The sequence below is a fragment of the Brachyhypopomus gauderio genome, unplaced genomic scaffold, assembly GCF_052324685.1.
Source record: "Brachyhypopomus gauderio isolate BG-103 unplaced genomic scaffold, BGAUD_0.2 sc50, whole genome shotgun sequence".
Lineage (NCBI taxonomy): Eukaryota > Metazoa > Chordata > Actinopteri > Gymnotiformes > Hypopomidae > Brachyhypopomus > Brachyhypopomus gauderio.
Genome location: NW_027506875.1, coordinates 169,840 through 458,197, shown reverse-complemented (window position 1 = coordinate 458,197; position 288,358 = coordinate 169,840). Strand labels below are relative to the sequence as shown.

The 288,358-nt window shown below is 43.3% G+C and overlaps 8 protein-coding genes and 1 long non-coding RNA gene across 32 annotated transcripts in view; 5 read left to right on the top strand and 4 right to left on the bottom strand.

Moving 5' to 3' along the window:
- The window catches only part of LOC143487782 (uncharacterized), a 98,919-nt gene extending 79,976 nt beyond the window's left edge, over positions 1 to 18,943 (top strand). Inside the window, exon 2 of the mRNA XM_076986951.1 lies at positions 16,657 to 18,943. Coding sequence (XP_076843066.1) covers positions 16,744 to 17,508 — 765 coding nt within the window. The 5' untranslated portion in view covers positions 16,657 to 16,743 and the 3' untranslated portion in view covers positions 17,509 to 18,943. The remainder of the gene's footprint in view (positions 1 to 16,656) is intronic.
- On the top strand, positions 1,152 to 5,058 carry LOC143487798 (BEN domain-containing protein 5-like). Of its 2 annotated transcripts, none has more exons than XR_013124368.1 (7): positions 1,152 to 1,951; positions 2,880 to 3,004; positions 3,143 to 3,455; positions 3,609 to 3,653; positions 3,874 to 3,921; positions 4,238 to 4,448; positions 4,887 to 5,058. XR_013124368.1 is itself a non-coding variant. In XM_076986968.1 (7 exons), exons 1-7 carry the CDS (start codon positions 1,786 to 1,788, stop codon positions 4,454 to 4,456), a joined length of 960 nt encoding a protein of 319 aa, XP_076843083.1. In that variant the 5' UTR covers positions 1,152 to 1,785; the 3' UTR covers positions 4,457 to 4,555. The 2 variants fall into 2 exon arrangements, 1 of the variants encoding a protein (XP_076843083.1); XM_076986968.1 differs by lacking the exon at positions 4,887 to 5,058 and adding an exon at positions 4,091 to 4,134 and having other exon boundaries at positions 4,238 to 4,555.
- On the top strand, positions 9,518 to 10,497 carry LOC143487812 (uncharacterized). 2 transcript variants are annotated; one of them, XR_013124377.1, is made up of 4 exons: positions 9,518 to 9,818; positions 9,972 to 10,016; positions 10,237 to 10,284; positions 10,454 to 10,497. It is a non-coding gene; the product is annotated as an uncharacterized LOC143487812 (long non-coding RNA). The 2 variants fall into 2 exon arrangements; XR_013124376.1 differs by lacking the exon at positions 10,454 to 10,497 and having other exon boundaries at positions 10,237 to 10,412.
- Positions 18,944 to 44,787: 25,844 nt separating the features above from the next.
- On the bottom strand, positions 44,788 to 52,635 carry LOC143487800 (hydroperoxide isomerase ALOXE3-like). Of its 3 annotated transcripts, none has more exons than XM_076986971.1 (15): positions 52,530 to 52,635; positions 50,708 to 50,855; positions 50,301 to 50,499; positions 49,742 to 49,823; positions 49,183 to 49,305; positions 48,993 to 49,096; positions 48,757 to 48,911; positions 48,538 to 48,681; positions 48,131 to 48,334; positions 46,960 to 47,046; positions 46,684 to 46,853; positions 46,429 to 46,550; positions 46,220 to 46,320; positions 45,969 to 46,139; positions 44,788 to 45,228 (listed from the first exon to the last, which is right to left on the bottom strand). In XM_076986971.1, the coding sequence occupies exons 2-15, from the start codon at positions 50,846 to 50,848 to the stop codon at positions 45,049 to 45,051; spliced, it is 1,983 nt and encodes a 660-aa protein (XP_076843086.1). In that variant the 5' UTR covers positions 50,849 to 50,855; positions 52,530 to 52,635; the 3' UTR covers positions 44,788 to 45,048. The 3 variants fall into 3 exon arrangements, with proteins under 3 accessions (XP_076843086.1, XP_076843085.1, XP_076843088.1); XM_076986970.1 differs by lacking the exon at positions 52,530 to 52,635 and adding an exon at positions 52,390 to 52,499; XM_076986973.1 differs by lacking the exon at positions 50,708 to 50,855 and having other exon boundaries at positions 52,530 to 52,575.
- A 4,241-nt stretch (positions 52,636 to 56,876) lies between these two features.
- LOC143487829 (uncharacterized) lies at positions 56,877 to 63,827 on the bottom strand. Its single transcript, XM_076987052.1, has 4 exons — positions 63,808 to 63,827; positions 58,503 to 58,627; positions 58,275 to 58,367; positions 56,877 to 58,140 (listed from the first exon to the last, which is right to left on the bottom strand). Exons 1-4 carry the CDS (start codon positions 63,808 to 63,810, stop codon positions 57,522 to 57,524), a joined length of 840 nt encoding a protein of 279 aa, XP_076843167.1. The 5' UTR covers positions 63,811 to 63,827; the 3' UTR covers positions 56,877 to 57,521.
- A 1,105-nt stretch (positions 63,828 to 64,932) lies between these two features.
- On the top strand, positions 64,933 to 70,570 carry LOC143487796 (uncharacterized). Its single transcript, XM_076986965.1, has 4 exons — positions 64,933 to 65,139; positions 67,281 to 67,482; positions 69,448 to 69,511; positions 69,625 to 70,570. Exons 1-4 carry the CDS (start codon positions 65,075 to 65,077, stop codon positions 70,362 to 70,364), a joined length of 1,071 nt encoding a protein of 356 aa, XP_076843080.1. The 5' UTR covers positions 64,933 to 65,074; the 3' UTR covers positions 70,365 to 70,570.
- Positions 70,571 to 80,333: 9,763 nt separating this feature from the next.
- On the bottom strand, positions 80,334 to 89,043 carry LOC143487805 (polyunsaturated fatty acid lipoxygenase ALOX15B-like). 3 transcript variants are annotated; one of them, XM_076986981.1, is made up of 16 exons: positions 89,009 to 89,043; positions 88,472 to 88,579; positions 88,119 to 88,266; positions 87,181 to 87,379; positions 85,788 to 85,869; positions 84,899 to 85,021; positions 84,709 to 84,812; positions 84,473 to 84,627; positions 84,250 to 84,393; positions 83,837 to 84,040; positions 83,204 to 83,290; positions 82,916 to 83,085; positions 82,488 to 82,606; positions 82,279 to 82,379; positions 82,028 to 82,198; positions 80,334 to 81,110 (listed from the first exon to the last, which is right to left on the bottom strand). In XM_076986981.1, exons 1-16 carry the CDS (start codon positions 89,026 to 89,028, stop codon positions 80,931 to 80,933), a joined length of 2,115 nt encoding a protein of 704 aa, XP_076843096.1. In that variant the 5' UTR covers positions 89,029 to 89,043; the 3' UTR covers positions 80,334 to 80,930. The 3 variants fall into 3 exon arrangements, with proteins under 3 accessions (XP_076843096.1, XP_076843097.1, XP_076843098.1); XM_076986982.1 differs by lacking the exons at positions 88,472 to 88,579; positions 89,009 to 89,043 and having other exon boundaries at positions 88,229 to 88,342; XM_076986983.1 differs by lacking the exons at positions 87,181 to 87,379; positions 88,119 to 88,266; positions 88,472 to 88,579; positions 89,009 to 89,043 and adding an exon at positions 86,626 to 86,723.
- A 29,007-nt stretch (positions 89,044 to 118,050) lies between these two features.
- LOC143487739 (NACHT, LRR and PYD domains-containing protein 3-like) lies at positions 118,051 to 151,304 on the top strand. Of its 11 annotated transcripts, none has more exons than XR_013124353.1 (13): positions 118,053 to 118,360; positions 119,276 to 119,538; positions 120,117 to 120,158; positions 122,039 to 123,803; positions 124,429 to 124,605; positions 130,014 to 130,190; positions 130,658 to 130,834; positions 131,023 to 131,680; positions 132,090 to 132,157; positions 135,709 to 136,931; positions 137,018 to 137,095; positions 147,208 to 147,275; positions 147,586 to 147,962. XR_013124353.1 is itself a non-coding variant. In XM_076986861.1 (8 exons), the coding sequence occupies exons 2-8, from the start codon at positions 119,277 to 119,279 to the stop codon at positions 131,078 to 131,080; spliced, it is 2,658 nt and encodes an 885-aa protein (XP_076842976.1). In that variant the 5' UTR covers positions 118,053 to 118,360; position 119,276; the 3' UTR covers positions 131,081 to 132,157. The 11 variants fall into 11 exon arrangements, 1 of the variants encoding a protein (XP_076842976.1); XR_013124349.1 differs by adding an exon at positions 145,688 to 146,797 and having other exon boundaries at positions 135,709 to 137,095; positions 147,586 to 147,953; XR_013124351.1 differs by having other exon boundaries at positions 118,052 to 118,309; positions 118,348 to 118,360; positions 135,709 to 137,095; positions 145,688 to 147,949.
- A 3,221-nt stretch (positions 151,305 to 154,525) lies between these two features.
- LOC143487827 (NACHT, LRR and PYD domains-containing protein 12-like) lies at positions 154,526 to 245,904 on the bottom strand. 8 transcript variants are annotated; one of them, XM_076987044.1, is made up of 13 exons: positions 245,696 to 245,904; positions 244,296 to 244,558; positions 243,648 to 243,716; positions 241,128 to 242,877; positions 200,351 to 200,527; positions 199,503 to 199,676; positions 190,783 to 190,956; positions 190,025 to 190,201; positions 170,997 to 171,173; positions 158,271 to 158,444; positions 157,543 to 157,719; positions 156,833 to 157,009; positions 154,530 to 155,564 (listed from the first exon to the last, which is right to left on the bottom strand). In XM_076987044.1, exons 2-13 carry the CDS (start codon positions 244,555 to 244,557, stop codon positions 155,558 to 155,560), a joined length of 3,495 nt encoding a protein of 1,164 aa, XP_076843159.1. In that variant the 5' UTR covers position 244,558; positions 245,696 to 245,904; the 3' UTR covers positions 154,530 to 155,557. The 8 variants fall into 8 exon arrangements, 7 of the variants coding, with proteins under 7 accessions (XP_076843166.1, XP_076843164.1, XP_076843161.1 ...); XM_076987045.1 differs by having other exon boundaries at positions 243,675 to 243,716; XM_076987049.1 differs by lacking the exon at positions 170,997 to 171,173 and having other exon boundaries at positions 154,528 to 155,564.
- Between the last annotated feature and the right edge of the window lie 42,454 nt (positions 245,905 to 288,358).

Sequence of the window (288,358 nt, the reverse complement as noted above, 5' to 3'; positions counted from 1 at the left end):
ATTTCCAAATATTAGAAATTGCAGCAAACCGGTCAGTTGCAGCTCGTTCATGGCGTGTGTCCTTGTCGTCAAAGCGTAGGTGCCGCATGATGTCCTGAAAGCGGTTTCGCGCACTTTGAGTTGCATGAATGTATGAAAGGTGCTATAGAAATAAAGATTATTATTATTATTTTTATTATAAATAGGGAAGGGCAGAAAAAAAACACAGCTCAAATGACCACTGCAATGGTTCACCAACTGCTGCTACATTGGACATCTATATTGGACACCTTATTTTCAGTAGTTTTTAGCACTTTGAGTTGCATGAATGTATGAAAGGTGCTATAGAAATAAAGATTATTATTATTAATTATTATAAAAAGGGAAGGGCAGAAAAAAACACAGCTCAAATGACCACTGCAATGCTTCACCAACTGCTGCTACATTGGGCATCCATATTCACCCAAACACATATACACCCACACACACCCTCACACACATACACCCACAAACCTTATTTTCAGTAGTTTTTAGCACATGCATGTATGTATGAAAGGTGCTATAGAAATAAAGATTATTTATATTATAAAAAGGGAAGGGCAGAAAAAACACAGCTCAAATGTCCACTGCAATGCTGCACCAACTGCTGCTACACTGGACATCCATATTCATCCAAACACAAAGACAATCTCCCTCAATCTTCCCAAGGGGAGGCCAGAGTTTTTTCTTCTCTATCTGAGTCAGTGAACACACAGCAGAACAATGAACTGATGGTTCACACCATCACCCCCCCCCTCCACCCACTCCCCGTCTACCTATAAGTGGCTGCATGTACATAACAAAGGGTGGCCTAATGGGATGCAAATGTCCCCAGAACTACCCCCTGGTGGAGGCCAGGTAGAAAAGTTTGGAATTAAAATGGTGGTAGTCCTAGTGTTAGTCATCCTGGGTGATGTTAAAGCCTGGTTTATACTTGACGCGCCGCGAGTGGCGCGAGGGTCCGCGCGGCAAAAATGACGTAATCGCTGTGGCTCTGACCGTGCGCGAGGTCGTGCACCTCTCGAATTTTGTAACTTCGCGCGCGCGCCGCGCTTCAGCGCGATCGACAAAGTCATGTTTGCCGGGTTCATACACCTATACAAGGTGGAATTAAAGCACTTGTACGTCACTTTAAAGGTCCATTTCAATATTTTCCAGCACGATAAACATAATTAAGTTAAATATTAATACATATACTCGAAATAATTCGCTTTTTATCACATTATTTAATGGTTGTTTATTTTCAAAACGCCCAATCTTAACGTCTTCACGTTCTCTCATGTTTAGTCCTGGAATTACAAGAGGCTCGTATTTGTTAACGTAATTTCAACATTTTAATGTACTTTAGCCTAAATTCCAGCACTTTTCAAACCTGAAACACAAAGCAACATTAAAATGCGTCAGGTAAATGTTCATGAATATATATACAGATAAAAACGGTCTGCAAGCGAGTTAAATTTAATTAGTGGTCGGCCGTTATCGGCGTTAACGCCGTTAACGGCCCACCACTAATATATATACACATATTCACACGCACGCACACACACACAGCATAATTATATATGTATGTGTCTGTGTGTCCTCATTATTGCTGGCTATAAAATCGCATCACCGTGTCATACTTTAATGTCCTGCACTGATGAGCTGCGCGAGCCTCAGAATTGTTCGAATGGAGGCTGCGTTCGAATACCGTTACAAGTTTGTTAGCCACCTAGCTCTCTCATATTTTTCCTTGTTCTTTCCTTAAGATTTTTTCGCATTAATAAAATGTTTGCCTACGTACAATACATCGACGACGGAGTAAAAAATATTGTACATATTAAAGACATCAAAAACTTTGACCCAAAAAATACAGAAGACTATTCTGCAGTACACGCATACTGGATTCTGTGGAAAGGGGAGTTTTTCGCTGGCCAAATCTTGATGCTAAAAGGTAAGTAGCTAACGTTTTTATAATACAGAATAATAGTATATCGTATAATAATAACAATTCAACATTTTGTTTGACGTACGACGTGAGTTAAACTTGTCGCTATCTGAAACAATTTGGCTACAAGTTACCCGAACCGGGATCTACAAAACATTACCTGTCGCGGCGATCAAAATCGTCCGTGGTCTGTTCATTAAATGTTACTTTGATCTGTCTGTATGAAGCTGTCTACACTGTCAAGACTGGATATTAGTTAGCAGGTTGTGCTACTCGTGTTACCATTAAGAGGGTTACTCAGCAACATCATCTACGAACCTAATAAGACCTAATAAGCCTTTATATAGTTAGTTGTGTCGCGTGCGGTAGCCTGGCGACCATGGACCACCTTGCTCGTTAAAATATATTTATAAAACAAAAGACTTACCTTCTGCACCAACAGCCGATGCAACATCCCATGCGTTGTCTTTCATTTTTTACATTCTTATAATTAGTCTGGTCTGAGAATCATATTAGTTGATCAAGTTTAAAAGGGCACGATTTAACCGAAAGGCTGCCTTCTACCTGTTCTTGGGTAATACTTAACTGAGAATGTTGGTGGAGAACTTTTCACTTCCCTTTTGAGGGCCAAAATGCCGCAAGTGCACTGACAATATCTGCTCTTTAATTATAATTAAACACGGAGGTCTGTAAACTGTGATTTTCATGTTTTAGCTGAGCCATTTGTATAAGACAAATACTGAACATTCAATGATTAAACTATCATTCTGGGTTCGACATTCAGCATGAAAAAGAAACTGAGCATAATATAAATGTTTGTATTAATTTTTTGTATATAAATTTTATATAATCATATATAAAAATTATAAGAGGGAAGACTTGAGTGTGCCTGACCAGTATTACGGTTTAAAGTGTTACATATTTTTCTTCACAGACACTTCTGAAGAAATAGAGGACATTCTAGGTGCAGGGAAAAGGATTCGGGTTCCAAAGTTACTGGAGAGAAATCCTGTGGAGAGCCAGAGAAACTCGGAAAGGAAAGAAATGGAAAATACTGCTGTAAGTATATATGTGCATGCATATATATATATATATATATATATATATATATATATATATATATATATATATATATATATATATATATATATATATGATAAGAGCAAGTGAGATGTTATGTGCTATTATTATTTGCAGATGTCACAAAAGGCAAGCATTATTGAGGGAAAGCGGGCCTCACTAATGGAAATTTTAAAAGAGCGGCAAAGCCAGAAAAGAATCCAGCCACTGTGTGCCTCTAATAGTCAATCAAAGAGGCAGAGGATTCTGCTGGATGATGAAACATCTAGTGGCAGTGATGATGAATTAATTGCCAAATCTGAATTTGATGAATTAAAGAAGAAGCACACAGTACTTGGGCATAAATATCAAGAAGCCATTAGTGAACTGGAACAACTGAGAAAATTGAACACTGAACTCCAAAAGTGTTTGGTCTCCAAAATCCTTCCTGGTAAGTTTGTAACACTCACCCTTCTTTCCTAAAAGGCTGCCTCACAAAACACAAAACAATCGTTATCATTTTATCTAAACTGGAATTTAAAGCTGTACTATTTATTGAATGTAATGACAGTGAATTACATTTAAGGTCTCATTTATGTTATAGAGAATAACAGCCTTCCTGATTTTATGGACACCCCTCAAACAATTAGTAAGACCTTTCAGTTATACTGCTATTACTATTACTGTTGTTATTATATTTTGAACATTATCTGTTTTGCTTGAGAAGGTGTTTGTGGTTTTGTTGCATATAACACTAACAGCTTGTTGCGTCTACCTATTGTCTAATAAAAAAGCCCTAGTTAATGTTCATTTAATCTGTGATACAAACTTGTACTGAAGATTTATTATCATTATATTATACATTTCAGGGCAATCCAACTTGTCACCCCCATTAAACACTCCTCAAGCAACAGTTGGTAAGTATATTGCTAATAAAACATGAATGACTTGGTTACACTTATACATTCATCCTATCTCTGATAAGAGATAAGAGACATGCACAATAATATTGTACTATTTAATCATTCTACAACTGTCATTTACCAAAAGTAAGGTAATAATTATTAAATTATTTTATATTTGCAGTAGAAATAAGCCAACAGAAAGAGCAAGCTTCAGAAGAAGAAAGGGTATTTTAGATTTAATTATAAATGTACAGTAACGGTGGTATTGTCTTTGATTATACTGATATGATTTACATATAATCGTGAAATAAAATAAAATTTCACACAGACGCACATTGGTGAAGGAATTTACATCAATACAAATCAGTGGAAGAGAGTCCAAGGAAACAGCAAGGACAGCTTGTTTGTGAAGGAGCTGGCAGTGTGCATTTGGGGCACAAACATTTTGGCCAACCGGAGTCTGGAGGGTAAAAGTTGTCCAACAACAAAGACAACCCCCAGGCCCCCTCTAACCCCTCACAAATTAAGAGCACTAAAAAGTAAGTAAGAATGTTGATAAAGAATACTAATCTGAAAATGATGGAGGATATTACTGCTGCATGAAATATTACATGTGTCTCTTTTGGACCAGGACACTTGAATTTTATTAAAATTTCTCAATGACCTGCTAATAATCTTATACATATCTTCTGTGCAAAATGTTGACATTTAATAAAACTGTTCATAATAATAGTCATGTGGCCTTTGAGCAGGTTATCTAGTCTTCATATAGGCTAGAAGTTTATACCTCACATTTAGGAGTTTAGCTCCTCTGAGAAGGCCTATACATGCAAGTAAATGATTTGTACTTTGTTTCAAGTAAATAGTTTTTGAAGTCTTTAGAAAACTATATGATTTTATTGTTGTGCAGTAACATGCATATTTTATGCATATTAAAGTTTTCTCATGACATTTTGCTTTATTTTGTTTTGTTAAAGATTGCTTCCAAAAGTGGCTCGAGACAAAAAACCTGGAAGAGTTCGAGCTAAGGACCAGAGCAGGAAAATTTGGACGTTGTGTTACAGAAAAAATCCAAGACATCAACAAAAAACAAAAAAAAAACAAAATCAATAAGTACATTATTTGTTATTTGATAAAATTATATTACTTGTTTAAAATGTCGTTTGTACAAATAGCATTTTATTAAAGCAGCTGTTATAATAATTTCTCAGTAAATTAAGAAAAATAAATATTTTTGAGTTGTCTTTTAAAATAGTCTTTGTTTCTTGCCTATTTTGCAAACTGGTCTATTAACAGTAAAGCATAGGTGTTAGGGCAGGTGTGCACATGTTTAAACATTCCCTGCTTGTTTTAGTGTTGCTCTCCTCCAGCATGCCTAATTTAATTGTCATTTAGGAAAACATCAAAATGTTCCAGACAGAAAATCCACGACCATGGTTGAGGCACATTGTATAATATTCTGGTCACTTGACAGTTCTGCAACAAGCTATCAAAGGTTAATTGTAAATTTAAAATACTAGTTATTTTACAGAATACCAGGTACAAGCTGGTTTTGGACAGTAAAACCACCCACCAGCAACAAGATGGTTTAAGATGGTGTAACCAGCTATAAACCAGCTACCACCTATGAACCAGCTAACAGCTGGTTTTGAATGGTTTAACCAGCTACCAGCTACAAACCAGCTACCAGGTTCCAAAACACAGCTTAAGCTGGCTTAAGATGGTATGAGCTGGTTTTTCCAGCAGGGCAGGCTTTAAGCTGGTTCATACTTGATGCGCCACGAGCGGCGCGAGGGTCCGCGCGGCGAAAATGACGTAATCGCTGTGGCTCCGCCCGTGCGCGAGGGCCTCGCGCGCTGTCCGTTCGCGAGGTCGTGCACCTCTCGAATTTTGTAAAACTTCGCGCGCGCCGTGCTTCAGCGCGATGGACAAAGTCACGTTTGCCGGGTTCATACACCTATACAAGGTGGAATTAAAGCACTTGTACGGCACTTTAAAGGTCCATTTCAGTATTTCCCAGCACGGTAAACTTAATTAAGTTAAATATTTATACATATACTCGAGTTTGTTGTTTAGTCATCCTGGGTGATGTTAATGCCTGGTTTATACTTGACGCGCCGCGAGCGGCGCGAGGGTCCGCGCGGCGAAAATGACGTAATCGCTGTGGCTCTGACCGTGCGCGAGGTCGTGCACCTCTCGAATTTTGTAACTTCGCGCGCGCGCCGCGCTACAGCGCGATCGACAAAGTCACGTTTGCCGGGTTCATACACCTATACAAGGTGGAATTAAAGCACTTGTACGGCACTTTAAAGGTCCATTTCAATATTTTCCAGCACGATAAACATAATTAAGTTAAATATTAATACATATACTCGAAATAATTCGCTTTTTATCACATTATTTAATGGTTGTTTATTTTCAAAACGCCCAATCTTAACGTCTTCACGTTCTCTCATGTTTAGTCCTGGAATTACAAGAGGCTCGTATTTGTTAACGTAATTTCAACATTTTAATGTACTTTAGCCTAAATTCCAGCACTTTTCAAACCTGAAATACAAAGCAACATTAAAATGCGTCAGGTAAATGTTCATGAATATATATACAGATAAAAACGGTCTGCAAGCGAGTTAAATTTAATTAGTGGTCGGCCGTTATCGGCGTTAACGGCCCACCACTAATATATATACACATATTCACACGCACGCACACACACACAGCATAATTATATATGTATGTGTCTGTGTGTCCTCATTATTGCTGGCTATAAAATCGCATCACCGTGTCATACTTTAATGTCCTGCACTGATGAGCTGCGCGAGCCTCAGAATTGTTCGAATGGAGGCTGCGTTCGAATACCATTACAAGTTTGTTAGCCACCTAGCTCTCTCATATTTTTCCTTGTTCTTTCCTTAAGATTTTTTCGCATTAATAAAATGTTTGCCTACGTACAATACATCGACGACGGAGTAAAAAATATTGTACATATTAAAGACATCAAAAACTTTGACCCAAAAAATACAGAAGACTATTCTGCAGTACACACATACTGGATTCTGTGGAAAGGGGAGTTATTCGCTGGCCAAATCTTGATGCTAAAAGGTAAGTAGCTAACGTTTTTATAATACAGAATAATAGTATATCGTATAATAATAACAATTCAACATTTTGTTTGACGTACGACGTGAGTTAAACTTGTCGCTATCTGATACAATTTGGCTACAAGTTACCCGAACCGGGATCTACAAAACATTACCTGTCGCGGCGATCAAAATCGTCCGTGGTCTGTTCATTAAATGTTACTTTGATCTGTCTGTATGAAGCTGTCTACACTGTCAAGACTGGATATTAGTTAGCAGGTTGTGCTACTCGTGTTACCATTAAGAGGGTTACTCAGTAACATCATCTACGAACCTAATAAGACCTAATAAGCCTTTATATAGTTAGTTGTGTCGCGTGCGGTAGCCTGGCGACCATGGACCACCTTGCTCGTTAAAATATATTTATAAAACAAAAGACTTACCTTCTGCACCAACAGCCGATGCAACATCCCATGCGTTGTCTTTCATTTTTTACATTCTTATAATTAGTCTGGTCTGAGAATCATATTAGTTGATCAAGTTTAAAAGGGCACGATTTAACCGAAAGGCTGCCTTCTACCTGTTCTTGGGTAATACTTAACTGAGAATGTTGGTGGAGAACTTTTCACTTCCCTTTTGAGGGCCAAAATGCCGCAAGTGCACTGACAATATCTGCTCTTTAATTATAATTAAACACGGAGGTCTGTAAACTGTGATTTTCATGTTTTAGCTGAGCCATTTGTATAAGACAAATACTGAACATTCAATGATTAAACTATCATTCTGGGTTCGACATTCAGCATGAAAAAGAAACTGAGCATAATATAAATGTTTGTATTAATTTTTTGTATATAAATTTTATATAATCATATATAAAAATTATAAGAGGGAAGACTTGAGTGTGCCTGACCAGTATTACGGTTTAAAGTGTTACATATTTTTCTTCACAGACACTTCTGAAGAAATAGAGGACATTCTAGGTGCAGGGAAAAGGATTCGGGTTCCAAAGTTACTGGAGTAAAATCCTGTGGAGAGCCAGAGAAACTCAGAAAGGAAAGAAATTGAAAATACTGCTGTAAGTATATATGTGCATGCATATATATATATATATATATATATATATATATATATATATATATATATATATATATATTAGGGATGCAAATGATTAATCGACTTTCGATTAATTGTCGATTAAGACGTTACTCGATCAAAATGTATTAATCACGATTAATCATTAGAGAGCGCTCCTGTATTAACTTGAACAGAGCGTAAGAACGAGAGGTGAACACGTGTCGCGAAAGACCAGAGTGGAAAACAAAATGAAGCGGGCGAAAAGACGTGCGGTGCGAGGAGTAGTAGTCGCTACAATTTCAACATTGTTAATTTAGGCAAAGAAGTCAAATGTTCTGTGTGTAATGCGGTATTGAAGTACAACAGTTCCACTAGCTCACTCAATTATCATTTGAACACCATGCATGCAGCTGTCCTGCATATCACCAGTGCACCTGGTCAACCTAAAATCACAGCTACACTGGGAAGGCGAGCGTTTTCGAAGCTCGCTACAAAAAAATACGAGTGAGCTAAAAACAAAGCTATCTACTGCTACTACTGTAGCCCTTACAACAGATTGTTGGACGGCTCTAACAACAGAAAGTTACATTACTGTGACGTGCCACTACACTGACGAGAACTGGCAGCTAAAATCTGCAGTGCTGATTACGACGAACATGTCGGATAGACACACTGCTGACAGTTTAACTGACAAGCTCAATGATGTTGTGGAAACTTGGGCACTCTCCGGTCGCGTTACAGCATGTGTTCACTACAAAGCTAGAAACATTGTCCAAACATGGGCTCAATAATATTCTGTTTGGCTCTCTATTTAATTTCTTCTTTTTTTTAAACATTTTTTTTAATGTCTAATGTTTCAAATTGAACTGAGCCAGTCCTTAATTTATTCCTTTTTTAAAATGAAAGAATGTATTTTGTTATACCATAAAAATTTCCTCATGCATAATTACTTGAGCAATATATAATATAATACAATATAATTATCATAATATATACTTTTTGAACAAAGTGTTTTAACTACACTGCTCAAAAAAATAAAGGGAACACTTAAACAACACAATGTAACTCCAAGTCATCCACACTTCGTGTTCAGATAGGAAGCAACACTGATTGTGAATCAATTTCAACTGCTCTTGTGCAAATGGAACAGACAACAGGTAGAAATGAGAGATTTTCAACTGATTTCAAAGATTTTTATTAATTGAGATCTAGGATGTTATTTTAGTGTTCCCTTAATTTTTTTGAGCAGTATATTTAGCTGATATTTTTAAAAGCCCTATTGAAACACTGAAATTCAGGTGAAAAACCCCGCTTATCGATTAATCGAAAGTCGATCGATAAGATCAGTCAACTAACGATTAATGAATTAATCGATAATTTGCATCCCTAATATATATATATATGATAAGAGCAAGTGAGATGTTATGTGCTATTATTATTTGCAGATGTCACAAAAGGCAAGCATTATTGAGGGAAAGCGGGCCTCACTAATGGAATTTTTTTAAGAGCGGCAAAGCCAGAAAAGAATCCAGCCACTGTGTGCCTCTAATAGTCAATCAAAGAGGCAGAGGATTCTGCTGGATGATGAAACATCTAGTGGCAGTGATGATGAATTAATTGCCAAATCTGAATTTGATGAATTAAAGAAGAAGCACACAGTACTTGGGCATAAATATCAAGAAGCCATTAGTGAACTGGAACAACTGAGAAAATTGAACACTGAACTCCAAAAGTGTTTGGTCTCCAAAATCCTTCCTGGTAAGTTTGTAACACTCACCCTTCTTTCCTAAAAGGCTGCCTCACAAAACACAAAACAATCGTTATCATTTTATCTAAACTGGAATTTAAAGCTGTACTATTTATTGAATGTAATGACAGTGAATTACATTTAAGGTCTCATTTATGTTATAGAGAATAACAGCCTTCCTGATTTTATGGACACCCCTCAAACAATTAGTAAGACCTTTCAGTTATACTGCTATTACTATTACTGTTGTTATTATATTTTGAACATTATCTGTTTTGCTTGAGAAGGTGTTTGTGGTTTTGTTGCATATAACACTAACAGCTTGTTGCGTCTACCTATTGTCTAATAAAAAAGCCCTAGTTAATGTTCATTTAATCTGTGATACAAACTTGTACTGAAGATTTATTATCATTATATTATACATTTCAGGGCAATCCAACTTGTCACCCCCATTAAACACTCCTCAAGCAACAGTTGGTAAGTATATTGCTAATAAAACATGAATGACTTGGTTACACTTATACATTCATCCTATCTCTGATAAGAGATAAGAGACATGCACAATAATATTGTACTATTTAATCATTCTACAACTGTCATTTACCAAAAGTAAGGTAATAATTATTAAATTATTTTATATTTGCAGTAGAAATAAGCCAACAGAAAGAGCAAGCTTCAGAAGAAGAAAGGTTATTTTAGATTTAATTATAAATGTACAGTAACGGTGGTATTGTCTTTGATTATACTGATATGATTTACATATAATCGTGAAATAAAATAAAATTTCACACAGACGCACATTGGTGAAGGAATTTACATCAATACAAATCAGTGGAAGAGAGTCCAAGGAAACAGCAAGGACAGCTTGTTTGTGAAGGAGCTGGCAGTGTGCATTTGGGGCACAAACATTTTGGCCAACCGGAGTCTGGAGGGTAAAAGTTGTCCAACAACAAAGACAACCCCCAGGCCCCCTCTAACCCCTCACAAATTAAGAGCACTAAAAAGTAAGTAAGAATGTTGATAAAGAATACTAATCTGAAAATGATGGAGGATATTACTGCTGCATGAAATATTACATGTGTCACGTAGGGCAACGCCCCCTCTCGTAGCTGTCACTCTGGGTTCCCTCGTGTCTGTGTTCTTGCCTGTTTATCCCGCCCTGCTCGTTGTCTCCGTGATTCCTCGTTTGTTACCACGCCCCCGTGTCATTGTTATCACCTGTTCCTTGTTTTAGTTTCTATGTATAAAGTCCCAGTATTTCCCCAGTCCAGTATCCGTGATTTTGTCTACTTCGTGCCTTGTGCTTTGTTATACCTGTTCGTTGTGAGTATTGTTTCCGCTGCCTGCATTCCTGCCTGTTCCGTGTTTCCCCGTCGTGTTTGGTTTATCTGTCCGAGTATGTCTGTTGTTATTTCTTGTATGGACTGCCTTCCCGTTATGACCCCTGCCTGCCACTACGACTCTGCTTTTGGTATTCCCTGTATTAAATCTCGCTCTCCTCAGCGCTTGTGTCCGCCTCCCTGTTCTGCCCCGCGCAGATCGTTACATAATCACGGATCTTACAAGGACACAGCGAGGGAGCGAGACTCTGGTGAGTTTAATCGCTGCGATGAGATGTTGGCTGGTTCGGTCCAGTTCAACTCTCCGATATCACAGTGTGAACGAACCAGAGACAGAAATTCCCCTGGCGCTGTGGGAACACGGAAGTCTCGACGCGCACCAACGAAAGCCCAGTCACTTTCGTTTTCGACTGGCTTTCGCGTCGAGACTCCTGTTGAGCGCTACGTGTCTGCCCGGCTTGATCACTATAGGGAGGAGAAACCTATAGTACAAGTCGCGGGCAGACGGATTGAGTGCACAGACTGGCGTTTGCTAAACCCTCGGTTGGCTCTCGATGGCTTCTGCGAGCTCCCGACGCCTCAGAGGAGGCGGAGCCGTCGCAGAGAGAGCCGCCGAGGGGCTTCTGTGTCTGTGTGTTCTTCCAGGCTCAACCCGGACCCTGAGGAAGAGGACCTACCGCCGCTGATCCCGCCGGCTACTCCACACGACACCCCCAAGTATTTTTTGGGGGGGAGTACAAGCCACGTCGGCTTGGCGGACACGCCCCCCGATGACGTCAGTATGGTGGCTCCGCCCCCCGAGGACGTCGGCTTGGCGGACACGCCCCCCGATGACGTCAGTATGGTGGCTCCGCCCCCCGAGGACGTCGGCTTGGCGGACACGCCCCCCGATGACGTCAGTATGGTGGCTCCGCCCCCCGAGGACGTCGGCTTGGCGGTTCCGCCCCCCGAGGACGTCAGCATGGCGGTTCCGCCCCCCGAGAACGTCGGCTTGGTGGCTCCGGCCCCCGAGTGCATCTCCTCACCTCGGATTCCTGTCCCCGCTGCCCGTAGGCAGTTCGTGCCTGTTCCTGTCCCCGCTGCCCGTAGGCAGTCCGTGCCGGTTCCTGTCCCCGCGACCCAGGAGAGGTCGTTCACGCCGGTTCCTGTCCCCGCGACCCAGGAGGGGTCGTCCACGCCGGTTCCTGTCCCCGCGACCCAGGAGGGGTCGTCCACGCCGGTTCCTGTCCCCGCGACCCAGGAGAGGTCGTTCACGCCGGTTCCTGTCCCCGCGACCCAGGAGGGGTCGTCCACGCCGGTTCCTGTCCCCGCGACCCAGGAGGGGTCGTCCACGCCGGTTCCTGTCCCCGCGACCCAGGAGAGGTCGTTCACGCCGGTTCCTGTCCCCGCGACCCAGGAGGGGTCGTCCACGCCGGTTCCTGTCCCCGCGACCCAGGAGGGGTCGTCCACGCCGGTTCCTGTCCCCGCGACCCAGGAGGGGTCGTCCACGCCGGTTCCTGTCCCCGCGACCCAGGAGGGGTCGTCCACGCCGGTTCCTGTTCCCGCTGCCCGCCAGCGGACCCTGCCTGTTCCCGCTGCCCGCCAGCGGACCCTGCCTGTTCCCGCTGCCCGCCAGCGGACCCTGCCTGTTCCCGCTGCCCGCCAGCGGACCCTGCCTGTGCCCGCTGCCCGCCGCCCGGCTCCGCCTGTGCCCGCTGCCCGCCGCCCGGCTCCGCCTGTGCCCGCTGCCCGCCGCCCGGCCGCGCCTGTGCCCGCTGCCCGCCGCCCGGCCGCGCCTGTGCCCGCTGCCCGCCGCCCGGCCGCGCCTGTGCCCGCTGCCCGCCGCCCGGCCGCGCCTGTGCCCGCTGCCCGCCGCCCGGCCGCGCCTGTGCCCGCTGCCCGCCGCCCGGCCGCGCCTGTGCCCGCTGCCCGCCGCCCGGCCGCGCCTGTGCCCCAAGAGACTGTGCTGCCCCCTGTTGGGCATGGACTTTGTGTTCCCCCTGCTCCGCCATGTACCTCCTATGTTCCGTTGGCCGTGTTCCCCTTGCTCCCTGGTCCCGTCCCTGGTTTTGTTTTGGTCCCTGTCCCCGTGGTTGTGTCTGTTCGTGTCCATGTTCCTGTTCCTGTGTCTGTTTCCTGTGGTGTCGTCTCTGTCCCCGTCCCCGTGTCTGTTCCCCAAGTTGTTACCCACCTTGTTCCTGTCCCCGTCACCATCGTCCAGGCCGTGTTTGCCTCAGTGTTTACCTCTGCCCTGTCCCCTGGCCCCGCTCCAGTGTCTGTCCCCAGTCCTGTCCGGTCCAGTCCTGCTCCTGTGCCTCGCCCTGGCCCTGTCCTGCCCCCCTGTGTCCCGTGTCATGCCGTGTCCCGGCCCAGCTCTTGGCCTGTCTCCCTGTCTCCGGTCCCTGCCGTGTCCCAGGTCCCCCGTCCTGTTTTGTCTGGTCCTGTCCCTCCGGTCTGTCCTGTGTCCGCTGTCCCTGTCCTGTCTGCCCTTGCGTGCCCCGGAGTGGCACGCTTTGAGGGGGGGTTCTGTCACGTAGGGCAACGCCCCCTCTCGTAGCTGTCACTCTGGGTTCCCTCGTGTCTGTGTTCTTGCCTGTTTATCCCGCCCTGCTCGTTGTCTCCGTGATTCCTCGTTTGTTACCACGCCCCCGTGTCATTGTTATCACCTGTTCCTTGTTTTAGTTTCTATGTATAAAGTCCCAGTATTTCCCCAGTCCAGTATCCGTGATTTTGTCTACTTCGTGCCTTGTGCTTTGTTATACCTGTTCGTTGTGAGTATTGTTTCCGCTGCCTGCATTCCTGCCTGTTCCGTGTTTCCCCGTCGTGTTTGGTTTATCTGTCCGAGTATGTCTGTTGTTATTTCTTGTATGGACTGCCTTCCCGTTATGACCCCTGCCTGCCACTACGACTCTGCTTTTGGTATTCCCTGTATTAAATCTCGCTCTCCTCAGCGCTTGTGTCCGCCTCCCTGTTCTGCCCCGCGCAGATCGTTACAACATGTGTCTCTTTTGGACCAGGACACTTGAATTTTATTAAAATTTCTCAATGACCTGCTAATAATCTTATACATATCTTCTGTGCAAAATGTTGACATTTAATAAAACTGTTCATAATAATAGTCATGTGGCCTTTGAGCAGGTTATCTAGTCTTCATATAGGCTAGAAGTTTATACCTCACATTTAGGAGTTTAGCTCCTCTGAGAAGGCCTATACATGCAAGTAAATGATTTGTACTTTGTTTCAAGTAAATAGTTTTTGAAGTCTTTAGAAAACTATATGATTTTATTGTTGTGCAGTAACATGCATATTTTATGCATATTAAAGTTTTCTCATGACATTTTGCTTTATTTTGTTTTGTTAAAGATTGCTTCCAAAAGTGGCTCGAGACAAAAAACCTGGAAGAGTTCGAGCTAAGGACCAGAGCAGGAAAATTTGGACGTTGTGTTACAGAAAAAATCCAAGACATCAACAAAAAACAAAAAAAAAACAAAATCAATAAGTACATTATTTGTTATTTGATAAAATTATATTACTTGTTTAAAATGTCGTTTGTACAAATAGCATTTTATTAAAGCAGCTGTTATAATAATTTCTCAGTAAATTAAGAAAAATAAATATTTTTGAGTTGTCTTTTAAAATAGTCTTTGTTTCTTGCCTATTTTGCAAACTGGTCTATTAACAGTAAAGCATAGGTGTTAGGGCAGGTGTGCACATGTTTAAACATTCCCTGCTTGTTTTAGTGTTGCTCTCCTCCAGCATGCCTAATTTAATTGTCATTTAGGAAAACATCAAAATGTTCCAGACAGAAAATCCACGACCATGGTTGAGGCACATTGTATAATATTCTGGTCACTTGACAGTTCTGCAACAAGCTATCAAAGGTTAATTGTAAATTTAAAATACTAGTTATTTTACAGAATACCAGGTACAAGCTGGTTTTGGACAGTAAAACCACCCACCAGCAACAAGATGGTTTAAGATGGTGTAACCAGCTATAAACCAGCTACCACCTATGAACCAGCTAACAGCTGGTTTTGAATGGTTTAACCAGCTACCAGCTACAAACCAGCTACCAGGTTCCAAAACACAGCTTAAGCTGGCTTAAGATGGTATGAGCTGGTTTTTCCAGCAGGGCAGGCTTTAAGCTGGTTCATACTTGATGCGCCACGAGCGGCGCGAGGGTCCGCGCGGCGAAAATGACGTAATCGCTGTGGCTCCGCCCGTGCGCGAGGGCCTCGCGCGCTGTCCGTTCGCGAGGTCGTGCACCTCTCGAATTTTGTAAAACTTCGCGCGCGCCGTGCTTCAGCGCGATGGACAAAGTCACGTTTGCCGGGTTCATACACCTATACAAGGTGGAATTAAAGCACTTGTACGGCACTTTAAAGGTCCATTTCAGTATTTCCCAGCACGGTAAACTTAATTAAGTTAAATATTTATACATATACTCGAGTTTGTTGTTTAGTCATCCTGGGTGATGTTAATGCCTGGTTTATACTTGACGCGCCGCGAGCGGCGCGAGGGTCCGCGCGGCGAAAATGACGTAATCGCTGTGGCTCTGACCGTGCGCGAGGTCGTGCACCTCTCGAATTTTGTAACTTCGCGCGCGCGCCGCGCTACAGCGCGATCGACAAAGTCACGTTTGCCGGGTTCATACACCTATACAAGGTGGAATTAAAGCACTTGTACGGCACTTTAAAGGTCCATTTCAATATTTTCCAGCACGATAAACATAATTAAGTTAAATATTAATACATATACTCGAAATAATTCGCTTTTTATCACATTATTTAATGGTTGTTTATTTTCAAAACGCCCAATCTTAACGTCTTCACGTTCTCTCATGTTTAGTCCTGGAATTACAAGAGGCTCGTATTTGTTAACGTAATTTCAACATTTTAATGTACTTTAGCCTAAATTCCAGCACTTTTCAAACCTGAAATACAAAGCAACATTAAAATGCGTCAGGTAAATGTTCATGAATATATATACAGATAAAAACGGTCTGCAAGCGAGTTAAATTTAATTAGTGGTCGGCCGTTATCGGCGTTAACGGCCCACCACTAATATATATACACATATTCACACGCACGCACACACACACAGCATAATTATATATGTATGTGTCTGTGTGTCCTCATTATTGCTGGCTATAAAATCGCATCACCGTGTCATACTTTAATGTCCTGCACTGATGAGCTGCGCGAGCCTCAGAATTGTTCGAATGGAGGCTGCGTTCGAATACCGTTACAAGTTTGTTAGCCACCTAGCTCTCTCATATTTTTCCTTGTTCTTTCCTTAAGATTTTTTCGCATTAATAAAATGTTTGCCGGAGGGAAATGACGGAGTGACACGTCAGGCAGCAAACCGGCAGAAGGCGGAAGCTTTGGAACATGGCGGCAGGCCGCTGCTAAACAACATTAACAATATTTTTTTATTACCCGCTAACATAATTTAAGACAACCTAAAAATATAGCATAATAATCTCTGTGTTTGTTTTTTGTTGGTTTTTCTTTGTTTCTCTTTTACATAGGTATCAACGGACGCAACAACTCTGGAGCACCGCAAAGATTTGGACAATATATTCACGTATATTGACAACTGCTTCGATAGATTTATCATGAGCAAACCAGACAAGACGCCATCGACCAAGAGGAGCCGTGCCGAAGCTTCCCCGGGAGCGGCTTCCCCACACACCTGCAACACGGCGGACATCCTGGAGTCCATCAACACCAAACTGTCCAGGTTTGACGCGCGCCTGGCGCTGGTGGAAATTCTCCACCAAGAGTTTCAGGCGTTGCGTGAGTCGGTGGAATTTAGCCAGCAGCAAGTGGAAGCACTCGCGGCTGAAAATACGGTTCTCAGAGAGTCGGTGAAATCGCTCACCGAGGGAATGACCCGACTCTCTGAAGAAAACAAAAAAATAAAGGAAACTGTCATTGATCTTCAGTCCCGCAGTATGAGAGACAATCTTATATTTGCAGGTATCCCGGAGAAGGCGGACGAAGACCCCGAGACTACGGTGAAAACATTCATACAGACTCACCTAAAAGTCTCAGAGGCAACCGTCAAAACCATCAGCTTTCACCGCGTTCACCGCCTGGGGGGGAAACGGCCAGATGCGCGGAGACCCAGACCGATCGTGGCAAAATTTGAACATTTCAAACAAAAGGAACTGCTGAAAAGCCGCGGCCGGGAGCTGAAGGGAACCAACTTCAGTATTAACGATCAGTTCCCCAAAGAAATCCTGGAGCGACGCAAGGTCTTGTTTCCCATCCGCAAAGGTTTCATCCAGGCAGGATCCCGGGCTGTAATATCAGTGGATAAACTCTACGTAAACGGTCAACTCTACCGCGACACCAACACAACACCATGGCTGTTCTAAACAGGTGAAATGTATCAACACCGACACCAACTCCTTACTACACATTACTTTTCGCCTAGAACAACAAGACATGTTTAATTTAAATAACTAATGCCGGTCTAATTAGCACCGTACTGTATGTTTTCCGTCATTAGTCCTAGTTGTTTATACTTTTTTTGTTGTATATGCACTTTCAGTGTACGTCTCCTTTTCCCTTCCCCTCTCTTTTTCTCTTTCTACACTCACCCAGCGATTTGTTCACCCACTTTCAAGACTGCATTGTATTGTATGCACACACACACGCACATGCAGGCAGGTAGGCAAAACAGACACACACGTAGACATATAGCACAATCTCACACTAACACACAGGAGATACACACACATGACCGATTCATGCAGGCACAGACACACAGGCATGTAGCGCAGACGCAGACACATACACGAAACATTCAACACAGGCATACTACACAGAAGTGCAACACACACACCTTTAGCAACCATCCAACACTCAAACAAGTAGTTTTAACATTAGTTCACTGAAGTTCGTCACATGGAATGTACGTGGAACTGGTTCGAGGGAAAAGAGATTGAAAATTTTTAATCGGCTAAACGACTTACAAGCAGATATTGTCTTTCTACAGGAAACACATATGTCTAAAACACCTACATATTGTCACGGAACAGCTCCGGACCCCTCCCTGTGGGCGTGTGTCTACGTCGTCTGCGTCTTGCCGTCTGCGTCTGTGGCTCCTCGTGGGTGTGGTTGTGTCTGCGTGTGTTCATTCGTCCCACCTGTGGCCCGTCTCGTAATCACTCGGGGCTCATGTAGTTTGTCTATTTAATGTGCGTTCGCGCAGTGTCGTGTGCTTGTCGTTGTCTTTAGTTTGCACGTTGCATGTGTGTGAGTTTCAGTGTTTTCTGTGCGCGTATTGCGCAACACAAACGTTAATAAAGCAGTGACGTTGGCTGCGTATGCAAGGATCCGTGTCTCGTCCTTCACACTGCACCCCAGCGTTACAGAACGACAAGCCTCGTTGAGACACCAGGACAATGCCCGGCTATAAGCCCAAGTCCAAGAAGGGGAAGAAGAAACCCAGCAAGCGGCATCACCGCACTTCGCCCTCGTCTTCACGAGGAAGCTCGCCCATACGGGTCGGCGTCCTCGAGTGGCACGAGACGGGTACGCCACCAGAGGGTGACCGTGGAGTGGAGGAACACCAGCCCCCGCGGGACAAGAGCACGCCTACGCTGGCGCAGCTGGAGGGGGACCCGGTATGTGCGTCCCTGCTGCGTCATGCTCGGAAGCACCTGAACCCCGAGGCGGCGGAGGGGCTCCGCCAGGAGGCGGTGCGAATATGGAGGGTGTATCACCCCTCGTCCTCCAGGGAGCCCTCACCCCTGCGGGTCCACGCCGTTGAGCTCTGCGGGTTGATGAGGGACCCCGAGAGCGAGCTGGAGGAGGGGGACTCCTCGAGCGGGGAGTCGGAGCCGGACTACGGTGGAGGGGACTACCCCCCGTCGTTGGACGGTGTCTCCACCGTGGACTACGGTGGAGGGGACTACCCTCCGTCATTAGACGACGTCTCCACCGTGGACTACGGTGGAGAGGACTACCCTCCGTCATTAGACGACGTCTCCACCGTGGACTACGGTGGAGAGGACTATCCTCCGTCATGGGACGACGCCTCCACCGTGGACTACGATGGAGACTACCCTCCGTCCGAGGGCTCCGGTAGCGGAGAGGACGAGGAGAGCCTCCCCCCCTCTGAACTTTCGGTCGAGACCACGAAGGGGAAGTGGACCCCCTCTTCCGACCGCTCCAGTTACAGCGAGATGGACTGTGCCCGGGGTGACAGCCCGGAGCGACCCATGGACTGGAGCCAAGGAGAAGAGGGGGAGGATATGGAGACCGAGGGGGACCGTCCGCACAGCCCGTTCGGCACGACCGCCAGCAGCGCTGCGTCCGACGCGTCCTTCAGCCGAGCAGCACCCGGCACGTTAGCCGACCGCGCAGCACCCGGCACGTCAGCCGACCGCGCAGCACCCGGCACGTCAGCCGACCGCGCAGCACCCGGCACGTCAGCCGGCCGCGCAGCACCCGGCACGTCAGCCGGCCGCGCAGCACCCGGCACGTCAGCCGGCCGCGCAGCACCCGGCACGTCAGCCGGCCGCGCAGCACCCGGCACGTCAGCCGGCCGCGCAGCACCCGGCACGTCAGCCGGCCGCGCAGCACCCGGCACGTCAGCCGGCCGCGCAGCACCCAGTGGAGGAGCTGCAGCTACGGCTGGAGGTGGAAAGGTGCCCGCAGCTCCCGATCTCTCGCTCCTCTGGGCTCTCGTCTTGGCGCGTAGTTGGGCGCCTGTTTCATGTTTGTGTGTGCCTGTGTTCGTACGTCTTCCCGTATGTGTGCCCAATCCGTTATTCCCTTTCGTGCCTCTGTGTGTCAGTGTGCCAGTCTGTGTGTTGGTGAACGTTCCGTTGAGTGTGTCTAACGTGTTTTCCCCCGTCTTCCCAGGGAGGGTGTTTTAGGGGGTTCGTGGCGGTCCTGCCGTCGGGGGTGACGGCTCTCGGAGGCTCGTAGACCAGCGGCTCCGGACCTGCCCGTCGGTGTAGGTTCGGGGCATTCCTGCTGCGCCGGACGCTCCGGGAGTAGCGAGCCCCTGGTGGCGGGTTCTGTCACGGAACAGCTCCGGACCCCTCCCTGTGGGCGTGTGTCTACGTCGTCTGCGTCTTGCCGTCTGCGTCTGTGGCTCCTCGTGGGTGTGGTTGTGTCTGCGTGTGTTCATTCGTCCCACCTGTGGCCCGTCTCGTAATCACTCGGGGCTCATGTAGTTTGTCTATTTAATGTGCGTTCGCGCAGTGTCGTGTGCTTGTCGTTGTCTTTAGTTTGCACGTTGCATGTGTGTGAGTTTCAGTGTTTTCTGTGCGCGTATTGCGCAACACAAACGTTAATAAAGCAGTGACGTTGGCTGCGTATGCAAGGATCCGTGTCTCGTCCTTCACACTGCACCCCAGCGTTACACATATACACTGACCTCTCCTCAGTTCCCACACTTGTACTCAGCCTGTTACAACTCAAAACAAAGGGGGGTGGCCATATTAATTAACAAAAGGATAAGCTTTTCCATTAGCAACAATATAACTGATCCAGATGGTAGATACATAATACTCAACCTATCCATTCTAAATATGCGTTTATGTTTTGCTAACATATATGGGCCAAATGTTGACGACCCCTCCTTTTTCCACAATATTTTCACTGCACTCTCTGATCACTCTGACACCAAACTAATAATAGGAGGAGACTTCAACTTGGTACTTGATCCAGATATCGACAGGCTCAGTACAGCAGTGAGTCAAAGGAACTGGCAGTCTATAGACACCCTAAAACAATATATGAACGATTTTGGGCTCTCTGATGCGTGGCGTTCACAACACCCCACTCTCCGGGACTACTCTTTCTTTTCGGCAGTACACCACTCACATTCTCGTTTAGACAACTTCTTAGTTAGCAATTCCATTATGACAGATGTCACAGACACTTGTATTCACCCTATCACTATCAGTGACCATGCACCGGTCTCTCTCTCTTTGACACAGAAAAGAACCACACCAGCAACGAGGAACTGGAGATTAAATACATCATTACTTAAAGAACAAGATTTCATTAATTACTTCAAAAAAGAATGGGCAACATATTTAGAATATAACGATCTACCAGGTACCTCTCCGTGTGTTCTTTGGGAAGCAGGGAAGGCAGTAATGCGGGGGAAAATAATATCCTACTGCACACATAAGAAAAAGACAGAAAAAACACAGGTATTAGAATTGGAAGAAAAAATAAAATCTTTAGAAGCTGCCCATGCTGCTTCACCACAAGAACACACACTGAACAAGCTGAGGAAACTCAAACTGGAATTAAATGAAATAATAGATAAAAAGACACAATTTTTACTGCAAAGACTGCGCTGGCAGAATTTTGAACATGGCAATAAATCTGGAAAATTCCTTGCTAATCAGTTAAAGCTTAATAAGGAAAAAACAACTATCTCCTCTATTAAGAACTCAACAGGCAGCATTACTCACGACCCACAACAAATAAATAAACAGCCCCGGTTCTGGACTGCTTTGCTTGGGGGGGCAGTAAAACATAATGAGGGGGCATGTTTATAGTCATGTTTATGAAGCCAGAAATATATTCAAGGCTTGATTTGTGCATGAATGATGACTATTGATACTGGCTTAAAGTGATGTATTAGGTAAAGAAATAAAAATGCACATTTTCGAACTTAAAACATACATGTTGATTATGTAAATGGAGAACAAAGATTATCTAATTGTATTTCTGTGACGTGCGGAGGAACGGACACGACACGTAGATGATGGGGTGCAAACACGAACTTTACTCAACAATAGACACGTAGCTTCACTGCGGTGGTGCAAGCACAACTATGCGATACTCACACTGGCATGAAACTTAGACAAAGACGAGCACACGACACTGCGCGAACGCACATTAAATAAGTGAGTTACACAGACCCACGTGACCTCGAGACAAGGCACAGGTGTAACAAACGAACACGCTCACAAACAACCCACACCCACGGAAGTACAAACATGGACATAACAGCACGCAGACGACGTCATGACACGCCCACAGGGAAGGGTCCGGAGCTGTCACCGTGACAATTTCATTTCAATACTGCCATTACTAATAGAACAACTCTATTTCTTGAAAGGCTGACAAATGTACCTATACACAGACTGAGAATATTCAAACATGGAAATAGGAATGAGTGAGAATATTTATATTACTGGGAAATTAAAATATAAAGAAAACAAAAGAATACAAATTCTGTTATAAAAGGGAGTATTCATCACATTTCTATTTTGAAAAAGAAAAAAATATGAAAGTACATAAAATAAGAAATCTATCTACTGCACTTTATTGGTAAAAAATCTGGTAAAGTATTGAAGTTTTTATTGATGTTATGAAACGTACTGGTACAATGCGGTATTTATGCACAGTATAACAATACTGGCTATGATGGCGAGGAATCGTTTAAACCAGGGATGTCAAAGTCAAAAACACAGAGGGCCAAAAAAACAAATTTGCTACAAGCCGAGGGCCGGACTGGTTCAATGTTTATTAAAACATATTGAAATGATTGCACATAGCCTATTGAACCAAGACCTAACAGTGTATATTATTTAATGTTTAAATGAATAAAGCACTATTTTCTTATGGATCTGTCAGTAATTTGAAGTGAAAACATTTTTCAACAGGCAAACAGATAAAAGCAAACTTCCTTCAAAGAAAAATCACATGAAGACACACAGAAGACACACGGGTTTACCTTTTACCTCCGTGAACATGTACTCTGCCTCCCACCTGGCTTGAAACCCGTTCTCAGTGTCCACCTTACGTTTAGTCATTTTTGAGAAGGGGGATAGCTGAACGTTGATGTCTGCTCTGACTGCTGATTTAGGTTTATACTTTTGCGAGTGACCATAGTGCGCGACTCCGAATTTTAATGTTGCTTTGTGTTGCAGGTTTGAAAAGTGCTGCAATTTAGGCTAAAGTACTTGAAAATGTTTTAAATTGTAACTACTTCGTTTCACAACAAATATCTGTCTGACTGAACAGTTCTCTTGTATTACGTTAACAAATACGAGCCTCTTGTAATTCCAGGACGAAACATGAGAGAACGTGAAGACGTTAAGATTGGGGAAAATAAACAACCATTAAATAATGTGAATAAAAAGCGAATTATTTCGAATCATTTCGAGTATATGTATAAATATTTAACATATTTAAGTTTAACGTGCTGGAAAATATTGAAATGGACCTTTAAAGTGACGTACAAGTGCTTGAATTCCACCTTATAAAGGTGTATGAACCCTGCAAACATGACTTTGTTCATTGCGCTGGCGGAGCCACTGCGATTACGTCATTTTCGCCGCGTGGACCCTCGCGACGCTTCGCGCTGCAGTGACTTCGCGGGCTACCGTTGCATTGTGGGGAATGTAGTGTTTGTGCGTGCAAAACACCAGCGGGCGGCTGTGGTTCTAATAGTAATTAAATATCATCCAGGGGGACATAGATAATCACTTCGCGGGCCGGATCTGGCTCGCGGGCCTTGACTTTGACATATGTGGTTTAAACCATGAGCCGCGACGGCTTGCACGGGGGAAAGAGCAGCCTCGCGCGGTGTCGTGCACCTCTCGAATTTTGTAACTTTGCGCGCGCCGCGCCTCAGCGCAATGAACAATGTTATGTTTGCCGGGTTCATATACCCATACAAGGTGGAATTAAAGCACTTGTACCTCACTTTAAAGGTCCAGTTCAATATTTCTCAGCACGTTAAACTTAATTAAGTTAAATATTTATACATATACTCAAAATAATTCGCTTTTTTAATCACACTTTCAAAACGCCCAATCTTAACGTCTTCACGGTCTCTCATGTTTCGTCCTGGAATTACAAGAGGCTCGTATTTGTTAACCTAAGACAAGAGAACTGTTCATTCAGACAGATATTTGTTGTGAAACAAAGTAGTTACAATTTCAACATTTTCAAGTACTTTAGCCTAAATTCCAGCACTTTTCAAATCTGAAAAAGCAACATTAAAATTCGTCAGGTAAATGTTCATTCCCCTGTTTTTTATTACCACATATCATTTCGGACAACACTGCGCGGCAAGTATTTAAACGCTTCCGCCGTTCGTGCAGGTTTAGGAGAACCAAGTTAGCCTAACCGCTAACGGCTAATAAAATATTTTAAGCAACACCTATGTAAGAGGTGAGTAACATTAAAGCAACGAAAAACCACAGTTAAGCAAATATTACCATGTGGAAGTCAGTTTAAACTCAGAAGAGTGTTTACCAGTATACCTGTCTTTCACTCACACTAACAGAACATATACTGCCGAACTGAACCGTTTGGGGCTGTCTGCCGATTTTTATATGACTCAAAGAGCCAATCAGGAATAAGCAAGGAAATATCTTCACGCTGTAAAGCAAAATGCATTTTTGTGATTGGTTCAGAGATAATAAAAAAAAGCCATTGCTTGCATTGTGCTTGGGGGGGCAAAGACACAATTTGGGGGGGCAATGCCCCCCTCTGCCCCCCCCTAGCGCCGGCCCTGTAAATAAAGCTTTTAAAGAGTTTTATAAAGCTTTATACGCATCACAGATTAATCCATCAGATTCAGCTATTGAAGAATTTATTAATAATATAAATCTCCCAAAGCTAGAAAACGAACAAATTGTTGCACTGGATTCACCACTTGCTCTGCCCGAATTACATGAAGCCTTACAGCAGCTACCAAATAACAAAGCTCCAGGACCAGATGGATTCCCTGTAGAATTCTACAAAGAATTATGGTCTGTGCTAGAACCAACCTTTTTTAGAATGGTAAATCAAATTCAAAAAGATCATGTCCTGTCTCCAGACATGAATTCTGCTAACATCAGTGTACTTCTAAAGCCAGGCAAAGACCCTACACTTCCTTCCAGCTATCGCCCCATTTCACTCATAAACGTAGATCTTAAAATTATTTGCAAAGCACTTGCCAGAAGATTAGAGGAAATCACCCCACTTATAATACATCCAGACCAGACAGGTTTTATCAAGGGTAGACAATCTGCCAACAATACACGCAGACTAATAAACATAATAGATTACTGCACAATTAACAAATTAGAAACTACCATTGTATCTTTAGATGCAGAAAAAGCATTTGACCGGGTAAACTGGAAATATTTATTAGCAGTTCTACACAAATTTGGATTTGGCCCATCCTTCATTAACTGGATCAAAGCCTTACATAGTTCTCCTAATGCACGGGTTAGGACAAACGACATCACCTCACAAAGCTTCACTCTGCAAAGGGGCACCAGGCAGGGCTGTCCACTATCACCCTCACTTTTCGTTCTCTTCATTGAGCCATTAGCAGCAGCAATTCGACAAAATGCAAATATTACAGGAATTAACACAGGAACCACAAACCATAGGATAAGTCTTTACGCAGATGATGTATTACTTTTCCTACAGAACACACAAGCTTCCCTTCCGAATACAATCAAACTTATAGACAGCTTCTCTTCTATAACAGAATATTCCATCAACTGGGGCAAATCAAAAGTTTTGCCTATAAACTGTAGTTTCCAGAACACGACCACCACTCCACTACAATCAGGTAATATTAGATACTTAGGCATACATGTCTCTGCTAAACTGCTAGACTTGGTGCAGTTAAATCATATCCCTCTATTAAAAACAATAGAAGATGATCTCACACGTTGGAACGCTTTACCTATATCACTCATGGGGAGAGTGGCTACCATTAAAATGATGGTTCTACCCAAAGTTAACTATTTATTCTCATTAATCCCAAATAAACCCTCTGCTGCTTGGTTTAAATCCCTAGATTCAAACATCTCAAAATTTCTATGGAAAAACAAGCCATCAAGAATAAGTATGAAAACCTTGCAAAAGCCAAAACGCAATGGTGGCTTAGAATTACCAAATTTTTATCAATATTTCTTAGCCAATAGATTACAGTACATTTTAAAATGGGTCAAATACGACTTAATAGACAGGCCATGGTTGGACCTAGAACAAGCATTTTGCGGGAAAATAAAACTCTCAGACCTACCTTACATTAGCTCTAATATTAAGCGTCAGGACTGCTTTAAAAGCCTTAATATAAATACTTCACTGACAGCCTGGTGGGAATTCCTTAAATTAACTCGGTCCCCACTCATCCCATGCAAACTAACACCCATTTGGAACAATCCAGACATCTGTCAGAACAAGAAAGTACTACATTTTTCATCATGGCATGACAGGGGAATAAAAAATTTAGAACATGTTATTAAAGATGGAAACTTTGTCACATTCCAGGAACTTGTATCAGAATATGGAATAAACAACAGTAGATTTCTGGAATATCAACAATTAAAATCCATCATTCAACAGAGATTCAACCGCAATCAACTGAACTTAGAAATATCAGCATGGATAACTGAATTTTTTAATCTATATACTCCTAAATTATTATCAAAACTGTATAAATTATTGGTAAAATTTGATGACTCAATCTCCCTTCCGATAGCCAAATGGGAACGAGATCTATTTATTAATCCAGATCAACATTTCTGGACCGACATATGTACAAATATCTTCAAAATAAGTAAAAGCCCCAACTTACAACTTATACAATACAAAGTCCTTCATAGAACACACTATACAGGACAAAGGATGTTCCAAATGGGCCTAGCACAATCAAACATATGCACCCACTGTACAGGCAATATAATTGATAACTATATGCATGCTATATGGGATTGTAGGCCTGTTAAGGAATTCTGGCAGAAGGTATGTGTAGAATTGTCCACGGGGCTTAAAAGCTGCATCCCAACTTCACCCAGACTGTGCATCTTAGGAGACGTCAGTGAATTAGATACAGAGGCAGACATATCACACATAGTTCTCACTGCCCTATGCATTGCCAAGAAAACCATTCTTATCAATTGGAAAACGAAAAAGGACCTGCATATTACTCATTACAAAAATTTATTACTTGATCACATCTGTCTGGAGAGAATGTCTGCTTCCTCTAAAGACCAGTTGGAGGAATTTAATTCTCTTTGGTCCCCACTGATCAGTTCCATTAGCTAGTCGGGGTGGTTGGCAGGGGCCTCGGCCCCCGGAGGGCCGGTTGGTGGCTGGGGGTCGACCCCGGGGAGACTGCTCGTGCCGGCCACTTTCTGGGCGGGGGGGCCGGGGCTGCCGACCTGGGATGGCATGTGCTTGCCCTGGCGGGCGGTGGTTGGGGGGGGCTTGGGTGGCGCTCCCTCTGGGCTCTGGGGTGTGGGGCCGGGGCGTGGGGGGGGCGGGTGCTGGCCCTCGGCGGGGTGGCTGGCCTCCCCTGTGGGGCCGGGTGGCGGGACCCGGGGCCTGGTGCCTGGGGCCCCCCGACCCCGAGCTGGGGCCCTGCCCGTGCGGGGGGACCTGCGCCGCTGCGGTTGCGCCGCTGGGGGGGGGTGGGTCGGTCGGCCTGGGTTGGGGCGTTGGGTCTGGGCCTTGGGGCTCCGAGGTGCCTGGGTGGCGGGAGTGGGGCGGTGGATGATGGGGATGTCTGGGGTGGGCCGGGAGGTAGGGTTCCGGACTCCGACCAGCATGTCCTCAACACTGTTGATGTCTGTCATCGTTTGTTCACTGTGCGATTGGTATGGTTGTGGGTGCATACACAGGGGTGTGGTGTATATGGGACTAGCGTGTATGGGTATATATGTATGTGTAGATATATATGTAAATATGTATGTATGTGTATGTATATACTTATATATATGGATGGATGTATGTATGTATATGTGTATATATGTATATATTTATGGGTTAAATGTGTGTGAGTGCATACGTGTATGAAAGAAATGTGTGTCTAGGTGTATGTGGATGTGCGGACCGGCTGCCCTCTGTGGTGGGGGTGGTGTGGATCCGGGCTTGGATGTGGTGGTGGGGGGGGTTGCCGCCCTGGTCTCCCCGGGTCGACCGCTCCCTGCCTTGAGCTGGGGGGGCAGTGAAGTTCGGTGCTCAATGAGCCAGCTAGCAAGCTGGCTCTCCTCTTCCAGAGGACCCTTTCCTCTGGACCTAAGCATTCCCACCCACCCACCCCCCCACCCCCCCCCCCACACACACACACACACACACACACACACACACACACACATCCTTGCTCATTTAGGATTCTGGGGACAGGCATGTACCCAGAGGTTGACGAGGTGGGCCTGCTGCCATGGTTCACCCGTCTCCTCACCACTGTCTGTCCCTCAGTTTTTACTGCACTTTAGACATTGAGGGCCTTTGAGGGGACGGTGTGGACATGCACTCACGTTTGTCCTAGCACCTGTCCCCTCAATTTTAACTGCACTATAGTATCACACACTACGACACATGCATATACACCAACACCTACACACAACACTGGGGGTGGAGGGGTGGGAAGGCCTTCCTTCACCCGCTTCCTGCTCCCTGCCGGGGCGGGGGGAGGGTCGCTGGCACGGGACTGGGCTGGTGGCTTCCTAGGACCGCTACCGGTCCTTGCTGGTCCAGCCATTTGCCCCTGCCGCAGAGGGTGTGCTAGTCTGGATAAGTGTGTGTCTCTGTCCTTGTTTTCTTCTTGTTTCTGAATGGGTGGATGAATGAGTGCGTGTTGGAGGGAGGGGACATATGGCCAGGTTTGGAGGTGTGAGGGTGAATTTGAGTGTATGTGTGTGTGTGTGTGTGTGGGGGTGGGTGTGTACATGGTGGGGGTGTATAGGGGCGAATGTAGGGTGGGTTTGGTTATGTGGGTGAGAACAGCTGGTTCTGGGTCGGGGCTGGTCATGCCCGGTTCACTCATGGACACTCCCCTGAGACTACTGCACCACTCCAGAGGGGGGGCGCCTTGGGGCTCCGGAGTCCGGCTTGGCCCCCCGGCGTAGGGGCGGTTGGCCCGCTCCCCTGGGCGGTGGTGGTATGGGGCGGCCGGGTGCTCCTCGGCGGGAGGTGGGCCCTGCCGGGTGGTGGGTGGCTTTCCGGGCGCGTGGCGCCGTGGTTTTGCCGCTGGCCCCTGGGGGGGGGGGGGGGGCATCCTGGGGGGGAGGCGCTCTGTTCCCTCTGGTTCCCCTGGACCTGCGCTCCTTGACTGGTGGGGCGCTGTCCGGGGTCTCTCTCTCCCGCCTGCGGGGGCGGGCGGGTGAGGGTTTCTGGGAAGTGCGGCTCTGGTACTCCACCGCTCTGTGGGGGGCCGTGGGCGGGTGGGATTCCCGGGTCTCTCTCCACCCGCCTCTGGCCTCTGGGGGAATGCTGTCACAGCTACCCACCCTTGCTGGTAAGTACATTCCATACATCTATCCTATGTTGCACTTCTAGGTTGCACATAAACACACACTCACACACACCCATACATCGCACTCATCTGCACTATATGTATTTGGTTTACTTTCTGTACTTCTTTGCAGTGATCATTTGAGCTGGTTGCGTGTTTTATCTTATTAATATTATTATTATTATTATTATTATTATTTTTTTTTTTTCTTCTTTTCTTTTTCTTCTCCTTTCTACTCCTACCTCTCTTTTCCCTTTTTATTATTTCTCTCCCTCTCTTTTCTTGGTCCACCTAACCCCAATAATTATCACTTTGCATATTGTTATCACTATATATTGTTATCACTACACTATATATTATACAGAATTGTTATAATTGCCATTTAAATCTGTACATAAAAACAAAGTTGTCCTCCAAAGATGGGGGGGTGGAGGTGGGCCATAAAAAAAAATAAATAAATAAATAAAAAATAAATAAAAAAATAAATAAAATAAAATGTTTGCCTGCGTACAATACATCGACGACGGAGTAAAAAATATTGTACATATTAAAGACATCAAAAACTTTGACCCAAAAAATACAGAAGACTATTCTGCAGTACACGCATACTGGATTCTGTGGAAAGGGGAGTTTTTCGCTGGCCAAATCTTGATGCTAAAAGGTAAGTAGCTAACGTTTTTATAATACAGAATAATAGTATATCGTATAATAATAACAATTCAACATTTTGTTTGACGTACGACGTGAGTTAAACTTGTCGCTATCTGATACAATTTGGCTACAAGTTACCCGAACCGGGATCTACAAAACATTACCTGTCGCGGCGATCAAAATCGTCCGTGGTCTGTTCATTAAATGTTACTTTGATCTGTCTGTATGAAGCTGTCTACACTGTCAAGACTGGATATTAGTTAGCAGGTTGTGCTACTCGTGTTACCATTAAGAGGGTTACTCAGCAACATCATCTACGAACCTAATAAGACCTAATAAGCCTTTATATAGTTAGTTGTGTCGCGTGCGGTAGCCTGGCGACCATGGACCACCTTGCTCGTTAAAATATATTTATAAAACAAAAGACTTACCTTCTGCACCAACAGCCGATGCAACATCCCATGCGTTGTCTTTCATTTTTTACATTCTTATAATTAGTCTGGTCTGAGAATCATATTAGTTGATCAAGTTTAAAAGGGCACGATTTAACCGAAAGGCTGCCTTCTACCTGTTCTTGGGTAATACTTAACTGAGAATGTTGGTGGAGAACTTTTCACTTCCCTTTTGAGGGCCAAAATGCCGCAAGTGCACTGACAATATCTGCTCTTTAATTATAATTAAACACGGAGGTCTGTAAACTGTGATTTTCATGTTTTAGCTGAGCCATTTGTATAAGACAAATACTGAACATTCAATGATTAAACTATCATTCTGGGTTCGACATTCAGCATGAAAAAGAAACTGAGCATAATATAAATGTTTGTATTAATTTTTTGTATATAAATTTTATATAATCATATATAAAAATTATAAGAGGGAAGACTTGAGTGTGCCTGACCAGTATTACGGTTTAAAGTGTTACATATTTTTCTTCACAGACACTTCTGAAGAAATAGAGGACATTCTAGGTGCAGGGAAAAGGATTCGGGTTCCAAAGTTACTGGAGTAAAATCCTGTGGAGAGCCAGAGAAACTCAGAAAGGAAAGAAATTGAAAATACTGCTGTAAGTATATATGTGCATGCATATATATATATATATATATATATATATATATATATATATTAGGGATGCAAATGATTAATCGACTTTCGATTAATTGTCGATTAAGACGTTACTCGATCAAAATGTATTAATCACGATTAATCATTAGAGAGCGCTCCTGTATTAACTTGAACAGAGCGTAAGAACGAGAGGTGAACACGTGTCGCGAAAGACCAGAGTGGAAAACAAAATGAAGCGGGCGAAAAGACGTGCGGTGTGGGACCATTTTGAAGCGTGTTCGGGAAACGAGGCAGAAACTGCGTAATCCAGAAAATCCCAAGGAGGGAAACTTTATTTTCCACGCAACTCGAACAACAGCACTGTTCTCTTCCCCTCCCCTGGCGCGCGCAGGCGCCGCTCTCCCAGTGTCACTTAAAGGGCCAAGTGCCTGTCTGTTGGGGAATTCGCTGCGAGGAGTAGTAGTCGCTACAATTTCAACATTGTTAATTTAGGCAAAGAAGTCAAATGTTCTGTGTGTAATGCGGTATTGAAGTACAACAGTTCCACTAGCTCACTCAATTATCATTTGAACACCATGCATGCAGCTGTCCTGCATATCACCAGTGCACCTGGTCAACCTAAAATCACAGCTACACTGGGAAGGCGAGCGTTTTCGAAGCTCGCTACAAAAAAATACGAGTGAGCTAAAAACAAAGCTATCTACTGCTACTACTGTAGCCCTTACAACAGATTGTTGGACGGCTCTAACAACAGAAAGTTACATTACTGTGACGTGCCACTACACTGACGAGAACTGGCAGCTAAAATCTGCAGTGCTGATTACGACGAACATGTCGGATAGACACACCGCTGACAGTTTAACTGACAAGCTCAATGATGTTGTGGAAACTTGGGCACTCTCCGGTCGCGTTACAGCATGTGTTCACTACAAAGCTAGAAACATTGTCCAAACATGGGCTCAATAATATTCTGTTTGGCTCTCTATTTAATTTCTTCTTTTTTTTAAACATTTTTTTTAATGTCTAATGTTTCAAATTGAACTGAGCCAGTCCTTAATTTATTCCTTTTTTAAAATGAAAGAATGTATTTTGTTATACCATAAAAATTTCCTCATGCATAATTACTTGAGCAATATATAATATAATACAATATAATTATCATAATATATACTTTTTGAACAAAGTGTTTTAACTACACTGCTCAAAAAAATAAAGGGAACACTTAAACAACACAATGTAACTCCAAGTCATCCACACTTCGTGTTCAGATAGGAAGCAACACTGATTGTGAATCAATTTCAACTGCTCTTGTGCAAATGGAACAGACAACAGGTAGAAATGAGAGATTTTCAACTGATTTCAAAGATTTTTATTAATTGAGATCTAGGATGTTATTTTAGTGTTCCCTTAATTTTTTTGAGTAGTATATTTAGCTGATATTTTTAAAAGCCCTATTGAAACACTGAAATTCAGGTGAAAAACCCCGCTTATCGATTAATCGAAAGTCGATCGATAAGATCAGTCAACTAACGATTAATGAATTAATCGATAATTTGCATCCCTAATATATATATATATGATAAGAGCAAGTGAGATGTTATGTGCTATTATTATTTGCAGATGTCACAAAAGGCAAGCATTATTGAGGGAAAGCGGGCCTCACTAATGGAAATTTTTTAAGAGCGGCAAAGCCAGAAAAGAATCCAGCCACTGTGTGCCTCTAATAGTCAATCAAAGAGGCAGAGGATTCTGCTGGATGATGAAACATCTAGTGGCAGTGATGATGAATTAATTGCCAAATCTGAATTTGATGAATTAAAGAAGAAGCACACAGTACTTGGGCATAAATATCAAGAAGCCATTAGTGAACTGGAACAACTGAGAAAATTGAACACTGAACTCCAAAAGTGTTTGGTCTCCAAAATCCTTCCTGGTAAGTTTGTAACACTCACCCTTCTTTCCTAAAAGGCTGCCTCACAAAACACAAAACAATCGTTATCATTTTATCTAAACTGGAATTTAAAGCTGTACTATTTATTGAATGTAATGACAGTGAATTACATTTAAGGTCTCATTTATGTTATAGAGAATAACAGCCTTCCTGATTTTATGGACACCCCTCAAACAATTAGTAAGACCTTTCAGTTATACTGCTATTACTATTACTGTTGTTATTATATTTTGAACATTATCTGTTTTGCTTGAGAAGGTGTTTGTGGTTTTGTTGCATATAACACTAACAGCTTGTTGCGTCTACCTATTGTCTAATAAAAAAGCTCTAGTTAATGTTCATTTAATCTGTGATACAAACTTGTACTGAAGATTTATTATCATTATATTATACATTTCAGGGCAATCCAACTTGTCACCCCCATTAAACACTTCTCAAGCAACAGTTGGTAAGTATATTGCTAATAAAACATGAATGACTTGGTTACACTTATACATTCATCCTATCTCTGATAAGAGATAAGAGACATGCACAATAATATTGTACTATTTAATCATTCTACAACTGTCATTTACCAAAAGTAAGGTAATAATTATTAAATTATTTTATATTTGCAGTAGAAATAAGCCAACAGAAAGAGCAAGCTTCAGAAGAAGAAAGGGTATTTTAGATTTAATTATAAATGTACAGTAACGGTGGTATTGTCTTTGATTATACTGATATGATTTACATATAATCGTGAAATAAAATAAAATTTCACACAGACGCACATTGGTGAAGGAATTTACATCAATACAAATCAGTGGAAGAGAGTCCAAGGAAACAGCAAGGACAGCTTGTTTGTGAAGGAGCTGGCAGTGTGCATTTGGGGCACAAACATTTTGGCCAACCGGAGTCTGGAGGGTAAAAGTTGTCCAACAACAAAGACAACCCCCAGGCCCCCTCTAACCCCTCACAAATTAAGAGCACTAAAAAGTAAGTAAGAATGTTGATAAAGAATACTAATCTGAAAATGATGGAGGATATTACTGCTGCATGAAATATTACATGTGTCTCTTTTGGACCAGGACACTTGAATTTTATTAAAATTTCTCAATGACCTGCTAATAATCTTATACATATCTTCTGTGCAAAATGTTGACATTTAATAAAACTGTTCATAATAATAGTCATGTGGCCTTTGAGCAGGTTATCTAGTCTTCATATAGGCTAGAAGTTTATACCTCACATTTAGGAGTTTAGCTCCTCTGAGAAGGCCTATACATGCAAGTAAATGATTTGTACTTTGTTTCAAGTAAATAGTTGTTGAAGTCTTTAGAAAACTATATGATTTTATTGTTGTGCAGTAACATGCATATTTTATGCATATTAAAGTTTTCTCATGACATTTTGCTTTATTTTGTTTTGTTAAAGATTGCTTCCAAAAGTGGCTCGAGACAAAAAACCTGGAAGAGTTCGAGCTAAGGACCAGAGCAGGAAAAAAAACAAAAAAAACAAAATCAATAAGTACATGATTTGTTATTTGATAAAATTATATTACTTGTTTAAAATGTCGTTTGTACAAATAGCATTTTATTAAAGCAGCTGTTATAATAATTTCTCAGTAAATTAAGAAAAATAAATATTTTTGAGTTGTCTTTTAAAATTGTCTTTGTTTCTTGCCTATTTTGCAAACTGGTCTATTAACAGTAAAGCATAGGCGTTAGGGCAGGTGTGCACATGTTTAAACATTCCCTGCTTGTTTTAGTGTTGCTCTCCTCCAGCATGCCTAATTTAATTGTCATTTAGGAAAACATCAAAATGTTCCAGACAGAAAATCCACGACCATGGTTGAGGCACATTGTATAATATTCTGGTCACTTGACAGTTCTGCAACAAGCTATCAAAGGTTAATTGTAAATTTAAAATACTAGTTATTTTACAGAATACCAGGTACAAGCTGGTTTTGGACAGTAAAACCACCCACCAGCAACAAGATGGTTTAAGATGGTGTAACCAGCTATAAACCAGCTACCACCTATGAACCAGCTAACAGCTGGTTTTGAATGGTTTAACCAGCTACCAGCTACAAACCAGCTACCAGGTTCCAAAACACAGCTTAAGCTGGTCAAGCTGGTTAACCAGCTTGACCAGCTTAAGATGGTATGAGCTGGTTTTTCCAGCAGGGCAGGCTTTAAGCTGGTTTATACTTGAAGCCTGGTTTATACTTGACGCGCCGCGCGGCGAAAATGACGTAATCGCTGAGGCTCCGCCCGTGCGCGAGTGCCTCGCGCGCTGTCGCTGCACGAGGTCGTGCACCTCTCGAATTTTGCAACTTCGCGCGCGCGCCGCGCTTCAGCGCGATCGACAAAGTCATGTTTGCAGGGTTCATACACCTATACAAGGTGGAATTAAAGCACTTGTACGGCACTTTCAAGGTCCATTTCAATATTTTCCAGCATGATAAACATAATTAAGTTAAATATTGACACGCCGCGAGCGGCGCGAGGGTCCGCGCGGCGAAAATTACGTAATCGCTGAGGCTCCGCCCGTGCGCGAGTGCCTCGCGCGGTCGTGCACCTCTCGAATTTTGTAAAACTTCGCGCGCGCGCCGTGCTTCAGCGCGATGGACAAAGTCACGTTTGCCGGGTTCATACACCTATACAAGGTGGAATTAAAGCACTTGTACGGCACTTTAAAGGTCCATTTCAGTATTTCCCAGCACGGTAAACTTAATTAAGTTAAATATTTATACATATACTCGAGTTTGTTGTTTAGTCATCCTGGGTGATGTTAATGCCTGGTTTATACTTGACGCGCCGCTCGCGGCGCGAGGGTCCGCGCGGCGAAAATGACGTAATCGCTGTGGCTCTGAACAGAAGTATATGCCATTCTTGCACAAAAGTAGCTGAATAAAAACATTAGAAGTTTAAAATACTTCTCACTTGTTATTCTGGAACGGCACTTTAATGTTTTTTTTCCTTTATTGCACGTATTGCATCATTTACATCATATATATATGTGATGAGTGTAAATTGTTAGCGGAAGGGAGGTGTAAATGGACACAAATTAAGTATTATATCGCGATCGATCGCCAAGTATAAGCGCCTCCGCCGAGCAGAGCGTTGAGGAGCGATTTCGATTGGAGGATCGTGCTCTATTTTGTATTATTATTTTTTTGCTGATGATGGTCCAGCGTGTCGCGTGCCAGTGATTATGTCTCGGCGTGCCAACGGTGGCCCGCGTGCCGTAGGTTGCCGACCCCTGCTGTAGAGCCTTTGAATATTAAAACCATTGTCGAAATTAAGTTCAATGTGACCAGCAATGGAGCGCAAGTAAAAGAAGGACGCGATCACACAGTCTCATTGAAAATGTAGGAGTTAATGAATAAAGTGCACCAACGCAAAACCCGTGACATAATCCAAATAAAGTTTGAAGACCAGTATTTTTTTATATAATCAGGCATTGCTTTTAATCGTCATAATTATGGAGAGCTAGCTCGTATGCTCATCTTTCGCCAAGAGAAATTTGATCAACTCTGTCCGATAACTCCAACACTCCATCGTCATTTGATTATATCAAAACAATACTAGTCTTCAAACTTTATTTGGATTATGTCACGGGTTTTGCGTTGGTGCACTTTATTCATTAACTCCTACATTTTCAATGAGACTGTGTGATCGCGTCCTTCTTTTACTTTACTTGCTGAGCTTAATTTCTACAATGGTTTTAATATTCAAAGGCTCTACAGCAGGGGTCGCCAACCTATGGCACGCGGGCCATGGCACGCCGAGGCATAATCAGTGGCACGCGACACGCTGGACCAGCATCAGCAAAAAATTAATAATACAAAATAGAGCACGATCCTCCAATCGAAATCGCTCCTCAACGCTCTGCTCGGCGGAGGTGTTTATACTTGGCGATCGATCGCGATATAATACTTAATTTGTGTCCATTTACACCTCCCCTCCGCTAACAATTTACACTCGCCACACATATATATATATGATGTACAAATGATGCAATACGTGCAATAAAGGAAAAAAAAAACATTAAAGTGCCGTTCCAGAAAAATAAGTGAGAAGTATTTTAAACTTTGATTTAAAAATGTCTAAAGTCATGACTCTTCTAATGTTTTTATTCAGCTACTTTTGTGTAAGAGCGGCATATACTTCTGTTTAAAGAGCTTCTCCGTGCAGTTTCCGCCTTCCTTTGGCAAATCTGTTAAGATGATTGGCTGCAGTAAAAAATGATTGACAGCTAACTCTGGCTGATAATTGGCTTAATAAAAATTGATTGACAACAAAAGTGTAGTATCTGATTGGCTGCAGTCGAAAATGATTGACACATGCTCCGCCCTTTACCCCACGCCCACCGGGGCTCCGGCCTGCAGCATTACCCTTCTCAAAATTCCAGCACTTTTCAAACGTGGAAGCGCTGCGCTCAGACGCGAAAGACGCGCGTGCCATCCTCATAGTGGAATAACTGAGTTTTGTATTTATTTGGTGTAATGGTGTAGATGCTTAACCCAGTTTATCACAGTTAATTTTCTCAGATATTAAAATATCCAAGTGTTGTGTTATTGGTAACCCTCAGAAATAATCAATCATTATTTTTTAGGTTTCATGTAGGAGGAAAAGTACATTTTATGGCTGGTCACAATTGTGACCGGTTGGATAATGTTTTGTAAATTGAATTATTATATTTTGTCTATGGAGTCATCAAAATTCGTATATGTCCTTACAGGGGCGCAGATGGAAATTCTACTTCCTGCTTCCTGCTTCCTGCCGACGCTGCTTCCTGCTGACCGACGCTGTTGCGGAGCGAATTTTGAAATTGTTTTCTAAAGTATAATAATCTATTTACGTGCTAACCTTTACCTTTTGCATTCCTAGATACATTTTACAGGTTTTATTCCGGCCGCAGGTTTTATTCCGGCCGCTGACCAACTTTCTGCCTTCACAAATCAGCTAACGTAAGTTTATATATCGGCTAGACACGGTAAGTGTTTTGATTTATTCATGGCTGGTGTTGGTTTGTTTCCTTGTTCGGAGTGTGGCATGTTTAGTCTAGACCCTTTCGCCACTGATAGTAATAGTGATAGTATTTGTCAGAGGTGCAAACTAGTAAATTCTCTCGTGGCGAAAGTGGAAAGTTTAGAGCGACGCGTCCACTCATTATTGAGGGATAGAGAGACAGGGTCTGTAGTAGGTGTGGACGCGCCAGGGAGAACTAGCGCCTCCGCGACTCCGGCGATAGAGCCCTCACAGCGGGGTGAATGGGTGACGTCTCGGCGGCGTAGTCGGAGAGCGAGGGCTGCAGCTACCGCTAACGCCAGCGCTAGCCCACCAGAGCACCACTCCCCGGTTCACGTGTCCAACAGGTTCGCCCCGCTCAGTGCTACACCCGCTGAGGAGACTCTGGTCATAGGAGACTCTATAGTCCGACACGTGAAAGTAGCTGTAGCTGTAGGGGCACCAGCGGTTACAGTCAGCTGTTTACCGGGAGCCAGAGCGCCGGACATTAGTGGCAACCTTAGATTGTTAGCTCATAGGAGGTTTTCTAGGATAGTGATTCATGTAGGGGCCAACGATATACGTCTGCGGCAGTCAGAGGTGACTAAGGCTAATGTTAAAGAGGTGGTTAAATTAGCCCAGACGATGTCCGATGCCGTAATCTGCTCTGGCCCCATCCCAATGCGGCGCGGTGATGAGCAGTACAGCAGGCTCACGTCGCTAAACCGCTGGATGTCCAAGTGGTGTTCAGAAAATCAAGTGGGCTTTATTAATAATTGGGAAGAGTTCGAGGGCAAGCCTGGTCTTTTAGGCAGGGACGGTGTCCACCCCACCCGGGATGGCGCTGCCCTGTTATCTTGCAGCATAGCCCATAGCCTGTTAGCTAGTCGGCAGAGTAGCACTAGGAGCTGCTGACTGTCCAGGGTCGCGACCAGGCCGCAGACTAACGGGTTAAACCTGTCTGCGAGCTGCTTAGAGGCGTCACCAAGTTCCCTTAGGATTGAGACTGTGTCTGTGCCCCGGGTTAAACTAAATCATAAGAAAATAGTCCGCCCGAAGTTTTTAACTAATATTCAGACTTCACATCAAATTATTACAACCTATATGACCGATCTGAAAATTGGATTAATCAATATTCGATCGCTCAACTCAAAAGCAGTTTTTGTAAATGAACTTATAACAGACCAGAAAATTGATATTCTTTGTCTAACTGAAACGTGGGTTCAATCTGGTGATTATTTAACTCTAAACGAAGCCACTCCTGTGGGATATAGTTATATACATAGACCTAGACTGTCAGGCAGAGGAGGTGGAATATGTATAATCTATCGTGATTGTTTAGAAATTCATCAGAAATACTTAGATATCTCAAACTCATTTGAGATGCAGTCTATTAATGTTATTAGTCCATCGGAAAATAAAAGTACATTCTCCCTAACTAATGTATACAGACCACCAGGGCCTTACTCAGATTTCTTAAACGATTTCACCGATTTTGCAGCAAATTTAGCAGTATGTAGTGACAAAATAATAATGGTAGGAGACTTTAACATACACTTTGATAATGCGGAGGATCCACTGACAAGGGCTTTTACTTCTATATTGAACTCTGTCGGCATTAAACAAAACGTAGTAGGACCTACACATTATCGAAATCATACCCTAGATCTAATATTAACGCTGGGTATCGACGTAGATAATATAAACATACTCCCGCAAACCGTAGCAATCTCCGATCATTATTTAGTAAAATTCGATTTTCACCTTAACATAAATACCCGCCCGTCTCCTCGGCAGTGTATAAAGCGCTCAATAAATTCATCAACAGCAGCACGGTTTATTGAAACCCTCCCTGACTTAACTGCTTTAGCCCACTCGCCATCCGATCCAGGAGAGTTAGATAGTCTAACCGACTACTTAGAGAATACCTGCAGATCAGCTCTAGATATAGTAGCTCCACTAAAATATAAAAAAGCTAGATCCAAAAAGCTCGCCCCATGGTACACCGACCAAACTAGAAACTTAAAACAAATAGCACGTAAATTAGAGCGGAAATGGCGATCTACTAAATTGGAAGTATTCCACTGTGCCTGGAAGGATAGCATTATTGACTACAAACGGGCACTCACTAAAGCACGCTCAGCATACTTAGCCTCACTGATAGAGAAAAATAAAAACAATCCTAGATTTCTTTTTAATACTATTTCTAAACTTACAAAAAATCAAGCAGGCACAGAACCTCAGATTCCAGTAAACCTCACTAGTAATGTATTTATAGATTTCTTTGATAATAAAATAGAGAATATTAGACAAAATATAAAACCCTTTATTAGCAATACAACTGGTATGTCATCTGGTTTGGTTGATATTGATTTAAATTACATACCGGGAGAAAAACTTGATGCTTTTCATCCACTCCCAAAATCAGAATTAGAGAAAATAATTTCTTCCTTAAATTGTACTACCTGCACATTAGACTCGGTTCCCTCAAAGTTATTAAAAGAGGTATTACCAGCTGTAACTGAACCTCTTCTAACTATAGTTAACTCATCCATTACAATAGGTCACATGCCCAAATCATGTAAATTAGCAATTATCAAACCTCTGATCAAGAAACCAAATCTTGATCCGACTGTGCTATCTAATTATAGACCCATTTCAAACACATCATTTATATCTAAGATCATAGAAAAAGCTGTTGCCCAGCAATTATGCCTATATCTGCATAGGAATAACACATTTGAAAAGTTCCAATCTGGTTTTAGGCCCCATCACAGTACTGAAACAGCATTAGTTAAAGTAACAAATGATCTCCTCCTTGCATCAGATCACTGTTAGTGCTTCTTGATCTTAGTGCAGCTTTCGACACAATTGATCATAGGATCTTGCTAGAAAGGTTAGAACGCTGGGTTGGAGTCTCAGGCACAGCCCTTTCATGGTTTCAGTCTTACTTAACAAATCGCTATCAGTTTGTAGAGCTCAATAATATTTCATCCAAACGTACAATGGTTAAATATGGGGTCCCGCAAGGCTCCATCTTAGGACCACTATTATTTACATTATATATGCTACCATTGGGCACAGTTATAAACAAACATGGTGTCAATTTTCACTGCTATGCGGATGACACTCAACTTTACATATCAGCCAAACCCGATGACAAACTCAGTTTAGGAAAAATTGAGGCCTGTGTAAGAGATATTAAATGCTGGATGTCTCTAAACTTCCTACAATTAAATGAGGACAAAACAGAAGTTCTCCTTGTGGGCCCTAAGGCCGCAAGACAGAAAATTCCAAATTTAATGCTTAATCTTGCAGACTATCCCATTACACCTGGCACAGTAGCCAAAAACCTAGGCATCATACTCGACTCTGACCTATCATTTGATAAATATATAGATAATACTACTAGGATAGCTTTTCTACATCTCCGCAACATTGCCAAATTAAGAAATGCATTATCACAGGATGATGCAGAAAAATTGGTGCACGCATTTGTTAGCTCTAGACTAGACTACTGCAATTCACTACTGTCAGGATGTTCAAATAGGAATCTAAATAAACTTCAAGTAGTTCAAAATGCCGCAGCTAGAGTTCTGACCAGAACTAGAAAATTTCAGCATATTAGACCAGTCCTATCAGCCCTGCATTGGCTCCCAGTTAAATTTCGTATTGATTTTAAAATTCTATTATTAGCATATAAAGCACTACACGGGCTTGCTCCTGAATACCTCCAGGAACTTATTTCCTACTATGAACCCCCACGTCAACTAAGATCACAGGGTGCTGGTCTGTTATTAGTTCCACAAATTAACAAGGTAACAGCAGGGGGAAGAGCCTTTTCTTATAAGGCCCCCCAGCTTTGGAATAATCTTCCTAAATGTGTCCGGGACTCTGACACAGTCACAATCTTTAAATCTAGGTTGAAAACCCACTTATTTAGTCTAGCGTTTGATAATTAATATCCCCCTTAGATAAAGGTACAGATCCAGGGGTTCATAGACGAAGGGTTTTATGGTAGACTGGGGTACTGGTGCTGTCATCCTGTCACTGCTCGTGGTCACTCAAGTTTGTTGACAGTGCAGTGGACGGATGCCATTGTCTCAGAATGCCCCCAAGCCTATGTTACCTTCTGGTTCTGCCTTTTTTTAGCTAGGCTGTAATAATTTAACTTAGTGCCGGAGTTGCTGCCACACTCCAGAAATGTTTATAATTTTACCTGTCCTGTATATGTCCTCATACAGAGCTAATTTTCCCTGTTTCATTTCTCCACATGGCTGCCCGCCTGCTTGAGGAATAATGAGATGAGGAGAGACAAGCGATCCATCCTGGCCGGCCACCTCCTGCCTAACCGGATGCCTACACCATGATGGACATTATTACATATTTTTCGGTCTAAATTGACATTATTGCATCTTTTACATTCTGTCTACATTCTGTCTATATTGTTGTTGTTGTCATGGTGACCGGTGTCGGCCAGAGGAGGATGGGTTCCCCCCCTGAGTCTTGGTTCCTCTCAAGGTTTCTTCCTCATGCAAAAAACTAGGGAGTTTTTCCTTGCCACTGTCGCCTTTGGCTTGCTCACTGGGGGCTAGGACTCGGCACTTGTAAAGCTGCTTTGTGACAACAACTGTTGTAAAAAGCGCTATATAAATAAAATTTGATTGATTGATTGATTGATTGATTGAAGTGAGGGGGACCAAGCTGGGGTGGGTTTCCCGAAACGTTCGTAGCGCTAAGTACTTCGTAACCTCGTATGAAACGTTTCGGGAAACTCACCCCTGTACAATATATACGTTTATGCTTGTAGATCAGGGGTAATCAACTATATTTTTCCGCGCGCCAAATCTGGCAGATAGCTCCGGCTTGGCGAACGTAATTTAATGTGTTGAGCGGGGGGGTGTTGGTTAGGGGTGGCGAACGTAATTTGTTCGGATCCGGACCGCGGTCCGCCTGTTGATGACCTCAATATTAATCTGGGGGGGGGACACGAAATCTAGATGCTAGATTTCGGATGGGGTCAATATAAATCTGGGGGGGACATGTCCCCCCCGTCCCCAGTGCCATCTGCGCCCCTGTGTCCTTATATGTTTTATATGTCCTAGCCCAGTTATATACTTAAACGGTCAGACCTCAGCATTAACAATAGAATGTTCTATTATTACATACTGATATTACAATTTTACATATCAAACCCCCTTACAGAACAAACATAAAAACAATCAACATATTTCACATTGTTACTTCATTGTATCATACATTTAAATTTTAATCTCAACACATTCAAGGCTTAATTAAAACCCATCTATTTACTCAACATTTTCTCACAATGTCTTCAACCTAGGTCTATGGGATTTCTGTCTTCTGTTTTTATTTTTGTCTGTTTTGTTCTTGTCTTTTTTTTGTATTTCTCTGTAAAGCATTCTTGGTTACTTTGAAGGGCGCTGTATAAGTGTAAATTACTATTATTATTATTAATTTAGTGTAACATTGAAACATTATCATGGTAACTTGAGTATTTGAAGTTTAGTGCAGTATTCATTGCATCATTAATATCACATAATATTCACTGGCAGTAATGTGTTTCATTCATATTGAACATAAGGGGAACATTGTCATTTCATCAAGGAATGTCATAAAAGAATTTGAAATCCTGAACTAACCATGCTTGCTCAGCAAGACCGAGAACAACGCTGGGTCCCTGACTCAACCCATGTCTCAAGGAGGAGTGCGAGATCTGTCGCATGGCTCCATATGACACAAATAACCACTGGGTGATGCAATGTTCCATAGTGTGTAACCAACATGGACTGGTTTATCTTTTATGAATTGGTTACATCCATGGCTACAATAGTATGGGATCATGTTCTCATCCACTGACAACCATTCCTGAAATTACATGATTTTATATGACTGTCTGAGCTCTGAGAAGATTGGCCTAACCTTAATAAAATGGGTCATCAGTAATCTTTGTTGTCAAACACATGAACTGAGGCCATACTTTCATCAAAGCAATTCCTCACCATTGCCTCAGACTTGCTTTCATTGTCTACAGCAGGTATCACCAAATGGCGGACCGCGGTCCGGATCCGGACCCGAACGCCGTCCTGTCCGGACCAATTACATTCCTGATTAACTGGATACGGACCCAAATGCCAAACATTTTTTAACGGGAGACTATATTTTAAACCGGAGAATTTATTTTCAGACGAGTGTTACGTTCACCACCCATTTGAGTGTTACGTTCGCCACCCCCCCCAACAACCCCCCCTTAGCCACCGCGGACCCGGACCTAAGGTCTGAGCTATCTGCCAAAAATGGACCGCGGAAAGATTTAATTGATTACCCCTGGTCTACAGTGAGCTTAAATAGATTTTCCTGAAATTCAAGTTAAAGAAATTGTCTTCATCTAACTTAACAGTAAATTAATTTACTTGTCACCAATTTGGTCCCATATGTTTAAAATCAAAGTTTAAGATGACAATGAATAGAAACGCTCATTAATGATAATGTCCCAAACTCCATCCTCTAGTCAGGGGATTCATTTGGTGGTTTTTTTCCCCCCATTCACGTTCTTACAGCATGTTTGATTTTTACAGCAGAGGCTTTTGATCAGGGGAAATGAAAACTCTTGTCCTTAAGTTAATTGCTTCTGGCTAATGTTTGTAAGGTTGAGGGCAAATGTGGAGTGACCTCACCTCACATAAGGGGAGTGACCTCACCTCACATAAGGGGAGTGTAACTGGAGGGCGAGGCAGGAAGCTGAGATGAGCAAACAATTTATTATTCACAACACATCACCTTTCACTACTAAACCAACATGTTCACTCACACTGACAGGTTCTACAATGAGATACAGAAGAAGAAACAAATCTCCAGCCAAAGTGAAAATGAAAGTAAACGCTATGATTTTTATATTCATGTAAACAGGTCCAGTGGTTGTGTTCTCTGCAAAGGAAGGTAATTTGATTTTACAGTTGGTCAAAATATTTTAATCTATTGTACAGCCCACCCAGAGTGAACACTAGATTGCAACACTATTATCCACATTTTTTGGACTCAGGTAAGTGTAGGGAAGTTTGAGATGTCTGTTCCTTTTTTCAATTTTAGCTGTCAGATGGTCAAGATCCGTTTTGAAATCTGCAAACGCCTGACTGGGTCCGCTGTCATCAAACAGTTGCTCTGGGTAATAGCCAAGTGGGTACTGCAGGAAGAGAACAACCCCAATGGTAAGATGCCCCCTTAAAATGTCATGAAGAACATGGACACTGAAACCCAAAATTCCACAGTGCAGCTCATACAGTGCGATTATGAAGACCAGCGTGAAAGGGAGGAGGGCTGGTCTGGTGTCATACAGTGTGATTATGAAGACCAGCGTAAACATGAAGGAGTGTGAAGGGGAGGAGGGCTGGTCTGGTGTCATACAGTGTGATTATGAAGACCAGCGTAAACATGAAGGAGTGTGAAGGGGAGGAGGGCTGGTCTGGTGTCATACAGTGTGATTATGAAGACCAGCGTAAACATGAAGGAGTGTGAAGGGGAGGAGGGCTGGTCTGGTGTCATACAGTGTGATTATGAAGACCAGCGTAAACATGAGTGTGAAGGGGAGGAGGGCTGGTCTGGCTGCTGCACCACAATCATGAACCTTTCAGCACCAATAGGAAACAACTTTTCCATTGGGTGTCCTGTGCCATGTGTTGACCAAGGATTCATTATTTCTGTTTTGGTCCAAATCACTGCTGATAGTGATGTGCAGGAATGTATAACTGTGTAAACAAGGAAAACCTAACAGTCCATCTTTGTCAAAGTTCAATTATCAATTATCTTCTTACCTTTACCATGTTAAAACATATTACATATACTCAAAGCTTCCTAAAACCCAATTTTAACCATTTACCCTTGTTGGTTAAACTCAGTGTTTTGTTGTGTGTTGTTTAGACTCACATGATCACTGGACTTGTTGCTTAGTGTGTACAGAACACTCAGAATATTAACAGTGGTGTCGACATCAGGCATGGCATCCACCACTGTCTGCTCTGTGGTTGCTCCCTTCCTGGTTGGGGGGGGTTGTCTGATGGTGCTCGGGAAGTTGGGCATCCAACCACCAAACTCAAACTGAAACAGCACAGATCAGGGTCAGTTTATGTAATCCAGTTCATCATAACAGTGGATTAGACTAAACCTCAGTCCTGAACCTGGCCATTGTTGACTGCAGCATGTTGGGCAGACACAGTGAAGATCAGCATGGTGACAAACTTGACAAGTTCATCCACTTTGTTCAAAGACTGAGGAATTCCTAATTAAAGGGAGAATATATTTAGATATATTTAATCCAGATATTACATTGCATTAACACATTAGAAAATGGCTTGTATCTGTCCTAGCAGATACATAATAAACATACCAGTGCTCGCATTTCCCATGAATCCATTTTGAAATATCTCCTTGATCCAGTTCTGCAGTTCAAAGTCTCTCTCAACATCAGCATCATTGAGGTAGTAATGCACTATCACCCTCTGGACAAACCTAATGGGTGTGGAGCAAAGTGGTCAAACATTTAGACACAGAAGCAGAAAGGAATTCAGTAATATACATGGTGTCTCAAAAGTAAGGAATATATAATGTATGAAGTGGAAAATGTAAAATCTAAGAACCATACGTGTTGATCACATTCCAGAGGTCCAAGCCATCATCCCTGTAGTAGTAGTTGGGAATCTTCTCCACGCCTCTCTCTGCGATATCTTCCGGCAGGCAGAGAGAGCTGTATGTCAGAGAGGCGGTCGCACTTTGCAGGAATTTGATTTGACCGTCAAAGCCTATGGAACTGTACTGTATAGTCGAAATACAACACAAAGCATTAAGATCATTCATGACAAAGTAAAACTTGTCAGCATGATATCAAAGCTTTATTTGAATGACTCAAAAGATGTTGTACCTTCGGAATAACCCCATCAGGTGAGATCAGACGGTCCCTGGCAAGAATATCAACGTGCAGATTGTAGCGAGTGTGGGGTATGAGGAGCTGACCACATAAAACCAGATAAACAATTCAGTTAATATTACACACAAAGGTTACTTGTATCTCATCAGTGAAATCAGATTAAATAAAAGGTTAACACTAGGGATGGGAATAGTTTACTATCTCACGATTCGATTCCGATTTTGGGGGCCACAATTCAATTCAAAAAGATTTTCGATTCAAAAAACCGATTTGATTTATAAAAATGTCTGCTTCAGTCTATAAAATCTGCATGATTTACTACAGTCTGCTTTGCAAGACAGAACGACAAATACAGAAAATTAAGTGTCTTTCACATTTAATTAACAAAAATTAAGTGCTTTGGTAAAATAAAATGGATTTTGTTGTTACCAAAATTCTTGAGCTTCATTTTGCGAGCTGTCAGGGCTGGCTCGAATGCAGTTCCCCCAGCCGTCGCTAGGGGCACCAGAGTCAGTCCCAGACTAAACCGACGGGACCGTACGTTCTCAGCCAGTCTCTGCTTTCTCTGTGATTGCTTATCGTTTAATGGCGTCTTGCCACCTCTCGCTGTTATGCTTTCTCTTTACTTATTCGAGTATCTCATGCATCGCTTCCTGACTCATCTCAAGTTTTCCCAATCCTGTATTTCTTCCTATCCGTTTTGCCTTTATTTTTTGGGAAGGGTTTTATTTTGCTGTAGCGTTTTTTGCCAGTTACTTCTGCTGGTGTCCTTGGTTTCGTTTTCGCGTTGCGCACACACACACACACACACACACACACACACTTTTTAATATTTAAATTTTAGTAAATTGAATACATTTTACAATATTTCTTGGCAAAGTCCTTCCTGAGATAATCAGCCTAAAGGATATAATAAACCACTGAAGTTCTTACATGAAGCACTTTGCCAATGTTTATGAAATGTACAAGTACCTTTTTCCTCTTATCAGAATAAATATTCTCGTGCCAACCACAGCACAAGTGATGTTCAACCTTTGGCTGCAGCATTCTAAAATGCCAAAAACTATTGATATATTGTGCTGCCTGAACAGTTGTTTTGAAAGTCAAAAGGTTTTTGTTGGGTTTTGCCTGTAATGAGTGAGTCCCCTGCAGTGTGTGCGCTCACCTTGAACAGAGGGTGTGCTGAAGGCAGGTTGCGCAGTGTTGCGATAGTGAACACCTCTCCCAACAGGTGGGTGCGCAGTAGATGAAAGTTCAGCTCATGTTCGTAGAAATCCGCATTTCGCACAAAGATCTTCGCCAACAGCCAGTCCCATTTGGAATCAGTGGGAAGAAAGATTGGATTTGACTCCCCAGGGTCCTGCATCAACTGTTTGAAGGAACACAGGATAGAATAAAAGAGCAGAGTCACACTTGAAAAGGATTTTTAGTGGTCAAGAACCACTGACAGTCATAATACCACTATCCAAATATTTGTGCATTCTGCTGGTTTCTCCTTCTTAAAGCAGCAGAAAAGCAGGAACCTTAAAGGAATGAAGCCCTCATGTAGTGAATGAGCTAGTGTGGCATTACCTGGATGGCGATGGGTATCAGCTTCTTCTCAGGAGTGCTGAAGAGCAGACACAGTGGGGCTGCAACATACTGCTGTCTGTTGTTGATCACATTACCCACAAGGCCCTTCAGCCTCTTATAGTCACAGAGAAAGATGTTCCCATTCTGATTAAATGCAAATGAGAGTCATGGCATGCCCAGATAAAAGTGGTTAAATTCACAGTTTGGTTTGTGCAATACCTTAATTTCCTTTTTTAATGAAAATTTGACCATGTCATCCGTGACTGGGAAATTCAGGGGCAGCTCTGAGCAGCACTGGATCATCATGGGGTTCAGTCCGTTTAGTAACTGATAGCCAAAGAACTCATCACTGTCCCAGTGGTGCTTGACATAGTCTGTGAGAAAGAACAAATGTCACTGTGCCATAACAGAAGGGTTTACACAGATTTTGGCACTTCAGCCTTTAGGAAAAATACCAAATGTCGTTTCGTCATGACACTGGAAAAGCTGCTGAAGTTCTTCTAAATTATTCCAAACATCTGAAAGGTGCCTCCAAGTTTCCAACTTCAACTCTGTGAATCTGGGATATAAACACATTACACAGTCACCAATAATTCAGTTAATTTTAACATAAACTCATGGATGTTTTATTTACACAGAACATACGCTATTGTGGAATTTCCTTGAAAGCTTATATCCTTGGTCCGAGAGAACTGGACCTCAGGTGGCAGCTCAGATGTTGTTGATGCATCAATGATCATCGGAATTCCTGAAAGATATTTTCTCCATCTGCAGCACAAACATCCTCGGACATGTTAACACAAACATTGGTCTTCCAAGAGAAATTGACTTAAAAAGCACAGACACCAAGAAAAAACAGCATTAACTGTCATTTTAGTTCTACACTGCTCCAACACAGTCAGTAGAGTCAAGATTACTTGCATAATAGCAATTAAGCAGGTTCATTAGCCAAGTAAGCCATCTTCTTGAATATAATGAAGGATATCAATAAAACAGGGATCAGATAGGTGTTAAATATAAAATGGGGACAAGTTTTTGTTGCTGTCAGTAAATAACTCACCCAGCAGTTTGAGTAGGTGATCCATGAGAACATCTTTAATTCTCCAGTATTGGTCAAATTATAAGATAGTGTCAATTCACTGGGCCTTCTGGTTTTCAGATAGGAGTTCAAACAGGACTTTATCCAGATATTTAATTCACATACCTGATGACCTTACACTTTTGCTCCAAATCTTCTTGTCTTTGATTAAGGAGTTTCTTCTCCGTCTCCTCATGTCTTAGCAAAGCTACACAAAACAGACAAATATTTTACACAAGTTAATTAACTGTATGATGATGTCTTCGCTCTCTAAGCTGTGACATATTGAACTCATGCGGCATGAACAGGGACTCCAGAGAGCTACTTCACCTTGGTGTGTAGATTTGGTAAAAAAGACACAATGGCCATACAAACATCCTTATTTCACAACTTTATGGCAAACACCACATTCATTATTAAAGGGCCAAAAAGAAACATTACTGTGATGCAAATGTTAATATCGAAGGACTTATATGTATTTTGTGTATATGTAAATGTATGTAAAAGTTTGAATGTCTTAAAATTATTATTATTTGCTTGTTGTGAACTCCTGTGTCACATTTGCCTCACTGGTTTATTAACCATCATGCATTGCACATCCTAGGTCACGGTATTACCACAAATTAACATTCAATGATAAAGTACAACAGTACCACATTGAACAATAATTTAAATGTGTACTAACCTACAGTATCCCTGAGAAGGAGCTTATGTTTGCTGTCCAGCCACCGATAACATGGGAAGTGGTGCTGGGTCCCTTCAGGTGTAGTTACAATCAGTTTGGAACAGAACCACATATCAGGAATAAAATATTTCTTAGTTTCCAGTTCAGCCAGTAGGAGTGTTCCAAGGCTTGATTGACACTCCAGACTCAATTCATGTTTCTGTCAGGACATAGGTTGGAAAGTAGCCCAAGTTTAATATAAAATAAAAAACCTTACAATAGCACATGTGCCTTAATAAAACTGTCCAGATGTAATCAGACATCCTCAAATGGAGCAAACAGACATCCTCATCCTCAGATGCATGAATTCTAAGGTTTGTTAGGATTGACCTAACAGTTGCAGTAACAGTAACGAGAAGATCTCTTACCTCCCCCATCTTAAGTGAAGATTTGTTGAGAATTTGTGGCTCGGTTGAATTCTTTGTACCAATGAGTCTGATGGAGATGTAGTTTATAGTGCCAGAATTCTCATAGTCACCTGTGAACACTTTAATTCTATATTTCTCCATGGTTAGTCTGAAATTAAAGATGTTTAGTGTTTAACCCTTACTTGCTATTAGCCATGAATATAAATGTGAAAATATAGCCGCAAGCGGTGATTGCGTGTTCACACACACATTTTGGCTTCAATAGGCAACAAAACCCCAAAAGGTCCTTTGGACCTACATGTGAAATGAAGCTGTTTCAGTGGAAAAATGCATTAATAAAACAATGTGCAAAAAAATTATTCAACTGACACTAAAGGCCCAAAAGATCAAAAGTTGTATTGGCAAAAATGATTTATATCATAGAATTAAATCACATGCCGAGATTAGCTTCATGTGTTTGTGGTTTTTCATTGCAAGCGATACTTTGTCAGTTCCAGTATTTGGCCAGTAGATAGAGCCCAAGTACTACCATACTGATATTAGTGATTAAATAAGACATTTCAGTGAAATAAAAGGATAATAGTGTAACGGTCATAAGATGTAAAAAGATCTGAATCTTACAAGGCCCATTCTTTGTCTGTATTCTGCACATCAGGACTGCAGCGCAGGTTTTTATGATTTTAGAGGTTTGTGTACTATAGTGTCTCCCACAGGTCAATTTGGACCAAACTTGGCATACCTGGCATGAACCTCAATGTGCAACAGTGCTTCAAACAGTTGAGCACTACGAGTTAAAGCAATATAGGTCTTATATGGCGAGGTCTTGATGCCTTATTGCTTAGGACACCATTGAGAATAAAAGTCTGAATGTTATTTGATAATTATTGACCTACAGGGTCTAGAGATGATGATCATACCAAACATGACATGATGGGATAAAAATCCTAGGACTAGTTGGAGAAGTGCTGTTTATACAATTAAGGATGTGCATTTTTGAAACCCAGTGAAAAACTGAAATTTTGAAAACTAAGCAAAGTTCAAATACCAGCAAACTTCAAATACCAGCAAACTATCCTTTTTCCATTTGCGTTCTGTTTTTCTGCATTCTTTCCTAACCGTTCTAACAGAATCATTCAGCCACGGCCTAGGGTTAAGGCCTAAGAGGGACAACCAAATTCAGCACTGCTGCACAAGACTGAAAAGAAGCAGTTATATGCTCAAAATCTAACTGAGAAGCAGTGGAAGAGAAAATATTTCTATACATAACTGCAAACAGTAGATGTAGGCCAAATTTCCTAGTGAGATGTTCTGGGTATTTGGTAGTCAGTTTGTAAAAGAAGCAGTGGGCTAAGCATTACAGGCACATGACCTGAAAATGGAGTTTCTAAGGTTTCACATTATCCACATAAACCCATGAGCTAGAACAAGTTCAAGAGTATGTCCATGTTCATGAGAGGGACAGCTTCAATACTAAATAAATAAAACAAATCAAGTGGTTAAACTCCCTCCCCCCATCTGTCTGATGTATATAGGCTATATATGTTCATAGCTGATCATATCATGATCATATTGAACTTGCATCACTGATACTGTAGGACATTTGTGTAAAAGGGAGCACACAAACAAAACTAGTAGCAGTAGGGTGAGTATCTGCTGCTCACTTGATTGTAATGGTTGCTCACCTGATCTGAGAGTATCTGATGTTCACCATATTTTAATCATTAAAAACCCCAACATCCTTCCCCCTTAAGGGATCTGTAGAGTGTCTAGGAACCTGAAACAACAGCCACTGTTTAAGTCTTCAGTTGAACGCTGGACTCACCAGATGGAGATGAAGGATCTTAGCAGATGTGTCCTGTTAGTTTGCTGAAACACCTTAACATGGTTTTCACAGCTGAATCCCCTTTATAAACCCCACCACCTTTTCACAAGGGGTGTGGCTGCTTGAATGACCAATGATCACCACTCTTTATGTCACACCCCCTACGTGAATCAGACATGAGGTGTTTTCTATGTCTTAAACTGTCACGGTCCGACGCTGATTGCTTCCTCACACAAACATCACCAACACAAATACACAATCACGAATCACATAATCAATCATGTATTTAAATGTATGTTACATCAACACTATTAAATGATTAAAGTTACACACTAATGCTATTACTTTTATTAGTAGTATTGTGTGATTTGTTTGTGACTTGTGTATTCGTCTGTATAATTTGTTTTTGTGTAATTTGTGTGTTAACATCCTCCCAATGGAGGATGGGTTCCTTTTTGAGTCTTGGTCCTCCCAAGGTTTCTTCCTATTCCCCACCATCTAGGGAGTTTTTCCTTGACACTGTCGCCTCTGGCTTGCTCATTAGGGATTTGTACCCATATGATTGTTAAACTTGTAAATCCTATAAAGCTGCTTTGTGACAACATGTGTTGTGAAAAGCGCTATACAAATATATTTGATTTGATTTATTTGATTTAATGCTCAATACTGGAATGTTTGTTGATTGCATGTGTCATTTGTGTAGCACCATTGCAACATTCAATTGTTGTGGTGGGAAAAAATTTATTTTGTCTCTCTGTAGTCATAGGGTTGCCAACTCATTGAGCATCACACACGCATTTGAACGTCTTCACACGCTCTCACGCCACACATCCGATTTCTCACACAGAAAAAAAAATCTAGTTTATTTACCTCTGATCCATATCTATGATTCAATGAGTTACTAGTTCGCTCTGGCGCCAACCACTGGCGATCGATCGATCGCGATATAATACTTAATTTGCATCCATTTTACACGCCACCCAGAAACAATTTACATTCGTTTATTTGGTCTTTCTGTAATCATATTCATCAGATTTCATATATGTATTGACCACTATTAGTAATAAGTGGAAAGGAAATCACTTTATTAAGGTATTTTAAACATATGTCAGGCCTAGGACACGTTGATCAGTATATGCTCTACAGGCCTGTAGTCTCTCTCTCTCTCTACTCTTTCTAGTAGTACTCCTCGTGAGTTGAAGGCAGACAGTCCTGAAGGTCTCGGGCCTGTAGATAAGGGCGTCTAGCATCAGAATGTTAGTATATCTGGCGTGTCTGACGTCTGGAGAACCTGAGGAACAAGGAGGCCTTGGCTCATGGTCCCTGACAGGGGAGGGGTGATGGAGTGATACCTCACCCCATCACCTCACCTCATGTGATACCTCACCCCATGTGATACCTCACCCCATCACCTCAATATGGTCTGTGAGAGGGGGGCAGCTCTCACTTACAGACGCTCTTGAGTGTGTATAACAGAGATCTCTGGATCGATCCATCTTTCTATGTTTCTATCCTTTGTCTTTGTATTTTACTTTCATACCATACCCAACTACTGTTTTTGCTCACTATGTAGGTTCAAATTTCCATGACAGCAGTTATTCGGTGGCTGTAGTCTAAAATAAATGGCATTGAAATTGTTCCTTTATCCAATCAGATTTTGAGCTGGTGACAGCACGGCCACCCAGCAGGTGTGCAGTCACATGGACGTTTTCAGTCCTCAGAGTCACAGGAGGAATCCACCTCAAGAATAATCCAGCATTAAAAAAAAACCTGACCTGTCAACAGACAGGACCAGCAGAATGGAAGAATTTTATTAAGCTGTTTTGGCTGTAATTCTTAAATCATGTTTCTATAGTCATACTTGACATCAATTTGTTACATTGCCCAATTTTGCAATAAAACAATCTCCTTTTACCTCAATGCAGTATTTCACTACATTGTCAATTTACTTTATGTAAATTGCAAAAGTATTTTCTAAACAATATTAAACATTATATTTGAATAATTAAATGGATCAATTAAACACTATTACTAGCAAACATGTAATAAACAGAACAAAAACTCAATGAAAGGCACATAATATGCTCACCGATCTCAATGCCACACGTTTGGGACAATATGGCGGATCTCAGGCCGGACACTAGATAACGTAACAAGGCATATTTTTCATGCTTTAACCTCAATAATACGAGCTTTCATCGTGAACAAAGTAAAAATATACTATATTTTAGGCTTTACCTTCAGCTGAACGGAGAACGAGACGAACTTCCAGGAGCCAATAACCAATAAGAGCTAACGAGGCTAACTAGGTAGCTCTAACAGTGCTCGGTAGAGAAACTGAAGTTCAGTCTTTTTTCCTCACTTCACAACTTCCAGCTTAGAAGTTGGATGATAACCGGCAATTCTTTCTGAAAAAGGGTTTGTTTCAAGTTTGTATCCAGTATTATAACCGTTTTAATACACAGACTCTCGCGCTGCACTGGCTAACAGTCTCATGGCGGACCGTTCTCTCTCTCGCTCACCCACATTCCTGCAGACACAAGGAAGAAGAGCGGAACTTACCACGGCAGTCTGCATTCGGATTGGTTTACAACACCCTGGAACCGAAACTTCCTATTGGCTAGGTTGACCACCTAGCTTCCCCAACCTCTATTTCTTAAAGGGGCATCCCCAGTTTATGTGGGTTACATTTAGGATTCATGTCAGAGTGTGAGAGTTGTTGACGGGGGGGTGGGGGGGGGGGGGGGGTGGCGGCGAACGTGAGTTGTTGAGCGGGGGTTGTATATCGCGATCGATCGCCAGTGGAGGGCGACATAGATATGGATCGGAGGTAAATAAACTAGATTTTGTTTTCTCGCCGTGTGAAATCGGAAGTGTGGCGTGTGAGCGTGTGAAGACGGTCAAATGCGTGTGTCACACGCTCAATGCGTGAGAAGGGTAATGCTGCAGCCCGGAGCCCCTGTGGGCGTGGGTAAAGGGCGTATCATGTGTCAATCATTTTCGAATGCAGCCAATCAGATACTAGACTTTCGTTGTCAATCAATTTTTATTAAGCCAATTATCAGCCAGAGTTAGCTGTCAATCATTTTTTACTGCAGCCAATCATCTTAACAGATTTGCCAAAAGAAGGCGGAAACTGCACGGAGAAGCTCTTTAAACAGAAGTATATGCCATTCTTGCACAAAAGTAGCTGAATAAAAACATTAGAAGAGCCATGACTTTAGACATTTTTAAATAAAAGTTTAAAATACTTCTCACTTATTTTTCTGGAACGGCACTTTAATGTTTTTTCTTTTATTGCACGTATTGCATCATTTGTACATCATATATATGTGGCGAGTGTAAATTGGTAGCGGAGGGGAGGTGTAAATAGACACAAATTAAGTATTATATCGCGATCGATCGCCATGTATAAGCGCCTCCGCCGAGCAGAGCGTTGAGGAGCGATTTCGATTGGAGGATCGTGCTCTATTTTTTATTATTAATTTTTTTGCCGATGCTGGTCCAGCGTGTCGCGTGCCACTGATTATGCCTCGGCGTGCCAACGGTGGCCCGCGTGCCATAGGTTGCCGACCCCTGCTGTAGAGCCTTTGAATATTATAACCATTGTCGAAATTAAGCTCAGATGTGACCAGTAATGTAGCGCAAGTAAAAGAAGAACACGATCACACAGTCTCATTGAAAATGTAGGAGTTAATGAATAAAGTGCACCAACGCAAAACCCGTGACATAATCCAAATAAAGTTTGAAGACCAGTATTGTTTTGATATAATCAGGCATTGCTTTTAATCCTCATAATTGCCAACTCTCACGCATTGAGCGTGAGACACACGCATTTGACCGTTTTCACACGCTCTCACGCCACACTTCCGATATCTCACGCCGGAAAAAATATCCAGTTTATTTACCTCAGATCCACATATATGATTCAATACGTTACTAGTTCGCTAGCTCTGGCGCCATCCACCGGCGATATAAAACTGAATCTATGTCCATTTTACGTTCGCCACCCCCCCCCCCCCCCCCCCCCCCCCGCTCAACAAAATACACTCGCCACCGGCTCCAGGTTAAAATCTCACTCCAAGCGAACGTCAAAAGTTGGCAACCCTGTTTTCCTTGATTTAATATTTGTTTTGGTTGAAGGAGAACGAAATGATTTTAGTCACAGATTTGCTTACAAAACCATTTTTGTAAGTTTTTGTAAGAAAAATCAGGGTAGCATGGGGCAGCTATACACAATAGCATGGGGCAGCTTTATCCATTAGCATTGGGCAGCTATACACATTAGCATGAGGCAGCTATATCCATAGCATACCTTGGATTGAATGTATTTACCACAACAACCAATTTAATGAATAAATGCCAGAATTTATTGATTGGTTAATATCAAAATCATGGTGATTACAATGGATGAATAGATGTTAAGGACTTTGCTCAGGACAGTGGATAATACTAACAAAATAGACTACTTAGAGTAAATAAAAGAAAATAATCAACAACAAGTCAGCTCTTATATGAACTAAGAATTGATTATGTAGTTAAAAGAAACCGTTCTCTAAAGAAAAGTAAAAAATCATAACCTACGTGTATTTATATTCATAAATAAATAAATGCTTCAAGCAGAATGTCAGGAAAAGGTGGAAGGCCCTAACAGAATATTTAACTGGACCAACAGTGAATATTAGGCTAACAGAATGATGCTAATTCTACTAAACAGATATGGGATGGACTGGAGGAATTCTATGGAAGCAGGCGATTCATGATCTGATGTGTTTATGGACATACATTATGCATACAATGAAGAACAATAAGATCAGGCAGGAAACTAGAGCAAACATCAGAGGCTCTTCAGTGATATACTGGAAAATGTGAGGTGTTAAAAAAAGGTTTAGAAAGACGGGGCCAAGACCTGAACTAAAAACAAAAGCACATGGCTCAGGAGAGACCTGCAAGACCAAGATGAGAAAACTGTGACACCCAAACATATTCAGCTCATGGATGCTTTGCAGGTTGAGCTTCTTTTATCTGTGAAAGACAGTGGTCTTTGGTGTAAGTATTACTACCTGACTTGTTAAACCTAAAACAGCGCACAACCCCTTTATTGTTTTCATAACAGCAATAAATTGGAACTGCTTTGATACTATTAAACATTTCAAACACGTTCTGTGGGGTTTGGTTTTTAATATCATCATGGTATATTGTACTGTATACAAATGCTTTATATCCTGGTGTGATGTCTTTGAACACCTTATCTAGTAGGTCATAGATATTGTTTTTGTTATCATCATTCAGGCATTTAGAAGTGCAGGGACTGAAGTGAGTGTAGACAATAACACACTTATTGTTATCCACCTTATCCACCTTGTTGTTATCCACCTTGTTGTTATCCACCTTCAGCGTGTTCAGAGTCCGGTACTCTGCATGGTTGGTATAACTTGTTTTGCTTGTTATGACCATTTGTGGAATGGCGGCGATGACTCCGTTCTCCTGGGCAATCTGTCGTGCAGCCATCTTCTGTCGTATTGTCTTAAAGTCGGTGGGGACTGAGTTTAATTTTCCTTCATCACACTCTTGCTTAGAAAGCAGCAAGGCAACGCTGTACTGGTGTCCCCTAATACAAATACACAAGCAGTGAACAGTGGAGACATGTTGGAGATCTAAACACTGTTGGCAGTTCAAGTGTTCTGGAGGACATCCACACATATTTGTTGTAATTTCACTCATCCAGGGCAGTATTTTTCTTACTTGGGTAAATTGGCGTTGCTGTAAGCTCTGTCCAGATTCTTCAGATTATTGTTAGCGTTTTCAACCTCCTGTATCAGAGCTGTGGGGTCAAGCCTGTTTTGGATGATTATGAAAACATAAAAACAGATTTAGTTCACTAAAATATGGCCATCTTGGAAAATTATGAATGTTAATATAGAGATTTTTAGTGGAAGTGGAAAGCAAATGAATGTCAGAGTGGAGTCGTACCTATTGTACAGTTCTTTGATGATCATTGATAATGTCGTTTCAGTTAGTTCTGTTGTCCCATTATGAACATGAATGACCAGCACAATAATGCAGATGTTTAAAACTTTGAAGCTCTGCATTATGACCTGTATACGGAAAGAGAGCGATCACAGCACATGGTGAAAGTAAACCGCCTGTTAGAGCCATGTTTAAAAACATACTGAAGTGTATTTGCTTTGGATTATTTGTTGAAAAGTTCCTGTGTTTGTACACTAGGTGGATTGTTTTCTTTGAGTTAAAACGTGGTTTTGTTTTTTTTTCTTCTCTTTTAGACGGTCGGGTGGAGGTGATACAGTTCGACCGATTAGTTAAGACCTCAAAAAAAATGGTGAAATTAACATATTGAACGGTTAATGTTTTTATCGTATGTGATCTATGACACCAGTAAAGGATGTTTTAATGAAGAAAACCGAGTTTGAGGGATTATATCGCGTCAGGCTAATCGTTACACAACCGCTCCTTTGGTGGCAAGCAGAGGGAGAAAGAGCTGCCGCTACACCGCCATCACGTGGATGACACAGTATCACACACCTATCACTAGAAGTGCCGCTCCTCATTTACTTTACTCATTTTGTGAAATACTGGAAAAACAAATAAAGTGGTAATTGAAAAAGTGATTGTGGGAGACCGCACCAATTAAACCAAAACCCTGTTTACATCTGGGTGGCTTTTAGCTTCTCAAACCATCCAGCCTCTCAGAATGAAACAGTGTAGACTGAACCAAACCAGGAGGGAGGATGCTGGTTGATCAAAGATTTGTCAGGTGAGAAAATATATGTATACACACACAATTCCAAATCACAATAGTACAGGGAGTTAACCATCTATAAATGCTTATTTTTTGTTCTGTCTTGTGTGTGTACTCATGTCCTGTTACTGAAATGCAACTAATTCCTTCAACGTCCATCCGTCCGTCCATCCATCCATCCATCCATCCATCCATCCATCCATCCATCCATCCATTCATCCATCCATCCATCCATCCATTCATCCATCCATCCATCCATCCATCCATCCATCCATTCAACCATCAAGTTACAATCTGAGATTAGTACATAAACACTTTTCAACAGATTTTCATTTAATCTGTAATGGAACCCCTATGTCTCCAATGGTAACAGCTTAATCCTAGTATCCTCAAATATAATAAAAAGTTAAGTCTTTGGGGTCAATCTGACCCCAGGAATATTTACCTTCAGAAAATAATTTATGGAATATTGTTGACCACATTTTTGGAACAGGCACTTTGTTTGTTTGTTGAATAACCCCTTGAAAATCAGTGAGTTGATCCCATCCTCTAGCTCCACCATCAGGCCAAACCTTTAAATTAGAATGAATTTTTCAAACATATCTTCTCAAATTTACTTTTCAACATTAGTGACCACAAGTCTTGTTTCGGTGATGATGGATAGGATCTTTACTATAGCGCCACCATTAGAAAATTATAGAGTGTTCTTAAAAAAAAAACCTTATTATTCTTGTGTGTGTGTGTGTGTGTGTGTGTGTGTGTGGTTTTTTTTTGGGGGGGGGGGGGGGGGAAATGTGAGACAGAAAATGGATAATGAGAACATGTCAGATACTAGTGAAAACATGGAATAAGTTTTTATGCCCACTGTAAACTTTTAGTCTTTAGAGACAAACAACATGAAAACAGCATGAAAATCCACCCATTTGCGAAACAGTGTGAACATGATAGTTATAAAGTTATTAAATTATCAAATTATCAAAGTTCTCACAGGAATATATCAACTCAAATCTCTCACCTGCACCTGAAGGTGTGATCATGTTAGGTCACACACACTGATAGACAAGTTTTAACAGCTAAAACATCTTGGGGTCAAATTGACCCCTGTGTTCAGCACATAAAAAAAATATTATCATGACAATTTTATGCTTTATCACTTGTCCGCATCAAATCAGGAAATGTCATGAATGTTTGAATGTTTCAATTTATATATGAAATATATATATATATATATATATATATATATATATATATATATATATATATATATATATATATATATATATATATATATATATATATATATATTAGTGCTGTCAATTCCAGGTGCCGCGATTAAAAGTCCTCACCAGGATTTTGTTCAGGCTTCCTGCATTGTGTTGATTCCCCTAATTTTACCTGGATTGCTAATTAGAAAATCTAGGAAGCTTGAGCAAAATCCTGGTGAGGACTTTTAATCGCGGCACCTGGAATTGACAGCACTAATATATATATATATATATATATATATATATATATATATATATATATATATATATATATATATATATATATATATATATATATATTCATGAAATATGAAGCAAAAGAAAAAAAATCAACTACTATTTTTTTGAATGATAAACATTCAGTGGGGTCAAATTGACCCCAAGGATGTTAGGAAGGTTAAGTAATTGGCTAATAAAACAGCAATACCAGGGTTTTAAGTCCAATAGTTTTGTGAATTAAACCTTCTTTGTGTTCCTTTGTTACAAATGAGCATGCCTGAGGCCAAATATAACCGCTACATACACACACACACACACACACACACACTGTTTGTTCTTCACCTTGTACATTTGTAATTGGTGCCTTTTCCATAACATGGATGTGTAACACACGCTCTCTACACCCTCCTGATTCTCTCCACACGCTCTCCACACCCTCCTGATTCTCTCCACACCCTCCTGATTCTCTCCACACGCTCTCCACACCCTCCTGATTCTCTCCACACGTGTTCCACACCCTCCTGATTCTCTCCACACATGTTCCACACCCTTCTGATTCTCTCCACACATGTTCCACACCCTCCTGATTCTCTCCACACGTGTTCCACACCCTTCTGATTCTCTCCACACATGTTCTACACCCTCCTGATTCTCTCCACACATGTTCCACACCCTTCTGATTCTCTCCACACATGTTCTACACCCTCCTGATTCTCTCCACACATGTTCCACACCCTTCTGATTCTCTCCACACATGTTCCACACCCTTCTGATTCTCTCCACACGTGTTCCACACCCTTCTGATTCTCTCCACACGTGTTCCACACCCTTCTGATTCTCTCCACACATGTTCCACACCCTTCTGATTCTCTCCACACGTGTTCCACACCCTTCTGATTCTCTCCACACATGTTCTACACCCTCCTGATTCTCTCCACACGTGTTCCACACCCTTCTGATTCTCTCCACACATGTTCTACACCCTCCTGATTCTCTCCACACATGTTCCACACCCTCCTGATTCTCTCCACACATGTTCCACACCCTTCTGATTCTCTCCACACTCTCTCCACACCCTCCTGGTTTTCTCATTACATATTTGATCTGCTTCTTCTTTTGTTGCCCTTTACTGTGTATATTTAAACTCAGTTTAGTTCCTCCAGTCAGAGCAGCCTGACTGTCCTGGACTATGTGTGTTCTTGTGCTTCCCACCAACGTCTGCTGAGCACGAGTCAGTGTCGGATAAACACCTTTCGTTGTTTTGTCTTTTACTTTTGGTTTATAATAAATGTCTGTTTATGATTGAGATTTGTGCTGCTCGTCACAGAAAGAACCAGTTTATCAGCTTATGGGACACCACAACCTCGTGAGGACTCTACACTCTCCTTCATCTCCACACCCCCCTCACCCCACCTGAACCTTCCAGAAGGTTTTCCGTGACAGTGTAAAACAGCCCAGGTCCTCCTCCTCATCCCCACCTCCATCAGATCCTTCTTCACCCTCATCCCCACCTCCATCAGGTCCTCCACCCTCATCCCCACCTCCATCAGGTCCTTCACCCTCATCCCCACCTCCATCAGGTCCTCCACCCTCATCCTCACCTCCATCCCTCTAAGAAACATCAAGCAACTCTACCACATGTGACTCAAAGAAACAGATAAGCTCCTCAACCAGAAAGGCATGAATAAAAAGAATGAAAGAAATGAAATTAAAAAGTATTAAGTATAAAAGAGATTCCAACTTATTAATGTGCTCTTAAATGTCTGTTTACCACACATACAATGTGTCTGGTGAAGACAAATGTTTACTAAGGGTGTTTAATTTCATGCTATTAAATGTCTGTTTACCATACACACAATGCTTCTGGTGAAAACAAATATTTACTAAGGGGGTTTCATTTCATGCTCTTCAGTGTCTGTTTATCATACACACAATGTGTTTGGAGAAAGCAGATGTTAGGAAATCTTACTAGCCCTTATAAAACTAACACAAAGATACAGCCCACCACAAATATCTCATCACATGTAGACCTTTCATGAGTATTGTAAAATTTGTGTATTCATTTTATAGCCCAAATAAAACTTCCTTCATAAATGTTTGGTTTCTCTGGACACTGTTGGTAATAAGTGTGTTCTGAAGGTTCTCTGTATTTGACAATGCACCTAAACCCTCTCTTTACTTATACAAGTGTGCACAGGTGTGTGGAATTGCACATTTTACAGCCCCCTGATAAAATGTCAAGGCATTTAAACAGCTCATCATGATTCTCCACACACTGTCCAGTTATACATGTACTCTGAAGTTGGTCTGTCTTTTTGACCGCAAGCTAAAACCAAGTCCTATATTTTCTCTCTGCCTCCCTCTCTCACCAACATCAGCTGGTTTGGTCATGATGTGGAAGTTCAGACACAGCAGAGAATCTCCAGCAGGATTCAGAAACACAAACAGGTGCAGATTCAGAAACACAGACAGGTGCAGACTGTCTTATAGAAATGACATTTATCCAACATCATGATTGATTAATTGGGGGTGGTGATCTCAATCATTTGAGATGTGTAGTTCCAGTCAGCCAGGGATATATGAATTAAAACTCTGATGTAAGTCAACAACCCTTCAGGATGTCTAGCATATAGAGCTCCACGGTTTCTTCTGATGTTATTGTAAAATAGAACTTAAAATATAACTTAAATATGATAACACACTTAGCAGAACAAACCAGCACAAACAAAAAACTGATTTTGGTGCAATTGATTTTGGAGGGTGATGTCACAGATATGAACATGTTTTGATAAATTTCTCAAAAACAGAACCAGCACAAACTCATTTTTACTACAGAAATACATTAATTCTATTCCTGATAATGTGGACCATCAGCTTCCAAGCTGAGTTTAATTATTCATATTCTGATTGATGCTTTGTAAATCATAATTCAGAAGAACATCATTATTACATTTCCGGTGCCAAATTTCTGAGCAAATTTATAAAGGTTAAAATATTTTTAAACATTTATGTCAAATGTATTCTCAATTCTTACCATACTGCAAGCGTCTTGATGCTTCCAACAGAATGTGGGAGGGGAGGATTTTCCTAGAAGTTTAACACTGCAGGCGGCATCCCCAGTGATTGGCAGGTGCCCTGCCCAATCTCCCCTCTGGAAAGTTAGGGAAAGTCACCGGCGATTGGCAGGTACTCCACCTACTCACCTTTCTGGAATGTTAGGGGTAAATATCTAAATAAAAGAGCAGAATTTAATATTCTCTGCTGCAACTACCACATGACCAAAAAACACAGTAAATCACCATTTCTGATGAGGAAAATGATTAAGACATTATAGTAAGGAACACAAATTTGCAAATTGATGTTTTCTGAATTTATATACTTTTTGTAATCTTACTGAAATGTATAGGCAGTGTCTTTCTATAGACAGTGGTTTCATTAGGTGGACAGGCCAACCTAGACAAACCCTACTGTGGTACAGCAGAGACAGGGTGCAATAAGTGGTGAAACAGATATCAGAAACCAAACAACTGAGCAGGAACTACAGTTCACGGGCCTCCCCGCTACATTACCGGGGTAGGGAGATAAATGAGGAAACCTTCAGTACAGTGTGAGGAGAGCTTGGTGTGGTCAAGATGGGGTCAAGATCAGGGGAGCAGGGACCATGTCCAACCTGATGGGATTACAAACATGAACACCTGTCTTCTCCAAACAGAAGTCAGAGTGCGAGTCTGGGGCTTAGAGCCCAACGTCTACATCACGGAAAGGGAACGAGTGATTGAACTAGGACAGGCAAAGAACAGAAAACAAACAAATTAAAAGAGAGGAAAGGCAGAGTGAGGAACACTCACTACAGTTCCTCGTCCTGTAGAGATTCGTGAAGACAGACATGACAATAGTGAACATTGTCCCTCACAGCACAGGTAAGAAGCAAGAAGTCTTACACAACCTCCCACTCAAGATGACCATTTACTAGCAAATGCAGCACACTTATGCTTTACAAAGAGTGGCTGTGACTCCGGAGGCACCTGTACCTATAATATAGCACAGTCAGGTGACAATGGAGCGTCTTTACTTTCCATCACTGAAATTACGCACAACAAGCGACACAAACTCTTAACCTGAAGCACTCGGTAAAGTAGACCCTCCGGAACAAGTGAAGCTGGACCGGTCCATCGCTCCGAGTAGCGTCATCGCCGCAGGAGTCTGCGTGGTCGGTACTTCACTCTGAGTGTCTTACACCAGCGTTGGGTCGGACTGAACATCGTTTCTCCTCCAGCATCGCAGTTTCTTTACCTAAAAACATGTCTTGTACAACTGACCAGAGAGAATATTCCTCTTCATTTGGACCATCACACGATGAAGAAACGTAAGTACATTAACCCGTCTGATCGGTATTGAGTGCAATAGGTTCCGTTATTTTCTACGTTGCGAGTGGTGGAAAGAAACAGAAACAATACAGAATAAATAGCGCACCTGAAGTTTGGCTGGGCGGGCAGTGAAAGAGTATTAAAATACATACAATTGTATAATTCACATTTATTGTTCTCTAGCTACATGGATAGAAAGAAGAGATTTTAGTCTGTGTGTCAAATGTTTATAGACTATCACTTGTACGATGTCAGATTTGCTCGTATGATGAAGGGGACTTAAACGAAAACGGCGAGAGTATTCGGGTAGATATTTTTTAAGTTTGGGTTCTGGTTGTCATCGTCAAGCTCTGGTTCAGTAGGAACAATCCCGAAACCGAAACCATCGGAACACGGGCGTGTCTGTTGTGCGCAGTGCTGTAACACGAGCTGCAGTTAAGAGCGTTCAGCGGAAATTAGACTTTCCGGTTAGAGTTAGAAGACGGGGGGACAGTCTGCTCTATCCTTCAGATAATCCGTACAAACTTCATCATAAACGAATATAAAATGTCTCAAAATTCCTGCTAATATACGTTCAGATTTTTCCTAATTATAAGAATTCGTAAACATTCATTGTATAAATAAAATAAAATTATTGGGTTATAATAATAAATAATTGGGTTATATAAATAAATATTGGGTTAGGGGATTACTAAATTCTCATTGGGTATTTAACTAGGAACGACGAGCATCTGATTTACTGGAAGTGTGTGTGTGTGTGTGTGTGTTTGTTCTCACTGCACGAATGGGTAAATGCAGAGGATTTAATTTCGATGGGGTAAAAATCATATACATAAAATATATATAAAATATGTCGATTTCATCTGTATGAATGATTTCATATGTCCGCAGTAACACACTTTCAGAGACTACCACTACTTTTAGTGCAGGTGTGAGAGTGCAGTACTGTTGACCTTCTCAAATCAACCATCAAGCCCTGGACATTATCAAGTACTATCAAGCAGCAGCCAGTGCAGTAGCACACCCATTATAAAAGTGAACAAAACAAAGTTGGTTAATATTAATCAGGATTAAGTCAAATTTCAACAAAATTAAAATCTACAAATTTTAAATAGTTACATTTAGAGTAGCCTTAATTCATTTACACAGTTGTAATATTAGACACATGCTACATTTTACAGTTTCTTCAAACAGCATAATAAGCATGGTGCTGATAAACTTGGGGTGGTCCTCAGTTGGCATGAGGTCTGATCATTGGCGTGAGGTCTGACGGTTGTAACGGTGGTGAACCCGAGGGTAGAGAGGGATCCATACGCAGGTGTAATACACGTTGATTTTAATATAAATATAAGCAAAAGCAGACCCCGTAGGGAGGGCAGGCAGCAGCACAAAAGGGCAAGGCAAAAAGGGAGAGTCAAAAAACAGGCAGGGAGTCAAAAACCAGAACAGTCCAAGAGCGGCAGGCAGAGGTACAAAAGGGCAAACAGGAGAATATCAAACAGGGCAGAGCAAGTATCAGTAACCAGGATATCAGACAGAGTATAATGAACCACGGCTTGATACGCAACACAGGGAGGCAATACTTCACACTGGTGAGTTGTGAGGAGAGTCCTTATGTAGGGTGTGGTGAGTAGCTGATCAGGGTCAGGTGTGCAGGTCAGAATTCCGGTGATGGCGCCCTCTGGCGGTCACAGGCGTGATTGCCATCCCTGACATCATTGGTGTCTAATCATCAAACCCCTTGTGAGTAAACTGCTGTTGTGTTCAAACTCTCCTCGTGACTCATGACATTGTTACAGATGTTGAGGGTTTATTATTCACCTATAGAAGACACTCAACATGTTGCTTTAAGGATAATGAGAGAAGGTTTATATGGTAACAGTTGGTTAATAGACCCCCACAATGTACAAGATTCAGGAGAACACTGCAATGTTGATGTGAGGTAAAAGTATCCACATAAATCAGGGTGCATGATTAGAAATAAACATTTGTTTACTTTCCCAGCCTGTCTCCTGTTTGTTACTAGACTACATGAGCAGAAACATTGTTTTCTCTGTGGCGATCTTCAGGGGCCTCATGATTAAACATGGTGGTTTTTACCATGTACGCCATTTTGCTGTGAACTCTTCTTGATCCACAGACTCCCGCCACTCCGAGCTGACGGCCCATCAGTGTGGGTGGGGTTTATAGAGGACCTGCCTGTCATTGGGACAGTGAAGGAGGCAGTGGAGTTGGTCTTGGCTGTGTATGAAGGGAACCAGTCAGTGGTGAAGCTGAAAGAGGAGGCCATTAAAACCAGTCTGTGTGCTCCACCTCAAGATTCCCTGCAGGAGCCCATGAGGGTGGGTGTCATATTCATTATTTAAGAATTAAATATCAATCACACACAGCATAACAACATGGGCTAGACAGAAAATAACCAAATGTAGAACACAGACATAAACAGAACAACTGAACCAACAAGACTGAAACCGAACACACAACAACAATGCAATAAATACACAAATGCACCAAAACCAGGAAGATCAGTGAGGGTTTTCAGAGGCTCGGAAAACCCTCATGTACTTACCCTCATGTACTTACTTACCCTCATGTATTTACTTACCCTCATGTACTTACCCTCATGTACTTACCCATATGTATTTGCCCTCATGTATTTACCCTCATGTATTTACTTACCCTCATGTATTAACCCTCATGAATTTACCCTCATGTATTTACTTACCCTCATGTATTAACCCTCATGAATTTACCCTCATGCATTTACTTACCCTCATGTATTTACTTACCCTCATGTATTTACTTACCCTCATGTATTTACCCTCATGTATTTACTTACCCTCATGTATTTACCCTCATGTATTTACTTACCCTCATGTATTAACCCTTGTGTATTTACCCTCATGTATTTACTTACCCTCATGTATTAACCCTCATGTACTTACCCATATGTATTTGCCCTCATGTATTTACCCTCATGTATTTACTTACCCTCATGTATTAACCCTCATGAATTTACCCTCATGTATTTACTTACCCTCATGTACTTACTTACTCTCATGTATTTACTTACCCTCATGTATTTACCCTCATGTATTTACTTACCCTCATGTATTTACTTACCCTCATGTACTTACCCTCATGTACTTACCCATATGTATTTGCCCTCATGTATTTACTTACCCTCATGTATTAACCCTCATGAATTTACCCTCATGCATTTACTTACCCTCATGTATTTACTTACCCTCATGTATTTACTTACCCTCATGTACTTACCCTCATGTATTTACTTACCCTCATGTATTTACCCTCATGTATTTACTTACCCTCATGTATTTACCCTCATGTATTTACTTACCCTCATGTATTTACTTACCCTCATGTATTTACTTACCCTCATGTACTTACCCTCATGTATTTACTTACCCTCATGTACTTACCCTCATGTATTTACTTACCCTCATGTATTTACCCTCATGTATTTACTTACCCTCATGTATTTACTTACCCTCATGTACTTACGCTCATGTATTTACTTACCCTCATGTACTTACCCTCATGTATTTACTTACCCTCATGTACTTAACCTCATGTACTTACCCATATGTATTTGCCCTCATGTATTTACTTACCCTCATGTATTAACCCTCATGAATTTACCCTCATGCATTTACTTACCCTCATGTATTTACTTACCCTCATGTATTTACTTACCCTCATGTATTTACTTACCCTCATGTATTTACCCTCATGTATTTACTTACTCTCATGTATTTACTTACCCTCATGTATTTACCCTCATGTATTTACTTACCCTCATGTATTTACTTACCCTCATGTACTTACCCTCATGTATTTACTTACCCTCATGTACTTACCCTCATGTATTTACCCTCATGTATTTACTTACCCTCATGTATTTACTTACCCTCATGTACTTACGCTCATGTATTTACTTACCCTCATGTATTTACTTACCCTCATGTACTTACCCTCATGTATTTACTTACCCTCAAGTATTTACTTACCCTCATGTACTTACGCTCATGTATTTACTTACCCTCATGTACTTACCCTCATGTACTTACCCTCATGTATTTACTTACCCTCATGTATTAACCCTCATGTATTTACCCTCGTGTAGTTGTCTGTTCCCTATAGTCTCCAGGGTTCTTCCCATTAGTTTGATGTTTTCCGGGCTGGTAGACCTAGTTCTGTGAGAACATGATTTGAATCAGTATGACAGCAAGTTGATTGGAAACATGGAGGCTGGTAAATGTTCCTGAGTTTCTTTCTGTCTACAGAAAACAGAGACATCTGCAGCCTCAGAAGGACAGACGGGATCAGCGGGACTGCAGGACATAACAGGTGTCAGACATCTCAGTTTATCTGTTCTGTTTGTATTCTTATTCATTGTTATGTAAGCAGAGTTGTTTTATTTTATTTATGTTTTTTTATTGTATTAATGCTTTTCCCAACAGCGGTCAGACTGGGGTACATTGCAGAATATATTCAGAATGCAATGAAAGGCAAAAAAGGCCAACAAAGAGGCAAACAGACAAAGCCAGAAGACAAAGTGGAAACACTGAGAAAGATCACAGATAAAGTTCAAGAAATCATCAGACTTATCAAGCCAGACTTTGCATTTAGAGAACCACTGAAAGAAGAACTTAGAAGATCTAAACGAGGCGAACATGTCTTCAACAATGACATCCTTAAATTTCATAAAGAAATACTGAAGGATTTTTTAAATAAAATGCAACATAAATTTAGTCTCAATCAAGACGACATTGACACATTAATAAATGAATTAGGTAACCACAGTCTTGATAAAAACACAGTATGTGAAATCAGCACAAAGATGGTTGTTCACTTTGATGAGGAGGAATTCTATGTAAATAGCAATGCAGTGGTGTATGGTGCATATTGCGCAGAACTGCGTAAAGTTCTGTTTCTTATGCTCAATCCAAACATTGAAATTAGTGGCAATGTTTCCAAGGTGAATTACATCATAGATCTCATGAATGAGAAGGAAGTATATGTGGATCATTTTGCCAAGGAAAAGTGGATGAAGCAGGACAGAAGTAACAGAAGAGAGCCGAGCAGGATGGAGAGGTTTGACTTGGTAAAAGGTAACGTGGCAGACATGTACAAACATCAGCGTGGGGTCCAGTGGTGTGCTGAGATTAAGAACAGATTAAGTGGGTTAGTGGGCCAGTGAAAGTTTGAAAATGGGCCGCACGTTGGACACCCCGATACCAATGCATTTCTTAGATGGTCATAACTCACCTTTTGTGTAGGGTTGTCATCGAGGGGCAGGACTGGATGGTCAGGCTCTTAATAGTTTAAAAATACAATTACAATTCACCTTTAAAAAAAACCCACAAACAGGCTGTTCATAATAATCTTCTTCTTTTCTTGTGTAAAGCACTTTGAATTGCCATTGTGTATGAAATGTGCTGTATTAATAAACTTACCTTCAATCAAAATCAATCAAAATTAATTTATATAGTGCTTATTACAACAGTTGTTGTCACAAAGCAGCTTTACAAGTGTCTGAGTCCAAGCCCCCAGTGAGCAAGCCAGAGCCGGAGTGGCTAATCGGGAGATTCGGGAGGATTCCCGATGGGCCGGCTCATGTCAGTCTCTAGTTTGGGCCGATTGGAATCAAAAAATAATTTTTGGCCGGATTTGCACATGAAACTCCTGGGCTGAAAAAGTGGCCCACTCCGGCCATGGAGCAAGCCAAGGGCGACAGTGTCAAGGAAAAACTCCCTAGTTTTTTGCATGAGGAAGAAACCTTGAGAGGAACCAAGACTCAGGGGGGGAACCCATCCTCCTCTGGCCGACGCCGGTCACCGTAGTAACAGGTAAAGAGATAGAAAAACAAAGAAAAGATGGGGGGATAAATAAATCTCATCTTGGTGTGAATTTATATTAGGTGTGGGCATAGATTAATTTTTTTAATCTAGATTAATCTTACTGAAATCTTGAAATTAATCTAGATTAATCTATATTAAAATGGCTCATATGCGTGCTACCCAAGTAATGACTAAAAGTCAGTTTTTGAGATAGGGTTTCTTAATACAGAGGGTGCATTAGACCAGGGGCTCATCTCCTGTTTCCAAAATGCATCAATGACTGCTTGAGAAAGCTGTTCTACTTTGATACTTGAAGAAAAAAACCATGCTCAATAAAATGTAGGCTACTCGTGTTCAACGGTTTATTCAGTTAAACATTTGTATTAGATCATTAAACAATTTGTAAGCCTACTGTACATTAAAAGGGGTTGATAACATGTTTATTCAGCTAAACATGATATTTGAAATGTAAGCCAACATTTAGTACATTTAACCTCACGGATGTAATTTGGGGGGACTTTTTCAAAAGCCGGTTTTGGTCCTCTGCAGTTTTAACGGTTAAAAAGAAATATTTAAATAGCAACGAATCTAGCGCTAGGACCATGCAGAAAACGACCGCTCCGACGACCGCTCCGTAACACTTTACGTTCCTAAAAATGAATTTTCCATGAAACAAACCTGGCGACTTCGTGGCTGCATCCATGTAAACACACGTACGATTTGTAATTCACAGGTTTGAAAACTCGTTCTCGCCCCTACTGTGCAATTTGGTTAGGAATACAGCCGAGCTAAACTATCAAGTTGAAAGTCATCATAGTTTGCTTACCCATTTTGACCCAGTTCCCAACCCAACTTTAAGAATAGATTAACGGCGATAATTTTTATATCACCCGATAAGCGTATCAAATTAACGAACGCCGTTAACGCCATTAACGGCCCACCAATAATTTATATACATGAGTTCTATATGTAATTCTTGTTCAGTCCTAAACGTCTTGATGGTTGGTAATGGTAGTCATAGCAGAGGAGAATTCAAGGTGGTGTTGGGATATTTTCTCCTGACCCAGATAGGGTCCAGGGCAATGGGTTGATCCTTCATCCACACTGGTTAGTCAGGGCAGTGGGTTGATCCTTCATCATATCTGGTTAGGCAGGAGGTGGCCGGCCCAGGATGGATCTCTGGAAAGGCTCGTCTCTCCTCATCTCAGTGTTCCTCGAGTAGGCGGGCAGCCATGTGGAGAAGATAAAACAGGGAAGATTAGCTCTGTATGAGGACATATACAGGACAGATGAAATTAAACACATTTCTGGATTGTGGCAGCAAATCCGGCATTAAACTAAATTATTACAGCCTAGCTGAAAAAGGCAGAACCAGAATGTAACATAGACTCTGAGGCATCCATCCACTGCACTGTCAACAAACGAGCAGTGACAGGATGACAGCACCAGCGGTCTACCATAAAACCCTTCGCTCGTGAACCCCTGGATCTGTACCTTTATCTAAGGGGGCACATTAGTTATCGAATGCTAAACTAAACAATTAAATTTTCAACCTAGACTTAAAGATTGAGACTGTGTCACAGTCCCGGACACATTCTGGAAGGTTATTCCATAGTTGTGGGGCCTTATAAGTAGGGCTGGGTATCGATTCAAATTCCAAGAATCGATCCGATTCCGTTTCTGAAGATTAATAATCGATTTATTTCGATTTAATCCGATTTAATTGATTCGATCCGATTCGATCCAATTCGGGGTTTAATGTATTTATATATTTGAGCTGTTTCCTGACTATGTACAGAAGCAACATGTTAAAACTAGTATTATATCGATATTAATCAGAAAATAGTTACTCGTAGTTGGTAGTTACTGATGGCTGGAAGACTGGTGAAAAGGGTCATCATAAATCTACCTTCAAGAAAGGTAATCCAGGACAATAAACAGAGGACATCTTTGAGGTGGTTATATCTGCAACAGTGGACTCCTACTGGGACACTAACCAGTGCATTATTATTATGATTGAAATAATTAAGAATTCACCCAAAAGCTGTTGCTACCAAATGCATTTTTATTTTAAAAGTGCTCACATTTAATAAACTGAAAGTATAAAATGTAAACGTGTGTTTTTCTTTAAAGTGCGAATATAAGAACAGAACTGTCACGTTACGGTCCCCGACCCCTCCCTTTTGGGCGTGTGTTAACGTTGTCTGCGTCTGTTAGGGGTGGGCGATACTTGGAATTTTGGTACGATACGATACTGATCAGTATCGCCGATACCGATACTTCCAAACCGTTTGGGGGGGGGGGGGGGGGATACTTTTTACTTGAAATGTAAAAAGTGTCTATACTTTTTACTTGAAATGTGACTCATGATCATTGAATAGTTTGTAATTTTGCCTTAGTTAGTTGATTATGATTAAACACAGGATGAAGATTTTAGGCAAATAAAATGCTTTTTATTACCTAGAACAATATAAAATATTTAAGAATATAGAGAATAACACACATTTGTTTAAGAAAAAGGTCTCTCGTGCAAAATAAAAAAAGCAACAATTTAACAAAAATATAAATATAACAATATAAACACAAAAAATTGCACACAGATATTTGTAAATAAATTCAGTAGTGCAAATAAAGTGTAAACTATAATTGGCTCTCTTTCGTAACCTTTGGCTCTTTGCTGACGGCATGTGTTTGGACTGTGGTAAGAAATGGGACAGCGCGATCCATCGCTATATTGCTGTTTTAATAAATACATAAGAAAATTTCAAGTACTAAATAATTAATTCAACTAAATTAATTCAATTCATATTAGGATTGCGGGCAGGGGCGACAGAAATGTGTATGTGGCGGGCGGGTGCGGGATTAAAACAAGCGATTTTTTGGCCGGTGCGGGCAGGAGCGGGACTAAAACAAGCAGGTGCGGGCGGGAGCGGGATTAAAACAAGCGATTTTTTGGCAGAAGCGGGATTAAAACAAGCGGGAGCAGGATTTAAAAAGCAGTCCCGCGCAGACCTCTAAACTGCAGCAAAAGAATCGATATTTTTGCCGTGGTATCGATCCGATACTGATCCTCACCTTTGTATCGATACTATCGATATAAATATCGATCCGCCCACCCCTAGCGTCTGTAGATCTCTGTGGGTGCGGGTTCGTCTTGTGATAATCCGTCTCACTTGTGGCTCGTCTCGTCACGTGGGGTTTGTGTGGTTTGTCTATTTAATGTGCGTTCGCGCAGCGTCCTGTGTCATCGTTGTTTGAGTCACACATGTTCTATGTAAACGTGTTTTATGTAAAAAGTAAAAGTTCACTAAAAAATCAATCTTTGGACGTACGAATCGATTATCAGATCATCATATGCAACTCGATTCTGAATCGGAAAATCGATTTTTTCAACACAGGCCTACTTATAAGATAAGGCTCTTCCCACTGCTGTTACCTTATTAATTGTTGGAACTAATAAGAGGCCAGCACCCTGTGATCTTAGTGGAAGTGGGGGTTCATAATAGGAAATAAGCAGTGGTTTAGTCCTAAAAAAATAAGTGGGGGATCGATCGTATTTGATTTGGTGTGGCGATCGTAAGTTGTTGAGAGGGGGGGTGCGCGATCGATCGCCAAGAGTTGGCCAATTACTAACGCATCAAGTATAAACCTAGCTTTTGACGTAACAGTCTCAGCAAGAGCAACATCCAGTTAAAATAAGTGGGGGGACGATGTCCCGCCGCTACCCACTCTCACTACACTACTGGGGGGATGCAACCCCCCTGTTAAAATAAGTGGGGGGACAGTGTCCCCCCGCGTACCCCCCCACCCCCCCCCCCCCCCTACACCCCTGGAAATAAGTACCTGGAGGTAATCAGGAGCAAGCCCGTGCAGTGCTTTATAAGTCAATAGAAGAATTTTAAAATCAATAAGGAATTTAACTGGGAGTCAATCCAGGGCTGATAGGACTGGTCTGATATGATCAAATTTTCTAGTTCTAGTCAGAACTCTGGCTGCGGTATTTTGAACTAATCTTTGAACCTTGCCTTACCGTGGCTTTCCTTCCAGTTCCTCAGGAGGTTAACATGGATGTTGGGAGAATTGTCCTGGGGCCTCATGTATGAACGGTGTGTACGTTCAAAAACATTGTGTACGCTATGTTTCATGCAAACGGTCAGATGTACTAAATGTGATTTGAACGTGAGAAAGTGCGCACACCCACGACACTTTCACTTCAAGCATACGCATGTTTCTAATGTCAGTTTTCGTCAATTAGCGACACTTAGAGGTGATGCATTGAAATTACAATGCAAGACAAGAGTCGAGAGGTTTGGCGGCCGAACTCCACGAGGGGGTATACAGGTGGCACCATTGGTGGTTACCAGGCAGGGTAACTGAGTGATTGGGAGTTTCGCCCTCGGCTGGGAGTCGAGCACCAGGTGGCCACGCGTAACTGTGGGCCGACGAGCACACAGTTCGCATAAACCCAGTGAGAGTGAAGGTCGCGCTCTGTGTGAGTGTTTGTTGTATGAGAGAGCATGGGTGAGTAGCTAAATCTGTTCTATTGTTCACATAGATGCAGCCCTAGCCAGATGTGCTATTTCTGTGTCTCCCTTTCTGACACATGCAGATGTCATCACCAGGGCCGGAGTGGGACACTTTTTCAGCTCGGGAGTTTCAAATCCGGCCCAAAATTATTTTTTCCTCCCAATCGGCCCAAACTAGAGATTGACATGAGCCGGCCCATCGAGAATCCTCCCGAATCTCCCGATTAGCCACTCCGGCTCTGGTCATCACACACTATCTGTAGAGCACACACTGGCCAAACCCAAACAGCTTCTTTTCACTTTTAGGTCTAAAGGACCTTTTGGGCTTCCTTTTGCTTATTGAGGCTATTTGTGTGTGAACCCGCCTATCGCCGCTTGCGGCTATATTATATATTTATTTTTTCTTCCGGTTATCAGAACAACATACATTTATTGTGTCAAGCAAATTTCCATGACTTTTCCAAAACATTTGAGTATTTTTATTTTTTACAAAATTTATCCAGGCCTGGAAATTGCTATTTTTAAATTCCATAACTTTTCCAGGTTTTTCATGACCATACGAACCCTGATAACAAAATATTAACACAATTTTCCTCCCTCTTATTTCCCTTTACAAGTTATGCAATAAAAATGTATTTATATGTATACTATATATTTGAATGGAAATAAAGTTCTGTTCTTAATCTCACTAATTATTCTGTCCATTTACAAACACTCCTTCATGAAAAGAACAAAGGAAAATGTACCTCTAGGACGAATTCGACTCGCTGCTAGACTGTCTCGACCAGGTCTAGCCAGCAACGGCTGAGAATAAATCGAACACATTTCACTCCACAATCCCACATTTGCGCTTAGCAAAAGATAAACTCAAACTGTCCCAAAACAGAATTTCAGTCATTTAAGACATTCGCTAAATTATCTCATTTTTAACCTCTCTAAATGCATATGAATGCACAGTAAAATGCTTATGAATGCACAGTAAAATGCTAGGCTACTTAACTAGCCTACACGGAGCGGTTTACTAAACTAAACTAGCAGTTTGCTCACCGTTATATGCTCACGACTAAAGCTGGGCATACACTGTGCGATTTTTGGCCCATTTTCAGCCGATATTTCACTCGTGCGACTATCGGGCCGATTTTCGACTCAATCGCGTGTCATGCATCGTATAGTTTACACGAGGATCGATTCACACCTCACGACCATCTCCCGATCAGAAATCGCAGCGTCGCAAGAATATCAAACATGTTTGAAATTCAAATTGCTCCTCGTGAGATCGCATGAGAGCGTCGGGTCGAATTGTGAGCTGTGAATTTACATCCCCCGGCAGCAGCAGCTTTGGGCATGCGCAGTTCATTGGCAGTGTGGACGTGGAGCGGTGAGGGTCTGCTCTGAGTGTGAGACTGCACTGACTGTTGTGGGCGGGGCTCACGGCAGCACCCGCCCCAGAGAAAAGCAACTGAAGAGCGTGTGTGTTTAAAGTCTCCAAAAGTCTCCAATAACACCACAAAAAGTCGCTAGATTTGTCGCTAGTCGCTTTTTACTACAAAAAGTCGCTAGAGGGTCTGAAAAGTCGCTAAATATAGTGACAAAGTTGCTAAGTTGGCAACACTGGCTGTGATTCGCTAAAGCAGCTCCTATAGAAAACGGCATTGTGCTGAGCGTGTAGAACAAAATTTTACTTTCTATTCTAATTGGTTGAGATTGTAGGATGCCACGCATATGCCAGGCAAAAGTTAGCCCTTCGCCAACCAGTGGTTATGACTGGCACTACCACCACATGAAATGCGGGTTACAAATGGCCGAATTCACAGAGAGCGTGTTTTCCGTGACCATTATGATTTTTTGGCCCATGATGATGAGTGGCTTATAAGCCGTTTCAGATTTCCATAAGCTTTCCTCTTTGAACTCTGTGCTGAGCTGATTCCAGTTTTGGCGAAAGAAACGCGAGGAGTGGCGCATAGCCAGTGCCTTTACAGGTGCTGACAACGCTCGGCTTCCTGGCAACTGGCTCGTATCAAAGAGAACTGGCAGACTGGTCGGGGATATCCCAGTCATCTATGAGCCGGGCCATGTCAGCTGTTTTGGATGGGATCATCTGCATGTCAGCTAGGTATATAAAATTCCCATATGAAGCGGTTGATCAGGCAAACAGTAAAGTGCAATTTGCAGCGATAGCCGATTTCCCTAATGTAATTGGAGCGATCGACTGCACACACATTGCTATAAAGGCACCATCTGAGGAAGAATTTGCTTATATGAATAGAAAGCACTTTCATTCCATAAACGTGCAAATCTGTGATGCAAAAATGTGCCTTTTGAAAAAAATGTTGAAAAAACATAGCGTACACAATGTTTTTGTGCGTACGCACCGTTCGTACATGAGGCCCCTGGTCTCCAAGTACTGCTCAACACTAATGGAGCTTTTGACTGTTGAGTGCACCCATTGATCTACCACAGGAATTCACCATTATGCTCATAATTGTGTTCACAATGAGGGATCACCTACACTTCACCAACACTTTGTAAGGTGAGAAACTACAAGTGCTACTTTTTGCTTGCAGGGAAATCTCACAAGCCTTTGTATTGAGGACACAGGCTCATGAGATAGAAACTACGTGAGTTTTGCCGCACAGTGTAATGTCCACTCGCTGGACAATTTGTTTATTTATATGTACCACTCTACAATTACAGACTGCAGTCCATCTGTTTCTCTGCATACGCTGTTGGCTCCCTTTCACTGTGTCCTTCAATGGTCAGGATTTCCACAGGACCTACACAGAGCACAAATCGTTTGGGTGGTGGATGACACTTAGCACTGCAGTGGCACTGATTTGGTGTTGGTGTGTGTTCAGTAGCACTGGTGTGGTGTTGGTGTGTGTATAGTAGCGCTGGTGTGGTGTTGGTGTGTGTTCAGTAGCACTGGTGTGTTGTTGGTGTGTGTTCAGTAGTGCTGGTGTGGTGTTGGTGTGTGTTCAGTAGCACTGGTGTGGTGTTGGTGTGTGTTCAGTAGCGCTGGTGTGGTGTTGGTGTGTGTTCAGTAGCACTGGTGTGGTGTTGGTGTGTGTATAGTAGCGCTGGTGTGGTGTTGGTGTCTGTTCAGTAGCACTGGTGGTGTGTTGGTGTGTGTTCAGTAGCACTGGTGTGGTGGTGTTGTGTGTTCAGTAGCACTGGTGTGGTGTTGGTGTGTGTTCAGTAGCGCTGGTGTGGTGTTGGTGTGTGTACAGTAGCACTGGTGTGGTGTTGGTGTGTGTTCAGTAGCACTAGTGTGGTGTTGGTGTGTGTTCAGTAGCGCTGGTGTGGTGTTAGTGTGTGTTCAGTAGCACTGGTGTGGTGTTGGTGTGTGTTCAGTAGCGCTAGTGGTGTGTTGGTGTGTGTTCAGTAGCGCTGGTGTGGTGTTGGTGTGTTCAGTAGCGTTGGCGTGGTGTTGGTGTGTTCAGTAGCACTGGTGTGGTGTTGGTGTGTTCAGTAGCGTTGGTGTGGTGTTGGTGTGTGTTCAGTAGCACTGGCGTGGTGTTTGTGTGTGTTCAGTAGCGCTGGTGTGGTGTTGGTGTGTGTATAGTAGCGCTGGTGTAGTGTTGGTGTGTGTTCAGTAGCGCTGGTGTGGTGTTGGTGTGTGTTCAGTAGCACTGGCGTGGTGTTGGTGTGTGTTCAGTAGCACTGATGTGGTGTTGGTGTGTGTTCAGTAGCGCTGGTGTGGTGTTAGTGTGTGTTCAGTAGCACTGGTGTGGTGTTGGTGTGTGTTCAGTAGCACTGGTGTGGTGTTGGTGTGTGTTCAGTAGCGCTGGTGTGGTGTTGGTGTGTGTTCAGTAGCGCTGGTGTGGTGTTGGTGTGTGTTCAGTAGCGCTGGTGTGGTGTTGGTGTGTGTTCAGTAGCGCTGGTGTGGTGTTGGTGTGTGTGTGCTCTGACATATAAATAGAGCTCACTGCTCTTCCCCCTACACTACAGAGCTGTGAATTATATTGAAGTTTTTAGTGTGTACAAACACAGGGAGTAAGACATGAGGGACCACACCCAACTGGAGAGGGTGGGATTACAGACATGAACGCCAGCCTCCTTCAGAGAGAGAGAAAAATCTAAACCCTACAGATCACTTCATTCTAGTTACCTTATACTTAGCCTGATTGTGTGATTTGTTTATGACTTGTGTATTCGTCTGTATAATTTATTTTTGTGTAATTTGTGTGTTAACGGGCCGCCCAATGGAGGATGGGTTCCCTTTTGTGTCTTGGTTCTCCCGAGGTTTCTTCCTATTCCCCTCCATCATAGGGAGTTTTTCCTCGCCACTGTCGCCTTTGGCTTGCTCTTTAGGGATTTGGACCCATAGTATTGTTAACCTTGTAAATCCTGTAAATCGCTTTGTGACAACATGTGTTGTGAAAAGCGCTATACAAATATATTTGATTTGATCACCCAGTCAAGAGACAAAACCAGTCCATTTGAATAGGAGGCCTCGACTCTAATATACTAACCTCAACAGGAAACTGTCCTCAAAAACAGCAAAGAATCAGTAAGGGGATTTCCTCACCAGAACCAAAAATGCATGATGCGAAAACTTGTGGGTGATTACACTAAGGAGTTCTGATTACTTCTGATTACCCTCTGGTGGTGGCAAGCTGGAACTGCAAACCACCTGTCTATTAAATTTGATTGCTGCCTGTTTATTAGGATTATTTTCATTGATCAATAATTAATTTCTAACATTAATAGCAATAATTTACTTAGAACTCATAGATATAAAACAGACAATGTAGCAGCATGTTTCAACATATAATAGCATTATTAATAAATCAATAACAACTATTATGCTTTTGGAAATTTATTGTTGATTACTCATGTATATTTAATTCAAGTGATTACTACATCGAGCATATATAAATGAAGTGATTAGTACATCATGCATATAAAAATGAAGTGATTAGACTCTCATATATGAATTGATTTACCCAAAATATGACCAAAGAAAGCACATCACCTTTCATAACTGTAGAAAGTTTTACATCGCTGCTAAACTAGACTCACTATACCAACACCGTCACCCAAACTAATACAAAAAGTTGTTCATTTTATTGCAGACTTTCATTTAAATTTTTGCTTATAGGAGATAGGAGGCTATTAAAAGAAAATCTAGGTAATTCAAACTAAAATTTTAGACACAGTAATTTTCTGTAATGAAAGGTGGGCAGTAACTATAACTAAAAACAAAAAAGCAGAAATAATAATCTCCATTGAAAGTGACAATTAAAAAGTTTGATGTTCACTACTCTCTGTAAAAGAAGATATATAGGGAAAAAAAAGTAATTTAATATTTGTGTGAATTTGTTTAATATAAGTTTCAAATCATTCAAATCATCACATCAGAATGTTTGAAATCATTCTACAGCCCACCCAGAGTGAACACTAGATTGCAACACTGTTATCCACATTTTGTGGACTCAGGTAAGTGTAGGGAAGATTGAGATTTTGGTTCCTTTTTTCAAATTTAGCAGTCAGACGGTCAAGATCTGTTTTGAAATCTGCAAACGCCTGACGGGGTCCGCTGTCATCAAACAGTTCCTCTGGGTAATAGCCAAGTGGGTACTGCAGGAAGAGAACAACCCCACTGGTAAGATGCCCCCTTAAGATGTCATGAAGAACATGAGGACACTGAAACCTGGCAAAATTCCACAGTGCAGCTCATACAGTGTGATTATGAAGACCAGCGTAAACATGAAGGAGTGTGAAGGGGAGTAGGGCTGGTCTGGTGTCATACAGTGTGATTATGAAGACCAGCGTAAACATGAAGGAGTGTGAAGGGGAGTAGGGCTGGTCTGGTGTTATACAGTGTGATTATGAAGACCAGCGTAAACATGAAGGAGTGTGAAGGGGAGGAGGGCTGGTCTGGTGTCATAGTAGGCCGGCCCCAGTCTTTGAGGGAGATACACACATACACACTCACATCCCACTCACTCCTCCCTCCTTCCCAATCACCCTCGTGTTAACACTTATTCATCATCTGCACCTGTGCCTTATTCCCTGTCACTATATAACCCCACAGGTCCAGGTATCCAGTGCTGTGCAGTGGTCTCATCTCAGTGGTCTGAGATGTCACGCACTGCGTGAACTGCCACACAGACGCCTTCCTCAGTGCTCATAGACTTGCTTGATTGTGTTCTGTGTTACTACACAGTTGCAATGGACTTTTCACCACTATTATGAAGCACATTTTCTTTATGTGCCCTGTGCCACTTTTTTTCAATTATATATTGTCTCCCATCTCCTTTTAAACCCTTTAAAATCTATCAGTTCTGTCTTATCACTGCAGATAGATTTACATTGTAATAAGTTCCTACATTTCAGTACAGTCTGTGTCTTTACCATAAAGTTAAATTATCTTCTTTCTTTTACCTTGTCAATCAGTTCTTCTAAATAGTGCAATATATACTCTTAGATTTCTAAAACCTCATTTTATCTTATTACTTAAACTCAGTGTTCTGTTTTGTGTTGTTTAGACTCACATGATCACTGGACTTGATGCTTAGTGTGTACAGAACACTCAGAATATTAACAGTGGTGTTGACATCGGGCATGGCGTCCATGAATGTCTGCTCTGTGGTTGCTCCCTTCCTGGTTGGGGGGGGTTGTCTGATGGTGCTCGGGAAGTTGGGCATCCAACCACCAAACTCAAACTGAAACAGCACAGATTAGGGTCAGTTTATGTAATCCAGTTCATCATAACAGTGGATTAGACTAAACCTCAGTCCTGAACCTGGCCATTGTTGACTGCAGCATGTTGGGCAGACACAGTGAAGATCACCATGGTGACAAACTTGACAAGTTCATCCACTTTGTTCAAAGACTGAGGAATTCCTAATTAAAGGGAGAATATATTTAGATATATTTAATCCAGACATTACATTGCATTAACACATTAGAAAATGGCTTGTATCTGTCCTAGCAGATACATAATAAACATACCAGGGCTCGCATTTCCCATGAATCCATTTTGAATCTCCTTGATCCAGTTCTGCAGTTCAGAGTCTCCCTCAACATCAGCATCATTGAGGTAGTAATGCACTATCACCCTCTGGACAAACCTAATGGGTGTGGAGCAAAGTGGTCAAACATTTAGACACAGAAGCAGAAAGGAATTCAGTAATTTAAAAGAATAGATATAAGACAGATGTTAAAGTTCATCAGGAGTGGGAGAACATATTCCATAGCAACAAGCGGCAATGGCAAACTGGCAAACAGATATATAGAGACATTAAAATTGTAGTACGGTGTAATAAGGTACACAAGGTTTCCAGAGACACAGGACATTTCATTTTTATCCTTTGTAAATGTGCAAGCAAAATGCTTCTGAAGTTCTAGGAGGTAGAAAAAGTCTAATCTAAGAATCATACTTGGTGATGACGTTCCAGAGGTCCAAGCCATCGTCCCTGTAGTAGTAGTTGGGAATATTCTTCACGCCTCTCTCCATGATGTCATCCGGCAGGCAGAGGGAGCTGTACGTCAGAGATGCGGTTGCATTTTGCAGGAATTTTATTATACCATCAGAACCTATGGCACTGTACTGTATGGAAGAAATACAACACAAATAATTAAAATTGTTTATGACAAATAACAGCTTGTCATTGACATTCTGGCATGATATCAAAACCTTACTTAAATGACTCAAAAGATGTTTTTACCTTTGCCAAAACTCCATTAGATGAGATCAGACGGTCCCTGGCCATGACATTGATGTGCAGATTGTAGCGAGTGTGGGGTATGAGGAGCTAACCACATAAAACCAGATACATTAAACACAAAGGTTATTCATATCAGTGAAAAGACAAAGATGTTTCATACTGGGAAATTTCAATCAAGAGTCATTATGATTTAAAAAGGTTAACACCAACAGCACTAACACAGGAGATAAATCTTCAACAGTGCAATATTCCCTCAGGGCTGCATGTAGAGGCAGATTAAATGCACTACAGTGTGTTTCTACAGAGTGTTAATGCTGTTAAAACATCTATCCGACACCGAGATACTACAACAGCTATCATACACCTGAAATACTACAAGCATTAGTAAATTTTTATGATTCTGTGAAGATATGCTAATTTATTCATTATTTATTTATTTGTTATGTGGCATTGTCTGTTTACTGTGGTTGTTTATCTGTTTACTCAATCAACTCTTCACCCAGATGGACTTGTATTTCCACAGAAGTTATGTCAGGACGAGGGTTTTAACCTGTGACCTACCCTGACAAGTCAGTTCACTGGAGTTTGGCTTTTGCCATCATCTCTGTTGTAAGCACCAGTGTGTGCGCTCACCTTGAACAGAGGGTGTGCTGATGGCAGGTTGCGCAGTGTTGCGATAGTGAACACCTCTCCCAACAGGTGGGTGCGCAGTAGATGGAAGTTCAGCTCATGTTCGTAGAAATCTGCATTTCGCACAAAGGTCTTTGCCAACAGCCAGTCCCATTTGGAATCAGTGGGAAGAAAGATTGGATTTGACTCCCCAGGGTCCTGCATCAACTGTTTGAAGGAACACAGGATAGAATAAAAGAGCAGAGTCTCACTTGAAAAGGATTTTCAGTGGACAAGAACCACTGACACAGTCATAATACCACTAATTGTCCAAATATTTGTGCATTCTGCTGGTTTCTCCTTCTTAAAGCAGCAGAAAAGCAGGAACCTTAAAGGAATGAAGCCCTCATGTAGTGAATGAGCTGGTGTGGCATTACCTGGATGGCGATGGGTATCAGCTTCTTCTCAGCAGTGCTGAAGAGCAGACACAGTGGGGCTGCAACATACTGCTGTCTGTTGTTGACTACATTACCCACAAGGCCGTTCAGGCTCTTATAGTCACAGAGAAAGATGTTCCCATTCTGATGAAATGCAAATGAGAGTCATGATATGCCCAGATAAAACAGTAGAGAAATTGACACAGTTTGGTTTGTGCAATACCTTCATTTCGTTTTTTAATGAAAAATTGACCATGTCATCCGTGACTGGGAAATTCAGGGGCAGCTCTGAGCAGCGCTGGATCATCATGGGGTTCAGTCCGTTTAGTAACTGATAGCCAAAGAACTCATCACTGTCCCAGTGGTCCTTGACATAGTCTGTAAGAAAGAATAAATGTCACTGTACCATAACAGAAGGGTTTACACAGATTTTTGCACTTAAGCCTTTAGGAAAAATACCAAATGTTGTGTTGTCATGACACTGGAAAAGATGTTGAAGTTCTTCTAAATTATTCCAAACATCTGAAAGGTGCCTCCAAGTTTCCAACATCAACTCTGTGAATCTGGGATATAAATACATTATACAGTCACCAATAATTCAGTTAATTTTAACGTAAACTCATGGATGTTTTATTTACACAGAACATACACTATAGTGGAATTTCCTTTAAAGCTCATGTTCTTGGTCCGAGTGAACTGGGCCTCAGGTGGCAGCTCAGATGTTGTGGATGCATCAATGATCATCGGAATTCCTGAAAGATATTTTCTCCATCTGCAGCACAGACATCCTCGGACATGTTAACACAAACAACATTGCTCTCCCAAGAGGGATTATATATTATATATACTTATATACTATTATACTGAGGTCTTTGACTTAAAAAGCACAGACACCAAGAAAAAACAGTTTTACACTGCTCTAACACTGTCAGTAGACTCAACATGGACTGGTAAGCAGGTTCATTAGCCAATTTAGCCATTTTCTTAGCATTTTCTTTATTAGCTGTACTAGCATGCAAAGCTATGTTTGGTAATAGATTTTGTCATTATTTTTACTCTTCAGTGTGATATACTGTATTTATACATACTTCACACAGTGTATGTGATTTGTCATTTGTCAAGTCTCTTCCAATGGTAATAATAATTTATGATCATGTATGAGTGAGTGCTGAGTGAGTGAGTGGTTAGTGAGTGTGTGGTCTATGAGTGAGTGGTTGGTGAGTGTGTGGTGGTTAGTGTGAGGTGGTGAGTGTGTGGTGCTGAATGCTGTCTCAATACTAACCAGACTCCTGCTGGACCAGCACTGCAGCTCAACCTCCCTCCACACCCATTAGGAAACATTACAGGATTGCATATAAAAATGACCCAATAACCAATAATAATACCTTTCCTTATGCTCTGATGTAAACCCAATCAGGCATTTCAGCTAAAGAAGGAGCATAAAACTTTCATATAAAGTGTCATAATTCACTGATCTGGGCCTTCTGGTTTTCAGGAGTTCAAACAGGACTTTTTATCCAGATATTTAATTCACATACCTGATGACCTTACACTTTTGCTCCAGATTTTCTTGTCTTTGATTAAGGAGTTTCTTCATGGTCTCCTGATTTTTTAGCAAAGCTACACAAAACAGACAAATATTTTACACAAGTTAATTAACTGTATGATGTTGAACTGATGATGTATGATGCTTTTGCATTATAGGCTGTGGAATAAATATCTCAAGCATCTTTATTTCACAATGCATGTTATGGATTCAAATTCATGGCAAACACCATGTTCTTTATTAAAGTGGCAAAAACATTGCTGGTATGCAAAAGTTAATATCAATGTAAATGTATTTTGGAGTAGTTTTAATTATATTTTATTGTGAACTTGTGTGGCACAGTTTCTTCACTGGTATTGCTTGCGCATGATGCCTGTTCCACATGGTTTGGTTTTGTTTTTGTGTCATTTCTGCCACAAGGGAGAGGCAGACCCCAAGTGCCGTCTAAAGCAGGCAGGAAATAAAGCCGGCAAACCCAAACTGTGTGCACACGAAAACATGCACACAGGCAAACATAAAAACGAAACTTAAAGGACGCGGAAAACGAGACGCGGAAAAATAAACAAAACCGTGAACACACGGGAGAGGAAATAACAAAAACAACGGAAAGAACGCGGAATAACTTCGACGCATGACAAAGGAACTAAGGACGCCAGGTGAAGACTGGCAGCAGGTGAATGCCGCAACAAAACAAAACCCTTCCCAAAATAAAAGAGTAACCGATAGGAAGAGAGCTAGCTGGAGGAAAACTTGAGATGGGCCAGTAAGCGGCGCAGGAGATAGAGACTCGAATAAGTATAGGTAAGTGAGAGATTAAGGTGGCGAGATACCTTACAACAAAACGCAACACCAGAGAAACCAGAGAAGGGCTGACAGCGTACCGGCATGACCAAAACGAATCAGCAGTGTTCCGTCTCCACAAGCTTCCTTAAGAAGCCATGGCAACAGGTGAAACGGATCATTGCTGATTGCGCCGATTCAGTCTAGGACTGACTCGGGTGCCTCTTGTGGAGGTAGAAGGCATGGCATCCGAGCCAGCCCTGACAGAATGATGTTTCATAAATGTAGTTCACTGATTCATTTGCACTCTGCCTCTCTGCACCCAACAACTGATTTGGTAGAATATGGAATGATGTGTGAAACTTCAAGTTAGCTTCATATGTGACTGAGTAATCTTGGATAAGGGTCAAGAATCTTGATTCACTTAATACAACTGAATTGATGTATGAAAATGCTGACGTTTATAAACTATCATGCATTGCACATTGTGTCATCCATTTCTATCAGTCTCAGATCACAGTATTACCACAAACTAAGTTTAACATTCAATGATATAAAAGTACAACAATACAATATTCAACAATAAATTAAATATGTGTACTAACCTACAGCATCCCTGAGAATGATCTTATTGTTGTTGTCCAGCCACCGATAACATGGGAAGTGGTGCTGGGTGCCTTTAGGTGTGGTTACAATCAGTTTGGAACAGAACCACATATCAGGAATAAAATATTTCTTAGATGTCAGTTCAACCAGTAGGAGTGTTCCAAGGCTTGATTGACACTCCACACTCAATTCATGTTTCTGTCAGGACAAGACAAGTTAGAAAGTAGCTTATATAAATTTTGTATAAAATAAAACACCCTGCAAAATCACAAATGGGAGAGATGGCACATGTGCCTTATTAATGAAATAGAACAAACATAATCAGATATAATCAAATATCCTTAGATGGAGCAAACAATCAGACCTTCTCATCCGAAGCAAACTTCACCAGACATCCTTGGATGTATTAATTTTGTCAAGGTTTGGTCACAAGTTTACTAATATTTTTGTATCCACAGAATCATTAAGAAAATATATATATATATATAGCCAATATATTTCTTTTTCTTGAGGAGATGCTGACAGCAGAAACTGTTGATCATTCATCTGATCTGACTGTATTTAAATTCACTTGTGTTAAAATGTGTTTACATTGCTTAAGGCAACTCATGGAAATTCATTACATAAAAACAAGACATCTTTCTCCCCAAGCAAAGATTTTTTTTTGGAAACGGTACTATCTTACAATTTATTATGCTGTACTACACTAATTGAACTGTGACATTCATACTTACAGTATTTAGATGCAACTCATGTATGTACTTAATTAAATATGTACTTAACTTTAGCAACCAAATTATTCATAATCTAGGTTAAAGTAGGTAACCTGAAAACCGAAGACATTTAAGGAAACAAAATTAAGGCATAACAAAGTCTCTTAACCTACACAATATGAGTGACATAATAACAGCAGTAACAATACGAGAAGATATCTTACCTCCCCCTTATTAAATGAATGTGTGTTGAGAAGTTGTGGCTCAGTTGAATTATCTGTACCAATGAGTCTGATGTAGATGTAGTTTATAGTGCCAGATAGCGCATAATCACCTGTGAACACTTCAATTCTGTATTTCTCCATGGTTAGTCTGAAATTAATGATTATTTACTTGCTATAAAAAATGCATATAAACACATCTGCCCCCAAAATTCCAAATCCTACATTTTTAAACATTACATTATGACTATGAAGAGGAATCACTGAAAAAGAAGCTGAGGAATATAAAAAAATAACTTGAGCACTAGAAAAATATAGAAATAACAGCCACTGTTTAAGACTTAAATTGGACTCACCGGATGGAGATGAAGATTCTTAGTTTGGTAGCAGGTGTGTTTGATTCTGCAGACTGTCTGCTGTCAAAGTGCTTAAAGACCTTAACATGGTTTTCACAGCTGAATCCCCTTTATAAATCCCACCACCAAGGACACACCACCAATTTTTGAGGGGTGTGGCTGTTTGAGTGTAACATAACATTTTCCATGGAAAGAGACACTTATCAGTTTGAAGATTACCAGAGAATTCACCTATTTTGAAATCACAAAACTGACTAAATCATTACCACATTCACAGAGCACTTTGAGTCCATGTGAATAAAATCATATTTTTACATTTAAAACCATTAATGACCACACTCTTTATGTCACGCTGTGATGCTCCATATGTGAATATTTGTTTAGGTAGTTGTATGCAGAGCCCACAACAAACTGATTTTCATATAAATATACAGATGCGACAGATGTACAGATGTCTCCTACTTAAGTAAAAGTACTAGTAATATTGTAAAATAATTACTTCAGTAAAAGTTGAAGTATGATTACTTTTTTACTCACATTAAAGTATAAAAGTACATGTCTCTAAAAATACTGTCCTCAATGTGGAAATTTGAAAAATGGTACAGCAGAATCTGTCTACATTTGCACTGGGGATATTCAAAGGTTACCCACTCTTGGGTGGTAGTAGAATATTTGGGCATTATGGGATAATTCATATAAATAGGAAACCACAATCTCAGAATTAAACAGGCATTTAAACATCATTACAAATAAAAGGACTTAAATGTAGATTTATTAACAACTTGTATAGTCATGGAGTAACCCCCTGCCCTTAACATACCACTTTATTGCTGGTAGCAGGGCCGGCGCCACGGGGGGGCGAATGGGGGCGTCGCCCCCTCAGGCGAGGTGTCCCGCCCCCTCAATGTAAAAAATAAGACCCATTTATTTTACAACAATCGCTACATGGTGCCCCCTCGGCCGCTCGACAATCGTTACACGCACCGCCCCCCCCCCCCCCCCCCCGCTCAACAACTTACGTTCGCCAACCCCCCCCCCCCCCCTCAACAACTTACGTTCGCCCCCCCGAAATTTTCTGACGCCCCCTCACTGTATATGTTCTGGCGCCGGCCCTGGCTGGTAGTCAAGCCCGAGTGAGTTTCCCAAAACGTTCTTAGCGCTAAGTACTTCGTAACCTCGTTCTTACGGACGAGGTTAAGAAGTACTTAGCGCTAAGAACATTTCGGGAAACTCACCCCCCTACAATAAACTTCAGACAAACATGAAAACGAATTTGTCCAGTGTTTATTAAGCAATTGAAGTACATTACTAATTGTGTTTAATGATGCAAGTAAATTAGTTAAATCAAATAAAGTTCCAAAGCTCTTTAAATAATATTATAACACAGTTAGTTCCGACCCTACAATGTGATTGGCTGAGAGGCGATCTAGGAGTGCCAATATTACAGCACTGTAACCGAAGCTCTCCATGTATTACTCCGCCACATACAGGTAACCTAGCAACGAAGCAGCGTTTACAAGCCAAACAGCGCAACTACAAACAAGCAGCAACATTATCAAAATTACAGGGAGCTCATTAAATTTATTGACTTCGAAAGCATTTGTTTCGATCTGAAACTGGAGGATGAAGCTATAAATGACCAGCCTGATTCCTCCAATGAGCCAAGGTTTGTCACGCTTACAAACAATGATTTGGATGAGCTGAAAATGCAGAAAAACGAAGTTAATACCGTAAAACAAACGTGCTGGGCTCTTAATGTATTTACATCCTGGTTAAAGAGCAACGACATTGCAGTCGATTTTAGTATCAACAAAAATGAAATGAATCAGCTTTTACGATGTTTTTATGGATCCGTCAGAAACGTGAAGGGAGAGTTATATGGCATCAGCAGCTTCGTTGGTTTAAGAGCTGGACTGAACAGATACCTGAACGAACATCCGATCAGCCGTGGATGGTCAATAACTGTTGTACTTTATTTTTAATAAATACAACTTTATCAACAGTTGTTTTGTGTATATTTACCTCTATAATATTTATTGGGTAAGGTTGTTCCAGTGTTGTGTAAGTTTAGCAGCGAGCCATTGAATGGAACTATTTTAACTGGCGGAGTCTTTTTAACCAAACAGGTCGTATTTTCTCGTCCTCTTTAACTCAAAATCTTTTAATAAACAGCGATAATGGAACTGTGATATAATCGCAATAATACACTCGAGGTTCGTGCTATAATGTGTAATATTGTAATACTGATCTACGCAGCAGTGCCAATATTACACGTTATTCACGCTATTTTCCATGACAACGCTGGGCAGGGCCATCTTGGTTGACTTTGTGTTAGAACTTCCGGTGCTACGGATACGCTGATACCGATTACAACCAAAACGACAAAAACACAAAATGACTAGCATAATATGTTCAGTTAGAGCAGAGGTGGCCAACCCGTCAGAGACCAAGAGCCACAAGAGGGGGGATGGCGAGTGTAAATTATTAGCGGGGGGATGTAAAATTGACACAAATTAAGTATTAAGTAAAAAAACAAGCACAAACTTCGATATAAACATAAGTCGTGATATGCTTCAGGACTTTGTAACGTTTGGAGCACACTACGAGCTCTGTTATGTACACAACTGTTGTTTTCTAGGTAAAAAGTGGATAAACTCCGTTATCAACACTCGTTACAACGCCACTGACCTGCGCTCACTTTTAGGAAGAAAATAACAGACAGTGTCAGTAGTTTTTAAACCTCCCTCAGTCGTGTGCGGTGCCTTTGCTGAACCTCGTATGTGGTTTATTCCAAACGTGTGACAGAAGAACCGCGTCTCACCAACGAGACTCAAATCACAATCACAATATCACAGATACTTCATACCGCTAGTCTCCAGCTTTCCACTACGCCGGTTTTAAAAGTATTAGTGGCTCGCTGGGCTTGTAAACAAACCGCGCAGCACGAAGATGTAGCAGTGCTTGACCAACAGTGTTACGAACACAGCTCGAAAAGATCTGAGTGTTGCGGGGCACCTTATAACTTATATCCACCGCCTTCCAAAGAAGAGGACCTGCGTCTAAGGCTGAAGGCGCTAAATTTAAAACATCCACCCAAACGTCCATACGTCTGCTCTTATCATTTTGTGGAGGGGAAACCCAACACCAGATCATCCTTATCCCGAGAAATGGCTCGGTTATGAAGCTCCGATGAAGCAAACGCGTTGGGTGGTGAGGCTATCAGATAAGCATTCATTTTGTAATTTTAAGTAATTAAGTAAAGAAGTAAATAGACAAGAATGCCTATTTTATGAAAAAAATCATTAAAATGTAGTAGTGTACACTAATGCAAAAATAGCTGACCGGAAGTTCTAACACAAAGGCGGAAGAAACACACACTTGAAAGTGGGCGTGGCGAAATATGGTGAATAGCACGAACCTCGAGTGTATTATTGCGTAAGTAAAGTGTTTATCTGTGCTTATACAGCCTTAGTATGCGGTAAGCAGCAAAATACTATAAAATGAAGCAAACGGGCAATTTATAGCGAGGATGATGTGACCATGAATCGCTAAAGTGCGGGTAGCTTGACCGCGGTTCAAATTTGACAGTGAAGTCTTAAATGCCATGAGCTCTTGCTTCTTTGGCAGACACAAAAGTAATCTCATTCGCCAAAACGTGTTTGTAGTAGTGTTGTCAAAAAAATCGATATATCGATACGTATCGATACTGAACATTCTGAAACGGTACAATACTCGTTTCCCTTAAGTATCGATTCTTTTTACATAAAATGCGCTTTCGTTTGACCCACCCAAGCTCCCGTAATGCACAGGACAGTTTGTAATGCTAAAATGGCAGCTAAAGCAAACGCAGTGCTGTTGGATTCGAAGCAGATACAGATGGAAAACCGAAGGATATGAACAAGCCCGTTTGCAAGCGGTGCTTTTGAAACATTTCAACGAAGGGCGCTAAAGCCTGGTTGAGTGACCATAGCGCTCGACTCCGCGCGAACCTACGCGAGCGGTGGAGGCTTTATACTTTCCGCTTTGCAGTGTTGTCCGAAACTATATGTGGTAGTATAAAAGAAACACCCCTCAAAACAGGGGAATGAACACTTACCTGACGAATTTTAATGCTGCTTTGTGTTTCAGTGTGTTTCAGGTTTGAAAAGTGCTGCAATTTAGGCTAAAGTACTTGAAAATGTTGAAATTGTAACTACTTCGTTTCACAATAAATATCTGTCTGACTGGACATTTTTCTTGTATTACATTAACAAATACGAGCCTCTTGTAATTCCAGGATGAAACATGAGATAACGTGAAGACGTTAAGAAAAATGCACGTTACGTTATTACGTTAACTCTTGTAATTCCAGGACGAAACACGAGAGAACGTGAAGACGTTAAGATTGGGCGTTTTGAAAATAAACAACCATTAAATAATGTGATTAAAAGCGCAATATTTCGAATCATTTCGAGTATATGTATAAATATTTAACTTCATTAAGTTTAACGTGCTGGGAAATATTGGTACAAGCGCTTGAATTGAACCCTGCAAACATGACTTTGTTCATTGCGCTGAGACGCGGCGCGCGCGAAGTTACAAAATTCGAGGTGCACGACCTCGCGTGCGCCGCGCTTCAGCGCGATGAACAAAGTCATGTTTGCTGGTTTCATACACCTTGTGGAATTCAAACACTTGTATGTCACTTTCAAGGTCCATTTCAATATTTCCCAGCACGAGCAAAGACACTTTGTCAGACGTTCAAAAGTCCACTGAAAAGCCAGAATGAAAGTTTTAGCGACGTCTATTACTGCCGTTCAGTTGCAGTTTTTGCACGTCCTGACATCCAATAAAAGTCCTAGTCAGACGTTCAGATAGAAAACTCGTCATAGACATTCATGTTAAGTTAAAAGGTTAAGGTCCTAGTCACACTGTCAGATTTTGAACCAGTTTTGAACGTCCACCAGACATGCAAAAATGGGTCTGGACTGACCGACGTGATACAGACTTGATTTTAACGTCTTTCCGACGTCGCATGTTTGTTGGGATAAGTTAAATATTTATACATATACTCGAAATTATTCGCTTTTTTATCACTTTATTTAATGGTTGTTTATTTTCAAAACGCCCAATCGTAACATCTTCACGTTCTCTCATGTTTCATCCTGGAATTACAAGATGCTCGTATTTGTTAACACAAAAGAACTGTTCAGTCAGACAGATATTTGTTGTGAAATGAAGTTACAATTTCAAGCATTTTCAAACACAAAGCAACATTCATTTGTTTGTTTATAAAAAAATAAAAAGGCTTTAAAACGGAAATTAGCACCGTATCTGACTTTGGTATCGAAAATGGTATCGAATTTCAATATTTTTTTAAGTATCGTATCGAAGTTGTAATTCTTAGTATCGTGACAAGCCTAGTTTGTAGACCCAATAAAGTCACATAATTATTTTAAATAAGGCCATGGATGATGCTTTTCAGATGATGGATCGACAATAACAACAGCATCATACTCCATTTTCTCATCTACTTTCTCTTTTGTTGTGTAGCCTTTGCCCGTTACATGTAGGTCGTATCTAGGCCTGTGTTGAAAAAAATCGATTTTCCGATTCAGAATTGATTCGCCTATGATGATCTGATAATCGATTCGTATGTCCAAAGATCGATTTTTTAGTGAACTTTTACCTCCGCCTGTCACTGAATTCACGCAGGCGTGCTCGGTCTAACTAACTGTAAAACAACATGGCGTCAGACAGTGCCGGTAACGACGATAGTCAAATCGGAAATCTAAAAACAGAAGGACAGTTTATCCAGTGTCAGTGACTATTTACAGTTAGTCCGTGTCACTGACAGTTTACCCAGTGTTTTTACAGTTTTAAAAAGTTTAAAATGTTCTTGTAACGTTGGGCGCAAGGTGATGGACGAGACAGAATCCTTTGCACTTTCCAAATCGTTACATTTATTACATTTACAAAGCGCAGACAGCGCACATAAAACACGTTTACATAGAACATGTGTGACTCAAACAACGACGAGCACAGGACGCTGCGCAAACGCACATTAAATAGACAAACCACACAAACCCCACGTGACGAGACGAGCCACAGGTGAGACGGATTAACACGAGACACACCCGCACAAACGAGAAGGGTAATGCTGCAGGCCGGAGCTCCGGTGGGCGTGGGTAAAGGGCGGAGCATGTGTCAATCATTTTCGACTGCAGCCAATCAGATACTAGACTTTCGTTGTCAATCAATTTTTATTAAGGCAATTATCAGAGTTAGCTGTCAATCATTTTTTACTGCAGCCAATCATCTTAACAGATCTGCCAAAAGAAGGCGGAAACTGCACGGAGAAGCTCTTTAAACAGAAGTATATGCCGTTCTTACACAAAAGTAGCTGAATAAAAACATTAGAAGAGCCATGACTAGACATTTTTAAATCAAAGTTTAAAATACTTCTCATTTGTTATTCTGGAACGGCACTTTAATGTTTTTTTTTCCTTTATTGCACTATTGCATCATTTACATCATATATATATATGTGGCGAGTGTAAAGTTTAGCGGAGGGGAGGTGTAAATGGACACAAATTAAGTATTATATCGCGATCGATCGTCAAGTATAAACGCCTCCGCCGAGCAGAGCGTTGAGGAGCGATTTCGATTGGAGGATCGTGCTCTATTTTTTTATATAAATTTTTTTGCTGATGCTGGTCCAGCGTGTCGCGTGCCAGTGATTATGCCTCGGCGTGCCAACGGTGGCCCGCGTGCCATAGGTTGCCGACCCCTGCTGTAGAGCCTTTGAATATTAAAACCATTGTAGAAATTAAGTTTAGATGTGACCAGTAATGGAGCGCAAGTAAAAGAAGGACGGGATCACACAGTCTCATTGAAAATGTAGGAGTTAATTAATTAAGTGCACCAATGCAAAAACCGTGACATAATCCAAATAAAGTTTGAAGACCAGTAGGCCTATTATTTTGATATAATCAAATGACGATGGAGTGTTGGAGTTATCGGACAGTCAATAAAATCAATAAAATCAATCAATAAAATCAATAAAAAACAGACAATCAATAAAAATTGATTGACAACGAAAGTCTAGTATCTGATTGGCTGCAGTCGAAAATGATTGACACATTTCTCACGCCCACCGGGGCTCCGGCCTGCAGCATTACATATATGGCACAAACGGAGATCCACAGACGCAAACACACGCCCAAAAGGGAGGGGCCGGGGACCGTGACGTGACAGTTCTGTTCTTATATTCTCACTTTAAAGAAAAATACACGTTTACATTTTATACTTTCAGTTTATTAAGTGTGAGCACTTTTAAAATAAAAATTCATTTGGTAGCAACAGCTTTTGGGTGAATTCTTAATTATTTCAATCATCATAATAATAATGCACTGGTTAGTGTCCCAGTAGGAGTCCACTGTTGCAGATATAGACACCTCAAAGATGTCCTCTGTTTATTGTCCTGGATTACCTTTCTTGAAGGTAGATTTATGATGACCCTTTTCACCAGTCTTCCAGCCATCAGTAACTACCAAATACCAGTAACTATGTGCTGATTAATATCGATATAATACTAGATTTATCATGTTGCTTCTGTACACAGTCAGGAAACAGCTCAAATACATTTTTAATAACACTAAACCCCGAATTGGATCGAATCAGATCGAATCGATTAAATCGGATTAAATCAAAATAAATCGATTCTTAATCTTAATAATCGGAATCGGATTGATTCTTGGAATTCGAATCAATACCCAGCCCTAGTCGTATCATATCACTCCGCGTTTCACATCCAATAGGATTTGCACTTCATTAGGCGCATGATTAAAAACCACATACATCAATACAGTGATAAACAGACCAATAAATAAATAAAGTTAAAATTACAGTAATGAACCTGTTTTGGAAGTGTAGTGAGTAAAAAGTACAAGTATTTCTTTTTAAATGAAACGAGTAGAAGTAAAAAATATTAAATGAATGAATGAATGAATGTTCAATTTATATAGAATTTACAATTTTTTAACACAGGTACAAGTCACAGACAACCAATCACACACACACCGGCGAGAAGCGGCAGCCAATTGTGCACAGCGTACTCTCTACCGGGATCCACAGCCCCCTGGGGGACTGAATGGGGTGCAGGAAGGGGAGAGAGGACAGACCCTAGTGGCAGAGCACCATCCACCACTGGGCATACAAGCACACACACACACACACACACACACTCCGACACTATTTTTTATTGAACAGAGAGACACAGACACACACTCAGGGAGAATTTGTCAGGGACTGCCAATTTACCTAACCTCCATGTTTTTGGACTGTGGGAGGAAACCGGAGACCCTGGAGGAAACCCACGCAGACACGGGAAGAACATGGAAACTCCCCTCAGATAGGGACTTGAACCCATGACAACCCAGCAGCAGGAGCACTAACTCCTCCTTTGTGCAAGGAGGAGCAGGAGAAACAGTGCCAGCGCCCTGCAAAATGACCTCCAGCAGGCCACTAATGGCGCATTTCCACTAGGGCCTGCTTGGCGCGGTACGGTTCGATACGGGTCGATTCGCAACGAAGTGGTACGGTCGCGTTGTGTTTCCATTACAATGGTGGACCACCACAATGTGGGTGGAGTCGCTGTTGGCGCGCGGGTTGTAGTGTCGTGACATCATTTGTATGCGACCACAACACCGGTCGATGCCCCTTAACACATAGCGTTATTGTATCTTATTTATCTTTATCTTCATTATTGTATGTGGTTGCTCTAATTATTGATAATATTTTGGTATTACTCAAACAGGCTGAACACACCCTGCATAAAAAGCATCAGTCATACAATCAAATGAAATCAAACTTTATTATGAAATAGATATTTAAAGTACAACATATGTAAATAATATAGTTATAGTTAAAAAAAGTGCAAAAAGCAAATATATACGTATAGCTTTATATGAAATAAATATTTATAGTACTACAAGCAACATTTTGTGTGCTTTTACTGGCGTCTGTCTCGCATGGTGTTAACAAGTTCGCCAAGCACCCCACCCCGAGGAAAGCCCGGTTGAAGGAAACATTTTCCGCCAACTCCGCTCGCCTCGTCAGTGGAAGGGGAATCTTGAACGTAAAAAATAACAAATATTAAACACAAGTATTCCCGTGAAAGCAACAACGATATAGCGTAACTGCACAAAATGTGTAGCACGTCATCGCTGCTGATGCTTTGTTTATGGCTACAGCTAACTAGCAACTAGCAAGGCTAAGAGCTAGCTATTGTACAGTAGTGACTGTGGTGGTAACATTAACTACAAACACAGCTCTAAATTCCTGCGTTTACAATAGATGCGTTCATATTACATCTTTTACGAGCCTAGTAGTAAAACTGAAATCACAATACACTCACCATTCTCCGTGGCCTCCAGCACCGACATTGCCATGTCTGTCCAGCTCTTTCTCTTCCGTTACTGGCTGGCCGGTGACCGTATATGACATCCATTTGCTGGAACCATATCCAGTCTTTGCGGTTTGCTCCGCTGCGTCCGTTATGGTCCTTCACCGCCCGGTAATCGCGTTAAGCTTTTTTTGCTTGGACCGACCGGCACTGCTGAACGGACCGCTGGTAGCCATGAGTGGCCATTAGCACGTAAACCTCGCTAAAAACCTTTACATTTCTAGTGGCCCCGTCCAGTTCGCCCTGGATTTTTTGATTGCTGATTATTAACAGAAAGGTTTGTACCTCGGCGTTTGACCAGGGAACAGACTTCGCTCCTTGGGTTTTAAAAATGGCTGAGGAGTCCATAGCATAGCGGAGGAGTCGCTCTCCTGACGCAACCTGTGACGACACTCCCTGGCCAATCAGTGTCATGCTGTTCCTCCACGTCACAGAACTGTACCGCTTCGGAACGGTTAGAACCTCGAGCGAGTCGGTACGAAAATAGTACCCAAAAGGGCCGGCTCACAGGGAACTGGTACTAATGGAAACACTCACAAACTGTCGCGAATCGAACCCTACCGCGCCAAGCAGGCCCTAGTGGAAATGCGCCATAATATCCATGTTTCTGCTCAAACTGTCAGAAACAGACTCCATGTGGGTGGTATGAGGGCCCAACATCCACAAGTGGGGCTTATGCTTACAGCCCAACACCATGCAGGGTGACTGGCATTTACCAGAGAACATCAAGATTGGCAAATTTGCCATTGGCACCCTGTGCTTTTCACGCATGACAGCAGGTTCACACTGAGCACATGTGACAGAGTCTGGAGACGCCATGGAGAAGGTTCTGCTGTATGAAATTCTAAGACCAGACTTCCAAGAAGTGACTACTCCCATTATTGCACATATGAGTGGATGAAAGGTTGGTGTCTCTGTTATCTTGCACAACTTCTTTGACCAATGTACGCCCACAGATGCATGTGTGGTCTCATATTCATTTCGTAACCCAAAATATTCTCACATCTCATTCAAGTTCAGAAATATCTTGTACTTTTCCATATTAGTCTGAATTTACAAAAACATTTTGCACAACATACATGTTCTTTGGAGCCTTTATTCTGAGAAATGAATGTGACTGAAAAGCATTTGGCATCAATTTAAAAATACTGTGATGGCCATGACAGTTTGAAATTACTGACACCTACACAAGTGACTTGCAAAACAAAACCTGCATGTTCTTTGGAAGAGGAAAGGTTAGAGTGTAAAGGACTTCACAACATTGATACATCTTTTTATCTCATTGATACATTTTTTTTATTGATTTATATTGATTAATTGTCATCAATATAGCTTTGGAAATGTAAAGATGTACAAAAATATTTTAAAAGCTTACCAATACTTATACAATACTGATTAAGTGCTGATTGAATTTTCTTCTTTAAATAACTTGTGCTCTGCGTTATACCAGTAAAGTAGATTTTCTAAATGTTACTCTTGACCTGTGGGTCAGTGACAAATAAGGGTTGGTATGATCACAAATATGCTTTAACATGTTAAAACAACATGCTAGATGTTTGTTAAGATGTATAGTTTGCATTTCTATTGGTGTCATAGCATTTTATATGACATTTCTACCATTTCTATACAATTAAAGAATCACAGTCACATTAAATTGTCAAATTGTGTAACCACAAAGAATTAAATAATTCAGCCTTCTAGAAGTTATGCAAGTGTATTGATGAAAATAAGTGATTTATTATGAAATATCATTTCAAATTATATTTAAAATATTTATACGCTGTGACGCTGAGTGTGAGTCAAACAAGGCGGCTTCAAAGCGAAAACACATACGTTACGTTTATTTTGTGAAGAGCGCAGTCAGCGCACATTGAACATGACCACATATAGATGTACAACTCTGACAAAGACGAGCACAAGACGTTACACAAAACACGCTTTATACACTTTGACTTTTGACACGTTAGACTAATGACACGAGTGAACACACACACCCCCACATGTACATACATGGACACGGACTAATGGACTACGTAAACACACGCCCCAAGGGGAGGGGGCTGTAACGTGACATATGCCAATTTACATTTATCAGTTACACCAACTGACGACAAGCAAACGACAAGCAATTAAGGTTGAATAAAAAGTCATTAAGTTAGGTGATTTAGGTGTTTTAATGAATGTAATCAAAATCTATAGATTTTTTAAATAGCCTACTATATAAAACAGGTCGGGCCTGCCTTCCTATGGTTTTCTGTCTTTTTCTACATGATGTACTGTATGAGTTTTTGCTTATTTTTGTTTTTGTTTACCATGTTTACTATGTTAAAATATAAATTTTTATGACAAAAAATAAATAATACTATATAAAACAATATTTTTAACAATGAAGAAATGGATTGATCTCTGATTATTGTACAGTAAGAACAATTCATACACCTTATTCATCATATTACATTAAAAACAATGTAAGACAATATCTGACAGACAGAAGAAAAACTCAATTCAAATTGTACATACATTGTGAATGAGATGTTTTGAACAGTCCAAACATCCATATCTCAGTGAGAAATGTGACAACCCTCTCCTTTTTCTACAATTTTATTTTTGTCTCTCTTTGTTTCTCACATGCACTTTCATTCTTTTCTTTGCTTTTTTTTGCTGTCTGCACAGGATGTAATAAAGTACAAAGTTTCAACAAATACTACTAATAATAATAAAAAAAATATATATATAACACCCTGAAATAAAAATTATTTACAATGTGCAAGTATGAACAAAAGGTGCAACAAAGTGTAAACATACATGTGCAGTATGTGTATGTTTACTGTAAAGAATCATGTGCAAAGGTCAGCTGTTTTTAAGAGTCTGATAGCTGTTGGAAAGAAAGAAGTCTTTAATCTAGTTGTCCTGCACTTCACACTTCTGTATCTTCGGCCTGATGGTAGAAGTGTGAATAGTCCATGTTGGGGATGGGTGGGGTCTCTGATGATGGAGGCAGCTCTTCTGTGAACTCTTTGATGGTAGAAGTGTGAATAGTCCATGTTGGGGATGGGTGGGGTCTCTGATGATGGAGGCAGCTCTTCTGTGAACTCTTTGATGGTAGAAGTGTGAATAGTCCATGTTGGGGATGGGTGGGGTCTCTGATGATGGAGGCAGCTCTTCTGTGAACTCTTTGATGGTAGAAGTGTGAATAGTCCATGTTGGGGATGGGTGGGGTCTCTGATGATGGAGGCAGCTCTTCTGTGAACTCTTTGATGGTAGAAGTGTGAATAGTCCATGTTGGGGATGGGTGGGGTCTCTGATGATGGAGGCAGCTCTTCTGTGAACTCTTTGATGGTAGATGCTCTGGAGAGAGGGCTGTGCCATCCTGGTGATTTTTGTAGCAGTTTTTATCACTCTCTCCAGGCGTTTACGGTCCTTCGCAGTCGAACTGCCGTACCACACGGTGATGCAGTTTGTCAGAATGGACTCGATGATGCAGCAGTAGAAGTTGTTGAGTATTTTGGGTGACATTCCAAATTTCCTCAGCCTTCTCAAGAAGTACAACCACTGCTGAGCCCTCTTTAACACCTGCGTGGTGTTTAGTGTCCAAGTGAGGTCGTCACTAATGTGGACCCCTAGGTATTTAAAACTGTTCATTCTCTCCACCTCAAGGTCCCGGATAAACAGTGGCTGATGAGGTCTCCTCTCCCTTCTCATGTCCACTATCATCTCCTTTGTCTTGTTGATGTTGAGTGTGAGGTTGTTGTCCACACACCAGGTAACCAGACTGTTCACGTCACCCCTGTAGGCTGCCTCCTCTCCTCCAGTGATACGACCTATCACAGCAGTGTCGTCGGCGAACTTAAGGATGATGTTGTCAGGGTTGGAGGCGACACAGTCGTGGGTATAGAGGGTGTAGAGTATAGGGCTGAGGACACGGCCCTGAGGTGTACCAATGTTAGTTGTTATGCTGGTTGATGTTCTGTTTCCAATCCTAACAGACTGAGGCCTGCCAGTCAGGAAGTTTAAAAGCCAGTCACAGAGGGTGGGATGTAGTCCAAGAGATGACAGTTTATCTGTAAGTTTATGAGGTATGACCATGTTAAAAGCGGAGCTGTAGTCAATAAAGAGGATCCTGATGTAGGAGTCTTTATGTTCCAGGTGTGTGAGGGAGACATGAAGGGCTGTGGTGATGGCATCCGAGGTAGACCTGTTGGCCCTGTATGCGTATTGTAGGGGGTCTGTAGTGTCTGGTATGTTGTTCTGACTGAGGTAGACCTGTTGGCCCTGTATGCGTATTGTAGGGGGTCTGTAGTGTCTGGTATGTTGTTCTGACTGAGGTAGACCTGTTGGCCCTGTATGCGTATTGTAGGGGGTCTGTAGTGTCTGGTATGTTGTTCTGACTGAGGTAGACCTGCTGGCCCTGTATGCGTATTGTAGGGGGTCTGTAGTGTCTGGTATGTTGTTCTGACTGAGGTAGACCTGCTGGCCCTGTATGCGTAATGTAGGGGGTCTGTAGTGTCTGGTATGTTGTTCTGAATGTAGAACAGCACCACTCTCTCGAAGCACTTCATAATGATTGGAGTGAGCACTACTGGCCTATAGTCATTCAGGCAGGAAAGTTCTTCTTGGGCAGAGGGATGATAGTGGTGGTCTTGTAGCAGGTGGGAACTGTGCATTGTTTGAGGGAAAGGTTGAATATAGAGGTGAAAACATCAGCCAGCTCGTTAGCACATGCTCTGAGGGCTCGACCAGGAATGTTGTCAGGTCCTGCAGCTTTGCGGGGGTTGATCCTCCTCAGGGCTTTGTGTACTTGAGCTGTCGAGACAACTGGTGGGGGAGAGTTGTGTAATTGAGGCGTGTGTATTCTCTGTGAGGGTAGTGGGGGTTGACGTCTCAAAGCAGGTGTAGAATTCATTGAGATCGTCTGGAAGGTTGTTTGAGGAACTTATGGCGTTGTTGGGTCTGGATCTATAATCCGTAATTTGTTCCAGACATTGCCACATACGTCTGGGGTCAGCAGTGGAGTAGAACCCTTCTGTTTTCTCTCTATACTGTCTCTTGGCTGATCTTATGGCCTTCTTCAGTCTGTACTGTGTAAGTTTGAGCTCAGACTCATCACCAGATCTAAAAGCAATGGAGTGTGCTCATAGCATTTGCAGTACCTCACCATTTATCCAGGGCTTCTGGTTAGGGAATTTCCGCACTGTTATGGTGGGCACAATGTTTTCAATGCAAGTGCCAATGTACCCAGTCACATACTCAGCATAGTTATCTATGTTCACAGAAGAATCTTCCATAATGGCTGCCTCTCTGAACACCTCCCAGTCTGTTATGGCAAAACAGTCCTGTAGAGTGCTTTCAGTTTCTGATGTCCATATCTGAACCTGTTTGTTTGTAGGGCAAACAGCAAAAAAAGAATTTCATTGTACACAGAAGCCTGTTTTCTACTGTACATATGACAATAAAGCTTTGAATGAATTGAATGAATTGCTTTGAGTTCATCAACTTTCCGTTGCAGCTTTTTTGCCTTCATTCATTCACTCAAGTTCCTTATTTTTATGAACCTTAACTTCTCCCTTTTCTTCAGCACTGCTCTATGTTTGCTGGTACTTTTCTGTACTACCCTCACATGAGTGGAGGATGTCTGTGGTCTCTTTAAACGTGGCTGCACATAGTCGTGATCAGCAACATACACTATGGGCTCTGGAGGGCAGTTAAAAGCTGCTCATCTGCTGTTGAATGCAGTAATAGAGGTGTAAGGTTCAAAACTTCAACAAGCACCCTTTTCTTCTTCTCTTCTCTCTGTACTGTATCTGATACTGCTTCCACTCTTCCCTCATCTGCACCTGTGTTTCCCTGGGCAGATCTGTGACTGGATGTTCGTGATCTTTCCCTCTCTCTTTCTCTTTGATAGCTAAAGTACAGAAGATGACTGAAACTGTTAGTCTAATGTCCAGGGCCTTAATTCGTCTTCCATTTTGACTTCAAACCTCTCAATAAAACTACCCTTTTGTGACGCTCGCTGGACTGCGAAGGACGAGGCACAGATTCAACGTTGAACGTCACTCTAATGAGTTTACAAATAGCACAATAGCGCACAAATAACAAATAAACATACAACGTGGACTGACTCAAACAAAGACGAGCACAGGACACTGTGCGAACGCACACTAAATAGACAGACCACATAATCCCCGCGTGATGACGAGATGAGCCACAGGTGAAACTGATTCCATTTCATTCCATTTGACATGTATTCTAATCATACCTGACCATGACCTGAATCTGCTCTATTTTGTAAAATTTTACAGAGAGTTACTAATCTTGACTTGTGGCAGTTGGGGTCTTCTGAGGTCCTTCTGTTTGACATTACATTCTGTTACATGATCTTCTGGCTCAAAATGTTTAAAATAGCTCCAAAAATGGTGGTTACACCAGTAGACATACCAGACATTTGACTTGGCAGACATGATTCTCCATGTTAATAGAAATATTCAGAATTGCCATGTCTCTCTATTATTATTTGATATTAAAAATACTTGTTTAAGATTATGTCAGTGTATTTAAGGGGATGTTTAGAATGTCATTACACATTTTTTCAACAACTTATATTCTTGGTGCTGCATATTTATGGTTGCACCATTTAGACAATTTTGCCCTTTTTCTCTCAATATTATCTCATAACATAATACAGTGTTCCCACACCTTGGTTAACATCAAATTCAAGGACCTTTCAATGACTTTCCAGGACCAACTTCCTCAAATTCAAGGACTGCACCTCGCAGCATTTAACTACTGTTACCCCTGAATATGTTATAAAAAAACGAGGTTAATACAATGAAAATTCAAAAGACTGAATGTCATTTCAAGCCATGCATCCTGACTCAACATGACTGGCAATTTAGCAGTGCACCTGTGAGAAGGTGACATTCACGTAAAGCGGCTACACATACGTTAACTACATACAGGAAACACTAGCTTTCAGTGCTGAACAAACAAACAAATTTCTCTACAGGAGAATGATCAAACTTTTGCAAAGTAAAAGTCAGCATAGGCCCTGTAGAATCAATATAATTTTAAATGAACTTGTGCTTGCAAAATAATGACACGTTGACAGTAGACAAATAATAATACCAATAATACACATGTGCATATACACATACAGTACATACATAAAACACAGGAGCAAAGCCATATAATGAGATTAGAACTATAGATTTCTAGAGAAATCTGGTGTGAGTTGATTCTAGCATTTCCCAAGTTTTTTTATCTACTTAATGAAGAGTAATATGAATTTAATTCATTGATAAAGAGAAAATAAGGCTTTTAACCACTCCACTTACTGTAGCGAATGTGGTATTTTGCTAAAAGTATGACTACATTTATGACATCAGAGAAATCCGAACTTATGTTTTCCGCATAAAGTAAAATGGTATCAAAAGAAAGAATGTTAAGTTTGAGATTAATCCAGTTTCTAGTGTCCATGCAAAAACTTTGTTAATATTGACGTGAAAAATCAAATGCTCCTGGGATTCATCTTCTGACTTACATGACTCCAAATCAAGTTTAAATCCAAGAAACATGGCTACAGGATACATCTTATTTATTATTTTGAAATGAGTCTCTTTTACTTTAGAAGATATGGGCCATTTGACAAGCCACTGTGGTTTTATAATTTGTATTAGGATGCTTCTTGAAAGAATCTCTATTATATATTTTGTCTCATACCATCTGTGATAATCGTTATTACACTTGAAGTCATTCACTTTTAACAAGGGCGTCGAAACAGTCAACTGAATATAAAATGACATTTTTGATTAATTGAATCAATGCTAAAGGAATCGCTTTGCAGACTTTCTTAAAATCTTTATAACTATCATATCAGATCATATTTTTCAACAAAGGATGAGAAAGTTAAAATATCATGACAATCTTTTTTATAACAATCTTTTGTAAATATTGACTTCCTACCAACTGTGCCCTATTATTCCTTGACCACGGTCTTCATCCATGTGAAATTTCAAACCCGCTAAAATATTCAAGGACCTTCAAGGACGGCTGTCTTTTATGCTTGTTTTCAAAAACTTTCCAGGGCCTTGAACTTATTTTTTCAGATTCACAAACTTTCAAGGATTTCAAGGACCCTGATAATAACCCTGATAATAAAATCAGACATGTCAAGATAGTGGCCCAAATAAAAAGATATTTTAAAGTAAATTATAGCTTTATTTTGAAATGATCAGTTATTCAAACTTCAGAGACAGAAAAAAGTGAGCGGTACGTCTTTCACCCATATTTCATGAAACAAAGAGAGACAAAAATACACTGTGTACACTGCTCAAAAAAATAAAGGGAACACTAAGGCCCCGTCCACACAACGCCGGAGATTTTTAAAAACGGAGGTTTTTGTCTCCGTTTCAGCCTCCCGTCTATGGTGTGATTTTGTTTCAATAGTTCCACAAAAGCAAAAGTAAATCCAAGAGCAGAAAGTATATGTTATGAATGCAAAACAGAAAAAAATATATCAAAAGTATATATTTTTTATATAATTGGTTATTTGAAACTTATTTTCGTTTGCATTTTGACAAGTTTTTGGTTCCATTGTTTTTGTTTTTTTGGATTTTCCCAGTAAGGTCTTTTGCTTCTGGAATCTCTCTTTGCTTCTGCTTCGTTTTTTGCTTCTGACTTTTGGAACACATTTCACGTGTGGGAGGGTCTTAGATGAAGGCGTTCCTCCGCAATCTCCATTGGTCACTGATTCCGGACTGACACAGAGCTCTGGGACCAAGCCACGCCCACCCCACCAGCTTCCCAGCGTTTTCAAACATGGCGGAACGCGGTGGTTCTGTTTCACAGTAGCATGTAAACTAAGTTTTACCATAAAAGTTTATACAAAGGTTATAATTAATTGCTAAATTGTCTGTAGATATTGCAAATGTACACTGTATAATAACTACATTAAGCATGGTCACCAGCACGAGCTTTTAAAAATTTTAGTGAACTGGATGGAGAGAACATTGATGTGTGGAAGAAATATGAGTATTTGCAATATCTGGTATGGCGACGGACGGGGGTGGGGGGCAGCTGGTGTACGAGAGGTGATGCCAAATATAGTAAAATCCATAATAGTAAAAAATACCAAAATTAAAGCCAAATACCAAAATTAAAGCAATACTGAAAAGTGGCCACCCTATATACAACCAGCTTTGTTCACTCACAGTTTTTCAGTGTTCTGCAGGTACCACACACAAACACACATCACATGCATCTTGTGCTGTCCATATTTTATTAAGAAGTGAACAATATTCATTGAACCATTGAACATAGAGATACTAAACATAATACATGTCAGACATGACATTCAGACACTGTCCCACTCAGAGATAAAAACAAAAAGATTTTAACTTGGAGGGTGGGAGTAAGAAGAGTAGTCCATTGAAACGCAGAGTGCGGATTAGTTTCCTTCTCACTTTAGACCCGCGGGGACGCTAGCGAATGATCCAGGAGGAGCGAGTAACTAGTCGCTACTATTGTGAATGTAGCAAAACGGTGACAGAAGCTACAGCAGCGATTAAATTAAAAATAATTTAAAGGCTAGCTTTAAACACGTTCTTCCCTGTTGACTTCTCTCACGGTAAAGTCGCGCTGAAAAATATTGACCTGTCTTGTCAATATATGGAGCCAGATCCGTAAACGCGAGCCGCTTTCGCCATTCCAGATGGCTGTCAAAACCATTACATCTTAATGAACCAATAAATAACATCAGCGGCAAAAATGAGTGTAAAAAATACCAGGGTTCATCATTTAGAACTACAAAAAAATCTTGTTTCTTATTTTACTATCTACCTATTTTTCATAAGAGTTTGTTTTACCGCAAAATATGAAAACTTCAAAACGGCGAATTTCGCCGCAAGGTGACAGATTTTCATGCCTGCATCCAGTTCACTAAAATTTTAAAAAGCTCGCGCTGGTGAAGTGTGCTAAATATTAACCGCCATGCTTAATGTAGTTATTATACAGTGTACATTTGCAATATCTACAGACCATTTACCAATTAATTATAACCTTTGTATAAACTTTAATGGTAAAACTTAGTTTACATGCTACTGTGAAACAGAACCACCGCGTTTCGCCATGTTTGAAAACGCTGGGAAGCTGGTGGGGTGGGCGTGGCTTGGTCCCAGATGCGGTCTCAGAGCTCTGTGTCAGTCCGGAATCAGTGACCAATGGAGATTGCAGAGGAACGCCTTCATCTAAGACCCTCCCACACGTGAAATGTGTTCCAAAAGTCAGAAGCAAAAAACGAAGCAGAAGCAAAGAGAGATTCCAGAAGCAAAAGACCTTACTGGGAAAATCCAAAAAAACAAAAACAATGGAACCAAAAACTTGTCAAAATGCAAACGAAAATAAGTTTCAAATAACCAATTATATAAAAAATATATAATTTTGATATATTTTTTTCTGTTTTGCATTCATAACATTTACTTTCTGCTCTTGGATTTACTTTTGCTTTTGTGGAACTATTGAAACAAAAATCACTCCATACCCGTCCACACGAAAACGGCGTTTTTGGTCACCGAAAACGGAGGTTTTTGAAAACGCTTTCCAAGGTGGAGATTTTTGAAAACTCCGGTCTCGGCGTATTCGTGTGGACGGGGAAAACGCATGTTTAGGAAAACGCTGACGTCACATAGTGACTCTGCGCATGTCTTTTTTTTTTGTTTACATTCGCTCAGCTTGTTCAGCATGGATACGCAGCTGATACTCAGCCGTGTGGACGGAGATATTTTTTACAACGGAGACAAAAACTTCAGTTTTTAAAAATCTCCGGCGTCGTATGGATGTAGATATTTTTGAAAACGCTGATCGTGTGGACGGAGATATTTTTTACAACGGAGACAAAAACCTCAGTTTTTAAAAATCTCCGGCGTCGTATGGACGGGGCCTTAGGTACACATCAGCTATGTGTACAAGAATTTCTCCTCTGATTAAGTAAATCTTGATAAATGATCCGTTTCCTAACTGTCTTCTCTGGGTACAGTGAAGCAGTGAGAATGTTTTTCCCACATAGTTTAAGTAGAGAAACAAAATTACTCCACAAACCTCTTCACTCTCAACACATACTCATCTATCATCCACCTCATCTGCTATTCGGTGAATTACTCTAATCACTCACTTGACCTACTTTGCGGGCAGTAAGCTCTGTGCTGATTGGCTGAGGGAGAAAGGGATGAAATCTGATTGGATGACCAAGGAGGAAGACCATGTAAATTAAAACTCAGTTGCTCAGTTATGATAGTGTATTTGTAGGCCTACCCAGCACAGTAGGGGTTAATGTTAATGCAAAGTGGAGAGATGCTGTTTCTCCTTTAATATCTGAATGTTGCCATCGTTATAGAGGTCATTGTAACGTAATGTAATGTAATTGACGTAATATGCAGTTGCATTAATTTGCAATTTCACCACCAGCTGTAGAATGTACAACCATTCAATATAACACAGTAAGAGCACATTGTACTACAATTCTCTATCTCTCTCTCTCTTACACACACACACACACACACACACACACATACCTTGAATACTGACTCCAGTTTGTCTTTAGAAATCTTTTATGAATATATGTTACTCTCATGAACACATTACATTACATGTTACATTCATGAATACAGGTCATATTGTAGTTTACTCTTTTGACACTAGAGGGGGCTGATGACACAGTTCATCATCCTCCCTCTACCCCCTTCATCACTGGTCAGTTTATGACCACAGCACCACTGATATATATTCATTTATACCAGAACACAAGACGTTTAATAAGAAAGTATTTTTCAGAATATTTAATCATTTCGAGAGGGAGTTTAAAGAGGGAATTTAAGACACTAATTTATGGTTAAACAGAATTCATTGTAATATATGCAGGAGAACAGGGTGAGGATAAAGATCAGTTCCTGTGAGACACAAAAGTAGTTGGGAAACATTTTGAAACTCAGCCAAGAATATTAAAAATGAATGAAACTATTAATAATGAAAACTTGAGGAGCTTCACAAAGCTCCATTGATAATGTACAGACTGCTGGAAAGACCTGGAGAATTTAGACATAACATGAACACAGACAGATAATGAAAGGGCCTCTACATGCTGCTGGATGAACTGTGGATATAAGATGACATTGTAAAAGGCCTCATTTGATAAAGGTCCAGATCAGGGGATCTTTAACAAGACAGAACTTTTAAATTTGGACCTAATACATTTATAATGAACGTGTATATGAATATGAATGACTGGGGTATGAAGGTATGATGATTGGACATAGTGGTGGCAGAATCTAAATCAGACATGTAAATAGTATAGGAGGGGCAATGTATATCTGATTAGATTATACAGTATGAATAATCTTTAGGGCTTCTCTGAGTCCTGGAGACATTCATGTTGTGAAGTGATTCAACTGTACTCTAACATTGATCTACAATAAAGTGGGACGTGTTATGCCCTTCAAATGATCTTGGAGTCTGCCTTCTTCCTTTTTATTACTGTGTTCCTTGTTTGTTTAAGGATAATTCAGTGGTACTTGCTTTAGTGTGGGACTTAGGAACCACAAATATTTACTCCCTCCACACGTATGCAAGAACAGAGGAGGAGAGACAGAGGAAAATGTGGAGAATGTAGACTTAAAAGACTTTTACTCTGATGAAAGAGTTTCTATGTGTGTAATGTGTCACTCACTGTGGGTCAGAGGTCACAGGTCCACTGCTGAATGCAGGTGGAATAACCATGGACCAGTCACTCTTCATAAACACACAACTGGAGATGATTCACTCTTCATAGACACACAGCTGAAGATGATTCACTCTTCATAGACACACAGCTGGAGATGATTCACTCTTCATAGACACATAGCTGAAGATGATTCACTCTTCATAGACACATAGCTGAAAATGATTCACTCTTCATAGACACACAGCTGCGTACTGGAGATGATTCACTCTTCATAGACACACAGCTGGAGATGATTCACTCTTCATAGACACACAGCTGGGTACTGGATATGATTCACTCATCATAGACACACAGCTGGAGATGATTCACTCTTCATAGACACACAGCTGGGTACTGGATATGATTCACTCTTCATAGACACACAGTTGGAGATGATTCACTCTTCATAGACACACAGCTGGGTGCTGGAGATAATTCACTCTTCATAGACACACAGCTGGAGATGATTCACTCTTCATAGACACACAGCTGAAGATGATTCACTCTTCATAGACACATAGCTGAAGATGATTCACTCTTCATAGACACACAGCTGGGTACTGGATGTGCTGCTCTCTTTACCCTGATGAAGATGAGGAAAGTGTTGAGTGATTACATCCTTCACTACATCTCATTTAACCTGAATATTCCCTCTTCCTGTTTCCTCAGATTAAGTGCTGATGTAAAACTCCTCACTTTGTGTCTGAGGTTCCTCGTCCACTGCTTACAAGGATCCATCATGGAGTTGTTCCTCTTCACACACACACAGCTGGACACTGGAGGTGCTGCTCTCAGCTTGCTGTCAACAGTTCATCATAAAGAGGAGGAGCAGGACACTGAAACACTGATTATAATGAACCTGATATCACTACAGCATGAATTTTTAATAGAAGCCCAGTAACACTACAGGAAAAAGGCATTTTAACAGATGTGTTGTTCATTACATGTTCCAGTTCCTGTAACTGTTATATACAGTGTTGTATATGTACTTGCATGCATACTTGACTGGCATGTTACATCATCTCTTAGATTTCCCAGTTCAGAATGAAGAAAGTGTGATTTAAAGCCTAAGACTTTGCTTACAACATGACAAAATCTGTCTGTTCTAAACTGGCTATATCAGAAAACATTAGCCAGGAAGCTTTAAAGTCTTTACAACTTCAGCTGAAAAATCTTAAAAACGACATGTGTGTTGACCTTCTCCATGTTATCAAATGGACTGAAATTATTTTGAAGATCTTAAATCTATATTGGGTTCAGAATTTGCTCCATCACAACACGAGCATACAACACAGATGTGCAACACACACACAGCAAACGTCCAACACTCAAACAGCTAGTTTTAACATAAGTTCACTGAAGTTCGTTACATGGAATGTAAGTGGAACTGGTTCGAGGGAAAAGAGATTGAAAATTTTTAATCGGCTAAACGACTTACAAGCAGATATTGTCTTTCTACAGGAAACACATATGTCCAAAACACCTACATACACGCTGACCTCTCCTCAGTTCCCACACCTGTACTCAGCCTGTTACAACTCAAAACAAAGGGGGGTGGCCATATTAATTAACAGAAGGATAAACTTCTCCATTAGCAACAATATAACAGATCCAGATGGTAGATTTATAATACTAGGAGGAGACTTCAACTTGGTACTTGATCCAGATATCGACAGGCTCAATACAGCAGTGAGTCAAAGGAACTGGCAGTCTGCAGACACTCTAAAACAATATATGAACGATTTTGGGCTCTCTGATGCATGGCGTTCACACCACCCCACTCTCCAGGATTACACCTTCTTTTCGGCAGTACACCACCCACATTCTCGTTTAGACAACTTCTTAGTTAGCAATTCCATTATGACAGATGTCACAGACACTTGTATTCACCCTATCACTATCAGTGATCATGCACCGGTCTCTCTCTCTTTGACACAGAAAAGAACCACACCAGCAACTAGGAACTGGAGATTAAATACATCATTACTTAAGGAACAAGATTTAATTAATTACTTCAAAAAAGAATGGGCAACATATTTAGAATATAACGATCTACCAGGAACCTCACCGTGTGTTCTTTGGGAAGCAGGGAAGGCAGTAATGCGGGGGAAAATAATATCCTACTGCACACATAAGAAAAAGACAGAAAAAACAAAGGTATAAGAATTGGAAGAAAAAATAAAATCTTTAGAAGCTGCCCATGCTGCTTCAACCCCAAGAACACACTGAACAAGCCGAGAAAACTCAAACTGGAATTAAATGAAATAATAGATAAATTTTTTACTGCAAAGGCTGCGTTGGCAGAACTTTGAACATAGCAATAAATCCGGAAAATCCCTTGCTAACCAGTTAAGGCTTAATAAGGAAAAAACAACTATCTCTTCTATTAAAGACTCAACTGGGAACATTATTCATGATCCACAACAAATAAATAAAGCTTTTAAAGAGTTTTACAAAGCTTTATATTCATCACAGATTAATCCATCCGATTCAGCTATTGAAGAATTTATTAATAATATAAATCTCCCAAAGCTGAACAAGTTGTTGCACTGGATTCACCACTTGCTTTGCCTGAATTACATGAAGCTCTACAGCATCTACCAAATAACAAATATAAATATTTCACTGACAGTCCACTGTAGATAGGGCTATACAGATGTGGATTGAAGAGGAACACTGTACAGATGTTGTAGGATGGTAAGGTATGGATAGAGGGGAAGGAAAGAATGGTCTTTGGGAAGAGTTCAATAAGGTGACCGCTGTGGGAAAAAAGTGGTTTCTGAACCTGCTTATGTTGATCTGCAAACTGTGAAAATGGTGGAGCCTGGGGGAGGAGCAGAAGAGAGTATGGACCGATGACAGTAGTCTGAGAATCTTACATGCCTGGTGCAGGCATCTCTTCTTGTGGACCTCCTGTGATTGCATGTCGGGAGTTTTATTATCCATGACTAAGAAACAACTTAAATGAGCACAAAGCAAAACAGAAATGCACAGTTCACAAAGAGCAAATGAACAAGCATAGAGATGAAGGCTTCTCCTTATAAGCACGGCGTAGTGCAGGACGTCGGAGACGCTTCTGTCCTCGAAGGAATGTACAGCACTGGACTGCACAACCTGTGGGCATATAAGGAGTGCAAACTGATGGTGAACAGGTGTTAATAATTAAGGGTGTTGGAAGTGGCTTGGTGCAAGGGGGCGTGTGCGAGGTGTGTGAGCGGGTGAGTGCTTGCGCCCTCTGGTGGCCTCCTGGCCGACCCACCGTGACACATTCATAATAATAATCTAATGATGTACCAGTCTAAAAACACACCTACATGTAGTTATCTACTCACACTCATTCATTCATAATAATCTAATGACATATGAGTCTAAAACACACCTACATGTGCAGTTATCTTCATCTGGTGATTTGTGGACAATAGAAACATTGAAATGATAAAGTGTATTTGGATGAACTGATGTTAATACCTGTTTAAAAGTTAAATTATGGTCTACACAGGGCTTTACATGTTTAATTCATATATATTTATTACCTTCAGAATACATTTTATTGTAGATTGGAGTAAAATACACAACATTACCTTCATACAGTACAAAAACAAAAAAAAGTTAATATTTCTGCTTACCAGTACAAAAGTGTCATAAATTCGTCGTTCCTCTGTGAATACTTTTCCCTCAGGTGTTGTCTGATTAGGTTAATAAATCTCTTATTAGACTGTCATCACTTATTTTTGTGTGTTTCAAATGTTTCATTAGTTTTTATCTGTTTTGGAGCAGGAAAAACTTCAGTCTTGTCTGCTGGCAGTAGTGTGTCTAGTGTTGTGTCGTTCGCGAATGATTTGTTCGAATGAACAAATCATTTGCGTGAACGTACTGAATCGAATCTCTTCCTCAGCCGTTTCGTTTATTTTTTAATTCTGTAGTTGAGCTCAGCAGCGACCGTGCAGGCCGGCAGGGGAACTGCAGTGTGGTCTGTGAATCACCGAATCACCCGTGAATCTGGAGGCGGAGACTCTCATTGCGAGGTAACTGCGCTTGCTCAGTGATTCGTTCACTGAACTGAGGGCTCTCGTTCATTCACTGATTCGTTCACTGAACTGAGGGCTCTCATTCACTCTCTGATTCGTTTGCTGAACTGAGGGCTCTCATTCACTCTCTGATTCGTTTGCTGAACTGAGGGTTTCTCTATCACTCTCTGATTTGTTCGCTGAACTGAGGACTCGCTTTCACTCTCTGAATCGTTCACTCAACTGAGGGTTCTTGTTCACTCTCTGATTCGTCTCACAAGATCGAATCATTTTCCGAATCAATTGATTAACTTGATTCGATCTCCCAAAAGCCCCACTTTTGTCATCATTAGTCAACAGGGCAGAGAACCATGCCATGGGAATGGCAGAACATAAGAACAATAACCAACATGGAGGAGAAATACAATGGGGTTTAAATACACAGAACTAAACTACACACAGGTGGGAACACTAACGACAGGGGTGTGACAGACAGAGGGAAACCATGACAACAGCAAACAAGGCGGGATAACAGGCAAGGAAAAACACAGGCACATGAAACAGACAAACGGAGTGACAGCTAGAAGAGTGCACCTGAAGCCTTGAAGTTTACAGATAAACTTGTACACAGATATACAAATTTTTCATCACTGATATTTTTTATCAGAAGGGCTGTAAGGTTCAGATACAGATACAATTACCGTATAAAAAAGTCTGCATGCAAAGAACAGTTTAGCTTAACTTAGAGAAACAGACCACCTTCAAAACATGTTTAGAACATGAGAGAAAAAAGCTTATTAGCATCCTTTTAAATATCATTGATCATGCCTGTAACAGTGAGGGAAGCAGGCACGACGAGGCAAGTAAGTAAGTAAGTAAGTCCCCTGTTGTGTCCCCCGAGGTATCCATCTCCTCCTCTTCCTCTGAGGCGCCCAAGCTCTGCGACATGGCTTCCTCCGGGGCTTGGCACCTTAGAGGGGGAACAGGGAACGTCCTTGAACCGGTGCCCCCTCTATGACTTCACAGTCAAGTCCGAGCACACAGACATGGTAGGGCTGACCTCCTCCTTGCCCTCGCTGTAGTACTCGGTGGGGGCTGAGCACACAGAAGGGGGAGGGCTGACGTCCTCTTCCTCCACATTATAACCCTTCATGGGGGCTGAGCACACCATGCCTGCACTCAACACCAACGGTTACTTCGTGCCTTCCTCTGGGTCTGCCACGGGAGAGGGTTCCCTCATCAGTGCATCAGTGAGTCCCTCTCTCCACGCAGCTTGAAATAAAATTTCGACTTTCCTCCTCATCCTCTCGAGCATGCATAGGGGAAGGTGCATGACGGCATTTGCACTTCTACTTTCCCTTTTTTGCTCAAGAGACGTATCCTGGCATCTTGGCGGCTGGTCTTTATGTAACAGTGAGGGAGGCAGGCATGAAGAGGCAAGTAGCGTTGGAACACACAGATCGACACACGTTTAAGTTGAGCTCGGATAGCGCATAGCAATTCTTTATAAACATAAACACTGGCATCTGACAAAGACGAGCACGGGACCCTGCGCGAACGCACTTTAAATAGACGAACTACATAAGTCCCAAGTCATCACGATACGAGTCACAGGTGAGACCAATGAACATGCTCACATACAACCACACCCACGGAAATACAAATACGGACATAACCAAACGCAGACGACATGAACACACCCAAAAGGAGAGGTCTGGAGCTGGTCCGTGACAATGCCTACAATGTGTCCAGTGAAAACAAAATGTGTAATTAGTAAGTTTTAACAAAAGGAACACTTCTAAGCTTAAGGTCAAGTTGAAGTAAAGGAAGAATAGTATTTTTTAATACCTCTATGTAAAGCAGGTCTATTACATCCTCCAATATAGACAGAAAGGATGTTCATTACATTCCATAATAAGGAGCAGGTGTCTCGACAAGGGGATGGAGGGCAGGCAGTAAAACTGTTAAAAACACTTTGTGTGTGTGTGGCCCTTTGATATGTGTGATGCCCTGTACCCTTTATATCTTGCACACTGCTGAATTTAGGTGACCAGAAGTCCTGTTTACTACATATATCACATACAGCTCTGGAAAAAGACACCACTGCAAAGTTTTTTTTATTCAGCATCTCTACATGTATGACAACCATTCTATTCCAGTGTAAGATGAATTCCAACCCAAGTTCACCTCATTCTACTTAATGTGCTTTTGATTAGGTGTTCACCTGAGCCAAATTTACTGAAGAAAAGTATAAAAACACTTGTGTGGTCATCACAATCCTCTTGCAATAGGACAAGCTGGATAGCCAAACAAGTGCTAGGAATAGCGCAAACGTAATTGGAATAAAAAAATAACTATTACCCATGCCAAAGGACTTGAAAAGAAAAGTCTTTAGTGAGGAAAAGAAGGGCTCAATTCTGGCTTTACTGGCAGAGGCATACAGCGAGCGTACAGTAAGTGTTGCTTTCATCCCTAAATTTTCTAAGACAGCAGTTCATTACAACAAGGTCAAGCAGCAGACACTGGGGACAACAAAGCTACAGACCAGCAGAGGACAAAACCGACTCTCCACTGAGTGGGATGACAAGCACCTTATTGAAATGTCCTTTCAGGTTAATGGGGAAGGTTCATCTTTGTGAAGGACGATTGAATCAAGCCTCATACAAGGTTATCCTGGAAAAACACTCACTTCCTTCTGTTCAGGTAATGTTTCCCATCTCTGAGGTTTTTCTAGCAGGAAATGCTCCATGCCACACAGCTAGGTCCATCAATGTGTGAATGAAGGACCCACAGATCAAAACCCTGTCATGGCCACCCAATCTCCACCTGAACCCCATTAAAAACTTCTGGAATGTAATCAAGAGGAAGATGGATATTCACAAGCCATCAAACAAAGCTGAACTGCTTGAACATTTGTGCCAGGAGTGACACAAGGTCACCCAACATCAGTGTGAGACACTGGTGGAGAACCTAGACACATGAAATCTGTGATTAAAGATTATGGTTATTCCACCAAATATTGATTTCTGAACTCTTCCCGAGTTAAAACATTAGTATTGTTGTTTCTAAAAGAATATGAACTTTTTTTTTTATGAGGTCTGATAGCACTGCATCTTTTTCATTATTTTGACCATTTCTCATTTTCTGCAAATAAATGCAAAATTTTTGTTTGGAATTTCATAGACATGTTGTCAGTAGTATATAGAATAAAAGAACAATGTTCATTTTACTCAAACATATGCCTATAAAGAGTAAAATCAGAGAAACTGATAATTTTGCAGTGGTCTCTTGTGTTTTTTCAGAGCTGTATATGTGCACCAGGGTGTAGACACAGGAGACAGTAGTCTAACGTTAAAGCAGAGAAGCATAAACACCCACACCCAGGAAGATGTGTTTTTACATGAGGTTATGAGGTCTTCTATGAATGTGATGCAACAAGTCAGAAATGTGCTCATGCAGGGTTGTTTCCTTCTAAAGAAAAGAAAGCCAGATTACTGCTGAGATTGAACTCCAGTGAAGAAACAGAGAGTGTGTGTACAGGAGAACTCCAGTGAAGAAACAGAGCGTGTGTGTAAAGGAGAACTCCAGTGAAGAAAGAGAGAGTGTGTGTACAGGAGAACTCCAGTGAAGAAACAGAGCGTGTGTGTACAGGAGAAACTCCAGTGAAGAAACAGAGACTGTGTGCACAGGTATGTGTGTAGTAAAAAAATGGCCGACAACCTACAGTGAAACTGTAGAGTGTGTGTGTGTCGACGTTAAGTAATGTTTTCTGCTCTAACACTGGAAACACTGAGCATCCTGTTGAAGACAGATCCAGACATTTTTAACAGGTTTACCTGTAATATGAGGTAATGGCATTGACTCCTGTAATGAAATGTGAAATGTGCCATATTTTGTCAATTGTGATTTTTACACCCCAATCGAAATTTGTCCTCCGCTTTTAACCCATCTGTGCAGTCAGAACACGCACGCACACGTGCATTCTAGGATGAATTCTGTGAACAGATGCAAAGCTCTTTGTAAGTCACTCTGGATAAGAGCGTCTACTAAATGCCTTAAATGTAAATGTTTTCCCAAACTATTCCCAAGTGTATTTATGTGTGTATTGTCTAGTCTTTGAGGTTTTCTCAGATTGCTTCATGTTTTGTTTATTTTAGTTCTGTCTCATTTCTCAAATGTTCATTTACTAGTCTTGGTATCAGTATGCTGTGTCGTTCTCATGCCCTCCATGTTTCATCTATTAAGCTAAAAGAAGATGTCCATGTCAATCATGAAAGCCTGACCAATAAACCCAGTTCTCCCTCACATGTGTGTCTGCCTACTACAGCCCCTCCTATTACAATAACATAAAGACTTATGGGAGGAGGAGAAACCATGGTGAAGTATCTCTCACCATCCCTGCCCTGTGAACATAAACTTTGAACATGTCTAAACATGTCTATTTGAACATGTTTGAACATTCAGTAAACTGGAGTCTGTAATCCTCACTGGTCTTTTCAGTAAATTGGAGTCTGCTGTCCTCACTGGTCTCCTCAGTAAACTGGTGTCTGTTGTCCTCACTGGTCTCCTCAGTAAACTGGTGTCTGTTGTCTTTAATGGTGCAGGATGGCCAACATTCCAGAAGAACTGCTGTCCGTTCTAGAGGAGCTAAAGCCAAAGGAACTGAAGAACTTCCGGTGGCATCTGACTAACAGTTTGGAAGGTGACAAACGCATCCCAATAGGTCATCTGGAGAATGCAGACGAACATGACACTGTGGACAAGATGGTGCAGAAATATGGCCCATATGGAGCTGTGGAGATCACAGTGGACATGCTGAAGAAGATGAACCAGAACCAGCTGGCTGAGGACCTGAGGACCAAACACAGTGAGAATAATACAGATGAATCATGTTTACTATTTAAACACAATATTTCAGAATTTAATTTGATCATGGCATCAGACTTAATATGATCACAGCATTAGTGTGACAGGCAAGGAAGTGCAAAATAAGAAGGAAGCGATCATGTCTGTCTCAGGGAAAAGGGAGGATTTAATGAATAACGTGCACCAACATAAAGCCCGAGACATAATCCAAATTAAGGAAATAATAACTAGCAGTCAACTGGTACATAGACCAGACATTAATAGACAAAAGATCCTCAGGTGTCGGGTTCCCTAAAGGGCCACACCCACCAGAGAGACGAACATGATGTCACAAAGACAAGACAAACATGAAGGTAACTGAGCTCAACAAAATGACATCTCAAACACCTTCACACTGACTCATGTGTTTCAATTCCACAATACAAAGAGGGAATCTGACATTAGGATAGAACAATAGGTTAGAAGGCTGAACAATAATTACAAGCTTTATTGATGAGAAAGGCAGAGGTAAAGCTGCAGTTAAGGATGACCAGGTTTGTGCAGGTTTTGTGTGCTTTACTTTGACGTCTCCTCTCACAGGTGGACACAGATGTGAAGAGTCGACTGCTAAGAGTCCAGCAGGTAAATTCCACCCAGCCAAACCTTTAGGCAGGAATACATATTACACCTATAAACAACCTGCTTTAGATTTAGATTTATTTAGATGCTTATGAACAGAGGTGGGGACTCGAGTCACATGACTTGGACTCGAGTCAGACTCGAGTCATTAATATTAAGACTTTTGACCTGACTTGAAAAAATATTCAGAGACTTAGACTTGACTTGGACTTTTACACCAATAACTTGGGACTTGAATTAGACTTGAACCTGTTTACTTGCAAAGACTTGATTTTTTTACCCCAAATCTAAATTTTAAAACGCATATTAATATTTATAAAGTGCGCCCCATTAATTTAATTTCCGTCCTTCTGACGCAGACCGGCATTACACCAGATTCTGTGACCGTCAAGTTTTGTGACCACAGGGGGCGCTATTTCACAGTTTCTGTTCAGAGGCACAAACGCTTTACGAATGCTACGTAAACTACGCTGATGCACTTTCTTTACTCGTTTTGTTGGTGTCCACGAGCCAAAATATGACAGATGTTTATATTTACATTTATCGTCTCTTAATTACATAAATGTACTTAAACAAGATTTACCATCCCCTCACCATTGCAGCCAACAAAGAAATCATGAATGGGATGTACAGGTGAGCCTTTTTAACTGGGGTCACCAATTCTGACGGCAGCCATCAGAATATGTGACCCCACTGAATCTCCAGGTAACAATAGTACACCGTGACCCCACAATAACAGAAAACAATGAAAAATAACCCTAACCTTTTATTTAGTCTATATTTAAACATTTTATCCAAATGTTTAGAATAACCATTCGTAATGACAGCATCTTGCTTACGATGAAGCTTGCTATTTTCGTGTAAAATGATGTAACGAAACATTCTTGCTTAAGTACATTTATGTAATTAAGAGAAGATAAAATGTAAATGATCTGTCATCTTTTGGCTGGCGGACACCAACAAAACGAGTAAAGAAACGCATCAGCGTAGCATTCGTAAAGTGTTGGTGCATGTAAAAAAAAAAAAGATTCGAAAGGACTTGAAATTCCAAGTTTCAGACTTGGGACTTGACTTGACGGTTGCTTGTCTTGACTCGAGACTTGACTTGAGTTGACTGTCTTTGCTTGAGACTTGACTCGGGACTTGAGGATAAAGACTTGGACTTACTTGAGACTTGCAAAACACTGACTTGGTCCCACCTCTGCTTATGAATGTATTTTTTCTTAGTACTCACTGTTGTTGGAGGCTGGACACACCTGCAGACTATGACGAGGTTGATTAACAAGACTAAAAAACTACATAAAGTTTACAGACATACAAAGACAAATCAAACATGAACCAAGAACACCAACTAATACTGACTGGCCTGGGAATCAAACCCACAACCCTCCGGTCACCAGACCAGTTCCCTAACCACCAGACCATGACCATATAGATTTTAAATCTTGATGTCAAATAAATACATTTTTACTATTTACTATCAGCATATCTGAGGGTGGCATAGTTCATTATAGTTTTAGTGCAAACTGAATAAAGGTGTTTTAAAGGTGGGCCAGAGATAATATCTGTCATGTTGCGGACGCCCCCTGCTGGCCACAGCGGCAGTATTTCATGTTGTCCTGTTATTGTGGTGTTGTGTTCATCCCTCAAGTGGGCGGGGCCTATTAGGATCCCACCACCTGAGGGTCGTTTGTCTATATATGTCTTGTCTTTGTACCAGTTGACTGCTGGTTATTTGGATTATGCCATGCGTTTTGCACTGGTACAATTTATCCTTTAAATCCTCTATTTTCCCCGAGACTGGAGTTATCACTTTGTTCTTTTTTTGCACTCTCTCACAATAACCAAATAAAATTAGTCATCATGTGTTTCTGTTGTTTTAGAGATCATCTCTGGATATCAGCAAAAGCTCAAACACAAACTACTGGAGAAATATGAAAAAATTAATGAAGGACTCCCAGATCATGGAAGCTCAATCCTTCTGAATGAGATCTTCACAGAGCTCTACATCACAGAGGGAGGGAGTGGAGATGTCAATAATGAACATGAGGTGAGACAGATTCAGACAGCATCCAGGAGACCAGCAATACAGGAGACACCCATCAAATGTAATGACCTCTTCAAAGACAAACACATCAGAAGAGTGCTGACTAAAGGAGTTGCTGGAATTGGGAAAACAGTCTCTGTGCAGAAGTTCATTCTGGACTGGGCTGAAGGAAGAGCCAATCAGGACGTCCGCTTCATATTTCCACTTCCTTTTAGGGAGCTGAATTTGATAAAGAAGGAGAAAAGATTCAGTCTGATGGATTTGCTTCATCAATTTTTCCCAGAAACAAAGCAATTACAGTTAATAGACTATGATGCTTATAAAGTCATTTTCATCTTTGATGGTCTGGATGAATGTCGACCTCCTCTAGAGTTTCAGAGCAATGAGGACTTGTGGGATGTAACGGAGTCGACCTCAGTGGATGTGCTGCTGACAAACCTCATCAAGGGGAATCTGCTTCCCTCTGCTCTCCTCTGGATAACCTCTCGACCAGCAGCAGTCAGTCAGATCCCTCCTGAGTGTGTTGACCTGGTAACAGAGGTACGAGGGTTCAGTGACCCTCAGAAAGAGGAGTACTTCAGGAAGAGAATCAGTGATCAGATCTTGGCCAATAAAATCATCTCACACGTGAAGTCTTCAAGAAGCCTCTACATCATGTGCCACATTCCAGTCTTCTGTTGGATTGCAGCCACTGTTCTAGAGAGCATGTTGGGTGAAGTAGAGAGTGGAGAGATACCCAAGACTCTGACTCAGATGTTCACACACTTCCTGATCTTTAACATCAAACACAAGGACAGAAAGTACCATGGAAAAACTGACACTGATCCTCACCAGACTAGAAATATTGTTCTGGCACTGGGAAAACTGGCTTTCCAACAGCTGGAAAAGGGCAATCTGATCTTCTATGAGGAAGACCTGAGAGATTGTGGCATTGATGTCAAAGAAGTGTCAGTGTACTCAGGAGTATGTACCCAGATCTTCAGAAAGGAGTTTGGACTGTACCTGGAGAAGGTGTTCAGCTTTGTACATCTGAGTGTTCAGGAGTTTCTGGCTGCTTTATATGCATTTCTCTCCTTCATCTCCAACAACACAAATGTGCTGGAACAGAAAAAGAAAATACTCTTTAACAGATTGACAATGTCTGACTTCCTTAAGAAAGCAGTGGACAAGGCCTTACAGAGTAAGAATGGACACCTGGACCTTTTCCTCCGCTTCCTTCTGGGTCTCTCACTGGAGTCCAATCAGACTCTCTTACGAGGTCTACTGACACAGACAGGAAGCAGCTCTCACAGCACAGAGGAAACAGTCAAGTACATCAAGAAGAAGATCAGGGAGAATCCCTCTCCAGAGAAATCCATCAATCTGTTCCACTGTCTGAATGAACTGAATGATCATTCTCTAGTGCAAGAAGTCCAAATATACCTGAACAGAGGAGGTCATCACAGTGGACTCAGATTGTCTCCTGCTCAGTGGTCAGCTCTGGTGTTTGTGTTGCTGAACTCAGAACAGGAGCTGGATGAGTTTGTCCTGAGTAAATATGAACCATCAGAGAAATGTCTACTGAAACTGTTGCCAGTGGTCACAGCATCCAGAAAAGCTGAGTGAGTATTTTCATTCATAAACACATTACAGCACTAGGGGGAGTTTCCCAAAGCATCATAGAATCAGTACAAAATCATAATAAGACTAAGGACATTGTTAACTTCACACACACACACACACACACACACACACACACACACACACACACACACACACACACACACACACACACACACACACACACACAGATGTTCACTGTATGTCACTGTAGGGTGTTTCTGTACTGTGGTTATTGATCCCTCCCACCAACAATAGAAACAGCTGAATTACAATTAAAATGTGTTGGAGTAAATTCTACTACACAGTCCAGCATGAGTCATGAATATGCATAACTAATACAATTACTGACTTTAGCCTCTGCATTACATAATGTTGTCTGAAGAACAGAGATTCACATATGTTTCATCTAACACAAGATTGAGAGAGAGAGAGAGAGAGAGAGAGAGAGAGGGACAGGGACAGAGAGATGGTGGAGTGAGAGGGAAAGAGAGACGAACTACACAACACCACAAACTCCAATTTTTTCTCACTCACACACAGTCACTATCCTCTCTTGCTTTTTCTCTCTCTCTCAAGTGTGTGTTGATGTGTAAGTGTGAGGAGTTTTTCTCCTTCTCTCTACAGTCTGTCTCACTGCAGTATTAGAGAGGAAGGCTGTGCTGCTCTGTGTTCAGCTCTGAGGTCAAACCCCTCATTACACCTGAGAGAGCTGAAACTGAACAACAATAAACCAGGAGACTCAGGAGTGAAGCAGCTCTCTGCTCTACTGAAGGATCCACACTGTACACTAGAGATACTAGAGTGAGTTACTGACTTACTGACTCTTTATACACACACATGTACACACACACACACATGTACACACACACACATACACACACACACACACACACACACACACACACACACACACACACATACATACAGTCAATATCCTCTCTCTATCTCTCTCTCTCTCTCTCTCTCTCTCTCTCTCTCTTAAATTCAATTCAATAAGCTTTATTGGCATGACCATATTCAGTTACAGTATTGTACAGTAAAAATATGAACAATTCTAATTATGATGAACCTGAAGATGAAGAATTTAAAGTTGAAGAAGTGAAAAGAAAGGAAAGCAAAGAAATAATATAAGTAGAGGAGAAGAAATAAATAATCAATATAAATCAAAGTGTTTACAAGCAGGGTATGTGTGTGTGTGTGTGTGTGTGTGTATGTGCATTTGTGTGTGTGTGTGTTTGTGTGTGTGTGTGGTTTGTGTGTGTGTGTTTGTGTGTGTATGTGTGTGTTTGTGCATGTGCGTGCGTGTGTGTGTGCGTGTGTGTTTTACTCACTTGCAGGGTTGCCAACTCTCACACATTGAGTGCAGATATAATTTTAAAGTATTGTGTTCCTATCACTGTGTTTTGAAACAAATTAGGTAATTTAAAAAGATGCAAATATGCACCAAATGCTAACAGGGTTGCCAACTCTCACGCATTGAGTGTGAGACACACGCATTTGACCGTTTTCACACGCTGTCACACCACACATCCGATATCTCACGCAGAAAAAAAAATCTAGTTTATTTACCTCTGATCCACATCTATGATTCAATGAGTTACTAGTTCGCTCTGGCGCCAACCACTGTATAACCAATATAACACTTAATTTGTGTCCATTTTACAGCTCGCCCGGTAACAATTTACATTACATTCATACCAGCTTTAGCTGTCAGTAAGCGCTAGTTGGGTTAGGTATCTTAGCTAACTAACCTAATTATGTTCATGACGTGCTGCAGTGTAGAGGTCTGCGCGGGACTGCTTTTTAAATCCCGCTCCCGCCCGCTCCTGCTTGTTTTAGACCCGCTCCCGCCAAAAAATCGCTTGTTTTAGACCCGCTCCCGCCCGCACCGGCCAAAAAATCGCTTGTTTTAATCCCGCACCCGCCCACCACATATAAATTTTTGTCACCCCCGCCCGCCCGAATTCAATTAATTAGATTTTGTACTTTAATGTAGTAGTAGTAAATGTAGTAACATACGACGTAGCGGGACATACGTTATCTGTTTTTTGTGTACAAAGTGTTTTTTAAGTTACTACTTGTTTGTACATACAGAACACTTGTATTTGTGGTCTTTAACATCTTTGATTTGAAAGAGATATATAAAAACAATTGATAATCAAACTTTGACGGCTTTCTTTAATTAATTCAAAACACAATACTTGTACTTTTTACTTTCAGTACTTGAGTAATACATTTTAGAATAAACTACTGTACTTATTCTTAAGTAAAGTTTTTAAAGAACACTTCAACTTTTACTCAAGTCAATTTTTTTGATAGAGTACTTGAACTTACTCAAGTATGGGTCTCTAATACTTTATACAACACTGCTTATAATACAAGGATATCAGTGTCCTTGATATTGTGTTGAAAATCTTTGTTCAGACTTTTAAATCCAAAGGCTGATGAATTTAGACCTTGGATGTTCCACATGCTGACTGAGAGTGACACCATGTTTATAGTACTGTCCCTTTTGTTTAAAATGAGATAAACCAAGAAACTAAATCAACTTCTAGTATAGAACATAACAATGTAATGTTTGTGTTGTAATGTTACTGGCGACCAGTAGGGGGCCCGTCATACTGTGACAGTAACTATGTTATAAAATGTTTCATCATTCCAAATCTTTGTTATGTTTTTTGTTAGTTTGTTTTCTTTTTAGCAACTGTGTAATAATAGTAATTATTATTAGCCATAATAAAGATCCACAATAATATTTTAATTATTTTCCCAGATGTGTAGTATTTGTATGTTAGGTGAGTTTTGTACAGATATATTGCAGTAATTGTTTAATTTCACCCATCTGTGTAGACGTGTGTGGAGTCTGAAGCTGGTCTGGGTGGATGGGTCTCTAGTGCTGGTCTGTGTGGATGGGCCCTAGTGCTGGTCTGGGTGGATGGGCCCCTAGTGCTGGTCTGGGTAGATGGGCCCCTAGTGCTGGTCTGGGTGGATGGGACCCTAGTGCTGGTCTGGGTGGTTGGGCCCCTAGTGCTGGTCTGGGTGGATGGGCCCCTAGTGCTGGTCTGGGTGGATGGGCCCCTAGTGCTGGTCTGGGTGGATGGACCCCTAGTGCTGGTCTGGGTGGATGGGCCCCTAGTGCTGGTCTGGGTGGACGGGCCCCTAGTGCTGGTCTGGGTGAACGGGCCCCTAGTGCTGGTCTGGGTGAATGGGCCTCTAGTGCTGGTCTGGGTGAATGGGCCCCTAGTGCTGGTCTGGGTGAACGGGTCCCTAGTGCTGGTCTGGGTGAATGGGCCTCTAGTGCTGGTCTGGGTGAATGGGCCCCTAGTGCTGGTCTGGGTGGATGGGTCCCTAGTGCTGGTCTGGGTGAATGGGCCTCTAGTGCTGGTCTGGGTGAATGGGCCCCTAGTGCTGGTCTGGGTGGATGGGCCCCTAGTGCTGGTCTGGGTGGACGGGCCCCTAGTGCTGGTCTGGGTGGATGGGCCCCTAGTGCTGGTCTGGGTGGATGGGCCCCTAGTGCTGGTCTGGGTGAATGGGCCTCTAGTGCTGGTCTGGGTGAATGGGCCCCTAGTGCTGGTCTGGGTGAATGGGCCTCTAGTGCTGGTCTGGGTGAATGGGCCTCTAGTGCTGGTCTGGGTGGATGGGCCCTAGTGTTGGTCTGGATGGATGGGCCCCCTAGTGCTGGTCTGGGTGGATGGGCCCTAGTGTTGGTCTGGGTGGATGGGCCTCTAGTGCTGGTCTGGATGGATGAGCCTCTAGTGCTGGTCTGGGTGGATGGGCCCCTAGTGCTGGTCTGGGTGGATGGGCCCCTAGTGCTGGTCTGGGTGGATGGGCCCCTAGTACTGGTCTGGGTGGATGGGCCCCTAGTGTTGGTCTGGATGGATGGGCCTCTAGTGCTGGTCTGGGTGGTGTCACCTGGTGGTTTGGTGCTGTTGGTGGTCCACAGTGTGCAGGCTGAGGTGTGTTGTGTACTCCTAGCAGGTGTTGGGCTTTGTGGAAGTGCTGTTGGTTGGGCTGATAGCTGCATGTATGTGTCCATGTTGCTGTAGTCTGTTCCTACGTTGTTGTGTGGTGTAAGGTCTCCTGCCAAGTGCAACATCTTTAAGTGTCCTGGTGAAAATCCCCACTGTGTGTTTGTTTATGTGCACGTGGTCATAAAGGTGGTAAGGGGTGATGATGGCGTGGTGAGTAAGGTGCACGTTGGGCATGAGGGCACATCCTCTAGAGATGTTGGGCATGAGGGCACATCCTCTAGAGATGTTGGGCATGAGGGCACATCCTCTAGAGATGTTGGGCATGAGGCCACATCCTCTAGAGATGTTGGGCATGAGGGCACATCCTCTAGAGATGTTGAGCATGAGGGCACATCCTCTAGAGATGTTGGGCATGAGGGCACATCCTCTAGAGATGTTGGGCATGAGGGCACATCCTCTAGAGATGTTGGGCATGAGGGCACATCCTCTAGAGATGTTGGGCATGAGGGCACATCCTCTAGAGATGTCTGCATTGACCCTCTGGATGGTTGCAGGGTGGAAGTCCTTACGTGGCAGGACTGTGGAGACAATAATTTTGACAGTGGGAAATGATTCTGCTGCTCTTTCTGCCACTCTGCATATGAGTCCTCCTACTCTCTCCTCCTACTCTCTCTCTCTCTCTCTCTCTCTCTCTCTCTCTCTCTCTCTCTCTCTCTCTCTCCCTCACACATGTGAATACAGCCATATTAGTCCTCCTACTCTCTCCTCCTACTCTCTCCTGCTACTCTCTCCTGCTCTGTCCTGAGGTTGTTGGTGCCTGTGTGTATAATGATGTATTTGGGAGTGCCACGGTTGGGGTCAGATAGTATTCTGTGGGCATCTTTTATTTTAGGGCACCATATTTTTGATGTTGTTTGACCTGGAAAGAGCATGTATTCTTTTATGAATCTCCCATTTGAGTCCATCAGAATAGCAACATCTATGTTTGGACCTGCAGACATGCTGTTGTTCAGCTGCTCTGTAAGATGTGAGATACTGGGAGAGGGCTGAGGGCCGGTGTGGGGGGTAAGATGTGAGGTACTCTGTGAGGGCTGAGGGCCGGTGTGGGGGGTAAGATGCGAGGTACTGGGAGAGGGCTGAGGGCCGGTGTTGGGGGTAAGATGTGAGGTACTGGGAGAGGGCTGAGGGCGGGTATGGGGGGTAAGATGTGAGGTACTGGGAGAGGGCTGAGGGCCGGTGTTGATGTGAGGTACTGGGAGAGGGCTGAGGGCCGGTGTGGGGGGTAAGATGTGAGGTACTGGGAGAGGGTTGAGGGCCAGTGTGGGGGTAAGATGTGAGGTACTGGGAGAGGGCTGAGGGCCGATGTGGAGGGTAAGATGTGAGGTACTGGGAGAGGGCTGAGGGCCGGTGTAGAAGGTCAGATGTGAGGTACTGGGAGAGGGCTGAGGGCCGGTGTGGAAGGTCAGATGTGAGGTACTGGGAGAGGGCTGAGGGCCGGTGTGGGGGGTAAGATGTGAGGTACTGGGAGAGGGCTGAGGGCCGGTGTGGGGGGTAAGATGTGAGGTACTGGGAGAGGGCTGAGGGCCGGTGTGGAAGGTCAGATGTGAGGTACTGGGAGAGGGCTGAGGGCCGGTGTGGGGGGTAAGATGTGAGGTACTGGGAGAGGGCTGAGGGCCGGTGTGGAAGGTCAGATGTGAGGTACTGGGAGAGGGCTGAGGGCCGGTGTGGGGGGTAAGATGTGAGGTACTGGGAGAGGGCTGAGGGCCGGTGTGGAAGGTCAGATGTGAGGTACTGGGAGAGGGCTGAGGGCCGGTGTGGGGGGTAAGATGTGAGGTAATGGGAGAGGGCTGAGGGCCGGTGTGAGGGGTAAGATGTAAGGTAATGGGAGAGGGCTGAGGGCCGGTGTGGGGGGTAAGCTGTGTCTCTGTCTTAGTTTGTAGATTCGTTGTTGTGGTGTTTTCCCTGTGTAGCTCTTTTTTTTTGTTTCTCTCTCTCTCTCTCTCTCTCTCTCTCTCTCTCTCATACACACACACACACACACACACACACACACACACACACAGTCAGTATATCCCACTCTGAGACCCAAACTATTATTGTATTTATTAGATTCACATGCAAACACTTTCTTGCTTGTTCTCTCTACAAACACACACCTTATGTCAATTCTGAATACACACACAGTGTCTGTGTTTGTGTGAGTGTGTGTGTAAGGAGTTTTTCTACTTCTCTCTGCAGTCTGTCTTACTGCAGTATTGGGGAGGAAGGCTGTGCTGCTCTGTGTTCAGCTCTGAGGTCAAACCCCTCATCACACCTGAGAGAGCTGAATCTGAACAACAACAAACCAGGAGACTCAGGAGTGAAGCAGCTCTCTGCTCTACTGGAGAATCCACACTGTACACTGGAGATACTATTGTGAGTTACTGGTGTACTGACTCTTTATACACACACACACACACACACACAGTCAATATCCTCTCTCTCTCTCTCTCTCTCTCTCACAGACACACAGTCAATATCCTCTCTCCCTCTGTCTGTCTCTCTCTCTCTCTCACACACACACACACACACACACACACACACACACACACACACACACACACACACACACACACAGTCAATATCCTCTCTCTCACTCTCTCTCTCTCTCTCTCTCTCTCTCATACACACACACACAGTCAATATCCTCTCTCTCTCTCACACACACACACACAGTCAGTATCCCCCCTTTTCCTCTGAGACACAAACTATTACTACTGTATTTATTAGATTCACATACAAACACTTTCTTGCTTGTTCTCGCTACAAACACACACCATATGTCACTTCTGAATACACACAGTGTCTGTGTTTGTGTGAGTGTCTGTGTGTTGATGTTACAGACTGTCTTGGTGCAGTATTAGAGAGGAAGGCTGTGCTGCTCTGTGTTCAGCTCTGTGGTCAAACCCCTCATCACACCTGAGAGAACTGGATCTGAGCTTCAATAATCCAGGAGACTCAGGAGTGAAACAGCTCTCTGCTCTACTGGAGGATCCACACTGTACACTGGAGAAACTACAGTGAGTTACTGACTTACTGACTCTTTACACACACACACACACACATACACTCACACACACAGTATTCACACTACACTGGATACCCTACAGTGAGTGTTTACACTGATTGAGTTTGTGTATAGAGTGTGATGTCTGACTGCGATGAGTGTGTGTTCATGTCTGATTCTGTCCTATTCTCTGTCTTACAGTATCCAACATATTCAGTGCAGACGCAGTGATAGAAATGCAGAAACTGCGACCGAATGAGGAAGTTTGAGGTCCTCCTTTGAGTCAAGGAGACTAGACAAAGAGACAGGAGTGAAGACATGTTCCAGACAGGTGGCATGTTCCATGTTCCAGACAAGTGACATGTTCCATGTTCCAGACAAGTGACATGTTCCAGACAGGTGACATGTTCCATGTTCCAGACAGACAGAAGCCCCGTGCTTGATAAAGAACATGTACCCCTGAGAGTGCATAATTTATTCTTACATTCCTATATCTGGCACACACACATTTAATGACAAATACATCATCTGACTGTAATTGTGCTGACAATGTTTCACATGATTGACCGAGCAGCACTTACTGTATAAAAGGGCTGGAGGTTTGAACAATAAACTAGGGTGATTTGGTAAAGTAACCATCGTGTGTGTGTGTGTTGCTTTTGCTAACTATCACTCTCCGAGTGCTCGTATCTTTTCTTACAGAGAGACCCCGGTTGTTGTGAGAATTTCCACGACAATTTTGGCGACCACGAAGGGACCTCCTGAGTGAAGGATCTGGTGTGGCGGATAAGAATAAAAGAATTATTTTTCTGTTTCTTATTTCACATAAAATCCTTCCTCATTCATCTTTGTTATTTTAGTAAGTGTTTCTTGTATTTATTTTACATACAGATTTTTTTGGACAATTTTGTGTTACTATTCTGAGTATTAGGCGATCTGGGGGGAGGACACTTATTTTGAAGTCGCGCTGTTTTCCCATTATCCCCGCGGTTCTTCTCTCTCCTCAGTTCGCGGTAAATTTCACTGAGGAGAGGTGGGTGATTTCTGTGCTCTTCATAAAATATTGTTTTAAAAGTTGTTTAAGCACTTATAATGCACTGACTAAGTTCTGTAAAATGTATTTTAGTATTGAGAGTTAAATGTTGGTGGTTTTGGGTGCGTGTACTTAGCGTAGAGAGTGGTTATTAACCCGTGCAGCAGATTCCATGAGTTAATGGCGGTTCGGCTACCAGTTATTAAGCTAAAATGGTGTACTTTTCTTCTCACAGCTGCTTGTGTGTGTGAGACAGAATTCATCCTATGCTGTACTTTTTGCCACTCTCATTTTGATGCACAGGTACTGAAACAATCGATTGTTTTAATTGAAATGTTTTATTGTTCATTTTAGAATAGAATAGAATAGAATAGAATAACATTTATTGTCCACAGTGTGGAAATTCATCTTTGATCACTCATGGCATACACCCCACAACATATAACATTTAACATATAACAAAAAAAAAAAAAAAAAAAAAACAAACATTCATTCATTCATAATTTCTACAGCATTTGATAAAAAAGCTCGCTTATAAATATTCCTAGTAGCTTTTGGCACTCTATACCGTCTACCTGATGGCAGCAGTTCAAATTGTGAGTTCATTGGGTGTAGAGGATCCTTTATAATCTTAAATGCCTTCCTTTGCACACGATCCCTATAAAGATCCTTCATAAGTCTCTGTCCTCTTCCTACTAGTTTACTACCTAATTTTACTATTCTCATAAGCTTCCCTTTGCCCTTACAGCTCAGGTTCCCAAACCAGACTGTAACATTATAACACAGTACACTTTCGACCAAAGAGCGATATGCTAGTTCCACAATATTTGGACTAACCTCAAACTCGCACAGTTTTTTGATGAGATAAATACGCTGCAGAGCTTTCTTATAAATAAACTCACAGTTTCCCTCAAAGGCCAAACCACTGTCCAAAACTGTGCCCAGATATTTAAAACAACTGACTACTTCTATTGCCTTCCCCTTGATACTCACCAGAGGCTGGGATTCACTGTGGCCTCTCCTATGAAAAATCATCTCCTTTGTCTTCTCCTCATTAATTTCCAACCTACTCAACTCACACCACTCCTGAAAAGCACTAACATGCTCCTGAAACCGTCCCCCATCATGGCCTTCCTTCCCATTAAATAAACCGAGGAGTGCCATGTCATCTGCGTATTTAAATAAGTAAAAACCAGATTCACAAATTCTAAAACCATTTGTATAAATAGAAAACAACACTGGGGATAAAACACATCCCTGAGGTGCACCACTATTTACAACCATCCAATCTGATACTGACCCATTCAAGCTCACACGTTGAGGGCGGTCAGTCAAGAAGTCTTTAATCCATAAGATGATACCACCATTTACCTCTAGTTCTACCAAACGCTGTAATAAAATATATGTTTTCATTGTATTAAATGCCGCACTAAAATCTACAAAAAGGGCTCTAGCGTAGGCCTTTGGCTGCTGGAGATGGCAACTTACTTTATCACAGAGCATAAGAATAGCATCCTCAGCACTCCTCTGACTCTTGTACGCAAACTGAAGTGGATCAAGATCACTCTCTATGCTGGATATGAGATGCTTTTTAACAACCCTTTCCATTGTTTTACACAAAATAGAGGTCAGGGCTACTGGCCGAAAATCATTAAAAGCAGATGCCCCAACTTTCTTAGGCAGAGGCATAATATTAGTCAATTTCCAAGAATGTGGGACAACACCTTTATCTAATAAACGCTGAAAGAGCTGAGTAAAGACTCCTTTCAGCTGATGGACACAAGCCTTAATTACACGACCGCCAAGGCCATCTGGGCCTGGAGACTTCCTAGGCTGTACACAGTTAAGACTGGTTGCAACCTCATTCTCTGTCAATTTTATTGGTGAATATGAAGGGATACTACTCAAAACCCCCTCACACTGTATTTTAAAATCTCCTATATCAAACCTACTATAAAATATATTCAAATCATCCACAAGCAGCGAACCACACGTAAGATTAGGTGTTACCCTCTTTGTCCTACCCATCATCTGATCCAGACCTACCCAAGCTTGTCTGGCATTGCCTGAACAAAACTGTTTCTCAATCTTATCCTTGTATTCCAGTTTTGCCTTTTTAATCTTCCCACGAAGTTCCCTGGTTTTCTCCCTAACCACCTCCCCATCTCCATTCCTAAAAGCAATTTTCTTCTCTTTTATACAGTCCTTCAATTCGCTTGTTAGCCATGGTTTATTGTTTGGAAACAGTTTAATTACCTTACTCTCAGTTACGTTACCCTCACAAAATATAATATATGAAACAATGGTGTCAGTTAATTCATGTTCATCACAACAGTTATCAAAGAACACCTGCCAATCCGTGTCTTCCAAACAATCCCTCATTTTTCCTATACTTTGTTCAGTCCATAAGTTAACAGTCTTTGTTAGTGGCTTACTTTGCTTCAATTTTGCTTTATACTTTGGTAAAAGATGCACAACATTATGGTCTGACTTACCCAGAGGTGGTCGGCACACAGACTTATAGGCCTCCAAAATGTTCCCATAGCACTGATCCAATGTCCGTGTTAAGCGAGTCGGGCAATCCACATACATATGCAAATTAGGCAAGCATACAGACAGATCACATTTATTAAAATCACCCAAAATAAAAACAGGTTGATTCGCGGAGTGTAAGAGGGCACTGTTATAACTTTCCATAATTCTGAGAGCTGCTCCCTCATAATCCGGACCAGGCACATAAACCAAAATTACAGTCACCTGCCCAAACTCACGGGGGAGATAAAAGGGTCTAAAGGACACCGTAAGTATCTCAAGATCGGGCGAGCATAACTGCTCTCGTACACAAAAGTTAGTGGCCCAATTATTATCCACATACATACATAAACCGCCTCCGACAGATTTCAGTGATGTACCATGATCTCTGTCCGCTCGGATTATAGTATAGCCGGGTAGAGACAGAGCCACCTCGTTCGACTCCTTCCTCAGCCATGTCTCAGTGAAGCACAAGAGATTGCTCTGCCTGAATTCTCTGTCATACTTCACTTTCGCCGAGAGTTCCTCCACTTTGTTATGCAACGATCGCACATTAGAAAGAGTGATCACCGGCAAGGGAAACCGCTCGCCGCGTCTCCGAAGTCTTTCTCTCACCCCACCTCGTGATCCCCTTTTCTTTGTTCCAACACGCGTTTTCCTCCGGCGACTTTTCCGAATTTGCCTGCTGCAATCCTCTGGTATTCCACTTGTACTTGGGCCAGTTGCTTTCGCAAAACGAAGAGAAAGCAGATCTTCCCGAGTGTATGTGATTTGTTCCGTAATAGTTAATCCGCACGCATTGTCCACTAAAAACCCACAGAGGCACAAGGCCAGCATCATTCTAAAAGGATCCATAACCAATATATCAAACCAATATATAAAACCAAAGAAAAGAAAAAAGAAAAAAATACTAATAATAATAATAAAAAATAAATAATAAAATAATAATAATTACTACTATAACACCACAAACATTTAGCCACGAGCTCTCAGGGTCATGCAGCAGTGCCGCGCCCCCGGAAATTGATTCCACCTCCAGATGCAGACCTCCACCATTTTAAATTGTATTCATTTCACAAGATTTGATGTTTAAACAAAAAGGAAAGAAATGTGCCATAATTGGAGTTCTCTCTCTCTCTTGTATGTATTGTGCAGGAATTCATTTATAGTTTTGAATGTTTTAATTGTGAATGTTTTAAATGTTTAAATTGTAATTGTAAAGACTCAGTTCGCGGTAAATTTCACTGAGGAGAGCTGCTTGTTTGTGTGAGACAGAATTCATCCTATGTTGTACTTTTTGCCACTCTCATTTTGATGCACAGGAGAGAGAGGGAGAAAATAAACTTCCAGTCATTTGGCAGAAAGTGTCCAGTCTTTCTATCCTGATTACACAACGCAGAGAGTCTCAAGGGGGCGGAGTCAAGTCAACTTGGGCAGAGATAGACACACACAGAAACAAGCCGGCTACAATGGTGCCGTGACCCGGATCCTGTTGCTTAAGGTCAGTCTACAGTGGATCTTCGCACAGTGGATCAGCATCTGCGTGGTCACCGGGAGTTTGCTCGCTGCTCGTCAAACGTCTCCTTTAAGACTGTGACAGCTAAGTTGACAACTAACACACCACATATGAAGGACAATTATTGAACTTTCTAAAAAAAATAATAATAATCATACAACTCTTGTTTTGCTCTGTTTTTTTTATTTTCCTTTTTCTGATTTATTTCAAGCATTAAGTGCTAATATTATTTAAGTGAAGTATCCAAGATGACATTTGATTTGGGAAGGGGCAAAGTTCGTCCCATAAGTGAGGACTTGTCTGGTTCTGGATTGGGCAGAGGTAGATTTTTCAGTGAGGTACCGTTCACGCCTGTTTCAAGAGTAGGACAAATAAGCGTACCCTCACCTGCGTTTTGCTCTACTCGGGTACTTGACCAAGTTCCCAGCCAGTCACCTGCCATCCCAGATCTGAATGATCCAGCTTTGCACAACCTAATAACACACATTGCTCATCAGGTAGGCCAAACACTCATGTCAGGTCAGCAAAAAGAGGGTCGAGGAGAGAAGGTAGATCAAGCAACACCAGTCCAGGGTTCAGGAACAAACCAGTCTTTCACAGACCCACATTTACTGAACTTGTCAGGTGTTAGGCTAGTCATGCAGTCTGATGTGAAGGAGCCTCCAGTCTTCCGTGGTGATGAAACAGACAGGTTTACTGTACATGAGTGGGAAGAGCTCTTGGAAACTTATTTAAGAAAACGGGGTGTAATGCTTGCTGAACAGAGCACAGAGATTCTTTCTAAATTAATGGGCAAAGCTAAAGACATAGTAAAGATCACACTTCGCAGTAATCCCAATTTGAGACCTACTGACAACCCGAGGGTTATCTTTGATGTGCTAAAACAACACTATGGTGAAGTTAAATACTCATGCATGCCTTTAGCTGATTTTTATGGTACAGTGCCAGTGTCAGGAGAAAATCCTATTGAATACTGGGTTCGTCTAAACAAGGCTGTTGATGCAGCAGAAGAAGGCTTAAGAAGGTTAGGTAGGCGAATTGAGGACCCTTGCCATGAAGTAGCCATGATGTTCGTCAAGTATTGCCCTGACCCTGCCCTTTCTGCTGTTTTCAAGTTCAAGGCGCCAGACAAATGGACGGCGAGTGAGATACAAGAACATCTTGACCGTCATCAGTCTGAGCTGAGACAGCAGGTACCTGTTAAACCTAAACGACCCAGTTACATGAAACATGCAGCGGCTCATGCTGAGTTCCATGAACCAGTTGTTATGATTCCCAGTGATCGCCCAGCAGAAACTTCTGTACAGCCCGACAATGCCACTGTACCTGTTCATGTCGATGATAACTGCATGAAAGCTCTTGTGAGTCTTCTGGATCGTGCCCTTTCACAGAATAATCAGATTGCGAACAGGTCATTTTCTCCTACTCAGCCACCAGCAAAGCGATGTAGAGTATGTAAATCTGCTGACCACTCCACTCTTGCTCATTGCAGACGTCAGGGACTGTGTTTGAATTGCTTTAAACAGGGGCATATCAAGAGACACTGCCCAAACATTCCATCTAGGGATGCACCGAAATGAAAATTCTTAGCCAAAACCGAAAATGAGGAAACCAAGGCCGAAAGCCGAAAACCGAAACACCGAAATACATAAAGCACTTTGAGTTACATGTATGTATGAAAGGTGCTATACAAATAAAGATTATTATTATTATTATTATTATTATTATTATGCCAATTATTAGTAACATTGGATTTATGGCTAACCTCACTAAAATCAAGGCATTGCTATTCAAAGAATAAATCAACTACAAAATTTGATTTGTATATATTTATTTAGCACTGACATTACAGTAATGCATATTATAAAATAAAATTAGTGGTGGGCCGTTAACGGCGATACCGCTGACAACGGCCGACCACTAATTAAATTAAACTCGCTTGCAGACCGTTTTTATCTGAGAGGATAAATATATGTATTTTATACGAGTTAAATTTAGTTATAACTGACTGGCCTGAAAGATAAATATAAATTCTCTCATAAAAACGTGACGTGAGTTGCAACAACATTAAACAGCTCAGGTAAACACACTTCTGAGAAATGTCGTCTGCTCGGCAAAACATAACGGGGCTCAATGTGCTCTATTAGCCTACGAAATCCCTACGACAGAGAACGGCTGATCGTCTCAAGCTGGGCGTACACTGTGCGATTTTTGGCCCATTTTCAGTCGATTTTTTACTCGTGCGACTATTTTTGCGATCGGGCAGAGTTTCGGCTCAATCGCGTGTCGTGCATCGTATAGTTTACACAGGTAAACGAGGAGCGATTCACACCTCACGACCAACTCCCGATCAGAAATCGCAGCGTCGCAAGAATATCAAACATGTTTGAAATTCAAATCGCTCCTCGTGAGATCGCATGAGAGCGTCGGGTCGTATAGTGTGAGTATATGAATCGTGAGCTGTGAACTTTTAAACCCTGCGATTTAGTCGTACGAGCGGAGTACACGATTTAAAATATCGTACAGTGTATGCCCAGCTTTAGGCAACGAGTTACATAATTTTTGGTGTAATGTCTTTTGCCTCGGCGCCATCACTGGAAAACTTTTTTGCTAGCTTTATCCAAATAAGCGCGTGCAGGTGGCGATTTTTGCTTGCGTCATCACAGCACATTGTTTCGGCCGTGTTGTTTCGGTGATGAAAGTATTTCGGCCGAAAACCGAAAATGCAAATTTAAGCCATTTCGGCCGAAAATTTTCGGTGGCCGAATTTTCGGTGCATCCCTAATTCCATCTGATCAAACTCCTCAGCAATCCTCTCCAGAGTCTCAGCCTTTAAACTAAACAGCCTGCACTCAGGAGGGGAAAGTGTGGGCAACAGTGAACAACCCCTCGCAAGTGACGACCTTGAACAGTGTTACATAGCAGCATGCGTCCAAGCATCAGAGGGTTCAAAGGTTATTGTGCAGAATACACACAGAATTGAGCCATTTGATGAGTTGTTTTATGCACCAGTTAGTGTGAATGATAAATTCCAGTTACGAGGAATGATTGACTCAGGATCCATGGCATGTACTCTTAGCGAGGAGGCAGAAGCAAAAATGCGAGATGCAAATGCATTGTCAGAACCAACATCACTGACTTCTGAGGTAGTTCTGGTTGGATGTGGAGGTAAATTGACCAAGCCAAAATGCATGTACGAAGTTGAGCTAAAAGTGTATGGAAAGAGCTGTGTCGTGCCTGTTCATATCGTGCCAGGTCAAAAAGATGAACTCATCCTGGGCACCAATGTGATAAAATTCCTCATGCATCAAATGAAAGCCAGTGGCGACTATTGGCGTCTCATTTCCAGTGGGGATGTAGTCTTCTATCGAATGTGAGAAATTTCTGGACTTAATGGCAAACACATGTCGATGGAAAGGTGATGAGCTACCAACCAAGGTGGGAACCGTTAAACTCCAACAATCAGTTACTCTTCTGGCACAGCAAGAATATCTACTTTGGGGAAGACTACCAAGCAATGTACCTATGTCCCCAGGGAGCACAGTTGTCATGGAGCCCACATCCACTAAGACTGTGCCTCGACACATAATGGTCGGACGTACCATTACGCCACTGTGGGGTGATGGGTGGATCCCCATGAAGGTTGCAAATGTTTCTGACCGACCTGTTACCTTGAAGAGAAACACCAAGCTGGCGGATGTGTCTCCTTGTTTAGCTGTTGAGGATTTTGACTGCTTCCAAGGTCTCAGCCATGTTGAAACAGCTTCGTTGGGGCAACAGCCATTACATATCAGCCCCACTGACCTTAAACCAGTGGTTCCCAAACTTTTTCTGCCGTGCCCCCCTTTAGTAGATGAGAATATTTTTGCGCGCCCCCCCCCCCCCCCCCCCATTGACTAGGGATGCACCGATTCACGTTTTTCACTTCCGATACCCATTCATATCTATCTGAGGCTTGGTATCGGCCGATACTGATCCGATACCGATCTGATAAAACAGTGCTGAATCGACTTAAAACATTTTTTTTTAAACACAGACATACTGAATTACAAGTTTATTGAAAACTGCACCAGTATAGCACACTTAAACACACATAAAAACATGTAAAAACAGCACAACTTGCATTTGTTCAGTCAGGGCAATTATGAATATAACACTGAATGTAAAATAATAATACCAAAGAACCTGAAACAGACAAAAACAATAGGTTCACGTCTTTGGTCAAACATGAAAAAATAAACTGCAAGAAACCTTTGAAATGGTTCAAGAATTCTAAATATCATTTAAAATAAATAAGGAGATAAAATAAGAGAAACAGCAATACCTATGCGGCTAGTTTGCTAGCGTTGACATCACGCAGAGCACAAAGCATGTAACGGCCAGAAATATGTGTACTGTCTCTTTAAGGGAGCGAGTTGAGCGCGCGTATGGAATATTGTTGTTATTTAGCTTTCTGCCGTAGAAAACCACTGCTCTTTATTTTATCTATTTTATTTTACGGTGCGCGAACGGTGGAGGCGTTTATACTTTCGCGAGCGTCACTGCAGTGTTCTCCGAAACGATAGGCGTTTTGTCCGAAACGATATGTGGTAGAAACACCCCTCAAAACAGGGGAATGAACATTTACCTGACCAATTTTAATGTTGCTATATGTTTCAGGTTTGAAAAGTGCTGGAATTTAGGTTAAAGTACTTTAAAATGCTTGAAATTGTAACTACTTGGTTTCACAACAAATAGCTGTCTGACTAAATAGTTCTCTTGTATTAGGTTAACAAATACGAGCCTCTTGTAATTCCAGGACGAAACATGAGAGAACGTGAAGACGTGAAGATTGGGCGTTTTTTAAATAAACAACCATTAAATAATGTGATAAAAAGCGAATTATTTCGAGTATATGTATAAATATTTAACTTAATTATGTTTAACATGCTGGGAAATATTGAAATGGACCTTGAAAGTGACGTACAAGTGCTTTAATTCCACCTTATAAAGGTGTATGAACCCTGAAAACGTGACTTTGTTCATTGCGCTGAAGCGCGGCGCAAAGTTACAAAATTCGAGAGATGCACGACCTCTCGAACCGACAGCGCGCGAGACACTCGCGCACACGCGGAGCCACAGCGATTACGTCATTTTCGCGAAGCGTCAACCAGGCAGGCTTGTTGTTGAGCGGGGTGGCGAACGTAAGTTGTTGCGCGGGGGTGGCAAACGGAACACTCGTGACGGAGTGTTTTTTCAATAGCCCTGAAATAAATGCTACGGTTTTGTTTTGGTCCGTATCCAGTTAATCAGGAATGAGATTGGGTCCGGACAGGACTGCGTTCGGGTCCGGATCCGGACCGCGGTCCGCCAGTTGAGTACCCCTGCTCTAGACTGTGGGGAAGCTAAAGAATTTGTTCACCGTATCCATCTTATGGATGAGCGGCCTTTCAGACTCCCCTACCGCCGTGTACCCCCAGCTCATTACCAGAAGCTGCGGCAAGTGCTATCAGAAATGGAGGAACAGGGTATAATCCGGAAATCTGTGAGCGAATATGCCTCTCCTCTTGTTCTGGTATGGAAGAAAGACGGCAGCCTAAGAATTTGTACCGATTTTAGGTGGCTAAATGCCAGAACCATCAAAGATGCACATCCGCTTCCACACCAAGCAGACTGTTTAGCAGCACTTGGCGGGAATGCTTTCTTCAGTACCATGGACTTGACCTCAGGTTTCTACAACATCCCCATGGCTGAAGAAGACAAAAAATACACAGCATTCACAACTCCCCTAGGGTTACATGAGTACAACAGGATGCCGCAAGGTCTTTCAAACAGTCCGGCTTCATTTATGCGGATGATGCTAAGTGTCTTTGGCGACCTCAACTTTAGTAGCTTGTTATGCTACCTAGATGACTTGCTCGTGTTTGCTCCAAGTGAGGAAGAATCTCTGAAAAGGCTGGAGGTCGTGTTTCAACGGCTGCGGCTGCATAATCTTAAACTGAGCCCGAAAAAATGCCATCTGCTGCAGGCTTCAGTGCGGTTCCTTGGCCATTACATAGACAGCAATGGAGTTTCACTGGATCCATCAAAAGTCGAAGTCATTACCAGGATGTCCAGAGCTGACTTGATGGAGGAAGATGGATGCACTCCTTCGGCAAAGAGGATCAAGTCATTTCTAGGAATGGTATTCTATTACCAACATTTCATTCCTAACTGCTCTGCAATGGCCAAACCACTTTTTGCACTCACTGCAGGACAAAAAAAGAGGGGCAGGGCAAAAATAAACCCGAAAGCAGGGACATTCCGCAAATTGCAGCCCACTGATTGGACGCCTGAATGTGACACTGCTCTGTCCAACCTGAAAGATAGTCTTCTGCACAGTGTGGTCCTTGCACATCCAGATTTCTCACGTCCTTTGATTCTGTCAATAGATGCTTCTTTGGATGGTTTAGGAGCCGTGCTCTCCCAGGTACCAGCTGGTGAAGGAAAAGCTCGCCCCATTGCGTTCGCTAGCAAGTCATTGACCAAGTCTCAGAAACGGTATCCGGCTCACAGACTCGAGTTTTTAGCACTCAAGTGGAGTGTTTGCGAGAAGTTTAGCCACTGGTTAAAAGGCCATACCTTTACAGTGTGGACGGATAACAATCCACTGACCTATATAATGACCAGGCCCAAGCTAGATGCTTGTGAACAGCGGTGGGTGTCCAAACTGGCACCTTACACGTTTGATCTGAGACACATCCCTGGTAGTAAGAATACAGCCGCAGATGCTCTGAGCAGAGACCCATTCGCAAAGACAATCGGCCGTAGACTCATTACTGAACCATATAACTGTTTGCTTGCAGAGGCGGAAGGAGTGAGTGAAGATGGTATTCAGGGTACCTTCCATCTTAAAGTACAGTGTCATCGACCCATCTCCATGCCAGTACCTTTGAGCTCTTCATGTGATAGTGCAACTGTCAAAGCTTGCTTGGACACACACGAGCAGTGGGACATGGCAGCAGAGCTGAGAGCATCACAAGCCATTCAGTCTATCCAAAGCCTAACATGTTCTGAATCAGACGATTACTCTGGTCTTACCTTAGAGGAGCTCCAATTCAGTCAAGAGTCTGATCCTAGCATTTCAAAAGTCATGTCATTTGTCAACCAGAGGAGACAGCCTTCAAGGCGAGAAAAGAATGGTCTGAGTACGATGACTTTGGTGCTACTCAAGCAGTTAGAGAGGCTGAGAGTCCAAAATGGTGTACTCTACAGAGTCACAAAAGATTCTGTTAGCAGGCAGAGAAGGCACCAGTTCATCATGCCTGCAAGTCTCCGAGAGGAGGCCTTGAGGGGAATACATGATCTTGCCGGTCATCAGGGACAGAGCAGGACGCTGCACCTTGCGCGTCAACGTTTCTTCTGGCCTAGAATGGAACGTGATGTTACAGAATATGTAAAGCATTGCCAGCGGTGCATCTTGGCCAAGACACCGGAGCCATCTGCTCGTGCCCCACTGGAAAGCATTAAGACGTCTGCCCCTATGGAACTAGTCTGTCTGGACTTCTGGAGTGCTGAAGATCACAGGCAAAACACAGTCGATGTACTCGTTATAACAGACCACTTCACCAAGCTAGCTCATTCCTTTGTGTGCCCGAATCAAACTGCTAAACAAGTTGCTAAGAAGTTGTGGGATCACGTGTTTTATGTGTACGGGTTCCCAGAACGAATTCACACAGATCAGGGAGCTAATTTTGAGAGTGCCCTCATGGCTGAGCTTTTGAAATTGTCAGGAGTCGCTAAGTCTCACACCACTGCTTATCATCCCATGGGAAATGGAGGGACAGAAAGATTTAACCGTACATTAGGTAATATGTTGTGAGCCCTCCCCCTCCAAGAAAAGCAAAAGTGGCCTGAACAGATTCAGACTCTGACATTTGCATATAATGCCACAGTACACGAGACAACAGGGTATGCCCCGTTCCAGCTCATGTTTGGCCGCATCCCAAGACTCCCTGTTGATGTAATGTTCAAGCAGGTGTTGCACGATCCTGTAGTTGTTGATCATGGCAGTTATGCAAAATCGCTCATGTCACATCTTCATGAAGCAGCTAGTATTGCACAGAGACATGCTGCCAAAGAGCAACAAAAACAAGCTGAAGGTTACAACAAAAGGGTCAAAGGAACGCATCTTAACTTAGGAGACAGGGTGCTTATTGCAAACAAGGGAGAACGTGGGAGGCGAAAACTCGCCGACAAGTGGGACCCAAAAGTCTACACAGTGGAAAACAGGAATCTTCAGACTCATGTGTACAAGCTAAGAGATGATACTGGGAATCACAGAATTGTACATCGCAACTTGCTCTTGGACATTAGTTTTCTACCTGTGAGACCAGTTGCTGATGACGACCAGTTCAGTACTGAGTGTCCTGAGGGTGAGCTCTGTCATCTGAGCCCAATGGAAACCTCTGAGCATGAACATTCACACGATGTAATGGAGGCCTCGGTACCTTATGATTCTGCCGATGAACAGACATCCATGTCCCTTGATGACATAGTAACAGGAGTTAACTATCTGAATCCAGAGAGTGACAAACCCAGTGCTCATGAACATACAGGAGATGAAGTGGATAGGAACACCTCAGATAACACTGAGGTGTTCCTTATACTGTTGGATCTTAGTGCAGCTTTTGATACTGTAGACCACAACATTTTGCTGGATAGACTAGAAAACACAGTAGGTATTAAAGGAGTCGCACTCTCCTGGTTTAGATCATATTTAACTGACCGCTTCCAATGTGTAAGTGTTAATAATAAAACCTCTAAATCTGTGCAGGTTAAATATGGTGTCCCACAAGGGACAGTCCTAGGACCACTTCTATTCACACTGTACATGTTACCCTTAGGCGAAATTATGCATAAGCATGACATCAGTTTCCATTCCTACGCAGACGACACTCAGCTATATTTATCGGCAAAACCCGATGATTTAGGCGCAAACAGTAAGATTGAGAAATGTGTAGAAGAGATAAAACATTGGATGGCATGTAACTTTCTAGCACTAAATGCCGATAAAACAGAATTGATAATAGTTGGGTCTAGGGCTGCGAGAGACAAGATACATAATGCAGCATTGAATCTACATTCTTTTACTATAACCCCCAGCGCAGAGGTAAAGAACTTGGGCGTCACAATAGACCCAGATCTCTCGTTCGATACACATATTAATAATATAACTAGGGTAGCGTTCTTTCACTTGCGCAACATTGCCAAAATTAGAAACATATTAAATATTAGTGATGCAGAAAAACTAATCCATGCATTCATATCCTCTCGTTTAGATTATTGCAACAGTCTCCTAGCTGGATGTTCTGGTAAATCGATAAACAAACTCCAGCTGGTTCAGAACGCAGCAGCACGAGTTTTAACAAAAACTAAAAAGTTTGATCACATTAGTCCCGTACTATCGTCATTACACTGGCTGCCAATTAGATTCCGTATTGACTATAAAATACTTTTATTAACATATAAAACGCTGCATGGCTTAGCTCCAGACTATCTTAGTGAACTTATTGAACAATATAACCCAGCGCGTTCACTTCGCTCGCAGGACGCAGGGTTATTAACTGTTCCTAGGATCAAAAAGATCACAGCAGGTGGAAGAGCCTTTTCTTTTAAAGCTCCACAATTGTGGAATAATCTTCCTGCCTCTATTCGGGACTCAGACACAGTCTCAATGTTTAAAACTCGATTAAAGACTCATCTGTTTAGTTTGGCCTTTGATTAATCTGTTACATATTTACTACATCTCGTATCTTTTCTCCGAGGTTCACCTGGAGAGTAACATTGCAGTCGGAGCCTACAATACCAGCATCGCTGCTCCGACACGGAATGAAAGCCTGGCGTTCATCAACAGACATTTACAGTGACAATATCATAACCCAGAACTTTCATTTTTACCTTTACTTAGTCTGATTGTGTGATTTGTGTGTGACTTGTGTATTTGTCTGTATTTTGTGTAATCTGTGTGTTAACGGGCCGCCCAATGGAGGATGGGTTCCCTTTTGAGTCTTGGTTCTCCCAAGGTTTCTTCCTATTCCCCACTATCTTAGGGAGTTTTTCCTCGCCACTGTCGCCCTTGGCTTGCTCATTAGGGTTCTGGACCCGTAGTATTGTTAACCTTTTAAATCCTGTAAGGCGCTTTGTGACAACATGTGTTGTATAAAGCGCTATACAAATAAACTTTGATTGATTGATTGATTGATAACACCAGTGTAGATTCTCCTGATCCAAATTCAGATTCATCAGATTCTCCAGATATAGGCATTTCAGATGTTACTGATTTACCAGTACAAGTTAGTACTGACCTGCCACCAAAAGCCGTCGACACACAAGATGTTCTCAGATCTCGTGCAGGTAGAGTTGTAAAAAAAGTCAGTCGTCTGATTGAATCTATGTCTCAAAGAGCTTTTAGAGCTTAGGGTTTTGTTCCCACAGTGAGTAAGAGGTGTGACACTTTGTAATGTTTTCTAAGTTGTTTTGATAAGTTAATGAACTAACTGATTATTTAGTTTCACAGTGATTCCGAGTTTCAAAACATGAGTAAGGCTAGGTTACCATGTGGTGTACAAGGCACCATATAGTTCCAGGAAGAATCTAAGGCCTGATCACCCTTGGGTTTATCTTGACCTATTTAGCAGGTAGCTCATATGGCTGAATCGTTGGAGGATTAGATCCTTTACTAACCTGTGCCAGTACAGTCAGTTGTGGTTAATAGACACAAGTTTCTGGTATATAGATAAGTGTGTTTTGGGGGCAACTGATCAGGATTTTAGTGAAATTCATGGGGAGGTGAATGTAGCGGATAAGAATAAAAGAATTATTTTTCTGTTTCTTATTTCACATAAAATCCTTCCTCATTCATCTTTGTTATTTTAGTAAGTGTTTCTTGTATTTATTTTACATACAGATTTTTTTTGGACAATTTTGTGTTACTATTCTGAGTATTAGGCGATCTGGGGGGAGGACACTTATTTTGAAGTCGCGCTGTTTTCCCATTATCCCCGCGGTTCTTCTCTCTCCTCAGTTCGCGGTAAATTTCACTGAGGAGAGGTGGGTGATTTCTGTGCTCTTCATAAAATATTGTTTTAAAAGTTGTTTAAGCACTTATAATGCACTGACTAAGTTCTGTAAAATGTATTTTAGTATTGAGAGTTAAATGTTGGTGGTTTTGGGTGCGTGTACTTAGCGTAGAGAGTGGTTATTAACCCGTGCAGCAGATTCCATGAGTTAATGGTGGTTCGGCTACCAGTTATTAAGCTAAAATGGTGTACTTTTCTTCTCACAGCTGCTTGTGTGTGTGAGACAGAATTCATCCTATGCTGTACTTTTTGCCACTCTCATTTTGATGCACAGGTACTGAAACAATCGATTGTTTTAATTGAAATGTTTTATTGTTCATTTTAAATTGTATTCATTTCACAAGATTTGATGTTTAAACAAAAAGGAAAGAAATGTGCCATAATTGGAGTTCTCTCTCTCTTGTATGTATTGTGCAGGAATTCATTTATAGTTTTGAATGTTTTAATTGTGAATGTTTTAAATGTTTAAATTGTAATTGTAAAGACTCAGTTCGCGGTAAATTTCACTGAGGAGAGCTGCTTGTGTGTGTGAGACAGAATTTATCCTATGCTGTACTTTTTGCCACTCTCATTTTGATGCACAGGAGAGAGAGGGAGAAAATAAACTTCCAGTCATTTGGCAGAAAGTGTCCAGTCTTTCTATCCTGATTACACAACGCAGAGAGTCTCAAGGGGGCGGAGTCAAGTCAACTTGGGCAGAGATAGACACACACAGAAACAAGCCGGCTACACTGGCTCATTAGAGAAGGTACTTCACCAGCGAGGTTTACGAATTATTAAGGCAAGTGTGAATTGTTTTAGACGCCTGTTGTGCTGCAGGTCACCTGGACGCCATAGTGAACATCCACACTTGGTGGATCAAAATACGGAAGAGAGCAGGGCCGCCGATACTAAGACAGGATAGTCTAGTATCTAAAATCTCAGTTGCAGCGAGGCTTCATTCCTTCATTCATTTACTCACGTGAGGAAAACATTTACAAACTAGATTTGCATTTCCTGAAGGAAATACTATAGGATTCTAGGTGTGCTCTAGAGTGTAATGTAAATACTATAGGACTCTGTGTGCTCTAGAATGTAATGTAAATACTATAGGACTCTGTGTGCTCTAGAATGTAATGTAAATACTATAGGACTCTAGGTGTGCTCTAGAGTGTAATGTAAATACTATAGGACTCTAGTGGCGCATTTCCACTAGGGCCTGCTTGGCGCGGTACGGTTCGATTCGCGACGGTTTGTGAGTGTTTCCATTAGTACCAGTTCCCTGTGAGCCGGCCCCTTTGGGTACTTTTTTCATACCGACTCGCTCGAGGTTCTAACCGTTCCGAAGCGGTACAGTTCTGTGACGTGGAGGAACAGCATGACACTGATTGGCCAGGGAGTGTCGTCACAGGTTGCGTCAGGAGAGCGACTCCTCCGCTATGCTATGGACTCCTCAGCCATTTTTAAAACCCAAGGAGCGAAGTCTGTTCCCTGGTCAAACGCCGAGGTACAAACCTTTCTGTTAATAATCAGCGATCAAAAAATCCAGGGCGAACTGGACGGGGTAATGTCCACTAGAAATGTAAAGGTTTTTAGCGAGGTTTGCGCGCTAATGGCCACTCATGGCTACCAGCGGTCCGTTCAGCAGTGCCGGTCGGTCCAAGCTAAAAAAGCTTAACGCGATTACCAGGCGGTGAAGGACCATAACGGACGCAGCGGAGCAAACCGCAAAGATTGGAAATGGTTCCAGCAAATGGATGTCATATACGGTTACCGGCCAGCCATTAACGGAAGAGAAAAAGCTGGACAGACACGGCAATGTCAGTGCTGGAGGCCACGGAGAATGGTGAGTGTATTGTGATTTCAGTTTTACTACTAGGCTCGTAAAAGATGTAATATGAATGTAATATGAACACATCTATTGTAAACGCAGGAATTTAGAGCTGTGTTTGCAGTTAATGTTACCACCACAGTCACTACTGTACAATAGCTAGCTCTTAGCCTTGCTAGTTGCTAGTTAGCTGTAGCCATAAACAAAGCATGAGCAGCAATGACGTGCTACACAGTTTGTGCAGTTACGCTATATTGTTGTTGCTTTCACGGGAATGCTTGTGTTTAATATTTGTTATTTTTTACGTTCAAGATTCCCCTTCCACTGACGAGGCGAGCGGAGTTGGCGGAAAATGTTTCCTTCAACCGGGCTTTCCTCGAGGTGCTTGGCGAACTTGTGAACACCATGCGAGACAGACGCCAGTAAAAGCACACAAAATGTTGCTTGTAGTACTATAAATATTTATTTCATATAAAGCTATACGTATATATTTGCTTTTTGCACTTTTTTTTTAACTATAACTATATTATTTACATATGTTGTACTTTAAATATCTATATTTCATAATAAAGTTTGATTTCATTTGATTGTATGACTGATGCTTTTTATGCAGGGTGTGTTCAGCCTGTTTCAGTAATACCAAATTATTATCAATAATTAGAGCAACCACATAAAATAATGAAGATAAAGATAAATAAGATACAATAATGCTATGTGTTAAGGGGCATCGACCGGTGTTGTGGTCGCATACAAATGATGTCACGACACTACAACCCGCGCGCCAACAGCGACTCCACCCACATTGTGGTGGTCCACCATTGTAATGGAAACACAACGCGACCGTACCGTTCCGTTGCAAATCGACCCGTATCGAACCGTACCGCGCCAAGCAGGCCCTAGTGGAAATGCGCCAATATACACCACACACACACACACACACACACACACACACACACATACATACATCTCTCTCATACCCACTTCACATACACCACACATACACCACACAGACACACACACACACACATACATACATCTCTCTCATACCCACTTCACATACACCACACAGACACACACATAAATACATCTCCCTCATACACACTTCACACAGACACACACACACATACATACAACTCTCACAAATACCACACACACACACATCTCTCATACTCACTCCACACACACACAGATAAATCTCTCTCATATCCACTCCACACTGACACATACATACACACCTCTCTCATACACACTCCACACACACAAACAAATACATATATCTCTCACACACGCCACACAGACACATACATACCTATGGAAGTGTTGCCATGCACACAGTACACTTGTACACTTTCCTACACACAACATATGCATTATATATGTCATAAACACTACACACCTTCATACACACCACATACAGTCCCATGCACCATAACACACACTAGAGTCTACACACATTGCACTCTAATCCTCTCACAACCAGTAGTTCTCCCCATCACACCAATACATACTTCTCTCTCATACCCACTGCACACAGACACACACATACCTAAGGATGTGTTGTCATACACACAATTCACAACTTCACACATAACACTATACACACTATACACCTACATGGACTACACACCATACACACTACACACCTTCATACACACCCCATATATTCACACACACCACAAACTACTTAATACACACTAGACTCTACACACATTACACTCTCACATCCAGCAGATCCCCCTCACACACATACATCTCTGTCTCTGACACACATCACTCAGACACACACAGACACATACTTAAGGAGGGGTTGATCACCTAAACAGACACACACACACACACACTGTACATATTTTCATACACACTGCACATGTTAATGTTCATACACTCACCTTCTTTCATATCAGCTGACAAGCTGCTACTGACAAACAGCTTGTCAGCACATGACTTTTTCCACATGACCCTTACTCATTATCTCTGGCTGAATCCCAAACACCCAAACACTTCCCTCCTATTCAGTACGCCAAAACAGTACGAAATAACAGGTAGTATTTTCAAGGTCATGAAAAGTGCCCAGTCACCTACTGAAAGAACGCACTGTTTTAACGGTTGAGCAGAATGCACAACATCGAAATCTAGTGCCTACTGCTTAAGTACGGCATTTCAGATTCCGCCTACGTCTCATATTTTATCTCTTTACATTTTATCACTGTATCATTGTCTTTCTCTCAAACATATTCAGACCTTCATGCACACACATGACTCACACACTCCCTCACTAAAGTGGTAGTGTGTGGGACAAAGGGGAGATATTGTGTGTGGTGTTTACACTCACTGCATGTGTTCGTGTCTGATTTTGTTCTATTCTTACAGTATCTGGACACCTCAGTGCTGACGTGGTCTCATACGCATGGTCACACATATGACTCCAATGGTAATGTGTGTGAACACGACTGCAGCACAGGGCTGTGTCCTCCCCATGTCTTCCAGCATCCGGACACCAGGACACACACATACCACACACCTGACCTGTCCACACACACACATACCACACACCTGACCTGTCCACACATACACATACCACACACCTGACCTGTACACACACACACATACCACACACCTGACCTGTACACACACACACACATACCACACACCTGACCTGTACACACACACACACACACACCACACACCACACACCTGACCTGTACACACACACACACACATATACACACACACCTGACCTGTACACACACACACACACATATACACACACACCTGACCTGTACACACACACACACATATACACACACACCTGACCTGGACACACCACACACACCTGATCTGTGTTAGAAATTCTGCAATGAAGAGGATCCTGTATTGATCCTGAGAGTCTAGATGTTTATTTGCATGTGTAGAAAAATTGTGCTTGGCTAGCAACAGACTACAGACTGGATGGGGGGGTAGATTGGGGTATGGGTGGATGAGGGAGGGGTAGATTGGGGTATGGGTGGATGAGGGAGGGGTAGATTGGAGTATGGGTGGATGAGGGGGGGGTAGATTGGAGTATGGGTGGATGAGGGAGGGGTAGATTGGGGTATGGGTGGATGAGGGAGGGGTAGATTGGGGTATGGGTGGATGAGGGAGGGGTAGATTGGGGTATGGGTGGATGAGGGACGGGTAGATTGGGGTATGGGTGGATGAGGGAGGGGTAGATTGGGGTATGGGTGGATGAGGGCTGGGAACTCTCACCTCCTGACATTGATACCTCCAGTTTCCTCCCACAGTTCAAAGACATGTGTGTTAGGTTGATTGGTCACTCTAAATTGCCTGTATGTGTGAGTATTCCCATGGTATATGGATGGATAAGGACTTCAATCAATGTACAGTGACATGTGACCCTGTGATCACTATTGAAGTTTAATGGGGAATTAGGTAATAAACACTGACACATTTCTGGTCATACAAATTGGCTTAGATTACATATTAACATTTAAACATGTATGTTAAATCAAAAGAACGGTATTTTCAGTATTTCTTTTTACCAAATTCAAAACCAAGACATGCAAGCTAAGGTTAATATACTGTGATGTTTTGTACATTTAATGACAAAACTGAAGTTCAGCGCGGTTTAGCGCAAGTACTCGAATATGATTTACTCACACAGGCACAAACTTTAGACAAAAGATGAGCACATTAAATAGGTGATTAACACATTCCCCAGTGATCAGGAGACAAGGCACAGGTGAGACTACGAACATGCTCACAAACGACCCACACCCACGGAACTACAAACATGGACATAACTACACACAGACAACGTAATAACGCCCACAAGGAGGGGTCCGGAGCTGTCACCGTGACATATACATTATACAGCAATGACAACACAATGCTATGTACCATCTATATCCATTATACACAAAACAGCTGGAGATGTTTAGTTAGTGCCCACTAATTGTGTATATTTAACAATTATATTTTGTATGATAAAAAAATATTAGATGTCACTATTATATCTTGTCCACAATAAATCCAGGAAAGTTTGGGAACTCATATGATTAGGTAACCTGTAAATGGTCCTGGTGAAGTGTGAAGAGTAAATAAGGAGCAGACATAGAAAACCACCCTGGTGAGATGAGAGAGACTGAGACGGAGGCTCAGTGGGTCACAGGCCAAGGTTCTGTACTGTTGCTGCCACATATGGGCTGTTATTTCTCTAGTTGGGATGCATTTTGAAGTAAGTTTACTTTTGTTTTCATTTCATTTTCTTTTTCTTCCGTGAACTTTTTTGTATTACTTTTGAACTTTGTTTTTGTCTTTCTATGGCATCATGTCACTATAAAAAAATAAATCCCCATCATTGCACCACTGAGTCAGACAATCACCACCCACTTTCAGTATTTTATTATATTATTATTTACTTCACTATAAGTATTGTTATAGAAACTCCATTTTCCAAAGAGGATTTTTTAAACAGTGTGCGACCAAATGAAGTTTAAGGTCACCCTCTGGGTCAAGGACACTAGACAGGGAGAAGGTGGGAATGTAGACATGTTCCAGACAGAAGACCTGTGCCCGACAAGAGCAAGTTTCCCTAAGAGTGCAGAATTTATTCTTATATTTGGTACTAAGCAAACATCAAACATTTGGTACTAACATATCTCATTTATGACTGTAAATCATATGACTTTGTAAACACATGACCAGCCAGCCCTCATGGTATATAAGGACTGGCGGCATGAGCAATAAACTAGAGTGATTTTGGTGAACTAACCATTCTGTGTGTGTGTTGCTTTCACTGACTGACACTCTCTGAGCGACCATAAAGGAACCTCCTGAGTGAAGATCTGGCTCTTCAGAAGGTACTTCACCAGCGAGGTTTTATGAATTATTAAGACGTGTGAATTATTTTTTGCAGACGCCTGTTGTGCTGCAAGTCGCTTGAAAAATGTAGAAAATATCCACAGTTGGATCAAAATAAGGACGAGAGTAGGGCGGCCGATACTAAGACAGGGTAGTCTAGTATCATAAAACCTCAGTTGCAGCGAGGCTGGGCTGAGCATTCATGGTGACGACCATGGTAGCATAAGGGAATAATTAGATGAGAGAGAGTCATTATTTGCGTAAAGAAAATTGCACTGGTACGTGGAGAAGTGGGCACCCAGCACAGGAATTCGAGACGAGTGCAGCACAAATACTGGCGGAAATTTAACTTGAAATTATAAGGTCTCTCAGTAAGAACGGTAAAATTGGGAACATAAATACAAAATCAGATGAGGGGAAGATGCCGCAATGAAATACTGTATACACCACCCAATGTTTTTATAACAAATTATGTTTTAGAAAGTGTTGAACAATTTTCAAAATGGGTTTCAGATTTTGGTTTTCTGGGCAATGGGTCATTTACCACTAAGGTAGATTATATACACATCTCGATACACTGTCACCGAAACGATATAACTGCGATACTCTGAAACCTCTTGTCAATATGATGCGATACAAATCACTCCTGTTCACGATATGATGCGATTCAAAATGATTTGATAACGATATGACTTATTATATGAGGAATCGGTTTGATAAGTGATCATTCGATACAGTTAGTTGAGGTTTGAGGATGTATTGGCCTAACCCATCAGTCATCACTTTACTTTCTAACAATTTAAGGGATGTATGCATCTGGGGTGGGTTTCCCGAAACGTTCGTAGCGCTAAGTACTTCGTAACCTCGTATGAAACGTATGAGGTTAAGAAGTACTTAGCGCTAAGAACGTTTCGGGAAACTCACCCCTGGTTGTTTTCAATGGAGCAAAACCAATACATAATATAAAAAATGCATAATTCAGTATATTCAAACGGAGCATTAGTTTATTCAAGTGAATTATTCAGTTATTTTCTCCATCTATATTTATACAAAACGTTTAAAACATAAGATGAACAGTTTTTAAAAGTACTGTATTAACATAGTGAAAATAATGACGTGCAACACTACTGTCTGCTAGACTTACGAGGAGGTAGCGGCCGCAGAGATGTCCACACCATGCCGTCTTTTCATGCGTCGCCAGGTTCGTTGTGCTACTAACGTATTTGATAGCTCCACGGCATTGTTTGCAGATTGCGTGCGTCTTGTCAAGTTGACCACATCGCTTAAAATACCCGAAATATTGCCACACGTTTGATTTGTGTGTCTTTTTTGATGCATTTAAATATCTTTGTCGTTGCTAATGCTTTCGTTTCCCTCCATCTTTGTTGTGTACGTCTGCGTGTTTACCTGAGTACCTGAGGACATGATGGTGCATTTATGTTGCCTCGAGAAAAAAAAAATCAATAAAAATAAAAAATATGTTGCCTCTGAAAATGTTAGAATAAGGAATAGATACTGCAAAACAAAACACCCGATTTAATAATGGTATTTGCCAATGCAAAAAGGCTAGAGGCGATGCATCGTGAATTCGCCCGCAAATTAAACCCGATGCACGTTGAATCTACCGGTGCAGTAGAATCGCAGACATGTGTACCGATTCACCGATGTGAATCGGTGAATCTTCACATCCCTAGTGTAGATATGGTGAAGACACACAGTCCTCTACTGTAGTCATAATGACACTATCACACTAATACACACAACCATGGAGACTCATGTGTACAAACATGTGTGTGTGTGTGCGTGTGTGTGTCTGTGGTTGTCCTCTTCTCTGTATATGAGACTCAGATCAGGTCAGATCAGATTCAATGTCTCCACTGAAGTTGTCAGATACTGTAAGACAGAGAATATGACAGAATCAGACAAACACACACTCATCACAATCAGACATCACACTCTACACAAACTCAATCAGTGTAAACACTCACTGTAGGGTCTCCCAGTGTAGTGTGGATCCTGTGTGCAGCCCCGTCGACAGGGGGGGGACAACCGGGTCTGTTGTCCCGGGCCTCAGGGCCAGGGGGGCCCATCAAAGAGCCCAGCAATTTATTTTTTATTTAAAGTCTATAATTTTTAAATAATCTTGAAATCTTTCATTAATATAAAATTCTGTACTCAAAATAAGCTCAATGGCTAAAATATATATGTTTTTTTACCTATCTGCATATTTTCCATTAAGTGCATACACCCCCGCCTCCCACTGGAAAATGGTTTGATCCAGGACCGACCGTAACCGGCTGGTACCCGCCCAACAGCGGGAAATACAGTGGTGGATAGTTAAAGTAAATACAGAAATCTGGAGCGCAGAAAAGAAAGGAAAACATTTACCTGACGAATTTTAAAGTTGCATTGTGTTCCAGGTTTGAAAAGTGCTGGAATTTAGGCTAAAATACTTGAAAATCTTTGAAATTGTAACTACTTCGTTTCACAACAAATAGCTGTCTGACTGAACAGTTCTCGTGAAGACGTTAAGATTGGGCGTTTTGAAAATAAACATCCATTAAATACTGTGATAAAAAGCGAATTATTTCGAATCATTTCGATTATATGTATAAATATTTAACTTAATTAAGTTTAACGTGCTGGAAAATATTGAACTGGACCTTGAAAGTGACGTACAAGTGCTTGAATTCCACCTTATAAAGGTGTATGAACCCTGCAAACATGACTTTGTTCATTGCGCTGAGGCGCGGCGCGCGCGAAGTTACAAAATTCGAGAGGTGCACGATCTCACGAATCAACAGCGCGTGAGGCCTGCGCACGGGCGGTGCGACTGCGATTACGTCATTTTCGCGCGAACCCTCGCGACGCGTCAAGTATGAACCAATCAGCTGTCAGAAACAGCTTTGATGTGTGGCTATATTATATACTATATGCTACAGAGGAAATTAAAATGACGTGCGCAGGGGGGGGGGGGGGGGGGGGGGAACATGAAACTTTCTTGTCCCGGGCCCCAGCAAGACTGTCAACGGGCCTGCCTGTGTGTGTATGAGTGTATGTGTGTGTGAGAGAGAGGACTGTGTGTGTGTGTGTGTGTGTGTGTGTGTGTGTGTGTGTGTGTGTGTGTGTGTGTATAAAAAGTCAGTAAGTCAGTAACTCACTGTAGTTTCTCCAGTGTACAGTGTGGATCCTCCAGTAGACCAGAAAGCTGCTTCACTCCTGAGTCTCGTGGTTTATTGTAGTTCAGTTTCAGCTCTCTCAGGTGTGATGAGGGGTTTGACCTCAGAGCTGAACACAGAGCAACACAGCCTTCCTCTCTAATACGGCAGTGAGACAGACTGTAGAGAGAAGGAAAAAAACTCCTCACACTTACACATCAACACGCACATGAACACAAACATAGACACTGTGTGTGTATTCAGAAGTGACATATGGTGTGTGTTTGTAGAGAGAACAAGCAAGAAAGTGTTTGTATGTGAATCTAATAAATACAGTAATAGTTTGTTGTGTCTCAGAGGAAAAAGGGGGATACTGACTGACTGTGTGTGTGTGTGTGTGAGAGAGAGAGAGGATATTGACTGTGTGTGTGTGTGTGTGTGTGTGTGTGTGTGTGTGTGTGTGTGAGTGAGAGAGAAAGACAGAGAGATAGAATAGTCACTGTGTGTGTTTATGTGAGAGAGAGAGACAGAGGGAGAGAGGATATTGATTGTGTGTGTGTCAGTGCATGATAGAGAAAGAGAGAGAGAAAATACTGACTGTGTGTGTGTGAGACCGAGAGATAGAGAGAGAGAGACTGTATGAGGGTGTGAAAGAGAGACAGAGAGGATATTGACTATGTGTATGAAGAGTGTATAAAGAGTCAGTAACTCACTCTAGTTTCTCCAGTGTACAGTGTGGATCCTCCAGTAGAGCAGAGAGCTGCTTCACTCCTGAGTCTCCTGGTTTATTGTAGTCTAGATTCAGCTCTCTCAGGTGTGATGAGGGGTTTGACCTCAGAGCTGAACACAGAGCAGCACTGCCTTCCTCTCTAAACCTGCAGTTAGACAGACTGTAGAGAGAAGGAGAAAAACTCCTCACACTTACACATCAACACACACATGAACACAGACACTGTGTATTCAAAAGTGACATATGGTGTGTGTTTGTAGAGAGAACAAGCAAGAAAGTGTTTGTATTTGAATCTAATAAATACAATAATAGCTTGTGTCTCAGAGGAAAAGGGGGTGTGTGTGTGTGTGTGTGTGTGTGTGTGTGTGTGTGTGTGTGTGTGTGTGTGTGTGTGTGTGAGTGAGAGAGAAAGACAGAGAGATAGAATAGTCACTGTGTGTGTTTGTGAGAGACAGAGGGAGAGAGGATATTGACTGTGTGTGTGTCAGTGCATGATAGAGAGAGAGAGAAAATACTGACTGTGTGTGTGTGTGTGTGTGTGTGTGTGTGTGTGTGTGTGTGTGTGTGTGTGTGTGTGTGTGTGAGAGACAGACAGAGAGAGAGAGAGAGAGAGTGAGGATATTGACTGTATGAGTGTGTGAAAGAGAGACAGAGAGGATATTGACTATGTGTATTAAGAGTGTATAAAGAGTCAGTAAGTCAGTAACTCACTGTAGTTTCTCCAGTGTACAGTGTGGATCCTCCAGTAGAGCAGAGAGCTGCTTCACTCCTGAGTCTCCTGGTTTATTGTAGTTCAGATTCAGCTCTCTCAGGTGTGAGGGGTTTGACCTCAGAGCTGAACACAGAGCAGCACAGCCTTCCTCTCTAATACTGCAGTGAGACAGACTGTAGAGAGAAGGAGAAAAACTCCTCACACTTACACATGAACACAAACACAGACACTGTGTGTGTATTCAGAAGTGACATATGTTGTGTGTTTGCAGAGTTGTATAGTAACGAAGTAGAACTACTTCACTACTGTACTTAAGTACTAAAATGCTGTATCTGTACTTTACTGGAGTATTTTTTTTCCCCTACTTCCACTTTTACTTCACTACATATTTTCCATCAGTTTAATTCTCTTACTCCGATACATTTTTACGTGATGTATAGTTACTCGTTACAATTATAAACATGTTAGCTGGCGCTGTCACAGGCAAGCGATCAGGCTGTCTTATGAAAACTGCGCATGCTCCGGTCGCGTCTCGTTAACTCTGCTGCTGCCTTCACTCAACACTTGAGCTTCGTAATCTAGGTTCACTTGACACGTCGTGACTGCCGCAAGGGTCCGCACGGCAAAAATGACGCAATCGCGGTGGCTCTGCCCATGTGCGTTGGAGAGGTTGTGCACCTCTCGATTTTTGCACGTGCGAAGTTACAAGGTGGAATTCATGCAATTGTACGGAATTTTTTGAAGGTCCATTTTCATCACCTTCCGCTTAATTTACATATTTATACAAATACACATATGTTTGAAATTATTCCAAATAATTAGCTTTTTATCTCATTAAAAGAGATGGTACCATGTTTGGTAACAGCAGTAGAGCAGCATAAGTGCTGCATAATAAGCTTGTTGGCGTTTTAATGTACATATATTGACACCTTCCACACCTTCAACATCGAGTGATAGTAGCGGTGAGGGTGAGGAAGGAGACCACCCTGGCCCTACCTAGAGACAGTGTTTGTGTTTGCTTGAGTGAAAGTAAATTCCTATAGGATGAAGTGCCATCTCTGCCTCCCTAAAGAGGGTGAAATATTGGCACACGTGAACAAGTCACTAAGTTGCAAGTAACAAATAAGTCTCAAGTTTTCACAGTCAAGTCTCAAGTCAAGTCCCAAGTCAATACAAGCGAGTCTCAAGTCATGTCCCAAGTCTTAAACTTCAAGTCTTAGTTGTAATGTTTGAATACATATTCCAAACTGTGTTACTAAGCAAAGTATGTAGTAAGATTTATTGACCACTAGGGGGCAATGAATGTCATTGTTAACTAAGCAGAATGTAGAGCGGGTGGAAGAGTTATGAGAGTGCGAAGAGAATAAAGAGAGTTGAGTTATCGGTCACGGAGTCTGGACGTGGTTTCATTAGATTAAGCAGGCAACACAACATGGTGTCTGTAGGAGCCGTGTCATATTTGCAGCTTTAATGGTTTGTTCTGAGTGTGCGCCCTCTATAGGTGAGCCGTTCCTATAAATTGGCGACTGAGATGCAGAGCCGGAGAGGGGCAGACCAGCAATACCATTGTTGACCTCAGCTGGTTCAGTTGGCACTCCAGTTCGCTTGTTGTGAGGCCTGCAGCCATTGGGGCCTGCTAACCAGAGCAACTGCGCTTACTTGGGGATACGCAAAGACTTCATGCTACTATTGCTGTTTTCATTTGTTACTTTGGTTTTTTCCTTTTTTCGTTGTTTAAACATTTGCTTGCAATAAATATCAGCATCAATCAGAAGTCGATTCTCTTTGGATTTATTGGAGGCCAGCTGCGAGTCCGACAATAACACTGCCCTCTCCTGAGTGGTAAAGACAATCTATCTGGAGATTGGAGGCAAGGGGTTACAGGACAAACCCTAAAACTGTTTTACCATTACAGTACGTCAACAATGTGCTGTGGATTATTCGCGGATTGAATCCTTGGAATTGCACTTGTTTGAGGACAACAGGAAGCTGCGGCTGCACAATGGCAAGTTGAACAATGAAATGCTTCAACGGAGGTTCGTGCCTTTCAATGTCAGATTTGGATGGGTTTCTCGTTAATACATAATACGGGAGGAATTTAGAAGTAAATTCGGTCTAAGATTTTTTAGATGATGGACTGCGATTTTGTTTGTATCTGCTTTTGAACGTATCCAGTCCTGTAGCGTTTATTGAATTTGGTTCGATTTTTATGATTTTTGAAAGTGGCTTTTTTCAGTAAGTATGGCTGAGAAGGCAATGACCAACGCTTTGAATGGTGACACGGCGGCACGTTTGCGCTCAGCCAGATCTGGAAAAATGTCTCATATCACTCGGAGAATGAACATTTTGAATCAGTTGATGGCCAGCAAAGATTATATTGATGAAGTGAAGGTAAACATGTCTAAATTCAGTGAATACCTCTCCGAGTTTGACGAATTACATACATCTTACGTCGGTATGTTAAATGAGGAAGAGCGCGTTAAAGACGATGAAACATGGTATCAGTCAAGACGAGCTCAAATAACTGCTTTTACCGCAAACGTGGAAGAATGGATTATGGCTGTGGAGAATCCCAGTTCCATTACCACTGTTTTTTCTGATAATGTTGATGCTGAGTCCGACTTTAACGACGCTGCATCGCACAAGTCAACGGAATCAAACGCATCAAGTGAGACGTCAAAGTCATTGCGCATTAACACAGAGGCTGAGAGAGCTGCTTTAATGGCTAAAGCTTTGAAATTACAAGAGAAACATGTTATTCAGGAACAGGAAGAAAAACTTAGGAAAAGGAGGGAAACTTTAGAATTGAGCGCTGAGATAGATGCAGCAACTGCGAAAATAAACTATTTAAAAAAGGCTGCAGCTGAGCCTTATTTAGTATCAGTACCTTTGTTAGGTGCTGAAGCCATCAAAGCCACAGCCGACACTTTAGCTGCCACACATGTTCCATTGGGTGAAATGTTGACCAGCTCTCTTAATCTTTATGGAACGTCCAATCCAGCAGTCAGGCCTAAAGCAGGCGTTCATGTACAATTTCCCATACTTGAGATGTGGGCTCAGATGCTGATTATACCAGGTCTTCGTTTTATCCAAGAGCCATTGGTGAAGTGAGGACTCAACCACAACACACTTCGGCTCGTTGTCTACCCTCTGCTGTTCCTACCACCATTCCTTCTACCCATTCTTTCACTTCCCATCCAGCCACAGGCTCTGGTCAGCCTGCTGTGCCTCACCAGCAGACTCAATCCAGTTCTTCGCATGAAAGTTACGTGGATAAAATCTTGGAAAACCAGAGTGAGTTAACAAGGATGCTCATGAAACAGCAACTTCTGTCTACATTGCCACAAGGTAACATTCCTATTTTTGAGGGCCATGTTCTTGAGTATCAGTCCTTTATTCATTCCTTTGAAAATATGATTGAACGCAAAACTGATAACAGTAGAGACCGCTTGCAGTTTCTGATTCAGTATACTAAGGGACAAGCACAACGGCTGGTCAAGAGTTGTGAATATATGGCACCCGATAGAGGGTATGAGAGGGCAAAGGTATTACTGAAGGAACACTTTGGAAACGAATACAAGATTTCATGTGGCTATCTGGACAAGGCTCTTTCTTGGCCCCAGATAAAATCTGAGGATTCCAAAGGGTTGCAGGATTATGCCATGTTTCTCAGGAGCTGCTGCAATGCTATGGAGGATATGGAGTATATGGAGGAGCTGGATACAGTATCCAATATGAGAAGCATCACCCTCAAGTTGCCATACAAGCTCAGAGAGAAATGGCGCAACAAGGCATATGAGCTACATGAGCATCGTAATCGGAGAGTACGAATCTTAGATCTTGTCTCTTTTATTGAAAAACAAGCTTTTATATCAGCTGATCCAGTCTTTGGTGATCTTCAAGATCAGACACCCAGTAGGGGAAAGCTTAAGCCTATCTTGAAGTCACCACCTTTAAAGTCATCTGGCACTAGCTATGTTACGAGTGTATCTCTCCCCCTAAAAGAGGCAAAGTTTCAACCTTCTTGCATCCTTTGTCACTCAAAGCACACTTTGGATAATTGTAAGGATTTTGCAAAGAAAGTTCATAAAGATAAGCTCAGCCTTTTAAAGGCCAACAGGATATGCTTTTGATGTCTTCAGGCCACAAACCATATCAGTAAGGATTGCAAACAACGTCTCACATGTAGCATTTGTAAAGGTGCACATCCAAGTGTCCTACATATTGGGAGAAACACAGTACAACAAGCGGACAAGATCTCTGGTGTTATAGGTAGCGCATTAGCAGAGTTATGTGGTCACATAGGGGCTGGAGATCAAGAGAGTGTTCTTCCTATTGTTCCCGTTAAGGTCAAGGCAGCAAAGGGCAGCCATGTCTTGCAGGTCTACGCTCTCTTGGATCCTGGATCGTCTGCCACCTTCTGCTCTGAGGAGCTGATGTCGCGCCTCCATATGAAAGGTAAAAGAACACACATTCTTCTTCGGACTATGAATCAGGAATTGTCTGTTCCCACTTATGTAGTTCCAGGATTGGAGGTTTCAGCATTGGATGGCGATAACTTCCTTTCTCTTCCAAGTACCTTTACACAAAAGGAAATGCCTGTCACCATAAACAGCATTCCCAAGCAAAGTGACTTGAAGCCTTGGGCATATTTAAGTAAGATAACTCTCCCCACCATCAGTTCCAAGGTAGAGCTTTTGATTGGTACGAATGCCCCTAACCTTTTAGAACCTTGGGAGGTTGTTAATAGCCAAAACGGGGGTCCCTATGCGGTCAGGACACGATTGGGGTGGGTTGTAAATGGGCCCTTAAGAAGTTCTGTTATTAGTGGTGACTGTGCAACTGTGAATAGGATCTCTGTGGTGGATCTGGAAAAGCTGTTGATTTCACAGTATAATCAGGATTTTAATGAGGTTGCGTCACAGGAAAAGACTGAAATGTCTATTGAGGACAAGCAGTTTTTAGGGATAGCCAACAGAGCTTTCTTGGACGATGGACATTATAGTCTGAATTTGCCCTTTAGGGAACCCGGTGCGTTTATGCCGAACAATCGGCAAGTTGCAGAACAGCGCTTGCAAAGCCTAAAAAGGAAAATGAAAAGGGATGAGCAATACCAATATGACTACATCACATTTCTCAATGACAGCCTGGAGAATGACTATGCTGAGGAAGTTCCAGAGGAGGAATTGGTAACATCACCAGGAAAAGTATGGTATTTACCACACCATGGTGTTTACCATCCTAAAAAGAAAAAGCTCAGAGTGGTGTTTGATTGCGCTTCTTCTTTTCACGGTGTTTCTCTTAATGCGGCACTACTCCAGGGTCCGGACTTGACCAACTCCCTCATCGGAGTCATCATGAGATTCCGCAAAGAGCCTATTGGAATCATGGCTGATGTCAAGTCAATGTTCCATCAGGTTAGGGTGGCAAAGTCTGATGTGAACTATTTGCGATTCCTCTGGTGGCCACAAGGTGACACCAGTCAGAACCCAAGGGAACACCGTATGCTTGTACACATATTTGGTGCTGTGTCTTCCCCAAGTATTGCAAGCTTTGCTCTGCAAAAAACCGCTGCTGACAATGAGAGCTGTTTTCCCCCTCAGGTGACAGAGACCCTTCGGAGTAACTTTTATGTGGACGATTGTGTCAAGTCTGTGGCCAAAGAATCGGAGGCCATTCAGCTGGTACAGGATCTTACTGCATTGTGCAGTAGAGGTGGGTTTCAGCTTACTCAGTGGGTCAGCAATAGCAGGGCTGTTCTTGCATCCATTCCCGTAGAACACCGAGCCAAGGGAACTAAGTCATTGGACCTGGACAAAGACCATTTGCCTGTGGAAAGAGCACTGGGGCTGCAGTGGTGTGTGGACTCTGACAGGTTCCGTTTCAACATCACCTTAGGCCAAAAGCCGCACACCCGCAGAGGTATGTTATCCGTTGTCAGCTCCATTTTTGATCCTCTTGGGTTTCTTGCCCCTCTAATTCTTCCAGCCAAGCAGTTGTTACAGGAGCTCTGCGGTAGAGGCATTGGATGGGATGAGCCATTACCGCAGCCTGTGCTTGACCGGTGGATGGCATGGACCGGTAGCCTGGAGAGGATCAAGAACTTCAGTGTGCCACGCTGTCTGAAACCCCAGGGCTATGGAGTGACTAGGTGTGTCGAACTGCACCACTTTGCTGACGCCAGTGAGAGTGGCTATGGCTCTGTCAGCTATTTAAGACAAGTGAATGAACAGGACGTGGTGCATGTCGCCTTTGTCCTTGGAAAGTCTAGAGTCCTTCCACTAAAGACCATCACTGTTCCTAGACTGGAGCTGGCCGCTGCAGCACTGCTGGTGAAGGTAGACAGGTTGCTTAGGAGAGAACTGCACCTCCACTTAAAGCCCTCGATTTTCTGGACTGACAGCCAAACAGTGTTGAAATACATCGCAAATGACTCAGCAGGGTTTAAGACTTATGTTGCAAATAGAGTCTCGCTGATCCGAGACAATACAAATCCGTCTCAATGGAGATACGTGAGCAGCAACGACAATCCTGCTGATGACTGTTCCAGAGGACTAAACGCAAGAAGGTTCTTTGAACAGAGGAGGTGGCTTTATGCCCCTGAATTCCTTTGGAAGTCTGAGGACAGTTGGCCAACAATTGGAGCCTTGGGCTCTGTGTCTCGAGAAGATCCAGAGACAAAGAAGAACGCCATCGCGTTTGCCGCTGTGGTGAAAGCTGAAACACCCACAGACCGGCTTATTCTGTACTTCTCCGATTGGATGAGACTACTAAAAGCAGTGGCATGGTATCTCAGACTAAAAAGAGTTTTGACCATGAGGTTGAAAGGAGGAAAAGGATTCACCTCATCGCATGGTGCTTGTTCTAAAAGGGGAAAGATGGGTATCAAGTCTAAGGACTTCAGGAGTTCTACCGGTGGTCAGCTCTTTACAGCGAATGACATTGTGGAAGCAGAACGGGCTGTCGTTGCCTACGTCCAACGACAGGCATTTCCCACAGAAGTTGCATCACTGGGTTCTAACCCATGTAGGCTGTATAGGAACAGCAATCTCTGCCGACTGGATCCCGTGCTGGACGACGGCATTTTGAGAGTAGGTGGCCGACTGCATAAATCTGCAATGCCTGTGGAAACCAAGCACCCTTGTATTCTGCCCAAAGAGTCCCACATTTCAATTCTCCTGTTAAAACACATTCATGAGCGCAGCGGTCATAGTGGGAGAAACCACATGCTCTCAAAGCTGCGGGAAAGATATTGGATTTTACAGGGCAACTCTGTTGCAAGAAAGGTACTTTCGAGATGCGTCACATGTCGAAGGCTGAAGGGCAGAGCTTGTGAACAAAAGATGGCGGACTTGCCTCTGGAGAGGATCCTGCCTGATCTCCCTCCCTTTACTAATGTGGGAATGGATTACTTTGGCCCTATTGAAGTAAGGCGGGGAAGAAGCACTGTAAAAAGGTATGGAGTTCTTTTTACCTGTATGTCTAGCAGAGCAATACATCTGGAAGTTGCTTACTCGTTGGATACTGACTCATGTATTCATGCGCTGAGGAGATTTGTGTGTAGGAGAGGCCAGGTGAAGCACATCAGGTCCGACAATGGGACGAACTTGGTGGCAGCTCATGCGGAGCTAAAACGGGCCCTGATGTCATTAAACGAGGAAAGGATCCGAGAGTCCCTACTTCCTGATGGGATCGAATGGAGCTTCAATCCACCAGCTGCATCCCATCACGGCGGCGTTTGGGAAAGGCTCATTCGCTCTGTTCGGCAAGTGCTGAACTCTACACTCCGTCAGCAATCTATTGATGATGAAGGTTTCCAGACCATGCTTTGCGAGGTAGAGGCAATCCTTAACAGCCGCCCCCTCTCTACGGTGTCCTCAGACCCACATGATCTGGAACCATTGACCCCTAATCATATTCTCCTACTTAAGTCTATGCCGATTCTACCTCCTGGGACTTTCTCGAAGTCCGACCTCTATGCCAGACGTCGCTGGAAACAGGTCCAGTATATGGCTGACCTGTTCTGGCACAGATGGACCAAAGAATATCTTGTCTTACTGCAAGAAAGGCAGAAATGGAGAACGGTTAAGAAGAACCTAAATGTTGGAGACGTTGTCCTAGTAGTGGACCCCACTGCTCCTCGGGGTTCCTGGCCATTAGGAAGAGTTTTGGAGACCAAGCCTGATGGCAAAGGGCTAATTCGGTCCGTTAAGCTAAAGACCAAAACATCATTCCTCGAAAGACCCGTTACCAAGTTGTGTCGACTTCTTGAGGCAGAAGAATGATCATTATCTCCTGGTTACACTAAAAGGGAAGTACCACTTGCACATCATGCAATTCATGTAGGAGTTTATACCGACTGCTTACTGACATAATTTTTGTGGCTCCTCTTGTCCATGTTAAAATAATTGATCTATGATCATTTAAGGGGCTGGTGTGTAGGAGCCGTGTCATATTTGCAGCTTTAATGGTTTGTTCTGAGTGTGCGCCCTCTATAGGTGAGCCGTTCCTATAAATTGGCGACTGAGATGCAGAGCCGGAGAGGGGCAGACCAGCAATACCATTGTTGACCTCAGCTGGTTCAGTTGGCACTCCAGTTCGCTTGTTGTGAGGCCTGCAGCCATTGGGGCCTGCTAACCAGAGCAACTGCGCTTACTTGGGGATACGCAAAGACTTCATGCTACTATTGCTGTTTTCATTTGTTACTTTGGTTTTTTCCTTTTTTCGTTGTTTAAACATTTGCTTGCAATAAATATCAGCATCAATCAGAAGTCGATTCTCTTTGGATTTATTGGAGGCCAGCTGCGAGTCCGACAATAACACTGCCCTCTCCTGAGTGGTAAAGACAATCTATCTGGAGATTGGAGGCAAGGGGTTACAGGACAAACCCTAAAACTGTTTTACCATTACAGTGTCAGAGTGATTTGCAAACTCACAAAACGAAAAAAAAGAAAGAAGGAGAAAATGGAAGCTTTCGGTGTTCCGACCCCACAGATGGACTGGCAAGCATCTAACCTGCCGGACGCATGGCGCCGTTTTAAGCAGCATGCTGAGCTAAAGTTCTCTGGCCTGCTAAAGGAAAAAACAGAGGAACAGAAGTGCAGCTTTCTACTGTTGTGGATCGGAGATAAAGGACAGGACATAAGCAACACATTTGACAAATTTGTCACAGAGCTAAGACTACTCGTCAAAGACTGTAATTACGCCAATAGTGATGAAATGGTCCGAGATCGTATCGTTTTTGCCACAAACTCTCCTAGAGTAAGAGAAAAGCTACTGAGCCAAGGGCCTGAGCTAACATTAGACAAAGCGATCGACATTGGCCGTTCTCATGAACTAGCCCAGCTTCAGCTAAAGGTCATGGCGAATGACAGCCACGAGGTGGATTCAATACACCGAAAACATTATAGGCCTAGCTCTACTAAACGACCTGGCAAACCTAACGAAAGCCAGAAATCGTCCAACGAACGATGTGGTGCGTGTGGAGGCATACATAGCCAAATGAAAGAATGTCCAGCAAAAGGAAAAATGTGTTTAAAGTGCAAAAAATATAACCATTTTGCAAAATTATGCAGAACCAATACAGAAAAGAACGCAAAGAGGTACACTCTATAAGAGAGGCCCAAGAAGACATCGCCCCTGGGCTGTTCATAGACACTGTTACAGCAGCCGAAGAGGAAGGCGAGGACAGTGCATATGCAGAAATAACACTGGGACCAAATAATGGGAAAATAACCTTGCATGTTGCAACGCATACACACAGGACATTTGGGAATAGAAAAGAGTAAACACCGGGCTAGAGACATTATGTTCTGTCCAGGTATGAGCCAACAGATTGAAGAAACGGTAATGAAGTGTGACATATGTCAAAAATACCGTAGCTCTAACCAGAAGGAACCAATGATCTCCCATACCATCCCTGAGAACCCACGGCAGACTGTAGCAACAGATTTGTTTACTTGGAACTCTGAAAACTACATCATCATATGTGACTACCTGAGCAGGTATTTTGAAGTTCAGCGACTTCAGAACATCACTACAGCTGCTGTAATTCAATCAATCAATCAATCAAAGTTTATTTGTATAGCGCTTTTCACAACACATGTTGTCACAAAGCGCTTTACAGGATTTAAAAGGTTAACAATACTATGGGTCCAGAACCCTAATGAGCAAGCCAAAGGCGACAGTGGCAAGGAAAAACTCCCTATGATGGTGGGGAATAGGAAGAAACCTTGGGAAGACTCAAAAGGGAACCCATCCTCCATTGGGCGGCCCGTTAACACACAAATTACACAAAATACAGACAAATACACAAGTCACACACACTGTGTGACTGTTCAGACAGTTTAGCGAATCTTCACAAAAGCCAAGGAGGATGGAAAAGATCCCTACCTTGGCCTACTAGAATACAGAAACACTCCCATAGATGGACTGAAATCACCAGCACAAATCCTCATGAGCCGCAGGCTGCGTTCCGTCTTGCCCACGACAACAAAACAGCTGCAACCTCAGACAACCCCTCCAAGCACTCTCCGAACAAGAAGAGAGGAATGCCAGCGCCGCCAAAAGCGACACTACAACAAGGCTGCTAGACCTCTATCCATGCTGCCATCTGGAGCACCCATACGTTTTAAGCAGACACCTTCTTCCGGCACACGGCAAAACACCTACACCCACCATGCAGCAACCCGAGATCGACAGGAACACATCGACCATTGCCGGAGAAGCACCAACAGAACAGAAACCCCAAAACACCCACGAATATGAACTGGACAGTGCTGAACTTAGAACAAGATCTGGTCGCATTATTAAACCAAGGCAGATCCTTGATTTATAATAGTAAATAAATAGGTAGAAAATTGAATAATAAATATACTTATATATGTACATATATGATACTGAGAGTATCAATGTTAGCAACTAACTGTTAGTAATGTTCAGATATGCAATTCACTACTGGTGTAACACTTTTTCAGTATATTCAGTATGCTTCAAGTTGTGCATAAGACAGCACCTATTTTGTTTAAGAGGGAGATGTAATGTTTGAATACATATTCCAAACTGTGTTACTAAGCAAAGTATGTAGTAAGATTTACTGAACTCTAGGGGGCAATGAATGTCATTGTTAACTAAGCAGAATGTAGAACGGGTGGAAGAGTTATGAGAGTGCGAAGAGAATAAAGAGAGTTGAGTTATCGGTCACGGAGTCTGGACGTGGTTTCATTAGATTAAGCAGGCAACACAACACTAGTCCAGTCACCAGATGTAATTTCAATATTTAACACCATTGATGCAGTTGATTAGTGGTATAGTTGATTAGTGGTTAGTCAGACTAACTAACATTAGGCGTTTGAGTGTTTCGGTTCGCTTGAGTGAGATGTCGTCGCAATTGTCGTCGTCACAAATTCAACGCTGCTGCCCCCCCCTCCCCCGATCGGCTGCAGAACTTGTAGCTAGATTACGGATAAACTGAGCTGAGCGGTTCACATTTTACAGCACCATTTAATACAAAATGATCCAGTTATGTGATTCTATATTACTTATTTATTATGTTAAAATAAGGATTTCAAGTCTTTTCAAGTCTTAAAGCTCAAGTCCGATTCCAAGTCAGTAAAGGTAAAGTCTAAGTCAAGTCGCAAGTCTTCAGTGATGTCGAGTCAAGTCACAAGACATCAGTTTAGTGACTCGAGTCCAAGTCATGTGACTCGAGTCCACACGTTCGAATATTGGCCTTCAAAAATTCACCTTCGAACTTGAAGAAACACATCAATGTTAATTTGTAAAAATAACGCGCAGAAGACACACCAGCTTTAGCTGTCAGTAAGCGCTAGTTAGGTTAGATATCTTAGCTAACTAACCTAATTATGTTCATGACGTGCTGCAGTATTCACTTAACATTAGCTGGCAATCATAAAGGCGATGTCACGCCAAATTGTGTTTTTAACAACAGTAAGCCGTGTCTCTTCATGCTGTCTAATCATGTGCCCATTTTTATAGTGTAGTGTTTGTATAGGTTAAGGGCATTTATTGAGGGTAAACGCAGGGCAGTAGGCTCACCCTTAGAATCCGACGGACGGATTTTACGTCCCAAATACACCTTGTTTTCTCAGCTAAATTAAGGGGAACTTGTACTTCTGCGTCAAACCTATGATGTAGCGGGACATGTTTTTTGTGTACGAAGTGTTAAGCCCAGTTTTTTAAGTTACTACTTGTTTGTACATACAGAACACTTGTATTTGTGGTCTTTGACATCTTTGATTTGTAAGTGATATATAAAAACTATTGATAATCAAACTTTGACAGCTTTCTTTAATTAATTCAAAACACAATACTTGTACTTTTTACTTTCAGTACTTGAGTAATAAATTTTTGAATAAACTACTTGTAATACTTAAGTACAAAAATTGCTGAATATTTCGGTACTTCCACTTAAGTAAAGTTTTTAAAGAACACTTCAAATTCTACTCAAGTCAGTTTTTTGATGTATAGGTCTCTAATACTTTATACAACACTGTGTGTTTGTAGAGAGAACAAGCAAGTAAGTGTTTGCATTTGAAACTAACAAATACAGTAATAGTTTGTCTCAGAGGAAAAAGGGGGATAGTGACTGTGTGTGTGTGTGTGTGTGAGAGAGAGAGAGAGGATAATGACTGTATGAGTGTATGAAAGAGAGACAGAGAGGATATTGACTATGTGTATAAAGAGTCAGTAAGTCAGTAACTCACTTTAGTTTCTCCAGTGTACAGTGTGGATCCTCCAGTAGAGCAGAAAGCTGCTTCACTCCTGAGTCTCCTGGTTTATTGTAGTTCAGTTTCAGCTCTCTCAGGTGTGATGAGGGGTTTGACCTCAGAGCTGAACACAGAGCAACACAGCCTTCCTCTCTAATACTGCAGTCAGACAGACTGTAGAGAGAAGGAGAAAAACTCCTCACACTTACACATCAACACACACGTGAACACAGACACTGTGAGACAGACAGACAGACAGACTGACTGAGAACAAGCAAGAAAGTGTTTGTATGTGAATTGTATGTGAATCTAATAAATACAGTAATAATATGTGTCTCAGAGGAAAAAGGGGGATACTGACTTTGTGTGTGTGTGTGTGTGTGTGTGTGTGTGTGTGAGAGAGAGAGAGAAAGAGAGAGAGGATATTGACTGTGTGTGTGTGTGAGAGAGAGAGAGAGAGAGAGAGACAGACAGAGGGAGAAAGGAAATTGACTGTGTGTGTGTGTGTGTGTGTGTGAGAGAGAGAGAGAGAGAGAGAGAGAGAGAGAGAGAGAGAGGATATTGACTGTGTGTGTGTGTGAGAGAGAGAGAGAGAGAGAATATTGGTCTGTGATGCCCTGAAATATCCGGGGCTGCACGTGCGCCACAATGGTTGGCTCAGCATGTGCCTACCCTACGCCGAGAGGCGCGGGTAATCCGCTGAAACCCAATCGTGATTGGGACTGGGGATTGCAATTGTTCCCCATAAACGAGGAATTCCCAGTAAGCGCGGGTCATAAGCTCATGTTGATTAAGTCCCTGCTCTTTGTACACACCACCCGTCGCTACTACCGATCGGATGGTTTAGTGAAGTCCTCGGATCGGCCCTGCCGGGACTCCTTGTGGGCCTTGGAGGAGCGCCGAGAAGTCGATCAAACTTGATCATCTAGAGGAAGTAAAAGTCGTAACAAGGTTTCCGTAAGTGAACCTGCGGAAGGATCATTAACGGGTAGCGCCGTGTGGTGCGCCTCCTCCCTGTCTCTGTGCGTGAGTCTGGGTCTCACAGCCCTGGGGTTTTCCTACTTCGGTGTCCCTGCCGCAGCACGTGTCTCGTGGCCCTCAGTGGTAACTAGTTCTCGACCACCCTCAGACAACGCTTCGCGTGCTCCCCTCCACTGGGGACATGGTCGGCGGTGATGGGGAGGCCCCGTGCGTGCTCTAGCTCTCAACCCCCTCTCACCCAGCGTTACGTGAGGGAGAGAGGATATCTGAGAGCAGCAGACAGCAGCACAAATAGAAAACTCAGAGAGAAAACCCCGAGACTCTGTTTAGAGACTGTAGTGTAATTAAAGGGAAAAGCACCACCACTAACCTGCTGTTCTACACTGAGCGCAGTGCAGCCTGGCATTTCGCTATATGTGCGCACTTTACTTACATCACAAAACGAGGGATCTGTAAAGACCCACAAATCTACATATTTGAGGACATAGAAAAAATCTCGGAAAATCGGCTTCTGACAGTGAACCTGTACCAGAACGGTACAGTAATGGTGCAGGGCAGTGAGGAAGCACTGATGAGATTTGAGGGGGCATTCTCCAAACTCACAACTCTAGTTGAAGGTGAAAGTGCAGAAACCCATGATTCAGCACCTAGGGCTGTCGCGATAACCGCAGTATAGCAATACCGCGCTATTGACGAGAAAATCGCAACGTACGGGAATTAACCGCAACAACCGCAATATTTGTGTTTTTTCCCATGCGAGGGCAAAGTGCCTGTGCAAGAGTTAGTCATTTTCCCATCAACCCCCTGTTATCATCTGGTGCGGCTGATCAACAATCCGTCTCCTTTTTTCAAAGATGGAAACTACGGCAGATGCTCTGGTCAAAAAACAAAACGCGACTTCGCCGGTTTGGGAGCATTTCGGGTTCAAGTCAAATCCACGCAGATCCACTCGCCTGGTGGCGCGTCAATGAGGCTAGATTTCCTCTGCTCTCCAAACTCGCCCGCAAGTACATGTGCATTTGTGCAACAAGCACACCATCCGAGCGAGTTTTTAGTACTGCCGGGAATATTGTTAGCCCTTTCCGCTCCTCACTGAAACCACATAAGGTGAATATGTTGGTTTTCTTAGCGCGCAACAGGGACGTGACAACTCAGGTTTAAGCTGAGACGTTATTCTTCTGGTTAAGGAAAGATTTCGTTTTATTGATTTATTTATTAAATTCTCTTTTTGTGTTTAAAATCTCGTTTAAAATATTTACCCTACACTTTTAAGAAAGCGAAAGAGCATGGTGTTCTTACTGCATCTCATTTGACTTCTGTGTTCTCTATTTGACAATAAACACATATTTAACTGCTCTTAAAACTGTCTTCTTTGCAATTTAAAAACAATAAGAACCCATTTACAATAAAAACAATAAAACAATTATATAGCTCTAAAATTAAGATTTTAGACGACAAATGACGCATATCGCGTCATACCGCATATCGCGGTGTTGAGCCACCATAAATAACCGCAGGGGAAATTCTTTCACCGCGACAGCCCTATCAGCACCTACTCATGAACAACAACAATCTACCGGGAGAGATCCAAACCCCCCTCACAACCCCACTGTCATCACACAGGGAGAGATCCAAACCTCCCCCACAACCCCACTGTCATCACACAGGGAGAGATCCAAACCCCCCCACAACCCCACTATCATCACACAGGGAGAGATCCAAACCTCCCCCACAACCTCACTGTCATCACACAGGGAGAGATCCAAACCCCCTCACAACCCCACTATCATCACACAGGACAACTCCGCTTCAGACAACGCTGCCCCTCCCCTGAGTCCACGCCTCTCCTCTACCTTAGAGGAGGATCAGCCTCTCCCTGATGGAGGTGGAGCTGGTGGAGCTAGTGGAGCTGAAGGAGCACGTCCACACCCACACCACCAACAGCAAAGATATAAGCTTCCTCAAGGACCAGCTCAGCCTGATAAGAAACCAGATAAAGGTGTCTGTACAGGAGCTGAAGGGAGACATTGAAAACCTAATACAGGAGAAAGAAGCTCTACAAAATGATCTCACAAACATTAAAACCACCACAAAAAAGAACTGGTGCTAATAAAACAAGAATTAAAAAGAGACAATAAACCTCAAAAAAGAGCTACACAGGGAAAACACCACAACAACAAATCTACAAACTCAGACAGAGACACAGCTTACCCCCCACACCGGCCCTCAGCCCTCACCCAGTACCTCACATCTTACCCCCCACACCGGCCCTCAGCCCTCACCCAGTACCTCACACCTTACCCCCCACACCGGCCCTCAGCCCTCACCCAGTACCTCACACCTTACCCCCCACACCGGCCCTCAGCCCTCACCCAGTACCTCACACCTTACCCCCCACACCGGCCCTCAGCCCTCACCCAGTACCTCACATCTTACCCCCCACACCGGCCCTCAGCCCTCACCCAGTACCTCACATCTTACCCCCCACACCGGCCCTCAGCCCTCTCCCAGTACCTCACATCTTAGCTGCACTCAAAATCTGCACTCAACATCAAAAATATGGTGCCCTAAAATAAAAGATGCCCACAGAATACTATCTGACCTCAAGCGTGGCACTCCCAAATACATCATTATACACACAGGCACCAATGACCTCAGGACAGAGCAGGAGAGAGTAGGAGGAGAGAGTAGGAGGAGAGAGTAGCAGGAGAGAGTAGCAGGAGAGAGTAGGAGGACTAATATGGCTGTGTTCACATGTGTGAGGGAGAGAGAGAGAGAGAGAGAGTAGGAGGAGAGAGTAGCAGGAGAGAGTAGGAGGAGAGAGTAGCAGGAGAGAGTAGGAGGAGAGAGTAGGAGGAGAGAGTAGGAGGAGAGAGTAGGAGAAGAGAGTAGGAGGAGAGAGTAGGAGGAGAGAGTAGGAGGAGAGAGTAGCAGGAGAGAGTAGGAGGACTCATATGCAGAGTGGCAGAAAGAGCAGCAGAATCATTTCCCACTGCCAAAATTATTGTCTCCACAGTCCTGCCACGTAAGGACTTCCACCCTGCAACCGTCCAGAGGGTCAATGCAGACATCTCTAGAGGATGTGCCCTCATGCCCAACATCTCTAGAGGATGTGCCCTCATGCCCAACATCTCTAGAGGATGTGCCCTCATGCCCAACATCTCTAGAGGATGTGCCCTCATGCCCAATGTGCACCTTGCTCACCACGCCACCATCACCCCTTACCACCTTTATCACCACGTGCACATAAACAAACACAGTGGGGATTTTCACCAGGACACTTAAAGATGTTGCACTTGGCAGGAGACCTTACACCACACAACAACATAGGGACAGACTACAGCAACATGGACACAGACATGCAGCCATCAGCCCAACCAACAGCAAGCACTTCCACAAAGCCCAACACCTGCTAGGACTACACAGCACACCTCAGCCTGCACACCGTGGACCACCAACCGCACCAAACCACCAGGTGACACCACCCAGACCAGCACTAGGGGCCCATACACCCAGACCAGCACTAGGGGCCCATCCACCCAGACCAGCACTAGGGGCCCATCCACCCAGACCAGCACTAGGGGCCCATCCACCCAGACCAGCACTAGGGGCCCATCCACCCAGACCAGCACTAGAGGCCCATCCACCCAGACCAGCACTAGGGGCCCATCCACCCAGACCAGCACTAGAGGCCCATCCACCCAGACCAGCACTAGGGGCCCATCCACCCAGACCAGCACTAGAGGCCCATCCACCCAGACCAGCACTAGAGACCCATCCACCCAGACCAGCACTAGGGGCCCATCCACCCAGACCAGCACTAGGGGGCCCATCCACCCAGACCAGCACTAGGGGGCCCATCCACCCAGACCAGCACTAGAGGCCCATCCACCCAGACCAGCACTAGAGGCCCAACCACCCAGACCAGCACTAGGGGCCCAACCACCCAGACCAGCACTAGGGGCCCAACCACCCAGACCAGCACTAGGGGCCCATCCACCCAGACCAGCACTAGGGGCCCATCCACCCAGACCAGCACTAGGGGCCCATCCACCCAGACCAGCACTAGAGGCCCATCCACCCAGACCAGCACTAGGGGCTCATCCACCCAGACCAGCACTAGGGGCCCAACCACCCAGACCAGCACTAGGGGCCCAACCACCCAGACCAGCACTAGGGGCCCATCCACCCAGACCAGCACTAGGGGCCCATCCACCCAGACCAGCACTAGGGGCCCATCCACCCAGACCAGCACTAGGGGCTCATCCACCCAGACCAGCACTAGGGGCCCATCTATCCAGACCAGCCCATCACCCACCCCAAGCCAGACTTGCACAGCGTGAACACACTGCAGCCCCTGTGAACACAGCCACAACCCGAGCAGCCCCTGTGAACACAGCCACACCCCAATCAGCCCCTGTGAACACGGCCAGACCCCGAGCAGCCCCTGTGAACACGGCCACACCTCGATCAGCCCCTGTGAACACGGCCACATCCCGAGCAGCCCCTGTGAACACGGCCAGACCCCGAGCAGCCCCTGTGAACACGGCCACACCCCGAGCAGCCCCTGTGAACACAGCCACACCCCGAGCAGCCCGTGATCCAGGACAACATCCCACAGAACCAGTGCAGCTACACAGAGGCCCTTCAGACTCCACACACGTCTACACAGATGGGTGAAATTAAACAATTACTGCAATATATCTGTACAAAACTCACCTAACATACAAATACTACACATCTGGCCATCCTCAAACTATTCAACATGATTCTGAGTGTAGGTCACTTCCCTAATATCTGGAATCAAGGACTTGTAACACCTATTTTCAAATATGGAGATAAATTCGACCCTGTGGAAAGATGGCAAGATGGCACCGCAGATGGCAGCCTCGGTGAGAGCTCAGTACATTTTGTTCTTGTTTTTCTTGTTTTTTGTTTGGTATTGCACGTCAAACATAGTCAGTTGGAGTAGAGAGCAGTTATTGTCCATCAGAGACCACCAACTCTAATTCCAGAGTTTATTGGAAAACCTTCTGATTTTTTGGAAATCTTGACTTCGGGAGCACTGGTCTTGCTCAGTTTGGCTAGGAAGAGACGGAGAGGCAGGAGAGCCGGAGCGCTCATGCGTTTAAAACATCGGGGTTTTCGCACACCGTTACCATCATTATTCCTCTAATCTACGATCCCTGCACAACAAACTGGACGAACTGCTTCTCATTAATCAAACCAACAAGGACTTTTCCAATGCATCTGCTCTCTGTTTCACGGAGACCTGGACCTCTGAACTGTGCCCAGACAGCGCGCTGCACCTTCCCGGCTTCCAGTTGCACAGAGCGGTAGAGTCCTGCACCGGGTCGGGTACCCGCGGGTACCCACGGGTACGGGCAAATAGATGCTGTAACGGGTGGGTTTTACACATACCGCAATTTTACGGGTGGGTATGCAGGCGGGTAAGTTAAATACGGGTGGGTATGCGGGCGGGTAAGTTAAATACGGGTGGGTAGCTCGTGAATAAGTGGTGATTTTTAGTAGGCTTTTATTTGCTACGTAATGAACATAGTGTTACATTTTGCCTGATTACAGCCTCACGATCGTGGTCGCGAAGCTCAGGGGAGCTTACTTATACTGTAGCTCCATTGGCCAGAGCGGGCTGAACTTTACTCTTCACCCGTTCTGGGGTAATACCCAAACTTCGGTTCTTTTCCAGCAGAAACATGAGCAGAGGCTGGTTATAACGCAGTACTGGGCATTTATTGTAGCTTGCTTGGTGGTTACAAAGCTAAATGGGTGGCTGTGCTAGAACAAAGAAAAATGAGGAGAGAGAACTTAGTGTGCTGCTCCTGCCACAGCAGATAGGCAACTACTACCACTGTGAACCTATACGATTTTTAGTTGTTATACTGGAATTTGTTCCCTCTCATTTTCCATTGTGTTAGTTGCTACTTTTATATAGGAATACTGTTCCTGCACAGCAACCTTAGATTTTATTTTGTGTTGTACTGACATTTTTTCAGAGGCGCATTGATAAATAAAGTGCTCTATAGGAATACTTTCAATTTGTGTGATTTTTCACGGGCACGGGTGGGTAACGGGTAGAATATTAACGGGTCCGGGCGGGTACGGATTTAACTTTGAAATAGCCACGGGTTCGCGGGTGGGTGGGTGCTGTACTCTGCGGGTATGGGTGGGTACAGGTCTCAAAAAACAGACCCGTGCCCGGACTCTGCAGAGCAGACACTGTTATACCACTATTAAAAATGCCTACCGTGCTGTGACGCGCAGCTCTCGGTCATTCCGACCACGCACTTCTCCACCTCATACCTACATATAGGCAAACACTTAAAAAAAGTGGACCAGTGAAAAAGTGGACCAGTGACGATGTAGAGAAGCTACAGACTGGTCTGTCTTTGAAGAGGCAACAGGGAGCTTAGACAAATACACAGAAACTGTAACGTCATACATCAGTTTCTGCGAAGACAGCTGCATCTCAACCTCAACACGGGTGAAATTCAGCAACAACAAACCATGGTTCTCAGCTAAACTCAAACAACTTCATAAGGAGAAGTAGGCTGCATTTAGAAGTGGGGACAGAACTCTCTTTTGAGAGGCCAAATACAAGCTGGAGAAAGGTGTTAAAGCAGCAAAGAATGATTATTCAGCAAGGCTGAAAAACCAGTTTGCTGCCAAAGACTCATCCTCAGTTTGGAAAGGCCTCCAAGAAATGACCAATTACAAGGTGAGAACATCCCCTCTCTTGAATGACCATCAACTCTCCAACGACCTCAATCCTGCTCCCCCACACTGACTCTCTCACCTCAGCCCCCTGCTCACCTTAATATATATATATATACACTGCTCAAAAAAATAAAGGGAACACTTAAACAACACAATATAACTCCAAGTCAACCACACTTCTGTGAAACCAACCTGTTCAGTTAGGAAGCAACACTGATTGTGAATCAATTTCACCTGCTGTTGTGCAAATGGAATAGACAACAGGTAGAAATGAGATGCAATTAGCAAGACCCCCCCTATAAAGGAGTGGTTCTGCAGGTGGGGACCACGGACCACTTCTCAGTACCTATGCTTTCTGGCTGATGTTTTGGTCACTTTTGAATGTTGGTGGTCCTTTCACACTCGTGGTAGCATGAGACGGACTCTACAACCCACACGAGTGGCTCAGGTAGTGCAGCTCATCCAGGATGGCACATCAATGCGAGCTGTGGCAAGAAGGTTTGCTGTGTCTGTCAGCGTAGTGTCCAGAGGCTGGAGGTGCTAGAAGGAACAGGAGGAGCACTGCCAGAGCCCTGCAAAATGACCTCCAGCAGGCCACAAATGTGCACGTGTCTGCACAAACGGTTAGAAACTGACTCCATGAGGATGGTATGAGGGCCCGACGTCCACAGATGGGGGTTGTGCTCACAGCCCAACACCGTGCCGGACACTTGGCATTTGCCAGAGAACACCAGGATTGGCAAATTCACCACTGGTGCCTTGTGCTCTTCACAGATGAAAACAGTTCACACTGAGCACATGTGACAGAGTCTGGAAACGCCGTGGAGAGCGATTTGCTGCCTGCAACATCCTTCAGCATGACCGGTTTGGCAGTGGGTCAGTAACGGTGTGGGATGACATTTCTTTGGAGGGCCGCACAGCCCTCCATGTGCTCACCAGAGGTAGCCTGACTGCCATTAGGTACCGAGATAAGATCCTCAGACCCCTTGTGAGACCATATGCTGGTGCGGTTGGCCCTGGGTTCCTCCTAATGCAGGACAATGCTAGACCTCATGTGGCTGGAGTGTGTCAGCAGTTCCTGCAAGATAAAGGCATTGAAGCTATGGACTGGCCCGCCCATTCCCCAGACCTGAATCCGATTGAGCACATCTGGGACATCATGTCTCGCTCCATCCACCAACGTCACGTTGCACCACAGACTGTCCAGGAGTTGGCAGATGCTTTTGTCCAGATCTGGGAGGAGATCCCTCAGGAGACCATCCACCACCTCATCAGGAGCATGCCCAGGCGTTGTAGGGAGGTCATACAGGCAGGTGGAGGCCACACACAATACTGAGCCTCATTTTGACTTGTTTTAAGGACATTACATCAAAGTTGGATCAGCCTGTAGTGTGTTTTTCCACTTTAATTTTGTGTGTGGCTCCAAATCCAGGCCTCCATTTGGTTAATAAATTTGATTTCCATTAATGATTTTTGTGTGATTTTGTTGTCAGCACATTCAACTTTGTACAGAACAAAGTATTCAATGAGAATATTTCATTCATTCAGATCTAGGATGTTTTATGAGTGCTCCCTTTATTTTTTTGAGCAGTGTATATGAAATTTGATTCTTCCAGCCTCACAGTTTGTTCAGAAGCCTGACAGCCTGTGAATAGAAGCTGTCCAGTAGCCGGGTTGTTCTAGCTTGGATGCTGCGAAATCTCCTGCCAGATGGTATAATAGTGAACAGGCCGTGTGCTGGGTGACCACTATCTAGCCTGATCTTATGGATTTTCCTCAGGCAGCGAGACTGGTAAACATCATGTAAGGCTGGTAGTTTGTTCCCTATGATATATTCTGCTGTACACACCACTCCTTTAAGGGCCTTGCAGTCACAAGCAGTGCAGCTGCCATACCAGACAGTGATGCAGCCTGTTAGGATGCTCTCTATAGTGCAGCTGCCATACCAGACAGCGATGCAGCCTGTTAGGATGCTCTCTATAGTGCAGCTGTCATACCAGACAGCGATGCAGCCTGTTAGGATGCTCTCTATAGTGCAGCTGTCATACCAGACAGCGATGCAGCCTGTTAGGATGCTCTCTATAGTGCAGCTGCCATACCAGGCAGTGATGCAGCCTGTTAGGATGCTCTCTATAGTGCAGCTATCATACCAGACAGTGATGCAGCCTGTTAGGATGCTCTCTGTAGTGCAGCTGTCATACCAGACAGTGATGCAGCCTGTTAGGATGCTCTCTATAGTGCAGCTGTCATACCAGACAGTGATAAAGTCTGTTAGGATGCTCTCTATAGTACAGCTGTCATACCAGACAGTGATACAGTCTGTTAGGATGCTCTCTATAGTGCAGCTGTCATACCAGACAGTGATACAGCCTGTTAGGATGCTCTCTATAGTGCAGCTGTCATACCAGACAGTGATGCAGCCTGTTAGGATGTTCTCTATAGTGCAGCTGTCATACCAGACAGTGATACAGCCTGTTAGGATGCTCTCTATAGTGCAGCTGCCATACCAGACAGTGATGCAGCCTGTTAGGATGCTCTCTGTAGTGCAGCTGTCATACCAGACAGTGATGCAGCCTGTTAGGATGCTCTCTATAGTGCAGCTGTCATACCAGACAGCGATGCAGCCTGTTAGGATGCTCTCTATAGTGCAGCTATCATACCAGACAGTGATGCAGCCTGTTAGGATGCTCTCTGTAGTGCAGCTATCATACCAGACAGTGATGCAGCCTGTTAGGATGCTCTCTGTAGTGCAGCTGTCATACCAGACAGTGATGCAGCCTGTTAGGATGCTCTCTATAGTGCAGCTGCCATACCAGACAGTGATGCAGCCTGTTAGGATGCTCTCTGTAGTGCAGCTGTCATACCAGACAGTGATGCAGCCTGTTAGGATGCTCTCTATAGTGCAGCTGTCATACCAGACAGCGATGCAGCCTGTTAGGATGCTCTCTATAGTGCAGCTGTCATACCAGACAGCGATGCAGCCTGTTAGGATGCTCTCTATAGTGCAGCTGTCATACCAGACAGCGATGCAGCCTGTTAGGATGCTCTCTATAGTGCAGCTATCATACCAGACAGCGATGCAGCCTGTTAGGATGCTCTCTGTAGTGCAGCTGTCATACCAGACAGTGATGCAGCCTGTTAGGATGCTCTCTATAGTGCAGCTGTCATACCAGACAGTGATACAGTCTGTTAGGATGCTCTCTATAGTGCAGCTGTCATACCAGACAGTGATGCAGCCTGTTACGATGCTCTCTATAGTGCAGCTGTCATACCAGACAGTGATGCAGCCTGTTAGGATGCTCTATATAGTGCAGCTGTCTTACCAGACAGTGATGCAGCCTGTTAGGATGCTCTCTGTAGTGCAGCTGTCATACCAGACAGTGATGCAACCTGTTAGGATGCTCTCTATAGTGCAGCTGTCATACCAGACAGCGATGCAGCCTGTTAGGATGCTCTCTATAGTGCAGCTGTCATACCAGACAGTGATACAGCCTGTTAGGATGCTCTCTATAGTGCATCTATAGAAGCTGGTGAGGATAACTGGAGGTATTCCAAACTTCTTGAGCCTGCACAGGAAGAAGAGATGCTGACGGTCAGATCTCACAATCATGTTGGTGTGAAGGGACCAGGTGAGGTCATCAGAGAGGTGTACGCCGAGGAACTTAACGCTGCTGACTTTCTCCACTTCATCCCCGTTGATTCTGCTGCTTCCTGTAGTCAACAATCATCTCCTTCGTTTTGCTGGTGTTTAGACAGAGATTATTGTTGTGGCACCACTGTGACAGAGCGCTTACCTCGTCTCTATAGGCAGTTTCATCTCCATCTGTGACAAGGCCTAGGATGGTAGTGTCATCAGCAAATTTGAAGATGAGGTTGGAGGCGTGTTTAGCTACACAGTCATGAGTGTACAGGGAGTACAGGAGGGGGCTGAGTACGCATTCCTGGGGGGCCCCCGTGCTCAGGGTCAGCGTGGACGAAATACTGTCACCCACTCTCACCACCTGTGGTCTGCTCGTCAGGAAGTCCATTATCCACTTGCAGAGATGAAAGTTCAAACCCAAATCTTTGAGCTTCAGGATGAGTTTGGCTGGGATGATTGTATTGAATGCCGAGCTGTAATCTATGAACAGCATTCTCACATATGTGTTCTTTCTGTCCAAGTGTGTGAGAGCAGTGTGTACAGTTAATGCAATGGCGTCGTCTGTAGATCTATTGGAACAGTATGCAAACTGGTGAGGGTCTATATTGGCTGGAAGCGTAGAACAGATGTGAGTTTTGACCAGCCGCTCAAAGCACTTCATAACTGTTGATGTCAGTGCAACAGGGCAGTAGTCCTTCAGGCAAGTGGCAGTAGGTTTCTTGGGAACTGGAACAATTGTGGTTTTCTTAAAGCATGTAGGAATCACTGACAGTCTTAGGGAGAGGTTAAAGATGTCTGTGAAAACTGTTCTGTTGGGAGATTTTCAACAGGGGAGGTGTTATTTTCCTCAAAACGAGCATAATGTGCATTAAGCTCGTCTGCAAGTGAGGAGGGTGACCCCCTATCCCGGCTCATACCTCCTTTATAATCAGAGATGGTGCGCAGTCCACTCCACATACGTCTGAGATCAGAGCAGAGGAAGTTGGATTCAACTCTGTCCCTGTAGTTCCATTTGGCTAGCCTGATGGTCCTCTGAAGGTCATATCTGGCCTTCTTGTAGCTAGCCGGATCTCCAGAGTTGTAGGCAGAGGTCTGAGCTCTTAGTTTGGCACGAACCTCAGTGTTGATCCAGGGTTTCTGATTGGGGAATGTTCTTACATTGATTTTTGGCACTATGTCATCAGTGCATTTATTGATGTAACTTGTGATGGAGTCAGTGTATTCGTTGATGTCACTGCCAGCTGCCTCTTGAAACATCTTCCAATCTGTAGATTCAAAGCAGTCTTGGAGTGTGAAAATGGCCTCTTCACTCCATTGATAGATGGATCTGAGAACTGGTTTTTCCTGTTTAAGTCATTGTTTGTAAGCAGGCAGGAGAAGAATGGAAGTGTGATTAGCTTTGCCAAAGCCGCACCAGATATTCTTCTCCAACAAACAAAGGTGGGCTGATTACTTACCCGAAATGCTGCATGCCTATAATAACACTGTCCATAGTTCCACAGGGTATACACCATCTTACCTCATGTTTGGCCGGCATGTCAGGATCCCCTTGGATGTGATGCTGGGGCACCCTGTGGAGGAACAGAGTACTGTGGAGAAGTGGGTGAGAAGACACCATGAGCACCTACATTATGCCTACAGGAGAGCTGGGAAGTTGACTGGCAGGGCAGGGCAACATCAAAAGAAGCAACATGACAATCAGGGTATTTTGGGTCCTTTAATAGTGGGAGAACAGGTGTTGGTCCGTAATGTTGGTCCCAAGGGACAGGGCAAATTGGCTAATTTCTGGAGCAGTACGCCCTATGTGGTGATTAAACAACCGAACCTTGACATACCTGTTTATGTTGTTAAGCCTGAAAAGGGAAGTGGGAAAGAAAGGGTTTTGCATAGAAAGTTGCTTCGGCCATGTTCTCTGTCTTTACAGGCTCCTGGGGAAGAAGCGGCGGCAGCGCAGATGGACCTGGACCCTTAACCCAAGCTGCCGGTGAGGCTGGACCCCCAACCCAGGGCTCTAGAGTGCGACCTAATTTCTCAATGGTGCGACAAAAAAAAATCCGAGGTCGCACCGGTGCGACTAGCTGTTCGATGGGAAAAAGTCTCTGTGGTCCCTGTGGTTCAACAACAGACCAGTGTTAATTTTGTCATAGTTTTCGTCAACGAACCTTTTTATGACGAAAACTAAATAAAAACTACAAAGGGATAAAAATGATGACTAAATTAATGGACATATTCGTCAACGAATAAAAACGAGACGAAAATATTGGCCGCGACGACGATTAATTTTGAGAAAGGTAGGGATAAGTTAAGAAGAGATCCAACCGTAACTACTTTAGCGTACACGGAGAGGCGGGACAAACCGGGTAACCGTCCAATCAGAACTAACGTCTAACGAGACACAGCAGGCACCACCATGCCTCTTCCCCTGCCCAGCACCGCGGAGCCCAAGTATGCCCCGAGGAGATGGAGCAGGATCCCTTGTGTGGGTTCATTCTGCTTCGGGTTCGGGAGGCCGAGACCGCAAAGAGGGCGGAGTTTTTCCGTGAGGCTGCGGTGTGGATGTGGCAGGAGCGACACCCCTCTCCCACCAGGGAACCCTCCCCACTGCGGGTAGGCTCCTTCAAACTCTGCTTGACGGAGAAAACCCCGGAGAGCGAGTTCGAGGAGGAGGAGGACTCAGAAGGAGAGGAAAAAGAGGGCGAAGACCCTGCTCCGTCTATATGTTCCGCACCCACCATAGATGACGGTGAGGGTGAAGAGGGCGAAGAGGAAGAAGATCAGGCTCCCTCGGTGTGTTCCGCTCCCACCGAATGTTACGGTGAAGGCGAGGATGAAGAGGAGGGCGACGACTATCCTCCCTCCGTATGCACTGCCCCCACCGAATATTACGGCGAAGGCGACGACTATCCTCCTTCCGTATGCTCCACCCCCACCGAATACTACGGTGAGGGTGAAGAAGATGACTATCCTCCGTCCGTGTGCTCGGGTGTCTCTGAGTGCACAGACGGTGAGCTGTATACAGAGGATGAGGGGAGTTTGCCTCCCTCGGAGCATTCCGCCAGGACCGTAAAGGGGAGGAACAGCCTGGAGGTGAGCGCTCCCACTGAACACTCCGAGGGGAGCGCTATGGACTGCTCCGGGGGTGAGAGTCCGGCAGAGCCCATGAGCTGGAGCCTGGGCACTGAGGAGGAAGAGGAGATGGAGGTCGCAAACAGCGCTCCCACTGCCAGGTCAGGAAGGCTGTCACCCAGAGGGAGGGAGAGTCCCCAGTGGGCTCCGCTGGGAGGAGAGAGAGAGCGCAGACAGAGCCATCCTGCGGCGCATTCCTGGAGGGCTGCAAGGGCGTCCGTCGGTCGCGCTGCTACCAGCGCATCCGCCAATTGCACTGCACCCAGCGCGTCCGCCAATCGAGCTGCACCCAGCGCGTCTGCCAATCGCGCTTTACCCCAAGGAGGATTCGCAGCAGGGGCGGGGAAGGGACCGCCCACGATAGCGCCTCCAGCTTCGGGAGGATTCCCACTCCTGTCAGCCCTTCTACAGGGGCGCAGCCTGGCTCCGTTTACATGTTTGTCTGTCTCTGTGTTCGTGTGTATTCCCGTATGTCTGCCGAATCCCCTTTTCCCTCTCGTGCCGCTTCCCAGGGAGGGTGTTCTAAGCTGTTCCTGGTGGACTCTTCACCGAGGGCGGTCATCTCACAGACGCAGGACTGAGCGCATCGGATCTGCCCATCGATATGGGTTTGGGGCACTTGGTCCTGTTGGCACCCCGGGACGGGTAGTGCCCTTGGTGGGGGAGTCTGTCACATTACGGTCCCCGACCCCTCCCTTTTGGGCGCGTGTTTACGTCGTCTGCGTCTAGTCATCTGCGTCAGTGGATCTCCGTGGGTGCGGTTATGTCTTGTGATCATCCGTCTCACCTGTGGCTCATCTCATCATTACGTGGAGTTTATGTGGTTTGTCAATTTAATGTGCGTTCGCGCAGTGTCCTGTGCTCGTCGTTGTTTGAGTCATACACGTTTGTGTTCGTTTGTGTGTTTATACGTGCGCATACTGCGCTATTTGCACTTTCAATAAAGTGATTGTAAGTGACGCAAGGATTCTGTGCCTCATCCTTCGCCCTGCACCACGTGTCACACATCACCAAATCATTCCATATGCTATTCTTTATAATGCATCAATTGTAATATCAACCATTCAATAAATTTTGACATTTGTTCATTAATCTGGTCACGGTGGTAAATTTTGGTCAATGGTATTAGGTCACTGCGCAGATCAGAACTTAACACTTTGGTAATGAGACTGATTAACCTTATACTGCACCTATGGGCCCCCTTTAACGTTTGACAGCCCAATGGCTGCATTTTTGAGCTAATGGTACTAGTACACTTCAACACTAGTTATCTCAGGCTGTACATATAGGAAAATGATCATTCAGGGCTCAAACTGAAGAAGACAGTTGGGCCAACATATTGATTCATCTCCAGGCTTATATTTCCATAATTGTGGTTTTATTTGAGAGCTTATATTACAGAAGAACATGGCCAAAAAAACTTAAATTTGAGCTTGAACTTGACCAGTATGTATATTCACAGTTATTCAAATCTAGAAATAAAAAACGCCATGTTATTCACTAGGGTCTTTTCTGACAACATAGAAAAAATGGAGCAATTCCATTGCAAGTATTGAAATGTTATTCAACTTTGCTCCAAGGTATGTCAGGTGCACCACACCCATGTCCAAATATGCCACACCTGGTACACACCAGAGGTGGGACCAAGTCAGTGTTTTGCAAGTCTCAAGTAAGTCCAAGTCTTTATACCTCAAGTCCCGAGTCAAGTCTCAAGCAAAGACACTCAAGTCAAGTCAAGTCTCGAGTCAAGACAGGCAACAGTCAAGTCAAGTCCCATATCTGAAACTTGGAATTTCAAGTCCTTTCGAGTCTTTTTTTTTTTTTACCAATGTTGCAGGTATATTTTAAATGTAAATAATAGACATTATCTTTTTTAAATCTGTATTCTCCTCAAATCTTGATAAAACATGTGCAACTGAAAACACGAAGTATAAAAAAAATTAAAATTACACCTCTTTATTGCACAGTTCAATTTGTTAAACTTAGCTGCAAAAATATTCATACTTTAAACTACAATTTTCCAGAAATAAATATTATGTGAAAAAGTCATAAGTAGAACTCCATGTTCAAATAAAAAGTGCTGATATTTTCACAGTACAATACAAAGAACCATAACAGCATTTTCCCTCTCTTCTCTTATCTGGTTTCTTGGAGAACATGTGTGAGTGACACAAGACAAACAAATATAAGAACTGAACAATTAACAGGAATCTGCAACTTTAGACATTTCAGTAAACTATTCTGCATTGCATTTGCTGGCCAAAAGTCTGTATGTCATTTGTGCACGATGAATGATGTCCCCATAGCTGAAAACTCGCTCCACTTTTGTCAATATATTTTTTTCTCGACGTAGATGTCTTCAAATACACAATCCATGCTGAGATAGAACTGGATATTATGATGGTGACAGAGAGAGGCTCTCTTCCCCGAGTTCAGATACAGAACCCAGGGTTGCCAACTCTCACGCATTGAGCGTGAGACACACGCATTTGACCGTCTTCACACGCACTCACGCCTCACATCCGATTTCTCACGCCGGAAAAAAATCTAGTTTATTTACCTCTGATCCACATCTATGATTCAATGAGTTACTAGTTCGCTCTGGCACCAACCACTGGCGATCGATCGATCGCGATATAATACTTAATTTGTGTCCATTTTACACCCCGCCCGGTAAAAATTTACGTTCGCCAACCCCCCATTTGATTGGTTGTGCTGCAGCTCATGCACACACACGTACAGAGTGTGGAAAAGCAGAGGACTGGTCTGCGTCAGAAGGACGGAAATGAAATTAATGGGGCGCACTTTATAAATATTAATATGCGTTTTAAAATTTAGATTTGGGGTAAAAAAAAATCAAGTCTTTGCAAGTAAACAGGTTCAAGTCCAATTCAAGTCCCAAGTTATTGGTGTAAAAGTCCAAGTCAAGTCTAAGTCTCTGAATATTTTTTTAAGTCAAGTCAAAAGTCTTAATATTAATGACTCGAGTCTGACTCGAGTCCAAGTCATGTGACTCGAGTCCCCACCTCTGGTACACACCCTTAGCCAACTAAGCTAACATGCTAACAAATTCCTTACACGAAACTGAGGAGCTACGACATCTTACAGAAAGATCAGAAAATTCCAACAAATTTTATGTTATATTATGAACGTTATGATATGACATTTACGTCCAATATAGTCTGACAGCCTATGCTAAGCTAACGTAGCCAACTACGCTAGCATCCGACACGATACAGAGTACTCCAGCACTCAAATGCTCCAATACTGTTTATAATCTAATGTTTAGTATTAGATTATATATTTTGTACAAATGCTCGTATGAAAAATTATCCATTTTTACTCACGAGTCCGTCGAATCGCGTCATAGCGGGTGTGCAGTCTTACTTCCGGGTTGACGTCGTATCCGAAAAATGCTCATATAATCTATAAAAAGTAATCCTTTTATTTTCTGTGATGTTCAAAAGTATCCACAATCAGAATAAAAATGAACAAAATAATCCACGACTGCTTCAGTTTCGCCAAACAGAGTGTTCTGGGGAGCTTAGCTTAGGTTAGCTTATGTTGCTATGCTAGCGGACCCACAATGGAAATGACTAGGGATTTTCCGAAGCCTCATTTAAAAGAAATCATTAACCAATCATGGCAAATGAGGGCTGGTTAGCTTCAGCTGTAAATATACTATTGGTTAGAACAGCTATCAATCACTTCTAAGGCGCCACCCCCCCAGCACCCCCATACCCCCCCCCCCCCCCCCCCCCCCCTCCTTCACACCTCGCCGGGGAGAGGTGCTAAAAGCTGTCACTCAAAGTCACTATAGCCTACCCCTTTAGACCAATAAAAACGACGCATTTCGAAACAGAACCGCTGCAGCTTTGTATTTAGAGGACAAATCAGGTTTCAAAACGCTTCGGTGACTTTCGGTGACAGATTTGTCGGTGCGTCTCATCCAGGAAGTGGATTACGCACAATTTTGCAGCGAGGTGAGCAAGCAAATTAAGGTATTTAACCACATCAGATCTACTATGTTAAGGTCTTAAATTGAAGCCGTGTTAGTAAACGATTTTTAGGTGACAAAACATGAAGTCATCTCACATCTTAAATATGTTTTTTAAACGGATATGTTGGGAGACCCCCCTGCAGGGTGCACTTTTGTCACCAACTCCAAAGCTGCATATCTCGCGATCGGCTGCATGTAGATGGCTAAAACTCGGTAGGCATGTAGATGGGATAGGAAATTTTGAATTTATCGCTTTTGCTTGGCGATCCGTCAATGTTTAATATGTTTAATAACACGATTTAGGAGCTGAGCAATCAGGATGGTGCCCCATTCATAATTCATAAATAACCAGTGAATTTGCTATAAGCGAGAGAGAGAGGATATTGACTGGGTGTGTGTGTTAGAGAGCGAGAGAGAATATTGATTGTGTATGTTTGAGAAAGAAAGAGAAAGCGGGTGAGAAATAAAGAGGATATCGACTGTGTGTGTGTGTGTGTGTGTGTGTGTGTGTGTGTGTAAAGAGTCAGTAAGTCAGTAACTCACTCTAGTTTCTCCAGTGTACAGTGTGGATCCTCCAGTAGAGCAGAGAGCTGCTTCACTCCTGAGTCTCCTGGTTTATTGTTGTTCAGATTCAGCTCTCTCAGGTGTGATGAGGGGTTTGACCTCAGAGCTGAACACAGAGCAGCACAGCCTTCCTCTCTAATACTACACCTAGACAGACTGTAGAGAGAAGGAGAAAAACTCCTCACACTTACACATCAACACACACGTGAACACAAACATAGACACTATGTGTGTATTCAGAAGTGACATATGGTGTGTGTTTGTAGAGAGAACAAGCAAGAAAGTGTGTGTATGTGATTCTAATACTGTAAGAGTTTGTGTCTCAGAGGAAAAAGGGGAATACTGACTGTGTGTGTGAAAGAGAGAGAAATAGAGAGAGAATATTCACTGTGTGTTTGTGAGAGAGAGAGAGAGAGAGAGAGAGAGACAGAGAGAGAGAGACAGAGGGACAGAGAGGATATTGACTCTGTGTGTGTGTGTGTGAGAGAGAGAGAGAGAGAGAGAGGATATTGACTGTGTGAGAGAGAGAGAAAGACAGGATGAGAGAATATTCACTGTGTGTGTGAGAGAAAGAGAGACAGAGGAAGAGAGGATATTGAGTGTGTGTGTGTGTGTGTTGTGTGTGTGTGTGAGAGAGAGAGAGAGAGAGAGAGAGAGGATATTGAGTGTGTGTGTGTGTGTGTGTGTGTGTGTGTGTGTGTGTGTGTGTGTAAAGAGTCATTAAGTCAGTAACTCACTCTAGTTTATCCAGTGTACAGTGTGGATCCTCCAGTAGAGCAGAGAGCTGCTTCACTCCTGAGTCTCCTGGTTTATTGTAGTTCAGATTCAGCTCTCTCAGGTGTGAGTGGTTTGACCTCAGAGCTGAACACAGAGCAGCACAGCCTTCCTCTGTAATTCTGCAGCTAGACAGACTGTAGAGAGAAGGAGAAAACTCCTCACACACTCACATCAACACACACGTGAACACAAACACAGACACAGACACTGTGTGTGTATTCAGAAGTGACATGGTGTGTGTTTGTAGAGAGACACACACTTTCTTGCTTGTTATGTGAATCTAATAAATACAGTAATAGTTTGTGCCACAGAGGAAAAAGGGGGATACTGACTCTCTCTCTCTCTCTGTGTGTGTGTGAGAGAGAGAGAGAGAGAGAGAGAGAGGATATTGAGTGTGTGTGTGTGCCAAAACGAAGCTGTCTATGAGAAAATATCCCCAAAGAGATCAGAGAGAGAGAGAGAGAGAGAGAGAGAGAGAGAGAGAGAGAGTGGAGGGAAGAGAGAGAGAGGGAAGCCACAGTTAAAATGAGCTCCTGAAATACTTTCAAATTTGGGTCTTAAAGTGCGACAAACAGAAGAATTAACCTTAAAATATTATTTATTACATATATTGTGAACATTTTTGGGAGTTTATCTTCATATTTCTGCTAAACCATTGGACAAATCAGCAGAAAGAGACCTGGAACTCCACACACACCGGCCGGAGTTAATACAGCACTACACACGCAGAGAGAGAGAGAGAGAGAGAGCGCCAAAGAGCGAGAGAGAGAGAGGTAGGAAGAAAACACTGAAAATACTTCAGAAAGTCTGTAAAACCGATTTTTAAACAGATTATAAACAGCTAAAACTCCGCTAGCCGCTAGTAATTCAGGCTAATCGCTAAACTAACTAGCTAAGCTCCAGACGCAGCCGTTAGAAACCGATACGTTGTGTGGTTACCATGGAGACGGAGGCCGCACCGTGCAGAGAGGTTGCGTACCCGGAGAAATGCAGGAGCGCCCAGGCCAAGAAAAAACACAAGCAGCAGATCCTACAGGAGAACCCAGACACCCTGTACGCAGACTACATACAAATACACGGCAATAGGGTGAAGAACAACCTGATATTCCACACTGCCGCCTTGTCTGCCTGGAGATCTGCTATCTGCAGCCACTACCACTTCACCTTCAAAGAGGGGATCGGCAGGGGGGGCAGGATAACCGTCTGTACAGACGAACTCCTGGACACTGAGAACCCCGTACTGACCATCACCTATTACACTAAAGGGACAGTGTTAGTGCAGGGAAATGAGCTCAGCCTCAACTCCTTTCAGCTGAGCTTTCCACATCTGAGAGCTCAGGTAGAAAGAGAGGTAGACAGCACCACTGTGAATGGTACTGACTCTGAAGAGGATTCAGAGGCCCCGCCCACACAGCTCACCACAGCCCCGCCCACACAGCCCACAACAGCCCCGCCCCCATCCCCGTCTGACAAGCAGCTGAGAGAGAGTCTGGCTATGCTGGAGCTGGACTTTACTGAGTTCAAAGAACACACACAGGCCAGGCTCTCACACAACGACACCAGCAGCTCCACCAGCCCCATCCAACAGCTCAGAGAGGAGGTGCTCCAGATACAGAGGGAGAGTCAGGCCAGCATCGCTGAGCTCAGAGTGAGCCTGAGAGAGCTACAGCAAGAAAATCACAGCCTGAGAGCACAGATAGCAAAACTAAAAGAAGAAGAAATAAAAAGAGTGAGAACTTTAACAACACAGATACAGGACGTGAAAGAACAGATCCAGAACACCAGACCCTGTGCTTCAGCCTCCACACAAACACCACCAGACACTGACTACACAAAACACTCAGTCACCTCAAGCCCTCCCAGCTCAGACATCCTCAGTCCCCCTCACCAGCCAAACCCACCTGAAAAGGAGGACGACCCACCTCCACACACCCAGAAAACTCCTGCTGAATCCACGCCTCACCCACAGCCCACTACTGCCACATCAGCAAAGCAGAAACCTCATGTCGTGCTACTCATGGACTCCAACAGAAGGTTCCTTGACCCCCAGAAGCTCTTCCCTGGACACACGATAACAGCAAAATGCTGCAGCACCACTGGCCACGCCCTCCAGCTTCTAAAAAAGGAGGCCCTTGGGTGCCCTCAGTGTATTATCATCCACACAGGCACTAATGACCTCCACACCCAGCGGAGCAACACTGCAGAGGCAGTAAGGAAAGTGGCAGAGAGAGCCAGCACAGAGTTCCCCGAGAGCCGCATCATCATCTCTACTCTGTTGGCACGTTCCGACACTCCTCCTCACGTCATCAGCAGCATTAACGCGGAGATCAGCAGAGGATGTGCGTCTCTACCAAACGTCCACCTGGCCTACCACCACTCCATCACACCCCGCCACATGCACGATGGAATTCACCTTCATGAGGACGGCGTCCGGATCTTTGCGAAGACCCTAAAAGATGCAGCCCTGGGCCGCAACACGGTTGCACCACACTTCACACCACCTGCAGGCTCCTTCAGACCACCCCCCCTGTATATCCCAAGGTATGCCCCGATATCACCTGCCAGGCTCAGCAGGCCCTGGGCTCCTCACACCCACCCTCCTGTTTCCCCATACCTACCTGCATCCACACAAGCCCCACACTCACCTGCTGCTCCACACCCCCCAACCAAGAAGTCATCACCTGTAAGGAAACCCCCCCACGACAAAGGCCACAGAGCTATGCCGCTGCAGTGGCACAGGCACCCCCACCCCCACCCAAAGCACCCCCATCAGCTACACATGAACTAGGAGAAATAAAAGAGCTGCTCTACACCCTGTGTACAAGACTGCTGCCAAATTAAGAGCAACGTCTCCTGTTCATATTCAAGCAAATATACTTCTATATACTGCTATTATACTACTTCTGAGAAGTATACTACTTCTGGGAAGAGAATAAATAAATAAATAATAATAATAATTGCACTGTTCAATACAATGTTTATCTATTTAGCTAAATTGCACTGGTTAATATACTTTTTGAAATAATATTTCCAAATAGCTTATACTCTACTGTTTGTAGATAATTTCTTCTGTTTTGTCTCACAATGTAGACCTAATTGATGTATTTTAAAACTTTGTATAAATGCGCTCATTTCATATCAGTTGTTGGAACATCCAGGGTCTCTACTCCTCAGCGTTTGGTCTGAAGAGTAGAGATCCTGACTTTATAAAGAACACTGAAGGTGTAGATGTCCTCATTCTCACAGAGACGTGGTGTCGTGAAGACACGCCCACCCACTGTCCCTCAGGTTACTGTGAGGTCATTGTGCCCTCAATCAAATTAAGCTCAGTCCAGCGCGGTCGAGATTCTGGAGGCCTGTTGGTGTGGTACGGGGAAAAACTGGCCAGGCACATCACAGCCGTAAAATTAGGGAAATCACACTGCTGGCTAAAACTACATAAACAACTTGGCATATCAGAGACAGACACATACCTGTGTGCTGTCTACACTCCTCCAGTAGAATCCCCATATTACGATGAGGAGTACATCAACAGCCTCCACACAGAGATCAGCCATTTCCAGGCCCAGGGAAATGTGCTGCTGTGTGGAGATTTTAATGCAAGAACTGGATCCAAGTTAGACTATGTAGATTCACAGGGCAATAAACATGTGTTTGGTCAGAGCTCTCCGTACCTCACACCAGCCCTCAGAGTCAGAAACAGCCTGGACTGCTCTGTAAATAAGAGCGGTAAAGAGTTAGTGCATCTCTGTCGAGCCTTAGGTCTGTACATGCTTAACGGCAGGATCAGAGGGGACTCTTTAGGGAGGTTCACGTATTGTTCAGCTCTTGGAGCTAGTGTAGTAGATTATGCCATCACTGACATGGATCCCTCCTCCTTCAACGCATTCACTGTCCGACAGCAAACTCCTCTATCAGACCACAGCCAAATTAATGTGTACCTGAAATGGTCACATCAACCAAATCAAACAGCAACTGAGTCCAGTAAGCTGTACACAGTCCACAGGACCTACAGATGGGCTCCTGATAGTGCGGAGAAATTTATCCTTGCACTTCAGTCAGTTCACGTATCTAACAAAATCACTAACTTTATTAACAACAATTATGAGAATAATAAGAAAAGTGTAAATCATGCTGTGAGTGAAATTAACAGCATTTTACACATAGCATCTTCTATGGCTGAACTACAAAAAACAAACAAACATAAAGATAAAAAACTGATAAAAGAAAAATGGTTTGATTATGAATGTCAATCGATTAGAAAAGAATTAAGAAAATTGTCAAATCTAAAACATAGACAACCAGAAGATCAGGACCTAAGACAAAAATACTGTAACACCCTTAAACAATATAAACACTCAATCAGAACCAAAAAACTAAACTATACAAATAAAACACTCAGAGACATAGAAGATTCTATCAAAAATAATCAGTTCTGGGAGATGTGGAATAACTTGAGCAAAACAAAACCACAAAAAGTACCCACACAGAACAGTGAAATCTGGAAAAATCATTTTGAAAATCTGTATAATAAAGAAATTTCAAAGAAAGAACTAAATTCCAATTACAATCTGATCACACAAAAATTACAGTCACTTGAATGTGCAATCAAAGACAATCAAAACCCTCTCGATTATCCAATAACATAGGAAGAATTGGCTCAAAAACTCAAATCATTAAAACCTAAAAAAGCTTGTGGCCCCGACAGCATCAGGAACGAAATGCTAAAAAACAGCACTCCTGAGCTGCAGAGGGCAGTGCTCAAATTATTCAACCTCGTCCTGAGTTCAGGATGTTTTCCTGACATCTGGAGTCAAGGACTCATTACCCCAATCCATAAGAGTGGAGATAAATCAGACCCTAACAATTTCAGAGGCATCTGTGTGAGCAGTAATCTGGGGAAAGTGTTTAATAATATTTTAAACAACAGAATTCTGTCTTTCCTTACCGAACACGATGTCCTGAGCAAAAATCAGATTGGCTTCCTTCCAAATTACAGAACTACTGACCACATTTACACCCTGCACACCCTAATCAACCAACATGTACATCAGACCAAAAATGGAAAAATCTTTGCCTGTTTCGTGGATTTTAAGAAGGCATTCGATTCTATTTGGCACGAAGGACTCTATTACAAACTTCTAGAGAGCGGTGTAGGGGGCAAAGTTTATGACATCATCAAATCAATGTATTTGGGAAACAAATGTGGAGTAAGAATTGGAGACAAACACACAGAATTTTTCACTCAGAAAAGAGGAGTGAGGCAGGGCTGCAGTCTGAGTCCAACACTCTTTAATATCTACATTGACGAGTTAGAGGTGCAGCTGGAACAGTCTGCAGCTCCTGGTCTCGCCCTACAGGACGGGAAGGTGAAGTTCCTGCTCTACGCAGACGACCTGGTGCTGCTGTCCCCGAGCGCACAGGGGCTACAGCAGCACCTGGATCTGCTGGAGCAGTACTGCCAGAACTGGGCCCTGGCAGTAAACCTGAAGAAGACCAGAGTTATGGTCTTCCAAAAGAAGCCCAGATGTCAGGAACACAGATACCAGTTCAGTCTGGGCAGCACCGCCCTGGAGCACACGATGCAGTACACTTACCTCGGCCTTGTTATTACTGCATCCGGGAGTTTCAGTATGGCAGTGAATGCACTAAAAGATAAAGCTCATTGAGCAATGTACGCCATCAGGAGAAAATTCTACAATATCGACATTCCGGTTCCAATCTGGTGTAAAATATTTGATAGTGTGATTCAGCCCATTGCGCTGTATGGAAGTGAGGTATGGGGTCCACTCAGTCAGCAAAGCTACACTGGATGGGACAAGCATCCAGCTGAAGCCCTGCATGCAGAATTCTGCAGAATGATTCTAAAAGTCCAAAGAAAAACACCAACCAACGCATGCAGGGCAGAATTAGGCCGATTCCCATTGTTCATCAATATCCAAAAACGAGCTCTAAATTTCTGGATGCATCTGAAAACGAGTCCCAGTGATACGCTACATTTTAAGACGTTACAGACCCAAGAACTGAACCCCAAGAAGAGCCCCCTCAGTCAGCTGGTTCTGAGGCTTATTAACCCTCTAACAGATATTAACAGACAACAGCCTCGTTCCAGCACTGCTTTAACCTCAAAACTAAACACTAACTACATCATCAAACGCAGTCAAAGGGATTATCTGGAACATTGGGGAAAAGAGATTCGGACTCAAAACAAACTTGAATGCTATCGGGCCCTAAAATCAGAGTATGAATTGGAAGAGTATCTTCTGACTGTCAGAGATACAAAGCAGAGACAGACCCTGACCAAGTACAGACTCAGTGACCACAGCCTGGCCGTAGAGAGAGGCAGGTATAAACAGTCCTGGCTGCCCAGAGAGCAGAGGCTGTGTGGTCACTGTATGACAGGTGAGGTCGAGACAGAGATGCACTTTCTTCTAAAATGTGAAAAATTCAGGCCAACACGTGAAATTTACATACACAAATTCAAAAAGAAAATCCCAAACTTCCAAACACTAACACAAATTGAACAACTAAAAATCATCCTAGGAGGGGGACACAGCGCCCCCCTCGCTGCAAAATATGTATCTACATGTCACAGCCTGAGAGACAGTGGGAAACGACCCCCCCCCCTTCAGTTTCAGAATGTAAATAATTATAATGATAACTTTTCCTAAATGTTATCATATATTATTATTATTATTATTGTTGTTGTTGTTGTTGTTATTTGTCAATATTATTATCATTGTTATTGTTGTTTTTTTTTTATGCTTTGGCAACACTGTACCTTATACAGTCATGCTAATAAAGCTATATTGAATTGAATTGAATTGAATTGAGAGAGACATAGGGAGAGAGGGAGAGAGAGGATATTGACTATGTGTGTGTGTGTGTGTGAGAGAGAGAGAGGATATTAATTACAATATATATTAAAATGGATAAAACCTAATAGTACAGATAGATCATGGACTGATTTAGAACAAGCACTATGTAAAGATATACAAATATCCAATTTACCATTTATCAGCCAAACAATTAAACATCACCCATGTTTTTATAATACAACTGTGGCCACAACTCTGACAGCCTGGTGGAATTTTCACAAACTAACAAACTCAGCACTAACACCATCCATCCACTCATCCATCTGGAATAACCCGGACTTTACAATTAATAAAAAAACATTAAATTATCTATCATGGGCTAATAAGGGAATCACACACCTAAAACATCTGTATAACAATACCACACTGATGTCACTACCACAAATAACCCAGAATTACGGAATCGAAAGAACTCAGTTCTTACAATATCACCAGTTAAGATCACTCATCAGTTCAAAAATCAATCCAACTACTCTAGCCCTCCCTACACCAATCTCAGAACTTCTTAACATTAATACAGCAAATAAAACATTATCCAAAATATATAAAATTATATCTCAATTAAATCTTAACATGAGCCTACCGTATAAGCAATGGGAAGAAGATTTATCATCAACTTTTAATACCAACTTTTGGATACAGATATGTAATAATAACTATAGCATTATCACAAATACTAATTTACAACTAATCCAGTATAAAGTTATCCACCGAGTACACTATACCACATACAAAATGTATAAAATGGGATTCACAAACTCACCAAACTGTACACACTGTAATCAGAACACTGTTGATAATTATATCCATGCTATGTGGCACTGCACTCCAGTTAACCTGTTTTGGAATGAAGTCACTACTCATCTATCTCAAGCACTAAATACCCAAATTCATCCAACACCTTCATTATGCCTACTAGGGGACATAACAACCATTAGCACAACACCACAAAACAATAGAACAATCCTAATGTCGCTAGTCATTGCCAAAAAAGTCATCCTCATGAATTGGAAAACAAAAAATAACATAAACATCAATCACTGGAAAAATCTTCTAATATATTATATCCCCCCAGATACACACTTAGAGCCTACCATAAATACAGATACAGACTTAATCTAGACACAACTAACTCAAATATTACATCACAACATAAGCAAATTCAACTGTAGCAAACAAATCACAAGTTCATGATTAAAGTACATTTCTATATTTTTATAAGCAATATGGTATATTATATATTATTGTATTATATTATGTTATATTATAATATACTATATTGCACTATATTATATATCTGTATAACCCCCTCTTCCTTTTGTTTCTGTCCCCCTTTACACCCCCCCCTTTTCTTCTCCCTTTATACCCCCCTCCCCCCCATTTAAAATGTGCTAAATTTATATATGTTTTTATGATTGAATAAACAATAAACAATAAAGTATCAATAGTCCTCCGAAGAGGGGGGGTGGTGGTGGGAAAAAAAAAAGAGAGAGAGAGGATATTGACTGTGTGTGTGTGAGAGAGAGAGAGAAAGACAGAGAATGCTTTGGCAACACTGTACCCTATACAGTCATGCTAATAAAGGTATATTGAATTGAATTTACAGAGAGAATATTCACTGTGTGTGTGAGAGAAAGAGAGAGAGAGAGGATATTGACTGTATGAGTGTGTGAAAGAGAGACAGAGAGGATATTGAATGTGTGTGTGTGTGTGTGTGTGTGTGTGTGTGTGTGTGTGTGTGTGTGTGTGTGTGTGTGTGTGTGTGTGTGTGTGTGTAAAGAGTCAGTAAGTCAGGAACTCACTCTAGTTTCTCCAGTGTACAGTGTGGATCCTCCAGTAGAGCAGAGAGCTGCTTCACTCCTGAGTCTCCTGGTTTATTGTAGTTCAGATTCAGCTCTCTCAGGTGTGAGGGGTTTGACCTCAGAGCTGAACACAGAGCAGCACAGCCTTCCTCTCTAATAATGCAGTTATACAGACTGTAGAGAAAAGGAGAAAAACTCCTCACACTTACACATCAACACACACTTGAACACAAACAGACACTGTGTGTGTGTGTATTCAGAAGTGACAAATGGTGTGTGTTTGTAGAGAGAACAAGCAAAAAAGAGTGTGTATGTGAATCTAATAAATACAGTAATAGTTTGTGTCTCAGAGGAAAAAGGGGGATACTGACTGTGTGTGTGTGTGTGTGTGTGTGTGTGTCTGTGTGTGAGAGAGAGAGAGAGAGAGAGAGAGAGAGAGAATATTGACTGTGTGTGTGTGTGTGTGTGTGAGAGAGAGAGAGAGAGAGAGAGAGGATATTGACTGTGTGTGTGTGAGAGAGAGAGAGTCAAAGACACACAAAGAGAATATTCACTGTGTGTGTGTGTGTGTGTGTGTGTGTGTGTGTGTGTGTGTGTGTGTGTGTGTGAAAGAGAGAGGAGAAAGGATATTGACTGAGTGTGTGTTTGTGTGTGTGTGTGTGAGAGGATATTGACTGTGTGTGTGTGTGTGTGTGTGTGTGTGTGTGTGTGTGTGTGTGTGTGTGTGTGTGTGTGTGTGTGTGTGTGTGTGTGTGTGTAAGAGAGAGAAAGGGAGAAAGGATATTGAGAGTGTGTGTGTGTGTGTGTGTGTGTGTGTGTGTGTGTAAAGAGTCAGTAAGTCAACTCACTGTAGTTTCTCCAGTGTACAGTGTGGATCCTCCAGTAGACCAGAGAGCTGCTTCACTCCTGAGTATCTTAGTTCATTGTAGCTCAGATTCAGCTCTCTCAGGTGTGATGAGGGGTTTGACCTTAGAGCTGAACTCAGAGCAGCACAGCCTTGCTCTGTAATTCTGCAGCTAGACAGACTGTAGAGAGAAGGAGAAAAACTCCTCACACTTACACATCAACACACACTTGAACACAAACACAGACACTGTGTGTATATTCAGCAGGTCAGACATGTAGTGATGGTGTGTGTGTGTGTGTGTGAGAGAGAGAGAGAGAAAGGATATTGACTGTGTGTGTGAGAGAGAGAGACAGTGAAAGACAAAGAAAAGATATTGACAGTGTGTGTGTGAGAGTATATTGAATGTGTGTGTGTGTGTGTGTGTGAGAGAGAGAGAGAGAGAGAGACCCTCGCTGCTAAATATGTAACTACAGACCAGCAACCTCCACACAGGGGATGATTGCAGAACTGGCAAGTTTGGCAAAAGTGTAGGTTCAGTCCCAAGAGACACGGGATGAAAGAATTTCACAGGTGGAGGTAAGGCAGGTGGAGGTAAGGCAGGTGGAGGTAAGACAGGTGGAGGTAAGACAGGAGCAGTGGTGGTGAAGTGTCCAGCACCAGTTCCAGCAGCTCCAGGGCTACGTGGAGGGGAGCATCCCAGCGTTTAGTGAAGGAGGAAGTGAGGTGGTCAGTAGTGGAGCAGTTTCACCTCTGAGAATGCCGCCAGTGGGGGACTTTAAAGAGCCAAAACTCCACCCATTGACTGAAGGTGTGGAACATGTTTTAACAACGTTTGAAAGAACTGCATGTCACTGGTCAAGAGAGAACTGATTTGATTTCACAGGTTAAAATATGCAGGCATGAAAATCTGTCACCTTTCGACGAAATTCGCCGTTTTTAAGTTGAATAGTGTAGATCCAAGGACTTTTTTTTGGGGGGGGGGTCGGAGATTTTATATATATATATATATATATATATATATATATATATATATATAGATAGATAGATAGTAGAGGTGTGCCAAAAAATCGATTCATATATCAAAAATCGATTCTCATTTACTACGATTCAGAATCGATTTTAAATGTCCCAAAATCGATTCTAAGTCGTGGTGAAGTCTCGCGTTACGTAATTACAAAATTACGCGAGACTTTACGCAGCATGTTCTGGGACACACTCATGCGCAGAAAAGTTTCAAAACACATGGAGGAAAGAGATACTCAACCTGTCTGGTCTTCATTTAAGGCAAAAAATATGGGTTCATTTTGGTTTTTACCGAATGCCGGGGAAGACCGAACTGGACACAATGTAGCTCGTGTGCAAGGCTTGTGTAACGCGGTGAGCACGGGAGCGTTAATATAGAGAAGGGTGAGAAATAATATGGAGAAGGGTGAGAAATAATATAGAGAAGGATGGACCCAAGTGCCGACTCGCAAGATCAAGACGTTTGACACTCGTCACATGTATTAGCGAGAGGGAAACGCGCACAGCGACCCAGAACGAACAAACAAAACAACACGGAAGACTCAACGCGCAAGAGAATAGAAAGCAAAACCGTGAGGGCACGGAGTAAATAGAAACAAAAACCAATGCGGAAAATACAACGCATGAAAAATAACACTCAACCGTAGTGAGACGGGAGGAAGAAACAAAACAACAACAGTAACTAAAAAACAGCGCGGATAAATGCAACGCGAAAACGAAACCAAGGACACCAGCAGAAGTAACTGGCAAAAAATGCTGCAGCAAAATAAAACCCTTCCCAAAAATAAAGGCAAAATGGATAGAAAGACATACAGGATTGGGAAAACTTGAGATGGGTCAGAAAGCGACGCATGAGATACTCGAATAAGTAAAGAGAAAGCATAACAGAGAGAGGTGGCACACCATTAAACGATAAGCAATCTCAGAGAAAGCAGAGACTGGCTGAGAACGTACGGTTACGTCGGTTTAGTCTGGGACTGACTCTGGTGCCCCTAGCAACGGCTGGGAGAACTGCATCCGAGCCAGCCCTGACAGCTCGCAAAATGAAGCTCAAGAATTTTGGTAACAACAAAAACCATTTTATTTTACCAAAGCACTTAATTTTTGTTAATTAAATGTGAAAGACACTTAATTTTCTGTATTTGTCGTTCTGTCTTGCAAAGCAGACTGTAGTAGATCATGCAGATTCTATAGACTGAAGCAGACATTTTTATAAATCGTTTTTTTAATCGAAAATCGTTTTGAATCGAAAATCGATTTTTGAATTGAATTGTGGCCCCCAAAATCCGAATCGAATCGTGAGATAGTAAACAATTCCCACCCCTAATATATATATATATATATATATATATATATATATATATACACTGCTCAAAAAAATAAAGGGAACACTCATATAACACATCCTAGATCTGAATGAATGAAATATTCTCATTGAATACTTTGTTCTGTACAAAGTTGAATGTGCTGACAACAAAATCAGACAAAAATCATCAATGGAAATCAAATTTATTAACCAATGGAGGCCTGGATTTGGAGCCAAACACAAAATTAAAGTGGAAAAACACACTACAGGCTGATCCAACTTTGATGTAATGTCCTTAAAACAAGTCAAAATGAGGCTCAGTATTGTGTGTGGCCTCTACGTGCCTGTATGACCTCCCTACAATGCCTGGGCATGCTCCTGATGAGGTGGCGGATGGTCTCCTGAGGGATCTCCTCCCAGACCTGGACTAAAGCATCCGCCAACTGTCTGTGGTGCAACGTGACATTGGTGGATGGAGCGAGACACAGGCATGAAAATGGGTCAGGGGTTAAAAAGGTGAGAAGACCGGGGGCGGGGCATGTGACGTCATGGGGATACGGCGACGGGGCGTTGACATGTGACGTCATGGGTATACTGCGACGGGGGGGGGGGGGGGGGGGGTTGGGGGTGGCTGCTGGTGTACGGGGATACAGCGACAGGTGATGCCAAATATTACGGAGCTCGTAAGGTGACGTCATGTAAAAAATATAATAACGCGTGGCCACGACTTACTAACGCATGCAAACGACTTACTAACGCGTGCGAACAAGATAATTAAGTATTACTTTATATAAGGCCAGGTTTACCTTCCTTGGGCAGTCAGTTCGCGAACATCCCTGGGATCTGCTTGCTTTGCTGTGAAAAAATAAACTTTGTTGCCGCGTGTGAAAGGCGACGTTAGTATCTCGTTCCCACGCGTTAATAAGTCGTGGCCACGCGTTATTTATTTATTTTTTACATGATGTCACCTTACGGGCTCCGTAAAATATAGTAAAATCCATTAAAAATTTTTTTTTTGACTGTCATGTCAATGGATTCAATGTAAACGCAATCCGTAAACGCAAGAAGCCGCTTTCGCCATTCCGGATGGCTCAGTCAAAACCATTACGTCTTAATGAACCAATACATACATCAGCGGCGAAAATTATTGTAAAAATACCAGGTTTACGTGTTTTTATTTTCTAACATGAGCTAAAGCACAGGGTAGACTCAAACGACAAGAGTTTACAACTTCATCTTCAACCTTTTCAGCCCTGGTGCGAATTTGATCCTCACACGTCCCTGGATTCACCAGTTACAACTACAGACACACTAGAAAAAAATCTTGTTTCTTATTTTATGTCACCGTTAACTACACGGGGTTGACGCGAACTTAAATAGGTAGATAGATGGGCCTATTATCACAAGAGCTTGTGGTTAGATCTGACAGTGTTCAACGCTGTAGCGAACGGCAGTAACTTTGTTTTACCGCAAAATATGAAAACGATTGAAACCATTAATAACCCAATTAAATCCACCCAATTAAAAATGTACAATCTGGTAAATGTAGTGGTAAATGTACGATGTGGTAAATGTACGATGTGGTAAATGTACGATCTGGTAAATGTAGTGGTAAATGTACGCTCTTCTGACTTGTCCGCGGTGTAGCACTAGGTCCTGCTTCTCGTCCCGCTTAGCAGTAAATTAATAACATGAATGAAGAACGTTCGTATGATTGAAACGCTATTTGGCCTCTATGAAGGTTCTGGGCGGAAACTGCTGGCCACGGTGTCATTGAAATAGCCAATTTCGGAAGTGCTCTGTTTGCTTATTAAGTCAATATAATTAAAATATAATCTCCCGACCCCCCCAACAAAAAACTCATCGGATCTACACGATTCACGTAGGTCACCCTTTTCAACTTCAAAACGGCGAATTTCGCCGAAAGGTGACAGATTTTCATGCCTGGAGACATGATGTCCCAGATGTGCTCAATTGGATTCAGGTCTGGGGAACGGGCGGGCCAGTCCATAGCTTCAATGCCTTCATCTTGCAGGAACTGCTGACACACTCCAGCCACATGAGGTCTAGCATTGTCCTGCATTAGGAGGAACCCAGGGCCAACTGCACCAGCATATGGTCTCACAAGGGGTCTGAAGATCTCATCTCGGTACCTAATGGCAAAAAAAAAAAGCAAAAAAGCAAACAACAACAAAAAGTGTTTATAGGCCTACTTGGCGAGACGCACCGCGATGAGACGACACGACCGAAACGACAAACGTTTTTTTTTTCCGCCTTACGCGTTTTAAAGAGATGGCTCAAGATGGCGCCGAGTATGGCTGCCGTGTTGCGAGCTCCCGTCTACTTTTGCAGTTTTTCATTGTTTTTGTGTTTATTTGTTACGCTTTTTACACTAAATGCGTCAGGTCTCATCACCTACGACTGACAAACACTTCTGAGTATCAGACCAACAATCACTCACCGAAAGCCGGACCCTGAGTTCAACGCCGATCCCTCGTTTGTTTACTGCGGAGAGGCTCCATTCATCTGGGCCGCCCAGCCACACAACCGTAGGAGACGTCGGAAAAAAGGCAAGAGAGCCGGTGTGCTCGTCAGACTCAGACGCTGTGCTCACCGGCCGACTCTTTCCTCCATACTACTGGCTAACATGCAGTCTTTGGAAAACAAGCTATGTGAACTCCAAGCACGGTTAGCCTACCAACAAGAGATCCGAGATTGCAGCGTTATCTGCCTCACAGAAACATGGCTATCCGAAGAGGTCCCTGACAATGCCATCGAATTCACGGGGTCCTCTCCACACCGCACCGACAGAACCAAACAGCTCTCTGGGAAAGGCAAAGGAGGAGGTGTGTGTTTTTAACAACGCTTGGTGTGATCGGAGGAACATGCACTTCATTGAATCTTTCTGCTCGCCGGACTTTGAATACCTCATCGTGTTTTGCCGGCCGGCGTTGTTGCCGCGCGAGATAATGGGTCTGTGTCTGGCCGCGGTGTACATCTGCCCACAGGCGGACTCAGATCTCGCGCTTGGGAAGCTACATGAGGCTATCAACAAGCAGATTACCACACACCCGGAGGCTGCACTTATTGTCGCAGGGGACTTTAATCGGAATAACCTGAGAATTTTCTGCCCATCTCTATTCCAGCAGGTAACATGTTTCACTCGGGGAAGCCGAACGCTAGATCATGTTTACTCGAACATCCGGAACTCCTACAAATCCCTCCCCCGACCCCCGTTCGGCAAATCGGATCACTCCTCCATCCTGCTCCTGCCCACCTATAGGCAGAGATTGAAATGAGAGCCGGTCACTACCAGGGAGGTGCACCGTTGGTCTGACCAATCAGACGCTATACTGCAGGACTGTTTCGAGCACGTGGATTGGGAAATGTTCCGTGATTCGTTGAGCAGCGTTGACGAGTACACAGACACAGTCACCGCCTTCATACGCAAGTGTGTGGATGACGTAGAGCCCTGCAGACAAGTCCGCGTAATCCCCAATCAGAAGCCCTGGCTGAACTGTGAGGTCTGCTCCGCCCTTAGCACACGCAGCACTGCTTTCAGATCTGGAAATACGCAAGAGTACAAGAAAACCAACTACGCTCTGCGTAAATCCATCAGACCAGCTAAATGGGTGTACAGGGAGAAAGTGGAAGCACAGTTTAACACCAACAATACACGGAGTTTATGGCGGGGACTAAACACAACCACGGACTATAAATCCATCTCTTAACACTCTGCCCAATACCAGCACTGATTTGCAGGACGAGCTAAACGGCTTCTACACTCATTTTGATAGTAACCTCGCTGTCCCGCTGGAGAGCGCCCCGCCCACCGTTGATTCCAACCCCCCCTCGGTCTGTGTAGCTGATGTGCGAAGAGCCTTCAAGCGGGTGAACCCGCGCAAGGCAGCAGGACCAGACGGCATACCAGGTAGAGTGCTGAAAGCCTGCTACAGAGAATTAGCAGGTGTTTACACAGACATCTATAACACCTCACTGTCTATCGTGCCAGCTAGATTCAAACTAGCCACTATTGTGCCAGTCCCAAAGTCATCCAGCATTACCTGTCTGAATGACTGGCGACCTGTTGCCCTGACCTCCATCGTGAGCAAATGCTTTGAGAAGCTGGTCAAAGACATCATCTGTTCCTCTCTGCCTGCCACCCTGGACCCTCTGCAATTTGCGTATAGGAGGAATAGATCCACTGATGATGCAATCGCGCTGACGCTGCACACTGCCCTCTCCCACCTGGACAAGAAGGACACGTATGTGAGAATGCTGTTTGTAGACTACAGTTCAGCATTCAACACCATAGTTCCTTCGAAGCTCGACAGCAAACTCCGGGATCTGGGTCTGAACAGCACACTGTGCAGTTGGATCCTGAACTTCCTGACGGACCGACGGCAGGTGGTAAGGATGTGCAGCATCACATCCTCCTCTTTGACCCTCAACATCGGAGCCCCCAGGGTTGTGTGCTCAGCCCGCTCCTGTACTCCCTGTACACCCACGACTGCACTTCTAGACACAGCTCCAATGCCATCATAAAGTTTGCTGACGACACAACGGTTGTGGGTCTGATCTCCAATAATAATGAATCGGCCTACAGGGAGGAGGTAAAAATCCTGGAAGACTGGTGTCAGGAGAATAACCTCTCTCTAAACGTCAGCAAGACCAAGGAGCTCATCGTGGACTTCAGGAGGCAAAAGAGAGTACACCCAGCGATTCACATCAATGGGACTGCGGTAGAGAGGGTCAGCAGCTTTAAGTTTCTGGGTGTTAACATCAGCGAGGACCTGACATGCGCAACGCACACCGCACAGATATTGAAGAAGGCCCATCAGCGCCTCTACTTCCTCAGAAGGCTGAGGAGGTTTGGTCTGAACCCCAGCATCCTCAGGACCTTCTACACCTGCACTGCAGAAAGCAGAGGTGGGACCAAGTCAGTGTTTTGCAAGTCTCAAGTAAGTCCAAGTCTTTATCCTCAAGTCCCGAGTCAAGTCTCAAGTAAAGACAGTCAACTCAAGTCAAGTCTCGAGTCAAGACAGGCAACCGTCAAGTCAAGTCCCAAGTCTGAAACTTGGAATTTCAAGTCCTTTCGAGTCTTTTTTTTTTTTTTTTACAGGCACCAACGCTTTACAAATGCTACGCTGATGCGTTTCTTTACTCGTTTTGTTGGTGTCCGCCAGCCAAAAGATGACAGATCATTTACATTTTATCTTCTCTTAATTACATAAATGTACTTAAACAAGAATGTTTCGTTACATCATTTTACACGAAAATAGCAAGCTTCATTGTAAGCAAGATGCTGTCATTACGAATGGTTATTCTAAACATTTGGATAAAATGTTTAAATATAGACTAATAAAAGGTTAGGGTTATTTTGTCATTGTTTTCTGTTATTGTGGGGTCACGGTGTAGGCTACTATTGTTACCTGGAGATTCAGTGGGGTCACATATTCTGATGGCTGCCGTCAGAATTGGTGACCCCAGTTAAAAAGGCTCACCTGTACATCCCATTCATGATTTCTTTGTTGGCTGCAATGGTGAGGGGATGGTAAATCTTGTTTAAGTACATTTATGTAATTAAGAGACGATAAATGTAAATAGAAACATCTGTCATATTTTGGCTCGTGGACACCAACAAAACGAGTAAAGAAAGTGCATCAGCGTAGTTTACGTAGCATTCGTAAAGCGTTTGTGCCTCTGAACAGAAACTGTGAAATAGCGCCCCCTGTGGTCACAAAACTCGACGGTCACAGAATCTGGTGTAACGCCGGTCTGCGTCAGAAGGACGGAAATGAAATTAATGGGGCGCACTTTATAAATATTAATATGCGTTTTAAAATTTAGATTTGGGGTAAAAAAAAAATAAAGTCTTAGCAAGTAAACAGGTTCAAGTCCAATTCAAGTCCCAAGTTATTGGTGTAAAAGTCCAAGTCAAGTCTAAGTCTCTGAATATTTTTTCAAGTTAAGTCAAAAGTCTTAATATTAATGACTCGAGTCTGACTCGAGTCCAAGTCACGTGACTCGAGTCCCCACCTCTGGTAGAAAGCATCCTGACTGGCAGCATTACCACCTGGTACAGGAACTGCACTGTTCAATCAATCAATCAATCAAAGTTTATTTGTATAGCGCTTTTCACAACACATGTTGTCACAAAGCGCCTTACAGGATTTAAAAGGTTAACAATACTACGGGTCCAGAACCCTAATGAGCAAGCCAAGGGCGACAGTGGCGAGGAAAAACTCCCTAAGATAGTGGGGAATAGGAAGAAACCTCGGGAGAACCAAGACTCAAAAGGGAACCCATCCTCCATTGGGCGGCCCGTTAACACACAGATTACACAAAATACAGACAAATACACAAGTCACACACAAATCACACAATCAGACTAAGTAAAGGTAAAAATGAAAGTTCTGGGTTATGATATTGTCACTGTAAATGTCTGTTGATGAACGCCAGGCTTTCATTCCGTGTCGGAGCAGCGATGCTGGTATTGTAGGCTCCGACTGCAATGTTACTCTCCAGGTGAACCTCGGAGAAAAGATACGAGATGTAGTAAATATGTAACAGATTAATCAAAGGCCAAACTAAACAGATGAGTCTTTAATCGAGTTTTAAACATTGAGACTGTGTCTGAGTCCCGAATAGAGGCAGGAAGATTATTCCACAATTGTGGAGCTTTAAAAGAAAAGGCTCTTCCACCTGCTGTGATCTTTTTGATCCTAGGAACAGTTAATAACCCTGCGTCCTGCGAGCGAAGTGAACGCGCTGGGTTATATTGTTCAATAAGTTCACTAAGATAGTCTGGAGCTAAGCCATGCAGCGTTTTATATGTTAATAAAAGTATTTTATAGTCAATACGGAATCTAATTGGCAGCCAGTGTAATGACGATAGTACGGGACTAATGTGATCACTGTTCTTGAGAGGAAATCTCTGCAGAGAGTAGTGCGTACAGCACAGTCCATCACCGGGGTTCAGCTCCCTAACCTGCTGGATTTATATACCAGCCGCTGCCTGAGGAAGTCCAGAAGGATCATGAAGGATCCCTCCCATCCTAGCAGGACCCCTCCCATCCTAGCCACTGTCTATTCTCTCAGCTGCCGAGTGGTAGGAGGCTCAGAGACAGCTTCTTCCCCCAGGCCACCAGGCTCCTGAACAGCCAGTAATCTCTGCTCTGACCAACCCACACCCCCCATTACATGCATGAGTACCACAGTACATCTGCACTTTATTTCACACTGCACCATGCACAGCTAGACTATTGGACTTAATCATACCAATCCTATATACTTACTCCATACCTTGCTCTGACATTACTACAGTATCATAACTCACTGTGATTACTGGCACATCCGCACATCTATACAGCATTATATTATCCATAACCTGTTACATTCATCTCCATTCACTGTATGTAACGGTTGAATAATTTATTTGCTTATATTTTTTGTAATTGTTTAGATGTCGATTGTCAAACTGTAAGTAGATAAAAATTGGATAAATTATATATATTTAAGTTTTAAGAATATTTTAGGCCCTCTGAGAGGGCGTAGATGGCTCTGACGGTTCCCCACTGCACTACAGAGTAGTGTTGTCACGATACTAAGAATTACAACTTCGATACGATACTTTAAAAAGTATTGAAATTCGATACCATTTTCGATACCAAAGTCAGATACTGTGCTCATTTCTGTTTTAAAGGCTTTTTATTTATTTTTTATAAACAAACAAATGAATATTGTATTTTGTTTCACAAATGTCAAATAAAAGGTGTAGTCCCTACCACATTAAAACAGAAAAATAAATAATTGCACATTAATATAAATTAACAAATAGTAGTAGTGCACTCTGGAATTCACATTTAGAAGTTAAAAAAGGCTAGTGCAAAAAGTGTATTTTAAGTATACTTTATAACTTTAAGTAACTAAAACTTCAGAATTAGAGTAGAGTTCAGTATTCATAGATGACTGATCCGTTGTAGTACGATCACTTTTTTTTCTCCCTGTATGCTGTCGCACTTATGGCTCTTAAACCAAGAATATGATAAACATTTGCTAGGATACATAATCGGACACATAATCTTGTATGCTGTAGTAATACTAGAAATGGGAATAATCACCAACCTCTTGGAATGTTTTGTAAAAATCTGCGTGCCTTCAGGTGTTTGGCCAGATTCGTTGTGTTAAGCTAGGTTAAAGCCTGGTTTATACTTGACGCGTCGCGAGCGGCGCGAGGGTCCGTGCGGCGAAAATGACGCAATCGCTGTGGCTCCGCCTGTGCGCGAGGGTCTCGCGCGCTATCGCTGCGCAAGGTCGTGCACCTCTTGAATTTTGTAACTTCGCGCGCGTGCCGCGCTTTAGCGCGATCAACAAAGTCATGTTTGCAGGGTTCATACACCTATACAAGGTGGAATTAAAGCACTTGTACGGCACTTTCAAGGTCCATTTCAATATTTTCCAGCACGATAAACATAATTAAGTTAAATATTAATATATATTTACATTATTATTATTAATACATATTACATTATTTTCAAAACGCCCAATCTTAACGTCTTCACGTTATCTCATGTTTTGTCCAGGAATTACAAGAGGCTCGCATTTGTTAACGTAATACAAGAGAACTGATCAGTCAGACAGCTGTTGTGAAATGAAGTAGTTACAATTTCATTTTAATGTACTTTAGCCTAAATTCCAGCACTTGTCAAACCTGAAACACAAAGCAGCATTAAAGTTCGTCAGGTAAATGTTCATTCCCCTTTTTTTGAGGGGTGTTTCTTTGTATTACCACATATCAGATCAGTAAATCTGATTTGATTTCAAATGGTATGCTATGTTGGTTGTTGTCGTGTGAAATGAAAGACGTTGATGACATAACTTGCACTTTTACTTTGTTTGATTCATCTTTATCTTTTTAAAAATACTTTGAAGTGTTTTTAGTAGCCATTATAATCTCGGCAGATGCTGACGATCCTGTAGCGTGTTCAGCTCCGCTCATTTGGATTGTGCAACTGCAGGGTGTGATTTATTAATGTATAGTAAGGAAGATGCCTGTTGTTAATGCGCACACATCATTTTAAGATATTTATTAACAGAAATTAGGATGATTTTATTTGACAAAAGGCTATATATAATGAAAACAAAGACATTTCATGTAACAACTAATTCTTAGCAGCATCCTTGGGCATTTGACTATGACGTTCATAGTTGACTAGGGGGTATAGTCGACTATAGTCGAATCAGCGACTATTGCAGGTCATTATATATATATATATATATATATATATATATATATATTAGGGGTGGGACGCGATAAGAAAAATTAATTGAACTAATCTGAAGCTTTGTAATTAATTAATCGAAATTAATCGCATTTTAATCGCATTTCAGTATTTAACATGAGAAATATTAATTTAAGTTTGAATGATGAATGAATCAATGAACATAATCATAAACTTCAACATCTTGTTTATTTTTCCACCAGTCTACTACACAGACCAATAGATGAGTGCAGAAAACAGTTCAGAACACTGGAAATTCTGACCAAAAATGTTGTTTAATTTTGGGAGTTTTGCTCAGGATATTGGAAGAATTGAAGTAAATCAGAAGATGTTTTTTAATACCATTTTAGATGGTATATTTTTCTTTAATTTCCCAGGCCTCTGCCACAGGCATCTCCATAGTGCCTAGAAGTGGTCTTCTGCATGCTCAAAGCAAATGACTGGATCTTCATCATCTATAGATTCATCATCTATAATATGAGCTGTCACACCAAGATAATTCTTGTTGCTAACAGAGGTCCAGTGATCCCCAGTCAGAGCCACATTTGTGGCGCTCTTCAAAACAACCTGTTTTATTTCCCTTTCCTCATCATACAGCTGCTGGATTTTCTTCGACATTGTCTTTCTGGACGGTAGTTCGTAAATTGCATCAGTTGACGCAATGTGCAGCGCTTCTTGTAAGTCTTTATCTTCGACCACAGAGAGCGAACAACACTGCAAATAATGTGACGCGTCATGTATAAACGCGTGCGGAGTCGCGCGCTACGGCCACTCGCGAAAGTTTAATCCAGTCTTAATGGTCCAATGAAGGTAATTTAAAAACCAGGACATTTCCTCACTTAAAAAAAAACACCGGGACGCCCGGGACAGGATGGGAAATGCGGAATGTCCTGGGAAATACGGACGTTTGTTCACCCTATCGTACTAGGAATACATTTAGCAGCTAAGTTATCATTACTGACCTGCGCGTTAGCCCCAACATGTTTTGTGTTGAGGTGGTAACGAAGGGTGGAAGTGCTCCTGTGATAAACAAACTCCTTCCTACATAAAGTGCAAATATTTTATGCTAAATATTTAATTTTATTAAACTTCCATCTGGAAGTTTCTTATATTTAAATTTCCCAGCCACCAGCGTAGCCTTCAGTCATCTGCATCATGCTCATCTTATTGTGCGTCCATATACTCTGTATGTCTGGAACTCGTGCACTGAGAATCATTCCTCGGTGCAAAAGTGTCTCATGCGTTAAAATGCGTTAATTTTTTAGTTCGTTAATTTCCCTGTAATTAATTAATCGAAATTAACGCGTTAAAGTCCCACCACTAATATATATATATATATATATATATATATATATATATATATATATATATATATATATAATTATCATATTGACTTAATAAGCAAACAGAGCACTTCCGAAATTGGCAATTTCAATGACACAGAGAAATGGTTTCAATCGTTTTCATATTTTGCGTTAAAAACAAACATTTTCACGCGGTAAAACAAAGTTACTGTCGTTCGCTACAGCTTGCGTTGAACACTGTCAGATCTAGCCACAAGCTTTTGTGAAAAATAGGTAGATAGATAGGCCTATTAAGTTTGCATCAACCCTGTGTAGTTAACGGTGACATAAAATAAGACGTATTGGTAATCGGTGTATCCACGTGCCGTCACCTGTCACCCAGGTCTTTTTATCAACCCCCCATTTTCATGCCTGACTATGTAATGTAGTAACAAGAGCCTAAGGCAGGGATCGGCAACCTATGGCACGCGGGCCACCGTTGGCACGGCGAGGCATAATCACTGGCACCCGCCACGCTGGACCAGCATCAGCAAAAAATAATAATAATATAAAATCTCAGACAGAGAGCACGATCCTCCAATCTAAATTGCTCCTCAACACTCTGCACTTAGCTCCCGCCACAGACCCATGTTTAAATTTAGCCTAATACAAATCAGTTAGCCTACCTGATAGCGTTAGAAGAGATGACAGAGCCTCTGGTTAAAAAAACAAAGCGAGGGCATTTCAACCCTGGACGGAAGAAGGTCTGGCGTATGTAAAAGATCGTGCTGTGTGTACACTGTGCTATGACAACGTTGCGCGCCGAACTTCCAGCATTAAGAAGCATTTCGAGACAAAACACAGCAAGACGTATAAACACCCCGCCGAAAGAACCGAAGTCATTAAACGTGCCGTGGCTAGGTATGGAAAACAATCCAGCTCTCTTAAAGTAGGGTGACTAAACGTCCGTATTTCCTGGGACATTCACGTATTTCACGTCCTGTCCCGGGCATCCCGGGTTTTTTTAAAAAGTGAGGAAATGTCCTGGTTAAAATTTACAGGCACACCTCGCGTGAACCTGCGCGAACAGCGGAGGCGTTTATACTGACGCTTCACATTCTTTGCAGTGTTGTCTGAAACAATATGTGGTAGTATAAAGAAACACCCCTCAAAAACAGGGGAAGGAACATTTACCTGAAATTGATGTTGCATTGTGTTCCAGGTTTGAAAAGTGCTGGAATCTAGGATAAAATGAGGGCAGCCCTGTTCTTAATCAGAATGTAGACAGTGTGACTGTCAGTATGCAACATGCAACACCCCCCCCCCTCTCCAATTTTATTTGTTGATAGTGGCACACCACCTTCCCAATGCCGCCACCACCGCCAGTCTCACACGTGGCAGCACACACAAGAAGCCGTGAGCCGAGAGAGAAGCCTGCCACAGAAAGAAAGGGTCAGGTGATGCTTGAACTGACCACCCCAGGGTGTGCAGCGACGTTCCCAATGGTCGAGGTTGCAGGCCCTGAAAGAGTCATCATGGTCCACCGTCACTGGACAGGAGATGACATCCTGAAGGCAGCGGTGGGCCTGGGTAAACTGACAGAGATGGGAGGTAAGCACTTCGGTGAAGAACTAATCGCTTTTGTTCAGTCTTGTCGTTCAACCCAGTCAGAGCTGAGACGCCTGCTGATGATGAAGCTTGGGCCCCAGTACAGCAAGATAGATAGAGACTGGACACCGGGAGACGTCCGACTCCACAACACTGACAAGAAGACGGAGAACCTGTCAGCGACTTCCTGGTGAGACTGACAAGAGTTCACACTGACCACAGCGGTCTTGTAGCACCACCACAACGAGCTAATGGACCGGCGGATGTCACTCCGTGGGAAGCCCACCTGAGAAACAGCTTCCTGATGAGTATGAGAAGAGATATCAGTGACCTCATCAGAGCCCAGTGCATCGGGTACAATAGCGCCAACCTGCAAACCATAGAAGATCATACCAAACACCACGAGGCACAGCTGGCATGGAAAGTGAACAGGAAAGCCAAGAAGCAAGCTGAGACGCAAAACCAGGCTATGCTGACCATGGTGCAAACAACCCAGCACGTGCTCACACACAGAGAACGCTAGAGGCAGAGGAAGAGGACAAGGTGGAGGGGGACGAGAGAGTTTGGTGGAGAGATTGATGGGCAGCGGAGAGGCTGGACGGTACAGGACCACTGGAAGACAACAAAAGGAAAGTAACTGGTTTAAATTATCATTTAAATTATCAATGCTTGCAGAAGATTAGTAAAAATAACTGACTGTAAACAGCACTAAAATAAAGTTTTTTTACAGTGGTGCGACCCATTCAAAAAAGGGGAAAAAAAGAGAAAATTAAATAATACCACATTTGAACATGATTTTTTTTTATTTCAACTGCATGAAAACTGAAAAAAACTGCATGTCCATTAAATGTTATGGGTTGTGATTTAATGTGTAAATTGTAGAGATGTAATATCAGTAGCAGGCCTGAGGGGTTGTTTGTGTAGTGTGAAGCCTGGTTTATACTTGACGCGCCGCGAGCGGCGAAAATGACGTAATCGCTGTGGCTCCGCCCGTGCGCGAGGGCCTCGCGCGCTATCGCGGCGCGAGGTCGTGCACCTCTCGAATTTTGTAACTTTGCGCACGCGCCGCGCTTCAGCGCGATGGACAAAGTCATGTTTGCCGGGTTCATACACCTTTATAAGGTGGAATTAAAGCACTTGTACGTCACTTTAAAGGTCCATTTCAGTATTTCCCAGCACGTTAAACTTAATTAAGTTAAATATTTATACATATACTCGAAATGAATCGAAATAATTCGCTTTTTTATCACATTATTTAATGGTTGTTTATTTGTTTATTTTCAAAACGCCCAATCTTAACGTCTTCACATTCTCTCATGTTTCGTCCTGGAATTACAAGAGGCTCGTATTTGTTAATGTAATTTCAACATTTTAATGTACTTTAGCCTAAATTCCAGCACTTTTCAAACCTGAAACACAAAGCAACATCAAAATGCGTCAGGTAAATGTTCATTCCCCTTTTTTTGAGGGGTGTTTCTTTATACTACCACATATCGTTTCGGACAACATTGCAAAGCCATATTTACATTTGATGCCTGATGTGTATATATACGGTCTCTGGTCAGGTAAAAATGTTCTTTCATCGGTTTTGCAGGGGTTTTTTATTCTCCACTGCCACCTATCGCCACTTATCGTTTCGGAGAACACTGCAGTGACGCTCGCGAAAATATAAACGTTTACACCGCTCGCGCGAGGTGGGCGGAGTCGCGCGCTACAGTCGCTCGCGAAAGTATAAACCAGGCTTTAGTCAGCTGTGTTGGGGTTCAGTTATCAGCAGGAGTTCCACTGTCTGCTTATGAGATGCAGAGTGCAGGAGGAGAGTGTTGGGAGCACTTCATGTGTGAAGTGCGTAGTTTGTTGCCAGGTGATTTGATGTTGAGACCGTAGGGGTCACTGCACTGCAAGCTGTATGTGAGTGAGGGCCCCGATAGAGGTTTTGAGGATAAATTTGATGTTAGAAAACATGATTGCTTGGTTGTCACTGCTATTGTGTGGGATTGCGTGTGGGCTGCGGCAATGGTGCAAACCACATTAGAACAGGAAGACCTGTTTTCATTTCCTCGATCTAAACCACACGTGTCACTAGCAAGCATGTGCGAGGAGCCACAATGGCAGGACGTCGGTGAATGGATGACAGAGATGTCTGACATTACCAATTGGGAGAGAGTTCTTGGCAGGAACACCATGTTTAGCCCTAGCAGGAGGGCGTGGATGCAGCCGTACCGGCTCCCCTGCAGGCGGGGAGTGGAACTGATTAACCCCCTTGGTATTTTTTTAGCTGCCTCCCTTACCCTTTCAGAAAAAATAAATAAAATGAGAGGAAGAGGAACTCAGAACTGTTCCTGCAGCATTATGGGCACAAGGTAAGAGCGATGTTAGGGCTCATGCAGGGGGTGTGAGCCCATACACATCGCCCCAAAATCTGACTACAGGCCAAAACAACATCAATACCCTTTGAAGCCTGAGGCACTCAAAGGAAATTAGGCCAGTTTTTCCAATCACTTAGGCAAGCTGGAGTGATCGTACTGTGCCCTAACTCACCCGTGCATACTCCAATTTTTCCAGTTAAGAAAACAGGGCGGGAAGAATGGCGATTTGTGCAGGATTTGCTGGCTGTCAATGCAGCAGTACACGTTAGAGCCCCAAAAGTGCCAAATCCTCACAATATTCTTTCCCAGATTCTCCCAGATAGCCAGAGGTTCAGTGTAGTGGACCTAGCAAACGTTTCAGAAAAACTGCATTTTTCAGTGCATCCAGATAGCCAGTACTGGTTTGCATTTTCCTTAGAAGGGAAAAAAACATACACATCACCCACCATTTACAATGCAGCGCTGCGAGACAGTCTGGCCTCTCTGAAACTTCCAGAGAACATTGCACTGTTGCACTACGTAGATGTTCTGATACTCTGTGTAAACACATGAGAAGTATGCAAAGATGGCCATAGTGGCATTGCTACATCACCTAGCAAGGGAAGGCCACAAGGTCCCTAAGCAAAATTGCAATATTCCTGACAAAAAGTGCACTTCCTGGGTCATGACGTAGTATGTACTGAAATTCTGACACAACAAACAGAGATAAAAGTAACATTTGTTAAAGAGAATAAGCCCGGTTGAACAGATGAGTCTTAAGAACAGTTCTGAATTCTGAAATAAAAATTCAGAATTGATGTGTGTGTTCAGTGTTCGTATGTGTGTGGGGAGTGTTGACCTTAAAGGACCAGTGTTTTGACTCAAGCCCATAGTGACAGACAGAGGCCAGTAGCCTACTTTTCAGGAAAACTAGACCCCGAGGCAGCCTGGGTAGCATTCAGAGATATAGTGGGGTACGCTCAACTCGCCCTTTGGTTCAAACATGATGTTTCTCGAATTTTACAGAAGCAGAGAAAAAAAAAGGCACATTTATCCACACAGAGGTTTTGGAAACATTATCAGTCCCGCCACATTATTCTCCCCAAGCAGCTGAGCTCACCATTCCTTACCAGCTCAAGGTCCAAGATAAAGCACCAACTAATCTCACAACTGCAATCATCAAATGTGCCGCACACACCAGAACAGGCGACACAGTAGCAAAAGGCAATTCCTTCACAGACTCCACAGCCCAACACACAGTTTTGCAGGCTCCAAACACACAAATGATGCTAACGGATCACAGTAACAGAGAAGACACACCCTTAACAACCAGAGCAATACAAACACAAGCCACAATGTAAGACAAACAGAGATGGGCAAAAGGGGGGGGTGCAAAACAATGGGGGGAGTCTGGACACACACATGGAGACAGGTAAGTCGTGTGTCCCTACAGCCTACATGAGAGGACTGATTGAAATTGCTCATGGGAGGAGTCACAATGAGCAAAGGGGGGATAGTGGCATGCACTAGCATGCACTAAGAATAACCACACTCACCCAAAAATTTTATACACGATGTCTGGTATCCCACCACAGGGATATAACAGACCTAAACATGCACCCGCCAGACACCTGCCGCCGACCAAACCCTTTCAACACTGGCAAATAGATCTTGTTGAACTAACACCTGCTGAAATACAGGCTTGTGTGTATGTATGTCTAGCAAATGGACGGAGGCCTTCCACACCACAAAGCAGAATTCAGATACGGTGGCACAGATGCTACTGAGGGAAATAATCCTACGATGGGGGTTACCCAGGAGGGTGTCGAGTGACAACGGCAGTCCCTTCGTACACGAAGGACTAACGGAGCTAACCAAGTACCTGGGAATAGACATGAGAAAACACTGCAGCTACCACCCTGCTAGCGTAGGAGCAGTGGAAAGAGCCAATGGCACAATTAAGGGGGGGAGGGGCTTTCTAAACTAACTCAGGAAACAGGATTGAAGTGTCTGCCGCTGGTTTTGTGGCAGAGCCGCACTAGGCCCCAAACTCGCACAGGCTTATCAGCCTTTGAGATTGTGATTTGAAGACCTCCAAACATGGGAGTAGTGCCGCCGGAATGGGACACACACACACACACACACACTCACACACACTTTGAGCCATGAATATGTTATCCTGCACAAGTTTGTCTCTATTTTGTCTGAGCAGGTCAAAGCTGTCAGAGGTGTCGGAGAATCCACTGCACAAGTTCCAGCCGGGAGACTGGGTGCTGATCAGAGATCCACGTGCTGCTAACAACCAACACAGCTGTGAAGACCAGCGGCCGAGCCACGTGGACACACCACACCCACTGGGCAACACGGTGGGCACCGTGGGCAACACGGTGGCTTGGTGGTTAGCACGTTTGCCTCTCAGCACTGGGGTCTTGGGTTCAAGTCCCTATCTGAGTGGAGTTTCCATGTTCTCCCTGTGTTTGCGTGGGTTTCCTCCGGGATCTCCGGTTTCCTCCCACAGTCCAAAAACATGGAGGTTAGGTAAATTGGCAGTCAACAAAAAAAAATAAAAATTCTCCCTGAGTGTGTGTCTGTGTCTCTATGTTCAATAAAAAGTAGTGTCTGTGTCTGTCTGTGTTCGTGCGTGTGTGTGCTTGAATGCCCAGTGGTGGATGGTGCTTTGCCACTAGGGTCTGTCCTCTCTCCCCTTCCTGCACCCCATTCAGTCCCCCAGGGGGCTGTGGCTTCCGGTAGAGAGTACGCTGTGCGCAATTGGCTGCCGCTTCTCGCCGGTGTGTGTGTGATTGATTGTCTGTGACTTGTACCTGTGTTAAATTGTAAAGCGCCTTGGGAATCTGGAAAGGCGCTATATAAATCGAACATTCATTCATTCATTCATTCACTGCAAAAGAGCTCCAGAGCAGCCGCCAGAATGAGAGTTATGCTGTTGTGGAGGAGGAGAGGTGTGAGGGAAAGAAAGCATGTGCAATGTCCATTGTCACTGCTGCTGCAGTGAAACCAAACCAGCCCTGTCTGGTTTGCCATCCTTTCCACGTGCCATGAACACAAACACTGATCACTTATGAAATGACTTGATAGGAGATTGATAGGTTAACAGGTCAATTCTACAACATGTCTCACGCTATCATTCACAGTGGTAAGATTCCTGATTGGGTAGGTGATTATGTTGCAAGTATGGATCATAGGAATAACGACTGCGACTCGAATTACGAGGTGTCACGAGTCGGCATTCACAACATTCACTCTCCTGTTGAGGGAGAGTGGTGCCTCTGCTCAGAGGGAGCCTAGAAAGGCGATCCTTGGATAGGGCACACCAAGTGCCAGGTTGATCTGGTAGCAACAGCCAGAGACGGATCAACATGCACCATTAGGAGAAATAACCCGTGTGCAAAAGGAGTTAAACCTCCTGTCTTAGCAAGAGCAACAATAAATAAGATCAACAGACTTGCATGGCAAGTTCTGACTGGCTTCTCGTACTGAGACTGCCCTGGACCTGTTGAATAAGGAGGTGAAAGAGATTAGACAGGTAGTGGTCCAGAATTGACTAGCTCTAGACCTCCTCCTCACAAAGGAAGGAGGTATGTGTAAGAAAATCAACGTTTCATGTTGTTTCAGCATTCCAGATTATTATGATAATATAACTGATTTAATTGATCACATGAAGGCCGAGGTTCAAGAACCAGTACAGGCCGATGATTCTTGGTTTGGGTGGATCACTTCATGGCCCATGGGGACACTGGATGCTGACTATGATTTTTAATAATAATTTTGCTGATATTGGGTATCCTGCTGTGTATTTTGTCTTGCTGTTCATCGTGGCTTACTGGCCTTATGCTTCAGCTTTTTCAGCTGGCCTTGCACAACGATAGCAGACTCCTTGAGACGTATGTCTAAGGAAGATAATTGGGACGACCTGGCGACTGGCTGGGTTGTGCCCGATGGCCCTGAGCAGCTTAACTGACTCCAGGGCCTGACTTAAGGTTTCTGGGAAACCTACTAACCTCTACTACCCCCAACCACATAACACACACACACACATCACTGCATGTCTGTTCGGCTCAATACACACACAGTGTCTGTGTTTGTGTGTGTGTGTTGATGTGTAAGTGTGAGGAGTTTTTCTCCTTCTTTCTACAGTCTGTCTGTGTGCAGTATTGGAGAGGAAGGCTGTGCTGTTGGACACACACAGATCTGCGTGCGGAACCTTCCCATTACAGTCATCATGCGCACACACTGCAGTTTGTCCAAGGCAGTGTTCGAAATAGACTACTACATACTGGATACTGCATACTGCACTCAGTATATACTGGATACTGCATACTGGTCCTCGTAGTAGTATGCAGTATAGTTTCCAGTATGCGACAAAAGCAAAGCATACTACGGGGCATACTACGGGGCATACTACGGGGCATACTACGTAGCGTTGCATGATGGGATTGGGGGGGGGGGGGTGTCAGTGTGAGACGCGGTGCCTACCTGACTCTGCTCTTCCAGGGGACCATTTCTTCTGGACCTATGTATCCCCCCCCCCACCTACACCCCCCACACGTACAAAGTACTCATACATTTAGGATCCTGGGGGGCAGGCATGTTATCCAGAGGTTGACGAGGTGGACCTGCTCTCATGGCCTCACCTGTCTCCTCACCACTGTCTGTCCCTCAGTTTTTACTGCACTTTAGACATTGAGGGCCTTTGAGGGGACGGTGGGGACCAACACTGACCAGTGGCCCGGGGCTTTGTCCACGTTTGTCCCAGCACCTGTCCCCTCAATTTTAACTACACCATAGTATCACACACTACCATACATGCATATACACCAACACCTACACACAACACAGCACTGGGGGTGGAGGGGTGGGAAGGCCTTCCTCCACCCATTTCCTGCTCCCTGTCAGGGCGGGGGTGGGTCGCTAGCGCGGGGCTGGGCTGGGGGCGTCCTGGGGCTGCTGCCGATCCTTGCTGGTACAGCCATTTTCTCCCGCCACGTAAGCTGGTTTAGTTTGGACTTTGTCCTTGTCTCTTTTTGTATAGGTGGGTGAATGTGTAAGTGTTTGGGGGGGGGGGGGTGTATATGGGTGTGTGTGTATATATTGGGGTGAATGTGTAAGTACATTTGTGGGTGTATGGGGGCGCCTCTCGGGGGCGTGTGGCGCTGGGGCCTTGCTACTGGCCCGTGGGGGGGGGGGGGGGGGCTCTGTTTCCTCTGGGCCTGCGCTCCTTGGTTGGGGGGGCACTGTCCGGGGTTCTCACTCTCCCGCCTGCTGGGGCGGTCATTTGGGGATCACTGGGAAGTGCGGCCCTGGGACTCCACTGCTCCTGGAGGGGCCGCGAGCGGGTGGGATTCCCGGGTCTTTTTTTTTCTCTTTCATTTATCTAGAGGACTTCAAACGTTCACTGAGTGAAGTTAATGTGGATTTTTACTAAGCTAACACAACTAACTTGGTGGTGTTTGTTGAGTTTGAATTTTGAACTAGGTCGTATTTCAACATATTTTCCAATCGTATAGCTATCAAAACTACCGCTAATTAATCCAACAAGTTGTTTTTCAGTGTTTAACTTTGCTTTGAGTTTAGTAATGTTAGTGCTAATACTGTCGTGGTTGGCAAGGACAATCTACCGATTAAAGGTTAATTAACCGTTATGTGTTAACTGTCCGTTTCGACTTTAACTTTACGTCACTTCGGCAAACTGTTAGGATGCGGACAAACGTTAGCTACCTAGCTAGCTAGATTTGCATAGCAATCTATGTACATAGCAGTTCACAAACATTGCTTCTGGGGCAATTTCTTTAACTTTATCTTAAAGTCCTTTAGCAGAAGCCATGACAGCAGTCACACTGTACATCACATTTTTTACATCACAAAGTGCTGCATCTGTTATTTTAAAACACCAAAGACAGATTGGGCATTTTGTCGTTCTGAAATATAAAACAACCACAAATCATTACTAAGTTTGGCCTGTGGTATTTACATAACAAATTATCACAGACTGTTGTGCATGACATGAAAATGTCAGTTGTCTCATCTACTCGCCATTCAAAAATGTAAGCAGATGCAACTTCATCTTTGATTTCATTAAGGCCAGAGGCTGTAATAGCAGAGCCTACAGTTGTAAATAACTCTGAATGTAATTGGACATGCCAGAAAACAGAGGATGAGTGGAGTGGTTAAGACATCATCATACATGGATATTCTCTGTAATTGGACATGCCAGAAAACAGAGGATGACTGGCGTGGTTAAGACATCATCATACATGGATATTTCTCTGTAATTGCCCTTGTTTGTAGATTCTCTGCCCTCATTACAGCCTCTGAAAGTGAGCTGTTTACAACCGAACAGTGAAGGACATCAATATCTGGATAGTCATTTTTTTTTGTGCTGTTAAATCTTTATCTTTTGGTCCCTTAATATGTACCCCATCATCAATCACACATTCTACTGTGACTCTACTTAGGAAACCTGACCATAAACATGAGCTCACGTTCCTTGTTTTTCTATTGAGTTTTGTATGTCTTGTCAAAATTAACCAAACCCTCCAAACACACCTTTCACCAAACAATATGTAACTGAGATGATTGCAGCCAAACATTCTCTTCGTTTAAGGCAAGACACTACAGGTGAATAGGGTAAAAATGTCATCTAGCAATCACTATGAAACTTACCACATTGATTATTGACATTAAGAGAATTACAAGTTTTCTGAAATGTTATGTTTAATTATGCAACTTAGGCGTTATCTAATTAAATATATGTTAATTTGCATATATTTCAAAAACAGAAATCTGAACAATGCATAAAGTCAGGTTCAAATTTTTTGTTTTGAATTTTGAGATTCTGAATATCTCTTTTTATGAATTTATAAATCAGAAAATACTGTCATAAGTAAAATATAAATATATATCAACTTTCGCCATGTTTTTTAGGCATAAATTGTTAGATAATTCAGGCTATAATGGATATATGAAGAATTCTCTCTGTAAAAACATTTTGAATATAGATATGAATAAACGTTTCATATATGTAAGTGCAAGTGAACTGGAGATTTCTGGCTCAGAGTATAAGAAAAAACTCATGTCGAGAAAATGGCCTTTAAAGATATACATTTTGAAATTTCATGGATTTGTATTGTAAACCATTGTTTACTTACTCAAAATCTAATCATATCATTAGCAGCAGTGATATAGAGCATCCCCAACAATAAAAGTACAAACAACAGCAAAACAGAACAATGTAATGACTAATTTTAACTTCAATAAAACGGAAACACAGCACACACACTGCAACCTGTAGAACTGTCACCCTAGATTGTTGTATGTCTGTCCTGAACATTAGTCACCCAGTCCTGTTTACAACCTAGTCAACCAACCCTGCTCCATATGTAGGTCCCTCATACATTTATGATGATGTCTTTTCAGCTGTTTAGCTGTGCTCAGGTTTGCATTTATGTTTCACGCTGGCGGACGTGTCAGATGTGACAACCTCTGCTTTTGATACTCTGATCATATCAGCTTCATTACATTGACAGTAAGACTGCAGCCACAACCTCTCCATATCAGTCAGCATAGCAGAGACACCTTCACTAAAGGTAGAAATGGCCATATCTGCTGCTGCCTCAACCCTGCATTTACCAATAAAATTAAATGTGTAGGATATCACTACCTGTTCATTTCAGTTTTAATTGGTGTAATATTTTTTTACTTTTACATAAAATAGGTATGTGTTTAAAACTTTTAGTCATAAAACATTGTATTCATTCACTTTTATTCATAATTTGTATTAAACTTAATGTTTTGTCCATTCTGCCACTAAAGAAAAAATCTGTAGGTTATAACTGACAACACATTATTGAAAGACAGGGCACTTTATTAGTCTGTGGATCAGCTTCTTGTCTCTATCTATCTCAACCCTGTCCCATACCTGTATTATTTTTGTAAACCTGCATGTCCCAACCCGAACTCGCGTGTTTAGAGCACCATTCGCATGTTCACTTCAAATGCCACATCTTCCTTGGTTACACCTTGAAGACGCGTTTATGTATATACAGTTTTGCGGTACCCATCTCTCTCACACAGACTGCACTCTAAAAACAAACTGCTACAAAATCTGTGGTCTGATATTAATTTTAAGCCCTGTACCTACGCAATTAGGACAAATTAATACACTAATTAGTTCAAACACGCTTTGCTGTGCAGCGCATCGGTCCGCCCCGCTATCTAAAGTCTACTTATTTCCGAAGGACAGCTTACGCATCGATGCAATGCGTGAAAGCATTTCATTATCTAATTGATTTTTGCAAGTTTCCCCTTGCATCTTCTCGCAAGTGACAATTGTTGTCTTTTCTGAGAAGCTGTTAAAAGAACTACTTTCGGCATTTTTATATTATAAAGATACTGTAAAGCTAAACCAGGAAGTGTGAGCGCATGTGATCGCGTGACGCATCTGAACGAATCACGTTCTCAGAAATTGACACCAGCCAATGAGATGTCAAGCTTGCGTTTAAATCAACCTTTATTCTTTCACGATATGTTGTTGATAGAAAGGAAATGACCATATTTGGACCAGATATACTCGTGCAGGAGAGAGAGAGCTTTACAACGATACCCATGATCAGAGCCGGAGTGGCTAATCGGGAGATTCGGGAGGATTCTCGATGGGCCGGCTCATGTCAATCTCTAGTTTGGGCCGATTGGGATGGAAAAATAATTTTGGGCCGGATTTGCTCATGAAACTCCCGGGCTGAAAAAGTGGCCCACTCTGGCCATGCCCATGATGATGACAGCGTACAGATAACGGAAGCGGTGGTTCATGCTCCGTAAGAATGCTAACTTTTCGTGAAAAATCTACAGGCGCATCCAGATAAAGTGTATATAAATAAACACTTTAATGTTTACTTTGGACATTTTCTTTCCATCAGCTTGAAATAAGACATGTTACGGAATCAAAATAGCCTTAAACCTCAAAATTGACCAGCGCATGATAAAACGATGTATTTGCCTGCCGTGTCTCGCCTTAAGCACCTCTAATAATCATGTTCCCGGTCATAACAGGAGAGTTAAAATAATGTGCCCCGTGCATGTCCAACAGGGAGGAGACCCAGGTCACGTGGGAGAGATTATATCTCTCAGCTGTCCTGGGAACACCTCGGCATCCCCCCAGAAGAGCTAGAAGAGGTGGCTGGAGAGAGGGAAACCTGGGCCTCTTTGCTTAGGCTACTGCCCCCGTGACGAGGGCCCCAGAGGATGAGAATGGGTGGATGGATGTATCCTGAATTTTGAACTAAATGAATGCTGTGTGATGCCGTTTAATTCTCTACATAAGGAAGATCATCCATCTAAGGAATGCCAAAACATGGCCCACATTTGCATTTTACACCTGAGAATATCCCTCTGCAATCTTCACTAAAATGAAATTAAGTAACTAACTTAAGAAGTCAATATTTACAATTTTCTACAGTATATACAAACAGAAACAGTATAGTAAATAACAGACATGTGAACAAGTCACTAAGTTGCAAGTAACAAGTAAGTCTCAAGTCTTCACAATCAAGTCTCGAGTCAAGTCCCAAGTCAATACAAGCAAGTCTCGAGTCAAGTCCCAAGTCTTAAACTTCAAGTTCTAGTCAAGTCACTAGATGTAATTTCAATATTTAACACAATTGATGCAGTTGTTTAGTAGTATATTAAGTTAGTCAGACTAACTAACGTTAGGCATTTGAGCGTTTCGGTTCGCTTCACTGAGATGTCGTCGCAATTGTCGTCGTCCCCCCCCCCGCCCCCCCGAATTATCATTGGTGCGGACCGCTGACACAAGTCAAGTTGCTCATGTGGACCCTTGTAAAAGTTAATTTTCGACTCCTGAGTTATCACATCCCAGCTAGCTAGCTAACTGTTATAGCATTATGTGATATATACATAGCAGAGACTTACTTTTGTTTGTGCAGCCTCAAATGTTGAACAAAGTTTTAAGTGGTTGCATCTCCATCTCTTATCCTGACTCCACATGTCTTGCATGTCGCAGTTCTTATTTTATTGACAACAGCATAATCTTTATAATTGAACTGGATAATTTTTGGGAGCATGTTGCTTGTCCTCTCCGCACAAATTCAACACTGCTGTCCCCCCTACCCCGATTGGTTACTGTAGTGTCTGTGCCTATGTAATACATTTTGTAGTGTTTAAGTTTAAACTAACTGGTCTAAAATTCATTTCTCTTCTTGCTTATGTTCAGTTGAGCAGGACAAAGAGGTTGAAGAATGTGGTTTACATATGGTTTTGGTTTAGGTGAAAAGGGACCCTAGTCCAGGGGTCAAAGGTCTGGTGGGCCCTTTTCGTGTCTCTGTTTAGACTAAGTATTGAGGCCCTTCTCACCCTACTCGTCTTTCTTTATCAATATGTATGATGGTTTACAGATGTGAGGGACTCTACGACTTCTTTGTTTAACTTGTGTATAAATATGAGTGGACATGCAGTGTTCGGGAGAGGAGATTCACATTGGCCCGAGACCTCTCTCAAGCAAGACCTAGGTGCTTGATTTGATGCTGTTCTTTTTTGTAATAAACTTATTATTGACAACTAAGACAGTGTCGGCGGAGACTTCTTCATTCATCATCACAGCATTGCTAAAGAAGAAAATACACCTCAAGAGTTGGCACCCCAGATGGGACCGTGTTGTGGCTGACAGCGCTGCTGACCACCTCTGCGCACTTATTCCTGCACCAGGCCAACAAACGGGTGAGCTGGTTTCTCACGTGTTTTGGGTGTTGGTTTATTCGTAAGGGCTGTTGTGTGGTTGCTGTCTAGTTGCACCGAGAAGAATCATTTATGTGCCATGCTGTGTTGCTGTTAGAGAAACTCTCCGTTTTAAATTTGGGTTCTAAATTTGGGGATTATGGTGGTGCATATGTTGAAATATGGGAATAGAGATGAATGGGAAATAGTGAAGATAAAGGTTTAAAGTTGAAGTAAAGAATAGGAAATGGTTTAAGTGTAGAATAGCGTAACTAGTAATGATAACAGTGTGCTAAATAACACCATGCGAGAGTAAGTTGTTTGGGCCCTTGACTTCTTAACAGTAAGACATGTGTACATTAGTCACTGCATGAAAGTTGGCTTTGTGATATAGTCTGATTTGGTTAAAAGTGTAAAGAGACTAGTGGTAACCCTGGGCCCAGGGCAATTGGCTACTAATAAGCATAAATAGAGGATTAAAGAGGAAAAGGTAAAGAGATAATGAGAAATGAGTTTAAGAGTTAAAGGTTAAAAGTTAAAGGAAAAGCCGCAGATTTGGTTTAAAGCCCTCTGGGAGGCGATGTTAGATGGGCCAAAATCCTGGAAAGTCACTAGGTGAATTTCAGGTCGGTTCAATGGAACTGGTGGTGTAGCATTGAGATTCACTGTAGGTTCCCACTCAACATTAGCTGACGAGCTGTGTTCGAAGCAGCCTGACATTTGAATTGTCTACACTTCATATGGTAGCAAAAATTTTTAATGTAAGAGAAAAGGAAAATGAGAAAAGGAGCGGCTATAAAGCATGCTATTAGAGAGTGTATGAATGAGTCGACTCTGAGTGTTTGAGATTTAGTGGTTTGTAAGTTTATGCCTGGTTTAGGGTTGAGAGTTGTTTTGTGCTTAGAGGGAGAGTTGTCCCTTTGCCTGGGTGTCTGTCTGTGTGTGTGTGCGAGCTGAGTTGGTCTCTCTGTGTGTGTGCGTATCTTGGTGGAATGCCAGATGTGTGTGAGAAGATGAGTGAGTTGGTTTCCATGGATTATATGATTTTATATTAAATAAAGGCCTATATAAATGTTAGTAGTTGAGTTATATGTGATATAGAAAATTTATGAGCCTTTTTGGGGGACTTGAGTTGTAAAAAATAAATTAATTAATAAATAAATAAAAATGCATGAGCCTTCGGAAAGAGGACTTTATGAATAAAGATGAGAACTTATGAGCCTCTTTCCAGGGACTTTGTTAAAATCTATGAGCCTCTTTTGAGTGGACATAGGATATTTGAGTAAATTATATGAGCCCCCAAAGAAGGACATTTATTCTTTGAAAGAAAGATCAGGGAAGATCAGTTTTGTGCACAAGCATAGAGAAACATTTTGTTTTTGGAGTAAAATAAAATAAAATGAAGTTTTTCATGTATGGTATAGAACTTTAATTGAGGTGGATATTTTGTAGACATATGATATATGTGTTGGAAGATAACTTGGCGCGAACTGTGTTAAGCTGCTCAGAGAGTTGAGACATTAAAACTCTGGTCTGTTCCTTTGTTTGTTCATGGTGTGTGTGTCAGAGAAGGAGAAGGAGGAGGGGCCACTGCTTGAGGTCTGCTAACTCCAGCCTGACAAAGGCCAGTGTGTCTACTGACAAACTTTTTGATCAATACCTGCTTCCTGAATATATATGTGTATAATCATTTAAAGTCACTAATGTTGATATATCTAGTCTGGTTTCACATTCAAGCTGTTAAAGGGAAGTTTTCAGTTTGGGGTTTAATAGATGCATCTCCTGTTTCTGTGTATGTAAGATACTACATGCTGTGTAGTCTTTTTATAGAACAAACCTTGGCAACAGATTGACTAGTTGATGCTTCAGTTACTTGAGGCTACTTTGATTTAGACTCTGTAAGGAGTTGTAGGTGAGAGTTTATCTCTATGCATGGTTACTTCTTATTTGAGTTGTATTGGAGATTCATTTGTGTTTATATGGTTTATATGATGAGAATACCATTGGTGATAGTTGGTCTGTAGCTGGAGTCTATGCTTTTCCCTTGGGGTTGTTTTCCTTTCTAGGATATTTGAAGTGCTTTTATTTACAGTTTGATAGAGTGATTGGGAGTGACCAGTATTGTGAATGTACATTAATGTGGTTTGATTCCTCTGGAGTTGGCAAATTGTGTTCTTTTTCTCTTTGATTGCAGCAAAATAGTGGCAAATAAATTTAATAAATTGATTGGTTAATTGATTAGTTATAAAAACTTATTGAAAAAAGGAAGATTAATAAATAAGTACGTAAATAAATTTAAATAATTAAATTAAATTAATTTGAAAAAAGAAAGAGGCAGGAAGTCAGTAAATTTTTAAATAGTCTTAAAGGAGTCTCAGTATTTTTAGTTAGTTTAACCTATAATAAGGGAATCAAGGGAGCTGTTGCAATGTCGGATAAGGACAGTAAAGCGGTAAAAGTACTTACACCTGTTGATGTAGTACAGAAGAATAATTCTTTAGTTAAAGGTATTGCAAAGATGTCAGAGAAATGGAATAAGCGTTGGCCTGATATAGATCAACCATGGCCACTGGAGGGGACCCTTAACCCGGATGTGATCAAAACAATGCAAGTGCTTGTGTCCACATACAAGGCAGGACAAAAGAAGGGTAGGAAAGGTAAACACCGCAAAGAGAAGAGACATGCAGAGCTTGGGTTTCTCCAGTTGTTTGAAAAGGAAGGACAGAAGATGATAAAAGTTGCAAAGGAAAAGAGAGAAAGAAGTGCAGAAGATATAGCAAAAAGTGAAAGAGAAACGGAACGGCTGACGTCAGAAATTGAGACCCCTTTCTCTCACACGGATCTGGTAAAGAAGCCCCCTCCCTATGAGAAGGAAGTGAAGTTTAAGGAAATCTATCCTCAGCTCCCAGTGATCAGTCAAGAAGGCGTCTATAATGTCAGAGATGAAGATGATAAAATAATAGAAACTGGACAAGCAGAGACAATTATCAAGATGTATCCAAGTTCTAAAAGCAAGAAGGAAATGATAAGTCTGGAAACTAAGGGTAAAATGAAGGTTAAGAAGATGGTTTCTGAAGATGATGAAAGTGACCTGGAGGAAGTCAGGGGTGGATATGACCCTGAGGTCAGAAGAATGCTGGAAAGAGCAGAAAGGAAGGGAAACAGAATGTGGAGGAAAGAAGATTCAGAAGATGAAAGTTCAAATGAAAGTGAGAATGGAGACAGTGATGGAGATATTGAGTGTAGGAGTTCTTCATATTCAAGAGGGTCTTGTCTGGAAGGATCTAGTACTGGGACGAAAGAAGACAAGAGGAGAGCCTCAAGGGAGGTTGAGCGACAAGGCTCCCTAAGATCAGAAGCGAAATATGTATTGCGCTCAAGAAAAGGGAAGCAACCTGAGAAGATGTGTCCAGTCATCATTCGAGGGCAGAGTATGGAGTACAAGCCCTGGCAGAATACAGATATGTCAGACATACTTGAGAAGTTGCCTACTCTTCAAGATGGAGCACATCCGTGGATTTCAAAGTTGGAAGAGATCATGGTGGGGACGCAGCCTGCCATAGGAGACATTAAGAGACTTTTGGCCAATCTCCTAGGGGTTCCAGCTATGGAAGAGATCATATTGAAAGCTGGACTGAATAGATATGTGGGAACTGCTGTGAATGATCCTGAGTTGTTTTCTGCAAATAGAGGACGAGTGTGGGGAGCACTGAGAGATACATTTCCGACAAACGTACATCCTGATAATATTCTCATTGAACCACTGGGACAGGAAGAGAACCCAAGAGCCTATGTGTCAAGAGCACATCAAGTGTGGAGAAATGTCACAGGACGTGATCCAGATATGAATCAAATGGAGCAGTCAATCCTGAGAGCGAAAATACAGAAGGGGCTACCCTTACCAGTAAGAAGCAAACTGGCAGAAGTAGTTGGTCTTGGAAGTATGACCAAGGGTGTTTATACAGATCATATAGCCCATCAAGTGGAGCTATACAGGAAGAAAGACCATGACCAGAAAGAAAAAGATCAAGAGATTCTAAGAAAACTTAATCAACTACAGCTGCTGGATAACAAGAAGAAGGAGAGAGGCTAAGTGGAAGGCTTTTGGATTTGATTCTTCAGTGTTACAAATTGCAGACCAATGGGCAGGAAGGAACTTATGGTTTCAGCAATTAACTCATTCTGTAAAATCAGTAAGGAGATTGAAATGTCCATGTGTGGTGAAAGTGCCAACGCCAAGCACATGGCCTTCAATTTTGGAGACAGTACCAGAACCGCTACTTGCTGAGTGTCAGTTTTTTGCGCTATCATGGTTGTTAGTTCAACAACGTTCATCTACAGTTACTATGCTGGCATTGTCTAAGTATTTGTTTAAGCCTAGGTATGATTGCTCTTGGCTGGAAGAGTTGCCATATGTGAATTGGTTTGATGAGGATGATAGTGTGATGACAGCGGTTCCTGATGCTATGGATGTGCAACAGGTAGCGGCTGAAGACTGTTTTTGTTCTAATGCTACGCATAACATACCGGGAAGGTTTATGGGCATATCAGACTGTGATAATTATATGATGGATTTGAGTAATTATAAACGAAAGACAAAAGATGAGTTGCATAAAGTAACTTTTCAGGTTCCACATCATAGACGGGGTATGACATTAATGGTAAAGAATCAAGTTTTGCCTGTGAATGTGACCATAGGAAATTTCAGAGATATTTGGTGGATTTGTGGTGATAAGGCATATATATTTTTGCCGCATGGATGGACAGGATGCTGTTACATGGCAACGTTAAAGCTTCCGTATGAGGTTTTCTCTGTTCAGAGAGGGAATAGATCTGATGAGGTTCACTCTGATGCTGTTTCTGGAGATAGGCCAAGAAGAGAACTAGCACAATTTCATGAGGTGGAGTCCTTCCATTGGAGGATAAGTCTAGGAGAGAAGTGGGGTATAGGTTTATTTCCATGGTATGGTGTAACATTTCTGGCAGATCATATTGATAATATTACTTATACCCTACAGGGTTTTGCAGATGAAACTATAAAAGGTTTTGATTATTTGACGAATACTCAGAGGAGTCACCGTCTGACGCTACTGAAGCATGACATGGCTCTTGATTATCTTTTGGCCAAACAGGGAGGTTTGTGTGTAGCTTTGAACTTAACTGGAGATGCCTGTTATACTTTGATTCCTGATAATTCTGATAATATGACTAGTGTTATTGATGCATTGAAGAACATTAGGGATGCGTTTGGTCCATCTGAAGGAGCTGGATGGTCTGCGAATGCCTGGTTGCGAGAGAGATTAGGATCAATGGGAGCAGCGATGGTTCAGATTTTGATAGCGGTTCTCCTATCATTGTTTGTGATGTTTTGTGGTTGTACGCTGGTGTTGACCTTTGCAAAGGCTATGATATTGAGATGGGTTGGAGTTGTGATGCCTGGAGATTCAGTTCAGATGCCGTTGTTGCAGAGGTCTGATATAGGTGATAACGAGGAGGTGGTGATAGAAGGTGAATTAGTGGAAAAATATCCATTTTGATATTTATTCACATTTATTGTTTTGACATTTGCTTTTGTTTTTTAGTATTCTAGTAGTTTTTAGTACAATAGTGTGTGTGAGTGTGTGTAGGGGGGAAATGGAACAGGTGACTTATAATTTGGAGTGTGAAAGTATGATATGGTGAATTTTGCATTCCATATAGGATTAAGTCTGTGTTTGATGTTTAATTCACATACGTCTGTTGTTTTTGCAAAGATACTGGTTGGTGTTTTTTCTTCCCCTCCAGAACAAATAGTGGGGAAGGCTGCTATGAGGGGTTCAGGAGCTAAAAAAAGGACAATACAGAAGGACTCTGAACAAGGATGCTGAGAGATGGTGTCCAGAGTCCACAGGCTGTCGACACTACACTGAGAGTCAAGCTGCTGAGGAGCTGCAGAGTGACACATCAATATGGTTTCCTTCGTATATACATCTGCATACTAGTAGATTGTGTGATAATATTAATCTGAATAAAGTATAATCATGTGTTTTGAATGTATTCTATGAGCAAATATGATGGTTGATGGTGATATAGAATGATGTTTCTGTTAGTTGGATGAGTACATGTGGGACCTCAGAATGTTTTTTTTTTTTTTTTTCGATGTTAGGGACAGGGGTAACTAGGTAAGGAAAGGTTCGAATTTCAGGTCCGATGGGTCGACCAGCCTGGATTTGAACATTTTGACTTTATTTTCTGAGGTTTCTATATGTATTTGTTAAGCTATATAACTACTTCATTTGTTTGAAATATCTTCCTTTTTCAAATTGGTTGGAGTACTTTATGTGGTCGCCTAGGCAGAGGGGCCGTAAGAGAATTTTCCTGTCTAGATTGTTTGATGGACATTTCAAGAAAGATATCTGCCTGACAGGTTTTTTGCTCTTACACTCCACAAGATGTTGTATTGTTAAGTGTGCTGTAGGAAGCACTGAATGAGGAGTTGTTATAATGTGATGGGTACAAAAATGTATGACATGTAACAAATATGACATTTTCTTGTTTTTCGAGACTGCGTAGTCTCGAAGGGGGGAAATATGTAGTGTCTGTGCCTATGTAATACATTATGTAGTGTTTAAGTTTAAACTAACTGGTCTAAAATTCATTTCTCTTCTTGCTTATGTTCAGTTGAGCAGGACAAAGAGGTTGAAGAATGTGGTTTACATATGGTTTTGGTTTAGGTGAAAAGGGACCCTAGTCCAGGGGTCAAAGGTCTGGTGGGCCCTTTTCGTGTCTCTGTTTAGACTAAGTATTGAGGCCCTTCTCACCCTACTCGTCTTTCTTTATCAATATGTATGATGGTTTACAGATGTGAGGGACTCTACGACTTCTTTGTTTAACTTGTGTATAAATATGAGTGGACATGCAGTGTTCGGGAGAGGAGATTCACATTGGCCCGAGACCTCTCTCAAGCAAGACCTAGGTGCTTGATTTGATGCTGTTCTTTTTTGTAATAAACTTATTATTGACAACTAAGACAGTGTCGGCAGACTTCTTCATTCATCATCACAGCATTGCTAAAGAAGAAAATACACCTCATTACCCTGAGCTGAGCAGTTCACATTTTACAGCACCATTTAATACAAAATGATTGAGTTATGTGATTCTATATTACTTATTTATTATGTTAAAATAAGGATTTCAAGTCTTTTCAAGTCTTAAAGCTCAAGTCCGATTCCAAGTCCAAGTCAGTAAAGGTAAAGTCTAAGTCAAGTCGCAAGTCTTCAGTGATGTTGTTGAGTCAAGTCACAAGTCATAAGTTTAGTGACTCAAGTCCAAGTCATGTGACATAATAAAGAAAATGAGCTGGAGTTTATGCGTTTATATTCCATATATGTCCCATGGACCAAGCTTGAATTCCTCCAAATGCCGGTGTATGCTTTTAAAACTATATATTGTTCTTTGTCAAAGTGATTAAAAGCTTCATATTTTCTTCCAATCATTATATACAGGTGCCCGGTGGGCAAACAGCACAAATTCATGCATACTGTACAATAAATGTGCAAATATTCCAGATAGCAACTGAACTGAACTGAAAAAGAAGTATACAGTCTGAAGGGTAGTACTGAACCCCAAATATGCGCAATTTCCGTGGGTTTAAATGCGTTGTGCTTCTATGGGAGAAAACATCATGCCAGTTGATGACGACCTGTGAGAACTTGCTCTTTGAACACTTGCACATCCGGTACATTGTTTTGGAAGAATATAGTTATGTACATATAATATTAAATATCTGCAGAACTTTTTTCAAGATATTTTGGATATTTTACCTGTCCTTACCTCGCAGTCGCCTTTAAACTGCGGTTATCAGGGTACCCGCGGGTCCTTAAAAAATCTTAAAATGTCTTAAATTTAGTTTTACATATTCAAGGTCTAAAAATGTCTTTAAATGTCTGGAATTTTAGGAGGGGGGGCATTAAATAAGTGCAAACATGCAAACATGGGTAAATGTCGATTAAATGAAGTGGCTGGAGGATGAAAAATATTGTGGCTGGCTGAAACCTTCCAGTGATTCGTATGAGGCACGATGTGAACTTGCCGAAAAAAATTCAAACTTGGTACAATGGGCTGTAACGCACTGGATTCTCATATGAAATCTGAAAAACACAAGCGATATGATAGCACTCGTAATAGTAATATGCATTCGTAATAGTAATATGCATATCGAGTCATTTGCTGCTAACTGCAGTTTAACTGTAAGTGCCAAAAATGATTTGTCTACTGTGTAGTGCGACCAAACGTCCGTATTTCCCGGGACGTATTTCACGTCCTGTTCCGGGTTTTTTTTTAAGTGAGGAAATGTCCTGTTTTTTAAATTACCTTCATAGCACCATTACAATGTAAATGAACAGGCACTAGGGCACTGCACACGGCGCTGTATGTGCCGTAATCCCTGAGCCGCGTCAAGCTTGGTTTATACATGACGCGTCGGGACCGGCGCGATGTTCCGCGTGCTGACAATGACATTATCGCGGTGGCTCCGCCCCTGCGCGAGGTCCCCGCGCGCTGTTGCTTTGCGAGGTCGTGCGCCTCTCGAATTTTTTTACTTTGAGTTTTTTGTAACTGTAATAATTCAGCCTTAAGTGAGGGCAGCCCTGTTCTTAATCACAATGTAGACAGCGTGACTGTCAGTACGCAACATGCAACACGCCCCCCCCCAGTCCAGTATGGTGCTAAACGGTGCAGAACAAGTTGAAATTGAAACTTAGATATTTTAGTTGTTTATAGGCTTTAACAGTGTAAAGGCTGCTTTGCTGAGTTCTCTTAACAGTGCACTTTTGATTATTTGTTATGTAAATACCACAGGCCAAACTTAGTAATGATTTGTGGTTGTTTTATATTTCAGAACGACAAAATGCCCAATCTGTCTTTGGTGTTTTAAAATAACAGATGCAGCACTTTGTGATGTAAAAAATGTGATGTACAGTGTGACTGCTGTCATGGCTTCTGCTAAAGGACTTTAAGATAAAGTTAAAGAAATTGCCCCAGAAGCAATGTTTGTGAACTGCTATGCACATAGATTAAACTTGGTGTTAAACTGGTGCACAATTTATGCCTCGGTCCAGTGTTTTTTGCAACTTTCTCTGGGTTTGTCACATTTATTGTTAAACCCACATGTACTGTTGAAGGACGGCCTTTCCTAAGTCTTCAGGAAGTTCCCTGAAACTCTGCTACACAGTGGAGCTTCACATAATGGATATTAAGCACTATGACCAACATGTATCCTAGGCTTCTGCAGACTTTTGAAAGGATCTGTTTTAAAAGAGTCAGGTGATTCCTAAGGAGATATTCCAACATTTGATAAAGAGTTATGACAGTTTCTTTGATATAGGGAAACTGAAATCTGAGTTCCATGTTTTCAGAAAAAACAATGAAGCAGTGAATAAAACAATGTATTAATCTTTTACATACACTACCGTTCAAAAGTTTGGGGTCACTTAGAATTGTTCTTATTTTTGAAAGAAAAGCAGTTTTTTTTCCAATTTAGCTAACATTAAATGCATTAAAAATACACTCTATACATTATTAATGTGGTAAATGACTATTCTAGCTGTAAACATCTGGTTTTTAATGCAATATCTACATAGATGTATGGAGACCCATTTCCAACAACCATCACTCCAGTGTTCTAATGGTACATTGTGTTTGCTAACTCTGTAAGGAGGCTATTGGATATTTAGAAAACCCTTGAAATCCCTTGTGCAAGTAGGTTAGCACAGGTGAAAACAGTTTTGCTGATTAGAGAAGCTATAAAACGGACCTTCCTTTGAGCTAGTTGAGAATCTGGAGCATTACAATTGTTGGTTCGATTAAACTCACAAAATGGCCAGAAAAAAAACAACTTTCAAATGAAACTCGACAGTCTATTCTTGTTCTGAGAAATGAAGTCTATTCCATGCGAGACATTGCCACGAAACTGAAGATTTCCTACAATGGTGTGTACTACTCCCTTCAGAGGAGAGCACAGACAGGCTCTAACCAGAGTAGAAGGAGAAGTGGAAGGCCCCGCTGCACAACTGAGCAAGAAGACAAGTACATTAGAGTCTCTAGTTTGAGAAATTGACGCCTCACAGGTCCTCAACTGGCAGCTCCATTAAATAGTACCCGCAAAACGCCAGTGTCAACATCTACAGTGAAGAGGCGATTCCGGGATGCTGGCTTTCAGGGCAGAGTGGCAAAGAAAAAGCCATATCTGGCTAATAAAAGAAAAAGATTAATATGGGCAAAAGAACACAGACATTGGACAGAGGAAGATTGGAAAAAAGTGTTATGGACAGACGAATCAAAGTTTGAGGTGTTTGGATCACACAGACGAACATTTGTGAGACGCAGAACAACTGAAAAGATGCTGGAAGAGTGCCTGACACCATCTGTCAAACATGGTGGAGGTAATGTGATGGTCTGGGGTTGCTTTGGTGCTGGTAAAGTGGGAGATTTGAACAAGGTAATAGGGATTTTGAATAAGGAAGGCTATCACTCCATTTTGCAACACCATGCCATACCCTGTGAACAGCGCTTGATTGGAGCCAATTTCATCCTGCAACAGGACAATGACCCAAAGCACACCTCCAAATTATGCACAAACTATTTAGAGAAGAAGCAGGCAGCTGGTGTTTTATCGGTAATGGAGTGGCCAGTGCAGTCACCAGATCTCAACCCCATTGAGCTGTTGTGGGAGCAGCTTGACCGTATGGTACGAAAAAAGTGCCCATTAACCCAATCAAACTTGTGGGAGTGGCTTCTGGAAGCATGGGGTGAAATTTCTCCAGATTACTTCAGCAAATTAACAGCTAGAATGCCAAAGGTGTGCAATGCTGTAATTGCTGCTAAGGGAGCATTCTTTGACCAAAGCAAAGTTTAAAGTAGAAAATTATTTCAAATAAAAAAAAAACATTATCCCTACCTTGTCAATGTCTGGACTATATTTCTATTCATTTTGCAACTCATTTGATAAATAAAAGTATGAGATTTCAGGGAAAACACAAAATTGTCTAGGTGACCCCAAACTTTTGAACGGTAGTGTATATTTACATTGTTTTAAGATTGTCATTATAAACTTGATAGTTTACCAAGGTTCTCTACATAAAATTTCAAAAGAGGTCATTTTAATGTTTATACAGTGTGGTTTAACTCTGTTGAGAATGATACTTCATTGGTTCATCAGAGTTTGTTAATTGTTTGAAGTACGCGTTACTTTGATGTTATTCAAAGTAAGCATATTTGTGTGCGCATGCGCTGTTCTGTGTGACTAGGGGTGTGTGTGTGTGTGTCTAGGGGTGTGTATGACTACGGGTGTGTGCGTGTGTGTGTGTGCAGGTAGGGGACGAGGGGTTTCCCTACAGTGTGAGTCAAGGTCATGTGCCTGCGCTCCAGTGTGTGTGTGTGTGTCGCAGGTGGTTAGGGTTATACAGCTCCGGAGAGTCAACATCAAAGAAGATCAAAATAAAGTTTTAATTAAACTTATCAAAGCAAAATATCAAAGCACAGCTTAATACTCTTTGATCGCCTTGAGTAGAGGTCAACCTGTCACTTGACACGTGCGGACTTCTACTTTATATATGACGCTGCTTCAATATTTATTACATTTATAAAGCAGCTCTCATATGCCTGTTTGTTGATGTTTTATGTTTACTTTTTGACATGTAAATAAAATGCACAATTACTTAATTATATTTTGTATATTTTGAATTTACTTCATTTTAAAGCATAAAATGTATAGTTTAGGCAACTTGGATACTAATTATTAACTGAACTAAACAATTGTAGCTGGAACAACATAAAACATTTTGTTGGACTCACTAGGTGTATTTGGTTAATATATAACATTTTGTTGACTCAACTTATTTTCTTTAATAAGATTGAATTCTGTAGTTGTCAACAGAACTTAAAATTTGCAATTTGCAGAGCTTAAATTAGACCTGAGTGAGACTTGAAATTTTTTACAGTGTACTGTGGAAAACCGTTTACACACATGTGGGCTGAGACTTAAGTGTTGCTGTGTGTGTTGTGATAGTTGCGAATCTCATCACTGAAGAACGGTTCTCAGTGAGTATTTCCATCTGAGTTCACACCAAAGAGGATCAGGAACCTTTTGACCTTTGACCTCATAAGGGTGTCTGATGATCTGATATGTGCTAAACAGGAGAAGCCGCTCCAGTTATGATGAGATACTGATTTCAGAATTTAAACAGGGTGTCATTCTCTCAGGAGAGGCAGAAAGGAAAACACGGAAGAGAGATATTGACAAGGAGGTGATTGACAGGGGGTGGGGCTAAACGTGACACACAGAGATCAGAGTGGTCACATCATGGTCACTTTTGCAGACACATCACCAGATGGTGAGTTGTTATTCATGACTGTAAATCACTGTCCAACCACCAGCTGTGAGTTTATGTGTGTGTGAGACCTGATTATTGTGCCATGGTGCAGGTGAAACCAGTATGTGGTGAGTTGTGATTGGTCATGGTATGCTTTACATGCTTCTAGGCTCTCTCTCTCTCTCTCTTTCTCTCTCTCTCTCTCTCTTTTTCTATTAATAAATTGTGTGGCTCTCCTTGTGAGTTGAAGGCAGACAGTCCTGAAGGTCTCGGGCCTGTAGATAAGGGTGTGTCTGGCGTCAGAACTTCACCATCTCTCTATCCCTCTCTCTCTCTCTCTCTCTCTCTCTCTCTCTCAATCTTGTGTTAGATGAAACATATGTGAATCTCTGTTCTTCAAACAACATTATGTAATGCAGATGCTAAAGTCAGTAATTGTATTGGTTATGCATATTCATGACTCATGCTGGACTGTGTAGTAGAATTTACTCCAACACATTTTTATTCTAATTCAGCTGTTTCTATTGTTTGTGGGAGGGATCAATAACCCCAGTACAGAAACACCATACAGTGAGATACAGTGAACATCTGTGTGTGTGTGTGTGTGTGTGTGTGTGTGTGTGTGTGTGTGTGTGTGTGTGTGTGTGTGTGTGTGTGGGTGTGTGTGTGTGTGTGTGTGTGTGTGTGTGTGTGTGTGTGTGTGTGTGTGTGTGTGTGGTGTGGGTGTGTGTGTGAAGTTAACAATGTCTTTAGTCTTATTATGATTTTGTACTGATTCTTTGGGAAACTCCCCCCAGTGCTGTAATGTGTTTATGAATGAAAATACTCACTCAGCTTTTCTGGATGCTGTGACCACTGGCAGCAGTTTCATTAGACATTTCTCTGATGGTTCATATTTACTCAGGACAAACTCATCCAGCTCCTGTTCTGAGTTCAGCAACACAAACACCAGAGCTGACCACTGAGCAGGAGACAATCTGAGTCCACTGTGATGACGATCACGTCCTCTGTTCAGATATGTTTGGACTTCCTGCACTAGAGAATGATCATTCAGTTCATTCAGACAGTGGAACAGATTGATGGATTTCTCTGGAGAGGGATTCTCCCTGATCTTTTTCTTGATGTACTTGACTGTTTCCTCTGTGCTGTGAGAGCTGCTTCCTGTCTGTGTCAGTAGACCTCGTAAGAGAGTCTGATTGGACTCCAGTGAAAGACCCAGAAGGAAGCGGAGGAAAAGGTCCAGGTGTCCATTCTTACTCTGTAAGGCCTTGTTCACTGCTTTCTTAAGGAAGTCAGACATTGTCAATCTGTTAAAGAGTGTTTTCTTTTTCTGTTCCAGCACATTTGTTTTGTTGGAGATGAAGGAGAGAAATGCATATAAAGCAGCCAGAAACTCCTGAACACTCAGATGTACAAAGTTGAACACCTTCCCCAGGTACAGTCCAAACTCCTTTCTGAAGATCTGGGTACACACTCCTGAGTACACTGACACTTCTTTGACATCAATGTCACACTCTCTCAGGTCTTCCTCATAGAAGATCAGGTTGCCCTTTTCCAGCTGTTGGAAAGCCAGTTTTCCCAGTGCTAAAACAATATTTCTGTACTGCTGAAAATCAGCGTCAGTTTTGCCATGGTACTTTCTGTCCTTGTGTTTGATCTGAAAGATCAGGAAGTGTGTGAACATCTGAGTCAGAGTCTTGGGGATCTCTCCACTCCCTGCTTCACCCAACATGCTCTCTAGAACAGTGGCTGCAATCCAACAGAAGACTGGAATGTGGCACATGATGTAGAGGCTTCTTGATGACTTCATATGTGAGATGATTCTGTCAGCCAGGATCTGATCACTGATTCTCTTCCTGAAGTACTCCTCTTTCTGAGGGTCACTGAACCCTCGTACCTCTGTTACCAGGTCAACACACTCAGGAGGGATCTGACTGACTGCTGCTGGTCGAGAGGTTATCCAGAGGAGAGCAGAGGGAAGCAGATTCCCCTTGATGAGGTTTGTCAGCAGCACATCCACTGAGGTCGACTCCATTACATCCCACAAGTCCTCATTGCTCTGAAACTCTAGAGGAGGTTGACATTCATCCAGACCATCAAAGATGAAAATGACTTTATAAGCATCACAGTCTATTAACTGTAATTGCTTTGTTTCTGAGAAAAAGTGATGAAGCAGATCCATCAGACTGAACTTTTTCTCCTTCTTTATCAAATTCAGCTCCCTTAAAGGAAGTGGAAATATGAAGCAGACGTCCTGATTGGCTCTTCCTTCAGCCCAGTCCAGAATGAACTTCTGCACAGAGACTGTTTTCCCAATTCCAGCAACTCCTTTAGTCAGCACTCTTCTGATGGGTTTGTCTTCAAAGAGGTCATTACATTTAATGGGTGTCTCCTGTGTTGCTGGTCTCCTGGATGCTGTCTCAATCTGTCTCACCTCATGTTCATTATTGACGTCTCCACTCCCTCCCTCTGTGATGTAGAGCTCTGTGAAGATCTTATTCAGAAGGGTTGAGCTTCCATGATCTGGGAGTCCTTCATAAATTTTTTTATATTTCTCCAGTAGTTTGTGTTTGAGCTTTTCTAAAACAGAAAACAACAGAAACACAAGATGACAGTAATTTTATTTGGTTATTGTGATTTTTTATTTTGGTTATTGGTTAGTGCAAAAAAAAGAACGAAGTGATAACTCCAGTCTCGGGGAAAATGGAGGATTTAAAGGATAAATTGTACCAGTGCAAAACACATGGCATAATCCAAATAACCAGCAGTCAACTGGTACAAAGACAAGACATATATAGACAAACGACCCTCAGGTGGTGGGATCCTAATAGGCCCCGCCCACTTGAGGGATGAACACAACACCACAATAACAGGACAACATGAAATACTGCCGCTGTGGCCAGCAGGGGGCGTCCGCAACATGACAGATATTATCTCTGGCCCACCTTTAAAACACCTTTATTCAGTTTGCACTAAAACTACAATGAACTATGCCACCCTCAGATATGCTGATAGTAAATAGTAAAAATTTATTTATGTGACATCAAGATTTAAAATCTATATGGTCATGGTCTGGTGGTTAGGGAACTGGTCTGGTGACCGGAGGGTTGTGGGTTTGATTCCCAGGCCAGTCAGTATTAGTTGGTGTTCTTGGTTGATGTTTGATTTGTCTTTGTATGTCTGTAAACTTTATGTAGTTTTTTATGTTAAATTGTTAATGAACCTCGTTATAGTCTGCAGTTGTGTCCAGCCTCCAACAACAGTGAGTACTCAGAAAAAATACATTCATAAGCATCTAAATAAATCTAAATCTAAAGCAGGTTGTGTAAAGGTGTAATATGTATTCCTACCTAAAGGTGTGACTGGGTGGAATTTACCTGCTGGACTCTTAGCAGTCGACTCTTCACATCTGTGTCCACCTGTGAGAGGAGACGTCAGAGTAAAGCACACAAAACCTGCACAAACCTGGTCATCCTTAACTGCAGCTTTACCTCTGCCTTTCTCATCAATAAAGCTTGTAATTATTGTTCAGCCTTCTAACCTATTGTTCTATCCTAATGTCAGATTCCCTCTTTGTATTGTGGAATTGAAACACATGAGTCAGTGTGAAGGTGTTTGAGATGTCATGTTGTTGAGCTCAGTTACCTTCATGTTTGTCTTGTCTTTGTGACATCATGTTCGTCCCTCTGGTGGGTGTAGCCCATTAGGGAACCCGACACCTGAGGATCTTTTGTCTATTAATATCTAGTCTATGTACCAGTTGACTGCTAGTTATTGTTTCCTTAATTTGGATTATGTCTCGGGCTTTATGTTGGTGCACGTTATTCATTAAATCCTCCCTTTTCCCTGAGGCAGGCATGATCGCTTCCTTCTTATTTTGCACTTCCTTGCCTGTCACACTAATGCTGTCATCATATTAAGTCTGATGCTGTGATCAAATTAATTTCTGAAATATTGTGTTTAAATAGTAAACATGATTTCATCTGTATTATTCTCACTGTGTTTGGTCCTCAGGTCCTCAGCCAGCTGGTTCTGGTTCATCTTCTTCAGCATGTCCACTGTGATCTCCACAGCTCCATCTGGGCCATATTTCTGCACCATCTTGTCCACAGTGTCATGTTCGTCTGCATTCTCCAGATGACCTATTGGGATGCGTTTGTCACCTTCCAAACTGTTAGTCAGATGCCACCGGAAGTTCTTCAGTTCCTTTGACTTTAGGTCCTCTAGAACGGACAGCAGTTCTTCTGGAATGTTGGCCATCCTGCACCATTAAAGACAACAGACACCAGTTTACTGAGGAGACCAGTGAGGACAACAGACTCCAATTTACTGAAAAGACCAGTGAGGACTACAGACTCCAGTTTACTGAATGTTCAAACATGTTCAAATAGACATGTTCAGACATGTTCAAAGTTCATGTTCACAGGGCAGGGATGGTGAGAGATACTTCACCATGGTTTCTCCTCCTCCCATAAGTCTTGGCAGTCATGGCCTAGTGGTAGGGAACTGGTCTTGTGACTGGAGGGTCGTGGGTTCGATTACCAGGCCTGAGGCCATGACTGAGGTGCCCTTGAGCAAGGCACCTAACCCCAACTGCTCCCCGGGCGCCGGGCTAGGGCTGCCCACCGCTCTGGGCACGTGTGATCCACAGCCCCCTAGTAATCACTAATGTGTGTGTGTGTTTTCTGACTGCACAGATGGGTTAAAAGCAGAGGACAAATTTCGATTACGGTGAAAAATCACAATTGACAAAAATATGGCACATTTACATTTTATTGACATTATGTTATTGTAATAGGAGGGGCTGTAGGAGGCAGACACACATGTGAGGGAGAACTGGGTTTATTGTTCAGGCTTTCATGATTGACATGGACATCTTCTTTTAACTTAATAGATGAAACATGGAGGGCATGAGAACGACACAGCATACTGATACCAAGACGAGTAAATGAACACGTGAGAAATGAGACAGAACTAAAATAAACAAAACATGAAGCAATTTGAGAAAACCTCAAAGACTAGACAATACACACATAAATACACTTGGGCATAGTTTGGGGAAGCATTTACATTTAGCAAAATTTACATTTAGCAAAATTATCATTTAGCAGACGCTCTTATCCAGAGTGACTTACAAAGTACTTTGCATCTGTTCACAGAATTCATCCTAGATAGGTCAGAATTCAACATCCCCTTGATCCAGACTATTACTAAACTACAGGAATCAACACCAGTACCTCATATTACAAACCTGTGAATAATGTCTAGATCTGTGTTCAACAGGATGCTCAGAGTTTCCAGAGTTATAGCATAAAACATTACTTAATGTCCACACACACACACACACACTCTACAGTTTCACTGCAGCTTGTCGGCCATTTACTTACTACACACATACCTGTACACAGTCTCTGTTTCTTCACTGGAGTTCTCCTGTACACACAGTCTCTGTTTCTTCACTGGAGTTCAATCTCAGCAGTAATCTGGCTTTCTTTGCTTTAGAAGGAAACAACCCTGCATGAGCAAATTGACTCGTTGGATCACAATCATAGAACACCTCATTAGCCTCATGTAAAAACACATCTTCCTGGGTGTGGGTGTTTATGCTTCTCTGCTTAAACGTTACACTACTGTCTCCTGTGTCTACACCCTGGTGCCCTAGGGCTGTCCACCGCTCTGGGCACGTGTGATCCACAGCCCCCAAGTAATCACTAATGTGTGTGTGTGTGTGTGTGTGTGTGTGTGTGTGTACTGACTGCACAGATGGGTTAAAAGCGGAGGACAAATTTCGATTGGGGTGTAAAAATCACAATTGACAAAAATATGGCACATTTCACATATACAGCTCTGAAAAAACACAAAGACCACTGCAAAATTATCAGTTTCTCTGATTTTACTCTTTATAGGCATATGTTTGAGCAAAATGAACATTGTTCTTTTAATTCTATATACTACTGACAACATGTCTATGAAATTCCAAACAAACATTTTGCATTTAATTTGCATTTATTTGCAGAAAATGAGAAATTGTCAAAATAATGAAAAAGATGCAATGCTTTCATACCTTGAAAAATGCAAAGAAAACAAATCCATAGAAGAGTGCTCAGGAACTCGGGAAGAGTTCAGAAATCAATATTTGTTGGAATAACCATAATCTTTAATCACAGCTTTCATGCGTCTAGGTTCTCCACCAGTGTCTCACACTGATGTTGGGTGACCTTGTGCCACTCCTGGCACAAACATTCAAGCAGTTCAGCTTTGTTTGATGGCTTGTGACTATCCATCTTCCTCTTGATTACATTCCAGTGGTTTTCAATGGGGTTCAGGTGGAGATTGGGTGGCTATGACAGGGTCCTTCATCCACACATTGATGGACCTAGCTGTGTGGCATGGAGCATTTCCTGCTGGAAAAACTAGTCCTCAGAGATGGGGAACATTGCCCGAGCAGAAGGAAGCAAGTGTTTTTCCAGGATAACCTTGTATGAGGCTTGATTCAAGCGTCCTTCACAAAGATGAACCTTCCCCATGAACCAACCTGAAAGGACATTTCAATAAGGTGCCGGTCATCCTGGTCAGTGGAGAGTCGGTTTTGTCCTCTGCTGGGGCCTCATGTACGAACGGTGCGTACGCACAAAAGCATTGCGTACGCTATGTTTCACGCAAATGGTCAGATGTACGAAATGTGATTTGAACGTGAGAAAGTGCGTCCACACACGACAATTTCCAAGGTCCTTAAAAAGTTTTAAAATGTCTTAAATTTAGTTTTACATATTCAAGGTCTAAAAATGTCTTAAAATGTCTGGAAATTAAGGAGGGGAGGCATTAATAAGTGTTGCTCACTTTTTCTGTTTTATTTTACCGATGTATATCCCACAATAATTATCATTTCCGCAACGGCCGTGTACTCTGCATGGTAGATGGCAGTAGTATGTCACCTAACGGGTGGAAACATCAGACAAATGATTTAGCTGCCTAACAAGCTGCTTTTCTTATTTGAGGGCTGCGGCGGGAACAACAATACAAGGCTCTGATGCAGACATGGGTAAATGTCCATTCAATGACAAGTGGCAATGGGAGGATGAAAAATATTGTGGCTGGCTGAAACCTTCCAGTGATTCGTATGAGGCGCGATGTGAACTTGCCGAAAAACATTCAAACTTGGTACAATGGGCTGTAAAGCGCTGGATTCTCATATGAAATCTGAAAAACACAAGCGATATGATAGCACTCGTAATAGTAATATGCATATCGAGTCATTCGCTGCTAACTGCAGTTTAACTGTAAGTGCCAAAAATGATTTGTCTACTGTGTAGGGCGACCAAACGTCTGTATTTCCCGGGACGTATTTCACGTCCTGTCCCGGGTTTTTTTTTAAGTGAGGAAATGTCCTGGTTTTTAAATTACCGTCATTGGACCATTACAATGTAAATGTACAGGCACTAGGGCACTGCGCACGGCGCTGCATGTGCCATAATCCCTGAGCCGCGTCAAGCTTGGTTTATACTTGACATGTCGCGAACGGCGCGAGGTTCCGCGTGCCGACAATGACGTAATCGCAGTGGCTCCGCCCCTGGGCGAGGTCGTGCACCTCTCGAATTTTTTAACTTTGAGTTTTTTGTAACTGTAATAATTCAGCCTTCAGTGAGGGCAGCATCACAATGTAGACAGCGTGACTGTCAGTACGCAACACGCCCCCCCCCCCCCCCAGTCCAGTATGGTGCTGAACGGTGCAGAACAAGTTAAAATTGAAACTTGGATATTTTAGTTGTTTATAGGCTTTTAAGGCTGTAAAGGCTGTTTTGCTGAGTTCTCTTAACAGTGCACTTTTATATTTATTTGATAGTTATTTTAAATTATTTTTTTGTTCCCTAAGTTGGACAGTATTATTTATTTTAGTTCAGTAAAACATTTTGTATACTATTATCTAGTTTGTCATTTTTTACCACAGTAATAGTATTATTTTTTTCTTGTGAGAGGTATTAAAAACGTCTTAAAAGTCATTGAATTTGAGATTTTAAAATGTGCAGATACCCTGAATTTCACTTCAGGCGTACGCATGTTTCTAATGTGTTTTCGTCAATTAGCGACACTTAGAGGTGATGCATTGAAATGACAACTATTAAGTAGTGGTGGGACTTTAACGCATTAATTTCGATTAATTAATTACAGGAAAATTAACGAACTAAAAAAATTAATGCATTTTAATGCATGAGACACTTTTGAGTTCCAGACATACAGATTATATGGACGCACAATAAGATGAGCATGATGGAGATGACTAAAGAGGCTACGCTGGTGGATGGGACATTATATAAGAAACTTCCAAAGGGAAGTTTAAACAAAAATAGTGTTATTTGCACTTTATGTAGGAAGGAGTTCGCTTATCACAGGAGCACTTCGTAGACCGCTCTCTGTGGTCGAAGGCTTAAGTAAGACGCGGCAAGTTTAAACGCCTCCGCAGAGGTTCGCGCGAGGTGTGTGGAGTCGCTACGGTCACTCGCGAAAGTATAATCCAGTCTTTACAAGACGTGCTGCAAATTTTGTCTGCTGATGCAAGTTGTAAACTGCCGTAGAGAAAGACAATGTGGAAGAAAATCCAGCAGCTGTGTGATGAGGAAAGGGAAGTAAAACAGGTTATTGTGAAGAGCGCCACAAATGTGGTTCTGACTGGGGATCACTGGACCTCTGTTAGCAACAAGAATTATCTTGGTGTGACAGCTCATATTATAGATGATGAATGGAAGATCCAGTCACTTGCTTTGAGCATGCAGAAGACACTTCTAGGCACTATGGAGATGGCTGTGGCAGAGGCCTGGGAAATTAAAGAAAAATATACCATCTAAAATGGTATTAAAAACATCTTCTGATTTACTTCAGTTCTTCTTATTCTTCCAATATCCTGAGCAAAGCTCCCAAAATAAAAAATCTTTGGTCAGAATTTCCAGTGTTCTGAAAACGGTTTGCTCTGTTTTCTGCACTCATCTATTGGTCTGTGTAGTAGACTGGTGGAAAAATAAACAAGTGTTGAAGTTTATGCTTATGATCATTCATCATTCAAACTTAAATTAATATTTCTCATGTTAAATATTGAAATGCAATTAAAATGTGATTAATTTCGATTAATTAATTACAAGGCTTGTAATTAATTCAATTCATTTTTTAAATTTTTTAATTAATTTTTTTGTCCCACCCCTACTATTAAGATATCCTTCACGCACACATTGTAGTAAGCCCTTATTGGGTAAAATTAAGTAAATGAATCAGAAAATTTAACAGTAAATTTATTAGACAATTTCACTGCCTTACTGAAATAATCATTCAACGTGTTTCCACTTAGCCTAGATTATATAAAAATGCTTGAAGTGTTGGAGTTCTTGGGAGATGGCAGCGTTGGCATTACTGGAAGATATTGCTAATGGCCGAATTCGCAGAGAGCGTGTTTTCCGTGACCATTATGATTTTTTGGCCCATGATGATGAGTGGCTTATAAGCCGTTTCAGACTTCTAAGAACTGTCCTCTTGTGCTGAGTTGGGTTCAATTTTGGAGAGAGAAACGCTCAGCTTCCTGGCAACTGGCTCATGTCAAAGAGAACTGGCAGCCCGGTCGGGAATATCCCAGTCATCTTTGAGCCGGGCCATGCCATCTGTTTTGGATGGGATCATCTGCATGTCAGCTAGGTATATAAAATTCCCATATGAAGCGGTTGACCAGGCAAACATTAAAGCGCAATTTGCAGCGATAGCCGATTTCCCTAATGTAATCGGCGCGATCGACTGCACACACATTTCTATAAAGGCACCATCTGAGGAGGAATTTGCTTATGTGAATAGAAAGCACTTTAATTCCATAAACGTGCAAATAATCTGTGATGCAAAAATGTGCCTTACTAATGTAGTGGCACGTTGGCCTGGATCAACCCAATGATTCGTACATCCTTACAAACAACATGGTTGGGATAAGATTACAAGCTGGCAGAGTGCATTTAAATAAAAGCATTTGGCATTTCCAGCTTAGAGTAATTAATTGAAAACATGGGTAATTGTTAAATTACTTAAGAAACAGCGGCTACGCGCTCAAGACGTGGCTGATGACCATTTGTAATCCACAGACTGACCGGGAGCGGAGATACAATTCTCTCAATTCTTGCACCTGGTCAGTCGTGGAGAGGGCAACTGGGCAGCTGAAAAGCCGGTGGCGCTGGCTGGACAGGACTGGGGGCATGTGGGGTCCTGCACAAAGTTGCGCACAGGTATGCCGTGTCATTGTTAGAGGTGGTGGAGCAACCAGTGGACCCAGAGCCAGGACAAATTAATGCGCAGCCTAACCCAGGTGCCATACAACCGAGGCAACAAATCATAGCTAAAATATAAAAAGGTAAGAGACAGCATTCAAATTTTAACCAATTCTTTTATTGAGTAGCTGATGCTAGTGAGCGCATCACTGATATTTTTTTAGGTGCATTATATAATTATGCCAGTCTGCATTTTTCTGACCCCACAACATTTAAAGCTTCACACACGTTGTCCCACTCAGATCTTTTGCGCTTTGCCGTAATGCCACAACGTGCCAAACAAACATTTTTTCCGCGCCTCTACCTCATTCAGGAGAGTCTCCACTTCACATTCGGTGAAGTTCCTCTTCTTTACCCGTTTAGACATGGTTTGTAATAGATCAGAGTGGAAACTTCTCTGGTGCAGGGCAAATTTAAATGAATTTGCATATTTATAGGAAGGCGTGTCACCGTGTGCGCTCAATTCCATGTTGATTGGGATGTACAAAAGAAATGTGCATGGATTCCGGTGTACGCAGTTTGATACATCCGAATTTTTTTTGCGTACGCCATTTTCTGGATTTGTACGTACACCAATTTTTAGTAAGAAATCCACACAAGTCTTTGTACATGAGGCCCCTGGTCTGTAGCGTTGTTGTCCCCAATGTCTGCTGCTTGACCTTGTTGTAATGAACCATGTCTTAGAAAATTTAGGGATGGAAGCAACGCTCACTGTACGCTAACTGTATGCCTCTGCCAGTAAAGCCAGAATTGAGCCCTTCTTTTCCTCACTCAAGACTTTTCTTTTCAAGTCCTTTGGCATGGGTAATAGTTATTTTTTAATTCAACTTTGTTTGCGCTATTCCTAGCACTTGTTTTGCCATCCAGCTTGTCCTATTGCAAGAGGATTATGATGATCACAAAAGTGTTTTTATACTTTTCTTCAGTAAATTAGATTTGGCTCAGGTGAACACCTAATCAGAAGCACATTAAGTAGAATGAGGTGAACTTGGGTTGGAATTCAACTGAGACTGTAATAGAATGGCTGTCATACATGTAGAGATGCTGAGTTTTAACAACTTTGCAGTGGTCTCTTTTTCCAGAGCTGTATGTGATATGTGTAGTACACAAGACTTCTGGTCACCTAAATACAGCAGTGTATGTGAGCATGTTCATCGATCTCACCTGTGGCTCGTATCATGATGACTTGGGACTTATGTAGTTCGTCTATTTAATGTGCGATCGGGCAATGTCCCGTGCTCGTCTTTGTCAGATGCCAGTGTTTATGTTTCGTGTTAAACATAAAGAATTGCTGTACACTATTCGAGCTGAACTTAAAGTTAAGTTACGGTAAGCAAAGTCAAAGTTTAGTCAATACCTGAGGAGCATAATATTATTAATTACACATCGAGTTACTAAAACAGGCAACCCCTGTAATGCTAGCTGGTTAGCTTTCCTGGCTAGGTGTTGTGAGGATGCCTGACTAGCTAGCATGAGCAATTAGAAACGAGTGGATGAAAATTCAATATTTTTAAAATTTAGATGTTCGATCGTTAAAACATTGTTGGCACTGTACACAGGATGTACAGTATTTCTGACGTTTGCTTTTCTTCTTTAGACACTGTTCTTAGCACACACAAAATCACATCAGGAGGCAGTGGAGTTCTCAGATGACTCGGCTGTTGTTGGCTACATCCTGGATGGAGATGACAGTGAGTATAGGGAACTCACCAAGAACTTTGTAGACTGGTGTGGACAAAACCACCTTGTAATCAACACCAGCAAAACAAAAGAGCTGGTGGTGGACTTTCGAAGGTCTAAGGCATATTTTCTAAGGCACACCCACCAAAACAGCTGAGCGTCCAGGGACGAAATATAGAGACTGTTAATTCCTACAGATACCTGGGTGTTCACCTCAATAACAAACTGGACTGGTCGGACCATACACAGGCCCTGTATAAGAAAGGCCAGAGCAGACTCTATCTGTTAAGGCGGCTTCGTTCCTTTGGAATACAGGGATCTCTTCTGAACTATTTTTATGAGTCTGTGGTAGCATCTGCCATTTTCTATGGTGTTGTCTGCTGGGGCAGTAGTATTACTGCAACATATAGGAGAAAGCTGGACAAAATCATCAGAAAGACGAGTTCCGTTCTGGGCTGCACACTGGACTCGGTGGAAGCAGTTGGGGAGAGAAGGATGATGACCAAGCTGTCATCTCTAAGGGAGAACAGAGATCACCCACTGCATGAAACCGTGGTCGCACTTGGCAGCTCTTTCAGCAACAGATTTCTCCATCCACGTTGCTCAAAGGAAAGACATCGAAGCTCGTTTCTTCCTTCTGCTGTCAGACTATACAACCAGCACTGCCCCAAATCATAAACAGAAGACTGTAATTTGTAAATAATGTACACAATTTTATTTTTTCGTAAACCCATTATAATTTATCGGAACTTGTGCAGTATTCTTTAAACTGCGAAGTTATTTTTTTCTAACTCTTCTCTTTGTATGCTCTCTAAGCTGCTGTAACACCACAATTTCCCCATGTGGGATAATAAAAGGCTATCTTATCTTCTTATCTTATGGACATGATGGCTAAACACCTCCAGTATGCACCGGAGAGATTGTGTGGTGGTTCTCAGAGAAGAAATTTACAGAGAGAATAAAAAAAAAATAAAATTGTTCTTTTTTCATTATGGCATACAGTTGTTTTTTTCCTCTCTCCCATGCAATTTTGAGCATCATGAATGTGAGTTTTGTGGTTTATTCAAGGTTGAATGTATGACGTTGAAATGACGTTGGCATAGCAACGTTGATTCACCTTTCAAAATCGACACCAAATCCAACGTTGATTCAACCATCACATTTGACGTTGATTCAACATTGATTCAACGTTGAAATGCCTGCTGGGTAAGTATGTATCCAAATGAAAAACTTTTTATAGCTTGTTTACTTTTTTTTGTTGTTATTGCACGTGGAGTTTCCATCTGATGGCCCCTTTATTGGACAGTCAAAGTGCAACTGCAAAGCTGGTCAGGGTCACTGCAGTCATAAAATTGGACTGCTGTACAGTCTTGCACATTTTTTGAAGCTAGACTGTAAATCTGTCCCTCCTACTGTTAGTTAAACCTCACTGCCACAGACTTGGCACATTCCACCACGTGCATTAGGTTTAAGCCCAAAACCTATTAATACAGTGACGGTGTCAAAATTAAAGCCATTCACAGCAACTCAACTTCTGAAGAAATATAAAAGATGCTGTGATGGTATCATTCCTAACCTCTATTGCCCCATTCCAGCCCCTCTTCCAAGTGATCAATTTGCTCATGACCTTACAGAGAACCTTTCTGCTATTGGAAGCACGTGTCAAATGGTCCAGCTGCTTACAAGTTTCACACGAATGTTACTGAGGAGGTCTTTGATAAGAAACCCTTTATACGCAATTACTTAATCTCCTGGTTAAAGTAGGCTCAGAATGCCAGACTCTTTGGTAATTTCTTTATCTGAGATGGAGCCTGTGTACAGGTTGCTGACTAGAGTAATTGACCCAAAAGGATTAATACCAATCAGTGCCATTAGTGTGGTGGTACCTTTATAATGGGAGTATGTGACAGTGTTGAGAACCTTTGAGCTTGCAGTTTGGATGTAGATCTCTGTACAGTCTAGTATCACTCGTGCTTTGGGGAGTGTCTGTTTAAAGGAGGGTGGGATCAGTTCATCTACAGACTCTCTACTTGGCCATATTGGTAACGTACCAAGCATAGAGTACAGGTAATTGCACCATGTTATACAAACCCTGCTGACTGTTGCTTGCGATACATTACACCGTACAGCTAAATCCACAGCAAAAAATCCCTGCCGTGCACGACAAAGGAACAGAAAGAACTGGGTGTTGAGCAGTGAAGCTGGGTTTTACACTGTCTTGTTCTGTAGAATTCAGCCTTTGCATTTGACTCCATCTACCAATAGACTCAGCTGTGGATTTTAGAGCTAGGAAGAGCTTTTAGTGTGTCATAATCTTTAAATCCAGTGTAAAACATTTTAGGCTCACACTAGAAGCGTTGTAGATGAAACCGCTCACTCTTGAGGTTTCGATTTTCTTCCTCCAGATGGTCAATCTCCCTCTTTGCTGCATCAAGCTGTTCTTCTACAAACAGAGTCTCCTCCAGATAGTCATTATCACCCAGTGCCTCTATGACCTGCTTAGAACTGTGTTGGAGGAGAGACACAAGAAAATGGGAATAAAAAAGCATTATTAGTAGGGGTGACCTGCAATAGTCGCTGATTCGACTATAGTCGACTATACCCCCTAGTCGACTATGAACGTCATAGTCGAATGTACCATTCTAACTGCATGGGGGTGCCCCAGGATGCAGCTAAGCATTAGCTGTTACATGAAATGTCTTTGTTTTCATTATATATAGCCTTTTGTCAAATAAAATCATCCTAATTTCTCTTAATAAATATTTTTAAATGATGTTTGCGCATTAACAATAGGCATCTTCCTTACTACACATTAATAAATCACACCCTGCAGTGTGTGAGGGTGTATGTGTGTGTGTGCGGGTACGTATATGAGTAAATTTATGTTGGGATGAAGGTGTGTGGGTGTATGTGTGTAAGGGTGTGTGTGTGTGTGGGTGTATATGTGTTTGGGTGAATATAGATGTCCAATGTAGCAGCAGTTGGTGAACCATTGCAGTGGTCATTTGAGCTGTGTTTTTTTTCTGCCCTTCCCTTTTTATAATAAATAATAATAATAAAAATTGTCTTTATTTGTATAGCACCTTTCATACATACATGCAACTCAAAGTGCTAAAAACTACTGAAAATAAGGTTAAAAAATTACTTTTCTCTCCCCCAACTATACAGAGTAACACATTTCTTTACTGTGCATATATCAATAAATCTAACTTGAATCTAAATTTCTGGCAATGTTGACTTTTTTTGTGGGGGGGCTGAACAGGCTACTCTCTGCAGTGGGGGTGGTGGGACACCACATTTTAGGCTGTTATAGTTGGTGATAGTGTAAGGCACCTCTTCCTGTACTCTTTACTGTATTTTAGACATTGAGGGCTTTTGAGGGGACGTTGTGGATTAACACTGACCAGTGGCTGACCATGAACACTGAACACTGACCCTCTTTTCTCTTCTCCTCTTTTCTCTATATGGTCCACCTAACCCCAATTATTTTTATCACTATTGCACTGTATTGTACAGAATTGTTTTCTTTTGATTCTTACATAAAAATAAAGTTGTCCTACAAAGATTGGGGGGCAAAAAAAGCTTGGGGGGGCTTCTGGTAAGATTTCCTAAATGTCCTTTTTTTGTTTACTGGTTATGGCTGTTGTGTTTTTGGAAGAGACACACTGTAAAAAGTACCATCTTGATAAGTTAAAATTGCTCAAGATTATTATTCTATTTCAAGTAGCTGGGGGTTTTTTGTATAAATTTATATAAAAATATCTTTACCTATTGGCAGTTTTTCAAAAGACAAAAACTACTGAAAATAAGGTAAAAGAAAAATCAGTGCCATTTTGAATAATCAATATGCCACTTATATGCCACTATAATTCAAATATTATGTTTGTGACTTCTTGCAAGAGAGCTTGCAGTCTCTTGTGGCAGGCAGCCAAAGGTGTGAATTAAAGCAGCAACCACCCACACCTGAGGCACGCCTCATTTACATAACACTGGAGGTAAGAAGGGCTCATCACACCTCCCAACCTCTGCCTTTTGGAAATGCTGTGGTACATGGCAGGGATGACTGCCTTTAGGCAAAGGTTGGGGCACCCCAGTGTTAATGTGCTTTGATAATAATGTTATGGATTACCAGACAATTATTTTGTTTACATAATAAAGATCAAATGTTTCAAATATTTCCATAACCTTTGAAATCAAATATTGTAATGAGTAATACATTCATTGACAAATTAATTCATCATTTGCAGCTCTGTACGTCTCTGGTAACTCACATTTCTTTCTCATGCAGATTTGTAATGTGCAATTCTTGCTCTACCTCGTCAAAGACAAAGTTGAACTAAAAATATTGACAAACATAAATAAATTACTTATGAATTAAGTGATCACAGCAGCTCCCATCTGTATAAGTCTTAAAACTGCATGTACTTACATTGGTTCCCCTTCTGATGATGTTCTTGTCCTATTGATACAAACAGGGTCCCTGCACACATATTAGAACTGGGAATTAAGGCCAGTCATTTTTATTTTTTATATTTTTCAAGCTGGAACACAAATGATTTAACTATTTTCGGGTGACCATTAACTCTGGATGCGTTCTATTGTCCTTCTGGTCTTTGGCTGACACCATGTAAACAAGGTAGGCACACTGCCGGTTTTCAGTTTGTTTAATCCAGTAAGCGATCTTACTATGCAGTCCTTTGAAGTGTTTGGAGGACACTTTTCTGTTATCTGTGATCTGAAATGACAAACAGCAAGCATATATCAATCTTCCAATTTGTTATGGTTGGAAACCCGCAGACTGTATGCCACGGCTAGCCAAGTTATCCATTCTAGGTTAGATTGCTGTCCTACGTACAAACTAATTATTAACGTTCTTAAACAGATTTTCTGAAGATTATTATCTGTATCATTGTCTGGAGATTATTATCAGGGTAAGCTCGTGCTAACTTAGACACTATTTAATGTTTTTTATTTTATTTTGCTTTTGCTAGCTAGCTAGCGTTAGCTATCTAAGCTAGTTTAGCATGTTAGTTCATGATACATTACATGAAAATAAGTTCCAACATCTTTTTATCTTGACAATCCACTGGCGATGGGTGTCTGGGTTGCACAGAAATCAATGGAAAGATAAGCCATTATCACTTTCTCACCTTTGATATGAATTACTGCCACACAACTATATGCTATACCAGCACTGAACTAGCTGCACCGCTCCTGCAGCTCCACATGACACTTCCGGAATTCTTTCCACCACAGCCTCATTTTCGTGCAGAAATTTTTCAAAATGGTAAACAGCATGAAATAAACGCATTGATTCGGAAAATGATTCAATCTTGTGAGACGTTCGAATTATCACACGCCGCAGTGACATCTAGTGGGCAACCAGGGCCTAAATCCACAACTTTTTCTTAACAGAAACAGAAGTGTTTTTAAATGAAAAATGACATGCACAGCATATTGTGTCCCTAAATAAATTTGTCATGAAAACATCATTTTTCAGAGAAGAGGGTTGTTTTAATGATGTCATTAAGATGTGTTTTTCATTATGATACACTGTTAGTCAGTGGATTGATATAGCTGACATTATTCATTTTACATTGCAAGGTAGGGAAATGCTTATGTAATCCTTTATTTATTAAACATTACAAGTAATCAGTAAACATTCTGATCTCAGATCAGCTGCTTGAACTTAAGTGTGGACTAAAACGTGCAAAAAGATTTGAAATGTATCGAAACTGCATGATGTAACAAACCCAGGTTTTGGAACAGTCACGTGACAGTCACATGACCTTTTTGATACAGACTTCGAAACAGTGTTTCGGAACACCACGATTCAAATGAATCGATTCGGTCCGCGTTTCGAGTTTTACATCACTACAAGTGTCACCTTTGTTGTACTTGTATCCTGGTCGTGGTTATTGTATTGCATTCTACCTGTGTTTTGTTTGCTTTAAGTATATTGTTCCTTGTCTTTATTTCTAGTTACTTTGTTTATTCATTATGTCTGTCTCTGCGTCTGTAATGTTTCAGGAGATGGACGCATGGAGATACAACTCAATTTATTGAGAGACACACTCTGAGCCTCTTGGAGGCTAACCATACCGACCCGTACCACACGGGAGAGGCGAGGCATGTTCAACACGTGACAACTTTGATTGAACGTTGAACAAACTGTACGACTCGGAGCCTCGTATAGGCCAACTGTGCCGACCCAGCGACTCAACACAAAACACAACCAATGAACAAAACAACACACACTACACCAACCAGGATACCAGAACATTCACACAGGCATAAAAAACTAAATAATCCAAACAAAACAAGCAAAACTCAATAAAACCAAAAGAGCAAACACACAGGAGCACAGGAATACAGATCTAAACTCGATGGGACATAAATCTAACAAACCTGATCGAGATGCAACCGAACCGATGTACCTAAGACACATCAACACTACTTAAGGAGATACATGTATGCAAAACACCGATAGTATTAAACAGCAAACACTCAACCCAACCAGACAGAATAAGTTTAACCACAAAAGCGAGCCTAGAGCACAGATAACAGACAGAATGCCTCACGACAGGAGATCCAACATCAGGGAATATAACCAAACGTAATCAATAGACAAACTCAAAACAGCTGAATGACTTCAGAGAATGAGCTACGACAGAGGTGCGGGCTATCACTATGTGAAGACGAAACTGAAACTTAAGAAACAGAAAGAACGAGTGACGAAGACGGAACAGAATGCCCCCTCAAAGCGTGCCACTCTGGGACACACAAGAAACTTCTCAAAGGGGACCAGGTGGAACAGAGAAAATCCTAGAAGAGGCTAGGGAGGACGGACTAGACACCGAAGTAACACCAGACACAACCGACTCAAACCTAGAAGGGACAAAAGGGGCCTGAACATGGACAGAAGAGACAGGGAACGAACTAGACTGTGGGCCCGACAGATCACAAGGCCGATAAGGAAGACCCAAAACAGGACTTGAAAACAACAGCACAGGACAGCCAACAGAGGGTACAGAGACTCTAGCCAGTGAGGGAGATGCAGACACAGGCCTGACTGGCTGAGGATAAATGTCAGGGGAAAGGGAAGGTTGCTGGCTACCGGAGTACTGGGTAGAATCCAGGCCATGAGACACTGGGCTAGCAGACACAGGAACAGCTAAACTGGAACCCGGTAGAGACCAGGAAAAGGGACTATGGGGAACAAAACCAGAATGAAACGAAAATGTAGAAATAACAGACAATACAATAGACATATGAACAGGTACCCAATACGTTAACACACACGGCATAGACAAACTCGTAGGAACAGAAACATAGGATTTACACACATCATGAACCACAGGAACTAATACCCACCCAACAAGTCAGAAATGGTAGGGACACTTCCAGGAGCCTTCTCTGCTGTCGAGTTTGCGGCGGAGGCACCATGTATGGTTCTCGGCAGGCTTGACAAACCGGAGCTTTGTCTGGACTCCATCCAGGACACAGGGTCGGAAGTCAGAAGTAACCCCTCCTCAGGACCAGACTGGGCGTCAGGCTGGGCAGCCTCCGGGACAGGCCGGGCGTCGGGCTGTGGGGCCTCTGGGATAGACTGGAAACGCGGCTGTGGGGCCTCCGGGACAGACTGGAAACGCGGCTGTGGAGCCTCTGGGTCAGACTGGAAACGCGACTGTGGAGCTTCTGGGTCAGACTGGGAATCAGGCTGTGTAGCCTCTGGGTCAGACTGGGAATCAGGCTGTGGAGCCTCTGGGTCAGACTGGAAACATGGCTGTGGAGCCTCTGGGTCAGACTGGGAATCAGGCTGTGTAGCCTCTGGGTCAGACTGGGAATCAGGCTGTGTAGCCTCTGGGTCAGACTGGGAATCAGGCGAATCAGGTTATGTAGCCTCTGGGTCAGACTGGGAATCAGGCTGTGTAGCCTCTGGGTCAGACTGGGAATCAGGCTGTGTAGCCTATGGGTCAGACTGGGAATCAGGCTGTGTAGCCTCTGGGTCAGACTGGGAATCAGGCGAATCAGGTTGTGTAGCCTCTGGGTCAGACTGGGAATCAGGCTGTGTAGCCTCTGGGTCAGACTGGGAATCAGGCTGTGTAGCCTCTGGGTCAGATCGGAAACATGGCTGGGGAGCTTCTTTTACTCTCTTTTTCTTCCCCACATAACAATTAGGGTAAAAAAGATGGGTCATGAGAGATTTATAATCAGGAGGTACACCAGCTACAGAACATCTCGATTTAGTTAGAGATAAGGGACTAGAAGGTCTGATGGAAGGAACTTCTTTGGCATCTGGACTACACAGAGCCTTAGCTTTAGAAAATCTCGACTTAAGAAAATGAAAAAAATACATTAACTGTCCAGGCCTCCTCTGGTCTGGTAGACAAAACAAGATCTGCCCACTCAAGAGCTACACTCCGTAAGAGAGATCTCATAAAAAGTATGATTACTCTATCTGGAGGTCTAGGGCAAGTTAAATGCAATAAGTACATCTCACATTGCATAACAAAACAATCAACATTGCCTCATTCACCACTAAATTCACAAGGGCAAGGCATAACTGAAGGTAAAATAACAGGTTTGCCCTTTGGGTCTAACGATAACTCTGATTGCAACACATCAAGTTGGTTTTTAAAACTTAACCTGCTCTCAGCAAGGCTCACATTAGAAGTTTTCACTTCTGGACCAACAGCTAACAACGTAGAAGCATCACAACCCCTTTCCTCGAAAGGAGGACCCAAATTGAACACACTCGCTGCGTCCTTAATTGGTGAGTCATTCTGTAACTAGGAGACAGTGGCAGTAAATTAACCACGTGACGTGACGCAACGTGCCAAATATGTACTTTGAAAAATGGGACATTTAAAACATTTTGCACATCCATTAAAAAGATCTGTGGGCGGAGTCAGTAGTTGGAGCTCACTGATTGGTTATGGAGAGGTGGCGTTCACTAATATCATAGAGGGGGAAAAGCCACAATGACAATTGAGTGTTTGTTGTGAGTCAAGCGAGCTGGTTTCAAAGAAAAACACCACTGCTACAGATTGACAGCATTCAAAAGAAAGAATGTCCATGCAAAGAATGTCTATTCTAGTGTCCATGCAAAAACTTTGTGAATATTGACGTGAAAAAACAAATGCTCCTGGAATTCACCTTCTGACTTACAAAAGGCACATGAATCCACATCAAGTTTAAATCTTCTTTCAAGAAACATGGCTACAGGATATATCTTATTTATTGTGTTGAAATTAGTCTCTTTTACTTTAGAAGATATGGGCCATTTGACAAGCCATTGTAGTTTTATAATTTGTATTAGGATGTTTATTGAAAGAATCTCTATTATATCTTGTCTCATACCATCAGTGATAATCTTGTTATTACACTTGAAGTCAACACAGTCATTCACTTTTAACATGGGCATCGAAAGAGTCAACTCTGAATATAAAGTGACATTTTTGATTAATTGAATCAATGCTAAAGGAATCACTTTGCAGACTTAACATCTTTATAACAACCATCATATCAGATCATATTTTTCAACAAAGGATGAGAAATTTGAATCATGACAATCTTTTTCATAGCAATCTTTTCTAAATATTGACTTCCTACCAACTGCCCTATTATTCCTTAACAGCGGTCTTCATCCATGTGAAATTTCAAACCCCCTAAAATATTCAATTTTTTTAGCACTTGCTAGCTAGTAACTACCTTTCTGATGATAACTTTTATAGTACAACATACAGTATAGTGCAGTGGTGAACCGTACTTACTGGCCATGGCCTTCACTAGACAGAGCCAAATGAAAACATGACCATAGTATTAAAACACGTCCATACCACTGTTGTCGTCATCGTGTCTACTATGTGCAACGTACCTACACAACTTCTGCTTCATTTAACCACCAAATGAGTCAGTTAGAAGTCCAAACATCACAATTCGTTCACAAATGTCAGCAAATTATTAATAGCTGAACACTTATCTATTATGAACATCCTGCGATTCCATCCTTTCCACTTGTAAAACCTCACGGTAGTGCTGGCTACGAGCTGCTAACTAGCTAGCACACGAGCTAAAAGCTCACGAGGCACCAACCACGCAGAACTGATGCACGAGGACCAGCGAGAATTCCCTGAGACCATTGGAGCACGCCCCCACCATTCTAATTCGAAATATGAGTGGTTGATTAAACTGTCAATCCATAATATAAGCTCTATCAATGTAAAAGGCAATGGTATGCAACCAGAGACTGTGTATACGGTCTCTGTATGGGACAGATAAACAGAAGGTCCTGGGGGGGGGGGGGGGGTGTCCTTTCTCTGTTTTACCTAGAAACGATGGTGTAAAATATTCTGATTGATTGGTTGATTTTTAACTTCAGCACTGAGTTTTTTTCTAGCACAAGCACGAAAAGTGGATTTGAAAGCCGATTTAGAGGAAAAATACAAATTGGTACAGCGTTATTAACATATATTACATATAATAGCTAAAGCATCTTTAAGATCAATGGACCTTCAGAGAAGGCCTTGAAGGCCCTGACGGGTCGCCACTGGTATAGTGTTAATTCACCACATATTACCATTATATTAGCTCTGTTTTTTGCCGCATTTCTTCCTCTACTTTTCTCCTTTCTACCCTGGGCATCAGAGGACTTCTGCCTTTTTGACATCTTTACAGAGAGATGTCACTCTGTGTCATTGTCTTTTTCCCCCACAGAGAAACAGTAACGAGGTGCGCAGAGCACGCAGGGGCGGGCGGGTTGGCGCGCGGGAGATAGGTGTTGTGTGTTATTATAATAATTATTAATTTGACTAATATTATTGAAACAATGAAATTATGATTATGTGGACTTTGCTTGTTTTCACATTTATTGTTTGTAAAATATTAATTGTTCATTTGTCCCCCCTGGACAAACGGCGCCCCTAGCATTTGTCTATATTGCCTAATGGAAGTGTCCGCCTCCTCACTCCCCAACGCGTAATGCCTGACATGCAATAAACCATGCCAAGTAAAATTTATTTATATAGCACTTCTCACAGGCACAGGCCACAAAGTGCTTTACAGAAGAAAATAAAATAACAAAATAGAAAACAAAAACACACACTATAAAACAAAATAAAAACACAGTGCACAAGGTCAACGGCTGCAATCTCCACCACCAACACCTGCGTAAAAAGGAAAGTCTTTAGCTGTTTTTTAAAAGTATCCACAGAGTCAGCTGATTTTAAATGTGTAGGAAGTGTGTTCCACAGTTTTGGAGCAACCACCTTAAACGCTCGGTCTCCACGAGTCTTTAGACGTGAGCGTGGCTGTCATGAGACATGGCTTTTATTTTGATAAGATGTTAGAGAATACGTTTAGGATACGTAACACGCACTGCGTCAGAGAGTTAGTGTGGTGTGATTCTGTTCAGCGACATACAGATTGTATGGTGTTTGGCTATTCGAGTAAAAGTTATAAAAACTACACTTCTTGTCCGTCCATATTGTGACATGGTGTCAGAAGTGGTGGCATAAATGCTTCCGTTGAGAGAGAGAAAAGCGGCAGTGAGTTTTGGAGTGAAGTAATTTAAAGCTACGGGAGGGAGGAAAAGTGAGAACAACAAGGGAAAATGCCGAAGTTCCACACGCCCGAAGCTTTCGATTTCACGCAGCCTTCCACATGGCCGATGTGGAAGCAACGGTTTGCACACTTTCGGATTGCAACAAAGCTGGATAAGGAAGACCAGGATATGCAAGTAAATTCCCTTCTGTATGCAATGGGCAAAGACGCCGAGTCTGTGTTTAGCACTTTTACTTTCACTGAACAGCAAGAGGCGGTTTACTTCGATACTGTAGTGGCATATATATATATGCTTGTCCCGAGTTGGCCCAAAACCCACTGAAGGTCATTCAAGCTTTGGATACTGAAGAGGATATGAAAGCCTACGTGCAAGCGGTGATGGCTATCAGACCAGTGTCTGAAAACAGACTGGAGAAGATCCGAGCGGCGACCCTCCAGGATGAGGATCTCCAGAGAGTTACGCACTACATCCGTCAGGGCTGGCCAACTTCAATGTCGCAGTTGCCACACATGCTCCAGGGCTATTACAAAGCGAGAGCACACCTTTCCGAAGCCGACAGATTGCTGCTGTACGACGACAGAATCGTGATCCCGGGGTCACAGCATATGGAAGTGCTGTCCAAGCTCCACGAGGGTCTCTTCGGCTTGACCAAGAGCCGAGAGAGAGCCAGGATGTCAGTGTGGTGGCCGGGCATTGGACAGGACATTACCAGGTGCGTTACACCCTGTGAATTCTGCATCATACACAAACCTACTCAGAACAGAGAGACATTAATGACCACTCCATTACCCGGTGAGCCATGTTCGAGCTAGATGGGAAACAGTACTTAGTCGCAGTTGACTATTATTCTCGTGATATAGAGATAGCCCACCTGCCTAGTATAACTAGTAAGCAAGTGATCAGTTGCCTCAGGAGCATGTTTGTGCGCTGGGGTATTCCCCTTGAGGTCATCACTGATAATGGCACACAGTTTGTGTCAGCTGTGTAACGACGGTGGTAGGGACGCACACACCGTGTTAGAGAGAGCGAGAGAGAGGTGGAACCAAGTGCCACAATAAATAACAGAACTAAAAGGAGCGCCTGAATAAACACGGACTGCTCAACGCGTAAAAAGAAATAAGGCAAAAACAAGGACGTCAGGGGAAGGAGCTGACTAATAGCAAAAAGGCTATTCAAACAAAAAACCCTTCCCATACGAACAGCAACAGGATAGGAAAATAAACAGGTTGAGGAAAACTTGAGGAAGGTCAGTAAGCGACGCAGGAGAGGACTCGAAAAAGACAGAGAAAACAGACAGGAGAGATAGGTGACGGGACACCTTCAGAGGCCAACGCTGCAACAGAGAAAGACAAGAGAGGCTGAGAGCGTAACGGCATAACCACAACGAATCAGCAATGATCTGTCTCCACTGGCTTCCTTAAGAAGCCATGGCAACAGGTGAGACAGATCATTGCTGATTGCGTTGCTGGAGTCTAGGACTGGCTCGGGTGCCCCTTGTGGATGTAGACGGCACGGCATCCGAGCCGTTTTTAGTCCCTGGGCGATAGGAGAGGGTAAACTCGAAGCGCCCAAAGAAAAGCGACCACCTGGCCTGACGGGGATTGAGCCTCTTGGCTTGCTGGAGGTAGGCCAAGTTCTTGTGGTCTGTCCACACAAGAAACGGGTGCTTGGCCCCCTCCAGCCAATGCTTTACAGCCAAGAGTTCCTTATCACCCACATCGTAATTACGCTCGGCAGGAGACATACGGTGTGAGTAATAAGCACAAGGGTGGAGCTTAAGTGGCATACCCGTTCTCTGGGAAAGGACGGCCCCAACCCCGTAGTCAGACGCATCGACTTCCACCACAAACGGTAGGTCAGGGTTAGGCATGCACAGAACAGGTGCCGAGGTGAACCGCTCCTTGAGCTTATCAAAAGACTCCTGGGCAGCAGGAGACCAGACAAAGGGACCCGGGGTTTTCTTGGTAAGCGCAATGGGGGGACCAGCCAGAGTGCTGTAGTTCTTAATAAAGCGACGGTAGAAATTAGCAAACCCCAAGAACCGTTGAACCAAACGAAGCGATGTGGGAGTGGGCCAGTCGGCGACTGCTCTGATCTTAGCAGGATCCATAGCAAGAACGTTTTGGGCTATTCTGTAGCCCAAAAAGGCCACCTCCTGGACGTGAAACAGGGATTTTTCTAATTTAACGAACAGGTGGTTCTCCAACAGAAGTTGGAGAACCCTCCTGACGTGTTTGACGTGCTCAGACCGTGAACTACTGTAAATAAGGATGTCGTCAAGATACACGAAGGCGTACCGGTCGAGAGCCTCACGCAACACCTCATGAATAAGTCTCTGGAAGACAGCCGGGGCGTTCATCAGACCAAACGGCATCACAAGGTACTCGTAGTGACCCGATGGTGTGATGAAGGCTGTCTTCCACTCATCCCCCTCTCTGACCCTCACTAGGTTGTAGGCACTCCGAAGGTCTAGCTTAGTGAAAATGGTAGCTTGTTGGAGTGCCTCAAAGGCCGTTGACATAAGTGGCAGGGGGTGACGGTCTTTGACAGTGATCTTATTGAGACCCCTGTAATCAATGCATGGCCTCAACCCACCATCTTTCTTGCCGACAAAGAAAAAACCAGCACCGGCTGGAGACGTGGAGGGCCGTATGAACCCAGCGGCTAACGCCTCCTGGATGTACGTTTCCATGGCTCTTCGCTCGGGGGCGGCCAAAGAGAAGAGACGACCCCTAGGAGGACTAGACCCGGGAAGTAGGTCAATGGCGATGTCGTAAGACCTGTGAGGCGGAAGAAAACTGGCCTTCTTTTTGCTGAACACCGCTTGGAGGTCGTGGTATTCAGCAGGGACAGAGGACAGGTCAACGATCTCGACCGGCTTTTCAGCAGAAGAAGCAGGGAGGCTCTTACGACATGTGTTTTTGCACATAGCACCCCAAGACCCGATACTGCGCGAGAGCCAGTCTATGTCAGGGTTGTGTCGTTGCAGCCATGGAAACCCTAGTATGAGCGGCATGTGAGGGGCGCTGATGACATATAGGGTGACTAACTCAAAGTGCTCCCCGACGTGCATCTCCAGCGGTATGGTTTGGCGGTCGATACCGCCGGAGATAAGGGCGCGGCCGTCCACCGCGGCAACAGCGAGGGGTTTTTCAAGGCGAACCAGAGGGATTTGTAATTCCTGCGCTAAAGAGCTGTCGATAAAATTTGCCGCGGCACCAGAATCAACAAAAGCCATAAGGCGCTTTTCCTGTGTTTTATGCCACGACAACGAAACGTGGATGGATAAACCGGTTGTGGGAGGACTTGTGTTACGACCCGCCAGAGCCTTCCCGTCTACTGGTGGGTCGTGTCTTTTCCCTGCAGCTCGGGGCATTTGGTACGTTGGTGTCCCCCGCCCCCGCAATACAGACACCGCCCCTCCTGTAAACGCACCTGTCTTTCCTGCCGTGACAGGCGTGTATGACCGAGCTGCATGGGTTGCGGTTCACTACTGGGATTATTGGTTTCACCGGACTGCACAACGTCAGGCATGCGGGGTGTTTCGCGATGGAAATGCTTTTTGGTGTTTTTGCACTCGCGCTGGCGGTTATCGAGCCGTACCGTCAGGCTGATCAGCGTTTCTAGATCAGACGGAGGGTCGCGGAGAGCTAGTTCGTCCTTCAACTCCTCCGTTAGCCCTTCCAAAAACACGGACATGAGGGAGTCCGAACCCCAACCACTTTCGGCTGCCAACGTGCGAAACTCTATGGAGTACTCTGCTACGGACCGCTTTCCCTGCTTGAGACGCAGAAGCCGCTGACCGACAACCCCGCCCGACGAGGGATGGTAGAAGGCTCCTTTCATGGCCCGGGAGAAGCTATCGTAAGTAGCACAAACTTCGTTCTGTTTTTCCCATACCGGGGTTGCCCAAGCCAGGGCTTTGTCTGTAAGTAAGGCTATCACGTATGCTATTTTTGCGCGTTCGGTAGGGAAGCGTAGAGGTTGCTGTTCGAATACAAGCGAACACTGTAGTAGAAAACCCCTACACCCTTCGGGATCCCCTGAATAGCGAGCCGGGGCAGGGAGAGTAGGCTCGAAGTGCCGCGGGGCTGCTGCGGGTTCGGCTGGGCTTGCGGGAGGCGGATCCCGATGAGCGGGAGACGGGTTACTTAAAGCCCGAATGGCAGTGGTCACGTTGTTGAGCTGATCCATGATCTGGCGGAGGACCTGGTCATGGCTGCCCAACAACTGACCCTGCTGGGAGAGGGCTGCCCTTAGTTCTGCTGCTTCGTTAGAAGCGGCTGGTTCCATGTCACTGGCTGATTCGTTCTGTAACGACGGTGGTAGGGACGCACACACCGTGTTAGAGAGAGCGAGAGAGAGGTGGAACCAAGTGCCACAATAAATAACAGAACTAAAAGGAGCGCCTGAATAAACACGGACTGCTCAACGCGTAAAAAGAAATAAGGCAAAAACAAGGACGTCAGGGGAAGGAGCTGACTAATAGCAAAAAGGCTATTCAAACAAAAAACCCTTCCCATACGAACAGCAACAGGATAGGAAAATAAACAGGTTGAGGAAAACTTGAGGAAGGTCAGTAAGCGACGCAGGAGAGGACTCGAAAAAGACAGAGAAAACAGACAGGAGAGATAGGTGACGGGACACCTTCAGAGGCCAACGCTGCAACAGAGAAAGACAAGAGAGGCTGAGAGCGTAACGGCATAACCACAACGAATCAGCAATGATCTGTCTCCACTGGCTTCCTTAAGAAGCCATGGCAACAGGTGAGACAGATCATTGCTGATTGCGTTGCCGGAGTCTAGGACTGGCTCGGGTGCCCCTTGTGGATGTAGACGGCACGGCATCCGAGCCAGCCCTGACAGAGCCCCCCCCTCCAGGCCCGAGACCCCGCGGGCCCAGAGCGACAGCCCTGTCACGATGGAAGTCACGAATAAGAGAGCGGTCGACAACCCGAGAGGCGGGGACCCATGACCGTTCCTCTGGCCCGTAACCCGCCCAGTCAACGAGGTACTGGTCCCGACCACGAACACGGCGGTGATCCAACAACCGAGAAACGGTGTACACCGGACCGCCGTCAACCATGCGGGGAGGCGGCGGGGCCGGAGCACGGGGCATGTGACATAAAACAGGGCGGAGACGCGAGACGTGGAACACCGGATGGACCCTCATGGAAGGAGGGAGCAGCAGCCGGTAAGAGACGGGATTGATCCGCCTGTCCACCTTGAAGGGACCCAGGAACCGAGGGGCCAGCTTCTTGGTTCCACCACGGACCGGCAGATCCTTGGCGGAAAGCCAGACCCGCTGCCCGGGGCGGAAAGACAAAGCCGGAAGACGGTGCTTGTCAGCGTTGCAACGGTAACCGGCTGAGGCAGACAGAAGGGCCCTACGGGCCTTACTCCACGCCAACCGGCACCGCCGCACCAAGGCACGGGCACCCGGAACCGCCACCTCGTCCTCCTGGTCAGCAAACATAGGAGGGGCATAGCCATAGAGACACTCAAAAGGTGACATCCCGAGGGCAGAGTGCCATAGGGTGTTGTGGGCGTATTCGGCCCAGAGGAGCTGGTCAGCCCAGGAGGAGGGGTTGGAGGACGCCAGGCACCTGAGAGTCTGCTCCAGGTCCTGATTGGTCCTCTCGGTCTGACCGTTGGTTTGGGGATGGAAACCCGAGGACAGACTGGCCTTGGCGTTCAGCAGACCCAGAAAAGCCCCCCAAAACCGGCTAGTGAATTGCGGCCCACGATCGGAAACCACGTCGACGGGGAACCCAAAATGCCTGACAATGTGGTGCAGGAAGAGCGAGGCGGTCTCTTTGGCAGACGGGAGCTTGGGGAGGGCTACGAACCTAGCTACCTTGGAGAACCTGTCCACGATAACTAATATGGTAGTGTTGCCACGGGAGGGTGGCAACCCCGTAACAAAGTCTAAAGAGGCGTGAGTCCAGGGCCTGGATGGAATAGGCAGGGGGCGAAGAAGACCCGAGGGCTTAGAGTGGGTCGTTTTATTTTGTACGCACGTGGCACAGGTCGAAACGAAGTCGCTAACGTCCTTATCAATCCCCGGCCACCAAAACCGTCTACGAATAAGTTCTGCCGTACGACGAGAGCCAGGATGCGCAGCAAAGGGTGAGTTGTGACCCCATTCCATGACCTTCTTTCGCAGGTTAGGGTGGACAAAGAGACGACCCGATGGCTCACCACCTGGGCCAGGATCGGCTGCTAACGCCCGTTTAACGGCGGTCTCGACCTCCCATTGAATGGGCGCAACGATTTTGGAGGCGGGAATGACCGTACCGGGCTCGGTGGAGTCGGGGGGTGTCTCCCATTGACGAGAGAGAGCATCGGGCTTAACGTTTTTAGTCCCTGGGCGATAGGAGAGGGTAAACTCGAAGCGCCCAAAGAAAAGCGACCACCTGGCCTGACGGGGATTGAGCCTCTTGGCTTGCTGGAGGTAGGCCAAGTTCTTGTGGTCTGTCCACACAAGAAACGGGTGCTTGGCCCCCTCCAGCCAATGCTTTACAGCCAAGAGTTCCTTATCACCCACATCGTAATTACGCTCGGCAGGAGACATACGGTGTGAGTAATAAGCACAAGGGTGGAGCTTAAGTGGCATACCCGTTCTCTGGGAAAGGACGGCCCCAACCCCGTAGTCAGACGCATCGACTTCCACCACAAACGGTAGGTCAGGGTTAGGCATGCACAGAACAGGTGCCGAGGTGAACCGCTCCTTGAGCTTATCAAAAGACTCCTGGGCAGCAGGAGACCAGACAAAGGGACCCGGGGTTTTCTTGGTAAGCGCAATGAGGGGACCAGCCAGAGTGCTGTAGTTCTTAATAAAGCGACGGTAGAAATTAGCAAACCCCAAGAACCGTTGAACCAAACGAAGCGATGTGGGAGTGGGCCAGTCGGCGACTGCTCTGATCTTAGCAGGATCCATAGCAAGAACGTTTTGGGCTATTCTGTAGCCCAAAAAGGCCACCTCCTGGACGTGAAACAGGGATTTTTCTAATTTAACGAACAGGTGGTTCTCCAACAGAAGTTGGAGAACCCTCCTGACGTGTTTGACGTGCTCAGACCGTGAACTACTGTAAATAAGGATGTCGTCAAGATACACGAAGGCGTACCGGTCGAGAGCCTCACGCAACACCTCATGAATAAGTCTCTGGAAGACAGCCGGGGCGTTCATCAGACCAAACGGCATCACAAGGTACTCGTAGTGACCCGATGGTGTGATGAAGGCTGTCTTCCACTCATCCCCCTCTCTGACCCTCACTAGGTTGTAGGCACTCCGAAGGTCTAGCTTAGTGAAAATGGTAGCTTGTTGGAGTGCCTCAAAGGCCGTTGACATAAGTGGCAGGGGGTGACGGTCTTTGACAGTGATCTTATTGAGACCCCTGTAATCAATGCATGGCCTCAACCCACCATCTTTCTTGCCGACAAAGAAAAAACCAGCACCGGCTGGAGACGTGGAGGGCCGTATGAACCCAGCGGCTAACGCCTCCTGGATGTACGTTTCCATGGCTCTTCGCTCGGGGGCGGCCAAAGAGAAGAGACGACCCCTAGGAGGACTAGACCCGGGAAGTAGGTCAATGGCGATGTCGTAAGACCTGTGAGGCGGAAGAAAACTGGCCTTCTTTTTGCTGAACACCGCTTGGAGGTCGTGGTATTCAGCAGGGACAGAGGACAGGTCAACGATCTCGACCGGCTTTTCAGCAGAAGAAGCAGGGAGGCTCTTACGACATGTGTTTTTGCACATAGCACCCCAAGACCCGATACTGCGCGAGAGCCAGTCTATGTCAGGGTTGTGTCGTTGCAGCCATGGAAACCCTAGTATGAGCGGCATGTGAGGGGCGCTGATGACATATAGGGTGACTAACTCAAAGTGCTCCCCGACGTGCATCTCCAGCGGTATGGTTTGGCGGTCGATACCGCCGGAGATAAGGGCGCGGCCGTCCACCGCGGCAACAGCGAGGGGTTTTTCAAGGCGAACCAGAGGGATTTGTAATTCCTGCGCTAAAGAGCTGTCGATAAAATTTGCCGCGGCACCAGAATCAACAAAAGCCATAAGGCGCTTTTCCTGTGTTTTATGCCACGACAACGAAACGTGGATGGATAAACCGGTTGTGGGAGGACTTGTGTTACGACCCGCCAGAGCCTTCCCGTCTACTGGTGGGTCGTGTCTTTTCCCTGCAGCTCGGGGCATTTGGTACGTTGGTGTCCCCCGCCCCCGCAATACAGACACCGCCCCTCCTGTAAACGCACCTGTCTTTCCTGCCGTGACAGGCGTGTATGACCGAGCTGCATGGGTTGCGGTTCACTACTGGGATTATTGGTTTCACCGGACTGCACAACGTCAGGCATGCGGGGTGTTTCGCGATGGAAATGCTTTTTGGTGTTTTTGCACTCGCGCTGGCGGTTATCGAGCCGTACCGTCAGGCTGATCAGCGTTTCTAGATCAGACGGAGGGTCGCGGAGAGCTAGTTCGTCCTTCAACTCCTCCGTTAGCCCTTCCAAAAACACGGACATGAGGGAGTCCGAACCCCAACCACTTTCGGCTGCCAACGTGCGAAACTCTATGGAGTACTCTGCTACGGACCGCTTTCCCTGCTTGAGACGCAGAAGCCGCTGACCGACAACCCCGCCCGACGAGGGATGGTAGAAGGCTCCTTTCATGGCCCGGGAGAAGCTATCGTAAGTAGCACAAACTTCGTTCTGTTTTTCCCATACCGGGGTTGCCCAAGCCAGGGCTTTGTCTGTAAGTAAGGCTATCACGTATGCTATTTTTGCGCGTTCGGTAGGGAAGCGTAGAGGTTGCTGTTCGAATACAAGCGAACACTGTAGTAGAAAACCCCTACACCCTTCGGGATCCCCTGAATAGCGAGCCGGGGCAGGGAGAGTAGGCTCGAAGTGCCGCGGGGCTGCTGCGGGTTCGGCTGGGCTTGCGGGAGGCGGATCCCGATGAGCGGGAGACGGGTTACTTAAAGCCCGAATGGCAGTGGTCACGTTGTTGAGCTGATCCATGATCTGGCGGAGGACCTGGTCATGGCTGCCCAACAACTGACCCTGCTGGGAGAGGGCTGCCCTTAGTTCTGCTGCTTCGTTAGAAGCGGCTGGTTCCATGTCACTGGCTGATTCGTTCTGTAACGACGGTGGTAGGGACGCACACACCGTGTTAGAGAGAGCGAGAGAGAGGTGGAACCAAGTGCCACAATAAATAACAGAACTAAAAGGAGCGCCTGAATAAACACGGACTGCTCAACGCGTAAAAAGAAATAAGGCAAAAACAAGGACGTCAGGGGAAGGAGCTGACTAATAGCAAAAAGGCTATTCAAACAAAAAACCCTTCCCATACGAACAGCAACAGGATAGGAAAATAAACAGGTTGAGGAAAACTTGAGGAAGGTCAGTAAGCGACGCAGGAGAGGACTCGAAAAAGACAGAGAAAACAGACAGGAGAGATAGGTGACGGGACACCTTCAGAGGCCAACGCTGCAACAGAGAAAGACAAGAGAGGCTGAGAGCGTAACGGCATAACCACAACGAATCAGCAATGATCTGTCTCCACTGGCTTCCTTAAGAAGCCATGGCAACAGGTGAGACAGATCATTGCTGATTGCGTTGCCGGAGTCTAGGACTGGCTCGGGTGCCCCTTGTGGATGTAGACGGCACGGCATCCGAGCCAGCCCTGACAGAGCCCCCCCCTCCAGGCCCGAGACCCCGCGGGCCCAGAGCGACAGCCCTGTCACGATGGAAGTCACGAATAAGAGAGCGGTCGACAACCCGAGAGGCGGGGACCCATGACCGTTCCTCTGGCCCGTAACCCGCCCAGTCAACGAGGTACTGGTCCCGACCACGAACACGGCGGTGATCCAACAACCGAGAAACGGTGTACACCGGACCGCCGTCAACCATGCGGGGAGGCGGCGGGGCCGGAGCACGGGGCATGTGACATAAAACAGGGCGGAGACGCGAGACGTGGAACACCGGATGGACCCTCATGGAAGGAGGGAGCAGCAGCCGGTAAGAGACGGGATTGATCCGCCTGTCCACCTTGAAGGGACCCAGGAACCGAGGGGCCAGCTTCTTGGTTCCACCACGGACCGGCAGATCCTTGGCGGAAAGCCAGACCCGCTGCCCGGGGCGGAAAGACAAAGCCGGAAGACGGTGCTTGTCAGCGTTGCAACGGTAACCGGCTGAGGCAGACAGAAGGGCCCTACGGGCCTTACTCCACGCCAACCGGCACCGCCGCACCAAGGCACGGGCACCCGGAACCGCCACCTCGTCCTCCTGGTCAGCAAACATAGGAGGGGCATAGCCATAGAGACACTCAAAAGGTGACATCCCGAGGGCAGAGTGCCATAGGGTGTTGTGGGCGTATTCGGCCCAGAGGAGCTGGTCAGCCCAGGAGGAGGGGTTGGAGGACGCCAGGCACCTGAGAGTCTGCTCCAGGTCCTGATTGGTCCTCTCGGTCTGACCGTTGGTTTGGGGATGGAAACCCGAGGACAGACTGGCCTTGGCGTTCAGCAGACCCAGAAAAGCCCCCCAAAACCGGCTAGTGAATTGCGGCCCACGATCGGAAACCACGTCGACGGGGAACCCAAAATGCCTGACAATGTGGTGCAGGAAGAGCGAGGCGGTCTCTTTGGCAGACGGGAGCTTGGGGAGGGCTACGAACCTAGCTACCTTGGAGAACCTGTCCACGATAACTAATATGGTAGTGTTGCCACGGGAGGGTGGCAACCCCGTAACAAAGTCTAAAGAGGCGTGAGTCCAGGGCCTGGATGGAATAGGCAGGGGGCGAAGAAGACCCGAGGGCTTAGAGTGGGTCGTTTTATTTTGTACGCACGTGGCACAGGTCGAAACGAAGTCGCTAACGTCCTTATCAATCCCCGGCCACCAAAACCGTCTACGAATAAGTTCTGCCGTACGACGAGAGCCAGGATGCGCAGCAAAGGGTGAGTTGTGACCCCATTCCATGACCTTCTTTCGCAGGTTAGGGTGGACAAAGAGACGACCCGATGGCTCACCACCTGGGCCAGGATCGGCTGCTAACGCCCGTTTAACGGCGGTCTCGACCTCCCATTGAATGGGCGCAACGATTTTGGAGGCGGGAATGACCGTACCGGGCTCGGTGGAGTCGGGGGGTGTCTCCCATTGACGAGAGAGAGCATCGGGCTTAACGTTTTTAGTCCCTGGGCGATAGGAGAGGGTAAACTCGAAGCGCCCAAAGAAAAGCGACCACCTGGCCTGACGGGGATTGAGCCTCTTGGCTTGCTGGAGGTAGGCCAAGTTCTTGTGGTCTGTCCACACAAGAAACGGGTGCTTGGCCCCCTCCAGCCAATGCTTTACAGCCAAGAGTTCCTTATCACCCACATCGTAATTACGCTCGGCAGGAGACATACGGTGTGAGTAATAAGCACAAGGGTGGAGCTTAAGTGGCATACCCGTTCTCTGGGAAAGGACGGCCCCAACCCCGTAGTCAGACGCATCGACTTCCACCACAAACGGTAGGTCAGGGTTAGGCATGCACAGAACAGGTGCCGAGGTGAACCGCTCCTTGAGCTTATCAAAAGACTCCTGGGCAGCAGGAGACCAGACAAAGGGACCCGGGGTTTTCTTGGTAAGCGCAATGAGGGGACCAGCCAGAGTGCTGTAGTTCTTAATAAAGCGACGGTAGAAATTAGCAAACCCCAAGAACCGTTGAACCAAACGAAGCGATGTGGGAGTGGGCCAGTCGGCGACTGCTCTGATCTTAGCAGGATCCATAGCAAGAACGTTTTGGGCTATTCTGTAGCCCAAAAAGGCCACCTCCTGGACGTGAAACAGGGATTTTTCTAATTTAACGAACAGGTGGTTCTCCAACAGAAGTTGGAGAACCCTCCTGACGTGTTTGACGTGCTCAGACCGTGAACTACTGTAAATAAGGATGTCGTCAAGATACACGAAGGCGTACCGGTCGAGAGCCTCACGCAACACCTCATGAATAAGTCTCTGGAAGACAGCCGGGGCGTTCATCAGACCAAACGGCATCACAAGGTACTCGTAGTGACCCGATGGTGTGATGAAGGCTGTCTTCCACTCATCCCCCTCTCTGACCCTCACTAGGTTGTAGGCACTCCGAAGGTCTAGCTTAGTGAAAATGGTAGCTTGTTGGAGTGCCTCAAAGGCCGTTGACATAAGTGGCAGGGGGTGACGGTCTTTGACAGTGATCTTATTGAGACCCCTGTAATCAATGCATGGCCTCAACCCACCATCTTTCTTGCCGACAAAGAAAAAACCAGCACCGGCTGGAGACGTGGAGGGCCGTATGAACCCAGCGGCTAACGCCTCCTGGATGTACGTTTCCATGGCTCTTCGCTCGGGGGCGGCCAAAGAGAAGAGACGACCCCTAGGAGGACTAGACCCGGGAAGTAGGTCAATGGCGATGTCGTAAGACCTGTGAGGCGGAAGAAAACTGGCCTTCTTTTTGCTGAACACCGCTTGGAGGTCGTGGTATTCAGCAGGGACAGAGGACAGGTCAACGATCTCGACCGGCTTTTCAGCAGAAGAAGCAGGGAGGCTCTTACGACATGTGTTTTTGCACATAGCACCCCAAGACCCGATACTGCGCGAGAGCCAGTCTATGTCAGGGTTGTGTCGTTGCAGCCATGGAAACCCTAGTATGAGCGGCATGTGAGGGGCGCTGATGACATATAGGGTGACTAACTCAAAGTGCTCCCCGACGTGCATCTCCAGCGGTATGGTTTGGCGGTCGATACCGCCGGAGATAAGGGCGCGGCCGTCCACCGCGGCAACAGCGAGGGGTTTTTCAAGGCGAACCAGAGGGATTTGTAATTCCTGCGCTAAAGAGCTGTCGATAAAATTTGCCGCGGCACCAGAATCAACAAAAGCCATAAGGCGCTTTTCCTGTGTTTTATGCCACGACAACGAAACGTGGATGGATAAACCGGTTGTGGGAGGACTTGTGTTACGACCCGCCAGAGCCTTCCCGTCTACTGGTGGGTCGTGTCTTTTCCCTGCAGCTCGGGGCATTTGGTACGTTGGTGTCCCCCGCCCCCGCAATACAGACACCGCCCCTCCTGTAAACGCACCTGTCTTTCCTGCCGTGACAGGCGTGTATGACCGAGCTGCATGGGTTGCGGTTCACTACTGGGATTATTGGTTTCACCGGACTGCACAACGTCAGGCATGCGGGGTGTTTCGCGATGGAAATGCTTTTTGGTGTTTTTGCACTCGCGCTGGCGGTTATCGAGCCGTACCGTCAGGCTGATCAGCGTTTCTAGATCAGACGGAGGGTCGCGGAGAGCTAGTTCGTCCTTCAACTCCTCCGTTAGCCCTTCCAAAAACACGGACATGAGGGAGTCCGAACCCCAACCACTTTCGGCTGCCAACGTGCGAAACTCTATGGAGTACTCTGCTACGGACCGCTTTCCCTGCTTGAGACGCAGAAGCCGCTGACCGACAACCCCGCCCGACGAGGGATGGTAGAAGGCTCCTTTCATGGCCCGGGAGAAGCTATCGTAAGTAGCACAAACTTCGTTCTGTTTTTCCCATACCGGGGTTGCCCAAGCCAGGGCTTTGTCTGTAAGTAAGGCTATCACGTATGCTATTTTTGCGCGTTCGGTAGGGAAGCGTAGAGGTTGCTGTTCGAATACAAGCGAACACTGTAGTAGAAAACCCCTACACCCTTCGGGATCCCCTGAATAGCGAGCCGGGGCAGGGAGAGTAGGCTCGAAGTGCCGCGGGGCTGCTGCGGGTTCGGCTGGGCTTGTGGGAGGCGGATCCCGATGAGCGGGAGACGGGTTACTTAAAGCCCGAATGGCAGTGGTCACGTTGTTGAGCTGATCCATGATCTGGCGGAGGACCTGGTCATGGCTGCCCAACAACTGACCCTGCTGGGAGAGGGCTGCCCTTAGTTCTGCTGCTTCGTTAGAAGCGGCTGGTTCCATGTCACTGGCTGATTCGTTCTGTAACGACGGTGGTAGGGACGCACACACCGTGTTAGAGAGAGCGAGAGAGAGGTGGAACCAAGTGCCACAATAAATAACAGAACTAAAAGGAGCGCCTGAATAAACACGGACTGCTCAACGCGTAAAAAGAAATAAGGCAAAAACAAGGACGTCAGGGGAAGGAGCTGACTAATAGCAAAAAGGCTATTCAAACAAAAAACCCTTCCCATACGAACAGCAACAGGATAGGAAAATAAACAGGTTGAGGAAAACTTGAGGAAGGTCAGTAAGCGACGCAGGAGAGGACTCGAAAAAGACAGAGAAAACAGACAGGAGAGATAGGTGACGGGACACCTTCAGAGGCCAACGCTGCAACAGAGAAAGACAAGAGAGGCTGAGAGCGTAACGGCATAACCACAACGAATCAGCAATGATCTGTCTCCACTGGCTTCCTTAAGAAGCCATGGCAACAGGTGAGACAGATCATTGCTGATTGCGTTGCCGGAGTCTAGGACTGGCTCGGGTGCCCCTTGTGGATGTAGACGGCACGGCATCCGAGCCAGCCCTGACAGAGCCCCCCCCTCCAGGCCCGAGACCCCGCGGGCCCAGAGCGACAGCCCTGTCACGATGGAAGTCACGAATAAGAGAGCGGTCGACAACCCGAGAGGCGGGGACCCATGACCGTTCCTCTGGCCCGTAACCCGCCCAGTCAACGAGGTACTGGTCCCGACCACGAACACGGCGGTGATCCAACAACCGAGAAACGGTGTACACCGGACCGCCGTCAACCATGCGGGGAGGCGGCGGGGCCGGAGCACGGGGCATGTGACATAAAACAGGGCGGAGACGCGAGACGTGGAACACCGGATGGACCCTCATGGAAGGAGGGAGCAGCAGCCGGTAAGAGACGGGATTGATCCGCCTGTCCACCTTGAAGGGACCCAGGAACCGAGGGGCCAGCTTCTTGGTTCCACCACGGACCGGCAGATCCTTGGCGGAAAGCCAGACCCGCTGCCCGGGGCGGAAAGACAAAGCCGGAAGACGGTGCTTGTCAGCGTTGCAACGGTAACCGGCTGAGGCAGACAGAAGGGCCCTACGGGCCTTACTCCACGCCAACCGGCACCGCCGCACCAAGGCACGGGCACCCGGAACCGCCACCTCGTCCTCCTGGTCAGCAAACATAGGAGGGGCATAGCCATAGAGACACTCAAAAGGTGACATCCCGAGGGCAGAGTGCCATAGGGTGTTGTGGGCGTATTCGGCCCAGAGGAGCTGGTCAGCCCAGGAGGAGGGGTTGGAGGACGCCAGGCACCTGAGAGTCTGCTCCAGGTCCTGATTGGTCCTCTCGGTCTGACCGTTGGTTTGGGGATGGAAACCCGAGGACAGACTGGCCTTGGCGTTCAGCAGACCCAGAAAAGCCCCCCAAAACCGGCTAGTGAATTGCGGCCCACGATCGGAAACCACGTCGACGGGGAACCCAAAATGCCTGACAATGTGGTGCAGGAAGAGCGAGGCGGTCTCTTTGGCAGACGGGAGCTTGGGGAGGGCTACGAACCTAGCTACCTTGGAGAACCTGTCCACGATAACTAATATGGTAGTGTTGCCACGGGAGGGTGGCAACCCCGTAACAAAGTCTAAAGAGGCGTGAGTCCAGGGCCTGGATGGAATAGGCAGGGGGCGAAGAAGACCCGAGGGCTTAGAGTGGGTCGTTTTATTTTGTACGCACGTGGCACAGGTCGAAACGAAGTCGCTAACGTCCTTATCAATCCCCGGCCACCAAAACCGTCTACGAATAAGTTCTGCCGTACGACGAGAGCCAGGATGCGCAGCAAAGGGTGAGTTGTGACCCCATTCCATGACCTTCTTTCGCAGGTTAGGGTGGACAAAGAGACGACCCGATGGCTCACCACCTGGGCCAGGATCGGCTGCTAACGCCCGTTTAACGGCGGTCTCGACCTCCCATTGAATGGGCGCAACGATTTTGGAGGCGGGAATGACCGTACCGGGCTCGGTGGAGTCGGGGGGTGTCTCCCATTGACGAGAGAGAGCATCGGGCTTAACGTTTTTAGTCCCTGGGCGATAGGAGAGGGTAAACTCGAAGCGCCCAAAGAAAAGCGACCACCTGGCCTGACGGGGATTGAGCCTCTTGGCTTGCTGGAGGTAGGCCAAGTTCCTGTGGTCTGTCCACACAAGAAACGGGTGCTTGGCCCCCTCCAGCCAATGCTTTACAGCCAAGAGTTCCTTATCACCCACATCGTAATTACGCTCGGCAGGAGACATACGGTGTGAGTAATAAGCACAAGGGTGGAGCTTAAGTGGCATACCCGTTCTCTGGGAAAGGACGGCCCCAACCCCGTAGTCAGACGCATCGACTTCCACCACAAACGGTAGGTCAGGGTTAGGCATGCACAGAACAGGTGCCGAGGTGAACCGCTCCTTGAGCTTATCAAAAGACTCCTGGGCAGCAGGAGACCAGACAAAGGGACCCGGGGTTTTCTTGGTAAGCGCAATGAGGGGACCAGCCAGAGTGCTGTAGTTCTTAATAAAGCGACGGTAGAAATTAGCAAACCCCAAGAACCGTTGAACCAAACGAAGCGATGTGGGAGTGGGCCAGTCGGCGACTGCTCTGATCTTAGCAGGATCCATAGCAAGAACGTTTTGGGCTATTCTGTAGCCCAAAAAGGCCACCTCCTGGACGTGAAACAGGGATTTTTCTAATTTAACGAACAGGTGGTTCTCCAACAGAAGTTGGAGAACCCTCCTGACGTGTTTGACGTGCTCAGACCGTGAACTACTGTAAATAAGGATGTCGTCAAGATACACGAAGGCGTACCGGTCGAGAGCCTCACGCAACACCTCATGAATAAGTCTCTGGAAGACAGCCGGGGCGTTCATCAGACCAAACGGCATCACAAGGTACTCGTAGTGACCCGATGGTGTGATGAAGGCTGTCTTCCACTCATCCCCCTCTCTGACCCTCACTAGGTTGTAGGCACTCCGAAGGTCTAGCTTAGTGAAAATGGTAGCTTGTTGGAGTGCCTCAAAGGCCGTTGACATAAGTGGCAGGGGGTGACGGTCTTTGACAGTGATCTTATTGAGACCCCTGTAATCAATGCATGGCCTCAACCCACCATCTTTCTTGCCGACAAAGAAAAAACCAGCACCGGCTGGAGACGTGGAGGGCCGTATGAACCCAGCGGCTAACGCCTCCTGGATGTACGTTTCCATGGCTCTTCGCTCGGGGGCGGCCAAAGAGAAGAGACGACCCCTAGGAGGACTAGACCCGGGAAGTAGGTCAATGGCGATGTCGTAAGACCTGTGAGGCGGAAGAAAACTGGCCTTCTTTTTGCTGAACACCGCTTGGAGGTCGTGGTATTCAGCAGGGACAGAGGACAGGTCAACGATCTCGACCGGCTTTTCAGCAGAAGAAGCAGGGAGGCTCTTACGACATGTGTTTTTGCACATAGCACCCCAAGACCCGATACTGCGCGAGAGCCAGTCTATGTCAGGGTTGTGTCGTTGCAGCCATGGAAACCCTAGTATGAGCGGCATGTGAGGGGCGCTGATGACATATAGGGTGACTAACTCAAAGTGCTCCCCGACGTGCATCTCCAGCGGTATGGTTTGGCGGTCGATACCGCCGGAGATAAGGGCGCGGCCGTCCACCGCGGCAACAGCGAGGGGTTTTTCAAGGCGAACCAGAGGGATTTGTAATTCCTGCGCTAAAGAGCTGTCGATAAAATTTGCCGCGGCACCAGAATCAACAAAAGCCATAAGGCGCTTTTCCTGTGTTTTATGCCACGACAACGAAACGTGGATGGATAAACCGGTTGTGGGAGGACTTGTGTTACGACCCGCCAGAGCCTTCCCGTCTACTGGTGGGTCGTGTCTTTTCCCTGCAGCTCGGGGCATTTGGTACGTTGGTGTCCCCCGCCCCCGCAATACAGACACCGCCCCTCCTGTAAACGCACCTGTCTTTCCTGCCGTGACAGGCGTGTATGACCGAGCTGCATGGGTTGCGGTTCACTACTGGGATTATTGGTTTCACCGGACTGCACAACGTCAGGCATGCGGGGTGTTTCGCGATGGAAATGCTTTTTGGTGTTTTTGCACTCGCGCTGGCGGTTATCGAGCCGTACCGTCAGGCTGATCAGCGTTTCTAGATCAGACGGAGGGTCGCGGAGAGCTAGTTCGTCCTTCAACTCCTCCGTTAGCCCTTCCAAAAACACGGACATGAGGGAGTCCGAACCCCAACCACTTTCGGCTGCCAACGTGCGAAACTCTATGGAGTACTCTGCTACGGACCGCTTTCCCTGCTTGAGACGCAGAAGCCGCTGACCGACAACCCCGCCCGACGAGGAATGGTAGAAGGCTCCTTTCATGGCCCGGGAGAAGCTATCGTAAGTAGCACAAACTTCGTTCTGTTTTTCCCATACCGGGGTTGCCCAAGCCAGGGCTTTGTCTGTAAGTAAGGCTATCACGTATGCTATTTTTGCGCGTTCGGTAGGGAAGCGTAGAGGTTGCTGTTCGAATACAAGCGAACACTGTAGTAGAAAACCCCTACACCCTTCGGAATCCCCTGAATAGCGAGCCGGGGCGGGGAGAGTAGGCTCGAAGTGCCGCGGGGCTGCTGCGGGTTCGGCTGGGCTTGCGGGAGGCGGATCCCGATGAGCGGGAGACGGGTTACTTAAAGCCCGAATGGCAGTGGTCACGTTGTTGAGCTGATCCATGATCTGGCGGAGGACCTGGTCATGGCTGCCCAACAACTGACCCTGCTGGGAGAGGGCTGCCCTTAGTTCTGCTGCTTCGTTAGAAGCGGCTGGTTCCATGTCACTGGCTGATTCGTTCTGTAACGACGGTGGTAGGGACGCACACACCGTGTTAGAGAGAGCGAGAGAGAGGTGGAACCAAGTGCCACAATAAATAACAGAACTAAAAGGAGCGCCTGAATAAACACGGACTGCTCAACGCGTAAAAAGAAATAAGGCAAAAACAAGGACGTCAGGGGAAGGAGCTGACTAATAGCAAAAAGGCTATTCAAACAAAAAACCCTTCCCATACGAACAGCAACAGGATAGGAAAATAAACAGGTTGAGGAAAACTTGAGGAAGGTCAGTAAGCGACGCAGGAGAGGACTCGAAAAAGACAAAGAAAACAGACAGGAGAGATAGGTGACGGGACACCTTCAGAGGCCAACGCTGCAACAGAGAAAGACAAGAGAGGCTGAGAGCGTAACGGCATAACCACAACGAATCAGCAATGATCTGTCTCCACTGGCTTCCTTAAGAAGCCATGGCAACAGGTGAGACAGATCATTGCTGATTGCGTTGCCGGAGTCTAGGACTGGCTCGGGTGCCCCTTGTGGATGTAGACGGCACGGCATCCGAGCCAGCCCTGACAAGCTGAGTTCAGTGAGTTCAAGAACACCTATGACTTCCAGCATACAACTTCAAGCCCGCACTACCCGCAAGCAAACGGTGCTGCAGAGCGAGCAGTACAGACTGCCAAGCGGATCTTGCGCCAAACAGACCCACACTTGGCGTGGATGAATTACAGGGCCACCCCGATTCAGTCAACTGGACAGAGCCCTGCCCAGCATGCAGTTGGTCGCCAGATCAGAACGAGAGTCCCCACTCTCACAGAACACCTACAGCCCTGCAATGTCAATACTAAGCAGCTGAAAGATAAAGATAGACAGACGAAACAAACCTACAGGTTCTTCTACAACAGGAGACACTCTGCACGTGACCTTCCAGCTCTACGCCCTGGTCAGAAGGTAAAGGTCAAGCTGGATGGGAAAAAGAGATGGACGACTCCTGGTGTTATAGTTTCAAATGCACCAGAGCCACGGTCATACGTGGTGAGAACTGAGCAAGGCACAGTCACACGTCGAAACCGACGTCACCTGCAGCTCATCCCAGAGCAACCCAGCCCGGAGGAACAGACACCGCCAGAGGAACATGCCCAACCAGCTGGTGTGACCACGAGCGAGCCAGCTCAGCCCACATCCGCACCAAAGGCTCCAGACCAGGCATCACCAGAAGGAGTGCTGGTCCATTCGCCGTCTACACCAGTTCCTTTGGTTAAAAGGTGATCAGGAAGAACTATCAAGACTCCTGTGAAGTTCAGGGACTTTGTCCGATGAATGCTTAAGTTTAAAGAAAAAAGAAATTAAGTTTAAGTTGTAGTTAAGAGAAATACTATAGAAATGCTATAGAATGTTTTCTTTATAGGAAGTTTACTTTAAAGTTTTATTACAGTCTGTAAGTGGTAATGAAACTAGGATATAGAAAATGTGAGCAGTGCGAAGACATTATTTGTTTACTGATATTTGTTACATAAACAAACTTAAAGGGGGAGATGTCATGAGACATGGCTTTTATTTTGATAAGATGTTAGAGAATACGTTTAGGATTCTGTTCAGCGACATACAGATTGTATGGTGTTTGGTTATTTGAGTAAAAGTTATAAAAAGTACACTTCTTGTTCGTCCATATTGTGACAGTGGCACAGACAGTAAACTCAGGTTGTTTGACCTGAGTGATCGCGATGAAGTGTAGGGGTGAAGCAGGTCAGCGACATACACAGGAGCTGTGTTGTGTAGTGCTCTGTATGTTAAAGATAAAATCTTGAACTGGATCCTGTATTCTACAGGAAGCCAGTGTAAGGATTTTAAAATGGGTATTATGTGAGACCGTCTGTTTGAATGGAACTCTTTCAGTGTCTGCTAGCAGAGACACTATCAGGCTGCCTTTAAAGAATACTGGCTGAAGCTTGCAGAACCTGCCTGAGTGTGCTTTCTGCTCCAGGGCTATTCCTGACCCATAAAAGCTCTAAACAATTTCCCTAGATTTCTAATTTAAATATTTCCACTGCTATCGTATAGATTACAAGCTCCACATTATGTGTTTGGTCACATCACTTACTATCCCATACCTAAACCCTCTGACCTTTCTGCCTGTGGGTCTCACTCATTACTGATACAAACATATAAAAACAATGTGCATGTCATTGCATGTCTGCAGATGTCATACGTTTTGTTCCCTGAACATCTGCCAAATTGTCATCATTTCCCTTTTGCAGGTGGGCAAAGGAGTCCGTTTTCACTTTACATCAGAACAGTGTAGGTGGTAACAGTCTAGGTTTATCACGTTCAGGGTCTAACCTGAATAATTGTAATAACGATACGTTATATCTGCAGGGGAAAATACATTTGGTTTCAAATGTTTCATTTGGTTTTGGCTTCAACTTGAAGGTTAGTCATCAAGCCTCTCAGTCTCACTTTAAGCGAAGTGTAGGAGTAATTCTTAAGTGTCAGTCTCAGAACTGATTTACAACACCTGGCTGTGCTGCAAAGCTGATCCTGGATGACATCATTTCAAAACCCCCTGCAAGAACCAATCACTGCATCGGATTTCATGTTCAAGAATATTTCCTGAGAAATGTAAAGATAAACATTTAAAAAATGTTGAAATACCTTCACATTTACCTTAATAATGTTGCAGTTATAATTTTTGTGAAGAATGTCTGAAATAACACAATGTATTCACATTGTTAATAAATTAAAATGTTGCAATCATTTCTTTGTTGGTGACAAATTTGAAACAGGTTTTAGACTAAATAAACATTGTCATGTGCATTTTAAAGCTTTTATTGATGCTGTGCTCATTAAAACCATGGATTGTAAGAGGAAACCGAACTGGAGAGAGGAGGAAACACTTGTTGAGTTATTTGAAAAATGAAAAAATATTATAAAAGGGAGGTTCAGTCCCACATTAACTAGTATGGACAAGAAAAATGCTTGGGAGGAAATCTCAAGACTTATGATGGTATATTCTCTCAAAAAGCCGCACAGAAATATCCGCCTTTAAGTCCTATGTGACACGCACTGGAATGTATAATTTTTCCTTCTTTCTTTTGTTATTCATGTTTTCTCAGATTTATTTTGGAGACTGTATACATTCTAACAATCACATTCAGGCAGAGGACCACCGGGGAAGCCTCTTAGCGCAGTTTGTGAGGTGGTGCAGCGTATCATGGGGGAGACAGTGCGGTGATCTGTGGAGTGAAGGGGGGTCAGGATCCTACATTAATGAAATTTTAAAACTTCTCAAAGGTAAGGTTTTTATCATCTATTTAGATTTGCACACAAACACTGTGATGCTAATTGTCACTTCAAAATAATTGCATCCGTCAGTAATAAAGAAGCTGCTTGTGCTCCCGACCCAGATTCTCCATCTGCCCCTCCCTCTCTGACAGCGCTTCCAAACACCTCCAGTCATGAATGGCAGGAGGAAGAGTGAGCGTCTGAAGGAGGTCTGGCAGAAAACTCACTCCTAAATGACATACAACAACTGAAAAGGCAGAAGTTAAAGCTTCAAATTAAAGTATTAAAATTGCAGCATGAATGTTACACTCTTGCACTAAAAAACGAAAGGAAGAACAAATAACTTAAATCAATGTTTATCTTAATGCCTTATAATTATTATTGTGCATATTTATACATAATGTAACGCGGGAGTACAGGGAGGTACTCACTGCGTATAGTGATAGTGTGAAAGGTGGACCCAGTGCCGTTTAACAGCACAACTGCGTTTGTGAAAACAGAACGCAAGTGTGAGAGTGAAACACAACCCAAGTATAATGAATGAAAGCAACACGGAATACTCAACGCGTTAAAGGAAATAATTGAAAGCCGTGAGAACACGCTGAAACAATAAACAAAACCAACGCGGAAAACTCAACGCGTGGAAAAAATAAATGCTCAACCGTAAGGAGACGGGAGAAAGAAACAAAACATCAAACGTAACTAAAATAGCGTGGATAAAAGCAACTCGGAAGCGAAACTAAATATGCCAGGGGAGGAGACTGGCCAGCAGGCAGAAAATGCAGCAACAAAACAAAACCCTTCCCAAAATAAAGACAAAAGGACAGGAAGAGAAACAGGCTTGTGAAAACTTGAGGTAGGTCAGGGAGCGACGCAGGAGAGAGAATCTCGAAGAAGGGAAGGAGAAAAAACAGAGAGAGCAGCGATGAGACACTTTGTAAGGGTTGCCAACTCTTCAAGATCGCTTGGAGTGAGATTTGAAACTGGAGGGGGTGGTGAGTGTAAAATGTTGACGGGGGGTTGTAAAATAGACACCAATTAAGTATTATATCGCGATCCGATCGCCAGTGGTTGGCGCCAGAGCTAACTAGTAACTCACTGAATCATATATATGGATCAGCTATGGATCTCTCGGCGTGAGATATCGGAAGTGTGGCGTGAGAGCGTGTGAAGACGCTCAAATGTGTGTGTCTCACGCTCAATGCGTGAGAGTTGGCAACCCTGCCTTGTAGCTTGAGAATGTAACCACAGAGAATGCAGATACCGGCTGAGAACACATAGGCATAACCAAACGAATCAGCAATGATCCGTTTTCCAAAGCTTCCTTAAGAAGCCTTCAGACAGCTGAAACGGATCATTGCTGATTACGCCCAGCAAGTCTAGGACTGACTCGGGTGCCCCTCCTGGTGGTAGAGGGAGTGGCAGCCGAGCCAGCCCTGACACATAACAATGAAATGTACCTAAAATGAAGGCTTGCAAAATGGTGGCATCACGTGTGCTGCCAGGGGGACTCTCATCTTCATTCATCATCACGGTTTGGGTGGGGAGGGATGTTCTGCCCCATGCAAATATTATTCAGTATTGCACATGCCATTATGATTCAGCATACTTTTTCTGGACAGTACTGAATTTCAGAATGTAAAATGTGGAATCTGTGCTTCCACTGGCCAATTCCTTTCTCTGCCACACGTCATGTAGTACAGTGTGCCCTGTGAGAGGAATTCACTAAAACTAATTAGCTACAACCTAAATTAGTATTATTCAAAGAGAAAATACATGTGTGTGAAATAATAAACATACCTGTTGTAGTTTATTTGGGCTTCCGTCACTCCTCTGAAAAACGGTGTAAGCAGCCACCGTCGTAAAGGATATCCTTTAACAGATGACTTCCAGGTGGCATAAGTGCTGTTTCAGAGCGTCATGGGTTGACCCAGGCCATTTGGGTACAACATCTAAAATGTTGTATTCTGTGTTACGGTTAGGGGTTCTGTGGTTTTCTCTTGGTGTTGTATCTGGTGTGCTTGCAGGTTCTCCAGAAGAGGGCGCAACAACGTGATCGACATCAGGTGCCAGTGTAATGTGACGCGAGACGAGATTGGATGGCGGGTCATTAAAAGCTCGCCTTGAGCAAGAAGCTGTACCTTGTGGTGTCTTGAATAGTGTTGTCACGATACTAAGAATTACAACTTTAAAAAATATTGAAATTCGATACCATTTTCGATACCAAAGTCAGATATTGTGCTCATTTCCATTTTAAAGGCTTTTTATTATTTTTTTTATAAACAAACAAATGAATATTGTATTTGGTTTCACATATGTCAAATAAATAAAAGGTGTAGTCACTACCACATTAAAACAGAAAAATAAATAATTGCACATTAATATAAATCAGGGATGGGCAACTTCCATGATAAAGAGGGCCAAAAATTTTTCAGCACTATTATTGGAGGGCCACATGACCACGC

Excerpts from the sequence above, each read along its gene's own strand:
- LOC143487829 (XM_076987052.1), bottom strand. Across the intron at positions 58,368-58,502 it reads ATCAAAGAACTGTACAATAG|GCTTGACCCCACAGCTCTGA; the intron begins GTACGACTCCAC and ends CATCCAAAACAG. Across the intron at positions 58,141-58,274 it reads AGCAACGCCAATTTACCCAA|GGGACACCAGTACAGCGTTG; the intron begins GTAAGAAAAATA and ends TATTTGTATTAG.
- LOC143487796 (XM_076986965.1), top strand. The coding sequence starts at position 65,075 with ATGTCTTGTACAACTGACCAGAGAGAATATTCCTCTTCATTTGGACCA. Across the intron at positions 65,140-67,280 it reads CCATCACACGATGAAGAAAC|ACTCCCGCCACTCCGAGCTG; the intron begins GTAAGTACATTA and ends CTTGATCCACAG. Across the intron at positions 67,483-69,447 it reads CCCTGCAGGAGCCCATGAGG|AAAACAGAGACATCTGCAGC; the intron begins GTGGGTGTCATA and ends TTCTGTCTACAG.
- LOC143487827 (XM_076987044.1), bottom strand. The coding sequence starts at position 244,557 with ATGGCCAACATTCCAGAAGAACTGCTGTCCGTTCTAGAGGACCTAAAG. Across the intron at positions 200,528-241,127 it reads ACAGCATCCAGAAAAGCTGA|TCTGTCTAGCTGCAGAATTA; the intron begins GTGAGTATTTTC and ends TTCTCTCTACAG. Across the intron at positions 158,445-170,996 it reads TGTACACTGGAGAAACTAAA|TCTGTCTCACTGCAGTATTA; the intron begins GTGAGTTACTGA and ends TTCTCTCTACAG.
- LOC143487805 (XM_076986981.1), bottom strand. The coding sequence starts at position 89,028 with ATGTACTTTTATACTTTAAT. Across the intron at positions 85,022-85,787 it reads CAAAAGTGTAAGGTCATCAG|ATGGAGAAAATATCTTTCAG; the intron begins GTATGTGAATTA and ends TCTGTGCTGCAG. Across the intron at positions 84,394-84,472 it reads CATTAAAAAACGAAATGAAG|AATGGGAACATCTTTCTCTG; the intron begins GTATTGCACAAA and ends GCATTTCATCAG.
- LOC143487798 (XM_076986968.1), top strand. The coding sequence starts at position 1,786 with ATGTTTGCCTACGTACAATACATCGACGACGGAGTAAAAAATATTGTA. Across the intron at positions 1,952-2,879 it reads CCAAATCTTGATGCTAAAAG|ACACTTCTGAAGAAATAGAG; the intron begins GTAAGTAGCTAA and ends TTTTCTTCACAG. Across the intron at positions 3,005-3,142 it reads AAGAAATGGAAAATACTGCT|ATGTCACAAAAGGCAAGCAT; the intron begins GTAAGTATATAT and ends TATTATTTGCAG.
- LOC143487800 (XM_076986970.1), bottom strand. The coding sequence starts at position 52,418 with ATGGTGAACATCAGATACTCTCAGATCAG. Across the intron at positions 47,047-48,130 it reads CAGCACACCCTCTGTTCAAG|CTCCTCATACCCCACACTCG; the intron begins GTGAGCGCACAC and ends TTATGTGGTCAG. Across the intron at positions 45,229-45,968 it reads GCAACAAGTCCAGTGATCAT|TACCCACTTGGCTATTACCC; the intron begins GTGAGTCTAAAC and ends CTCTTCCTGCAG.
- LOC143487739 (XM_076986861.1), top strand. The coding sequence starts at position 119,277 with ATGGCCAACATTCCAGAAGAACTGCTGTCCGTTCTAGAGGAGCTAAAG. Across the intron at positions 119,539-120,116 it reads GGACCTGAGGACCAAACACA|GTGGACACAGATGTGAAGAG; the intron begins GTGAGAATAATA and ends CTCCTCTCACAG. Across the intron at positions 130,835-131,022 it reads TGTACACTGGAGAAACTACA|TATCCAACATATTCAGTGCA; the intron begins GTGAGTTACTGA and ends TCTGTCTTACAG.